Below are 227,897 nucleotides of genomic sequence, written 5' to 3'. Positions count from 1 at the left end.
AGCCGTCTGAAAGTATTATATTACAATGCCTTAAAGTATTCACATTCCCTGAATTTTTCCAAATGTTGTTGTTACAGCCTAAATGTAAAATAGATCACATTTCGATTTTGTCGTCACTGGCCTACACACGTATCAAAGTGGAATTTTGTTTTTCGAAATGTCTACAAATTAATACAAAATGTAAAGCTGAAATGTCTTAAGTCAATAAGTATTCAATCCCTTTATGGCAAGACTAAAGTTCAGGAGTAAAAATATGCTTCACAAGTCACATAATAAATTACATGGACTCCCTGTGTGCAATAATAAGGTAGTAATTAAAAAAGCATGTTTAAACATTATCTCTGTACCCCGCACACATATATTATCTGTAAGGTCCCTGAGAAAACTGAGGATGGATCAGCAACATTGTAGTTACTCCACAATACTAACCTAACTGACAGTGTGAAAAGAAACATGCATCCTGTTTGCAACAAGGCACTAAAGTAATACTGCAAAAAATGTGGTAAAGCAATTAACTTTCGTCCTGAATACAAAGTGTTATGTTTGGGGCAAATCCAATACAACACTTTACTGATTACCACTCTCCATATTTTCAAGAATTGTGGTGGCTGCACCATGTTATGGGTATGCTTGTAATCGTTAAGGACTGGGGAGTTTTTCAGGATAAAAAAAAAGAAACAGAATGGAGCTAAGCACAGGAAAAATCCTAGAGGAAAACTTGCTTCAGTCTGCTTTCCACCAGGCACTAGGAGATTAATTCACCTTTCAGCAGGACAATAATATTAAACAAAGCCAGATTTACACTGGAGTTGCCAAGACAGTGAATGTTCTTGAGTGGCTGAGTTAAGTTTTGACGTAAATCTACTTGAAAATCTATGGCAAGACCTGGAATTGGTTGTCTAGCAATGATCAACAACCAATTTGACAGAGCTTGAAGAATTTAGAAAATAAATGGGCAACTGTTGCACAATCCAGGTGAGGTAAAGCTCTTAGAGACTTACCCAGAAAGACTCAGCTGTAATCACTGCCAAATGTGCGTCTACAAAGTATTGACTCAGGGGTGTGAATTAGATATGTCTGTATTTCATTTAACACACTACAAAAAAAAATCTAAAAACATGTTTTCACTTTGTCATTATGGGGTATTGTGTGTAGATGGGTGAGATTTTTTTATTTATTTAATCCATTTTGAATTCAGGGTGTAAAATAACAAATGAGGAATACATCAAGGGGTATACTTCCTGAAGGTACATCTCCTTGAAGCCTGAAAAATGATGGGGCCGTGATATCACTTGACTTCAGAAATGATGGGGCCATGATATCACTTGACTTCAGAAATGATGGGGCCATGATATCACTTGATTTCAGGTGATCCAAAGGCAATTCTTTTTCATTTTGATCCTTTTCACAATGATGCAGGGACCATAATAAACAAACTCTCAGAAGCCTGTCATTTTCTTTTTATCTTGCCTTTACAGCAGGGTTATTCAACTCTTACTCTGAAGTCCGGAGCCTGCTGGTTCTGTTCTACCTGATAATTAATTGCACCCACCTTGTGTCCCAGTTCTAAATCAGTCCCTGATTAGAGGACAACAATGAAAAAAATGCAGTGGAACTGGCTTTGACGTCCAGATTTGACTTTGAAGGTTTTACAGGATTTGCATAGAAGTCAAAAGGGCAACAATCTTTGAGTTTCACTTTTCAAAGTCTCATGCTCCTTGGTTGAAACTGTCAAACACTGTCAGCCATAGTTGACATTGACAGCCATTGTATGAAGCTTGTTCCCATTGAGCATCATTAGCTGACATTTGGAACACTTGCAAAGAAATACAGATAGAAATGACTGGGGGGTGGGGGCTGTGCATACGTGAGGTGTTCTCACTTCACAAGATGGCAATGCTCCTCAAGGTGCCCTGACATTTGACAGAAGTGTGCCTCCCTCTGAGACCTCATCTGTAAATCTTCAAAACAACGAAGCTTGAGGTGACAACTGAGTATTGTATTTAGGCCTACTGTGCCCCAACAGTAAAGGAATGCTGAAATAATATGACAGAATTTAGACTCAGAAAGCGATAAAGATCCCACAAAGGAAACAATGGATAAATCTAGGTTTTAGTTTACAACTACTGTAGTGGTGTACCCTTTCTGCACTGTCATGTCCTCTTAATACTGGTACAGTACAATCCATTGATTACAAGACAAACTATCAGGCAATACTGCTGCATCGATGTTCCACACGGGATATAAACATAATAATTTGACATCATTACTTCCCTGTTCTTGTCTATTTTAAGTATGCAAGACAACAGTCTAGCTTCACTGCTTGGGCAAATTCCGTATGTATTACCAGCACATGCTGGCCAAAAGCGACACCTTTGCTGTCACCTGTCAAATAAATTCAATCCATCTCTAGCTTGTTTACGCATCAACTCATGTCACCCTTCTCCCTCAAGCTTTTTGCCTTCTCAACCTCCCAATCAGCTGAAAATGCACCAAACTAACACAAGATGGCACAATGATCATTCATAGCAAAGGTGAAGACATTTCAGTGCCAAGTCAACACTTCTGTCAGTGTTAAACCTATCAAGATGCTTGTAATCTATGACAACTATTTGTGAGGTAACTGGGGAATCAATGTATTTCATTACTTTTCATGTAAGTTGGGCAGTGAGGAGCCTACACACAGTTGATCACCTCTCAACTATAATGAACATGGACAGTCAGTTCTTAATCAAGTCTCAGTAGCAGATTTCATAATGTATTACCAAAGTTTATTTACATGCTAGCACAACTGCAATGGAAACACTGAGGGGATTAGATTACCTGGCCCAGTTGCCCACGGTGGGAGGAATTTGCACCAGGTGAAAAATGATTGCATTCTTTTTCGAGCCAGGTGACCCACACTGGCTGATGGCAAAATTGTCTCAAAACAAAAGTGACATAGGTTAAGCACGTGGAGTACTGAGTAGGATACTGGTTTCAAATGAAAAAGGTGACTGCTTTTGATCAAAACACTGCCTTCCCAATGCAAAGTAGTTTGAAAATTCAAACATTTTATGGCAAAGTGTTTCTGGAGGATGCACCATGCTGCCAGCATGAACGAGCGGCGCAGACTACTGTTCGATTTGAGAAGGGCGCTCCTCCCCCCTCACTGCTTTTGCCTGTGACGGGCATTTGAATCAAACTCCCTCAAATGATTCAAATCCATTGGATTGCTCTCAAACTACAGAAGATAAAAGGGAAAGTGATGGATTATAAACTCAGCAAAAAAAGAAACATCCCTTTTTCAGGACCCTGTCTTTCAAAAGTAATTTATAAAAATCCAAATAACTTCACAGATCATTGTAAAGGGTTTAAAACACTGTTTCCCATGCTTGTTCAATGAACCATAAACAATTAATGAACATGCACCTTTGGAACGGTCGTTAAGCAACAGCGTACAGACGGTAGGCAATTAAGGTCACAGTTAAAATTTAGGACACTAAAGAGGCCTTTCTACTGACTCTGAAAAACACCAAAAGAAAGATGACAAGGGTCCCTGCTCATCTGCGTGAACGTGCCATAGGCATGCTGCAAGGAGGCATGAAGACTGCAGCTGTGGCCAGGGTAATAAATGGCAATGTCCGTACTGTGAGACGCCGAAGACAGCGCTACAGGGAGACAGGACGGACAGCTGACCGTCCTCGCCGTGGCAGACCACGTGTAACAACACCTGCATAGGATTGGTACAACCGAACATCACACCTGCGGGACAGGTACAGGATGGGAACAACTGCCTGAGTTACACCAGGAACGCACAATCCCTCCCTCAGTGCTCAGACTGCTCGCAATAGGCTGAGAGAGGCTGGACTGAGGGCTTGTAGGCCTGTTGTAAGGCAGGTCCTCATCAGACATCACTGGCAATAACGTTGCCTATGGGCACAAACCCACCGTCGCTGGACCAGACAGGACTGGCAAAAAGTGCTCTTCACTGACGAGGTATGGTTTTGTCTCACCAGGGGCGATGGTCGGATTCGTGTTTATCTTTGAAGGAATGAGCGTTACACCGAGGCCTGTACTCTTGAGCGGGATCAATTTGGAGGTGGAGGGTCTGTCATGGTCTGGGGCAGCGTGTCACAGCATATCGGACTGAGCTTGTCATTGTAGGCGATCTCAACGCTGTGCGTTACATGTGGTACCATTCCTGCAGGCTCATCCTGACATGACCCTCCAGCATGACAATGCCACCAGCCATACTGCTCATTCTGTGCGTGATTTCCTGCAAGTCAGGAACGTTAGTGTTCTGCCATGACCAGCGAAGAGCCCGGATCTCAATCCCATTGAGCACGTGTGGGACCTGTTGGATTTGAGGGTGAGGGCTAGGGCCATTCCCCCCAGAAATGTCTGGGAACTTGCAGGTGCCTCAGTGGAAGAATGGGGTAACAGCTCACAGCAAGAACTGGCAAATCTGGTACAGTCCATGAGGAGATGCACTGCAGTACGTAATGGAGCTGGTGTCCACACCAGATACTGACTGTTACTTTTGACCCCCCCCCCCCCTTTGTTCAGGGACACATTCAATTTCTGCTAGTGATATGTCTGTGGAACTTGTTCAGTTTATGTCTCAGTTGTTGAATCTTATGTTCATACAAATATTTACACATGTTAAGTTTGAAAAACAGTTGAGGACATTTCTTTTTTTGCTGAGTTTAGTATATTAAAAATACACAAAAGCACCTATGAAATGTCAATGGAAGTAGAGGTAACCAAAATAAAAATAAAAGGCCTATATCTACTAGTGGAAGGATAGTCAAGAAGATATTTCAAGGACTTTTCACACTTGAGTACAAGTTCATAGATCAAGGAAAGCATAAACATTCAGATTGTGTATTTTTCAACACACTACAGAAAGTCAAATTATTCACATTGTGTACCATTTTCACTTTCATTGAAAGCTTACAACCAAATTGAAAGTTTGACAGAAGTAAAATCTTGCACTGATAGAAAAAAATGATACATGTTTTTCCAAATGCCAAATATAATAAACACATAGCACGTCTCAGCTTATGTCCATCTGGTCAAGGACAATAAACTTTAAGAAAATGGGGAAGAGAAATACATTTCAATAGTATGCAGTCTTCTTAAAAATACACCCGGTCCACTTTTCTCTACTCCGAGGCTGCCGATTCCTTCAGTGTTTCAGGACTGGAGGGAATGTCTGTCGTCTGCCCTGACTTCAGCTGGACTTTGAGAGGACGAGGAGATGTCCTTTGCTTCCACGATATCGTTCACCTCTTGGTCTACAACATTTAAGGGGATGGTCTCCAGGGAAGCGCTAACCTTCTTACTGTCGTCAAAGCTCACAGATTCCGGTTTGCTTAATGACTCATGCAAACACACCGCCTCCCCCTCTAACTCACAGGCCACAGAACTAGAGGGGGACCTGGTCGCTGACTGCAAAGCCCACACCTCTCTCAGCTCCTCCTCAACTGAGCTTTCCATGGGTGTTTCACTTTCCATGGGCCCTGACTGCAAAGACTGGTCTTCCTCGACTGAACTTTCCATGGGTGTTTTTAGCTCTGTAGCCTGTGTGACTCCATGGATCTGATCTACTGTAGAGAGCTGTGGAAGCCCTTGCACTTCTGCCTCTCCTAGCTGGTTAACTGCTGCATCATCGTTGTCTAGTAGAATAACATCACCTCTTCCTGACTCTTGGGTCTGAACATGCATTACCTCTGGCCCATCCCCTCTTTCAGCAGCTGGGGTGATACACAAGACATTGGAGGTCTCCTCCAATCTGGGAACGCTGTGAATGAAGGGGGGAGGGGGGAGAGAGAGACACGCGTACCAAATCAATCTAATTGACTCCATCCAAGATGGAAAAAATATTTGTAGGTTCTATTTAGTGTGGACCATCCCCTAATTACCTGTGCAATTGTTCAAAAGCGCCACTCACTGTGGCAGTTTCAGCATTCTATGTAACAAAAAAATTAAAATAAAAAGAAGAGGTGCTGGGTTGAGGAAACCGTTCAAAATCAAACATATGTGTTTCTCAGGTACAATCCAGCTAGAGTAGTACCTGGATATCAGGGAACATCAGAGCAGACATCCCTTGCTTATTTCTGAAACAGAACAAAAGAGAAAATCACGACAAGTCCGTTAAATGTAGAGCCCTTTTAATAAAACAATTGATAAAACTACTTTGGAGATAGCATATGGAATATGGTAATGAAAACTTAAAATTCATTTTCAGAGCATAATTAAGGCTGGCTTATCAGCACAGAATTAGTATCCAAATAGTTACTATTTTTTCAAACAAAGATATTTTAATCATGAAGCAAAAGGACCAATGACCTTGTCCAGACAATCATTCTTCAAACAGAACAGGAATTTAGCATAAATATCAATTAGCATTGAATTGTGCATATTCAATTCTCAGGAGAAACAACATATTTATGAAATGATTACATTTGAACTTGATCTCATGTGTATTGTTAGTGCGTTTGGCTCCTCAAAGGAATACAAGAAATGAAGACGAGGATATTCTTGCAAAAGAGATTCTACAATGACCTTTCATTTCAGCAACTTCCCAATGACAAAATTACCTTACTTTAGGCACACATTAATTAAGCAATGTTCTCTGGTATTAATTAAGGCCAAAGCTTCCATTTGCATTTGTGAAGGTCTATAAATATATATATATATATTTTTTTAAATACACTTAATATGCATCCCAATTAGCTTAACATAAAAAGTATATGGTAAAGATTTCTCAAAATAATGGATGCTTCCAAACAACTCATAGGTCAGGGAGTTGGAAGTCTCACAAGTACTTGATCAAACTCAGATTCTCATTACAACACTGAGGGGTGTTACTTTTATTTTAGGATGTTCTCGTTATCTGCTGCATTGGGAGAGTAGCTACTCACCCTCTAATGCCGTCATCTACAGCACCACCTTCTGCAAGACAAGACAAACGTGACATGCAGACAGGTTATTATTATTATTATTATTATATAAACGAAATGCGACGCCTAAGCATCTGGTTGTGAAAAATGCAATAAACTTTATACCTTTCTCTAGTATGACCTTACAGACGTGGTGTGGTCTGTCAATCAAATGCTTGCTCATGAGGTCAGTTCCATGCGCATCCGCCAGGAAGTCACAGTTCAGACAGACAAGGGTTAAATTCCTGCAAAACAGTAGGTAAAATGTGATTTATAATGACTGAATAGAATAAACTTGCATGGAGCTTAATTATGGTAACGTTTGGTAAAAATGCAACACTACTTATTAAATAAGTCATTACCAAAAACTAGAGTGCAGAATAATGGCAACATTAACGAATTGATTTGAGACCAGATTTGTTTAGTTAGGGACACGTACCTTAGGACAACTGGGATTTTCCTCATTTTCCGGAATCTCTCTTTTGAGATGGCACTATGGAACCTGACAAATATATATTTGTATATATGTAATATGAACAATAAAACATCCTCCCTGAGCTGACTAGGTGAAAAATCTGCACTTAACCCTACTTCCTCCTGTAAGTTGCTCTGGATAAGAGCGTCTGCTAAATGGCTAAAATATAAAAATGGGCATATACACTGTTCAAAAAACATTAAGAAAACCTACTCTTTCCATGACAGACTGACCAGGTAAAAGCCATGATCCCTTCTTGATGTCACTTGTTAAATCCACTTCAAATCAGTGTAGATTAAGGTGAGGAGAGGTTTAAAAATGATTTTTAAGCTGACAACTGAGACATGGATTGTGTATGTGTGTCATTCTGAAGGTGAATGGGCAAGACAAAATATTTTAAGTGCCTTTGAACAGGGTATGGTAGTATGTGCCAGGCGCACCAGTTTGTCAAGAACTGCACGCTGCCGAGTTTTTCACGCTCAGTTTCCCGTGTTTATTAAGAATGGTCCACCACCCAAAGGACATCCAGCCAACTTGACACAACTGTGGGAAGCATTGGAGTCAACATGGGCCAGCATCCCTGTGGAACGTTTGACACCTTGTAGGGGTGTTCCTAAAGTTTCGTACATGCAGCGGATACATGCGTTATGAGTCTGATACTCAAGGAGCTTTTACCTTATCATATGGTTTCCAAATGAAGTTTTGCAACTTGTCCGATACTTGCATGCGCCACAAATTGCAACCATGGGATAGTGACTATAGAAGTCATGAATCTCCGAGTAGCACTCAATGCAGGTGTGTCTTCTTTCGCCAATACTAAAAAGGTAGAGAAAACTAATTGGGGCATCATTATTTCATTTATATTTAAAGTACTATTACCTTCAGTAAAACATTGAGATGCATTAAACATACAAGTTACTTTGGTGTAATATATTGATAACCAGGGCTCTGAAGTGTGACCATTTTGGTCGCATATGCTCTTAAATATTTTGCTGTGCGACCTGACATATTTTGGGAGCACCGTGCGACTATGAAAACAATCTCCCAGATAATAATTGTTGTAATGATTAGGCTTCGCTGTACCGTTGTTTGAGTGACCTAGACATAAAAGCGAGCACAGATTCGTTACTGTCATGGTTAGGAGCTAATAAAGCATCACTACTGCGAAAACATATTGTTTCTAGCACAAACTGGTAAACAGATATGAACCATATTACCTGTGCAATGTTCTATTTTGAATTGGTTATACATTTATAAACCACTTCACAAGATGCTCCAAAACCCCTCGCAGGCATTTCTTTACCTGTTGTCCAGTCATGTCACCTCATTAGCTCCTAACTTTTTTGAGAGCACCAGTTCTACCCATGAAACGTTTGACTTTAGAGCCCTGTTCATAACCAACCATGAAAAGGATCAGCCCTGACCATAGTTTAGATCCTGTAACAGAAAAGATGTAGTTCGTGAGGAAAAAACAAGTTGACTGAGTGATGTACCGACCTGAGACTCTGCAACACATGGTTGTTCTTCTGCTGCTTGAGGAGCTTCTTGCTCACTGTGGCCTTGCCTTTCCCCCCACTGCTGCCCTGTGTGGTAGATGTACTGCTCCGAGCTTTTACATTGGCTGCCTTTATGCCTGGGACCTCTGGTATGACACTGACACTGGATTTTTCAGCAGCACGGGTGGAACTGGGAGATGGCCCGGTCAGAGAGGCCCGGATAGTCACCTGAAATATGAGAAGAAAAAAAAAACAGATCAAATTAAGATTATCTGAATTCATGCCATGATTTAAACGCTTGTAATAGAACTAGCTTTTATTGCAGTTGCCATTGATTTTATGTATATTATAGATAATTGGTACAGAGGTAGTGAGATGTTTTGCGAGGCTAAATAAGAAGAGTCAAAACCTTGGTTCCAGGAGGAAGGCCCTCCAGAGCTTTGGGTTTTTGGAAAGTCTTATGGTGCTGAGTCTTGTGATCCACTCTCTCCTTGTAGGTGAGGAAATTCAGCCTGCATTTCCCGCAACGATTAATTCCTTTTTTCTGTCAAATTGACAAAACAAGTACAATAGAAAAACATGAGACTGCATATAGGTACAGTTGAAGTCGGAAGTTTACATACACTTATGGAGTCATTAAAATTCACTTTTCAACCACTCCACAAATTTCTTATTAACAAACTATAATTTTGGCAAGTCAGTTAGGACATCTACTTTGTGCATGACACAAGTAATTTTTCCAACAATTGTTTACAGACAGATTATTACACTTATAATTCCCTGTATCACAATTCCAGTGGGTCAGACGTTCACATACACTAAGTTGACTGTGCCTTTAAACAACTTGGAAAATTCCAGAAAATGTCATGCTTTAGAAGCTTCTGATATGCTAATTGACATACTTTGACTCAATTGGAGGTGTAGCTGTGGGATATATTTCAAGGCCTACCTTCAAACTCAGTGCCTCTTTGCTTGACATCATGGGAAAATCAAAAAGAAATCAGCCAAGACCTCAGAAATAAAACTGTAGATCTCCACAAGTCTGGTTCATCCTTGGGAGCAATTTCCAAACGCTTGAAGGTACCACGTTCATCTGTACAAACAATAGTACGCAAGTATAAACACCATGGGACCACGTAGCCGTCATACCGCTCAGGAAGGAGATGCGTTCTGTCTCCTAGAGATAAACGTGCTTATCAATCCCAGAACATCAAAGGACCTTGTGAAGATGCTGGAGGAAACTGGTACAAAAGTATCTATCCACAGTAAAACGAGTCCTATATCAACATAACCTGAAAGGCCGCTCAGCAAGGAAGAAGCCACCGCTCCAAAACCACCATAAAAAAGCCAGACTACGGTTTGCAACTGCACATGGGGACAAAGATTGTACTTTTTGGAGAAATGTCCTCTAGTCTGATGAAACAAAATTAGAACTGTTTGGCCATAATGACCATCATTATGTTTGGAGGAAAAAGGGGGAGGCTTGCAAGCCAAAGAACACCATCCCAACCATGAAGCACGGGGGTAGCAGCATCATGTTGTGGGGGTGCTTTGCTGCAGGAGGGACTGGTGCACTTCACAAAATAGATGTCATCATGAGGGAGGAAAATTGTGTGGATATATTGAAGCAACATCTCAAGACATCAGTCAGGAAGTTAAAGCTTGGTCACAAATGGGCGGCAGGTAGCCTAGTGGTTAGAGCGTTGGACTAGTAACCGGAAGGTTGCAAGATCGAATCCCCGAGCTGACAAGATAAAAATCTGTCCTTCTGCCCCTGAACAAGGCAGTTAACCCACTGTTCCTAGGCAGTCATTGAAAATAAGAATTTGTTCTTAACGGACTTAGTTAAATAAAAATTAAATTTAAAAAAAATGGGTCTTCCAAATGGACAATGACCCCAAGCATACTTCTAAAGTTGTGGCAAAATGGCTTAAGGACAACAAAGTCAAGGTATTGGAGTGGCCATCACAAAGCCTTGACCTCAATCCCATAGAAAGTATATGTGGGCGGAACTGAAAAAGCATGTGCAAGCAAGGAGGCCTACAAACCCGACTCAGTTACACCAGCACTGTCAGGAGGAAAGAGCCAAAATTCACCCAACTTATTGTGGGAAGCTTGTGGAAGGCTACCTGAAATGTTTGACCCAAATGAAACAATATAAAGGCAATGCTACCAAATACTAATTGAGTGTATGTAACCTTCTGACCCACTGGGAACGTGATGAAAGAAAGAAAAGGTGAAATAAATAATTCTCTCTACTATTATTCTGACATTTCACATTCTTAAAATAAAAGTGGTGATCCTAACTGACCTAAGACAGGGAATTTTTACTAGGATTAAAATGTCAGGAATTGTGAAACACTGAGTTTAAATGTATTTGGCTAAGGTGCATGTAAACTTCCGACTTCAACTGTAGATAATAGGTTCAGCTATCCTTAGTAAAGGGTAAGATTTCAGGACAATGTGTCATTTCTGTGTTTTGTTGGTTGGCACAGCTAACAGGGTCATTGAATCCTTTTTGATTCTTACACCATTGGCTGGCTTGGTATTAGACTAACGTTTCTGTTGGCTTTGTTGTATGGCTACATACAGTGATTTGTGGAGTTGATCTGGTTTGTTTTTTGTCAGAGAGGTTAGGCAGGTGAAAGGAAGCAGACATTGCTGTGAGACAGTTATGTATTACATCAAGGTGTTCAGCAGACAACCAAATCAATCCAACCTCAGAATAAAAGCCAATAGGGCAACTCACAAGCGTGTTCAATTTCTTTGAAACCAGCCAGCTTTAAAACTCAAACTCTGAGAGAAAACGGTTTGCAGCATTCACTGCTTTATTAAGAGGCTGAAACATCAGGAAACTGACAGGAAATTACAACGTGTGCCAGGTCAGTCCAAACATGAGCCCCATCAATCAAAAATGACCCAATCAACATATTTATTGATCATGAATTGTTGCACATATTTAACAATAGAAAAGTACCCAATATAACTAAGCCTCTTACCTGATGCTTCATATAGTGCTGCATGTAGACATGACCACTTTTAAGAACTTTAAGGCAGAAAGGACAAAGGAGATCCTTTGTATTTTCATGCACCGTACGGAAGTGTGTGTCCACATCGGTAAAGAACGAAGACCTGTAGTTGCACACCTGGAAGGAGACAATGTATTAGTATGAAAAATAAATGGTTCAGGACTGCAAGTAAAATCCCTTCAATAATTTGAATTAAATGTTTCAATTCCTGATTGTAATGCCAGGGCATCTCTACTATTAATAACTTTTCTTTGTGAACAGATTAATATAAAAACATGATCGATAAACAAAATGTACCTGGCAGACATAGGGCATCTCGCCAGGCTTGTGATTGTCCTTCATGTGTTCCAGGAGCACTTGCTCAGACTCGAAGGCTAATTCACATATCTTGCAATTGGCTACAAAAACAACAATGAATTACTAAAATGGGCCCAAATTGTTAAAGACAGCTTTATTTATATTACTATAATCAACCTATGTACAATAATGTATGATTGCTTGAGACAGTGTTCAATACTTTAAGGTGAAATGTATGGTTTCATTGACGTTTCATGTTGGTTGCTATTGACTGGTATGCCTACTTGAAGATTCGACCATGCTGTGGGCACTCTCGACGTGGCACTGCAGTTGGAATGGGGTTGAGTACTGCCGGTAGCAGTGTTGGCAGGTAGTGTGGCTTTCCCAGCTCTCACTGTTCTGCTTCTCCAGCTCCAGATGGTGCTTCATGTGGTTCATGAACCTACAAGAGTCACCACAAAGTTCAAGATAAGATATCGATAGCAATGTAGCGTCAGAAACCACAAATGCAAAAGCAACAAAGTGTCAGCTTTGCCGTTTATCTTTAAAAAAAAAAATTGCATTGTAAAATGTCATTTTTAAACAAGCTATTAAAAATGAGAAAAATGTGTAACTATCCAATCCACAAGAGGAAATTTCATAAATGTATTGCCATTATAATTGTTTCATAATTGCCATTATAATACTGCCAATTACGCACATCTTTTTGTTTTGCTTAATGATGTGGTGTTCCACGGCTGCCCCCGAGCCACACAACCTTTTCATGTAACCACTGCACTGACAAGGCAGGCAAGGCCCATTTTTCAGCCAGCAGTCTTACCTCAGCTCCCCTAATAGAGATTTTTATGCAGACAAACTATGACCTCTGCTGCCAGACTGGGTTCAGTACAAATGCGTCTGCCCATTAAAAGGAGCTTACAGAGGCTTTTCTTGCAACGCCCTGAAGTAAAGTTATTTAATCAAAGGAGCAGTTCCAAACTAGCAGCCATTATTCATCTCTGGCCCCAAATGGGAATATGAGTTGATATGTCATCCATCTGGGGGAGAAAACTGTGATGAGGGCTGAAACACATTGAATCTCCTCTCTTCACATTAAAGTTAATCACTCTCCATGGGCAGAGGGCTCATTTAACACTTGTTTATGAACACCATTTCCATGCACCAAAACAGCACAGTAGACACTTGGGGTAACGTATTGACGAAAAGCCGGTTGATGTATCCATTCATTTCCAATAACAGTGAGCCATTCATATAAATATAGAAGATATGTCCACTGATCTGCTTATTGGTGGCAGTAATTGTGTAATGTGTTTGCATTATGTAAACATGTGAAATGCCAAATGTATTGTTTTCATTATGCCACTGGACAAATAGGATATAGAGGAGTTCTTTGGATTAGAAAATGACCTGTTTAAACAAACATTTTGTGCAGTAGACAAGACACCTTTTTTTCGCCACAAATAATCGTATTATACAGGAATACAGTGGCTTATTGAAAACAAAAGCAGAGCTGCACAGCAAGCAACACCTGCTGTAGTTACCTGACGTTGTTCTTGAGTACTTTCAAACAGCTCTGGCACTTAAAGGTAAATGGGGTCTTCTGCGGCTGCGATTTTGGTTTGTCTCCCTCAAATCTACCATAGTAGAAGTCTGTGACAAGCATAATGCGCTTGCTTGCAAAAAGGTAAGTAGACTTTGGGGTTGAGGGGAAGACACACTCCAATAGGTGAGGACAACATTTCTGAAATTAAAGTAAATTTAAAATAGGTGAACAAATTACAATCTGCAGAGTTGATATTGTAGTTGTTAAAGTGCCTCTAAGGCTCTGGTTCATGCACTAATAGCAAGGCTCGACATTAACGCTTGTCCTCTTGTTCGGGACAAGTAAAAAATAAATATTACGACAAGAACATAGATTTGTTCAAAATGGACAAGTAAAAAAAAAAAAATCAAACAATTACTGCGATCAGAATTGGATGTGAGAAGCAAACACTGAAATAATATTCAAATCAATTTTTCATGTACATAAACAAAAAAGCCTGCACGTCAAATTGTAATTGATATGCATATTAGCTACAGCCTCATGTCCAGACCGATGCTGACAGAGAGAGGCGGCAGAAAAATGTAGGCACACTTAATGAGAATATTAATTACATAAATATAGGCTAAACGGCAGTCATGTTTGACAAATATAATGAAGGATAATTAACATTAACGTCTGAAGGCTTGATTCTGTCGACATACTCGAGGCACGCTTCATTCAGATCAAATGGTCACAAGACCGGAGAGTGGAGGACAGTGCATGTTGCGCACTGCACATCACCCATCTTGAATCTGAGCGGAGGCAGCCAAGCTTTTGAAACCATTTCATAATAAACTTAAATTGTTTAAAACCTGTAAGTTTCATGTCGAAGTTTTAAACAATTAAGCAGGTCTTAACTTGTTTCAAAGTAGTCTAGCCTAGGCAAAATATGACCACAGAAATATTGAAAGCAGAATTTCTCATGTTCTATTGGTTTTCAAATCAACAATATTTTATTTTCCAACAGCCAAAGGCATAATACTAGTCATGAGTAAACCATGCCAGTTTATACATCTTTAGATCTCCCCTCTTCATTTCTAACAGATATTTTCATCTCTGTCATATGAAACCGCTCGCACATGTGGAGCGCTTTTGAGAAAGGTGCTTTCCCACTAATTGCATGTTGGAACATTTGTGGGTAGCCTAAGGCAATGTGGACATAGTTGAGTTTCTAATAAGAAATAAAACAATCAACATTTTAAGCAAAACGGTCTGATCTGTTGCATCAGCATCATTGCTAAAAAATGTTTTAAAGTATGTCATCCCAGACCTGTCCCAGTCTGTTTTGAACCGCATACATGTTTTATCGTCCTAGGGACGCCCTTTAATATATAAAAGACAAAAAAGTATTTGGTTGTAATTGTAATATTTTATAGGCTACCAAGGATAGCCAACGATCCTCAAGGAGAGCCTTAAAAGGGGCAGTGTTGTATTTTGAGACACTAATGAATATGCAAAGATGCCAATAGGCAGACTGTAGCCCAGTTACATTTATCAGATTTTTTTTAATGGAAAAAAAAAAAGTTTTTTTTAAAGTGGTCCCTTGACTCATGACGTAAAAATAGTGTTAGCCTTTTTTTTGGAACAAGTAAACAAAAAATCTGTCCTTGTCCAAAGTACAAGTGGCTAAAAAAGTTAATGGCAAGCCCTGAATAGCAACATTATAGAACAGTTATGTAAAACAATTGTCACAGCTAAAGGCATGCATTTTAGAATGAGTGAAGTAAACTCACCACCATGTGGTCTTTCATGACAACTTGTTGGTAGAAATCAAATTTACACTTTGGACATTTTTTACAAAAACGTGCTCCATTTTCTAATATCTCCTGGGCGTGGGGAGACCCTGCAAAAACAAAAAACTAAATTTCAGTTGTAAAAATAAAAAAGTAACAGTGCTAATGAATCTAGCTAATAACAGAGCATGCAACTGATGTAAGGAAACCCTTACCTATGTCATGCTTTGCTTTTTTAGCTGTGCTGTTTTGGTCTTGAGGTAAACCCCGTTTGCCATAGTCTGTTTAAGGGGAGAAAATAGATTCATACTTATTATCACAAGTCACATGCAATCTTCAGATCATGAGGTCACACACCGTTTTCCTGACCACGTGACCTGGCCAGGAATATCTTTGGGTCAAACAAGTAAGATATTTTGGTTTACCCCAGCTGTTGCCTTTGGCTTGAATAACTGGGGACACAATCTGGAGGTTGGTAGAATTTGAGCGGTTGGGCTGGGAAGACAATGCGGCGGGGCCCTGCACATTGGACAAGGTCACTACGTTGTTGTGGATCATGTGCACTTGAGGCCTGTGGATAACCCCAGGTAAAGGCTTCCCTGGAGTCACCTGCTGCAGAATGTGCTGCTGGCCTGCTGCTGGAGTCATCTGCTGCAAAATGTGCTGCTGGCCTGCTGAAAAAAAAACACATTACAAATATGAAACACCGCAAAAAGCAGTATGTGTGCACTGTGGCTGTATAGGGAATATATAAGTACTTGAGCATAGATGCACCAAATTAATTTCCAATTATTAGTCTGCTCTGAAATACAAAAATGTGTGTTATGTTTTGGTTTGTTGCTTGCCTGCCTGCCTGCAATCAAGTTAGGATGTAATATTTCTATTTTTACCTGGAACCACAGTGAAAGATGTCCCCGGGGGATACTGTTTCCCAAGGGAAGCGAGGAAAGCCGAGTTGGCCGATAACTGTGGTGTGGTCATAATGTAACCCTAAGAAAAAAAGGCAAACAGATTTTATTAAAACATTGCACCAACACCATTACAGCCAAAAGTTACATCTCTATAACTAAACAGGTGCCCAGTCAAAGCTCTTCTCTGTCCCAGCACCACAATCGTAGAAAAACCTGCATTTGTATTTTCCTACTAGCACAGACTTTGCTGATAACTACTTTATTGAGGGAACATGTACTTACAACTGTGATATATGTTTGTCTCACCTAGTTATCTTAAGATTAATACAGTAATTGTAAGTTTCTCTGGATAAGAGTCTCTGCTAAATTACTCAAATCTAATGTGTGTTCTTTGCAATGTATAGCAAAGTGAAATAAGTGATATCTAAAGCAAAACACAATATACCTGGTTGTTGATAATGATGGGCTGTGGTGGTACTGCTGTTAAGGGTCGAGGTGCATTGTTCAACCCGTTCCCAGGAATGATATTCTGGGGAACTGGACCCCGAGTGAGATGAACTTGGGGCGAGTTGTGTGTCATTGTCATCCTAGAGGCTCTTGGTCTTCCAACTCCGCCACTTTGAACTGGGGTGGTCTTCACATTTCTTTGGTTGTTTGCTTCAAAGACAGGTCAGATAATTAACCACTCTTGTTTATGTATCAATGCAATAAAATCTATATTGATAATCATATTTACCAACTTTGTAGAGCAACTAAGGGAAAAGGATCCAATGAAAGGATATTGTGTATGCAAACTATCCAAACTAGAGAAAACAGACAACAGTGTCGGAGACCTAACATTAACTGAGCCATACCAAGAGAAGAAAACATACTTGGTCTGGTGTTAATGGTGTCGTTTGAAGTACTAAGCTCCCCAACAAATATAGGTTCATCGTCGTCATCATCATCATGTTTACCGTCGCCCAACAAATTAACTTCTGGTGTCTGTCTCTGCCATGGCTCCAGCTCCTCTTCCTCACATTCCATAAAAAGCTCGGACATTGTGAAGCTGAAAAATGGATGAGAGTTACGTTAATGTTAGTTAGAAACAAACAGTTAACTAGCTAGCTAGTCAAACAAAGTTAGCCCACAGCTAGCTGAAGAAACCATGGCTAAGGTTAGCTAACATGTTTTGCGTACCTGGCTAACTAGCTAGTAGGAAAAGCTAGGAAATTGGAAACGTTGATTCCTCATAGCCGTTCGCCCGCGCGACTAGTTAGTTAATGGACCTTTTGCTTATATCCCGTCGAAAAACCATAGCTAGCTACATAGAAAGGCTGGAAATACAATGCAGAACACCACATAGTTAACTAGATATACTAACGTTATCTACCAAACCGTCCAGTTACCATCTATTTTAGCTCAGTACAGTAGCTAGCTAACTCTGATAGCCAGCCATTATTAGCTACAGTGTGGGCAACCAATCATGGCGTCTGGCGCGACAACACAACATCGATCTCTTTGTTCCAACTTCATTTTATCTGATGCAGTAATACTAAGGGATGTTTAAATGCTATTCAACAATACCAACATTCTAAGTATACCAGTGGCCAAGTACAGAGTCCACTTACCTTTCAATCTAACGTTTAACTGGGTGGTTAGTCCTTAGTACAAAATGAGAAATACCTTCAATGGAGCGTCTGTGAATATCGTGGTGGCTGATGGGAAATGTGGGGTTTGCTGAAAGGAAGGTTACCACTGCCTCAAAATTAGCTATATCGTTAAAATTCATGAAAACAACAATTCGTTGGAGTTAGCAGTGTGGTTATGGTTTGGTTTAACATCACATTTTAAGAAGATACATTATAGAAATAGGCAAGGTTTATGACTTTGTGGAAGTGGTAACTGTTGACAAACAGGAAGAGGCGAAGCATTAGTGTTTACTCCGCCCAAAATCTTCTTCTATGGTATAATGGCGGTGTGCAAACAGACACCGCCCAAAGTCTGTCCACGTTTTAAGCAGATCAGCTTAATTCTTCTTCTTGAAATGTGTATTGGCGGATCACAACCAACTGAAATGTGCATACACCGCCACCTACTGTACTGGAATGTGAGGCCATCTATTTCTGTTATCTAGCCCTGTGTTTCCGCCTACCAACTAACTCTACACCCATTAAAACCTCACCACTATTCCACTACTTGTTTTTGGTCAGTTGTGAACTTGGTCGTCAACTACCTAACAAAACCTGTGAAAGCACTGTAGCACTTAGTCCCGACGTTCCTATGCTGTCCCTTTGACAACATAGTCACATACAACCTATAGGTCCCCTGTCTGTCACAAATATTGAATTAAATTCCATTGGAACTTACTCTACCTGTTGTCCACTGATTTTGTCCTTTTGTGGGTAGAAATTTAAGACAAAATATTCTCAGGAAAGTATTATTGAACCAGCTTCAAAACTTGTGTCTCTGTGTTAGCTATCATGGTTTGCTTTCTCATCACCTGAAGCACGCGCACAAGACAGAAGAACGTGCACACAATGCATGCGTAGTAACCAAAGTCTTGCAGGTGTTTACATATATAGTTTTGCGCATGTGCCAGGTAATAGAAATGTCAATGGCAGTACCAGAGTTTGGAAAGGTTTGTTTAATAATTATTTTCTGTGGATGTTTTTACTCAAATTACAACGCACAAAGGACCAACCGCACAGACAGCTGATAGAGGAAGTTTAAATGAAATTGTATTAGAAATTGTTTATCTTTTACCAAATAGGGCTATCTTCTGTATACCACCCCTACCTTGTCACAACACAAGTGATTGACTCAAATGCATTATGAAGGAAAGAAATTCCACAAATTAACTTTAACAAAGCACACCTGTTAATTGAAATGGATTCCAGGTGACTACGCTGGTTGAGAAAATGCCAAGAGTGAGCAAAGCTATCATCAAGGCAAAAGGTGACTACTTTGAAGAATCTAAAATCTAAAATATATTTTGACTTATTTAAAACTTTTTTGGTTACTACCGGTACATGATTCCATATGTGTTATTTCATAGTTTTGATGTTTTCACTATTATTCTACAATGTGGAAAATAGTAAAAATAAAGAAAAACCCTGGGATATGCTTAACACCCCGGCCGTCCTACAATCTAAGGTAGATGCCCTCAATCTCACCAAAACTATCATGGACCCTACCAGGTACAACCCCAAATCTGTAAACATGGGCACCCTCATAGATATCATTCTGACCAACCTGCCCACTAAATACACCTCTGCTGTCTTCAACCAGGATCTCAGCGATCACTGCCTCATTGCCTGTGTCCGTAATGGGTTCACGGTCAAACGACCACCCCTCATCACTGTCAAACGCTCCCTAAAACACTTCAGCAAGCAGGCCTTTCTAATCGACCTGGCCCGGGTATACTGGAAGGATATTGACCTCATTCCGTCAGTAGAGGATGCCTGGTTATTCTTTAAAAGTGCTTTCCTCGCCATCTTAAATAAGCAGGCCCCATTCAAAAAATGTAGAACCAGGAACAGATATAGCCCTTGGTTCACTCCAGACCTGACTGCCCTTGACCAGCACAAAAACATCCTGTGGCATTCTGCATTAGCATCGAATAGCCCCCGCGATATGCAACTTTTTAGGAAAGTTAAGAACCAATATACACAGACAGTTAGGAAAGCAAAGGCTAGCTTTTTCAAACAGAAATTTGCATCCTGTAGCACAAACTCCAAAAAGTTCTGGGACACTGTAAAGTCCATGGAGAATAAGAGCACCTCCTCTCAGCTGCCCACTGCACTGAGGCTAGGAAACACTGCCACCACCGATGAATCCACGATAATTGAGAATTTCAATAAGCTTTTTTCTACGGCTGGCCATGCTTTCCACCTGGCTCTGCACCCCCCACAGCAACTTGCCTGAGCCTCCCCCATTTCTCCTTCACCCAAATCCAGATATCTGATGTTCTGAAGAGCTGCAAAATCTGGACCCCTACAAATCAGCAGGGCTAGACAATCTGGATCCTCTCTTTCTAAAATGATCTACCGCAATTGTTGCAACTCCTATTACTAGACTGTTCAACCTCTCTTTCGTATCATCTGAGATCCCCATAGATTGGAACGCTGTCATCCCCCTCTTCAAAGGGGGAGACATCCTAGACCCAAACTGTTACAGACCTATATCTATCCTACCCTGCCTTTCTAAGGTCTTCGAAAGCCAAGTTAACAAACAATGCAATCTGGTTTCCGAGCTGGTCATCGGTGCACCTCAGCACCGATGACATTATAACCACCATCGATAAAAGACATTACCATGCAGCCGTATTCATTGACCTGGCCAAGGCTTTCGACTCTGTCAATCACCGCATTCTTATCGGCAGACTCAACAGCCTTGGTTCCTGTTGTCCGGACCTCTGGCAGTCTCTATGGGGGTGCCACAGGTTTCAATTCTCGGGCCAACTCTTTTCTCTGTATACATCAATGATATCGCTCTTGCTGCTGGTGATTCTCTGATCCACCTCTATGCAGACGACAACATTTTTTGTATACTTCTGGCCCTTCTTTGGACACTGTGTTAACTAACCTCCAGACGAGCTTCAGTGCCATACAACACTCCTTCTGTGGCCTCCAACTGCTCTTAAATGCAAGTAAAACTAAATGCATGCTCTTCAACCCGATCGCTGCCCCCACCTGCCTGCCCATCTAGCATCACTATTCTGGACGGTTCTGACTTAGAATATGTAGACAACTACAAATACCTAGGTGTCAGGTTAGACTGAAAACTCTCCTTCCAGACTCACATTAAGCATCTCCAATCCAAAATTAAATCTAGAATCGGCTTTCTATTTTCGCAACAAAGCATCCATCACTCATGCTGCCAAACATACCCTCATAAAACTGACTATCCTACTGATCCTTGACTTCGGCAATGTAATTTACAAAATAGCCTCCAACACACTACTCAACAAATTGGATGCAGTCTATCACAGTGCCATCCGTTTGACACCAAAGCCCCATATACTACCCACCACTGTGAACTTTATGCTCTCGTTGGCTGGCCCTCACTTCATATTCATCACCAAACCCACTGGCTCCAGGTCATCTATAAGTCTTTGCTAGGTAAAACCCGCCTTATCTCAGCTCACTGGTCACCATAGCAGCACCCACCCGTAGCACGCACTCCAGCAGGTATATTTCACTGGTCACCCCCAAAGCCAATTCCTCCTTTGGCCACCTTTCCTTCCAGTTCTCTGCTGCCAATGACTGGAACGAACTGCAAAAATCACTGAAGCTGCAGACTCATATCTCCCTCACTAACTTTAAGCATTAGCTGTCAGAACAGCTTACAGATCATTGCACCTGTACATAGCCAATCTGTAAATAGCCCACCAAACTACCTCATCCCCATATTGTTATTTATTAAAATGTTTTGCTCCTTTGCACACCAGTATCTCTACATGCACATCTTCATATGCTCATTTATCACTCCAGTGTTAATCTGCTAAATTGTAATTATTTGCTCCTATGGCCTTTTGCCTTTTGCACACACTGTATATAGACTTTCTTTTTTCTACTGTATCATTGACTTGTTTATTGTGTTATTGGCTTGTTTGTTTACTCCATGTGTAACTCTGTGTTGTTGTCTGTGTCACACTGCTTTGCTTTATCTTGGCCAGGTCGCAGTTGTAAATGAGAACTTGTTCTCAACTTGCCTACCTGGTTAAATAAAGGTGAAATAAATAAAATAAAAAATTAAAAAAATAAACAGAGCTGGAGAGGATCTGCAGAGAAGAATGGGAGAAACTCCCCAAATACAGATGTGCCAAGCTTGTAGCGTCATACCCAAGAAGACTTGAGGCTGTAATCGCTGCCAAAGGTGCTTCAACAAAGGGTCTGAATACTTATGTAAATGTGATTTCATTATTTATTTTATATTAAAAAAAAAAACGTTTTTGCTTTCATTATGGGGTAGTGTGTAGATTGATGAGTACAAAAAACATCAATTTTAGAATAAGGCTGTAAGGTAACAAAATGTAGAAAAAGTCAAGGGGTCTCAATATTTTCCAAGTGCACTGTATGATGTCCAGCTTCCTTGACTCTTGTGCAGTACAATTACTTACTGTGGCTATAAATGCTAAAAAATATATACCTTCACAATAAGTGCATCCAGATCACTTGATTGACGTATAACATGTGCAACTGGTTGCGGTGCATCCACTGCTATATCTTATTCAGAACTGTGGCCTCTTTCCCCTTCAACTCTCTTCACCTCCTCCACATAGGAGAGTTGCTGTACAGACCTGATCCTTGACACCTCAAACTCTTTCACCCTAACAGGACACTCTGGGAATTTGGGAATATGATCCCCACCACAGTTGCAACATTATACATTCAGACTCTTCCATAACGTATTCATTCCATCTGCAAACACTTGACACACGGTCAAACGTTTTACATTTCTTGCATTGCATCGGGTTTTGCACAAACGCTCTAACGGGGTATCTTATATATCCCAGCTTGACATAGGGTGTCAATGATTTTCAAACAACACATCTGCTTCCGCCATCTCAACACTTCCTCCTGTGTTCCCACAAAACTAGCTCCCTCTGACATGCACTGTCAAATGTGGGAACTTATATAGACAGGTGTGTTTCTTTCTAAATCATGTCCAAACAATTGAATTGGCCACAGATGGACTCCAGTCAAGTTGTAACGACATCTCAAGGATGATCAAAATAAATTGGATGTACATGAGCTCAATTTGGAGTGGCATAGCAAAGATGTGTGAATACTTATGGAAATGAGATATTTCTGTATTTAATTTTCAAAAAATGTGCTAAAATTTCTAAAAATATGTTTTCACTTTGTCATGATGGTGTATTGTGTGTATATGGGTGAGGGAAAAACATATATTTAATCAGTTTTGAATTCAGGCTGTAACACAACAAAATGTGGAATAAGTCATGAATGCTTTACAGTGCCTTCAGAAAGTATTCATACCCCTTGACTTATTTCACATTTTGTGACTGATTGTTTCCATATAAATGTGGTTTGAATGGGCTAGGCTACATTAATCTGCATGTTCAAATATCATAACAGTTGGGGGTGTCGAAGTGGTATATTGTATGAGCAGTTGCAAAATATTTCCAAACTAATGTCCAATCGAATGTCAGAGCACTCATTTAATGGGTTAATGGGTGTTCTCTGCATAATACCAAAGAATATCTGTTAATGTGATGCATGGATGTTTTCATTAGGCGTGCCGCTCACTAGTGTAGCACATCCAGTGGTAACCCAGCTGGGGCTCCAATCCAGGTTTCTCTGGTTCTGAGGCAAGCATGATTGGGTCCCATATTTGTAATTGAATTAACATAAAACAAGAATTGATGCACTCCATGCAAGTTTGCATTGACGCACTGGTAAGTGAACAATCTCAAGGTCTGAATATGATCAATGACAAGGTATGTATTAGTGTAACGCCCTGGCCATAGAGAGGGGTTTTTTGTTCTTTATCTGGGTTAGGCCAGGGTGTTACATTGGGTGGGCGTTCTATGTTCGTTTTCTAGGTTTTTTGTATTTCTTTGTTTTGGGCCGTGTGTGGCTCCCAATCAGGCACAGCTGAAGTTCGTTGTTGCTGATTGGGAGTCACACATAAGGAGAATGTTTTTCCTTTAGGTTTTGTGGGTAATTGTTTCTGTTCAGTGTGTTACCTGTCAGTACTGTTTGGCTGTCGGTTTTCCAGTTTTTTTGAATAGTGTTCTTTCGTCAATTAAACGTCTATGATGAACACTAACTCCGCTGCACCTTGGTCTACTCTCTCTTCAGACAGCCGTTACAATTAGCAACATCAACACTCTGACGTTATCCATTTTAGCCTGTTATAAACTTTGGGTTTCCTGTTATTTTTTATAAAATATTCACACATATTGCCAGTTGCCACGTAGGCCCATTAAATAGGTCTACAAACGTCATTAATAAGAGCTACATTCAATTATACATTTTACACATTGGTGATGAGTAGCATAGTCGACTATGGTTAGTTTGTCCAACAGGTGGCAGTCTGGATTTCAGAGAAGTAATAAGTGGATATACACTAGAGGCCCATTGAGTGGACAATGGACAGCATAATACCAAGGCTAAAGCTTGGCCTACAGTATTCTACTCAAGGTGGGCCACATCCAAACAAGCAGTATTAGCCTTGTTTTTGGGTATTTTTAAACCTAGATGCAGTGTCTTACCAAACCATACTTTTTAAAATAAATTTTCCCAGCTTGATTTCACTGTGATTATATAGATAAGATATATAACTATATAGATATACCTGGTGATGTTGGCCTATCAGATTGTAGCCAGGCAAATACTACCAGGAACAATGTAAGCTTAGAAAGATTCACAAAATGTACTAAATTTGATAAATATGTTCAAGCGTATAATACCAAAGCATTTGAATTCCTCTGAGTATCTACATCCAGTATGCATATGCTATTGATGATCACTGGCTACAGAGATTTTATATTTTCAATATTCATCAATATTTTCTATTATCCATAAATGTCATGTCTCTTCTCTTGACTTTTCTTACTGTTGGAAACAAAACATAATAGCCTGGTAGGGACAGACCTTTTGTTCAACGGATGATCTTCAATTGATCATTTTCATCGCACACCAAACTTTTGTTCATTAGAAGTGGTGTTCTCAAAATGTTTGGGGCCGAGGACCTCTTTTGTGATAGAAAATTCAGCAGTGACCCACTCATAATCATTTCACAACTCAAATTTGAAAAAAGTAGCATACAAGGAGTTTTACTATGATTTCGGCAGTGCATGCATTGCTGGGTGAACCAAGTCTTGGGCCCTGGGAAGTAATATTTTAAAGGCCTGCCTCTTGGCATCAGAGAGAATATTTAGCAGTTTTCAAGCTAATTTCCTGCAATTCTAACACATTGCTCTATTAGTCAGAGAGAAAATGTTGCAGTTTTAAAGCTTAAATTACAGGCCATTTATATAAAAAAATGCAAGAAGTATTGAGTTGAAACATTTATAATTGGTGAAGTACTGTGGATAACAATACTCCTGTGAGCCTCCTAGGCCCATGTTGCCCAGGGTTAAGTACATAAATTGTAGATGAATAGTATTACATTTTATTGTATTACAGACTAATCTTATTCCATGGATCCCTTGGCCAAAATTAGTTGAATCTGCTGTTGTTATTAAAATGTATTTAAAAAAATGTATGTAAAAAATATATATATTATGTATGATTTTTTTTATACATGATTTTTCTGGCCGCAGACCCTCTGAAGTACCTCGGACCGCACTTTGAGAACCCCTGCATTAGAGTTTTGGCCCTGGCCCAACTCTATTGTTTTCTGAGCCCATTCGACACCGATGGATGAAGAAGGATGCAGCCGAAATGCTAGGATATTGCCACTATTAACATTTTACCAATTAACAAACCGATCAAGCTGTTTTTGAATAATTATATATAATGTCGATACATGTTCTACAGTTTTTTCACACCACTTTCTTTTCGTTTTCCCTCTTGCCTTAGCGGAGTCGAGAAAAAAAGTAGTCCCGACATATTGTGCTGTCCATAAAAATAGTTTTGCCACAAGAAAAATAGATTGAACAGTTTGCTTGCTTTTTGATTGTGCTCAAACCATGACAGACATGACACTGCAGCACACAATGCTCTCTGTCTTTTAGACAGATTCAATTAATAAGGCTAACATACATAGGGACAAACAGGTTATAACTGTGATACTCTAACGTCTTTTTAAAGAAACTAGGCCTACTCTGGGTCAACATTTTCCATTTACTGTGGGCCAGAATTATGTCCAATTAGTTGCAACCACCTTAAAGTGATTTCTCTCTTTCCCACTCTCTCTCTCGGTCCATATGCATTCATGTCTCGGTCCATATGCATTCATAGGCTACTAATTTATTCATTATCCCACTTCTGACACCAGTGTAGCGAATTCAGAGGTCTCAAATATCCCCAGACTCCTCCACCAATACCTTTCATCACACTAATGCTCTGATTGACACAATTTACAAAATCTGTTTTCGATCTATTTGTACTAGTCTCACATGATTTTGCCTAATGATTGATTAAGATAGGCTAAATGTAATATGATGGGTCTTCTCAACTACTGTCATCTCCTACCACTCCGCGTGGTGTCTGTAGTGGGCTAGGCCGGGGATATCGTTTCACGGTTTTCAGCGGAAGGATACAACACCGAATGTCATTGTGGTGCTGAGGTTTTTGCGAAGCAAAAATGTCTGTCTGCCTAAGGTTAACTCGCAAGTGACATATAGGGGATATTTTGCTAACTATTACAACCTAAACCACTATTTTACAGTATTTGAGACGCGTGACAGGAAAACGAAGCTCCATACTACCACACCCGATCGCCCTAGTTGGAATTTTAAAGGGGAAAAGGTAAAATATTGTAGTGAGTTTGTCAAAAAAGGTTTCGGACTGGGTGAAAGAAGTTGGGATACAAGAGACTGGAGCTGGTATGGAGTAAAGGGTTGGCATTTGCTTTACTACTTTTACTTGAAAGGGCGTTTTACACAGCCTAAATCTGTAGCCTACAGCATATTGGTGGATTTTCTGTTTTTGTTTATCATGCAAATTCACTTTCTATTTAATAACACATCGAATTCGTGGCTCATCACTGACTATTGCAAAGCAACATATTGTATAGCCTATCACTAGTCCGTGATTTAAAAATATACAGTAGGCTAGTTAGTTTGTTACTTAGTCTGTTGCGGAAGATTGATACAAATGTAGCGTTTGGGGAGTCAGATAAACATTTGAAAAACGATGCTGCAGGTCTCAGTGTGTCACTGGTGTTACACGCAGCGCCAAGCATTTTCAATGTGCCTGTACCATTCCAAATAGATGGCATTTCCTTACCACGTATTGGTTACCTTTTCCTTTTCATTCTGTTCAGATTACATAATGTGCAATAACATTTTCTAAAAGGGAGCGTTCAACCGTGGATGACAAGGGGTCAATTACAATTACTTTAATCGGTTGTTGCAGTAGCCTACCTTTGATCAATTAACTCGCACAGCAATGTCAAGGGTCACTGTGCGGATTTATTTTCGGAACCGACGTGTTCTGGGAATATTCCTTGTCAACTTCAGTCGGGAAATCTAGAATGAGATTGCACTTTACTGAAGTTCGTTATTGAATGGATACTTTTTTTAAATCAAGGAATTAGGACAATAAAAAAACAATAATAATTGGACCTAAGCAAACAATCTGTTTCTTCTTTAGGTCTAAAAATTGGCAGGATGAATCCTCAACAGCGGATTACCGCAATCGGCACAGACAAGGAATTGAGTGACTTGCTGGATTTTAGCGCGGTAGGACAGTTATCTATCTATCTATCTATCTATCTATCTATCTATCTATCTATCTATCTATCTATCTATCTATCTATCTATCTATCTATCTATCTATCTATCTATCTATCTATCTATCTATCTATCTATCTATCTATCTATCTATCTATCTATCTATCTATCTATCTATCTATCTATCTATCTTTTTATAATGTTTTATTTTTTGTTATTTAGCCCACTTTATTCTGTATCAGTCAATGTCTCGCCAGTGAAGAAATTGATTATGAAACACAGGAAGTCTGAATAGCTTGTAACAGATGCCGGATTATCAAAGGCAAAATATTAATTTGTCTCAGCGTCACATTTTTCAGACCATTTCTTTTCTTCTGGTAGATGTTTTCTCCACCTGTAAATAGTGGGAAAAACCGACCAACCACCCTTGGAAGCAGCCAGTTCAGTGCACCAGGTAGGATTTTATCCCAGAAACCTATTTTAATATGTCCTCTGTTCTGTTCTGTTCTAGCCCTGGTCCTGTCTCTCCCCCTGTTGTGTCTTGTCTAACCACTGCTGTTTGAAATCTGTTCATATGAGTGTTCCTGATGTCTCCCACTGAATTTGGGATATTTGTGTTATTCATTTTGTGAAAAGCCAAAGGAGGAAGGTTTCATATTAAACATAGTATTACTATTAATTTCCCGCCTTAGCGGTGTGTGTGTGTGTGTGTGTGTGTGTGTGTGTGTCTGTGTGGGTATGCACTCTGCACATCTGGCATGTGAAACATGCCAACTCCACCTGGAATTATCGTAGACTGACTGCTGTAAAGATGTGGAAATAAGGAATGGTTTAGCCTTATTTTACATATGTGAAAGAATGCTTATCGACCTAACAGCTCTGACAGTGTAGTATCATTGTAATTAGCACTACTTTATAACCCTTCCTTGTGTTTTGTGTGCAAAAAGAGCTCTGTGGCTTTTTCACATACTCATTTTCTATTGATTATGACACAAGATCAATTTTGCTCATATTGACAGTGGGGCATTGATTGTGTTTGTGATATATTGCTCCCTAGATTTGTGCACCATATAAAAGCTGTACCAAAGATATCCAATGTCTATCAGTTGTGTAGTAAGTACAGTATGGGGTTACTTCCTGTTCATCAAGTGGTGTTTCATATGCATGTGTCCTTCCCCTAGTGCTGAGCTGTTGAAAAAGGCAGTGAGTTCCTCAGCCCCAGGTCCCTAAAGACCTGGCCATTCATGTGGCCTTCACACATCTATCTCTATCTCACAGGCTCAATGACTAGAGGACGTGAGCTGATGTAGTGTACTTTTATCCGGGAGCATTTCTCATGCAGAAGTGGGCTGTTTAGGCTGATGCATCTTGCTTCATTTTCGTAGATAATAAGTGTTGCTTAAATTCCCTGCTTTTATGTGGATCATTTCTTCGCTGTAAAGGCTCCAGGACATGAATCCACAGCACAATCAAGCATTATGTCGCCTCAATACTTGTTTTACGTAAAGCAACAAAGCCTTGCCTTGTCGTTAGTTCTAAAGGACACACTTTTAGTGGAAACAACAGCAAGACAATGGACTGAACAGCAAGACAATGGGGCCAAAAGGGAGCTTTTGTGAAAAGGCTGGGAAGTGTTAGGATGTTTGTCAGAGTACTTTACATCCTCACTTCCCATTCTGGATGCTGTCTCCACAGAAGTAAATAGCTTGGGATCCAGGTCAAGTCAGTGCTGAATTGACGCTTTAAGTACAGTGCCTTCGGAAAGTATTCAGACCCCTTGACCTTTTCCACATTTTGTTAGGTTACAGCCTAATTCTAAAATTGATTAAATAGTTTTTTCCCCTCATCAATCTACGCCCCATACCCCATAATGACAACGCAAACACAGGTTTTTAGAAATGTAAGCAAATGTATAAAAAATTAAAAACAGAAATATCACATTTACATAAGTATTCAGACCCTTTACTCAGTACTTTGTTGAAGCACCTTTGGCAGTGATAACAGCCTCAAGTCTTCTTGGGTATGGCGCTACAAGCTTGGCACACCTGTATTTGGGGAGTTTCTCCCATTCTTCTCTGCAGATCCTCTCAAGCTCTGTCAGGTTGGATGGGGAGCGTTGCTGCAGAGATATTTTCAAGTCTCTCCAGAGATGTTCGATCAGGTTCAAGTCTGGGCTCTGGCTGGGCCACTCAAGGACATTCAGAGACTTGTCCCGAAACCACTCCTGCATTGTCTTGGCTGTGTGCTTAGGGTCGTTGTCCTGTTGGAAGGTGAACCTTTGCTCCAGTCTGAGGTCCTGAGCGCTCTGGATCAGGTTTTCATTAAGGATCTCTCAGTACTTTGCTCCATTCGTCTTTGCCTTGATCGTGACTAATCTCCCAGTCCCTGCTGCTGCAAAACATCCCCATAGCATGATGCTGCCACCACAATGCTTCAACGTAGGGATGGTGTCAGATTTCCTCCAGACATGACGCTTGGCATTTAGGCCAAAGTGTTCAATCTTGGTTTCAGCAGTCCAGAGAATTTTGTTTCTCGAGGTCTGAGAGTCTTTAGCTGTCTTTTGGCAAACTCCAAGCAGGCTGTCATGTGCCTTTTACTGAGGAGTGGCTTCTGTCTGGCCACTCTACCATAAAGGCCTGATTGGTGGAGTGCTGCAGAGATGGTTGTCTTTCTGGAAGGTTCTCCCATCTCCACAGAGGAACTCTAGAGCTCTGTCAGAGTGACCATCAGGTTCTTGGTCACCTCCCAGACCATGGCCCTTCCCCAATTTCTCAGTTTGGCTGGGCGGCCAGCTCTAGGTAGAATCTTGGTGGTTCCAAACTATTTCCATTTAAGAATGATGAAGGCCACTGTGTTCTTGGGGACCTTCAATGCTGCAGAAATGTTGTGGTACCCTTCCCCAGATCTGTGCCTCGACACAATCCTGTCTCTGAGCTCTAAGGACCATTTCTTCGACCTCATGGCTTGGTTTTTGCTCTGACATGCACTGTCAACTGTGGGACCTTATAAAGACAGGTGTGTGCCTTTCCAAATCATGTCCAATCAATATAATTTACCCCAGGTGAACTCCATACAAGTTGTAGAAACATCTCAAGGATGATCAATGGAAACAGGATGCACCTGACCTCAATTGCATGTCTCATAGCAAAGGGTCTGAATACTTATGTAAATAAGGTTTCTGTTTTTTTATTTAAATTGTATTTTATTGTAGAAATGTCTAAAAACATGTTTTCACTTTGTCATTATGGGGTATTGTGTGTAGATTGCTGAGGATTGTTATTTATTTAATCAATTTTAGAATAAGTCTGTAACGTAACAAAATCAAGGGGTCTGAATACTTTCCGAAGGGAAAACCTAGTCAGTTGTACAGCTGAATGTATTCAACTGAAATGTATCTTTCGCATTTAACCCAACCCCTCTGAATCAGAGAGGTGCGGGGGGCTGCCTGAATCAACATCCACGGCACCCGGGGAACAGTGGGTTAACTGTCTTGCTCAGGGGCAGAATGACAGATTTTTACCTTGTCAGCTCGCAGATTCAATCCAGCAACCTTTCGGTTACTGGTCCAACGCTCTAACCACTAGGCTACCTGCTGGCACTGTATATACTTGCACTTTCATAAATCAGTTTGAGTAAAGCATTCACTGCATTCATAAGTATTAACAAATATACAGAGCATTATCAATATATATCAATTTGAGTCTGTTTACCTTATGTCAAATATATTCCCAACCGTCCTTTAATAGCGCTCTATGTAGCTAATGCTATGTAAAGTGCTGCTGAATAGGCCTACTTCTGTTTCGGTGATCATACTTTCCATTTTGCCCCACCATAAATAAATATAAAATAGAATGTTGCTTCAATTCAAGTGTTACAAAGGAACTCCTTTTCTGAATTCCTAATGTGAGAAGTGGGAGAATTGAACTCAGTAAACTCTGCGGTGTGCTTTAGAATTTAATATAGCATGGCATTCATGGACATCATGTGACCAGACACATTTAAGCCTGATGTGTTGGGCATGCATGCTGTGGCTTCCAAAATAGACCAGCATCAGCATGGTGCTTTTTGTTTAGAATAGAAAAGAAATAGAGCCTGTTCATAGACTGTTTTTCCCATCAAAGCCCATCGTCATGGCTGAAATGCCTGGTGGTATTTATTTAGTCAGTAAGAAAAGTCACAAGAATTGAGCCATGTTTTGTAGAGGCTTATGTGGATACTATTTTTGTTCTATTTCCACCAAAAGACAGTATGTGGGATCTGTTTTGGGCTGACTCCCCTTGAGGCTCTTTATGTGTGTCAGAGTCACACCTGTCTGTTTCAAGCTTTCCAAGCTTGCTATACTCCTTGACCTAAAGCAAGTAGTAAACTAGAAACCACTGATACCTCAAATGTAATGTTCTGCATGAGGCAATACTTACGTTAACATCTATGTCCAAGCTGCTCAGTTAGCTTGCTTCAGAGCTCACTGTGGCACTTTTATATTTGGAGAGCTATATTAGGAATATTTTCAGATCATGGTTTGCTCTCTCTGTTCCACCTACTTTAGACTTGCTGTAGAAGTCAGCCAAGAATCAGAAAAGCCATAATTATGTTTGGGTTGTTGTTGCTCCTAGAGGGACAGACTGAGGCAAATATTTCTGCTCCTACTGCGGGTTGACTACCTGAACAGAATTTATGATACATTTCTCCTGAAATGTTGCCTTCCTGTAATTATGTTTATTTATCCCATCTTGTTTAGAATGGTCCTAAGTATTCCTGGTTGTCCTGCAGTCAATTCAAAGAATGTGCCACATGTTAACATTCACTTGTTTACAGAATAGATGAAGACAAGTTGTACAAGGATGTTACAAGGATGTCAGAACTGTTCAATTATATTTACAGTACTTTTTGTGAATATAATTTAAATAATATGCTTGTGATAGACTTACACTGCAGTTTCCTTCCACTTGAGCAAACTTTCTCTCAGTTTAAAGCTCTTTCTTCAGCTTTTATCCCCATGGATTAGAAAATATTATTATCTGCTGATTAATTATTAATACAGTATTGAAGAATATGACTTATTCTCATTCATAATTATTAAGCAAGGATTGTTTTGTTCAGTCAGAAGACTTAGAACTTGCAGAAGTACCCAGCTTGCATTTTAAGATAATTTAACACACACAAAAACCTCTCCACTGTACATGTCACAATGTGTGAAGATATAAAAGGTGACAAAACTCATCTTGAACGCAGCTTATCTTCAAAGCATTTTCAAAGGATTTGGAATGTTGTATTTTTTGTTTAAAGCAACTGCTAAGTCGGTCTTCAATTTAAGCATGCATTTTTCTTCTAAAATGGATTAGTTCAAACAGATTCAATATATATAACCACAACAGTAGCTTTCAACTGAGGTTCTCAAAGAAGGACTGAGCTAAATCTTTTATTTTGCTCATGGAAGCTGTTGTACTTTGAGATGCTTCTCACTCCAGTTCTGATTTCATTTCTCATAGGCTCTCATTGTTTTGAGTGTTTATTTAAATCCACATCAGATCATCTCATTTTAGTTTGTAGTCTTAGAACTCCTGTTTTACAAAAGCGCGTGAAAAAATTCTAGACTATATTAAAAAAGAAAGAAAATGTTTTATTTCATTTTTAGAAATATGATCAGGTCTTATAGCAGGCTTTAGTTTGATAAACCTCATTTCATGTTTTAAGCCTTTGAGTGTATTGCTGAAGGAATCCTTTTCTTCCTGAGACGTCAGTTTATTTTTAGATAACCTGCCGGCTGCTCTGTGAACCATTGGGCCACAGTGCGTTTGTGATGCCTTCAGATGGGTACCCTCCCCTGGCAGACTGGGCCTCCCGCCCGCCACTGGAGGGAAGATTCAGGGAGAGTTTGGACATCTCTCATTTATGTATCACAGGTCAGCTCCTGACTTGGTTATGGAGAACTGTGCTGTTGCCATAGCGATGAAAGTCCTTTGAAGGCAGGTGACTTGGCACAGCTTTTGCATGTTTTTTGCAGGTCTGCCAAGAGGAAAAGCATTAAAATAATGTCTTCAGTCACCCAATATGCAGTAGATTACTATCAGGCTTTTCCTAGACTGTCATTATTTTGATTGAAGAAAGTTGGTGTTGTACATCTGACTTGGCTCCTTTGATGTGGATTCCAATTCATTTTTCAAATGAGCTGTTTATTACCATGTATTTGATGTTGTGTTAAGTTGTGAAGGCACTTAGTTGGTGGGGACCAAACAACCTTTATTGGTACTTGAGGCAGCTGGATTTAAAACCAGGCAGAGATACATTTCTATTCCTGCTTATCTGTGCCTGACCTCTGGCTGATGTAGTCTGAATGGACAGTGTTAGGTGTTGGACTGAGGTAGTGAGTTGTATATGTATGTATGTATGTATGTATGTATGTATGTATGTATGTATGTATGTATGTATGTATGTATGTATGTATGTATGTATGTATGTATGTATGTATGTATGTATGTATGTATGTATGCATGCTTTGGGAACACCTGCTGCTGAAGCACAGGATGTCTGTTCATTTTAAATCTAAACTCCCAAATACAGTACATTGATGCTGACTACTCTGGACTTAAGTGAGCATGTTGATGTAAGGTGGAAAGCACTCCTCAGAGATACAGAGTTGCATTCGTCAACCATGAAGCAGGCCTTGACACACACGCATGGACATGTCACAGAGAGAGAGAGAGCATTAGCATTAGCTACCTCCATCTTGACCAGTAAGGACTGGCCCTACCCTCTGAGGACGTATCTGGGGGCAGCAGCGGGAGGAGGAGGGGTGGGTTGTCCTCTTCTAATGATCTGAGAGCCCGTGGCCATCGCATGCAGCCGGGCCTGCCGTGTGGTGTCAGTGATGCGCCTGGGAGCGTGCAGGGCTTCGATTGGGAATAACAGAGTAGGGGTTAGTGGGAAGGAATGAGTAATGATCCCCTGTTTGATCTACCAGGCTCCTGTGGGAGTCAGAGAGCCCTGGACAGAGCATTACTGGGGGTACTCTGGGGAGCTGCTGGGATGCTGAGTTGGGGACTGGCCCTTTACCAGTTGAACCATATCTACTCAGGATCTCAGAAGGAGGGAGGGATGCAGGCTAGGAGGGAGTGGCCACCCCTCTATCACTGTTTTTATTACAGCTCCCTCTGCCTACCTAGCTGTTTGGGTTTCTTCACTGGCTATGTCCTATTTGTGTTTGAAGATGGAAGGTATGATAAGGAAATTGTCTGTTTGGTCATTCTGTGCAGGTGTTGAGGGGAGGGGGATTTAAATGCAGGAATCAGACTATGTACACCACTGCCTTGCCAAAAAGCATACAAAATAATTGTCCTTATCAAATAGATTTCCATCATAGGGTCATGTTTTGTTCTAGTGGTTTTAAAGATCACAGAATGGATTGTTGCACAATGGGGCATCTCTGTTTCTTTCACTCTTTCCCACACTCATAAATGCTCTCTCTCGCGTAAACACACACGGCACACGCGGCACGCACACTCACACACTTTCTCAGGTGCTGTGGCTAGTTTGTGAGGATAACCGTGACCTGAGGCTTGATACATTTGTCAGGATTTCCATTTCAGATGTAGAAAATGCTGATGAGTCCGAGTCATTGTTGTGTAGGCCTAATCCCTCAGCAGTGGCTGGGCCAGCCTCTCCTATGTATAGATTTAGTTGCAACTGCATTTGCAGTGAATGTGGCATGTTATTTTTAGGTCTAAGGTCTGAAATATTTTGTTGCTGTGCTGTGCAAAATACCAATCAAATTGAGATTCAATCTCTCCTCTTTTAAAATACTTGAGGATTACTGCGTACCACTGATTTGTTCCTGGTTTTAATTTGTCTTTTGAAGGATTTACAGTAATAAATTAAAGACGACGGACTCAAGCTAAATCTTTTGTAAAGCTCTCAACTTTCAATTCTTGCAACCTCATTTTGTTTGTTACCATGGTAATTATTGTAATGAAGGGAAATAATATTCTCTTTGGCTTTGTTACATTATTGAATGAGGTAGAGGAAGCAGTTACATATATTACATCCTTTACATCATAAATGGCAATGCATTAACATTTTATTGCAGATTAATAAAATAACAGGATTTGAAGGAAATACTAATGACACTGCGTGCTTTCGTACCATTTTTCTCATTGTGTCACGGCTGTCAGAATGATCGGACCAACACGCAGCATGGTTGTAGTTCCACATCTTTTTATTTATAGTGAAACGTTGCAATACACCAAATACAAAAAACAAACCGTGACGCAGAGAGGAAAACACACTACTCAAAATTAACAACCCACAAACCCAAAAGGAAAAACCCCCTACTTAAATATGATCTCCAATCAGAGGCAACGAGGACCAGCTACCTCCAATTGGAGATCAACCCCAAAAACAACAACATAGAAATAGAAAACCTAGAACACAAAACCTAGAAATAGAAAACCAGAAAACCAACCAAACACCCCCTGTCACGCCCTGACCCATCTACTATAGAAAATGACCTCTTACAAGGGTCAGGACGTGACACATTGTCTCTCAGCTGGGAATATGTTCCCTTCCTGCAAATCTAATAATTATTACTGAACTAGAAGACTGAAATATGAATCACTTATTATTTGACAGTTAGGTCCAGGATACTTAAAATAGTTTTTTGATTATTTGTTCTAATCAACATTGATCAAAAAGGGTGATGAAAAGTGAGTTAATAAATTGAGAGAGCTTGTCGTTTTTCCAGCCTCCTTTTGTCCCCGTCCCAGGATCCTCTCTGACTGTGGAGCAGATGGAACAGCAGAGGGTCACTGGTCATGCACTCTGATTGGCTGTCACTCACTTTATTACATCATTAATATCGTCCCATCATGTTAATTCACTTTTGATACCAAAGAAGGGCTCTCTCACTCCCACATGTTCATCTCCATCACTAGAAAACACGTCACGAGGAAGAGAAGATCACACAAGCCCAAATGAGTCAGGAAAGACTGCTGTCCCCCTGCTATGAGTAGCGTGAGAGTAGCTTGCTGTGCTGACAGCCCTGCCATTGGTGTCAGGGCCAGGGGAGAATGAGGGAACGTTTGGCTCCGGTGCAGTCCACTGCCTACCAGGGCCTGTGTTATATTCAGCACTGCTGTTGGAGGCAGAGGAGTGGGACTCGATGGTCCTTCCTCTGCCATGTTGGCTAATTTATGGCCAGGAGCACAGGAATGAGAAGGGACTCTGTATCAGAAGCTATATGGGGGAACGCTAGCTACATTCTTCATTGTGTTTTCGTGTGCTTTCATTTCAGTAAAGATTGAAGGGTGTGTGTGTGTGTGTGTGTGTGTGTGTGTGTGTGTGTGTGTGTGTGTGTGTGATAGCACTCAGCCCTCCGATGAGGGATCTGATAGTGCTGTTAGAACAGTCATAAGACACGACTCTGATTAAACCTACTAATGAGCAGCTCAATAAAACTAAGTCCTCCTGATGTAATAAACACGCTGCTGATTGCAGGAACCCGCTGGTGTGATAGGCTAATCCTTTTGTGCTCCAGTGTTTGTTTCACCCTAAAAAGATCCACGCACGGTGAATGAATAAAGAGATATGACTTGTCTGCTTGTACGACCACACGAGGGCACTTCTCTGTGGTTAACCTTTCTGCTGAGTGGATTGCAATTTGAGGGTTTTTACAGTACAGGTTCTAGAGTAAATTGAGTCTGCAATTATGAGTCTTTTTTTAAGTTTATGTAACATCACTTGAAATATTATTGCATAGCAGTATTAGAGCACTTAGCTCATTTAGTCTGCCACTGTGCATAGTTAAACTGTTTCTCAACCAGTTCAAGGCCTTTTGCCATTTGAATGAAATATGAGTGGATTTTGTGTTTGTAAACATTTTAGATACACGTTACTAACAAAAAACCTAAGGGAAATTGATTTATGTTAAATAAGAAACTCATTTATTCTGCATAACTACTGCACTCTGGCAGTTTATGTTATAGCAGAGATAAATTCCTCATCTCTTTAGCCTGTGTGCTCCAGCTCCTCTAGAGGAAAAAGCACCTTTCCTCCGTAAGCCACTGTGAACATATGGCGAGGGGCGCAGGCAGCAGCACAGGAAGGAAGTGTGGAAATTGCAGGGAATGAGAGTTTGGATTAATGCGTCTGAACTGGGCATACTCAGACAAATTCAGCAGAGCTGAACTGCCAGGACCCTTCAAGGCCCCTCCGAAGTGTCCCAGAGAAACAGAGATAGCAAAACAAACATGAGCCCCTCTGCAGCTTGAACAGAGGGAAATTGCGGTTTCTCCTTCGTGCCTGTTAATGACATGAATTTGAAGAGGCCATCGGTTGTGGGTTGTGTGTGCTCAGCAGGGGGACATTGGGCAAATACTGCAGCTTCACCGGCTCCATACCTCTGCCTACCTAGAGATATTTCTACAAATTAAAATCACTAAGCATAAAACAAATGATGAAATTGATAGTAATTATGGTCTAATTTGATGACATTTGACAATGTTGATATTAGGCTTGGGCGATATACCGTATACTGGGCTATTTCCAAATACTGACGCTATGATTTTCAATATATATATAAAAAATAATTTTTTGGGGGGGGGTCGCGTGGGCTGCCGAAGTGCGTGCTACCCCCCTGCTTATTACTAATTATAAGTTAAATATAACTATAAGAAATCTAACATGTATCAAATAATTTATATCCAGCTCAGGGCTCCAGCTATGCATTTGGTTTGCTAACTTGCTAGCTAAGTGGCTAGATGTCAAGATCAAGCTTCTTGGTTACAGCAGAGACATACAATCCCATCCTAGATCAAGATCCATGTTCCCTAAATGGTTTTGTGCCAGGTGTGTGGGGGGGGGGGGATTAGCACCCCTTGTGTGCACATTCGATAATACTGTATACCCCGGTATGGAGAAATGGTATGATGGTATGAAAATGTGGATACTACCCAAACCTAGTCGATATCCCATTGAAATGCTTTTTTATAAAAAAAATGTATTTCTCTGCACACAGTCAAAATGTATTTTTTGTCTACTTCCATGTGAGTTGTGAACAGTTTAGGGTACTCCAACACACACACAGCCCCAGTGAGGGGTTGTCCCTCGCAGCGAGCTGAGCCAGTCTCCATGTGACATGAGAGAGTAGCTGTTAGATTGGAAGTGAACAACCGAAAATAGCTCCCTTCTTTGCATACAGTCAAATCAGCTCAAGCTGTGCACGGTGGCAGACTTGGTTGCTTGGTTGCAGGCACTCTTGTTTGATGCGTTTCATTAAAGATACCGTGACGAATTCAAATGTATATCTATCTATCGCTACAGCATGTCTTATTAACCTGCCTGCTGCCTGCCTTACGACTGTTTGCTCGGAGTTGGAGGGGATCCCGAAGGAGAAGCGTCTTGTCATTTGCTTGTCAAGACCTCTGTCTGTGACAGGGCTTTGTGGATGACTGGATCTCAGTGCAGAGAGAGAGTCTGTCTAATGAAGACACTACTGCACTAGCTCTGACAAACCTCTCATTGCTACATATGTATGGGGAAGTCAATTTTTACATTGCACAAATTGGACTTAATTCAATTAACAGGCTGGTGAGCTCTTCAGAGCCTAGGCAGTTGTAGTAGTGGTAGTCTATTATAAATATGAATTGTGAAGGGGTGACTTTTTTGGTCCGATTTTTATAATGGTTACTACTGTATGTGAAATAATCACCGTGTTGTTTACTTATTTTAACAATGAATCAAAAATCCATTACTATACCTGATACCTTCATTACTTTTTGACAAATGTCAGTTGATCATTATTTAAGATTCTGAGAATGTTTAGTTTATTATTTTAACCCCACTGTAGATTCAGTCATGTAAGGTGAAGTATGAGGCTAGCTTGTTTACGTTTTCTTTCTGTATTGATGTTTCACTCCTAGACTATGTCTAAAGGACGCATTTCCTCTCTGAGGAGGCACAGCACAACTGGTAAAGACATGGTAATGCCTTGGCAGCCACAACTGTTTGCCATCATTTACGATGTTGCTTCCCTGTAGGTCCGTATTGATTGCAGCCCGCAGTGATTCCACAAGCGATGCCCGCTTGGTCTGAATGTTTGGTTTCCTAGCAATTTGGCAAAGAAAAACTGTGTTTTCAGTTCTGCCGAATGACTTGGACATCGCTTTGTGATGTCACGTCTGGTGTGCTTGTTGTTTTTTGCAGTGGTCGTTCACAGTTGTGTGAAGTAACAAATGCATTTCTTTTTTCAGTGGGGTTTGCCAGAAAACAGGGTCCGTTTGAACAATCGGTGCGGTGCCCTTTTGACTGTATGTCTGAGGGGATGTGGACCCCTGCTCAACAATTAAACTACAGAGGAGAGCAGACATTGCCAAGATAAATATTTGCCCTCCAATTCAAGGTTGTGTTGACGTGTTTGATTTGAGACGTGGAGGATATCACGTGTTTGTTCCTGACAGTCAGTTGGCAGTGATGGAAGCTCCGGTTCCCCACGCTGAACACCTCTGTTCACTAGATCAGAGTACTCAGAACATAACAGCACTGCTCAGTGGCTGTGGGATATGTGGTTGCATGTGAGGTTACTCATAAGGCTAAACATTAGCTGTTCAGGCTACCTCATTTAAATGATGCTGTAGTTTTTATTTGTATTTTGCACTTTGACACAGTTCCACTGTTTAGTGTGGCTTATTTGGATTAAAGGTTCTCACTAGCTCAATCAGAGTTACAATGAGTTGTTTGTCTGTATTCAGTCTCTATCCATAAATCTGTAAATAAACAATGTTGTAATTTCTTTGATGTACACATTTTTTTCTTCTTCAAGATGTTGGGTTTCCATACAGTTATGTAGCAGTTACGCAGTAAGATAGCAGATGAAATGTAGGAATGTTAGCTACTAGCGTTCAATTGTTGTTTGACATTTTTACTGTTGTGACAATCTCACTTAAAAAAAAGAATTCAGTGCCTAGGATGTTGTGAGAAAGGGTGTGATTTTAACGATGCTCCTAAGCTTCTCTTCCGAGCTCCTGTGTAACCGTAAATATATTTGCCACTGATTTCTTTAAATAGTGCAGATAGAGGTGTTGGTATGCATTGAGGAATTGATCACACATATGTAGTTCAGCTAGGTCTAGGCATACATGTAGATCAGCAAGACATTTCCTGTCCTTATTTTTGGGAGATTGTTTTCCTCTGAAGAAACAGTAACCTCTGAAAGGATATTAGCAGAAAACGTCTTTATTTTTATAAACCAAAAAGATTATAGACACTAGAAATGCTTTTAGTTGAACTTGTTTTGTTGATGTTAAAAGCTGGTACAAGATGTTTTTATTCGACTATTCTAAAAAGAAAAGAAGGTTCTGGATCTGACTTTGTTCCTAGGCTGCATCGGCTCGCAGAGACTACAATGACTACAAAGACTACAGAGACTACAAAGACTATAGAGACTACAAAGACTACAGATACGACAACGACTACAGAGACTACAAAGACTATAGAGACTACAAAGACTACAGATACGACAACGACTACAGATACTATAGAGACTACAAAGATGACAACAACTATAGAGACTACAGAGACCACGGATACTTCAGAGACTTCAGAGACTACAACTATTACAAAGTCAACAGAGACTACAACGACTACAGAGACTACAACGACTACAACAACTACAGAGACCACAGATACTACAAAGACTACAGAGACTACAATGACTACAACGACTACAGAGACTACAATGACTACAACGACAACAGAGACTACAACGACTACAACAATTACAGAGACTACAACTACTACAAAGACAACAGAGACTACAACAACTACAGAGACTACAACTACTACAAAGACTACAACTACTACAAAGACAACAGAGACTACAACAACTACAGAGACTACAGGCAAATGAGTACCAGGTTGTGTGTCAGGCTGATTTTGAAATGCACATCACAAGAAGGACAGTGACTGACTGTGATCAGTTATTTTGATTTTGTTTTATTGCTAAGGACTTCCTAAAAGTATGCCAACCTAAGACCTCTCCTAGGAGTTAGTCTCCTATATCCAGAGTGCCCTTCAAATGTTATTTTAATCAATGAACAAAGAATTGCTTTGATTTCTTCCTAAATACTAAACAGAAGAAAAGTTAAAGGAGGATATCTAATGACTGCCAGACTTGAAAACAGGATAGACAAAGATTTGCACACAGAGCAGTGCCGTGCCAAGTTAAATCCATATTTAAATCCTCTACTCGACAGACACTGCATGTAAATGAACATTCTTTGGCATAGGTTTATGCAGTGGGGGCACGCCAGAGAGCAAAATCCCACTCTAGTCAAACTGAAGCATTCATATCTGCATAATGTCTTTGTCTATTTCCTGTTCAATTCTATAATTGAGAACTAGGGTTGTGAAATAATTAGAGAGTCTTTGCCACACACACATGCACGGCTGACAATGCGGCTGTCATGCAGTGCAGTATGATTCCATGTTATGTGCGTGACCAGTGTGTGAACAGTGTGTGACCAGCGTGCTGGGTTGCGGAGTGGAGTGGATATATGATGGAGTTTGTTCCAGAGCAGAGCTGCCACAGATGGGGCTGACAGGACTGCGTGCCATACCTCTGAAGCCTCTCTGTTCCCAGCAGCAGGACATGGGCGCCCTGTTCCATATAACCTGTTACACATGAAACGTGATGAAAGTGATGAATGGTAGGTGAAAATGGACTGTATTAAGAGCAGATGAGACCTGGATGATATTACAGACAGGTGGAATTGATCTTATAATACATTTGTCAGGCTACAGTAATAGTATGCCTCTGTCTTTTATCTGCTTAACTGTTGGTGTGTGTGACCTCAGCTACTGTAGCAGTGTCTCATGACGTTGGTTGTCAGTGATTTGGTGGATGGTTAAATGGAGCGGCTGACTCATAACAGTAGAAACCACAGAGAGACAGTTCCTTCCTTCCAAGCCAAATGGAACCGATCCGAGTCCATGGGCCACTTTCTTTCAAACCTTGCTGTCTGTTAGCTTAGAATTGACATCACAGATGTGCATTTAGATATTTCTTCCAGAGACATTAGTAATGCATTCCACAGTACAAATATAACACAAAAAAACGAATTACTCCTCAGAGAAGGACTTCCCTGTGCCGTAGATATAAAAACCTATGTCCTTTTCCCTAACATTTCACCTATCAATAGCAGCCATATTTACCTTCATCAGATTCGATTGAGTGTTTCGCTAGAGAACAAAAATACTCCTGAAGAAACGGCTTAGCACAGAAGAATCAAAAACGACATCTGTGCAAATACCACTGGTGTTTACATTCATAATATAACCAGCATGTTCACACATTTCTATTTGTTTGTTAACCTCCTGTAGAGAATGCTTAACAAAATGTGTCATGTTGCTATTCCGTAGATGACTATTTTAGTATTATCTCCTCATTTGAAGACAACTCTACCGCTCTATGTTTGTCTCAATCAGTGTGAAGCATAGTGATATTGTGTTGTCCCTGGCTAGTGTAGCTATATCTGTAGTCGTGTGTAGAGAGAGGACCCTGGAGCCCCAGGCAGGAGCTGGCAGTCAGGACAGAGACTAGAGACTGGAGGTGACAACTAGTGCCCTAAAGAGCCAAGCACGGTTGTGCTACAGCTAGTGTGGAGTACAGCGTTTCCCCCTTTTGGAATGTTATATTATTATGTGTAGTGTTAACATGTTATTTCACTTTTGAAAAGTGTGTTACTGTGTATTGCTAGAGTATGCCAATGAAGGTGCCATGAGTTGAGTTGAGTTGAATTGACTGCTGCACTCTGTGCAGTGCTGCCAGCCTCACATTGGCTGGCCTCTACATTGTCTTTGGCACGGGGTCTAGCCCGCACATTGTGATTGTGTGATGTTGGCCAAGCTCTTTTTCACGGTGGAAAAGTCTACTTCTCTCCTCGCTAAAGGGCCTGTTTGTTCTACTCATGCAAATGCAGATAGCTGGTGTTTAGTGTGTGCCCAGCCATGCGGTCAAGTGGCACGGTTCAGGCAACCGAAGACTTATGTTTTTTTGTCACTAACATTTAGAAATTTTAAACAAATGAAAGTGGATTACAGGTCCTCTGAGAGTCTGTGTTATGGTTTAAAGGTTTGTTTACTCCCTGCAATAGCTAGATTTGATTCATTGTATATACAATTCCTTGAAATCTGATCTGTTATATTTGAGGGCAAATCAAATGAATGGTATTGCAGTTTTCTGAAGCAGGGTGAAATGACAAAGGGAACAATCAATAACTTGCAAAATGTTGATGTTACTCCCCCTCCTGCAATTATGTTACCTACAAAACAATATTGGCTCAAACAGCGTGAAGAATCTCAGAATCGTATCTCTTTACTGAGCAGGCCCCATAAATGTAATTTTGAAGGTCAGATATTATATTTGTTCATCACATAGCAGATGTTGAATTCATGCAATTGTGTCAACTTTATTGATTTATTTGTTTATATATTATTTTATTTTGCTGTCTTTGGAAACATGGAGTTTTTTAAAATGAGTTTTATGAAGTTTCAGTGCTCAGCTGTTTTGACAGTGCTGGACTATACATCACTGCCAAATCATCCAGCTCTAGTGCTCTGAAGCACATTTTGAGCATGCACACATGGTAAGGAGTGCACATTTTTTGGTCCGTGATTTATGTAAACCAAAATAAATGACGCCGTGAAAATGTGCCTGGCACTCGTAAAGCAGCACAGCCTTTGAATAGAGGAGGTATAACAGATTAGTCACTTTCTTCTACTCTTGCTCTGTCGTCTGTCCTCCTGCCAAGAGAATGGCAGCATGCTCGCTCGCCCAGGGACAGACACGACTGTAGATGCACTGTTATGTCTTTTGTTAAACCAGGCCCCTGGAGAACTGAGAGGCCGTTGCTATGAAACATTAGACGTGTGAAATATCTCTGCCCTGTTTGATTAACTGCAGCCTTTGCCTTTGATTCAAGAGAGATCATAAAGAAATGTGAAAAACAATCACTTTTGGATAGCAATTCAACTTTGCAATTCATTTGTTATATCACATTTTGAATAGTGTTAATGTCTAATTCAGTTCCTCTAGGGGTACACTGGTTCCTTTCCTGTGCTGTATGGCCCCTCTCTTTCTGTGTTTGTTTATATGTGTAACGTGTCACTCCAGCTCTGTCTAACTGTTAAATGTCTGTGTGTGTTCTTGTGTGTGTGTGTGTGAGATTAGAGAGAGTCTGTTTGTGTGTGTGTGTGTGTGTGTGTGTGTGTGTGTGTGTGTGTGTGTGTGTGTGTGTGTGTGTGTGTGTGTGTGTGTGTGTGTGTGTGTGTGTGTGTGTGTGTGTGTGTGTGTGTGTCGGTGTCGGTGTGTGTGTGTCGGTGTGGGTGTGGGTGTGTCGGTATGGGTGTGTCGGTGTGTGTGTGTGTGTGTTGGTAAGGAGTCTGAGGACACGGTGCTGATGGAGTTGTGCATCTCTTCTTCTGACAGGTATGGATGAGAGGCCGAGCCAGGCAGCGTCCTCCTGGGCCCCAGGTGGCCAGTCGTCCAGTCCCTCCTACGAGTCCTCCAGGGTAAGAACACCGGCCCACTCACTCTCCGTGCACTCCCTCACCTCACCCCTCTGTCTCCCTCTGCCTGGCCTTTCTGCACCACATCATTTAACACTCATTATATCAACGTTTTACATTCACAGCTCACTGCAGAGGCAGGGAGGGAGAGAGCACCAGTCATGTTGTGTGACCTGTAATTGGCATAATTTTCTTTTCCAGTATGACCTAATTGCATGGCACCAATATCCTCTTAAGTGATGGGTTTAAATATGTTGTCATTTGCATTGGATTATTTGCGCTAAGCTGAAATATTAAGCATTTGTCAGGGGAAGCTGATTAATGTTGTGTGCTTTGGAACATTATGGCTACATTGTGGAATTTCTGAATTGGGGGAAATTACTCCACCATTTGTAGATCTGTGCCAATATTAGGATTTAAAGTGCAAACTATATTTATGGTAGTGGACATCAATGGAAATATTGTTTGTTTTGGTTGATTGCAATTATAACTGTGACTAATGTTTATATTAGGTTATGAATATTCCTTAGAAATTATTTCAGTACCACCAACGAGTGATTAATTAATTCTTTCCATTAGGATTTCCAGACTCATATGAACTATTTTGGCAGTAATTCAAATGTTATTTCAGATACATCATGATCAGTTGCATTGAATTCATCATGCATCATGCAAAAAGATAAAAAATAGAATGATGCATAACATGAAATCATACCACAACTGGTTCGTATGGCATTTCTGTTCAAAGTGTGAATATATATTCTGTGTCTCTGTATTTGTTGTTTGTCTCCTACATCATGGTGGTTCTGGGTGCCCTGTATGAATTTCATTTAACGTCAATCTCCTGTCACTTTCCATCAGAAATCAGTTAAATGTCAGATCTGCTCGGCCCGCATTACCTTGTTTATTTTCCAATGCCCTTCCCGAATGAACCTCTACAGGCTATGGTTCCATCGGCTGCCTGATCCGAATTATAAGATGGAGACGTTTGAGATATCTTTGCTTTAGGTGCATATAAATCAGCGTTTCTGACATTGCAAGGGACGGGCATCAGTAAGCAGACAGCTGCTTGTGCCTCCATACTGCACATATGCACACAAACATGCAAAAACACACACACACACACACACACACACACACACACACACACACACACACACACACACACACACACACACACACACACACACACACACACACACACACACACACACACACACACACACACACACACACACACACACACACACACACACACACACACACACACACACACCCATACCTTCACACATACCTTCACACAGATACGCACGGATGCACACACATATATCAGAGAGCCAGAGAGATGGGGTTGTTTGTCCAGGTTTTACAGGTGTTTTATCAATGTGATTACTCATGTAGGCCAGAGAAGAAGACTTGCTCTGAAATAACCACTCTCATAATATGGGATGGTATTTCTTCTAGTTTCTCTGCACAGCAAATTGCAGGGCCCTCTTAACTTACACCTTATACCAAACCATTTCTTTTGTTATTGGCAGCGCATTCTATTTGGGATATTTTGTAGACATAATTGAGAGTGAGTATGGACACCAAATTGATGGTGAAAGGCAACGTACCTACTATACACTGCCTGGTGTCCAGCCTGTCAAAGGTTCATCCGGATGACTTTGACCAAAGAGAATGGAGCCAATCTCTTTAATCCCCAGGCACATTTGATCTCTGCCTGCACCACTACATCTGCCCATTCATCACTCTGTCTGTCCATACAGACCACGGTGTGCTATGTCTTTGTGTCTCTGCTGCCCCACACTCCTGCTCCATATTCACGTTGAAGCAGTGTAGCTAAAATGCAGTTACAATGTTCACTAGCAATGTGCTGAGTGCACAGATAAATAGCCTGCAGCAGCACACATGCACAGATACTCTCTAGGTGTTGAGTACTACTTGGTTGTTATCCAGTGGTATTTATAGCACAATGTTGCTTATTCCCAAATAAGAGGAAGGACGTCCTCTGATTTTGAGATGTGGCTTAGATCTTCATCTGAGATTTGATTTGGATAGACAGGGAGTATTAGGTTAAGCAGTGTGTTTCTAGCCATAGAGCTGAGGCCCAGCCGGAAGACAGGGAGGAGTCTAGGAACAGAACGCTTTAAATCCATTAAACAGTAGATAAGCACTTATCTACAGTTCAGCTTTTGTCTCAAAAGTCGTATTTCCATAATTCTCATTGTAATGTTTCATAAATTGTGCTCAGCAACTCATACAAAGCAAGGTTTCCCAGAATAAATGCTTTTCGGAAAAGCGCGTTTCTGTTATTCAAAGAGTTCAGTGTAGTGTGTCTGTCCGAGCGGGGCCTGCTTGGGTGCTTCAAGGTAGCAGTGTATGATTAGTGGACTGTGAACAGACTCCAACCCTCCGTGCTGACCTTGGCTTCCAGCCAGCCAACGTATCATGGGCAGTTGTGGCTGCAGGCCATCCGCCTGACAGCCGGGGCTGTGCCCACCGTCACCGCAGGAGGCCCCGCAGCCCGCACGCCCCAGCCCTGCCGCGACACTCACCCCGCACACGTCCATCACGCCCGTATCATGCCTCCCCAAGCCGCAGCCACACATTCACCTGGGACGCCACACTCCATCTAGGAGATTACTTTTTAAACGCTGTGGCGAGGGATAGGGGCAAGGCAGGAGCTGTGGCCTGCATGCCTAAGTAGTGATTTGACAGTTATGTAGCCGGCGGTAACTGGCCCCGTTGGTCGCAGTGACAGCATGTGTTAGTGTCTGGGCCGACGTAGCCGAGCAGTGTTTGTAAATGATGAGGGTTCTGTGATTGATGATCTAATGGTCCCAGAGGAGCAGACACAGGGTGGGCTGGGTAGTGTGATCTCACCCTGACCATTATCCCCTCTGCCTTTCTTCTCTCTGGCCTCCCTACCTGCCCCTCCTCGCTGGCCTTTTCCAGCTCTGTGGCAGCTGTCTCCACCAGGGAAGGAAAGACCAGGAGGACTGAGATGTCCAGATTAAGTTGTTCATTACTTACTACTCTTTGTTTTATTTGGTTAAATGTCTGTTGAAACACACCTGGGGAATTTGTTTTATAGTGCAGGAGAGGTTTGTATGGGTTGTTGTTGCCTGCCTTGTGTGTGTGTGTGTGTGTGTGTGTGTGTGTGTGTGTGTGTGTGTGTGTGTGTGTGTGTGTGTGTTTTGGAGCCTCTCACAGGGGTGGTGTTATTAGTGAGTCCGTTCATGGCGTGATTAACGGGGAGCGCGGCCTGGCAGGAACACAATGGGGAATCTCTGTGGATTCCCTCGACACAGCACAACACTCCACTGCCTTTGAAATTACTCCATCACCGTCTGCTCACAAAAAAGATGGATAACAAGATTTACTTTTTTTACTGTATGTTGAATGCAGAAGGTACGAGTTGGGGGAAAAAAGCTTTATAGAAATTCTCGTCCAGTGCTGCTCGGTCCCTCCGGTGGGAGTTAATGTAGTTTGGAAGGACGCATTTGACTGGAGCGCAGGAGGATTTTCACAGGGCCTGGGATTAGCACTGCTACACAGTATATTTTATTGCAGGGGACCCTGAGTTTTCAAAGACCATACTGTGACCGATATTTAGACCTAAGCTCCTGAAGCTGATAACTGTCATGAAAGGCCGCAGGAGAAAAAGGCAATTCTTTAAGCTGCAGGTACCTTGGTAGGATGGAGAGCGGCAGTTTTTCCCGTCATAGGATATAATACCCTGTTATTAAATGTTTTACATTAAAATCATTATTGTCACAGTATATAGAGGTTTTTAATTATCGTAAGTGAGTAAGATTTGTTTTCATTCATAGACCAAAAAATCCTTCAAAAAATAAAGCTGCATGTGTTGATTTTAGTGTTAGTGTTGCTTGGCAACGTTTTGAGACTTGCTGTCTTTGGCTTAACAAATACACCACCTAGAAGGGTTATGGGGGAAACATTTTAAAACTTATCTTGGAAATGGGTATTGCATTTTATGAGAGGTTTGCTAGAATCTCTTGGACTGCTTCATGACAGCCTCTTGTAGGGCATTTGAAGATGAATCCCTGCAACTAAGCCTTAGAATTGACACAAGTCACTGATGCTGTTATGTATCCATTTGGACTAAGGGTTTTTCCTAATCGTTTTCATCCATATGTGAATGTGCCTGTTTGTGCATCATGCATGTTCTGATCCATGTAATGTATGTACAATTAACATGTCAACATGTCTTCTCTCAAAAAGCCCATTGCCTCTTCAGATCCACAGAACACATGTGCATCATTAACCTTGTATTTTCTAATCCTGAAACATGTGGCATGTGCGTTGACAGGCTGATCAGGGTTCTGTTTTACTGCTTTTACAATCAGTCAGAGATTAAAAAAGTCATTTTTAATGACGGAAAGGAGAAAAATGTACACTTTCAGGGGACAGTTGACCAATTGTGCTCTCCTTCCTCAGTAATTAGTGTACTGTCATAGCACTCAATTAGCCAAGCAGCCTAATAATGTGTTTAATACTCTGATCTCTCCCCCCAGGGTTTGGCAGACAGCCCTCATTATGGTGATCACATGAGTGACAGTCGATTAGTGTCCCATGAAGGATTGTCCCAGACACCTTTTATGAACTCCAGCATAATGGGTAAGTAGGTGCTTCTCAACGCCTCACACCCTCACATGCCCACAGGTCTCACAGATCCATTTTATTAAAAAAACTCCCTTCAGCCCTGTGTGGACAAGGCATGTCACGCATCAGGAAGTGGCAGCCCCCACAGCCTCGCTAGGTCGGGTGTTTTTCCACTTCCTCTCCCCTTCTCTCCTCTCACTCTCTCCTTACTTCACCCTCTCTCTCCTGCTCTCCATCTCCCTCTCTCCTCCTGTGGTGACCGTCTTCAGAAGTTGACCCTCCCCCAGGGTGGAAGTCACGCCATCAGTACAGTTTTCCATCACAAAAGACTGTCTTCTAGCTATCAGAAAAGCCACCGGCAACTTCCAGTGGCAGGGGAGGTGGTGTCTAAGGAAGGGGGGTTAACCAAGCAGATGTGCCAGAGACCATTTCATACAAAAACAGCCCACCATCACCATTGTGGGATATCATTTAGGATTTCTAATAGATGCTTGAATGGCAGGTGATCTGTGATGGTTTATGCAGACTTAGCGTTTGGTTTGTTAAATCATGCGAAACCTGATTGTGCTGCTCTGATGTTGCACCACCACTTCCATTTGTCTGCTACCAGCAGCAGTATGATAATTCCCTTCCAAATAAAAGCCTTTATTTTGAAGCCAGTAGTGACTCCATTCAGATTGGGATGCTTTGGGAGATTTACGAGATTGAATTTACTGTGCTGGTCCTTTGCCATCCCAGTATATAATCACTGTTGAGTATGAACAGATAAGAATGATGATCACTGGTTAAAAAAATCCCCATCATAAAACCATATTATAGATTTATCAAACCTAAATGGTGGGTTAGAATTTCTAAAGGTTATTTATTCCCCCCTGATGTGATAGATACATTCTAACAATTAAAAGCTATATATTACACTGGCCTTTCTCCTGGAGTCATTGTGATGTGTTAGCACATGACAGTTTTATGGGCAACTGAATCCCCGGCTCATTGTAAGATTGCCCTGGAGACTGGTTGCCATGCAAGGTGGATAGTTTACGGATGGGTGCTGGTGCAGGAGACGACTGAAAATGAAATGTTATCTTTGTGGGGATTGATCACAGGATGCGTTTGGGAGGGGGGGCTCCTCTCTGTTCTCCGGCTCTGGCTGTAATTATGCTTATAAGTGGCACAATATGGAAATGATCTGCTGCAATGATGTGTCAGGGCATTAGACAATCTGATTGTGGGCCTAAATAGCTTGTGCTTATCAGAGGCTGGGATTGGAAGATGAGCCTGGTCTTCAATACAATTGAATTTCAGCAGTAATATCTGGGATTTCAATGGAATTACCTAGTTTGGAGCGACCTTATTAAATCAAGCCTGAAAGGTTATTCCTCACCAATGAAAGAGGTGGAACACGCATGCAGGGACATTATACAATTATGCATTACAACTATACACGGGGCATTTCCAAGGGAACCCTCTGGTTGTACAGTACTACGTGACCCATTTCTGTTTGATCTCACCATTGGAGTTTTAAAACCGAGCCATGGTCATCTAAATGGATTATCTTAATCCAAATCTCAATGGTCTGCAGTGTCCTTCGACAAACATTTGGATGATGTAGACCCTTTGTTTAGATTCCTCAGTGTATGTGGTTGCTCAAGACATTTAAAATAAGAGAACATGTTTTGAGGGATTGGAAGCATAGGTTCAATAACTCACTGCCACATTTACTGAGTTGTATTTTTGGTATTCTATTTGGTATTGAATAAGAATGGATATTGTTCTGATTTGAGTGTTTATATTATTTAAGTGTGCCTTGCTTTACTGATAGCTCTGCAGGTGGAAAGGAACAATGGTCTTCCTTACTCACTGCTTTGTGTGTGTTCAGGCCCATACAGTCATTGGCTTCGACAGACCTGACTCACAATGACCAGGAAACCTCATTTGCAATGCTTTTGAACAACATCTAAATCAGCTTTAGTTTAGATAAGAAATCTTACCTCCTAAGACGTACTTAGTCGAAGAAAAGCCAGCAAGCCATTGTCCTGATTGTATTGTGTGTGTGCATGTTTTTTTCTTTGTATTTTATTTCATGGTTTGTAAATGGAACAGAGGAGACGGTTGGCTCAGACCTGACTACATCATTCAACCAAAGAGAAGTATGACATGTTGAAAGCAGCTTGGGGTTATTTGAGGTCAGCTATTGTGTATGATAATGAACATGTTACAGTTGTTAGTGCCCAACAGATGGCTGGCAATGACTGTTTATTTGACATTATATTTTAATGACAGTTACCAGCAGAATATGCTGCATGACTTGAATAATGGAGGCTCATTCTAGAGGTCATCTTTGGTTCATTGGGGCTTTGTGTTTGTACAGCTTGGGAATAGTAGAATAACAAATGAATAGTAAACTGTGTTGTAAATATAAATTCAATGAAGCTATTCGTATGTAGCTACATGTATGGAAACAGGAGTACCCAAAGTCTTTCAGGAATCAGATATGAATCTACATAAATAGATGATGATCAGAATTACCCCCTCTTGCCTCATGTGATGGCCTTATTGTCTGTCCCTCACGAGTAAAGCCTGTGGGTTGGAGGGTGAGGAATGTGGATTAGGATGAGGAGAAGGGCAGGGTGACGTGTGAGCTCCCAGTGATGGCACCAGCAGCCTCTCTTGGGGCTAGCGTAGTCCCTGTGTCAGAGCGGGTCAGGCGGTCAGCCCCCTCCCCCAATCCTCTTACTGCACGACGACACATTCTCCTCAGCACGCTACACTATCCATACATACAGTAGTGCAGTATCAGCTTACTGTCTCACTCAGAAGGCCATGTAGATCCCTCTGACTCAATCACTGATTGTGTAGATGACGAGGTGGTGAGCAACATGGACATGCTGCTCATTGTGTTTCCATGTTTGTATGCAAATGCTGCTCCTTGACAAAATCCAGTAAACAGTAAATAATGGTAAGCGGCAAACAAAGTGGGAAAGGATGGAGTGAGTATTGTAATGGAACGACTTGTTCAATCCCATCCAGTGTTACAAATGCAATATTCTTAGTATTTATAACTCCCACTGAGGATCTAGATGTATTAAATAAGTATATCTGTGCTCCCTTTTCCCTCCTATTCTTCTGTTCACTCTATATTCCATGTAAGGAATCCTAGAACAAGTTCTAGAAGCTCTAAGATGATTATTTACATTTTAGTCATTTAGCAAACGCTCTTATCCAGAGCAACTTACAGTAGTGAATGCATACATTTAATACATTTCCCCCCCCCCGTACTGGTCCCCCGTGGGAATCGAACCCACAACCCTGGCGTTGCAAACACCATGCTCTACCAACTGAGCCACACGGGACCTATTATTGCCTATGTCCAGCCCTCCTTGCCCTGTCTCTCTCCTGGCTGAGGATGTGTCCTGTATACCAGTGTTTCTCTGAGGGAGGAGTGGAGGGTGTTGCATAACGCTGACTGTGAGTAGTTGTTTGAGGCAATATTTAATAAGCACTAATCCAGCTTTAGATTAAATAGAAATATGCATGCAGATAGGGAATCCTGCCTCTTCAGCGGGTGTAGTATTTACTGGTCAAACAGATTATGATCACGAAGAGAAATTGATTTCGTCTTTTGTTGATATTCAAGACACAAACAGTAACAGGTGGCAAGGCAAACACACTTGTTTTGGCTTTGGGTCATATAATATGTATCACTTGAAATATAGTCTCATAATTAAGCAGTTTTAATTGTATTATTGGGATGGGAAAATCTTTCTGCTTTAATATGAAGCAAAATCAGAAGAAAGATCTGTGCTTGTTACTGAGGTTTCTCATTTACAGTGCCTTCAGAAGTAATTTAATTGTTTGGACATGATTTTGAAAGACTGCCTCAAGGCTTAAAAATAATTTTGTAACCTGTCTCCTCCCCTTCATCTACACTGATTGAAGTGGATTTAACAAGTGACATCAATAAGGGATCATAGCTTTCACCTGGATTCACCTGGTCAGTCTATGTAATGGAAAGAGCAGGTGTTCCTAATGTGTTGTGCACTCAGTGTATCAAGGGAAGGGTATAAAACCATTTCTAGAGTGTTGAATGTTTCGAAGAGCACAGTGGTCTCCATCATTGGGAAATTGACAAAATATGGAACTACCCAGACTCTGCCTAGAGCTGGCTGCCCGACCAAGAACCCAATGACCACTCTGACAGAACTACAGAGTTTCTTGGCTTAGATGGGAGAACCTGCCTCAGTCTCTACAGCACTTCACCAATCTGGGCTTTATGGGACAGTGGCCAGACGGAAGCCACTCCTGAGAAAAATGACAGAACACCTGGAGTTTGCAAAAAGGGACGTAAAACACTCTGAGATCATAAGGCAAAGGATTCTGTGGTCTGATGAGACAAACATTTTACTCTTTGGCCTGAATGCAAAGCGCTATGTCTGGGGAAAACCACACGCAGCTCATCACCCGTCTAACATCATCCCTACCTTGAAGCATGGTGGTGGCAGTCCCCACCTGAGACTGGTAAGGATAGAGAGAACAATGAATGGAGGCAAATACAGGCAAATCCTTGATGAGAATCTGCTTCAGAGTGAAAATGACCTTAGACACGGGCGAAGATTTACGTTCCAACACGACAATGACCCCAAGCATACAGCCAGAGCAACGCTAGAATGGCTTCAGAACAAGAATGTGAAAGAACTTGAGTGGCCCAGCTAAAGCCCAGATTTGAATAACCTTGATAATCTGTGAAATGACTTGAAGATTGCTGTTCCCCGCCACTCCCCATCTAACTTAACAGCGCTTGAGAAATTATGCAAGGAAGAATGGGAGAAAATGCCCAAATCCAGATGTGCAAAGCTAATAGAGACATACCCAAGACGACTCATAAAGCTGTAATTGCCGCCAAAGGTGCTTCTACAAAGTATTGACTCAGGGGTGTGAATACTTATGTAAATTAGATATTTATTTATTTCATTTTCAATAAAGTTGCAAAAATGTCCAAAAACCATGTTTTCACATTGACATTATGGGGTATTGTGTGTAGATGGGTGAGAAAGATTATCAATTTAATGCATTTTGAATTCAGGCTGTAACACAACAACATGTGGAATAAGTCCAGGTGTATGAATACTTTCTGAAGGCACTGTAGCCCTGAGATTTCCCTGTAGTGTCACCATGCATTCTGGGTCAGCTTGTGGTCCACATCTCTGCATATTTGTATATACACTGAGAGTACAAAACATTAAGAACACCTGCTCTTTCCATGACATAGACTGACCAGATGAATCCCGGTTAACACTATGATTCCTTATTGATGTCACTTGTTAAATCCACTAAAATCAGTGTAGATGAAGGGGAGGAGACAGGTTACATAATGATTTTTAAGCCTTGACTCAATTGAGACATGGATTGTGTATGTGTGCCATTCAAAGGGTGAATGGGCAAGACAAAAGATTAAAGTGTCTTTGAACAGGGTATGGTAGTAGGTGTCAGGCACACCGGTTTGTATCAAGAACTGCAACTCTGCTGGGTTTTTCACACTCAACAGTTTCCTGTGTGTGTCAAGAATGGTCCACCACCCAAAGGACATCCAGCCAACTTGACACAACTGTGGGAACCATTGGAGTCAACATGGGCCAGCATCCCTGTGGAACGCTTTCGACACTTTGTAGAGTCCATGCCCCGACAAATTGTGGCTGTTCTGAGGGCAAAATGAGGTGGTGCAACTCAATAGTAGGAAGGTGTTCTTAATGTACATATGAGTGGTTCTATATCTTCAATATGTTCATTTAACAACGGCACATGGAGAATTCTCCTGGCCCTGTAATGTTGTTTCATTTTTCAGAGTTGCCAGACCTATGGTGAACGATAGCTATACTTGTATCTGCTCCTGCAGTGAGAGCATGACAGGACTCATTGAGTTGTATTTCCTGAGAGCCCTATGTTGGTTCATTGGGATGACTATATGAGTACCAGACTTGGATCTTCTTTCCTGCTGAGTTTCATCTCTTACTGTAGAATGGAGAGGAAACGTTTAACAATCTGATGCAATTTGAACAATTTGTACAGATGATAACATATAAATAGACTAGCAGCAGTGTGATTACCATTTTTTGTTAAGCCACTTCTGTTGAGTAGAAGCACAGAGCCTATTCACCCACCTAGATGAGGAGAAAAGGTGTTGAGGGTTACTGTACGCTGCTTCAGGTGCCAGTTTAAATAAGTCCTCCACTGATTTCTCACTTCTTTCAAGTCTGTTGGCTTTGAGCTTCTTCATTCACCTTGGGTGAGTTCTATTCAAAACCTTTTTGGCGGTGTTTGGTCTTTTTCTTCAGTTTGGCATAGACAAGGCCTATATGTACCATTAAAGACAGAGGCTAGGAAGAGCTATTGACTTTCAGCCTGGCTCTCAGATGGCACTTGGAAATCACTGCTTAATTTCACAAGACAGGATTTATTCCGTGAGTCACGTTGATGGCTCTGCGTCAAAGAAGAAGAGAAAGAAGGGGAAATGTCCTACAAAGACAGAGTTTGAGTATGAGAGTTAGTGTGTGTGTGTGTATAGAGTACGTATGTATACAGTACCAGTCAAAAGTTTGGACACAGCTACTCATTCAAGGGATTTTCTTTATTTTTACCAATTGTAGAATAAAAGTGAAGATATCAAATAATGAAATAACACATATGGAATCATGTAGAAACGAAAAAATTGTTAAATAAATCAAAATAGATTCTTCAAAGTAGCCACCCTTTGCCTTGATGACAGCTTTGCACACTCTTGGCATTCTCTCGAGCAGCTTCATGAGGAATATTTTTCGAACAGTCTTGAAGGAGTTCCCACATATGCTGAACACTTGTTGGCTGCTTTTCCTTCATTCTGCGGTCCAACTCATCCAAAACCATTTCAATTGGGTTGAGGTCGGGTGATTGTGGAGGCCAGGTGATCTGATGCAGCACTCCATCACTCTCCTTCTTGGTCAAATAGCCCTTACACATCCTGGAGGTGTGTTTCGGGTCTTTGTCCTGTGGATAAACAAATGATAGTCCCACTAAGTGCAAACCAGATGGGATGGCGTGTCGCTGCAGAATGCTGTGGTAGCCATGCTGGGTAAGTGTGCCTTGAATTCTAAATAAATCACAGACAGTGTCACCAGCAAAGCACCCCCCACACCATTACACCTCCTCCTCCATGCTCCACACATGCAGAGATCATCCGTTCACCTACTCTGCGTCTCACAAAGACACGGCAGTTGGAACCAAAAATCTCACATTTGGACTCATCTAATGTCCATTGCTCGTGTTTCTTGGTCCAAGCAAGTCTCTTCTTCTTATTGGTGTCCTTTAGTAATGGTTTCTTTGCAGCAATTCGACCATGAAGGCCTGGTTCACGCACTCTCCTCTGAACAGTTGATGTTGAGATTTGTCATGACGTTGGCCTGTGGGTAAGGTTTATGACCCCCCTAAATACCTTTCTCCCTTCCCCCTTCCCTCTCTCTCTTGACTCTACTGAAGGACTCTTGGATAGCCTTTGTTAAACATAGAGAGTCTGGGAACATCAAACGGTGGGGGGAAAGGAACCATATTTCGGTAATCCAACCAGTGGAGAATATGCGTTGGTACTTAATGAATGTGATGTCAGTTCGGTTGTCATCTGAGACATTCTTATTAATGATAGGATGGCGTAAACTGTATCGTGGAAAGTTTACACATTATAGTTATCAGATTCACATGGAATTGTTGTGCAATTTAAATGTTTAATTATGAAACTATTTGTGAAAAGATTAAATGTAATCTTAGCTTCCAAATGAAAGAATTGGGTTTTCATAAGGTTAGAGCTCTGCTCAATCAGTGGCCCGCCCCTGTGAAGAGACATTGGTTATAAACTATGAAACACACCCTTCTCTCCCTCCACTATATAAGCCCTTGACGAAAATGTAACCTTCCGAGTACGCGAGGCCTGCAGCCTCTACGTTATAAGGGCGAATAACTTGCTGTTCCGGGTACATTAGGGCGACGGTCCGATGTCAGAAGGATTCAGGTAATAAGCTGTTCCGAGGATGTGAGGGCGACGGTTCCACGTTAAAAGGACTAACATGTCAACTACAGAACTAACCCAACCTCAGCGTGAGCTTTGGTTACGAATGGTATGAACTTTGAACTCTTATTCACTACAGAAGTGATACCTCCTAGCTGTTGAGTTAGCAGCGGCCGCTGTAAACGTGGGCTAGGAAAGGACGGACAAAGGATCTCTTCTAACAAATAACATGACACTGCCAAGTATCCAGTTTACCACCAGAGACACTCTTAAAGGGACAAGGAAGATCTCTGATGGGCAACACGGCCAGCATCTACGACCAACCTACCGAAGCGCAGCTCAGAGTAAATATTTATAGCATTTTCCTTTTCCAAATGGGCAGTTATTTAGAATGCATAAGATTCTGTATTTACGATAGCATAGCTTCTCCCTTTGTTCTTCAGTCCTCCCACACTTTCATTCAAGCCCAACCCCCTCTCTTTGTGTAACCAGCCGTCATACAGGTTCCGTCCCCCAGGGACGTTTTCTTGTAGGACATAATTAGTAATCAATGTATGATCCATTCTGTGTATATGTAATTCTGTGTGATTAGTTAGGTATTTAGTAAATAAATAATTTAACCAAAGTTTGTATTGCTGATTCAACTTGTTAGCCAGGGTTCGTGAAGATAACCAAGAATTTACGATGTTCAGATGAGACTGAAATAAGGTGACGATTAATATTGACTGCTATTGATGTAAAATATTACTAGGTCTTTAAGAGTTTATTCGGAAGATAACAGCTCTATAAACACTCTTTCGTGGTGCCCCGACTTTCTAGTTAATTACATTTACATGATTAGCTTAATCAGGTAATATTAATTACAGAGAAAGGATTTTATAGAATAGCATGTCATATCACTTAATCCGGCATAGCCAAAGACACGACAGATGTGTCTGTTACTTGATCTCTGTGAAGCATTTATTTGGGCTGCAATTTCTGAGGCTGGTAACTTATCCTCTGCAGCAGAGGTAACTCTGTGTCTTCCTTTCCTGTGGTGGTCCTCATGAGAGCCAGTTTCATCATAGCGCTTGATGTTTTTTGTGACTGCACTTGAAGAAACATTCACATTTCTTGACATTTTCTGTATTGACTGACCTTCATGTCTTAAAGTAATGATGGACTGTAATTTTTCTTTGTTTATTTGAGCTGTTCTTGCCATAATATGGACTTGGTCTTTTGCCAAATAGGGCTATCTTCTGTATACCACCCATACCTTGTCACAACACAACTGATTGGCTCAAACGCATTCAGAAGATAATAAATTCCACAAATTAACTTTTAACAAAGCGAACCTGTTAATAATTGAAATGCATTCTTGGTGACTACCTCATTAAGGTGGTTGAGAGAATGCCAAGAGTGTGCAAAGCTGTCACCAAGGCAAAGGGTGGCTACTTTGAAGAATCTCAAATATAAAATATATTTTGATTTGTTTAACACTTTTTTGGTTACCACATGATTCCATATGAGTTATTTCATAGTTTTGGTGTCTTCACTATTATTCTACAATGTAGAAAATAGTAAAAATAAAGAATGAGTCGATGTGTTCAAACTTTTGACTGTTACTGTATGTGTGTGTGTTCTGCCACTGTCACGTCCTGACCATATACTTAGGTTTTTTTGTATTATATTTGGTCAGGACGTGGCAGTTATGTTTGGTTATGGTATAGTGGGGTTGTGAGTGTTGGGGTAGGTTCTAGGTTAGGTATTTCTATGTGGAGTTTGGTGAGTGTATGTCTGTTGGGTTAATTGGGGTTGGGACTCTCAGTTGAAGGCAGGTGTTGTCTATCTGCCTTTGATTGAGAGTCCCATATAGTGGGGTGTGTTTGTGTTTGATTTTTGTGGGTAATTGTAATTTTGCACTGTGTTTCGTTTCACCAGTGAAACTGTCACCTTTCTCCTCTGCGTGTTTATTTTGTTTTGTCGTTTCCATCTAAAATAAATATGATGTGGAACAGTCAACCTGCTGCGTATTGGTCATCGAGTGATTTCGACATATCTTCCGATGAGGGAGAATACGAGGAACGTGACAGCCACGTGACTGTGTCTGTATTAATAACTCTGCTGAGCTGCTACGATACACCCTCACGTTCCCCCAGCGCACCTCACATGCTCTGTGTGTGTAGTACCATTAAAACAAATCTGATTAATATAACTAGCTCACCACACACATCCAGGCCTTCTGTCATTAGACTTGATTTGGTGGGCTAATGGTATTTCCAAGTTACATCATGTCTGCAGTGGCATGGGACTGTATTTAGCCTGAGTCACCCATGGTGATCTCAGAGGTGTGTGTTGTGTTGCCTTACAGTTGTTGAACACCATCCTAGCGATTACTGTGAAAATTCCCCTAACTAACCTGTTTAACCACTGCTCATATTTCCAGGCAGATTAAATCTATTAGATGGCAGTTAATGGAGCAGGGGAGGCTGTGGCCTGGGCCCCAGAGACAGACTGGAGGCCCCTAGATGGGGACAGACAGTCTCTGCCCTACTCTGTGGTCTGTGCTCTCACCAGCCCAGAGCCCAGGGCCCGTATCCACAAAGCGTCTCGAAGTAGGAGTGCTGATCTAGGATCAGATTAGCCTTTTAGATCATGATGAATAAGATTATATGAACATATCCTATATCTGCATTCCTACTTTGAGATGCTTTGTTGATACAGGCCCAGCTATTCTCTGCCTGTTCCTCTAGAGACAGTGGTTACTGGGTTTCCATCTGATACCACTGGGACCGTCACCAAATACTTTGGACTCCTAACCCTAATTGATCTGTAACAGATGAAAAACACTTTTTCTTTTCATAGAAAGTGTTTTCTCTATGTCGATTCATTTTTTTTTTCTTCAAATAACTCTCTGGAGGAAAGTGCTTTTTAGTTTTCAGGCCAGAATATGTGGAGACTTGGTTCCACAGTCTCCTTTATTGAAAATGTGAGGCCTTCTCCATAGCTACACAACATAAAAAGCAGCCAGGCCTTGGACCAGTCTTAAAGTCTGTGTATAGGCTCAGGAAAAGTCCACAGACTGACATGCTTTCGCTGTTGATAGATGGACGAGAGGAGAGCAGTGAAGACGGAGTTTAAATCACAATCTGTCCTTGAAGGCCAGCCAACCCCTGTTAGTGTGTCCAAGACCACTGTGACCATGTATCCAAGTGCATCAGTGCTTTTCATACAACAATTTCAATGTGGATGAAAGTACACTTTTTTTTAAAGTAGCATTGCTCAGTATCCTTGGAACAGATGAATATCACACAGTTTAAATTGAACAGTGTCCAAGAATAGTTTGTGCTGCTTGCCTTATCTGGGTAATTAAAGCTGTAATGCTTGCTGTCACCAGGAAATAATTGTGGAGCCCATGCAGCACTAGTTTCTGAGATTTGCATCCTCATTGCCAGCCTGCAGAGTGTTCTGCAGTTAGCCCTCCTCTCTCTCCTCCTCTCTCTCCTCTCTTCTCCCTCTGCTTTCTGCTAAATGAATTCTCCGTGCACAGAAGAATTGTTCTCATCTGTTTTTCATCTCCTTTTTATGAAACGTAATGGGTTTCCAGGAAATGAAATGATGCAGTCGTTTAGTGACAATGCAAAGTGTTCAGAGCATTTTGTTGCCTAGGGTTATGTGCATAAGAGGGGCCATGACAGCGCCAAGATGTATTCTCCCTGCCTTTTGTGCAGTGGGGGGAAAATCAATCTCTCTCAGTGCCTAGGTAGGTTCTCTTTCTCCTTTTTGTTTTTAATTGTTCCTTAAGGCTTATCATGGAGAGCCAAATCCCACATGGCGCTAGCATCCCGAGCGTGTTTAACTGGTGCAGGTGTCGGTGTGCTCGCGTTCTGTCCCGTGAGGGCCCCTCCCCCGACCCAGGCTGTGATTGCGGCCAGGTGCTGCTCAGGTGTTCACCCGGGTACTTCTGCATTGTGGGTCACAGGTGCTGCCAAGGTTGCTCCCTCTCCTCTCCTCCGTCTGTCACTCACTCGCTCCTGCCTGCACCCCCCCTTTTCTCTGATTGCGCACCCCTCCTCTCTCTGTCTCTCTCTCTCTCTCTTCTCTATTTCTCCTGGTTACGCTCAAATTTGCCCACCCTCTGCAGCCTCCGCGGTAGAGGAGGCGGGGGCACTGGTATGCCTTTGGAGTGTGGAGACACACACACACACACACAGATGGTGGGCTGTACTCACAGGTGTGAGTCACAGTAGATCATTAAGGACTGTGAGTGATTGTGGTGGTTGGTCCTTTAACCATACTCACTGTTAGCTCAACTGAACTAGAGATGGAATAGATGATATTATCCCTTTGTCTGCTCCACTGGTTTGGTACCACATGAGGAGAGAAGCCAGGTTTGGTACCACGTGATGAGAGAAGACTGGTTTGGTACCACATGATGAGAGAAGACTGGTTTGGTACCACATGATGAGAGAAGACTGGTTTGGTACCACGTGATGAGAGAAGACTGGTTTGGTACCACATGAGGAGAGAAGACTGGTTTGGTACCACGTGATGAGAGAAGACTGGTTTGGTACCACATGATGAGAGAAGACTGGTTTGGTACCACGTGATGAGAGAAGACTGGTTTGGTACCACATGATGAGAGAAGACTGGTTTGGTACCACATGATGAGAGAAGACTGGTTTGGTACCACATAATGAGAGAAGACTGGTTTGGTACCACATGAGGAGAGAAGACTGGTTTGTAATGAATCTACTCTTGGGTGAAGGCACAAGGCCTTAGCACAGTGAGAGCACATTTCTGCAACCATTTTAAGCATATGTATTGCTACTTGTGATTTGTTTACTGGGTACTAAACAATAGGTGAATAAAAAAAATTTGTGGGTTGTTTTTCTGGGCATCTTTGAATGTGTCTGGTGTTATTCTATGTGTCAGGCCAGCACAGGAGGAGAAAGAAAGAGGGAGGAGAGGGGAGGCGAGGGGAGAGGAGGTGTGGTGCGCTGTAGTCTAGTGGATGTAGCCGGTCATTATGCAGAGCTGCAGGGTGCGCTTATCTGTTACTGTGCTCAGTGGAGCGTGAAGAGCTGAAGACGAGCTGAAAGGGCACAAATCCCTCTCCTCCATCCCGCGCCCCCACATCCCCCCACGCCCCCTCCCCACCCCACTCACCCCCTCCTGGTCCCTGCCCTCCTCAGGCCCTGGGCCCAGTGCTGCCAGTGAGGCGTTGCCCAGCCCAGCTGCAGAGGGGGCTACCTGTCCAAGAAGGAGGGCCAGGGGAGAGGTGAGGTGATGTAACAGGTCCCTGAGGGGCAGCTGCAGCAGCGGAGGGGCGATGACAGTAATTACAGGTCCAGCCAATCAGTCCAGGAACATCTGGATATATCATCCTCTTCCACCTCATGGAATATTGTATCATATTGTACATGATTGTCACCTCACCTCCACTGATTCTGACAGCACAGCATACTGTACATCATAGTGAAATATTTCTGGTGTTGGTTTGACTGTGGATTATAAGCATTCAGTAAAACCAGCTCTTCTTTTCATTCCCGTTTCATGAAATATATGGGCGTTTGATTGTTCAGTAATTCACATCCTGTCTTTTCCACGACTCCTCTACCTTGTGTCTGCTGTTTCCCTTGGTGACAAAGCCAACCCACTCCTGTAAAGCCCACCTAAAGTCAAGCAAGCCTATTTCCATAGAAATCTCTGTAATGCTAAATGACACATCAAAAAGCGTAGCTTGGTGCATTGCTCAAATGTGAGATACCGCATCTACAGCAAGGAAGGATTTTCAGAATAGTGGAGGCAGTGTCTTACTAGGGTTTGACGACTGAATCATGAGCTGCCAGCATTCAGCCAATCCCTTTATACACACATCTAAAGAATCTGCCTACAATCACTATTGGAAAGCATCCATACTTTTAGCAGAGACTAGGCATTCTCTCTCTCTTTCTCTTTCTCTATCTCTCTCTCTCTCTCTCCCTCTCTCTTTCTCTCTCTCTCTTTCTCTCTCTCTTTCTCTCTTTTCTTCATCTCGCTGTACTTTGTCCATGTCACACTCTCTTTTCTCGACCACATCCCTTTCCCTCCCTTCTCCCTCACTTAGCCCCCTTTGTTTGCTCCCCTCCCCCACCACGCCCCTCTTTATCCCTCATATCCTCTCTCCCTTTCTTTCTCCCTCCTTTCCCTTTTTCTCTCTCTGTCCCCTTTCTCTCTCTTGTAGATTTACTCTCCCCTTACACTAGCTGGCAGCTGACGCCAATAAAATTTTTAGTGATTGTTAAATGAAAACACAAAGTTGAAGGGCAATGATTCATTAGGAAGGAATGCTGCCAGTGGAACAGCTCAAGTCTCCTGACTCCACTACTGCACTGAATCTCAATCACAGACACACTCTTGGCTACTGTACCTCCATATATCTGTTGGAATGTGTCCGTCCGTCTGCCGGTCTCTGGCATTGTGCTCTATCTTGTTCCCTGATGGAGAGTCTTGCCATGCTTCATGTCCAGCCAGTTCAGTACCAGAGTACTGCACTGAGCTCTCTGTGACTCAGTGTTGCGTGAGTTGAGGTAGTCTGAGGTTTCACATGTCCTTTGATTCCGTGAAAGGGCAAGGCTAGGCAGTTTTACACAAAGCATCAACAATGGCTTTTTTAGGTACAGCTTGTGATGGCTCTTCACTATTCAGGGAGACCAGCCTTGAGAACTTTTTACTGAGGTGATCTTCCTTAAAGGGCCAATCCGGAGATGCTACATACATCATATCCAAAATATTTACTCCAATGTTTGTAAACAAAGTTAATGTAAACAAAAACTGTATTGCTTTAAAACATGGTTAAAACTATCATTTTGATCTCATGGCTAGTCAGTCCTTGCCTACATAGCTCTGTCTATGAATGTGAGAGTGGTTATATTTTACAAGTCTCAGCTTGAACCAATACAAGTGGTGATGTGGCCATTGTTTGAACTCCAGATTGGCCCTTTAAAGTTTGATGAGATGCTATATTTCTACATGAGATACAATGCTGTAAAAAAGTATTTGCAACTTTCTAATGTTCTCAACTTTTGCATATTTTTGGTACTGAATGTTATCAGATCTTCAACAAAAACCTAATATTAGATAAAGGGAACCTGAGTGAACAAATAATACAACAATTACAAACGTATTTCAATTCTTTCTTTTCTGTGTGAAAAATGAATTTCCCCCTTACACTCAATAACTGGTTGTGCCACTTTTAGTTGCAATGACTCCAACCAAACGCTTCCTGTAGTTGTTGATCAGTCTCTCATGTCGCTGTGGAGGAATTTTGGCCCACTCTTACACACAGAACTGCTGTAACTCAGCAACATTTGGGGGTTTTCAAGCATGAACTGCTCGTTTCAAGTCCTGCCACAACATCTCAATTGGGACTAACTTGAAATTGGTTGCTTTTTAGTCATTTTCATATAGACTTGATTGTGTGTTTTGGATCATTGTCTTGCTGCATGACCCAGCTGCGCTTCAGCTTCAGCTCACAGACGGATGGCCTGACATTCTCCTGTAGAATTATCTGATACAGAGCAGAATTCATGGTTCCTTCTATTAAGGCAAGTCGTCCAGGTCCTGAGCAGCAAAGCATCCCAAACCATCACAATACCACCATTTGTAAACTCAGGTTCACTTTATGTAATATTAGGTTTTGGTTGAAGATCTGATAACATTCAGTATCAAAAATATGGAAAAATCGAGAAAATCAGAAACGGGGCAAATACTTTTTCACGGCACTGTATTGCTGGCACTGTCATTGGCACTGTCCTTCTGAGTTTGCAGATGTAGCCTTGAGAGCATACAGGCTGCGCTATAGTTGTTTCTTCAAGGAGTCTAGCAGGAATAATTGACTTTGTCCCCATAACCCAGACTGACAGTGTGATCATACAGCCATTCATAAACCTCTGCGTTTAAGGCCTTGTTGGGATGAGTCAACCCAATTCAATTCATCGGACTTTATGAAATGAGGCGGGCGACTCTGGCAGCTCCGGACAGGCGGGCGACTCTGGCAGCTCCGGACAGGCGGGCGACTCTGGCAGCTCCGGACAGGCGGGCGACTCTGGCAGCTCCGGACAGGCGGGCGACTCTGGCAGCTCCGGACAGGCGGGCGACTCTGGCAGCTCCGGACAGGCGGGCGACTCTGGCAGCTCCGGACAGGCGGGCGACTCTGGCAGTCATGTTTAGAGTGGTGGGGCCAGTTGTGTGTCTGTGCCCTGTACTCTTACAGAGCCATGCAGGTGCACTTCTCCGGCCCTCACACACTCCAGTCCACACACATACTACACACTCCACACATACCATACACATACCACACACATCTGGCCCAGGGACCTCAGGTGGCAAACGCAGCGCCCGCCACAGCCTCCCCTAAAAATATCCACCCCCATTCCCCCATGGATCCAATTCATGGAGAGAAATGAATGTAGCAAATGAATCAATGTAATCGTGTTAGTTTTCAGATGTGCTCGTCCCAGGAGCAGGGTAGCACAATCCCCTCTCCTCCCAGGATACATAGGGAATCCACAGCGTCATTACCCTGCCTGTGTAATATAATCCAACCTGCAGGGTTTGGCAAAGAGCACGCACACACACACACACACACACACACACCTCCACTGAGCACACACACACCAATCCCCCCCACTTTGTCCCTGTTCATCCATATTAAATCTTTCATTACACATATATCTTATTTTATTCATTGTTTCCCATCCTAGCCCGGGGCGCTGTGGCTTAATGAGATATTAATCCTCTGTTTCAGCTGGAACATTTATATTTACCTGGGAACAGATCTGGTTCCATTCTCTTTGTCATTGTGTACTCACCTTTGTTATGTTTCATTAACTGTACATGAAAGGTTGTCTTTTATATAAATTATCATCCACCTACATGAGCTCTAACTTTGCATCTATCTGTTCTCTCTGTAGGTTTCTTTTAGCCACAGAAACAGGGGAACTGGAGCAAACACTAAGTGCATGCTAAAACACTAAAAAGCATGAAATAGCGTGAACTCTGCCACACCTGACCTGTGATTCAATTAGAGCCCTCACAGAGAGCTGGCTGAATGTCTGTCAGAATGTCCCCTGTTTCCCCTGCCTAAGCTCAGCCTCCCCTCCTCCCCTCTCCTTCTATCCCCCTCCCCCCCCTCTCCTTCTATCCCCCTCCTCCCCCTCTCCTTCTATCCCCCTCCCCCCCCCTCTCCTTCTACCCCCCCTCCTCCCCCTCTCCTTCTACCCCCCCTCCTCCCCCTCTCCTTCTATCCCCCTCCTCCCCCTCTCCTTCTATCCACCTCCTCCCCCTCTCCTTCTATCCCCCTCCTCCCCCTCTCCTTCTATCCCCCTCCTCCCCTCTCCTTCTAGCCCCTCCTCCCCTTCTCCTTCTATCCCCCTCCTCTCCTTCTATCCCCTTCTATCCCACTCCTCCCCCTCTCCTTCTATCCACCTCCTCCCCTTCTCCCCCTCTCCTTCTATCCCCCTCCTCTCCTTCTATCCCCTCCTCCCCTTCTATCCCACTCCTCCCCCTCTCCTTCTATCCCCTCCTCCCCCTCTCCTTCTACCCCCCTCCTCCCCCTCTCCTTCTACCCCCCTCCTCCCCCTCTCCTTCTATCCCTCTCCTCTCCTTCTATCCCCCTCCTCCTTCTCCCCTTCTATCTACCTCCCCCCTCTCCTTCTATCCCCTCCTCCCCCTCTCCTTCTACCCCCTCCCCCTCTCCTTCTATCCCCCTCCTCCCCCTCTCCTTCTATCCCCCTTCTCCCCTCATCCCCCTCTCCTTCTATTTACCTCTCTCAGCCCCTGTTGGAGCCCCCCTGCTGCTGCCAGGGAGATGGAGGTGGGGAATTAAATGCTTAGTCAACTCAGAGAATTTAACTGAGACCTCTTAAATGCCTACCCACACACACACACACACACACACACACACACACACACACACACACACACACACACACACACACACACACACACACACAGCTCTGAAACAATTATCAAAGGACTGGTCCCATTTGACCACCCTCTCTATATGGCTGTTTAGTTTTTGGGTTGTTCTGTTGGACCTTGGACATTTGGGTCTCTGGAATTTCTGTGAAAGGGAATATGCCCAAACTGCTTCGTGACTAAGAGCCGGATCAAACTTCCTAACCTGTGTTGTCCTTCCTGGCCCTTCATCTCTGATCCTCTGATGTCTCATTGTTTAACAGTTGCCTGGCATCTAATACCAGCCATCCACACACACACACTTTGATGTGGTACACTGACTGTATTATAATATCCATCCAGGGACATGCAAGAATTCCCCTCCCTCCTTTTCCATGGCTTATTAAATGTATTCTTGTTTTTCCCTCAATGCTCCTGTTGCCCGAACATGGCCGTCTCACATGTGCATGTCTGATAGGGGTGTGACTACGTGTGTGTTAGTGACCCTACTGTGGTGGCCTCCATCACAGCATCAGTGTGAACCACGTGGTGGGAGAGGTTGTTAGGTAGCTCATGGCCCTCCTGCACTGAGAGAATGGATGCGTGATTATGAAGTCATCAGCCATGAACCAGTAGAGCTGGGGAGGCACCCCCCTTCTCGCGGGTCCTCGGGGTGCCATTGATTGGTGGCCATGTGTTTGTGCCCGATAGACTGTGAAATGGTGTGTTGCAGCACGGCTGTGTCGCACCTGCGTCCCACCAAGGTGATTGATTGGTTTGGTCATGTGGAATGTTCCCATCTGGTCTGCAGTAATGCATTTTTTTCCATCCTGTGAATAGCAAGCACTGGCTGGAGGATAGTGAGGCTCCGAAAACGGGAAAGGCCAAACGAAAACATTTCCCCCTCCCCTTTTTGCTTTTTACCAACGCGGAAAAATCAAATAGACCAAGCTTCTTGTCTGATTATCCTGTGTGGTGGGGGTTGGGGGTATTTGGGATAAATACAATCAGGAAATCCACCTCTCCTCTTATACACAGGAACAGACCACCAGTGGAATCAAATCCCTTCTGTCTCTAGGTACCAGAGGGCCAGTAGTACTTCATTTTGAAAGGCATACTTCAAGGCTGAAAGCTGTGTGTTATAATGAAGGTTGTCTTTGATCCAGCTGAATATTTAGAGTCCTTGTCATGATTAAAAACCATTTCATGCTCCTCCCATCCTGAACTTGAGAGAGATGGAGGAAGCTTGTCTTTGCTGTTAAAAGAGAGCCTTTTCATTTTGTCGAGCATGACTCACCTTAACAAGTCTGTTTCATTTTGCTCTACTTAGATTCCTCCTCGTTTGATTCTGATTGTTCTTAATCCCGGTCCCTCTCTTTTAATTGATCTATTCATTCCACCTAATGACTAATTACATATCAGAGCACATCAGCGAAGGCATTCATCATCGTAGAACATAATAATCAATGACATTTCAACAAAGGATAAAATAAATATGCAAAAGAACTCATTAACATTTTGCGTTGGCTGTTTGAATAATGCTGCTGCTGACAAGGCTGTAATTAACAGAAATTGATGCTGAGCTCAGGGTGGGAAGAGAGAGTTGTTTCCCCAGAGCTTTATTGTGCCCCCAGTGTGGGACTCTGCCTTGCTGGTAGCTGGACTGGGCTGGCTGGGCTGTGGGCACTGACTGCGACATCAGAGAGGGAGGAGGGGCTGATGTACTACCCTTACCACCCTGCTGACCTCTCCACAACCCCAGCCCAGCTCACAGCACAGCTTTTATTTACTGTCAAACACAACCTGGCGAATACATCAAAAGCCTGCAACAGGATGGATGTACACAAACACTTGAGAGAAGGAAACAAAAGGCTCCATTTTAAAAGCCGGGGAAGCCAGTGAGTGGGTGTGCTGCTTTGTTCACGGCTGTAATGTCGCGCCTGCCAGTGGATTGTGTTTGGGAGCTACTGAGCATGCCCAATGCAGTGCTTTATGTCAAGGTTTCCAAAGATACCAGAACTTTCCACTACAGGGTTAGTGTAGAATATCAGGGTGGAAATGGAGCTGCTCTGTAGTACGTGGTCTAAAATCAATTTCCTATGTTTTACTTTCCCACTGTAGGTCCCTGAGTACACCCCTTCTTCACCCCCTGTCTCTCTCTTTTCCTGTTGGCTTTCCTGTTTTTGTCATGAATATCAACAGAAAATGCAGCAAACACAATAACACCGTACCCAAACCGGCCGTGCGCCCTTGCTATGTGCACACTTTGATTTTGTCCCCCCACACCAAATGCGATCACAATACGCATGTTGAAATATCAAAACAAACTCTGAACCAATTATATTAATTTGGGGACAGGTCGAAAAGCATTAAACATTTATGGCAATTTAGCTAGCTAGCTTGCAGTTGCTAGCTAATTTGTCCTGGGATATAAACGTTGAGTTGTTATTTTACCTGAAATGCACAAGGTCCTCTACTCCGACAATTAATCCACACATAAAATGGTCAACCAAATCGTTTCTAGTCATCTCTCTTCCTTCCAGGCTTTTTCTTCTTTATACTTTATATGGTAATTGGCATCTAACTTTCATAGTTACCACGACGACCGACTGACCTCAGTTCATATTTCAATTACCCACGTGGGTATAACCAATGAGGAGATGGCACATGAGTATCTGCTTCTATAAACCAATGAGGAGATGGGAGAGGCAGGACTTGCACCGCGTTCTATTTTAGCGCTTGGCAAAACAGACGCTCGTTGGCGCGCACGAGCAGTGTGGGTGCAATAATTGAATAACATGTATGTTTACATTTATTTTTGCAACGCTCGTGCACGTGAAGTGAGCGGTGTGGTCAGCATGTAAATCTGTTAATGTTTGTTTTTTGGACAGCTGAAAGTGCTGATTGTAACAAGTTGAAGGAATTTATTTTATTGCGTGTGTTAGCCCTGCCATATGGCTCAACATGGAACATTAACTTGACAGCGATAATGGATTGCACTGAGGTTCTTGGCTAGCACTCCTAAAGCAGGGACAGGAGCATGGGTTGGGCTACTTCACAGGCACAGCACACACTGGAAAGAAAGAGGGGGGAACAGATGTATGATCTATTCATTTGGCTTTAGCATTACCCTCTATTTCCTCATGTTTACACACTGTTTTACCCACTTTATATGTATATACTGTATTCTAGTCATGGCTCATCCTATATAACTACTGCTGTACACACCTTTTCTATTCATATTCTGTCCATATTGTATATACACACCATTTATATATATACACTATATACAAAAGTATGTGGACACCCCATCAAATTAGTGGATTTGGCTATTTCAGCCACACCCGTTGCTGACAGGTGTATAAAATTGAGCACACAGCCATGGAATCTCCATAGACAAACATTGGCAGTAGAATGGCCTTACTGAAGTGCTCAGTGACTTTCAACGTGACACTGCCATAGGATGCCACCTTTCCAAGTCAGTTCGTCAAATTTCTGCTCTGCTAGAGCTGCCCCGGTCAACTGTAAGTGCTGTTATTTTGAAGTGGAAATGTCTAGGAGCAACAACGGCTAAGCCGCAAAGTGGTAGGCCACACAAGCTCACAGAACGGGACTGCTGAGTGCTGAAGCATGTAGTGCGTTGAAATCGTCTGTCCTCGGTTGCAACAATCAACTACCGAGTTCCAAACTGCCTCTGGAAGCAACGTCAGCACAATAACTGTTCAAGGGGAGCTTCATGAAATGGTTTTCCATTGCAGAGCAGTCACACACAAGCCTAAGATCACCATGCGCAATGCTAAGCGTTGGCTGGAATGGTGTAAAGCTCACCGCCATTGGAATCTGGAGCAGTGGAAACGCATTCTCTGGAGTGATGAATCACGCTTTAGTATCTGGCAGTCCGACAGACGAATGGGTTTACTGGATGCCAGGATAGCTCTACCTGTCAGATGCATATTGCCAACTGTAAAGTTTGGTGGAGGAGGAATAATGGTCTGGGCCTGTTTTTCATGGTTCAGGGTCCTTAGTTCCAGTGAAGGGAAATCTACAGCATACAATGACATTCTAGACGATTCTGTGCTTCCAACTTTGTGGCAACAGTTTGGGGAAGGCCCTTTCCTGTTTCAGCATGACAATGCCGCTGTGCACAAAGCGAGGTCCATACAGAAATGGTTTGTCGAGTTTGGTGTTGAATGAACTTGACTGGCCTGCACAGAGCCAAGACCTCAACCCCATCGAACACCCTTGGGATGATTTGGAATGACAACTGCGTGCCAGGCCTGACCGACCTTACTAATGCTCTTGTGGCTGAATGGAAGCAAGTCCCCACAGAGATGTTCCAACATCTAGTGGAAAGCCTTCCCAGAAGAGTGGAGGCTGTTATAGTAGCAAAGGGGGACCAACTCCATATTAATGCCCATTATTTAGGAATGAGATGTTCGACGAGCAGGTGTCCACATACTTGTGGTCATGTAGTGTATATACACTGAGTGTACAACACAGGAACACCTGCTCTTTCAATGACATAGACTGACCAGGTGATTCCAGGTGAAAGCTATGATCCCTTATTGATGTCATTTGTTAAATCCACTTCAATCAGTGTAGATGAAGGGGAGGAGACAGGTTAAAGAAGGATCTTTAAGCCTTGAGACAATTGAGACATGGATTGTGTATGTGTGCCATTTAGAGGGTGAATGGGCGAGACAAAGATTTAAGTGCCTTTGAACAGGGTATGGTAGTAGGTGCCAGGCACACCTGTTTGAGTGTGTCAAGAACTGCAACGCTGCTGTGTTTTTCAAGCTACACAGTTTCCTGTGTGTATCAAGAATTGTCTACCACCCAAAGGACATCCAGCCAACTTGACACAACTGTGGGAAGTATTGTTGTCAACACAGGCCAGCATTCCTGTGAAACACTTTCGACACCTTGTAGAGTCCATGCCCCGACGAATTGTGGCTGTTCTGAGGGCAAAAGGGGAGCTGCAACTCAATATTAGGAAGGTGTTCCTAATGTTTTATACACTCAGTGTATATATGTTTATATTTATGTTCAGATATAGCTTGTTCTGATATTTACTTTTTGATTATGTATACTGTTTTGTTGCTAGGTATTACTGCACTTTTGGAGCTAGAAACATAAGCATTTCGCTGCACCTGTGATAACATCTGCAAATCTGTGTACACGACCTATAAACTTTGATTTGATTCTGTGTTGTGTGTTTGTTTTATTTGGTCCGTGCCTTCCTTACCAGCGAGGCGAGTCGAGGGGTCTCAGGGTAGAAAAACAAAGAGGCCCTTGGTAGGAATGCATCGGAGATGCTGTAGAGCGGAGCAGAGCAGAGCGGAGCAGAGCTCACTAATTGGCTGTTTTTGTGGCTGGGGTTTTGAATTGATCCCTAGAGATGCTTAGATCACTACCTCCCAGAGTATCAAAACAAGGCGCACTGCACAGCACCGCCATGCTCCAATCAATAGGGAGCCATACTGTGAATGACTCCTCACAACACCTTCATTCTGAGGTCTCTGAGCTGCATCCCAATTTCATTTCAATATTTCATGTTGCAGATGCTGTTTATACCTCACTCACTCATTATACCCTATCTAAGCAAGTCATTCAATTCAGTAAGGTTGAATTGTAGGGTGGAGGGCAAATCAATTTCTCGACTGCTGCACACTAGCATAGACATATCTGTTCTATTTTTGGTATTGATGGTAACTGTTCAACATAATGATTCGCAACTCCTCTATTGCATTGCATTCAATGTCAAAACTGTTTTCAATTTTAGGCGATCATAATCATAATGCCCATTCAAAATGCCAAATGTATATTGTGATACGTATACATTCAGACAGTCGTATGCCAGAATTGAAGGAAGCCTTTTTCCGTTCAAATTGATTTTCATATTGAGCCGGTGTCATCATTGCTATTGATTTGGCTAGGAGCCACAGTATTATCCAAGGTGTCTGACCCAGTGGACTTCATTTATATTTAGATCATCTGCTGTGATGGCTGTTATTAAGCCGGTTTATTCTTGTTGTTTTTGCATCATGTGTCTGGGGGATTGCGTCTGCGCCGGTGTCAACACTGTTCTTGATGGACACCTGGACAACCCGGGCTTCTTCCTCGCTAGCAGAATGATGAATTTACTTACCATCCTATCCATCAACACACCGTAGTCTAGGGAAGTACAAAAATGTATTAAAAAAATACAAAATATAAACTGTCACAGACAAGAATCAAAAAATGAAACAGTTGGAGAGAATATTGCTTTCTGTAGACCGACTGCACCTGCTCAGAACAAATCTTGTAATAATGATATTAGCGCTGCTGTTGTGAATGCCAGGCTGGCTGTGATAGGACAGGCCTGCTTGGGGAGATAATAAACAGCATGGCTAATGCCCTGGAAAGTGTCAGGCCTGCGACTCCTCTGGTGAAATTGGTCCCTTGTTCTCATGGTTTTCGTTCCTCTTTTCGCTCACAACGTTAGTGGGCTTTGATGGATGAGGTCTTGTTTCAGACTTCAGTGCTTCATAAAAGAGAATTAAGATTTAATGGCTCGAGTCATGTTCTGGCTCTGTAAATATAGGTTATTACGGGGACCTATTCTCCTCAGATTGAGTTATGTCTGCTAGAGACAGAGGAGAGCGCTGTGTTGTGATGAGGGTGTATTTGTCGGGCTAATTTGGGTGCTCGCTCGGCTCTAGAAGAAAAACCTAAGTGCCAATCTGTTCCACCTGATTTATCATCACTTGTTCTTCACTGCTTCAGCATCTTGAACACACATCCACCAGACCTGTGATCAACTTCTCCATCACTTCACATGATTAGTGGTTTAACAAACGTTGAGTGATACCCTTGAATGTACCTATTAGCTGTAAATTGCTATTCATTCTGATGTTTTCCTGGATTAACTTTCATCGCAAGACAGCCAGGCCATAGACTTTAGGTGCTCTTTGATGGAACGCTAGCCAGTCTACCTTTTACTTTTCTGTTAGGCGTCTTTTGTTAAAGTATTGTAGAAAGCTTCCTTGGGTTTTTCTTGAGCCAAGTTTCCTTCAACCAAGTTTCTAAATGGCTGAGTTAGCAGTCTCGGCAGCAGCAGCAGCAGCAGCAGCAGTGCCCTCTACAATCAAAGCACAGGGATCCTGCCCTGGCTGTCTGCCTCCCCTCAGCCACTGGCATGTGAGAGTCTCTCTCCCAGGTCTTGTACTGTGTCCTCGACCAACACATCACACTCCACATGCGCTCTGCTCTTAAGTGTGATGATTTGGCTCCATTAATCATCCCAGTCAGAGGGTTTCTATAATGTAGGATGTGTCCTATTACGGAGGGGAACTGCCTGCTGGTGGCTTCCAGGGGGACAGGCAGGGGGAGACAGAGGGGAGTGCTGGGCCAGGCAGGTTATTGATCACAGAGCCCCTCTAGCCTGTCACTCCTCTAGCAGTGCTAAGGAGAGATGGAGGATGTGATTAGATAAAACAAGGGTTAGAGGAGCATCCGCATCAGGCAGGCAGCAAGGCAGGCGAGCCGAGCCCAGAACCCTGTTAATCAGTGACCTCTACACCAGATCCTGAAGTTAATCTCTAGCCACACTCCCACTTGGCCCTTCCCCTCGCCACTGCCCACTGCATCCTTCTCCTCCGGGTGACTCATTTTGCTCATGGAGGAGAGAGTGGGGGGTGTGGAGGGTGAGTGAGTGTTGGGGTGGGTGGGCGACGGGGGTGGGGCAGTGGCCTCACAGCTGCGCTAGCTGGCACCGGTTCCTCAAACATCAGCGTCGCAGCCAGCAGCCTGCTTGGCACAAACACTCGCCAGTAACACTTAAACAAATTGCAATTGCAATAGCTGGGCTGTCTTACATTGTTGATATTTGACATTCCAAGACACTTTTTCTCCCCCATATTCCTTTTTGGAGGCTTTCATCATGTAGATGACTGTATGTTATGAGCGAGCCCCCATTGTTTTCTAATCTTTGTGTTTGTGTGTTGAGCACCTATGGATCTTCTACAGAAGCTTCTCTTTGACACCCTGTTCTTTCTTTCAAACTGGAACATTCTTAAAGGTTTCTACATGATCCACTGAAAGGTTTCTACATTACCCACTGAAAGCATTTTTGCCTATGAGATTGTACAACCTCACCCCAAAATATACCGTGTGGCATTATATTTAAAACAGTCAAAAAAATGTTATATAATGGTTAGCATTTGAATCATCGCTGTTTTTTGGGGTTTTCCTTTTGATGTACAGACTTTAGTATTTTGTCTTGTCCTCCCCCTTAAATATAAAAACACATGCTGTGGATTTCTATACAGTGTAGTAGCACACATCTTATACACATCTAAAATATTAATACATTTTATATAAATATATATACAGTTGAAGTCGGAAGTTTACATACACTTAGGTTGGAGTCATTAAAACTCATTTTTCAACCAGTCCACAAATGTCTTGTTAACAAACTATAGTTTTGGCAAGTCGGTTAGGACATCTACTTTGTGCATGACACAAGTAATTTTTCCAACAATTGTTTAAAGACAGTGGGTCAGAATTTTACATACACTAAGTTGACTGTGCCTTTTAACAACTTGGAAAATTCCAGAAAATGATGTCATGGCTTTAGAAGCTTCTGATAGGCTAATTGACATAATTTGAGTCAATTGGAGGTGTACCTGTGGATGTATTTCAAGGCCTACCTTCAAACTCAGTGCCTCTTTGCTTGACATCATGGGAAAATCAAAAGAAATCAGCTAAGAGACCAGAAATAAAATTGTAGACCTCAACAAGTCTGGTTCATCCTTGGGCGCAATTTCCAAACACCTGAAGGTACCACGTTCATCTGTACAAACAATAGTACGCAAGTATAAACACCATGGGACCACACAGCGGTAATACCGCTCAGGAAGGAGACGCGTTCTGTCTCAACGAGATGAACATACTTTGGTGTGAAAAGTGCAAATCAATCCCAGAACAACAGCAAAGGACCTTGAAGATACTGGAGGAAACAGGTACAAAAGTATCTATATCCACAGTAAAACGAGTCCTATATCGACATAACCTGAAAGGCCGCTCAGCAAGGAAGAAGCCATTGCTCCAAAACCGCCATAAAAAAAGGCAGACTACGGTTTGCAACTGCACATGGGGACAAAGATTGTATTTTTTTGAGAAATGTCCTCTGGTCTGATGAAACAAAATTAGAATTGTTTGGCCATAATGACCATCGTTATGTTTGGAGGGAAAAGGGGGACGTTTGCAAGCTGAAGAACACCATCCCAACTGTGAAGCGCGGGGGTGGCAGCATCATGTTGTGGGGGTGCTTTGCTGCAGGAGAGACTGGTGCACTTCACAAAATAGATGGCATCATGAGGGAGGAGAATTATGTGGATATATTGAAGCAACATCTCAAGACATCAGTCAGGAAGTTGAGCTCAGACTCAAATGATGTCAATTAGCCTATCAGAAGCTTCTAAAGCCATGACATCATTTTCTGGAATTTTCCAAGCTGTTTAAAGGCACAGTCAACTTAGTGTATGTAAACCTCTGACCCACTGGAATTGTGATACAGTGAATTATAAGTTAAATAATGTCTGTAAACAATTGTTGGAAAAATTACTTGTGTCATGCACAAAGTAGATGTCCTAACCGACTTGCCATAACTATAGTTAGTTAACAAGACACTTGTGGAGTGGTTGAAAAACAAGTTTTAAAAATGACTCCAACCTAAGTGTATGTAAACTCCCGACTTCAACTGTGTGTATATATTTAGATATATCTATCTAAAAATAAATGTATCTATATCTCAGTATTGTTATCATCCTCTGTATCTGCACATGTTGCTGTGGTAAACACAGGGGTGTGCTGGTAAGTGCAGTGACATCAGAATGGGAACATCTCTTTGTTTACCAATGCTGCGCTCTTAGATCATGCGTGGCGGCACGCTAAACAGTTAAATGCCTGTTTACCGTTGGGTTCCTCAGGGATGTTTTCCCCTCGGTTTGGGCTGAATTGCAGCGTTGTTGACTGTGCTCAGGTCCCTGGGCATGTTACAACGCTTGGCTTGGCCGGGTTGTGCTCCAGAGGTTCAGGGGAGCTGCCTGCCTGGCCACTAGCTAGCTACCTCTCTCCCTGACAGGTAGGTAGGTATTTAGGTAGGGCCAGACCTGGAGAGAGAGGAAGTTTTCCTGAGAAACAATAACACTCAGCCATCAATTATTCACGGTGGACAGGGTGTGTGACAAAACACATGCTGGGGATGAATATTTCACTGTGGGCACGAGGATCTCCTCACAGGGGAGAGACAGAGGGACTAAGTGATACTGATGGAGACCAAACCACGCTGAGCCTGAGGTGCAGCTCAGGAAATGTAAAAAAAAACAACAGGTATAACCTTTTTAGTCAGCCAAGACAGATGTTCTCTCCCTCTGCGGTGGCTCAGGGTATGTAGTTAACCCACAACTAAATGCTCCTTCCTTTGTGAGAGAGCTAACCTAGAAATGTTATATCATATCAAATGAGTTGTGTTGCTACTGAAAGGGAAGCAGCGTTGTCAGTTAAACCACCTTACCTGATTTCGGCAGCTTCCTCTCAAGCTCTCTGGAGACTGTGTGCAGTTGCAGTACGATTGTACCCCGCAGCAATACTCAGAGATGTGAATCCTCCAACATGTGCCTCTGTTCACCTGGGCATGCCAGTATGATGTTCTGTTCAGTCAGAGCGTAACAAAATCACCTGGCTATGCAAGTTTTAAACTCACTAGAATATCTACCTTTTCCCCAGAGTAAACCCAATGTTGTTCCAGTCCTGCGTCTGGTGCTTGCAATGTTTGAAAGTCTGACAAAAATAATGTACGATGTGGTTAAAGTTGTTTATCATTTTCTTGTAGGAATCTCTTGTTTTTTTCCGCCGGAGTAAAACTGCTGAGTTTAGTATATTGTGAGGAGCATGATTCATGTGCGTTGTGCGTCGTGTGTTTTATTTGTTTTCCTGACGGCTGCCTGGAAGCGTCTCTCTCAGGAGGAGTGCTGCTCACTAAATGTGTGACACTGATGGAGCAACTCTGTCTAGGAGGATCTCTTATAGCTTAAGGAATACGTATTCTAAATAACATTTTGTACAGATCTGCATTATGATATGGAGCAGTGGTTTATGTCCTAATGTGTGGCATCATATGTGACCGGTATAAGTGTGAAAGTGAATTAGGATATTACCTTGTCATTTCAAGACACAATGAATAAGAACGATGATTTCTAGACCATGATGTGGTGTCAATGGTTTTTGTCTAAAATGTTCTGTCTCCACAGGTAAATCAGCAGAGAGGGCTCAATTTCCAGCCTATGGGAGAGAGCCTGGCGTGTCTGGCTGCCAGGTAAGTTTGATATCTGCTATTTACTGCTTAGTGTGGCTCTGTTGGTAGAGCATGGCACTTGTAACACCAGGGTTGTGGGTTCAATTCACACCAGGTACCACTAAGAAAATGTATGCACTCACTACTGTAAGTCGTGCTGGATAAGCGCATCTGCTAAATGACTATACTGTAAATATAGTGTGGTGAACTCTGCTTGTTTAGTTCTCCTTGTTTGGGCATTTTCAATACATTGTTAAAACTAATTGGCATGTCCAGCTCATCAGATAAAATGCCTTTGTTGTTAGTATAATTAGAGTGAAAAGGAATGTTTGCACCGGAGATGGTTTATGAAGCGAACAAGAAAGCTCATGAGAATATTCTGAGTTGTGGAGGCTTAGATAATGAGTGAGTGATTACAGTGGAGTGTCCTCAGGTCTTCGCTGCCTGGGCTGAGGAGTTGCTCCGTGCCCTGTGTAGTCTAGCAGGGGCAGCCCGAAACCACAGAGAAACACCACTTTCAGCACCTCCATTAAGCCAGGGTCAGTGAGCACAGCCAAGCTCAGCCCAGATCCCCTCTCACAGCCACACAGATGTTCAACACAAAGGACTGATTGTGTGCACAAGCCACAGCTCTCTCTCTCTCTCGGTCTGACGTCAGCAAGTCAATGGGGAGAGCTCTCATATTCTCTCTCTTTCCTCCTCTTTCTCTCCCTCATTCATTCTTCTCTCTGTTCTCCTCTTTCGCTCTCACTCACTGTTTTTCGGACTCTGCCCACTCTATCTCGAGTATCTCTGTATTTCCTTTCCCTCTGCCCTGGCTGTGAGACCAGTAGGAGAAGTTCCACGGAAAATGGCTTCCATCAGGGTCTGCTCCACCCTCCACTGTTCCCAGTACTGAGCGTTTATAATCCACATTATGGTCAATGATATTGGGATTAGGGGTTTGTGAGTCTGGACTTTAAGATTAGGTTTAGGGCTACGTCTGAAAGATGTCTTTAAAAGATAGAGACCACCTCTTTTGGCTTAACCCAAAGATCAAGGGAGCCTCTGACCTCATTGACTCACTTGTTAACACACTCGTTTAACCCCAAGCTAATCATGTGTCAGAGTAGTACCCTTCACCTCTCTATCCCCTCACTGTACACACTGTACACATTACTACTAACAACTATGTGGTCATACAGAGGTCTGCGCTTCCAGTCAGACACAGTGAAAATATAGCTGATGTAAGTTGAAAGCTCGTTTACTCATTCATAAAAGAGCTTTTGGAGATGGAATGCCAGTTCAGACATTTTGTGTGGGAACTGGGGAATTGATGCAGGCCTGCAGCTGCTGAGATCTGAGGCTGGCAGAGATTCAGTTTGTCTGGTCCTAGAAAAAAAAACAGGAAGACCAAAAAAGTAATTTCATTCTTTAGAGAATGTAGGAAGAATGCTGGCTGGAAAAGACGTTATTAATATTGTGTAACCCTTCTAGTGATTATCGACAGGGCTCGACCGCTGAATCTTGCCCAGCCGAATCACGCATGAGCAAAGTCTCTCTGGTGCAAAGATTATCAGGCATTGTTTATCTTTTAATGAGCAGCCTGAATGTTCACAACCCCCATATGCTGGAGATTTCATAATCCATCCACACTAACCTAATAAAAGGTAACATTGTATTTTCTTCTCGGAGGACCAAGAATGGAAATTCGAAACAAACAATCAATCTATTAAGAGGTTGGTTTTTGGAAACTACCGTAATAGCGCCAGATATCTGCCAAACAGACCATCAGTTGTGGGCTTGTCGTCAAGTCTAAGCAAATTGCCTCGCTCAGCAACGGATTATTGCATAATTTGAACGTGATGAAGAAGTCCCCATGTCTTATTGGGTTAGATATTCAGAGTGTTGTAGCCAGCTGTGGCCCCTTATTCCACTGTTCCTTTTTTACACAGAACATGTCGGTCTCACCATAATCAACCCGTGTTTTTAACCTTCTGGCTTCATCTTTTTGGATAGTTGTTATCTGCACACCAGTAAAAGAAAAAGATCCCAATGTATCCACTCATTGTCTTTGTGGTATGGTAAGGTGTTATTCTGCCTTGATCATAATAGCAGGAAATCTGATTTAATTGAAGGCCTTCAGCATATCATCCCTCTCTCACTGGGAGTGCGGGCATACTGTTCTGTGTGCCCATGTTGAGTTGGGCCTATGTCCCCAGTGGGATGAGGTAATGAACAGGGCTGGGGTGTGGGGGGAGAAAGTAGGAGAACAGGGAAGAGAGAGTGGGAGAAAGAGGGAGCGAGAGGGGTTGGCAGGTTGCCGGGTTGCTGTGTTGCCGTGGCGGCAGCAGCGCTCTGTTCCGCAGGTAGCTCCTGTGTGCCTCCTGCGAGACAGATTACCCTGATTAAAGTGACAGGATGCAGTTGACAGACGACTCCCATTATCTCCTCAAATCTGCGTGACATTTCACAGTGGAGATGATCATTGAGATGTGAAGAGGCTTGGGCAGAAAGCCCTGTGATTCAGGAAATTCTTGACATAATAAAGTCTTGTGTCGGGTATTGGGCTTTAACAACATGATTGACTGCAATGTCATTTGATGCAAGTGTGTTATTGGAGGACATTTTCTCCTTCTCCTTAGACAGTCACACATTGACTACAGAACAGAACAAGCCTTGGCTGTTAAACTCAATTTCACTCAATTCTCTTCTCTGTCTGTTTTCTTCTTCGTCTCAATAGTCTCTTTTTTTCTCTCCAGAATATCAAAGATATGGGTTTAGTTTCATGCAAGCATAACATTTTCTGTCATCTTTAAATAGGATTCTGATGATTTGAAGATCTATGTAATCAACAACCAATAAACCCTGGCCTCGCTGGAGTTTCCTATGCTTTACTATGTGTACTGTAGATTACATGGTAATTGGTATTTCATCTGACCTCTTGTGGCTCTTGAATGGTTTTTGTTCCATGCAGTAGTTCCTATAAAAGAAACACCAGCTAATATAGCTGGAAGGATTAAATATCATTGAACAAAGGCAGCAGAAGTGAGTCTGGTCTGGTCTGTTGTGCCATGTCAATGTCAATGCAGTGGCCTCTGTGACAGGTTGTCAGTTTGCAGAGCCTGCTTCTCCCTTCATTTCTACTGCAGTAAAGCAGTGGCAAACTTGATTTTCACAGGACTTGATGGCCTTCATTCCAATCTGTTAAAATCAGAATCTATGGTATTTTTAAAATACCACCTCACTGCCATTTTGCCGTTATTGTGAGGGGTTTTGATTTTGGGGAAATACACTGCTCAAAAAAATAAAGGGAACACTTAAACAACACATCCTAGATCTGAATGAAATAAATAATCTTATTAAATACTTTTTTCTTTACATAGTTGAATGTGCTGACAACAAAATCACACAAAAATAATCAATGGAAATTCAATTTATCAACCCATGGAGGTCTGGATTTGGAGTCACACTCAAAATTAAAGTGGAAAACCACACTACAGGCTGATCCAACTTTGATGTAATGTCCTTAACTTCTCTAGGGCCGGTGGGACAAAATCGTCCCACCTACGTAACAGCCAGTGGAATCCTGTGGCGCGTTATTCAAATACCTTAGAAATGCTATTACTTCAATTTCTCAAACATATGACTATTTTACAGCATTTTAAAGACAAGACTCTCGTTAATCTAACCACACTGTCCGATTTCAAAAAGGCTTTACAACGAAAGCAAAACATTAGATTATGTCAGCAGAGTTCCCAGCCAGAAATAATCAGACACCCATTTTTTCAAGCTAGCATATAATGTCACAAAAACCCAGAAGACAGCTAAATGCAGCACTAACCTTTGATGATCTTCATCAGATGACACACCTAGGACATTATGTTATACAATACATGCATGTTTTGTTCAATCAAGTTCATATTTATATCAAAAACCAGCTTTTTACATTAGCATGTGACGTTCAGAACTAGCATACCCCCCGCAAACTTCCGGTGAATTTACAAAAAATTTACTAAATTACTCACGATAAACGTTCACAAAAAGCATAACAATTATTTTAAGAATTATAGATACAGAACTCCTCTATGCACTCGATATGTCCGATTTTAAAATAGCTTTTCGGTGAAAGCACATTTTGCAATATTCTCAGTAGATAGCCCGGCATCACAGGGCTAGCTATTTAGACACCCAGCAAGTTTAGCACTCACCAAAGTCAGATTTACTATAAGAAAAATGTTATTACCTTTGGTGTTCTTCGTCAGAATGCACTCCCAGGACTTCTACTTCAATAACAAATGTTGGTTTGGTCCCAAATAATCCATTGTTATATCCAAATAGCGGCGTTTTGTTCGTGCGTTCAAGACACTATCCGAAAGGGTAAATAAGGGTGGCGAGCATGGCGCATTTCGTGACCAAAAAATTCTAAATATTACATTACCGTACTTCGAAGCATGTCAACCGCTGTTTAAAATAAATTTTATGCCATTTTTCTCGTAAAAAAGCGATAATATTCCGACCGGGAATCTGCGTTTAGGTAAAAAGAGGAAAGAAAATAAAGCACGGGGTCGACTCGTGCACGCGCCTAAGCCCATTGTCCTCTGATTGGCCACTTGCCAAAAGCGTAAATGTGTTTCAGCCTGGGGCTGCCTCGATATCATTCAGCTTTTTCCCGGGCTCTGAGAGCCTATGGGAGCCGTAGGAAGTGTCACGTTACAGCAAAGATCCTCAGTCTTCAATAAACAGAGACAAGAAGAACAAGATCTTGTCAGAGAGGGCACTTCCTGTTCAGAATCTTCTCAGGTTTTTGCCTGCCATATGAGTTCTGTTATACTCACAGACACCATTCAAACAGTTTTAGAAACTTTAGGGTGTTTTCTATCCAAAGCCAATAATTATATGCATATTCTAGTTACTGGGCAGGAGTAGTAACCAGATTAAATCGGGTACGTTTTTTATCCGGCCGTGTCAATAGGTTAAAACAAGTCAAAATGAGGCTCAGTAGTGTGTGTGGCCTCCACGTGCCTGTATGACCTCCCTACAACGCCTGGGCATGCTCCTGATGAGGTGGCGGATGGTCTCCTGAGGGATCTCCGCCCAGACCTGGACTAAAGCATCCGCCAACTCCTGGACAATCTGTGGTGCAACGTGGCGTTGGTGGATGGAGCGAGACATGGTGTCCCAGATGTGCTCAATTGGATTCAGGTCTGGGGAACGGGCGGGCCAGTCCATAGCATCAATGCCTTCCTCTTGCAGGAACTGCTGACACACTCCAGCCACATGAGGTCTAGCATTGTCTTGCATTAGGAGGAACCCAGGGCCAACCGCACCAGCATATGGTCTCACAAGGGGTCTGAGGATCTCATCTCGGTACCTAATGGCAGTCAGGCTACCTCTGGCGAGCACATGGAGGGCTGTGCGGCCCCCCAAAGAAATGCCACCCCACACCATGACTGACCCACCGCCAAACCAGTCATGCTGGAGGATGTTGCAGGCAGCAGAACGTTATCCACGGCGTCTCCAGACTCTGTCACGTCTGTCACATGTGCTCAGTGTGAACCTGCTTTCATCTGTGAAGAGCACAGGGCGCCAGTGGCGAATTTGCCAATCTTGGTGTTCTCTGGCAAATGCCAAACGTCCTGCACGGTGTTGGGCTGTAAGCACAACCCCCACCTGTGGATGTCGGGCCCTCATACCACCCTCATGGAGTCTGTTTCTGACCGTTTGAGCAGACACATGCACATTTGTGGCCTGCTGGAGGTCATTTTGCAGGGCTCTGGCAGTGCTCCTCCTGCTCCTCCTTGCACAAAGGCGGAGGTAGCGGTCCTGCTGCTGGGTTGTTGCCCTCCTACGGCCTCCTCCACATCTCCTGATGTACTTGCCTGTCTCCTGGTATCGCCTCCATGCTCTGGACACTACGCTGACAGACACAGCAAACCTTCTTGCCACAGCTCGCATTGATGTGCCATCCTGGATGAGCTGCACTACCTGAGCCACTTGTGTGGGTTGTAGACTCCGTCTCATGCTACCACTAGAGTGAAAGCACTGCCAGCATTCAAAAGTGACCAAAACATCAGCCAGGAAGGATAGGAACTGAGAAGTGGTCTGTGGTCTCCACCTGCAGAACCACTCTTTTATTGGGGGTGTCTTGCTTATTGCCTATAATTTCCACCTGTTGTCTATTCCATTTGCACAACAGCATGTGAAATGTATTGTCAATCAGTGTTGCTTCTTAAGTGGACAGTTTGATTTCACAGAAGTGTGATTGACTTGGAGTTACATTGTGTTGTTTAAGTGTTCCCTTTATTTTTTTGAGCAGTATATTTTGTATTTATAGTAGGTGAAATACCCAGGGAATCCAGATAATAATAATGATGATGAACATTTTTGGGGCCATTGACCTAGGTCATAGCCCTCCCTCTGACCTACAGTTGAAGTCGGAAGTTTACATACACCTTAGCCAAATACATTTAAACTCAGTTTTTCACAATTCCTGACATTTATTCCCAATCAAAAATTCCCTGTTTTAGGTCAGTTAGGATCACCATATTATTTTAAGAATGTGAAATGTCAGAATTATAGTAGAGAGAATGATATATTTCAGCTTTTATTTCTTTCATCACATTCCCAGTGGGTCAGAAGTTTACATACACTCAATTAGTATTTGGTAGCGTTGCCTTTAAATTGTTTAACTTGGGTCAAACATTTCAAGTAGCCTTCCACAAGCTTCCCACAATAAGTTTGGTGAATTTTTGGCCCATTCCTCCTGACCGAGCTGGTGTAACTGAGTCAGGTTTGTAGGCCTCCTTGCTCGCGCACGCTCTTTTTCAGTTCTGCCCAAACATTTTCTATCGGATTGAGGTCAGGGCTTTGTGATGGCCACTCCAATACCTTGCCTTTGTTGTCCTTAAGCCATTTGTCCACAACTTTGGAAGTATACTTGGGGTCAATGTCCATCTATTTTGTGAAGTGCACCAGTCCCTCCTGCAGCAAAGCACCCCCACAACATGATACTGCCACCCGGTGCTTCATGGTTGGGATGGTGTGCTTATCGGTTTGGATGGTGTTCTTCGGCTTGCAAGCCTCCCCCTTTTTCCTCCAAACATAACGATGGTCATTATGGCCAAACAATTCTATTTTTGTTTCATCAGACCAGAGGACATTTCTCCAAAAAGTACGATCTTTGTCCCCATGTGCAGTTGCAAACCGTAGTCTGGCTTTTTTATGGCGGTTTTGGAGCAGTGGCTTCTTCCTAGCTGAGCGGCCCTTCAGGTTATGTCGATATAGTACTCGTTTTACTGTGGATGTAGATACTTTTGTACCTGTTTCCTCCAGCATCTTCACAAGGTCCTTTGCTGTTCTGGGATTGCTCTGCACTTTTCACACCAAAGTACGTTCATCTCTAGGAGACAGAACGCGTTTCCTTCCTGAGCGGTATGACGGCTGCGTGGTCCCATGGTGTTTATACTTGCATACTATTGTTTGTACAGATGAACGTGGTACCTTCAGTTGTTTGTAAATTGCTCCCAAGGATGAACCAGACTTGTGGAGGTCTACAATTTTATTTCTGAGGTCTTGGCTGGTTTCTTTTGATTTTCCCATGATGTCAAGCAAAGAGGCACTGAGTTTGAAGGTAGCCCTTGAAATACATCCACAGGTACTCCTCAAATTGACTCAAATGATGTCAATTAGCCTATCAGAAGCTTCTAGCCATGACATCATTTTCTGGAATTTTCCAAGTTGTTTAAAGGCACAGTCAACTTAGTGTATGTAAACTTCTGACCCACTGGAATTGTGATACAGTGAATTATAAGTGAAATAATCTGTCTGTAAACAATTGTTGGAAAGATGACTTGTGTCATGCACAAAGTAGATGTCCTAACCGACTTGCCAGAACTATAGTTTGTTGACAAGAAATTTGTGGAGTGGTTGAATTTTTTTTTTAATGACTCCAACTTAAGTGCATGTAAACTTCCGACTTTATTTATAAAGCCCTTCTTACATCAGCTGATGACACAAAGTGCTGTACAGAAACCCAGCCTAAAACCCCAAACAGCAAGCAATGCAGGTGTAGAAGCACGGTGGCTAGGAACTACTGTAGTGTTTCCTGGGAGCACACGAGGGTTCCAGTCTCCAGAGCAGCTCTCTCTGAGGAATCCTCACTCACCTCGACCCTCCTTCCTTCTCCACTTACGGTCCGCAGCAAATTAGACTAATTGGTCCACGCCCATAATTGGTCTGTTTGCTGGGGACACAGTGGTCACTGGAGTGGAGTGGATACTGGCGGAGCCTGGAGGCTGCTGGAACCTTCCAGAGGCTGCCTCAACTCAGTCACATGACACAGTAAACATGAGAGGAGGGTGCTGAGGACTCAGGACTCCAGCCCACTAATCTGGGCCTGTCAGATCAGAGACAGGTTTTGGGACAGCTCTGTGTCATCTCGGCTCTCCTCCACTAATTGGATACGTGTCCCTGAGATCAGACACAGGTCCAGCAGGCTGGTGGCCTGGTGACTCCCAGGTCTCTGGGACGGACGTTTTGTCCAGTTAAGCCAGCGTGGTTTTCGGGGGAGCCCACAGATCCTGGGATCAGACAGATGGTTTAATGAGCCTTGAGCTGCCCTCCTCTCACCCCCTGCACCTCCTCTCACCCCCTGCACCTCCCTGCGCCCTCTCCCTTCAAAGAGCTGCTCCTGCAAGTCAGGACATGTCCCTGGTTGTATCTGAAGATGCCCTCAGGCCGTGATCGCTGCTGATCAATACCGTTCCACTGCAGGCTGGAGGAGAGGGAAATCACTAGGTCAGACTGATTGGATGGATTTCTCATTGGAGTTCAGTAGAGCTGCTAACAGTGGTGCACACAGGAGTACAAAAATGACTGTGTATAAAAAATAGTAACTGAAATGTGTGTCTTGTGATTAGATTTCTTATGCTGATGCTCCATAACAAAGCACCATTTACCAGCATTATAGAACAGTACCATTTTTTCAGAATGTTTTCAAAAGAACATTATACCTTTTGTCAGTTCCACAGGAAGCATTCATTAACATATCTATGACATTTTGAAAAATAACTATTTTACTACTAAGTGGACATGCATTAATTGAGGTGTCTGCGCTCATCTGCTGCTGTGAAAATAGGTATTTACTGTCTTCACCGTTAAAGAGAAATGTATTTTGTCTGAGGGCAGGTTGTTAGTGAATTATGGTAGCGTAACACACAGTGGCCCCTTATTCCCAATGGAGCACATCTCCATAAAGCTGTTCAATGGATTGATTCATGCTATTTAATAGATCATTAGGGGAATGGCTGATTCATGGCCAAGTGTCTCCCTGATATTATTTGACAGTACATAAGATCACCCCCTGACTGTATGAGTACCCCGTCCCTCATCTCTCTCACACACACACACACACACACACACACACACACACACACACACACACACACACACACACACACACACACACACACACACACACACTAGTTTCACACTGCTGTTCTCCACTTATCTGTTGTTTCACTGTTGTCTCCTCCAGGCCAATCTGCGGCCGGACATTGGTCTGGTAAGTCCTGGGCCTGTGACTACATCAGGGAAAACGGCCCCTCCCTTCTACCCTCCCTTCACCGGGGCCAACCCCAGAAGACGCCCCCTACCGGAACCTACTCCCATTGGTCAGTGCCAATTAACCCATACCTATAGAGATACAGAGCAGGGCAAGTTATCAAGTCCCTGACAATGGCATTATAGTCTAGTATCATGTTTAGAGCAGTATGTGCTGACACACTTCTAAACCTCAAGCTGACCAAACGATGTAGCAAAGACGAAGCCAGAGTACTTGTTTTACTGGATGTGACATTGTTTGTAAGAGACCATTGATCTGTTTTCACTAACTCCATGAACAAGCCTGCAAGAGTCCCTGTGTTTTTAATGGATTAAGGACTTTTGCTTAGCCATTTAAACTCCTATTTTAACACTAATAATGATTATCCTGATGATTACAATCGATTGCACAACACTCACAAATTGTTTTGACATACATGACAAATTGTTTTTGATTTGACTTGATTGTGTGCAAGAAAGAATGTTAGGCCAGGGATGGCATCTTCTTCGTTCCTCTCTTTATGCCAGTGAGTGTTGTGTTGTTTACATCCAACAAAGGCCCATTCTATTGCCTCAAACCTGTTTTATCTTTTCACAGATCCTCTACAAACAAAGAAAGTTCGCAAGGTCCCTCCTGGTCTGCCTTCATCTGTGAGTGGAAGATCATTTCATCTGCCTGCCATGCCTCTCATATATAAATAGATCTCTCAGTGAGCTTAACCAAACACACACAAACAAACACACACATACACACACAATGACAGACAAAGAGCTGTTGACATCAATGTCACACAAACCTTTCTGGGATTTTACTTGTTTTCCTTGACTATTCAAAGACGTCCTCTGCAGTGGCACCGGTGGTACCTGGTTGATGTGTAAGGGAGCCCATAGCCCTGCCTTGGGTGTGTGTGTGTGTGTGTGTGTGTGTGTGTGTGTGTGTGTGTGTGTGTGTGTGTGTGTGTGTACATTGGGGTGATTGATTTTGGGGTCTGTCCTGTCACAGCGTGGTCTCCTCAGCTCCTCTCCTGGGACGCGGGGCTATGCGGGGCGCGGGGTACAGAGCTGTCAGAGCGGATCCCCGGCGCTGCTCTTTTGATGTTTAATTAGTCATTATGTAGGCAAACAGGAGGACAGACAGCGATTAATAGTGCAGAATCAGAGACATTTCCATGGGTAATAATCCCGGTGGAGCAGAAGACATTAGAATGCAGAGGAAGTGTGGAGCTCAGCTTGCCTCCTCCTGGGCCGGGCCTCATTAATATGCATAAATCACTAAGTCAGATGTTCATTGTGAAAATCCTGGTGGATTCTCAAAGCGGGCGATTAAGCCTTGCCTTAACTTCCCAGCCACTGGTACCGGCCGATGCTTTTATTTAAAAAAAAGCAACTGGTTTTAGCAGAGATCCCTCTTTACTTTTGTGCTGAATGCTTCATCCCCAGAGAACAAGAAGGGGTGCTTTGATGAGGGTGGCTCAGAGACTGGATTTGCTTTTGGGAGTTGTGATAATCGCGAGCTCCACCGCTGTTCCTCTGAAATCAAATATGGAACAAGACACAGGACATAAAAGAGATGTGTTTTTTTCTCTGAATTTGTGTTTGAATACTAGTTTGTCAGGAACAGAGAGAGGAAAGCAGCGGAGTGGGAAACGCACGCTGCCTCTCCCCTCCTGAAGTAGGTGAAGGGGATATGGGGGGGTGGTGCCAGGAGACAGGGAGGGAGGCAGAGAAAGATTGGTTGCCTTGCGGGGTACATCTCTTTGTTGTGTAAATGGGCGCAGGGCTTCTATTTGTCACTGCTTAACACATGGACGCAGGTGCACTATGTGACTCATAACAGTAGAATCAAAGCAGTACAATCCTGAGTGGAATAAGCAGAGGAGCTAATGCAGCTTCTTCTTCTGTCACTCTGTTTGGAGAAGACGACGCCTGGATCTTGGAGGAGTTAGTCTCTGATCCCAAAACAGAGCCAAGACTTTAACATGGAAAAAGGGGCTGTTTTTCTCTTACTTCCTCTGGTTGCAGGGAAAGGTAAAGAGAGAGAGCCTGTGGTATGGGTGTTGTGTGGGGATGGAGGTTGAGTAGGTGGTGATGGAGGGCTGGTCTGGAGGCTTTTAGGAGGTGTTGTATGGGCCTGGTGGGAGTTGTTGGGCAAGGAGGTGGCGGGGACATGAGCTGCCATAGCTTGTCTTGCAACTGGTTATAGGTGTTTAGAGGTTATATACTGGCTGGTAGGAGGTGTGTGTGTGTGTGTGTGTGTGTGTGTGTGTGTGTGTGTGTGTGTGTGTGTGTGTGTGTGTGTGTGTGTGTGTGTGTGTGTGTGTGTGTGTGTGTGTGTGTGTGTGTGTGTGTGTGTGTGTGTGTGTGTGTGTGTGTGTGTGTGTGTGTGTGTGTGTGTGTGTGTGTGTGTGTACAGGGGTTATCTGCAGGGACCTAGGCTGGTGTGGGCGGCAGACAGAGGTGGTGGAGTTTAGGGGTGTCGAGGGCACAGGCGCACCTGGAGCAGGGTTGCCAGGGGCAGCTGTGCTGTGCCGTGGCGGGTGAGGAGCCTGCAGTGTACCTGTAATGCAGAAATGCAGCTGGCTGCAGATGCTGCTGAAAGGCTTTTGCTTGTGTAAGCACCCAGGCTTCACCAGAGGCCTGAAGAGCTGCTTGATAAACAAAGTGAACACAATGCTTCATATCATTATTTCCCCTACTGGGAATTCTCTTTTATTTCAAACAATTTTCTTTTTTCATCCTCACCTAAAAATGGTTGAGGGGGTTTAGATTTGAAGAGTGGTGTGTTTTTAATGAGCGGCTGATGTGTGTATATATGATGTGTGTGTGTATATGTAGGATTTATATTGCAATCATAATATTTATGGGAGCACATCCTCTGTGCATTTAGGTTGTTCCCCTGCAGTATATACCAGGATGTGGAGGCCATCAGGGAGAGCCAGCCAGCTGCTGATTGCAAACATTCACATGTTTATACCCCAATCTCATCTCATATATACACTTTTTCCTTAACCCACTTTTCCAGTTCGTTTTACGTACATGCTCCTTTTAGGGGACAGGAGCTACTGTACAGATGTAGGATCTACATTTGCTTACTCTTTTGTTACTGAGAATTTTCCTGCACAGCAGGAAATGAAAACTTGTAGTGTTTAAAGTCAATGTTTAAGAAGTCTAAAGTTTGTAAATTCCACTTTAAAAAGTCAGACTTGATTTGCCCTAATGAAAAATGTAACAACCCCTACAAAACAGTTTCATACATTTTTATCCACATAATAATTCACATTTTCTGTTGCTGCAGGATTATTATTGTATTATTCTGGCTCAAAGGAAGATCCTACATATGTAGGTGTGTCACCAACTTTATCAGCCTGATAAGCACCATTTCCCTCTGAACAGTAGATCAATAGATAAACTGTGTACATAGTAAAATACAAATAAAGTGAGCAATGTGGCACAAACATGATGTAGTACAGGGATCATCAACTAGATTCAGCCGTTGGTCAGGGGGCCGGAACTTAATTACAAATAATATGTGGACTGTAAATGGACCACAAGAAGCCCAAACAGATATTTGACTAAAACATAATCATTTCAAAGCATGTTGTATATTGAGGAACCCTCATATAGTGTATATGTGCACTGTAGTCCACTAGTCCCAATTCAAACACATTATTTATTGCTTCTGATATTTATATTAAATGTAGAACACAAATTCAGTACAATGAACACAAACACAAGGTCGTTAGCCATTGCAGATGATCAGAGGATGACTGTATCAGTCTTCAGTCTTGGAAGGCTTACTTCATGATACAGTGGGCTGTCTGTGGTCATAGCTAGATGTATCACTTTGTAAACTGAGCATCGCTCTGAGTGACGACATAACGGGTTATCATTGGATGGACAGCATGCTGCGGAGCAGGGTTGCTGACGGGCAGCTGTACAGGCACCTGCATTAAGGGTTCGTCTGACAGGGGGACAGAGGAGAGGCGCCGCGGCGGCAGCTCTGTGGCTCGTGGGGAAAAGCTGTATCTTGTAGGATATTCATGTGTAGCTGGGAGGGCATTGCTGGTGTGTGTGTAAATAGCCAGGCTTTTTTTACGCGCCCTTGTCACTGGCACAACGGCTTGATGTGACACTTCCTCCTTGGCTGTGGTGATGCTAGTCTGGAGGAGGGAAAGAAAGAAAGTGGCGGGAGAGGGAGGAGGTGGGAGGCAGAATCAACTCCCTTCAGGGACTTTTGCTAGCGAGAACCCTGGCTGTGAATGACAAAAAAGATTGTCATTTACTTTTGACATATCACTCAGACACCCTTGTTTCTGAGAGACTTTCACTTAACAGGGAAACAGGGACTAGAAGAGAGGAAGTCTGCTCTGCTCCGGGCTCTGAGACTAAGACCCAGGATTTTGCCTCGCAGTGTTTGGGTGAATGACACACAGAGGTTATCTCATTTGTGTGTGTGTTTAGCTGAACTCCGAGAGACTACAGCCCCCTTTCATCGATGCAGCTACATGGATTTTGACTAGACAGCCATCTGCAGGCGGAGCAGGATGGTGCAGGAAGCAGAGCTCATTTTGGGTTCTCTTTGAACCAGGGCAGGTCAGGACATGGCAGAGGGCAGCTCTTGTGAGTAGACGTGCCTTTGGATGAAACGCGTCAGCAAAGCCTTCTGCAAATACAGCCAAACAATCATTGTTTGATGTGGCACTTTCATGTAGACACAGTTGTATCGTCTCAAGTGATCTGGATTTCCTTGTTGTCTTGCTGTTTCACAGCATCAGATGACTTACCAGACAACATTCGTCATGCACTGTACCTCGACATTCTTGTATAATTTTTTGGGGGGGATTAAGCATTTATTTTAATTTCTGTCTTTTTTAATTCAAGAAAGATTTTAAGAGTATGGTCATTGTGACATGGCTGACAAGTCTTTCTATGGTGCATGGAATGTGGGTTGACATGGTCCATTTCATTTTCTAAAATCAATTCTAGAATATGTATAGTACTAAACAGAACAGGACTGTCTTTCTGTCTACCTCTGCCTCCTGGCTACAGAGCAGCTCCCATCCATCTCTGGGTTGGCATGATGCCCATTATCTCAACACCCTGCCCCTGTCCTGTCAGGTCAACAGGTCAGAGTCAGACCACCAGGGGGCAGTGTGCCAGGCTCTGCTGCTCTGCTCTGACCCCAGTCTGAAGACCCTATGGAGATGAGCTTATCAGATGGCTGATTAGATAGATGCCCCTCGTTTGCCTGGGGTGATCCTGAACAGAGATCCTCACCCCGTCCCTCCCCGGGACCTTGCCTTGGTGTGTTTATCCGTCTTTGGGTTGCTCAGATTTACCAATGACATGAGAGGCGGAGATAAAGGAGAAGGCCAACAACTCCAGAGGTCCCGGCTGCTTTCATCTACAAGGAGAGAAACAGAGTTAAAAGAACATGAAGCAGAAATGAATGCACACATTAAAGTCATTACTCACATTTCGGCCTGTAGTAAATGATTAATATAGGGCCTGGCTGCACCACGTTAATGCAGACCTTGATTTTAGACTGCTGCCTGGCAGGCTTGGCACGGTGCTCTGTCAACAATCACTAGTGATTAGGTTAATAGAGTGTGTTAGTTGGAGGTTTAACTCTAAACCACACCAGAGTGGCCAGTGGGGTATACTACAAAGCAGGATCAATGAGTTAGCAAGCTAAGTTGTCTTTTTTTGTTGTTGAAAGATAAGCTTGAATTGAGCATGGTCTAATTGGCTCAACAACCAAAAACGCATATCTAAGTTTAGCCTTCTTAATGAACCAGAAAATCAATAGTTATTCCTAGTTGTTTATCAAAGTTAGCTAACTCATTGATCCTGCTTTGTAGTATACCCTCTGGTGTAAGAGAGCATCAGCAGTGGAGGGTTTCCTCAGTGTGTAAGTCAGAGCCATGTCAGGGCGCTTTGATTGGATTGGTCCTTCTTGGGTGACTGGTTGTGCATTGGACCAGTGAAAGACTAGAGGACACTGGCAAGAACACTGACCTACTGTACTAGGCTGAACTGGATAGAGAGGCTCAGTCTTAATGTCGTGGCTCAGAGATAGCCTCCTTCCATCCAGCAGCTTTATTCATGCGTATTGGATCTCTGTGTTTGTGTAGTACACATTGTCGTTGTCGTGACACCCTTTATATTAGTACAATTCATTGGTTCCAGAATCATTTTTGATGACTTAGAACAAACAAAGAGACAAGGAAGGAATTCAATGTGATGTTGCTATGGAGCTAGAGCAGTGTCCTATCACTAAATAACTTTATGAACAGTTGTATGGGGGACGGAGGTTTGTATGTCGGAGGATTTAGATGACAAAGGGCAGAGTTGATGAAAGGGAGTTGGGTGGAGTGTTATTTTGTGGTTCGTAGGGAATGTGGTTCAGATCATATTTGGATGGGAGAGAGCGAGGGTCTGTGTTGAATGAACTCACAGAAGTATAGGGTTGTACTGAAAAAGATCATATGAGGCATGTCTATGGGCTGGAGATCCATGTTAACTCTGGGGAGGGTAGGGTGTGTGTGTGTGTGTGTGTGTGTGTGTGTGTGTGTGTGTGTGTGTGTGTGTGTGTGTGTGTGTGTGTGTGTGTCCTATATCAGGTCAATCAGTCAGCCAGGCCAGGAGTGGCTCAGCCAGGATTACCATAGTTACATGTACGTATGTCTGGCAGAAGCAGCACTAGAGGAAGTGTATGTTGACTCAGTCACACAGAATGAGTGCTTTATAAATAACCGTAAAGCACCTTTCTGCTTCATACACACATGCAAAGCGCTAGGGAAATATGGTCAGTGGGGAAATGGAAGAGGAGGAAACGTGTCTGTCGTTTAGAGCAGTTAGAGATACTCTAACATCTCAAACTGAAGCAGAGCCAGTAGCACTGCACTGTATGCCTGCTCTGGAACAGCCGACAGATGAGAAAATGCCTGTTCTGTGCTGGTTTATGCAGTCGTAAATCATTGGAGTTAACGTGTAATGAATGTGTAATTAAGTCAAGGCAAAGCTTTTCGTTATAAACTTCTTGTGGGGTTTTGGGCAGATTAAGAACCCCCCTCAGCACCCCCGCCCCCCCCAAATAAAAACCAGAGCTTCTTACAGGAAACAATCCCCCCCCATCCAGTCTTATGACATCATGGCTAAATCCATGCGTGAGATGGAGGTGACCTCAGTGGGTGGATTTGCAGTGGATCTTTTTTAACACCCAAACAAATCCCAGGGGAAAAAGCATGGCCAGTGGCTCAAATGTGATTAGAGGGGGGAGTTGTGTGGACAGGTGCATGGCTGGGTGGCTGCCAGTGAGGTAACACTTGGCCCACTTTGACACAGATGCAGACTGGTCCTGTTTCTTGGTGCCTGATGGGTCAGGGGCTGGGCCGGGCCCGGGCCCAGGTTCAATGTTGAAGTGATAGAGGGTGGTGGTCCTGGCTCTGTCTTAAGAAGATTAGGGTTTAGGATGAGATCTGACATGGTTCAGAAGCTCAGGAAATGAAGTATGACAACATGGGGCGTCTTCTCAGTAATACAGCTAATATCTGTTTGTCTGTTAGACAAATGTAAATGATCCCAAAGTGTCCCTGTGTCACAGATCCCTCTGGAACATTCATTGCGCACACCTGGCCCCTATTCCCACTGCTTGTATTTGTATATATGTGCCCTTTGTTCACCATGGTGCTGTCCATTATTGTTACAATGTCCGTTGGTGCGTGTGAGTACCTGTGCTGTGTGTTTCGGGCTTTCGTGCCCTTGTGGATTGCTCAGATGATTACGGGTCTCGTCCCGTGTGTTAATCATTGTCCGTGTGTGTATTTATTCGAGGTACTCCTCGCTCTTTTGTTTGGGTCTCAACCCTGTGTTTTGTTACGTGTTTGTTTGGTCTTCGTCCCCGTGCCTTTACACTGCACGCCATAATTTGGGCTGAATAAAAAAAACTATTACGCATTCCTGCGCCTGTCTCCCGAATCTCTTCATGCCAGCGTGACACCCTGTGTTTGCAGCTACATGTTGTATGCTGTGTTTGTGAGTAGTAGTAAGACGCCTGCTTTTATCAATGTTGAGTCCATCTCTCTTTACTCATTCTCTTTGAGCTTTCATGTGTTTTTTTCTCAGCATGGCCTTCTGTGTCTGGACCCGTTTTTGGACCCTTCAAACGCACATTTTCCTTAAAGCATCAACTTGAAACGGGTCCAGATATAAAGTGGTACCAGCATGTAGACCCCAGTGCCTTGGAAGAGTTTAAAAGAATCTCAGAGAAGAAAGAGGAATACATAATAATAGTACTGAAGGAAAAACATAATAAAGCCTCGTTTTCTTTGGGAAAGGAGTCTTTCATCTTTCTATAACAATAATGCTCTCAATGAGTGCACAGGACTGTGTTTAGTCCAGGAAGCTTCCAGTGGCAGACATGAAAGGCTCCAGGGAGGCTGGATGGAGTGGGCTTTAAAGGCTCTGTATGGCACACGGGTCAGTCCTCTCCTCTCCTCTCGCCTCGCTCTTCCTCCTCTTCCCTTTCTCCACCTCTCCTCTTTCTCCTCCTTCAATGGAGGCTGACATGGAACAGCAGAGCGGTCTGAGAGTGGCAGACAGTGAAATGAAGTGGCTGTTTTGGTTGTACCCCTCTGCTTCCCCCTGGCCTGTGGTGTACGTCTGAGTTTGAGGCCCCCGGGGGTTTAGGAAATGGAGCATCACAGTTCTGTTGCCTGTCTGACGTCATGGCCCGCCCCCTCTGCAGCTGTGGTGTGTGTTTAACAACTCTCTCTGTTTACAGTCACCGTCGTGACAAGGGGGTTCATTCTGACAATAGGGAAAGTGTAATTGTTATGGAAGCACACAGTATACATGAACATTCTCACTAAGATGTTCTAGAACATTCTAAACGTTTCTTTCTCCTTCTCCCTGTCTGTTTTTATGACTCTGGGTATTCTACCTAAGAAATAGAATCCAAATTTAATTTGAGGTCTTATTTTCCCTTCCTATTTTCCTTTCCTTGTTAAGAGTCCACTTTCCCATATTGGTTGTTAATTGGTATAACGTTGAGTGTGGGAACAGGTTCAGCTCCTGTCCAGATGGTTGTGTAGAAACCCTATCCCTTCATTTTACCTTACCGCTAGCGGACTCATTCAGTTATTACAAAAACAACAGATTAGCCTGTTTAGGATTAAAACCTGTGTGGGAGAGCATGTTTATTGCAGTTATTTACTCAGTAATTTGTTTGCTTTTGAATAATGTAAATTAATGATATCGTGCCCAAAGCTAAATAGTTTTAGTTCAATCTCCCCTGCAGAAAATCGAAATGTTTATTTTTGGGAGTTATAATTTTTTTCTCCTCGTTCTAAATCAACTCACACATTTGTTTTCTGTCCCACCTCCTCGCTTTAACTTTTTTAACCCCCCTCCCCGTTCGCCTACCCTCCCCCGATCTGCTTTCCTCTTTGCCTCAGCACTTATGAGGCTTAGGGGGAAGAACCATATCAGCCCCTCCCCTTCTCTCTACCACCCCCCTAACGCTGTGGCGAATGGTTCAGCCCTGTTTTGCATAAGTTTCCTCTGAGTAGATCCATGTGTGAAGGGCCAGCCCAGGACTGAAAGAATTAGTCCCTTTTTAACGGGTTCGATGTATGTCTAGGGAGAAGGCTTGTGTGCTGCTGCTGCCGTGCTCTGAAACAGTACACTTGCTCCAGTCATCAGTATAATAGCCAAAGCTATCATGTATTGCGCCTACCCTGTCCCTGGAATGGGCAGCAACTCCTTAATGTATTACTACAACGGGAAATCGGTGAGTTCTGTCTGTGGGAGAAAGAGAGAGAGAGAGTGTGTGTGTGTGTGTGTCCACGTTTGTAATTGGCCCTCGGGTATGGAGTTGCAGAATATTGGGTTGTCCGGCTGCACAGCATGTTTCTCGGCTCTAGAGTATATCACTCCTCTCTGCTTTACTCTCTCTCGCCTTTTCTCCCTGCCCCTCTCTCTCTCTGTGTCTCTCTGTGTCTCTCTGTGTGTCTCTCTGTGTGTCTCTCTGTGTGTCTCTCTGTGTGTCTCTCTGTGTGTCTCTCTCTGTGTCTCTCTCTGTGTCTCTCTCTGTCTCTCTCTGTCCTTTTCCCTCTCTCTCTCTCATTTTCCCTCTCTCCTCTGTGGACTGATTTTTCCGTTGCCTCAGTTACAGCTGTGTGACAGTACCATTTGTTTATCTTTGCAGTTCAAATAGAGGACATACTTCATTTCTTTCTCAATATGTTCCAGAAATGTTATAGTCTGAATCTGTTAGATGGTTCACTTCTTTTTTAAAAATTTTTTTAGCTAACCATGTATGTCAAAACTTAAACTTAATTTCAGCACAGACTTCTCTATTAGAGATGAAGCAGAATATAAGCAAGGCACACCAATTGTATATAAGTAGGAACAAAACTCTATGTGGATGTGTGTGGTTGAAAGCAGTAAAACACCATGTTTTTTTCTCTCACCTCTGTTCGTAGACAGACTGAAAATAGTTTTTTTTTGCTGTGAATTTATTTTTACTGGCTGGTTAGTTCAGCACTGAGGCTGGGTTGAAATAATAACATGTGGAAGTCTGGGAATGATTAAGGAAAAGAGGCTGCCTGTTAAGGTTAGACTTTCCTGTTTGTAGATTGAGCTCCTAGCACCCGCGTTGCTGTTATTCCATCTGTTTTTAATCACATCGGCATTCTGGACTCTACAGGGAACATAATGTGATTCCTGGATTGCTCAGTAAAAAACTCTTTGATTTCTGTGTTCCTGCAAAAACTTTATTTTATGTGTGTGTATGTGGGAGAGTGTGTAGTTTGCGTGTGTGTGTTTGTGTGCGTTTGTGTTTCGGTTTACCTGCCTCTGAGCTAAATTGAGTTTCCTCAGATGCTTGCAGTAATTGTGTCACAGGTGTAAAAGTCTCACTGGCACTGCTGCTGAATAAGAGATGAGCAGAGAAAAGTCTCTTCCTGTTTCCCAGCTTCTCTCCAGAGAGCAAAAACACTGAAACGCCCACTCAGCTCCATCCAGAAAGATAACTCCACCTTTCAGAGTCAAGGCCTCATTGGACCTCATTCTCTGATTTAAAGAAACCAGGAAGTTGAACATTTCTATACCATTGTGAGATTCACTTTTATGAGGTCAACATGTTCGGGCATGTGTTTTAGCCCTCCTCATACCCCATTAGGACAATGCCCTTTGTTCCTACAGCACCACAGATCGCTTTGATCTTTTTATATGAAGTATTACCAGGAATGTCTTACAGGCCCGGCAGAGGGAGAAAATTGGGAACGTGTGGGCAGCATGGGTCAACTTTATGATCCAAAGCAGTCGATAAATAACCAACCAATACCAAGCTCTTTATCTTCTCTTCTTCTTCGGAGAGATAAATAGTGTTTATTGTGAGCATCAAGAGAACTCACATTTACTTGTTGGAGTTTTGAGAGTGATTATTGTTTTTATGGCAAGAGCCTTAAAGTCTTTGATTTCTGTGTTTTTTGGCGTATTGTTTTCTATTTCCGTTGTTTCCTCCAGTTCCATAGAAAATGAGTAGCCCAAGCTTTAGAGAATTCAGATATTTGGGAGGATTTGGTGGGGGGAGTGTGTTTATCTAAGGTGTGGCCTTTCCTGTCTAATATCCCTCAAGTGCACTGAGGACTGGACCAAGGAGGGATCCAGTAAATGACTGTTTTTCTTCCAATCTCAGGAAATATGGAATAACTGTTTACAGCACAAGATAACATCAGGAGTATGAGTTTTGCCTCAGAGTTTAAAATTAATGTTGACAGCTTCCCACATATATAACACCTGATATCACCTCATTTATCAGAGTGCAGTTGGTCTTTGAAAATGGTGTTTCTTGAGACCTAAATCTTGGAGTTTTTAAGCATCAACAGCTTGAGGCTTGAGATGTCTCTGTTAAAGGGTTGACTGGTAGAGGCTGCAGCACTCAACATGCCCCATCAGGAAGGTGGTTCTGGGGCTGTGTAGCAGGGGACCATTGTGTTGGAGCTGCGTGCGTGCCTTTTAGCCTCTATAAGTGTGTTAGATTTAGACTTGAAAAGAAAGGCCCTCGGGCATGGTTTGATTCCACATAGTGACGTGCAGAGACAGGATACTGTGTTGACACCAGCAGCCCACTGCTCTCAGCTGTTCTCTTTTGTGAGTTTTTGCTGCGGTGATCATTTATTTTTAAGTGGTTATTTTCGCCGTTGTCATTTGGTGTATCCATATGTTGACAGTTTAATGTTTTTTTTCCATGTGCTGTTTTGATTGGTGTGGTGTTGAGATCAAAGGCGGGTGCTGCAGGCTGGTGATGTGTGGAGGGACTCATCAGCCCTCTCAGATGAGAGACGAGAGAGTTGCAGAACGAAGCTCTGCCAAGAATCTACTGTCCCCATTCTCTCCAATCTGACAGTGAAATCTCATGCTTGTTGATATTAAGTCAAACATGAGTAAGCTCAGTGTATGAGCAACAAACCCTGAATTAATGATTGCTTATGGATTATGGTGGCTACAGATATTCTTAAATTAAACGTGATGCGGAAAATATACAGAAACTAAACACCCAAACTCCAACAACTGTGCTGGTCCTGCTGGCCCGCGCTCTGAGTGATGTCTCTTTAATTCATGTGGTAGTAAAAGGAAACCCAGGCGGGCCCTCTCCTCCAGAGGCTAGGGGAATGAGGCCCCCGGTGTTTGGGTGTTTTATTAATGCCTTGACTGGCTAGCCCAGTGTAAAGAGGACAATTAGCATCATCCACCGCCATATGCTGCCCATTGAGGCTCAGACTGGGACAAAGCCAGGGCTCCTGTGTGAGGCTAACCTGGAATCACCACGGGAGTCCCCACACCCTGGGTCACATGTGGGAGCCAGAGGAGCCAAGAGATCCCCTCCCTGCTAAACGACATGTACACAGGGTGCTGGAGTTACACACACAGCTAATCACATGCTCACACTCACACTGCTTGCTCAGCAAGACCCCATGGCCCTGAGTGTTGGCTAAGCTGACTGACTGATATGTCATTCACGTGTGTGAGTGAGTATGTGTGTGTCTTTCTCTTGACATACGTAGTAAAGTGATGACGAATGAAGTTTGTTGGGGTTGTGTCTCGTAAATAAGATGATTATACTTCAGTAGGACAACAAAACATTCTCTCCAAGCCCACTGACACATCTTGTTGCATTAGGAAGCAACCTTTGAAGTTCTTGAAGGGCTCTGTTCACACAAACAGATGAGTATGCCATTAGGTCATTAAAAAATGAATTTATGTTGCTGGTGACTAGAGGATAGGGGGGGGGGGGCTGGGTGGCAGGTCTGGTAGTGATTTGTGCTGCATGGTGATAGTGTTAGGGTTGAGGGACCGGCCCTCTTTGTGGCGTGGTGAGTTCACTAGCTCTCTCTCCCTTGCTCTCTCTCCCTCCATCTGGAGTGGATGAAGTCAGAGACCACATCACTAATGTTTGGCCTCACGACCCTTTGATCCTCCCACCCAACCTGGCACAGCCACAGCTGCACAACAGCCCTCTGTGCCTCACCGCTCATCCCCTCCCTCGATCCCTCGCCAGCTCACAGCCAGGTAGCAAAATAAAGAAAAGCATAGGCTCCATATTTGATTTTCTGATTTGATTTCTGTTTCTTTGGCGAGCTGCAATTTGCAGTGTTTTTATGAACGCTTGTGTGTGCTGGTGTCATTATAGTTCCATTAAGAGCTGAGACAATCTGAAATGGAAACACCCCCTGATAATCCGGTCCTCCCTCCACGAGCCTTCCAAATGAGCCCAGCTGCCACACCACTGGCTTCTTAAACTGGCACAGCTCAGTTTGTTCACTACATTCATTAAAGTAGACATGATTCCGGCTTCAACATACAGCGCTACTTTACAAATGACAGTCGTGTAAGGAATAGGGACACATTTAGGCGAAGATACTCGTTTGCGTCTAATGATGGTTAATGAAGCCGTCCTTAATGCACTGGCTTTAGATTGTGATCAACCCACCAGGCAGGGTGGTGGGGCATTAGAATTGTTCCTCTTCAACATCATCCTAATAACTCAACCAAATCATCATCATAATGCTCCTGCCACATACAGAGAACAGTCACAAGCTACGTCTTAGAGGTTAATGACTTGGGCAAAATGCTAGGCTGCCCTGTGCACCTGCTGTTGTTATTCATGTTAATAATGTCTGTTTTCTTTTGGCAGGTGTATGCCCCGTCTCCCAACACAGAAGACTTCAACAGAGATTCTCCCTCCTACTCATCTCCCAAACCCCCCAGCAGTATGTTTGCAAGCACTTTCTTTGGTAAGTGATTCTGACTTAAGACAGTCTCTGTCATGGAGTCTAAAGATGCCAGTATTATCGGTTTTGTTCAATCTGAGGCACTGTCAATGTCTTCCCCTGCCTGTTGATAGACAGTGGACCCATGAGAAAATTTTTCTGGACAAACATCCTAACATCACACGTAGTTACTCTCTCTGTAGTCACTCTCTGATGTTGCTAAACAGTTTCAAATGTTCAGCTCGATTTAGCAATTTCTTTCTTCTGGTAGACAGTATTTCACTGAGCCTGGTCAGAGTCGCTGGTCTTTGAAGGGATCGGGTTGGTTTCTGTTAGCCAAGGGAGGCTTAGTGTTATCTCAGCTGTGTCCAGGACAGGGCTTGTGTTTCAGTCCTAAAACCAGACTGGGAGAGTGAACAACCCCCTTGTGTGATCCAGCAACTCAGCAGAGAGGAGGGGGACTGCCCTCTGTGGAAAGGTCTCTCTGGGCTCTCATAATCAAGCTGTGTGTTGTGGTTTGGTGTTGTGGTTTGCTTCATGGCAGTTCAGGCATATTGCATTTTATGTAAACTTGACTTTGGTTATTAAACTAAAGCCATTAAAATGTCATTGTTCCCTCCTGGAATCAAATCCAGGATGTCTCTTCAATTGGTTGATCCTTTTGTTACATGAGTCATTATACTGTAAAGAATAGGGATGAAACTCAAGACGGATTTCAACTCAACTCTGTTTGTTGTCATTAGATGGGACCCACAACTCTTCTGATCCGTGGAATTCCTCCAATGGGATCAACCAGCCTAGTTATGGAGGAATGCTGGGAGGATCTTCATCTCACATGCCGCAGTCAGGAAATTACGTCAACATGCACTCACATGACCGCCTGGTAAGCAGCCCAGCTAGTGATTTCTCAATGTTTCCCCTACCTATTCTTAGACAGTCTCCGTTAAGCTCTATTGCCCCATGGTCATAAAACATTTGGCTTGCATTGGTTTCAATTGAATATTTGTGGTGTGCAATATTGCAGCCCATAATATTGCCCACCCTGCCTACAGAAAAAGTCTAGCTAGGGGAAACACTGTGACTGATGTGTATTCAGCCTCCATGTCCTGTTCTGCCCCATCAGAGCACATCCCCTCCTCTCTGCTGAGCCCGTAGTGAGAGTGGTTGGTGTGAGCTGTGGCCTGGCTATCTCTCTATCTGATGTTGCTGTCTGGGCAGTATCTGTGTAAGACACGGCTGACCCCCTCTATCAGTGTTTCATCTGCTTTGTCTGCCCACTGTGTCTCAGTGGGACTCACAGGGAGCCTGCAGCTGCTGCCCAACCAAAGCCCTCTGTCTGTCTGGGCTCCACATTCATATAACCTCTCTTTTATCAAGTGATATTTTTTCACCATGCACAATGCTATTCTTACCACTGAACAAGTGTATGCTCACACAATATTGCTTTGTCCTGATGAACATGTGTTTTGTCTCTTTCAGAATTACCCTCCACACTCTGTGTCGCCAACAGACATCCATGCCAGTCTTCCTCCAATGTCCAGCTTCCACCGCAGCAACGCCAGCACTTCACCATTCGTTAACCCAACACACACGCCGCCTGTCAACACCACCGACGGGGTCATGGGTACGGCAAATATTTGGTTGATCTACTCTTAAATATCAATAGGCGAGATAAATTCCTATAATGATGTTCTCTTCTTTAATCTAAGCTCTGTGTTATAAATGTCCTCTCCTTGTTTCTGTAGTTGCTGCAAATCGGGGGAACGCCACTGGAAGCCAGCAGACTGGAGATGCACTGGGCAAAGCATTGGCTTCGGTGAGTACAGCACACCCCTGTTCTCCTCCGGGGAAATGGGAAAGCCTCAAAAGAGATTTAGATAGAAACCATGTTACAAATCCACAGAGGTTGTTGGGAGTAAGCCCTATTGGTTTACTTGTAAATGGAGGCACAATCCATGCAGCACTTAAAATTGCACTCTCTCCCTCTGAATGCCAGTTTGATTGAGGCGTTAGGCTTACATGGATGGTTAGGAATCCTCTGCGGATATCCCCTCTAGGTTGGTCCCCTCTCTGGGTGTGAATCCTGTGTTCTTGACTACAGTACCTTCTCCACTCACTTTAATATCAAATATATTTTTTATTCTTGTGTTAAATTGAGATGGTGCATTATATTAATGGCCCTCTTCAGTCTGTAAAGGAAGTGACCTCGGTGGTCACGATGGGTATTAAGTGCTATAGTGAATGCTGATTAAATAAGCCCAGAGGGATGTGTTTGCAGTTGTTTCTGGGCCTAAGCCTGGATAATTGTAGACTTAATCTCTGAGTATACAAGAAAGGAAATTGTAAAAAAAATATTACGCACCAGTTTGAATAATCCAGCCTTGGTATTTGTTCCATTTTCGATCATGTCTCCCTGCACGTTTGACACACAGTAACTCATAAACCTTTGTGCTACTGAGGATGAATATGTCCTCCTTCCAGTTAGAGCCCTCTTGGTTTCAACAGCCACAGAACCTCACAGAGAGCTCTTCTGTCCCTCCTCTTACTGATTATTTCTCATTTTAATAACTCCCGGAACTCATCTGTAACCCGGCCTAATATACACTACATGACCAAAAGTATGTGGACACCTGCTTGTTGAACATCTCATTCCAAAATCATGGGCATTAATATGGAGTTGGTCCCCCCTTTGCTGCTATAACAGCCTCCACTCTTCTGGGAAAGCTTTCCGCTAGATGTTGGAACATTGCTGTGGGGATTTGCTTCCATTCAGCCACAAGAGCATTAGTGAGGTTGGGTGTTCCAATTCATCCCAAAGGTGTTCGATGGGGTTGAGGTCAGGGCTCTGTGTAGGCCAGTTAAGTTCTTCCACACCAATCTCGACAAACCATTTCTGTATGGACCTCGCTTTCTGCATGGGGGTGTTGTCATGCTGAAACAGGAAAGGGCCTTCCCCAAACTGTTGCCACAAAGTTGGAAGCACAGAATTGTCAAGTATGTCATTGTATGCTGTAGCATTAAGATTTCCCTTCACTGGAACTAAGGGGCCTAGCCCAAACCATGAAAAACAGACACAGACCATTATTCCACCTCCACCAAACTATGCAGTTGGCACTATGCATTGGGGCAGGTAGCATTTTCATAGCATCTGCCAAACCCAGATTAGTCTGTTGGACTGCCAGATAGTGAAGCGTGATTCATCACTCCAGAGAACGTGTTTCCCTGCTCCAGAGTCCAATGGCAGTGAGCTTAACACCACTCCAGCCGACACTTGGCATTGCGCATGGTGATCTTAGGCTTGTGTGCTGCTGCTCGTCCATGGGAACCCATTTCATGAAGCTCCCGACGAACAGTTATTGTGTTGACGTTGCTTCCAGAGACAATTTGGAACTCGGTAGTGAGTGTTGCAGCCAAGGACAGACTATTTTTACATGCTTCGCGCTTCGGCACTGTGAGCTTCCCGTTCTGTGAGCTTGTGTGGCCTAGCATTTCGCGGCTGAGTCGTTGTTGCTTCTAGACGTTTTCACTTCACAATAACAGCACTTACAGTTGACTGGGGCAGTTCTTGCAGGGCAGACATTTTACAAACTGACTTGTTGGAAAGGTGGCATCCTATGACTGTGCCACTATTTTATTTCTTTTACCTTTATTTAACTAGGCAAGTCAGTTAAAAACAAATTCTTATTTACAATGACGGCCTAGGAATAGTGGGTTAACTGCCTTGTTCAGGAAGCAGATTTTTACCTTGTCGGCTCGGGGATTCGATCTAGCAGCCTTTCGGTTACTGGCCCAACACTCTAACCACTAGGCTACCTGCCGCCCCAAGGGCATTCTACTGCCAATGTTTGACTTTGGAAATTGCATGGCTGTGTGCTCGATTTTATACACCTGTCAGCAATGGGTGTGGCTGAAATAGCCAAAACCACTAATTTGAAGGGGAGTCCATATAATTTTGACTATAAAGTGTATCTCACCTCAGAGAAATGAAACTGACCCTAGCTTTTATTCCTAGTAAAAAGTGAGAGAAGTAAGATGTGTAAAAGCGTAATGGGTTTACATTGGGAAGTGCTATGGCTCAGTGGTGCACACCCGAAAGAGAAAAGTGTGTGTGAAGGTGTATGATAATCACAAATTAAGTATTTTTGTATTCGCAGACTCAATTCTATTAACATGACAAAGCTGCAGTGAAATGGACACAGTTGAGCTGGGGTGAGACAAGGGGGGTGGGGAGGCCAGGGGGAGCGATGGGGGTTCCTAACTGCTGTGGCTCAACTCTGCGGGCCACCCTTTGTGGGCCTTTTGTTCTCCGGCCTTTTAAACGGGCCATGCTTATTGGCCCCCCGCTGCCCAGGGGAGCGTGACCGATGAGGAGGCGGAGCCTCATTTGTTGTTGGTAAAATGAGTCGTGTTGCAGTTTGAATACAGCAGAAGTAGCCCGGGACCAGAAGAATGGCCCGTTGTATATTGCAGGGTCAGGAGTCACGGCTATAGACGGCCCGCTTTGGAAAGAGAAGAGATATTGGCTAATTCGTTTTGAGTCCCATTGATTTGAGACATACACTTGTGATCACAGTTGATGGTCATTACTTCTCAACAGGATTGAGTGTCTCAGGGTAAAGATACTGAACAGTGACAAATGCTTTTGACTGAGAAATGTGATTTTAAAAGAATAGAGAAGAAGCGTGTATAAATCCCCACAGGGAAAAACATCTCTTTTGGTACACAGAGTGACATGCAATAGCCAAACCATTTGGATTTTCAAAAGTTGATTGAAACACAAAAGCTTGGTGATCAAGCTTAAAAGAGAAGATTATTAATAACGGCATTCCATTGTGTTTACTGAAGTTAAACGGTTTCCTATGAGTAGGATGTGATGTTTACTTGGAGGGAAATCCTTCTGGATCTACTGCCTCTGCTAATTAGTGGGAATCAAACCTCTAATACCCTGGTTTACTGGGACACTTTCCATTATGGCACAAACTATCCTTTTAAAGGGAACAAATCAGGGATGTGTTGTCTGCTTTAATCCAGCATTTCTCTAAACAAATGAAATCCCTGTGAAAGTTTTAAAGATTTAATCTGTGTGCTTCAGAATCACATCATCCTCTCTCTTTCTCGCTCTCTCTTTCTCGCTCTCTCTTTCTCGCTCTCTCTTTCTCGCTCTCTCTTTCTCGCTCTCTCTTTCTCGCTCTCTCTCATGATAGTCATGTCGCCCTAAAACCTCACTGACCTAAGCTTTACATTCCCCACAAACACAGTGGAAGGTCTGTACATGCTACGGTATGGTAACAGAGCTCTTCTGCCATTGAGGAGACATTGTTTTTTATAGTCCATACAAGACACCTCAACTGGTCCGATCTGAGTGTATACTACTCTTCCAGTTTCACTGGGGCTCAGTTCAGGGCGTGGTCTAGCATGGAGAGGTGCGGTGGTGCAGCTCATTCAGGATAACCCCCTCCGCTCATTCACTATTGGGGGATTAATGCTGGCCTTTGTATATCTCCCTGTCTATGGCTGGGCATTCCCTCTCTCGTCACCTCCCTTATCTAGCACTCCACCCTGGGTTTATACTGGAGTTATATAGCACCATGTTAGAAAGATATTAATGGGATTTAGGGCAGATGTTAGTACACTTTAGCTTTAAAGGATTTCAACCGCTTTGTTCCTGTTTAAAGACGTTGACTTTCTCCTCTAATAGTGTATCAGCCATATATGACTCTAGATACAGTATTTGTATGATATTATCTATGTTGTGGCTAGTGGGGGAGATCTAAATAAAACAACACTAATCAGAGTTGGGGGGGCACTAGACTGGTCAGAGCCTTCAGGTGTCGCAGTGAATATGGTTTGAGGTACCCTTTTATTTTGCTTTCACTGAAGCCACTGCTCACCGTTAAAGGCCCATATGTATGCTCTGAACAGTTTTATGGGCTCCCCGGTTGGAAAATCCCCAGAATTGATGAGCCAATTTCGGCCGTGCGCCGGCGGAAGGATGGTGACACAGGCTATAAAAAGTATGGGGAAACGATAGGTTGTGATTTTAAAGAGCTGCATGTTCTGCCTTACTGACGGATCTCTCTCTTTCTCCCTCCTGTCGTCATCCTCTCCTTCTTCCCCTCTCTCTCTCCCCTCTCTCCACAGATTTACTCACCTGACCACACCAGCAGTAGTTTTCCATCCAACCCCTCCACCCCTGTAGGATCTCCATCGCCCCTGACTGGCACAGCAGGTGCTGCCGCCTCAGCAGGTACAGTGGTGACCACCGGCGCCCCCTCTGGAAGGGCAGGTAGAACATCAGTCTGCACTCTGATCTACTGCACTTTAGCAATATACCAGCCTAAACTAGTCCCAATGCCATGGAGAGATGGTGGTTATTGTTTCCTCAGAGCATTCACACTGCTTCCTTGATACGGCTCTGTCTTAGTACTGTAGGTGAACACTGCAAGTGATGTTTATCTCACGATGGTTTTCAGAGTCTCTGTGACTTTGACGACATTGCCTCATGGCGACAGCTGTTGCAGTTTACCCCCAGACAACGCCTAGCTACATAGTGATAAGGAGTCAGCTCTCTTCAGTTGCTGAAGGGGGCCAAGAGACTATCTTAGAGTTTGACATCCTCTCCTCTCAGTCACTGCATTCATTCTACCAGATAACCAACCAGATAATTCAGATAATCAGTTTCCCTGAAACTGGGTCCATAAGTAGCAGAGCAATGTGCAAGGGACATTTAATAATTGTGAGAGACACTCTGGCAGAGGAGAGAGAGAGAGAGAGGGAAAGCCCAGCGTGTTGTTTTAGTGGGCAGTTGTGCCGTGTGTGGTGATGTAGTGGCGACAGCTGTCTCCACGTATGCCCCCCTCGTCCTCAGCTGTTGCCCTGGTCTGTGGACAGCTGTTCCCCCCATGGACCGACCGGCCTGCAAAGGGCCTCATTTTTCTGCCCGAGGAGCGACAGTGACTCAGCTGATGAGGAGGATTATATCGGCTTCACAAAGAGGGATGCCGACCCCTCACGCACCCTCTTTACACCTCAGCCAGCCAGGCCTCAGGGCAGCATGCCCTACTTGGGAGGACAGAGATAGAATGCCAACACCCATTTAGATTATATCAGTGAAGTTCCTGTCACCTGGAGATTGAGAGCACCAGTTATTTGGGTGTGGATTGTTTTGTTATATAAATAATGAGACAACATGATACCAAGGGCACCAGCTTTTGTTACAATGTGAAACAGAGTTTCTCTTTACAATCATAATCCTCAGTGAATCTACAGTTTCTGTTCAATTTACAAATGCAAAACAAATACTCCACATCCATGACTTTCCATATGAATAAACATCTGCCTTTGTCCAAAACCCTTCCCAAAAGTACATTTCCAAATCTGTTGCCATTAGTTGAATAGAACGCCTCCATAAAAATGAAATTGAATGTAGCTTAAAAGGGCAACTGGGATGATTGAAAATGTATTTCATGTTTTGCGATTTAATATCCATTTATTTCTTTGAAGTTTGTTAATTAGAATAGGGGGCATTACTTAGAGGTCAGTTGGGGCATGATTTGGCAAGATGTTCAGATTAACCACAAATTGTTCCATCTGTTCATTAGGATTAGCTACTTTCATAACCCAACCAGGCAGGAACAGATATACACCCTGGTGCTGCTCAATTCAACTCTGGCTGGTGTGTTCAATTAGCCCTCTCCTCCTCCTCCTCCTCTCCTCCACGTGGGGACCAGAGGCCCAGGGAGGCTTAGTTATGAGTACTTCCTGTTTGGTTCATGCCAGGGAAACGCTGAGGCTGAGCAGAGAGGCTCCCTCATTTCCTGTTCCAAAGTTACTTTTAATAGCCTTTTAATTAAAGCCTGGCTTTTCCAGGACCTTTGTGTGAAGAGACTTTCTCTCAGAAGAGGACTAATGCTTAGTTTACACTGCTGACGATGAATTGATGGAAACAGTTCCCCCAGGTCAAGTGGATATGTAATCCTAGTGTTTTTCAGAAACAAACTGACATTAGCTAGCGATCTCCCAGTTCCCGATCTTTCTCTCTCAAATACTGAAATACCATTTTAGAGGAGAACAGGGAGAAAATGGGGCCTGCTGTTGATTTTGACAAACAGCCTAAATGAGAGAATGAGAGGTAAGCTAAACAATGTATCCATCTGTAGAGTATGCTACAGTATGTGGGCTGGGTGTTGGCCTCCTGCCACAGTAATGGAGACCAGGCGGTATAGTGAGGGCCCATAGCTGGGGCTGGCTCACTAACACAGCCCAGTATAAATAACCTGGGAGGTTTCCTCATTGTCACAATCGATTAAGGAGACTTGAACTGTTCTCATGTGCACACAACAGGCTTGGTGTAATGCATTACCTCCTGGTGCACTGTTTGTTAGTTGGAATATTTCAGACATTGGCTAAGATAAAGAGACAAATAAAAATATATTTTGTTGCATTGGATACCTCAATTTGATAAGAAGATTATTTTATTTTCACACTAATCAAATTGAGTTTATTTGTTTTGTATGTGCCATTGCACATTTCATGTACTGATAACCAGGATAACCATTCCCACACATTGTGATCCCCTCTGCTTTATGTAAAATTCAAATGTGCTCTAGAGATTACCCAGTCTGGGACAGAATGGAATTCCTTAATTAGATGTTTCCACCATTTGTTTGGACTATTGCCGTCTCTTGGTTGTCTCTAGAATCTCAGAATGGAAAGTTAATTCAGGTCATGTCTCTGAGTCTGTCTTGGCCTGCGTGTTTTGGCACGGAGCTGTTGGACTGTTACACTATACCTCAGCTTGGCATGTGATTGGTCAGAGGATATTTGTGTCGTGACCCCTGGAAGCTTGTCAGCCAATCACATCAGGCTTAGATCAGCGGACAAGAGGAGCACCCACGAGTGCAGCCTTGCTAGAGCCTTCTGGAACTTTCTGGCTCATTGGATGGAGTAAGGGACTCCTTTTGTCGTGGAAGAATCACTCTGTCAGTGTCAGTGGAAGACAGCCTCTGTCCCAGCCGGGCCTCTTATCACTGTTCACTTTGTTCCCTGGGCTATTAGCTCATTAATGAGCGGATGTACATGTAGGCCATGTCCCAGTGTGTCCCAGTGTGCTGGTGTATGTTGAGGCCTTCCACCCACGGCCCTGGCTCATGTTTCAGGATGCAGCCCAGTCACCAGGAAATGATGCAGCTGAACCCCAATGCTGAAAATACCTCTCACAGCATAACAACAAGAGACCAGACAGGATGTGGATGTGCTGTGTGTCAGTCAGCCCCTGTAGAGTGGAGCAGGATGCAGGATGCAGGTCTCTTATCATTGGCCATGTTGGGATGTCTGAATCAGCCATGTCAGGTGGATAACTGTGGTTCTCCCTCTGTCTCTCTCAGGTACCAACCAATGGTCGCGTGGTGCAGCCGGACAGAGCCCCTCCTCCCCCAACTATGAGAACTCCCTGCACTCACTGGTAAGTCTCCCTGCCCCCCCTCTCTTCCCTTCCCCCACACCCTGAGCACTTTTTAATGGACACGCACACAGTAGATGGGTTCTCTCGCGTCGGGCAGGGTAGCATTACATGAAGATTCTTGGCTGACAAATGTCGGCGTTGGGGGTGCTGCTGAACAATACCCGTCCCTTGGGGCGTGTCTCCTGCCATCTGTCCCCTACTCCGTGGGCCAGGGTGGGCTTGGGGGGGCTGGGGAGCCTGGCAGCTGTTGCGTTGACTGAACCACCACTGCTCCAGGATTCCTGCGCTAGTTGCCTGTCCGTCTGCGGACCAGAAACACGGCTTGGGATCAGTTTTCACCCCACGCGGCCTGACGCCCACATCACACATTCACACCATCGGCTGTGGGGATAAATATTTACCCACTATATTTGAATGCCACCTACAATGGGATTTTTGTGAAGTGACCAAATCTATGACCAGTGTGAACGGCGAATATGTGGGAGGGATGGGACCTCATGGTGGGAGGAGAGGACGAGGGGTCAGGAGTTATTATCTACACAGGACCACAGTTTTGAGGCTGCCTGACACAGTGATTAGTTACCATATGTCTGTCTCTGTCTGACTCTCCTCTTTCTCTGTCCTTCTATCTCAGTCTACACTATCTCTGTCCTTCTATCTCAGTCGACACTATCTCTGTCCTTCTATCTCAGTCTACACTATTTCCTGTCCTTCTATCTCAGTCGACACTATCTCTGTCCTTCTATCTCAGTCTACACTATTTCCTGTCCTTCTATCTCAGTCTACACTATCTCCTGTCCTTCTATCTCAGTCGACACTATCTCCGTCCTTCTATCTCAGTCGACACTATTTCCTGTCCTTCTATCTCAGTCGACACTATCTCCTGTCCTTCTATCTCAGTCGACACTATCTCCGTCCTTCTATCTCAGTCGACACTGTCTCCGTCCTTCTATCTCAGTCGACACTATCTCCGTCCTTCTATCTCAGTCGACACTATCTCCGTCCTTCTATCTCAGTCGACACTATCGCCGTCCTTCTATCTCAGTCGACACTATCTCCGTCCTTCTATCTCAGTCGACACTATCTCCGTCCTTCTATCTCAGTCGACACTATCTCCGTCCTTCTATCTCAGTCGACACTATCTCCGTCCTTCTATCTCAGTCTACACTATCTCTGGCTCTTCCACTAATGTTTATTTGTGCTCACATGCTTTCCTGTTCTATCTGATTTTGGCAGAAAACTCGAGTCCATCAGCAGCTTCATGAGCATCTCCAGGATGCCATGTCATTCTTAAAGGATGTATGCGAGGTACTCCTGTCCTTTAGATGGAGACTTTACCCATCAGTGTTTGACACCTTTTCACATCCTTAGTTGTTTTTCTTTCTTTCACCAGCTTGGCCACTGTTCCGTTCCATTTAATTGGAGTTTCAAATGTTTTGTTGCCATGCTTTGTATTGTTGTTTATTATTTCTATTTTGACATTTCAGCTTGCAGTAATCAGCTTAGGAGCATAAGATGCTTTAATACCAAATGAATAGTCATGGTGCTCCAAATGAGTGGTGTGCCAGCCCGTTTATCAGTTTCTATAGATACAAATGAGGATGCTTGTCTGTTATGAACACATGCATCCCTTGTGTCCCTATCTTCATCTGTTTTTGAGTGTCTTTCTTTTATGCTTTTATTATCCCTGTGGTGTTTTTTTCAAACCAAGATCACGCCATAAAATCACAATGTCCTCCATTTTTTTGGTCCTAATGTGCTTATAGTAAACTGCTCTGTCCTCTCTCCTGTTCTTCGCCCCCCTCTCCCCTCCCCTCTTCTCTCTCGGTCCTCCCAGTCTCGGATGGAGGATCGACTGGATAGACTGGATGATGCCATCCTCGTCCTGCGGAACCATGCCGTGGGCTCCACCACCAGTCTGCCCAGCGACATACACAGCCTGCTGGGACAGAACGGGCCAATTGCAACCCTCGGAGCAAACTTCCCTGCCGCCGGATTGGTTGCTAGTCGGACAGCAGCTATGGTATGAATTAACTTTGCAGAAGAAAAATATCTTGAGTGTTTTAGATGTTAAGGATATTATGTTTCATGTGTTTTGCAACTTAAGAATTGACTTTGAATACTTAAAAGAAAGTCTGTTTTTTCGACTGAGGAGAGGCATATGTGCTTTTGCGTTGCGTTTCTCCAAATAGGCTAATAAACAAGCCTTGGCCACCTGTTCAGAATGAGTCCACAGCCATGTGCAAAAACGCTGCCTTTTTCCACAGAGAGCAGTTTAATTTAAACTCACATACTTTCCATATGTGTAATGGTTGGCCTGAAGGCTTACTCTCCTTAAGAAAGACCTCATATACAGGGTTGAATGAGAAAACCAGGCAAAATGGAGTGAAGTTCTGCTTTGGTCTGGAAAGTGTTTGTCAGTTGCACTCCTATGAGGCGGCTCCTGGGGAACGAGGGGATGCAGGTCTCGGTGCAGAGCATAATGTGTTTGCCCATCCTCCATCTGAACTATTTCATATCGGAGAGGAGAGGGATTTGAGCATATCTGTAGTGGAAGTTTCAACAGAGGGAGACAGTTCTACACTAATCCCTAGGTGATGGGAAATAATTTAGGCCATATTTTTCCTGAATTTTCTGAATCAGTCCTGGCGTACGTGGGTGGAGGGTTGGATTAAGATCCTCTTGGATTAAACTCCCTTTTCTAAGAAAATGGATGGAGGCATTGAGGGGAGGATGCCGAGGACTGAAACATGCTCAGCGTTTCCTTACCTCATCATTTACTGTCCAGACCTCAGCCTCAGTCCCAGCTCCTCACAGGAACCTGTCCCCCTACCACTGGCTGATTAGTAAACATTCTTGCTGAAGAGTAGCATCTGTGAGACTAGTCCTTGCATTACTCACATGGTAATCGGGCCAACAAACCCACAAGAAAATTAGGAGGCATTTGATCCCTGGCCTATGGTAACAATCATATCCAATTTTCAAGTGGACAAGGTTTGGATGTGTTCTGTATTTCTGCCGTACTACTTCTCCCCTGACTGTTCATTTATTGGAGTTGGTGCTCCTGTATCTGTACTGCCAAAACTAAAACCAGTGCCATTTTACAGACAAGTTTACAACATTTGACAGCCTTCGCAGCAGCTTGGAGCCTGTGTCCCTTTTGCCCAGAATAATTTAAATACAGGGACTAGTATTTCTGGTTTGTTTCTGTCTGTAGAAGGAAGAAAATGTCCCAGCGCACCATGTGTTTTCAGTCATGGCCATTTTGATATTGGTGTTGTGGTCCTTGGAACTCTCAGGATAGTATTTACTGGTCTGTGACTAAAAATGCTTTTTTAGTGGTTCTCCCATGGTGCAGTTCAGTTTGGTGTGCTCATTAGTGTTGAGGGACTATAGTGATGATGTTGGTGAGCTGTGAGACTAAAAGAGGACTGGCTGTGTCTGCATGAACACAGAGCTTCCTCTGTGGTAGAGAGAGAGAGGGTCCCCTCAGACTGCTGCTCGCTCAGACAGAGCTCAGCCACCTCAGCATGGCACTCAACTCAACAAATCTGAATGGTAGGAAGCGCACGCCTGAGGCCACAGTCTCCACCCAAATAGAGGTCCTCAGCTGTATGGTAATCAGGCCCAGCCAGGAAAATGGCAGCGTTCTTCCCTCGCCAGCACCCCCGCGCCCCTCCTCCTCCTCAAGACAAAGACTTGTTTGGACACCTGTTGAGAGCGATGCAGAGATTAGCGTAGTGGGGAGGAGGGGAAGGGTTTGAGGGCAGTGGGTTAACAGAGGCCAACAGTGACTTGGGATCACATTCCATAAGAAAAATGGAAGATACACCCCCCCGTACTGGTTTCCTCTCCTCCTCCCCTAGTTCCCAGAAGAGAACCAGATAGCTGAGTGGGGAACATGTGGTAAACCCCTGCGAGCACAGCGATGGTGATGCAGCATGGTGGGAGGACCCTGTTTCACAACCAATATGGAGGGGAAAATAAAGAAATGGTCTGTTTTTGGAGTGGGTTTTGCCTTATATTGCTTCCAAATAGATCAGTGATAGATGTATCTACAAGAGGAAGAAGAACCCTCAGAACATAATGACCGTGGCTAACCCAAGAGAGAAAAGCAATAGAAATGAAAACAGAAAGAAAAGAGACGGGGATAGGTTTACCATCACATACTGCATTCGTTATTATGAATAGATTATACAGCAATACAAATGTGTGTTTGTGTTTCCCTTATCCTGAATATGAATTATACATTTTGTTATGGTGAATTACAGCACCAAAGCACCCCCCAGTGTCAGAACTGAGGGACTTGGGAACCATCATTAGTTCTCAGAAACAGACTCCTGTACTGCAGCTCCACCTGTAGATCCTGCTTTTAATATGAGGAAATATGATTGTTTAGCTCACCAGAAAGGTCAGGCATTGTGTTCAATTTGTCATGACAAGTGTTTAGAAAAACCTGTTGTGAAATCCAAGCCAAACATGCATTTTTACAAGTGTTTTCAATGGACAGTTTTCCACCAAGGTTCTCATCATCGGCTTGTAGACTACAAAATCTCCTTCAAAGCTCTGAGCCATGCTCTGTAAGGTTATTATTTATTTTTTGAACAGACAGCAACAGCATTCCATTTGTGAAGGTCAGTCTAAAGTGAAGTTGAACAACAAAGTTCTCTTTCTATCTCTCTCTGCTTTTCAAGTGTGAGATATCTGAGTCATAAAAGCATTCTCTCTGGTTGAATAGAAATCGTTCCTTTCCTGAGTGTACCAGGCTCATTCAGACCCTTCCCTACAGCTGAACGTGTACTGTCTCTGTCTCTGTCTCTGTCTCTTGCTCTCTCTCTCTCTCTCTCTCTCTCTCTCTCTCTGTGTTCTGACAGGGTGGTTCTCACCGGGATGAGGCTGGCAGTTTGATCAACAGTCACGGAGGGCCGCCCAGCGTGGGCTCCATGTCCAACATGTCCAGCATGTCCACCGCTGAACTCAACCACCAAGTGGAAACATTCAGAGGTATGATATGACACACTCCCAGCTTCACCCATGACCATCCCATCTCTGCACTACACACCTAAATAACTACATGTGAAATGTCTGTTGACTGTAAATGATCTCAGATTCCATTTGAACTGATTCTCTACCTTTGTCTGCATGTTGCAGGTCTGGCTGCAGGTCTGGCTGGTCAGGTGGCTGCAGCCCTGGAGCTGAAGGTAGAGAACCAGGACAGAGACGACATGCATGATGGCCACTCCTCCGACGACCTTGGCTCCGGAGACGAAAGCGACAAGAGAGACATCAAGACTCCCAGAGGAGGCACACGGACAAGGTAAATAAACCTAATAACCACAAACATGAATCTTTCTGACCTGTCTAAAACATTCAGTGCCCTTAGAATGTCCCTAAATCTCCCTGGAGTCCAATCATGTGAATAGCCAAAAACAATCAGCCTCAGTCTTACTGTTGCGCCTCTGGGCCTCTCTCCCTCTGCAGCAGCATCAATGAGGATGATGACAACCTGAACCCAGAGCAGAAGGCTGAGCGGGAGCGCGAGAGGAGGATGGCCAACAACGCCCGCGAACGCCTGAGAGTGCGAGACATCAATGAGGCTTTCAAGGAGCTGGGCCGCATGGTTCAGCTGCACCTGAAGAGCGAGAAGCCCCAGACCAAGCTGCTCATCCTGCACCAGGCCGTGGCAGTCATACTGAGCCTGGAGCAACAAGTCAGAGGTCAGCATTCCTACACTCTCACATGTAACACACAAGCGTTATAACACCTCTTATGAAGAGTTATAACACCGCTTATGAAGAGTAATGACACAAGTTCATCTGTTTCTATACACGCAGAGCGGAATCTGAACCCCAAAGCAGCCTGCCTTAAGAGGAGGGAGGAGGAGAAGGTGTCTGGCCATGGGATCTCTGGGGACCAGCAGGCCCACCATGGGGTCCACCCCGGCCTCACCGATACATCCAACTCCATGGGCCGACTCTGAGGAGCACACAGGTACAGTACAGTGGTACATCTCCATGGAGCACCATCCACACACTCTCACTCTGTCAGTAATAGCTGTGATGAGATACTATATTACTTACTTTGTGAAACATCAGATTTTGTGACTGAGTTATTCCTGTTTTTGCCCCTTCAGATCAAAATGATCCAGATCAGTTCTGTATGATAGAGATGGTGCCCTTGCTTCCCAATGGCAGACAGGACTCACAGTTTGTGACACAAATTGGAGGCGACAGACCACTTGAAGCTAAACCCCAGACTAACGCAATCCTTAGCTTGAAGAAAAGCCCAGTGTCCAGGTCCCTGTGATGACATCCAACACATTTCTGCCCACGAGAAAACTTCAGCACATATCACTGTCTGCAAGCAGCGTGTCGCATCTGAACAATCAGAGACTGTCGCGATCTCCTCCACCCTCCCATGTGGAAGTTTGCCTTGTGCCTAAACTGAATTGACGAATGCATTGTAACAGCAATTATGTTTATTTGTTTTGTATTATTTTTTCTATTTATTATGTTACTGAGCTGTAAAGTCTGTCTAAAGGGAAAGTTATGAATATGCTTTAAGAAGCCTGTGGCTTTTCAGTTGATCTACAGTTTGCCAGTGTCACTAGTATGGCCCAGCCCTTCTCCCTAGCCAGTCTCGGACTAGCCTTAGCTAAGATTCTCAGGCTCCTGGGAAAGATACAAATGAATATATTCGGCAATTTAAAGGGATCTTTAGGGCCCAACTAAAAATCCATTGGCGGTATTGAGTACTAAAAGACTTAAGCATCCCATTTAAAAAAATAACATATATTATTTAGATTTTATTCATGCCGCAATGAACAGCATGTTTAAACCAAAACGCCCTGCTCATGTGTCCGTTTGGTATAGCTCAGTCTTCATGTCACTGACATAATTAGAGGGAGAGGACTAAACATGAGTGGTGGGTATGAGCCCAGCTAAACAGTGTTCCATACATACACTAGCCTGAACACTATAAAGTCTGTCACAGGTGACAGAAGAATGGCAAACTCTAGTTTTCCTGATAGGTCAACTACAGACTTATAAGGTGTTTATTCTCAGTAGTGAGCAGTTCAAATACAGAAAGCAAACCATTTACAAACCTTAGCATTCCCTGCATATTTCTTAGTGTCTTAACTAAAGGAAAAGGTTCTTCACTGCCTTTTCATTCCTTTGCCATATAGTGTTAAATGTAAACAATGACATATTTCTGATATTGCAGTTTGTTTTCTATGTTACGGTATGGTCTCTGGTTAGTTGAACAGCCGTGGTCATGCTCTTTGTATCGCCTAGCGCTGTCTTATCAAAGATTGCTTAGTGAAAAAGTAGAATCAAAACGACGACCACAAAATCACCTGGCCTGAATTACATTTTCACCTAATTTTTTTTCTGATAAAAATAACTAAAGAAAAAAAGTAAAAAAAAACATTATTCAAAGTTATCAAAAGTTATGTTTATTTGTAATTGTATACAAATCATTTCTCTAGGCTTCATAGTAAAGCATATGATGTCAAGCGTGAAATAGCAGAGAGGAGTTCTAAGTTATTTAGAATGGCTTTGTTTTGATCCAAGCAGTGAAGTTACTGGTGTAGGGATGGGAAGGGGGAGCTTTAAGAGTTCACATGCTGTTAAACATCAGAAACAGTTGGTCCTTCAGATAGGTATAGTACAATGATGAACAAATGCAGTTTTGAGCAGATTTTTTTTATGTTTCAGGATGAAGAACAATGGTCACCACTTACATTTTTTATCTGTGTGCATGCTTTACTTTCTTTAAAAAAAGTATTTTGGTCTTAACTCCTGGTTTTTATTCCATTTGTTTCCTTGTATACTGTCTTCCATTATTATCCACTTTTAAAACAAGGCTGCCACATCCAGAGACAGGTAGCCTATTCTGTGAAAATAAAGTAATAGAAGGATGTCATTGAAAACCACTCCAAGGAGTTTATCAATTTTTTGGGGGGTTTTACAATCATAATTTTTTTTGGTGTGTGATAAATTTGGAAACGTATTGTCGTGTTTTCTCTGACTGTATGTGGCCTTGTTCATTTCAGTATTCATGAGCTTGTATTCATGTTGCTGGCAGACTCTGATTTGAGGTTAAAATGTATGTCACTGCCTGCTCTCTCATTTCCCCCGTAATTTTCTAATGTTCTGCTGTCTGTCTCTTTGCTCCTATGTTAGACTTTTCTGTATTCCCAGCTGATTTTCCTCGTATAATATATGAAAAAATAAGATAAAAAGACATTTGGCTTATTTTTCACTGTAGTTATTAGTCTTTTATACAATAATATTGTAAGAACATTTCTCGAATTCTAAATATTACTCTTTCTAGATTTTTTAAATCGAAAGTTTTGAGTAAAAAGTTTCTTACTTTATTTTACTATATTAGATAGTAAAATGTACGGTTATTTACCATAACCTGACCATTATTATCCGAAACGTACAAATAGCATCCTAAAACATAGTAGGATTGTAGCTGGCAGTCTAGTACATTGAGGTATTGTACAAGCTCAAATTTTATGAAGGTGTGCGCTCCATCTTGATCTTCACTCTCCATTGTTGGTGGATAAAAGATATGTACTTGTGTCCAAAAATTCTAGGTATTGTTGATTCACATCAAAAACTAGCAGCAAGAAATTGAACTATCCGTCTCTGTAACAGAAAACACAGCATGTAAATAACATTTATGTAGCAATAAATGTGCCATCTTTTTTAACACAATTGTATGTGGATATAATTCCTTCTTTGGACGTCATCTTTATTTTCTGTTTCTCCACCTTTAATGTTTCAGTAATTTCCATTCAATTTTGAATTTTGTGATTGTTTTATGAAATGACGTGCTGGTGGTGCGTTTGGTTTAGCTCAATACAAGTACAGTACCATGATGTGTTCACTCAAGTGAGCTACTGACGCAACAACCCTTCCCAGGTTCTCCCCCTCAGAAGACTTTTCTACAGTGGATCTTGGCCAAATGAGGAACTCTGTGCAAGAGTGTGTTTTATAGTATGTTACTAATTTTTAAAACAATATCAGTGGACCATTGTAGTCTGTATGGAATATATGTTTCTATTTTTAATAAAGTGTGATAGCAGCAAACATTAGTCTCGTTTTTCTAAAGGCTGTTTTCTTTTTGAATTTCATTTTATGCTCACTTACAGAATAACTTTGAGAGGGTATTACTTTCGTATTGAGTATTAAGGCATCACAAAAGAATAGACAACACATTTTGTCAAATTCAGCTGCTGTGTACGTTGTTTACAAGTATGAAATACAATAAAATGCCACACTTGTCATTCACAAATAAGAACTTAAAAGGTGCCCATTGCATTTAAACAAAATGTCAACAGGCATGCAGGTCAGTGGTACACATGCAAACATGAGGATATTTGCATGGACATTTGCAGAAGCATAGTGTTGGCTGTCCACTCCTAAGAACTCATCTGCACATATTTGTGCTGTGACATCAGTCAGCCCTCCTTGTCCAATTATAAGACAGATTTAAATCCCAGAAGTTGTCTCAGTGACCCACCACATCTGCAGAGCATTATCCTTTTGTATGTGAGATTGTGAGACAATTCCTCACAGTATCCTGACAGGCCAGATCCAAGTTCAGAGCACTGACAGAGGTGACAGACGACAGAAGATGCTGACTGCTGTAAAGTCTGTGGCTAGCTTAAGTTATGCGCTGTAAATTATGACTGTCATCTTTTAAAACACAGCATTTAATCTGGAATCAAAAGTTACGTATATCCCCACTTCCCCTGTAGTGTGTGTGTGTGCGTGTGTGTGTGCGCGTGATTGTGTGTTTCTGCCTGTGTGCGTGGGTGTATTTATTCCTTCCTGCTTTTATCATGCCTGGGGGTGTTTATTTGCGGTCACCTAGAGTCATGGGCATGTTTTAGATAAGAGTGGGACCACCTTGTTTGAAGGCTGACTTCCTGTGGCTCTGGCTGCCTGTGAGTGAGCCATGGTGGGCCTGCTGACAGATGAGTCTTGGCTCATGTCTCTGGAGCCAAACGAAAGGGCCTACTGCCACGCAGTGGATCCCAAGTCTATCTCTGTCTGTAGGTCTGTCTGTCTTTCTGTTGGTCTGTCTATTTGTTGATTGTTCCTTCCCACCGAATGATCTGTCTCCACTCCTCTTTTATTATTAAGTATCTCTTCCTCTGTACATTTTCTTTTCTAAACCCAACGGACAATTTCCCCTCTTATGTAGAAAGATGTTACATAAAAACATCAGCCACACCATCACAAGAGTCAAACTTGACCGTGACCTGACTGTATAGTCACTGTGTTCCATTTCCATTCTAGAACGCCTCCAGTGTCCCTCAGCCAGGGTCAGACAGCGCACTCTACTGAGCATGCTTGGAGGTCCCAGCTGCTGAACCTCGGAGGAGAACAGAGCCCCTATTGTGCAGCACTGTAACTAACACAACATAGCGCCAGAGAGTTGAGATTAAAGACACATTTACAGTCCACCCACTCTCAGTCCTCTCACAGACACAGAAATGAAAAACACAGTGGGCCACAACAAAGGTAGGGGGCAGCTGAGGCCACAAATAAAATGTGGCTGATGCCCTTTGCTGTCCTCTAAACGAAAGAACTGCGATTTTAACGTTTATTAAAGTCCTTGTGTGAGCCATTGAAATGCCTACTCTGTGCCACAACAAGGACTAAGGGCAATTGTTGTTGTTTTTTCTCTCTCAAGGTTCAGAGCAGCTAAAGAATGATAATGATTTTTTTTAGCATCACGCTTGGGAACTAGGTGTAAAAAATGACGGGAAGTATTTTAATAGAAATATAAAAATAGCTGTTATTATACTGTAATAACTCTGTAATGTGTTCTTTTATAGCACTGTAATGTTCACAACAATCAAAGTCAACACTGCACATTTTTTTTGCATTTCGAATTCAACACCTTTGGGAGGTTTCTCGAAAATCGGTCTTCATCCTGTATAAAAGTGCTGTATAACAGTGTATAACTGCAGCATTTACCCAGAGTAATCTCTTGGCAAATTGCATAGAGGTAAGTAATTATCCACTAGATGACGCTATTGGTCTTAAAAATAGATTAGCAAATGGGAGTGGTCCACACGGTGCAGTGAATCCATATGTTTCAGTACACAAACATTATCTGCGTACAAACAATAAACCACAACAACCAAAAAAACAAGTTCAACTATTAATTGCGGACTTTTTAGTTATATTTTCTTTGGTAGCTTTATTATAACCACAAATTCCTAGTAAGGCTAATGGAAAATCCATTAACTGGGCCTGAAGGATTTTGTAAAATAGCTCACCAACATTTTCATTTATGATTAATGATGATATAGAACGTGATGGGCCCTGCCATATGACGTGTTCCATACAGTGTACATTTTCATTTTGATTCACAAATTGCAATCAACATCAATATGGGCTATTCATATTCATATCAGCCACGATTAACTTTAGTAGGGCCTAACTGTTGCAACTGTGGCTCGCAACAGAGTATCTTTGAAACTGATAAAGGCACACTTTGTCAAACAGGTTGACTGACAAAAAATTGGGAGTGTTCAGGATGACATTGTCAATCCGGTCCTAGGTCAGTGTTATGAGGTTTAGTGTTTGGTAGTAGGGTTTGAGATGGGCGGGTTTACAGAGTTCTTAGCAGGGGGCGGGGGATTGCAGAGCTTCAGGCGTCTCTAAACTGAACTGATTCAGAAAACATGACCTGCAACAAATAGATATTGAACAATTCCGTGGAATATGCCACTTAAACGTTTGGCCATTATTGAACAACTAATACGCGATTATTGTTCGTAGCGCAGCTGGTAAGTGACAAGTTTCTCTTGCACTTTTTGTTACAGTAGTCATTGAATGCGTCATAGCGTGGGAACTTTAGGTTACTGACTGGGCAGTGGCCGCGATAAACACATATGCAGATCAATTGTTTACTTGTTTAAAATAATCATCATAGAGAAAACTACATTCAAAATCGAGTTATTTCATGTTAATGTAAATAAGAAGTTAAACCACCTGTTGTACCCTAAACTAAAGCATCAGTATAAACTTTTGAAAAGTTTGCTCATCTTTCCCTTTTCCAATTAAAATATCAGTGCAATTTTTTTTTTACGCAGTACTTCTATTAAGTCAATAGATATTAAAGAGGAATATGTATATGTATACTAAATGGAATATGTATACTAAATTAATATATTCAGCATTCAAAAACAATTTTTCATCAAACATATTACACATTCTTTAATATCATATACCACATTCTGTAATATGAATAGATTAATTCATGTATTTAGTATGCAACAATTATTAAAACCATGCATGGCTAACTTTACCCAAAAGCAAATTCCTTGGAATAAAATGTCCACCTCTTTTCTCCTGGTTTTCCATTACTTGCTGTTATTTACTTGGAATGAATGCATGAGATCTACATGTCATAACATGCTATAAGTAACTGATATTCTTCAATAAATGATCTGTTTTAGGGATTTTTAATTATGAATTGCATAATATTTCTAAGGTTTAATAGCTCTCCCTGGAATATGAATAAACTCAATCTGTCATGAGTAGAGTAATAATATCAAATCTGCCATGAATGTAACTCTTTTGTATTCAGTTTTTCATCTGGAATCAAGGCAGTGTCCTAATGTGCTCTCCTATAGTTGTCTTTTACAGGCCTGAATGGTGTATTGTGATAACAACACACTCCCAGGATGTAGAGAACCAGTCAGTGCACTGCACATGTAGATTATTCTCCTTTTTTCTGTTCTCAATCTTTCCCTGGAAAGATCAAAGGCAGGGCCTTGACATCCTAACCCACTCTCACCACTGACCTTTGGTCTGAGGTGTAGGGGCACCGTGGCGAGGGAATTGGTCTAGTTATGGATCGCAGGGGAGCAGGGGGGAGAAATTGGCTCAGCAAGTGTTTCCTCCCTTGCAGAGAGTAACACAATGAGAGGAAAAGAGCTGCACTCACACCTCACAGCCCTTGTGTTGTTGGATACATGTGATACTTGGTGTGAGAGAGGCTATTGTGTTGTCTTCTGCTGTTTTCTGCCTTCACAGTGCCTTTCCTTTTGGATACGGGGCTAACTTGGCCTCATTGTTCTCCCTTCCCTTCAATGGCTGGAAAGTATGATGTTCTGTCCTCTGAGTATTAATATAATCAGGAAGAGCCTGCTGCATCGCTTCTATATCAACATGCTGGTTCAATTCTGTAGAGCAGAAAGCAACACTCGTTTTCAGTTTGAAAGAGTGATTTATTGAGATTTCCTCAAAGGCCTTGTGGGCATGTCTGTGCATTTCATTACAAAGTGACATTATCTGCTGTTACCTTTGTTTCCTTATCATAGCCCTCCCATCCCTATCACCATTTGTCCTGCTATTGTAACACCAGGCCATTCATGACATTCATCTATGTATTTGTTTGTTTGGGGGTGAAATAGGACCTTATCAGCTGAGCCTACAGGATTCTGATAAGAGCCCATTGTCTATACAAGCACATGGTGCCCACTGATGTCTGTGATGCTGTGTGTCTCTGCTGGCCTTCCTGTTAGCTGATACAGACCTGTTTCTTAGGGTCAAATGGCCCTATGCTGTGTCCTCAGCTTCAGACTACACACTACTTGTACATTATTCACAAATATTATATTTCTTTACTCAGAAGACACTCAGATACTCGAGTCAAAGAACTTGATCTCTACTTTATCCGTGTGTTATAATGTGAATACCCAATAGTATCAAGGTGGTCTAAATATTCAGTTACAGGTTCCTGCCGTCAGTGGTGTATTGCCTCTCTTAATGCTGTGGTGTTAAGTGGGGTTGATGACAATGGCCCTGCTGTAGGTCTATTACCCTGCTCCTCCCATGGTACACTGTTATACCGACCAGGTCCCTCTACAGGGACTGCAAATCACAGTGCATTTTACAAGGATTGGCAGAGGTTGGTTCAATAGATTCACAGATAGACAGACAGACAGACACACACACACACACACACACACACACACACACACACACACACACACACACACACACACACACACACATTCACTAGCAAAGACATTCAAGAAGGTTACTGTATAGGTGTCACGCCTTGACCATAGAGAGGACCTTGGTTCTCTATGGTGTTTAGGTCAGAGCGTGACTAGGGGGGTGTTCTAGTCATTTTATTTCTATGTTGGTGAGTTGTATGGTTCCCAGTTAGAGGCAGCTGGTAATCGTTGCCTCTAATTGGGGATCATATTTAGGAAGCCCTTTCTCCCACCTGCTTTGTGGGATATTGTTTTGTTGAGTGCTGATGTGTGCACTGTTTGTGCACTGTTTGTTGTAGTTTCACTTTGGATTAAAAGTATGTGGAACTCAAATCATGCTGCACCTTGGTCCGTCTTTCCTCACGATCGTGACAATAGGCTACAGCTACGCATAGTCATGGGATTTCCAGGTGTAGTGTGACATATCGTTGGAGTCTGTCACTATGCTGTAATACCAGTTTTTTTATTGTCAGGCCATAAGACCTGCTTACACCTTTATGTGCAGTAAATATTCATTCACACCATGTATATAATTATTCACTTATGCCTGTTAGTAACAGCCAATTACAGCGCATTAAGGTGCCAGTTAGTAGCCTGCTTGTTATGGTTTCGTATACAGTACCTGGTCATATTTGCCCTTCAAAAGAGTGTAGCAAATGTTGATTCACTGTTTTTCAAGTTCAGTGTGTTGATAAAGACTGGGCTCTCTTATGTTATTTTAGGGCAGTGCAGTGTCTCACTCCTTCATTTGGCAGGAAAAGGGAGTACCTAGTCAGTTGCACAACTGAATGCATTGAACCGCATTTAACCCAGCCCCTCTGAATCAGAGAGGTGCAGGGGGCTGCCTTATTTGGCGTCATTGGTGCCCGGGGAGCAGTTGTTGTTGGGGGTTAACTGCCTTGCTCAAGGGCAGAATGGCAGATTTTGACACCTTGCCGGCTCGGGGATTCAAACCATCAACCTTTCGGTTACTGGCCCAGAGCCCTTAACTGCTAGGCAACCTGTGGTGGAGCTGAACAGTTAGGTTTCTCTCTGTGGAACCACTCTCTAGAAACAGAGACCATTAAGTACAGGAAAAAGGAACATTAGACCAGATGACATAATCAAATGTTGTGAGGCTTTAACTCTCATTTGCAGGCCATGGAGCAGTGAAACATTTGCTGATGTTATTAAATCTGATGGCATCTCATTTCTGACTAAACCAGATTATGTCCTTTTTTGCAGAGGTGGGCCTGATCCAGGGAGAGGGATTTATTATCTTGCTGCATTCCTGATGGAGTCGTACAGAGTCAATCAGCCGGCCCGTTCTTCCAGGCCTCACAATGGAGCTGGCTCCTATGGCCTCAGCATTAGGGTCCAGGGGATTGATGGACACCCGTACGTGGTGCTGAACAACCAGGACCGTGGGTCCAACTCCTGTACAGATCCTAATAGTAACGGCTACAATGACACACAGGGCTCCTTTATTGACAACTACCATGAGTATAACTTCAAAGGAAGCAGGGAGGCTGTTTCTGACAGCCCCTTTGTTGAGTACAGATCCCAGAAACAGATGCAGTTTGGGGGCTCTCACAATGGAGTCACAGAGCAGGGGAAGAAGCCAGCGTCCACCCTGCTGAACTTCCAGAGGCACCCAGAGATCCTCAAGCCTTATGACCCGGAGAACAACACCTTGAACCTGGACGGTAACCACAGCCTGCCTCCCCAGCCGATGTCCCTGGCGGAGACTGGGAGCACCTACCAGGGCTCTTCTCCCAGATCCACCTCCCCAGTAGTCGCCCATGCCAGGTCATCCAGCCTGGATCATAGGAGGAGTCCTGCCCTGCAGAAGAGAACACAGCCTCAGCCCAAGCCCAAGCCCCAGCCAGCCCCCTCTAAGCCTCAAACTAAACTAGTCCAGTCTCAATCCAAGCCTCAAGCCCAGCTGGCTCAGCCACACTCTAAGCCTCAGACCCAGGTGGCCCAGCCCCAGTCCAAACCCAAGTCTCAGCACCTGTCCAAACCCCAGCCCCAGTCTCTGCCACAATCCAAACCCCAGTCTCCACTCCAGTCTCAGTCTCCACCCCAACCCCAGCTGCCCCAACGTGTCCCCATACCCCAGCCCTATGCTGTGTCCATCCCTCCCAGTGAGCAGACCAAGGCTTCCTGCCGGTCTGCCAGCTCCATTAGCAGTGCAAACTCTAGCCTGGAGCACAGCCACCATGAGCCAGACGTCCTCCCCCTGCGCAGAGTTGACTCCAGCGGCCCCGTGCTGCAGTCCTCGTCCCGCTCCCGCCACTCCTCTACTTCCTCTACCGACCAGCTGGAGGCGCTGTACGCAGATACCATCAACCGCCACCAGAACCGACGCTACATCCCCTTCCAACCCGGCACGGGCCGAGACATCGACACAGGCTCCATCCCCGGCGTGGACGAGCTCATCGGCAAGTTTGACGGTAAGGATGGTGGTCACCAGCGACGGGGCAGGGCGGGCCGCAGGAACAGGATCAACCCAGAGGACAGGAAGCGCTCTAGGAGTGTGGACAGCGCCCTTCCCTTTAGCCTCCAGGGAGAGTCGGAATACATGGATGAGTTTAGCAAGAACCAGGGGAGGTCCATGGAGCATGTCCTCCGCCCCTCACAGCTGTATCTGCAGAAGGTGTCTGGAAGAAAAGACTCATGGGTGACAGCGGTGGAGGGTAAGCCAAGTGCCAAAGCTACGGCCTGTGGTAGCAGTGCTCCAGGCTCCCCTCAGAGCATGACCTCTAAAGCAGCAGGCTCCATCCAAGGATATAAGGTGGCGCTAAATCGCTCCTCTACGTTACCCCTGGACAGTACAAATGCTGAGGATGGTCAATCTTCACCAAGCACAAAGATTTTAACAAGTGTGGCTACAACCTCTCTATCCATGCCTTCCTCTAACTTGGGCAAGAAGCCTAGTGCAGAGATGGATGTGCAGGTAAACAATACATTATTTATGATTACAGTTAGGTTAGTTGTTAAACAAATCATTCTCTATTACTACGTAACTGCATGTGAAAGTATCTGTCAGAACTCTGATGGCTCTCTGTTTATTTCCTCTTGCATCCAGGTGACACCTGATCTTTTGAAAGGTCAGCAGGAGCTTTCACAACAAACACATGAAGAGACGGCAAAACAGATTTTGTTTAATTACCTCAAGGATGGGTGAGTTTTTACCTCACTGATGTAATGTTCCTGGTTCACTTTTTATTGCAGAACATTTTCCAGTTTTACAGAAATGTCTATTATATTCAAAGGGTATTAATGGACGATTTTTTTGTGTGAATTGCTAATATATTAATACACTAGTAGGCAACATGATGACGCCATGAGTACCACTTTCACTATGCAGCGGACAGTAAACTGCACAGTCTAAACATAACATGTGCCAAGTTACACTCTTAAAGCTGCAATATGTAACTTTTTGGGCTACCCCACCAAATTTACATAGAAATTCACATAGAAATATGTGTTATAACGCTGTCATTCTCATTGAAAGAAAGTCTATGAAACAGTAGATCTGTTCTATGTGCGCTATTTCTATGCTTCCCATTCTTAAGTTTTGTTTTTGCCTTTTTTACTTTTGGTTTTGTACACCAGCTTCAAACAGCTGAAAATACAATATTTTTGGTTATGAAAAAACATCCCAGTGGTTTAGATGGTACAATGATTCTATACAGTATACTTGCTTCTTTTGCCACATAAACTGAAATTAAGCAAACTATTAAACATTTTGCAAACAGGAAATGGAGGAACGATTTCTGCATAGTGCGTCTTTGAGTAAAGCATCATTTGAAAAAGAAAATGCCCCATGGGAGCACTTAAATGTTTTTTATCTGAGTCTGACTGTTTGTGATAAAAGTGAATGAATTTATAGTCACATTCAGTCTCCACCTCCATATCTAAGCTGTGGTCGATGCAGCTGCTTAGTGGTGTTTGTTCCTCTTCCCATTTCTCTTTCTCCCTCTCTCTCTCTCCCTCTCTACTGAGGAATGTAGGGTATCTACCCTGCTCTGCTTATCACCTGATTCTTAATGTTCACCTTTCACCCCACGCTATAAAGCCCATCACTTACAGTAGGGGGAAATGGAGGAGTTATCGGTGGGAAGCATCTCAGATTAGTGTCTCTATGGTGTACTTCCTGGTTTAAGATAGATGAACTGGAAAGGGTGATACATGATGGTTTATATTATTAAATAGTAAGATGAGGTGCTAGACAGTTTTGTTGTTGTTCAGTACCAAGCTACACCAGCTAAAGCTTGCTATAGGGTAGCTGGTTTCACTCTCTGAAAGTTTTATAGCTAGACTAGGTTGTAAGGCTTTGGGGGGGTTACAAAGCTTAAACCAAGTATGTTCGTCAAGAAGCGAAGTCTGAAAGTCCAGTGCATATATCCAATAGGATAACATGTCAATCACAGCATCAGTAAAGCTGGGTCTTGGAGTTCCTATCCAATCCCAGGTCAAGTTCTGTGTCTCTCACAGAGCATTGTGTCATGTTTCGACTGTACATTTGTGTCCATAGTTTTAGAAGATTTGCATTATAAATCTAACTAAACTTCTAAAGTGCCTTAGTTCCTAAGTGTCTACATTCCATGTGTGCTCCAGGCTTGGTCGATGCCCAGCAAGTTCAGGAAACTGCTTTGGGTGTGTCAGGTCACAGGTCAGGGGTCAGAAGTCAATGGAAAGGAACACAGATGGAAGTGGTGTGCTGAGTCATCAAAGAAAGGACAAACATTCACCAGCTGAAGTTATTCAACTTTAATGAAGGAGGGGGGTTAGAACTCCCCTGTCAGGTAGTAGAATGGAATGGAACCTTCCCCGGGTTGTGGCAACCCAATGTTCTGTTCATTTTCTGTCCAATATAGGAAGAGAGAAGGTGCACCCTGTATACAGCCCAGTTCTTTAGCAGGGCCAGGGATGGAGGGAGACACATTCCCCTGAATGTGCCTCCTAATGGATGGCTGTAATGAGGTTGAGCAGGTCGCGAGGTGACACATCAAAGCAGTTGGCCCCCGGCAGAGCAGGAACCAGAACAGTCTGGGATTAGACCCTGATCTGATCCACTTACCACACACAGAGACCCCTCTTTACCCTCAGATCAGCCGAGTGTGGGAGTGCACCTGTGTTCTGACTGTGTGTGTGTGTGTGTCCGCAGGAGCACTGATAACGAGGACACCACCAAGAGGAAGGTCAACCTGGTGTTTGAGAAGATCCAGACATTAAAGTCACGGGCAGCGGGGAGCGACAACAAAGTGAGGCAGGAGTTGTTGTAATTAAACTCAACAAACAGCGAAACAAACAGCCTCTTATCTTAGCCTTAGGCCAGAAGCTTTCGCTTAGTGAGCAGCATACAAGCCACAAGGCTGTGTTGACCTAGCATTGACAACAGCCACTGTGGTTACCACCTCCAACAGTGGAGGCTGATAGGAGGAGCTATAGGAGGTCGGGCTCATTGTAATGGCTGGAATGGAAAAAATGGAATGGTATCACACACATGTTTAACTCCATTCCATATATTCCATTCCAGCCATTACAATGAGCCATTCCTCCAATAGCTCCTCCCACCAGCCTCCACTGACTGCCATGTGTAAACCAGTGCAGTATGGAGAGAAACTAGTCACCACCCTTCCTTTTGTTCATTGAGATCTGCCATGAACCAAAGCAACCGACATGTTTTTGTATTGTACGAAAATGCTATCAGGCAAATATATTGTGAGTGATTTGAAAAGGGAAATGAAGTCAAATATAACTCCTGTCTCTGTTCCCCCTCCCAGTCTCCTGACATGGCTACCCAAACCAAAGCCCTACAGGAACAGAGGGTGGCGCTGGAGAAGGATGTTGTTGAACTGAAAAAGCAGCTGGAGGAGCAAACCAAGGTAATACTATGGCGCCATGTCATACATGTTGAATCTAGCTGCTATCTTAAATGTCTGTGCAGGACATGAGAATCCCTGGCTCCCGCCTCTTAATAAGACACAATAATCCTATTGGTGCTAATAGCTAACTTAAGCAGACCAGTAGACATCACAGCCACAGAGTTTGTTGGTTAGATAGTTCGTTGTCAAAACTGTAATTCAGATACTATACTATGAAAGCCATGCATTTCATATGTATTTGGTGTGGTGAGAGGAATGGTGTTTTATTAAAGTGTGTGTGTGTTAAAGAAGCAGATGGTTCTGACTGAGGCCCATGAAAAGGCCAGAGCGGGGGTGAAGGACCTGCAGACGGAGCTGGAGAGGAGCCAGGAGGAATGCTCCCGACTGAGGGACAAACTGGCCAAAACAGAGGCTGAGCTCCGCACCACACTGGAGGAGTAAGTGACTGACCACCAGACCAGGGCACATACACTGTGAGGCAAGGAGTGACAGGTCGACAAAGCCCGGCTTAAGAAACCAGCCCAATGGGGATAATCCTTAGATTTACAACTCTTATTGGGAGAAAGCTGTTTTATCTATACCTTTTATTGTTTTTGTGGAGGAGAACGTTGTAGTTTGTTTTCTGTGGTCACAGGGGGATTATATGTTCTAATGTGTTCCTTGGGCTTGCGGTCTCTTTTTCGGCCATTAGAGTTTCTGTCTCTGTCTGAACATAATGGCCTCCTATAGTTCTCCTTCCCCTCTGACATTTTGTGTTAATGTACACTGCAGAGTCCCACACCAAAGCCCCACAAAGTGATGAGTGTATATCATCATGGCTTAAATGTCTGATGTTGGACTAATCTGTTAAACCTGGGGATGGATTTGTTGATCCTGATCATTGACAATCACAATAGAGACTGGCCATCCTGGCGGATGGCAGCTGACAGTGGAGGCTCTGTGGAGGCAGACTCCCCTGTAATCTAATGACATAGAGACGTCTATGTCATGGACTCCATAGAAATAAGAGACAGAGACAGAGAGGGGCCTGCCTTATAAAGAAAGAATCACTCAACTACTCTCAGCCATTGTATAATTGATTCCATTTTTCAAGAATGGATTCTCTCATTTGAAGAAGGTTCATGTCAGTATGTGGGAATAAGTACACTGAGCTGGGGAATAAGTAGTGTTCAATCTACTTACTCTACATTGGCATGCAGGACCCCCTGTCACTAAACAGACACTCTCTGTGTTGGAGTGGGCAGGTGGTGTGACTGTGATGTGATTGGTAGATCAGTGCCCGGGTGCTCATCATAGCCCAAGTTAGCCTGGAGAATAGGCGTTTCTGACAGAGCGCAGGTGGTATCATTCCATTGTGTGAAGCAGGGTGTTGTGACTGTATGCTGCTCTGTGTGGTCTGGCAGGCTGTTCCAGGTGAAGATGGAGAGGGAGCAGTACCAGACGGAGATCAGGGACCTGCAGGACCAGCTGTCAGAGATGCACGACGAGCTGGATGGCGCCAAGACGGTGGTGGCCGACAGAGAGAAGGATGCCATGATGGAGGTAAAACACAGGCCAGGTCCCACAGCTCTCAGAGGAGAGAGCGTTGCCATATAGGAGCTTAGCGGCTTGCATGGAAAGGGCTTTGCGGTCCCATAATAACCACCATGTCAATACCATTGTAGTGCCAGTGTTGGTAATGTGTAAACATGTTACTCTTCCTGGCACATTTACTGAAGCAGAATTTCTCAGGCAATAATGTCAGTGCTGGAGATTTATGTGCACGTCACCTGTTGAGGTAGCAGTTAATCTCAGGGTGAGATTTTAGTGAGACACTGTCACCAGTTCCTCCTCTCCTGCTGTGTAGGACCTGATGCAAATGAAGCTGGACTTACAGGAGGTGCTACTGGCCAAGGAGGAGCAGGAGGAGGTGCTGAGGAGGAGGGAGAGGGAGCTGACTGCCCTGAAGGGAGCACTGAAGGCAGAGGTGGCCACACACGACCAGGAGGTGGATAAACTGAGGGAGCAGTATGAGAAGGAGATCCGCAAGCTGCAGACGTCTGTGGAGAAGGCCAAACAGGTAACTGATGTTCCCCAGCCACCCATGGCCTAAAGTTGTCAGAACGTTGTATCATGGTCCCCTGGAGGTTTTGTCTAGTTCCTAGTTGGTCCCGGTGATGTCCCCGAGGACGTTTTTAGGACATTCTTGGGACATTGTGTCATGGTGCCTTGGTCGCAAAGAAACATTCCCCCTCACCCCCCAAAAAAAAAACATTTTACCCAGGGCACACGCACACTACTTAAATTACACATTGCTCCTTGTTACTGTTGCCAAGCCCATCAAGGCCCTGATTGGTTGACCACTGATCCAGTCACAACGCTTTGTCTTTTCTTTTTAATACTTTTTTTAGGGGGTGCGTGTCTTTGTCTTTTGGCAGTGCTTGGGACACCCACACCACAAACAGAGCTTTTAACATACAGTGTTACATATTTGACATACATGATTACATTGTGTATGTTTATTCATACAGTAATTATTGCTTAACATGTCCTCACCTGGGATTTGAACTCACAACATCTTAGTTCATGGAATTCCAATCTTCCTGCTACGCCACCATGTCTATATCAGTAACTGATTTCACCTGTAGCAGGCCTATTCCTACACTTTGCACTTCAAAGTAAATCTCAGCTCTATTAAAAACACATAGTGATTCAGGAGTAACATTAAAACAGAATAATATGCCCCACCAACATTAGACAAATATAATGCAAACCCAAACTCAAATTGCTGAAATGAGTAAATGAAATCAATGAGAGAATGGTCAGAGGAACTGATAACTAAAAGAGCAGTGTAGATGGCACTCTTTTGCTAAGTGCAGAGATGTATTATAGGTAATGAATGTGTCGGGGACTTTTAAATTCTACAGACTTTGTGGCGCAGCAGAAAGATCAGCATACCCAAATTCTGAGGTCAAATTCCATGTGGGGTCATTTTAAAAAGTGATCATGTCAAGTGTGATCATATTGTCATTCATTAAATATTTGTACACTATTAGCTGAACAGCGTACCACTTACCTTAAAACCCCAATACCATTTCATTACTTTACTTATAATGGTATGGGACATGTGGGACCATCACGTGACAAAACTCTCCAGGGGACCATGATACAATATCCCAAGAACCTTCAGGGTACCATGACACAACGTCACAAGAATGCCGTAAAAACGTCCCCGTTACAAACCGGGAACTAGACAAAACCTCCAGGGGACCATGACCCAACATCCCAAGAATGTTCAGGAAACCTTCAGTGGACCATGACACAATGTCCCAAGAACATCCTAAAAACGTCCCTGGGACAAACCTTCAGCGGATCATGACACAACGTCACAAGTATGCTCGAAAGACATCCCTGTTACAAACTGGGAACTAGACAAAACCTCCAGGGGACCATGACACAACGTCCCAAGAATGTTCAGCGGACCTTCAGAGGACCATGACACAACGTCCGAAGAACATCCTAAAAACATCCCCGGGACAAACCGGGAACTATAAAAAGGTCCCTGAGAGAACGTTCCCTTGGGTACATCACGCAACATTTTTAGAACATTCTTAGACCGTCAGTGGGATAACGTTATGTCGAAACACCTTCGGGACTTAATGGGCACGTCGCCAAATGTCCTCAGGACATCACCTGTTTGCTGGGTGTATTGATGTTAATGGGAGATTTGGGCACACCCTAGAGTATGGCATCATGTGTATTTTGGGTAGTAAAGTGTTTGTTTAGGAGGTTCTTTAGAACATTTTAGAACATTCTTAGACCGTCAGTGGGATAACGTTATGTCGAAACACCTTCGGGACTTAATGGGCACGTCGCCAAATGTCCTCAGGACGTCACCTGTTTGCTGGGTGTATTGATGTTAATGGGAGATTTGGGCACACCCTAGAGTATGGCATCATGTGTATTTTGGGTAGTAAAGTGTTTGTTTAGGAGGTTTGTTTGGGGTTGTATTTGTTGCCATATGTTCGGCATCAGTAGATAGTCGATAGCTTTGAAGTGAAATTACCAGGAACTTTCGACCAGCTTCAAAGTTGTGCCTCAAAATTAAGCTCAATTTTAGTAACTAACACAATACGACCGTTTTACCTCGAACAAAAACTCTTTAAGTTGTTTTTGTTATGACTACTGTGTATTGGAATTGGAAAAAATAAGATATCGCCCCATCATTGCCTACCAGCTGTTAAGATATTTCATTTGTTTGGCACAAGTAAATAATGAATGCTATCCAAAGGCCATTGAATTTGTATAACTTTAGTGTTCCATTGTTTATTTACTGAGGAAATGAAACCCTCATTATGTGTTATTATAAGGAAATCAGGCCTTTGTGTTTATTGAGATTAAAATGTTACATACAGTATGCATACTTGAATGAATGTCTGGAAAGTCCTCTAGGAGAGTGAATCATTGACTGCATGGTGCCAGTGTTAGAGAATGTCATAGTTCTATACATGAACTGCTCTTCTCCACTCTCTTCTTGCACTGGCCTAACTGCATTTCACTGCACAGACTTTAATAACAACCACAGCTGACGGCTGAAAAACAAGTCTGAAAACGGTTAAACAGTGCTGGGCAAAAACACTTCCTTCTCTGTAGTTCAGCTGAACCAACCAAGATAAAAAGACTCAGCTATCTGACAGTTAAACCAACTTGTCATCACTTTTCATGGGAACATATTGGACTCTGTTTACCCTAGATGACATATAGTGTCATTAAGAAGCTTTAGGAAGTATTTAATGATGTTGGGGTGTTGTTTTGCTGTAAACATATTTTACTGGGTGGCTCAACAGGAAGAAAAATAGGACCAAACAAAGCCTTTTAAAGACTATGGGGGAGGGGATGGGGAGAGGGAAATGAACTAGTAAAGAGAAGACAGGGTAGGGAAGTGGTAGAGAGGACAGTGAGGTAAGAGCATAAATAGGTCTAATGGAGGAGAGAGGCATAAGAGAACAACACTGACAAGGCTAGAGGAGCATTGTGTTGACTAGGTGTTGCCTGGCTCACATGCTTCCTGTTTGTGTCAGGGCCTGGAAGTCCTCTCCTTGTCCCGAGCTTCCGCCTGCTGTGGTGGGGGTCTACACAGCAGCCAGCCCCTTCTGAGATAATTTTCTTGCTTGAAAAGAGGTACTTCCATTTCTGGGGAAGATTTTGTCGACAAGATTGTGAGATTCAAGATTCTGACCTTATTGTTACTCAGTATTCAGACAGTTTGGCTGCTATCAGTTTATCTTCAGTAATTTGGGACTTTCCCTTAAAATACCAATCCATTGTTAGGTTGTCACACACAAAAACTATTTATAGCGGTTACAGCCTACTGTACTTTTATCCACCAGGCGTTGGCAGGATTGATAGTAATAATCATTTCTGCATGTGTGAGTGAGCGACCGCACAGCCTACTGAATTGCTTAGAATAAAGTGTGCGGTCAAGCATTCATCTGTCCTGTCTCCCATCGAAACGCTGCTCCTCTCTCCTTCGCCCATGAAATGTGCATTGATAGGGCTGCCCCATGCAGAGAATAATGCTGGAAACTGGAGCGCTAAATCGTTCCCGTTGCCCGTTAATTGCAGTGGCAAGCCGTCACTAATCTAATGAGCTGTAGTTCATGAGTTGTGCAGTGTTCCTCACTGTTCCTCCTCTCTCTCTGTTCATCAATTGAAAGGGCAGGGGTAATTGTGGACCTCAGTAGATGAATGATGAGTTTGTTTCACACAATAATAGCAGCAGGGGTTTGGGATATGGTTGGGATATGCTGAATAAAGTGGGTCAGAGGAGTTATGGAGTGGACATCTCCCTGAAAATATGTGTTTGTTTTGTGTCATTGCATTTTAGGTTCAATTGTATTTTTATTTAGTTGTAGCATCGGCCATTTTTTAGATGTTAATCTATAGAGGTAGAAACTATAGAGCTCAAACAACAATATTCATAGAGAATCTATAATCAGACTGTAGTCTACTTACTGTAAGTTACTTATTGTAGATCAGTTCTGTGGAAGTCAGGTTTTTCACAACAGTGATACTTGAGGGAATGTGAAAAATGTGAACAGATAAGGTGCAGGGAGAAGGGTGTGTCAGAGAATGTTCCTGGCTGGTTAGAGAATGTGCACCCAGCAGACCCCCTCCCTCCTGCATATTCTACTACAATGCTCCAGCTCTGACCAGTGGGTGGGGTCGAGAGGGGTGGGACTTGACCATGCCTCTTCAGGGGGCTGCTGTTATACCCCCTCTCAGGGACATTCCTGATTCTCAACGCTCTCTCAGAGGGCCACAGACAGCCCCAACCTGTAGTCCCAGCCTCTAGTACCAACCCTAGCCCCTAGTTCCATTTCCAGGCTCAACCCCATTCCCAGCTCCAGCCCACTCTCATCCCTCAGCCTTGATCCCCTCCACCCTACCCATATAGTCCCTGTTGTATTTTCATTCCTAAATGAATTAGCCCCAGTCCCAAGCCTCAGCCCTTATAGCCCTATCCCATACATCCCCTGACACACTGGCAGCCCCATCCCCCAGCTTCTAGCCCTCCACTTGAGTGATCCCTGCCTGTCTTTATTTTATCTGTGACTGACTTCTTTTTGTGTGTAATCATTGAAGCCATGTGGCCTGGTGAGCACCTCCTCAGGGCTGTTTGAAGGTAAAGAGTTCCACAGGAGGCAGTGTGTTTCCTCAGTTGATGATAGCCCTCTGCTGTGTTCCCGTCCTGGCACAGCTGGAAGGTGAGGATTTACTGGGAAGGGAGGGAGGGAGAAATATAGGGATTGATAGAGGGAAGGGATTTCTCTGGAAATCTACCAGCAAAAGAGAGGAATGGGTGTCATAGCCAAAGTTCAGCGCTTTTTGTGTCCATCTGTTTGCTATCATGTTCTTCCCTGTTTGAAGAATTTGTCTTCAGAAAGACTTGGGAGTTAGGACGGCTTCTCAGAATTGTTTAGATGAACTGTGATATGCTGCTGCCTGTAATGTTCTGCCCAGAAATAGTTTTTCACTGGCTCATTGGTTGCACGCCCATTTTGGTTGCATCTCCTTGTACAGAGCTGGTTGTTTGTGTATGTGTAGTGAGAGAAGTTGTTCCCCTGCCATGTGAGGGTCGTGCCTGTGTGAAAGGAGGCTGTGGCCTGAATTCATGGGCCTATTGTTCATCTGCTGCGTCACTGCCTGGCAGAGCTGAGCTGGTGGGGAGGGAGCCTACTGTGCCAAAATGCATGCAAGGCTTTGGGGATTCCAACAAATACCCCCAGGAGTGTGGAGTAGAGGGTCAGTGTGCTCAAGACTGTGATGTACCGCAGCTTTAAGACCAGAGGTAGAAAGCTAACTCGCTCACACCGAGACTTAGGAAATATGTGGTTTCTCCACTCAATAGGCCGTTTTGTGTTGGTACATTGCTTTTAAACATCCAACAGAGTAGGGAGTACTGGCAAGTACAGGCAAAGTATTTAGCATGGACTTACTGTCCAGTGGCGTAGTCTGCTCAGGTTGCAAGTGGCACTGGTCACTCTCCCTCCAGCAGGATCTGACCTCAGCTCTGACATTCAAAGCCCAGTCATTTGACTGTGATTTTACTCCAGCCCGACCAGGCAGCGTGATTCCCCAAGGTCTGGCTTTCATCCAAGAGTTAAAAGAAGTACTATGCTCAATGTCAGTGTTTTGTCCTACTATAATGACTTTCTGAAGGCTCTTTTGATATTATAATCACTCTGGGTTGGCCCTCATATCAACCATTTAAGATCAGAATAGAGTACTGTGTGTGTGGACTTTGACATTGTGTCATCCCACTTCCTTCTTTTGAAGCCACTGGCCTTCTGGCGATGTGCTACACAATAATAATGCCACATTCTGGGGAGGCTTGGAGTTTTGTGACAGTAAATGTTAATTCTCTGGTTTCATTTTTTGGACACAAAAGGGCCAGTTTCCTGCAAAGCTCTACTGTGACTGCCTTCTCACTGCACTGGCCTATTTCATTCTCTATTAAACCCAAACACCCCTGAAATCCTATCATTTGGCCCGGTAATAGAGCCTCCATTTAAAAAGGTTTCTGTTTTCATGTCCCAAAGGACAAGACAAGATTTGATGGCTGGCATCTTATTGTGACTGGAAAGATGCCAGTGCTCCTCAAGCAGCAAGTTTTAATTTCCACTGCAAGCTTTTCTCCCAAGCCATCACAAACCTGTCTTTACTAGGCAGACCGTAGTCTATGTGCCTTTTGTTGGAGAGCGTCTCTATTGTAATGCATACCTTCTGCTGGTGAAACAAACTAAGGCTTATTCATTGCCAGAGAAGAGCTTGAGTGATCTGTGGTGCTATTTATTTTCCTTGAAGACAGAATACATGGTGTTGAATACCGTTAACTTGATATCACACAGGATATGACCCGTTCCTGGAAGGACCTTGGTCATCTTTGTGCTTCTATTTAGTCACGATTGCCTATCTCGATTTCCCCTCTTATCCCATGTTTACTTTCCATTGGGGAGAGCACATGAATGGAAGTAATTTGAAAACAGGACCATAATGCTATGTGGCTGCATCAACCTTGACTCACGGTACCCTCTAACTAAGGTAGACTGAAGTAAACAATTATAAATGATGTGATGTTGATTTTATTCACTTGTGATTGTGGCCAGTATGTGTCTGTTTGAACGATGTCACCACCAGTGTGTTGTTGCAGCTGGGGTAGAGGGATATCCTGTGTTTCTCTGCATCCTGGCCTAGGTCCTGGGTTAGGTAGGGGGGACACTCTGCCCCTCAGCTCCTAACTAAAGCCTTTCTGTCAGGGATGCTGCTGGGACATTATAGGAACTTGACAATGTGTCAGCTCAATCAAAGAAGTGTTGCTTTGTACCTTTCCCAAGGCCATGGTAGAGCAGAGGGAGCAGAACACTGTGCTCCACTATAGTTACTTATTTGTGATATACTGCAATCTTACACTGTGAGTGTTACTGTCTAAAATAGGTATTATTTCTAAAACCTTGTGAATGCTGTATGCCCACAACAGTACACTGATATAAAAGGTTGTGTTCACTATTGTGAATGCATGTGATAGTAAACACATAAAATGTGTTTAGGTGTGTGCCAGAACTTGTACATGAATCTCTGTAGTATAGATGACACCAGTAGGTCTGTGACAACCAATCAGAGGGTATGCTACTCACTGACAAGGGCATGAGTACACCACAATCTTTATTTTCAGGATTTGTTTAAAGATAAACATTTTGATTCAGTTATGAGTCAGATTATATTATATATTTTTTTGATGCATTGTGGATTTAGAGTGGATTAACTGTCTTGTCATTTTAAAAAGTGATATTTATGTGCCTATAAATGTGAATAGAGTGGGGCTCTGCTGGGTGTGGGATTACCCTGACAGGTTTCTTGTGGACCGTAATTGGTGCAGGAATATCAGCAAACTCCATTGTTTGTTCCCTGGGCTCCAAAGCTGATTCAGCAGGGGTTTGTGTGTGTTCCCAGTGACATGAGAGCACCCTGAAAAAGCTGATTGATTTGAATCTGAGCTCACACACTGGGCCATGCATACTTCACTGCATTGTTAGTGCCACTCTTTTTACTGGCCGCACAATGGCAGTTAATGCCTGACTATAGACAAACAGTTTAAGAGTGCACAAGACAGCCCTTGAAATCAAACTCCCCAATTGTTAATTTTGAGGCTTTGTAACAGTCTGAGTGAGTACAAAATGGCAAACACAAGGAACAATGATCACCAGGGCACCCTGTGAATTTCCACCACCCATGGGTCTTTCTCCCCCACGCCCTCTGAGTGGTAGTGCCCAGACTGGACTCTCCCTAGAACCCAGGGTGGGAAATGGGACAGTGAAAGAGGGGGTGAGGGGATGTTTGTATGAGAAAAAACTGAGAACTCAACTGTTCCCCTCCCCCTCAACCTGACCTCTACCCACTGCCCCAGTTGATTACATTTTGAATACAGAGATGATACTACAATCTTCACATATTCCAGCTAAGTAGGCTAAGTGACCTGTAAAACAGTGATGTTTTTCACAAGCTTCTAACCCCTGCTGTCCTTGGATTCTGTACAGTCCTAGACAGGTGAAAGATGCCTAATGTTTTGAAAGAGATAAGACTGCCTTCGTTGACACATTTTAAGGATGTTTTTTTGTGTGACCTTAACGCCTCGCCTCCCACCCTCCGCTCAAACACTGGAACACTAAGCCTCAGTGACCAATGAGGGTCCTCCATCTCACCCAGTGGTGAGTGGATGTGTGAGGGGGCGAGGTGGTCGGACTTTGGACTCTTTCAGCTCCGTGGACAGATAATGAGTCACTACAGAGACCATAGTACAGTGGTTCTAATGACAGATGAGGGGATTCAAACACATTCCCAAGCACTAAGTCAGATAGCTTCCTTTTAAGACACCCATTTAGTAAGACATCTGTATCTAACTAAACCTATGACTGCTAATCACAGGTCTTGTAATTGAAGTAGTTTCATGTCATTAGCTGTCTGTTATTTATCATGCTGTTTCATTAGTGAATGGTTTTTCACTCTCCACTGAGTGAGTCAGTGTTGGTGCTCACCTGGAGCACAGTGTTTGTGTGTGTGTGTGCGTGTGTGAAACAGATGCGTCTGTGTGCGTGTGTCAGTTGTGAGCAGAGTATGTGACTGGTACGTGCGTCAGGTGTGTGTATACACAGGCTTCTCTTGGACCTGTCCAGTGAGAGGTGCCTGTCTGCCTGCCTGCTTGTCCAGGCGAGGCTAAGGGGAATTGAACCACAGTGTGTTAATCTGCACCGTTTTCCACTAATCCCCCTGGGAGCAGACATTCCTCCTCATAATGAACCTGCTAAGTCCCTCCCTGCCTGCATACTGTATAACATGAATGGGGAGAAAACTGATAGCCTATATTATAAACTGGGTGGTTCGAGCTCTGAATGCTGATTGGCTGTATACCACGGGTATGACAAAACTTGTATCTTTAATGTTCTAATTACGTTGGTAACCAGTTTATAATAGCAATAAGGCACATCAGGGGTTTGTGATATATGGCCAATATACCACAGCTAAGGGCTGAATCCAGGCACTCCGCGTTGCATCGCGCATAAGAACAGCCCTTAGCGTAGTATTTTGGCCATATACCACACTCCCTCGTGCATTATTGCTTAAATATCACCTGTATTTACAGAATCATATTTAGTCAATTAAATATAGGCCCAGTACTGTAACGGGAAAGGCCAGGAGCCACGTGATCTGACTAGGAAAAACTCTGGGCCGTGGGTAGAACTTTTATCTAGGGCTTCCAGTTTTTCCTGGTTTGGGAAAATCCTGGCCCTTTGTATCAGTAATGAACCCCATATGGACGTCAGTACCTGGTTGTTTCTGTGGAGGCGTGCTGCATTGGCATTCCTCACTGTAGTAAACGGAACAAGAAACTGTCAAACCTGTTGTCTGGCATTCTGTCAAGCATAGGCTCATTTCCAGATATTCTCGTTTCTGAACAAATATGTGGGAGCCTGGCTGCTACAATATCTTCTTAAACTGTCACTTTCAGGATATAAAGTAAATCCCTCTCTCACAGCATCATCACAGAAACACCTGCTATCTGTTTTTCTATGCAAAACTTAATGCGGCCCTAGATAGAGTGCTGTGTGTTTTTGTCAGCTGAGAGGTTACATGAAGTCAGAATCCAGGTTTCCCAGAGTGCATTGACTGCTCTCCCTTAGGACAGCAGCAGCCCAGACAGGCTAGCCAGGGCAGGCTCTCCATTGATAAAACTGGGTAGAGGCAAAGCACACACCTTCTTTCACACTGTCCTGCCACAGCAGCCAAGTTCATACAAAGACAGGCTGCCACCAACAGTGGGTCGTCTAATTATGGAATTTGATCATGTTTAGTGACAAGCGGTGAACAAGTGAGAGCCATAAGGCTTAAGCAGCAGCTCCACAACTGTACAACTCTGGCAGGTAAAGTCATTGAGACATTGGTGTTGGTCATGCTCAGGGGACTCAGAATGAAGTGGGCAGATTTACTGGACTGGACCATTCACCTCAATCTTCCCAGCCTTTTGCGGGTGACATGCTGTCTTTGTTTGGGCCAAACTACATCAGTAGAGGCAGTTCAATGGGAGGTGAATAGAGGCTTAGATTTATTGTCATGCATCCACCTCTTAAATCCCCTTGTGCTTGTTATGAAGGAATTGTTTTGGGAGTCTCTTTGCGGAGGAGTTGTGAAGGAATTTGAGTTGCCTTGTAAATAAGACCGTAGACTTTTGTTTTTAACCAGTTGTCAAGCCAGTATTGTGTCCTTTTCTGTACAACGTTGCATCTTTCTACCCTGTATTTACTTTGTACTGACCCTTCTGTCTGCTCTCCAGAGCAGTGCTGCAGTGAGCAAGGAGAAGGCTGAAGTGGAGGCAGCCAAGGGAGCAGTGGAGGGCCAGGCGGGACGTCTTAGCCAGGAAGCCGAGAAGCTGAGAAAGCGGGCACAGGAGCTGGAGAACGAAGTGGCCAAACTCAACCGCATCATCGATGATGCCAAGCTACAGGAGAGCAAGCTGGGGGACAGAGTCGGCCGGCTTGAGGTGAGGATTAGAGAAACCTAATTTACTGTAACTATTGTAGCAACGGTCATAGAAATTGTTCTAAACTTTTTTTTAACAATTTGCATAAATGCAACTGTTGGTCAATGGATGAAGATACTCCAAACTTTTAGAATTTGTATAATCCATCAGGTGTTGACTGAATTATAGTGCATAAAACATTTACTGGCATGGACAAATAATGAATGGAGTTCAGAGATTTTGGTGGGAATTCAGGTATAAAATGTATTGCCAAACACTTGCTCTGTCTACCCTATGCCCTTGGATTAAAAATCAACACGCATGGCTCTAGATTACACCTATCTAAACATACTTTACATTGTTTGCGAGATCAGACATAATATCACTATAATCCAAGTGTTCATTTTCAGAAGTTGCTTTCATTTCAGCGCATGTAATTTGTTAACATTTCAACTGTATTAAATTCTTTCTTTCTTAGCTTTAGTGTTCTTATAGATGCAACGGAAAGACAATGTATTCCATTCAGCCCATTTCAGACGTTACCGGAGTGTGTTTGACAGGTCATTACAAACATTTCTGCGGTCGTAACGTCAACCAATAAAACAAATAGGCACAAGCAAAGTATGAAAGAATCGTAGGAGTAAAACGAAAGCAATCAATCCAGCAAGATTTAAGTGGAAAGTGGATTTTACGTCCCTCAAACACAGGAAATAGATGGCTGAAAAAGACAGATCCTCAGGTGTAACATTAGCTGCTAGTTATATAAAGGAGAGCCACTGTAAACTGCACAGGAGTGTCAATCAGATTGACAGTAATAAAACTTTTCACATTGAAGATCAGATCTGTTACCTATTGTCTTATGCTGGTGTGTGCATATGTGTATGTGTGAGCTCACAGAGAGAGAAGAGGCAGCTGGAAGAGTCTTTGGAAGAAATCAAGGAGCAGGAGGAGGAGATGTCATGTGCCAACCGTGCTCTGACCACACGGTTAGAGGATGTACAGGTAAGACTGACCAGGCTTTGACTACAAGCTCGGGAGAATTTACTGGTGAGAATAATAAAGCATAAGTGCTGGTCCTCCTTATCATTCTGACCCATCTTTCTAAACTCTTTCTGTTACAGAGGAACTTGACCAAGCTGAATCATGACCACAGAGAGCTGGAGGAGAGGCTGAAGGAGGAGAGGAGTCAAAAAGAACAGTTCAAGAACACAAAGAATGAGATAGAGGATGAGAGGAGTCTGCTGGACCGCACAGTGGATAAACTACAGAGGGAGGTGAGTGGACCAACTAAAGGCCTTCGGACATCCTTGCTTTAGTCAATCAAATATCACACCACAGGCATGTGTCAGTGTGTGCATGCATGTCTGTTTATTTGTTAGCAAGGCTAACTCTACCTTCTCCCTCTCTCCCTGTAGATGAGTGAGATCGTGGAGGCCTCTCAGTCGTCCACCCAGGAGCTGCAGCAGCAGATAAATGTGTACAAGGAGAAGAACCGTCGGGAGCTGGCTGAGCTTCAGAGGCAGTTGAGGGAACGGGGTGTGGAGCTGGACAAGTCCTGTCTGGCTGCTAAGTCCCTGCAGGAGGAGGTGGGTTGGCTAGTGCTCCCCATGGCAATGGAGGATGAGCCATTGTCCTGACTCAGTGTGTTGTAAACCCCCACTCAGGGTTTGTACAGTGAGGTCATGGCTTTGGAATATGTGTCCTATCCTCTCTTATACTTCTCCTTTGCCCTGAACTGGACCAGAAGGTCACAGCTGTAGAGATGCCTGGTGGCCTGGTGATATTACAGGGTTAAAGAGGTTAGATAATGTATATTTTCATAGAAATCTGTGGTTTAGCATGAAGAGTTGGAGCTCTGGAGGGTGGGAAGAGAAATCTGAATCATTGTTTTTCTATTGTTGAAGCATCCACATGTTTCAGCAATCTAGAACTTCAGACACTAGGATTTATTTATGAACCTCTTTTTAATTGAACAAAATATTAAAGTATTAGCTGTGACTTTATCTTACATTACATCCATTGTTCTCATACATTAAGGGAGTTGTAGCTAGGTTTGCTTATGTAATTTGGAGTGAGCCTCTAAAGTTCTTCATGGCATTTTGCCTCAATTGAGGAATTCTCCAGCTAATGTTTTTATAATTACTATGGTTCATTTTCACAATCTAGCTATAACCTTAGTAGTTGTGGTCTGTCCCACATAATGTTGTTAGAACCCAGGGCCACTGCTCATTGGGTATGGTTTGACCTACTAAACACTTTGGAATGTTTTTGTTGAATATGGGATAAGCATTGCTTATTTGATCTAATAATGTTCTCCCTCATTGTGTGCCTGGGTTACTAACCCCTGCAGAATGTCATTAAAGAAAATCTATTTCCTACAGTAGGTTAAAGACAGGTGGCCAGACTCAGTCCAACACAGTCCAAACTCCATTGGAATTGTGCTCACTTTTTCCATGGAAATGTGTCAGTTTTACAGAAGAGAGAGGCCTTGCTGCTAAGGGTTCATCTTTGTGTTGTAGTCTACCCAGTGTAATGTATATGCACAGATGGGATATGCTGATGTATCTTTGTCCAGCTGGTCTACAGGAAGAGGGGGATGTAGTGCCATTGTTGTGAGAGGTGGAATGACTGACCACACATCCTCCTCTCCTCCCCGCTGATCCACTCCTCTAAGGCCTGGTGATGAGGTCACTGTTTCATCTGCTTCAGATCTCCAGTCTGTCCCAACCCCCACATCTATCTTATAAGCATGCCCATTAAGACCTGCTAAAGACAAATGTATTTTTTTCTTTCATCTTCTTCACTCGCCAGGCTAGTGTTTGTGAAAGCTTCTCTTAAGTCACTATTGTTAAAGGAACAGATGGCATATTGTGACCACTGCTGAAATTGCATTGCTAAAGCAGACATGACAGGTATGGATGTTACTGTAACAGTATGACACGTGTGGTTTATTTGTTCGCTGTGGCGTACTGGTAAATGAGTAGGAGGCATTCACAAAACCTGTTGTTTATTCCCATTCTGTTTTAAAAGTATGTGTGGTGTGTGTCCTGCAGCTGAGCCATGTGGAAGAAGACCTGAGGGAGTGTAAGAGGGAGAGGGATGATGCAGTGCTCAAGGAGAAGGCCCTGGAGCAGAAAGTCTACCACCTGGAGGTGGAGGCAGAGACCAAAGCCCACTCCAAGGATGACAAAATCCGACAGGTCAAACTCATGGAGGTATGGAGGAATATCTTAATTATTCATTTCCCATTGTCTCTAAATTATACACTTTATACATGTGTTCATGGAGACTTTCTTCTGCCATTTAAAGTGTCAGACTTTTCGTGCTGTATTAATTGGTTATCTTTGAGTCTTCAGTCTATGCTAGTCCTTCCATTTCGTCTCTGTTTGTACTCCAGTCCTGAGGAAGGAACAGTTCCCAGCTAGCACATAATGTTCTGAGAACCATGTTTCTCAGAGCTTGGTGAGAGCAGGGTTGTCCTATGGTTATTTTGCATACAACCTTCCCACAACTTTCTGGGAATGGTGCAGGATAGTTGCTTGGTTTTAGAACATTCTTAGCACATTTAAGGAACTTGACAAGATAACATCATTTTCTTGGTATTTCATTACTTTAACAGAATGTTTCCTAAAAGTTCAAACATGGTTACATTTAGTAAAAATGCTCGTAATGTTCTAGGAACGTTCTCCAACTGGTTTGACATTGGGCATGTTCTCAAATAGTTCAGAGAATGTTAAGAAACAATGTTGTTCTGTGGGTATTTCAGTACTTGCTGAGTGGACTAATTCCATTGATAGAGAACAGAAGATTATTGACGTTTTTGAGAGATAAGCAGCATGTTATTATGCACATCTGGTTAAAATAGTATGCATGTGTTCAGTGCATGATATTGGAAATATGGATCTGATTGGATGCGCATAGCTTAATTGGCAGGCCCTCATTGGTTGTTGGCCAGGGTATTCAAGTGTGCTACCTTTGAGCGGATGCAGATGGACTCAGCTTGGAACCGGCTATGTTGTATCCTCTGTCATGTTGCAAATAACCGTCTTCGTGATGATAATGCTTTATACTGTCGAGTTTCTCTTTGCAATATCTAAAAAGAACTTGCTTCCTTTAACCGGGGATGCAACATGTTGGCGACAAGGTACCAGAGTTTTTGTCTGTAGGGGAACAGAGCGGAGCTCTGTCGAGACAGCCTGTGTAGAAAAGCTAGCACCGAAGATGGTGTCCGGCAAGGCCGAGGATTTTCACTTTGAGGAAAGTTTCAAAGCCTATTTGGAAAGGTCGGAACAATATTTTGAAGCTAATGGGCTCAAGTACGAGGATGATAAGTCAAAAGCCATTTTTCTTACAATTGTTGGCAGAAAGTCTCACAATTTGTTAATGGACGTATGTGCTCCACAGAAACCAAGTGAAAAAATGTTGACAGAGTTGGTCGTGCTGTTGAAAGGTCACTACGTCACTATGAAAGATACAAATTTAATTCAAGGAGTCAACTTGAGGGAGAGTCGATTAGTGAGTACTTGGCTAGTTTAATAAAAGCATTAGCCACATGTACATTTGGTCAGTTTCTTGAGTCATTACGTGATAGATTTGTGTGTGGTGTTTAAAGTGCAGAGCTGAGAGACTGTTTACTAAACGTAGCTCACACAAAATACTTATTAACATTAGCACTTGCTGTGGATATGGGATTTCCTTTTGAAGTAACAAAGAAAGTACACAGCAGTTTTCACAAAATACTTTTAAAGCAAATGCAGTTGAGAAGAAAAGCGTTGCCAAGAAAACGGAGGCAACAGGTAAACCATGTTACCATTGCGCGGGAAAAGAGCACAAGCCAGAATGGGTGCCGATACAAGGATTTTGAGTGTCGGAATGCAAGAAGAAAGGATGCATAGCCAGGGCATGCCGCTCACATCAAGTGGTAAAAAATGACACGAAGCAAACGAAATGGAACAAGCAACTGGATGCTACTGAGGGAGAGGCCTCCTTACTGCAACTGCAGGAAGACGAGAGGAGCAATGATGATCAGCACCAGGGCAACGAGCACCAGCGAGAGAGAGGCAAGAACGTCATTGCAACAGAGATGAACATTGCGTCACATTCCAGCGCCAGAGTGATGATGAGCATTACATCTCACATGAGAGTGAGACATCTGATAAAGGGACAGCAGCTGTTTTCACCACTGACTATGAGTTGGGTAACGTAAAAGCAATTGAACTGTTTACATTAGATACAGGTAAAGACATTACTAAACCGTACTATGTGTATTGAAGGGTAGATGATGTGAGACTCAAAATGGAAGTTGATACAGGTGCAGCAGTTTCTGTGTTATCAGAGAGGTTGTATAACTGCAGGTTCAAAAAAGGTGAAGTTGTGTTAATAACGTACAGTAAAGAGTCACTAGATCTAAGAGGGAAAATCTCAGTCAAGGTCAAGTGTAATGGGAGCACTAGTCCTGCAAGCCTCGCCCAGTGCCATATGCACTTAGAGAAGCTGTTGAAAAACAGCTAGTCGTGTTGGAGTCAGTAGGGGTCCAAACTCCAGTTAATTACTGTGAATGGGCTGCTCCAATTGTGTGTATACCGAAAACAGACAATACTGTAAGAATATGTGGAGATTACAAGGTAACTATCAATCCGTGGCTGGAAGTAGATCAGTATCCGTTATCAAAAACGCAGGTTGTTCACCAAGCTGACGGGTTGAGAAGTTCACAAAGCTGGATTTGTCACAGGCATACCAGCCAGTACAGTTAGAGGAGAGGTCTAAGCACTATCTCACCATTAATACACATAAGAGGTTGTTTAGGGTCAACAGGCTTCCTTATGGTGTTGCCTGTGCTCCAGCTATTTTTCAGAAAATAATGGATCAGATCCTACAAGGTAAAGATGGGGTAATCTGCTATCTTGATGATTTACTTATCACAGGGTGTGACACAGAAGAGCACATGAGAAATCTTGAAGTGCTAAAAAGACTGAAAGTCTGCAATCTGAAGGTTAATAGCTCTCTATCTGTTATTTCTTCCAGAACAGCATAGCCTATCTAGGTCATGTAGTAGATACACCCCATGAAACAGAAAACTGAAGCTATTGAGAAGGCTCCCATTCCTAGAAACACCACTGAGCTCAGGTATTTTCTTTTGTTACTTAAACTATTATGGCAAATTAATTCAAAATCTGTCTACCATAGTTAAGTCTATGACCGCTCTACTGCAGAAAGGTGTAAAATGGGAATGGTCACAGAAAAGCCAAAGTACTTTTGAGGAAGCTAAGAGACACCTACTTACTAGCCAGGTGTTAGTTCACTACAACCCAGAGCTACCACTCATACTACTGTAGGCTGTGATGCTTCACCGGTAAGTGTGGGTGCAGTGATTTCTCACAAAATGGTTCTGAGAAACCTATAGCATTTGCCTCTAGGATGCTTACGAAAACAGAAAGGAACTATTCTCAAATAGTGAAAGAAGTACTAAGACTGGTGTTTGGAGTATCTGTATGGTAGAAAATGTACCTTGCTGACAGACCATAAGCCTCTTAAGATTCTTGGTCCTAAGACAGGTGTCCCAACACTTGCAGCAGCTAGAATGCAGTGATGGTCTTTGAATTTAGCAACTTACACATATGAGATACAGTACAAACCGTCAGAGCAGCATGGCAATGCAGATGCATTGTCCAGACTCCCACTTAGTGATTGTAGGGGTCCTACACCAAATCCAGTGTATAGAGTGTAATTTATAGATGACTTGCCAATCATTGCTAAAGATATACAAATCAAATGAAATCAAATTTATTTATATAGCCCTTCTTACATCAGCTGATATCTCAAAGTGCTGTACAGAAACCCAGCCTAAAACCCCAAACAGCAAGCAATGCAGGTGTAGAAGCACGGTGGCTAGGAAAAACTCCCTAGAAAGGCCAGAACCTAGGAAGAAACCTAGAGAGGAACCAGGCTATGGGGGGTGGCCAGTCCTCTTCCGGCTGTGCCGGGTGGAGATTACAACAGCACATGGCCAAGATGTTCAAATGTTCATAAATGACCAGCATGGTCAAATAATAATAATCATAGTAGTTGTCGAGGGTGCAACAAGTCAGCAACACAAGAGTAAGTGTCAGTTGGCTTTTTCATAGCCGATCTTTGAGAGTATCACTACCGCTCCTGCTGTCTCTAGAGAGTTGAAAACAGCAGGTCTGGGACAGGTAGCACATCCAGTGAACAGGTCAGGGTTCCAGCAGGTCTGGGACAGCAGGTCTGGGACAGGCACCACGTCCGGTGAACAGGTTAGGGTTCCATAGCCGCAGGCAGAACAGTTGGAACTGGAGCAGCAGCACAGCCAGGTGGACTGGGGACAGCAAGGAGTCATCATGCCAGGTATGAGGCATGGTCCTAGGGCTCAGATCCTCCGAGAGAGAGAGAGAGAGAGAAAGAGAGAATTAGAGAGCATATTTAAATTCACACAGGACACCAGATAAGACAAGAGAAATACTCCAGATGTGACAGACTGACCCTAGACCCCCGACACAAACTACTGCAGCATAAATACTGGAGGCTGAGACAGGAGGGCTCAGGAGACACTGTGGCCCCATCCGATGAAACCCCCGGACAGGGCCAAACAGGTAGGATATAACCCCACCCACTTTGCCAAAGCACAGCCCCCACACCACTGGAGGGATATCTCCAACCACCAACTTACCATCCCGAGACAAGGCCGAGTATAGCCCACAAAGATCTCCACCATGGCACAACCCAAGGGGGGGCACCAACCCAGACAGGAAGATCACGTCAGTGACTCAACCCACTCAAGTGACGCAACCCTCCCAGGGACGGCATGGAAGAACACCAGTAAGCCAGTGACTCAGCCCCTGTAATAGGGTTAGAGGCAGAGAATCCCAGTGGAGAGAGGGGAACCGGCCAGGCAGAGACAGCAAGGGCGGTTCGTTGCTCCAGCCTTTCCGTTCACCTTCACACCCCTGGGCCAGACTACACTTAATCATAGGACCTACTGAAGAGATGAGTCTTCAGTAAAGACTTAAAGGTTGAGACTGAGTCTGCGTCTCTCACATGGGTCGGCAGACCATTCCATAAAAATGGAGCTCTATAGGAGAATGCCCTGCCTCCAGCTGTTTGCTTAGAAATTCTAGGGACAATTAGGAGGCCCGCGTCTTGTGACCATAGCGTACGTGTAGGTATGTACGGCAGGACCAAATCGGAAAGATAGGTAGGAGCAAGCCCATGTAATGCTTTGTAGGTTAGCAGTAAAACCTTGAAATCAGCCCTTGCCTTAACAGGAAGCCAGTGTAGGGAGGCTAGCACTGGAGTAATATGATCAAATTTTTTGGTTCTAGTCAGGATTCTAGCAGCTGTATTTAGCACTAACTGAAGTTTATTTAGTGCTTTATCCGGGTAGCCGGAAAGTAGAGCATTGCAGTAGTCCAACCTAGAAGTAACAAAGGCATGGATTAATTTTTCTGTGTCATTTTTGGACAGAAAGTTTCAGATTTTTGCAATGTTACATAGAAGGAAAAAAGCTGAACTTGAAGCAGTCTTGATATGTTCTTCAAAAGAGAGATCAGGGTCCAGAGTAACGCCGAGGTCCTTCACAGTTTTATTTGAGACGACTGTATAACCATCCAGATTAATTGTCAGATTCAACAGAAGATCTCTTTGTTTCTTGGGACCTAGAACAAGCATCTCTGTTTTGGAGGCTTTGAAACTGAGAAAGATCCTGTATTGAAAATGGTTAAGCAGTATGTAATGTCAGTTTGGCCAAAAGATGCACCAGACGAAGTCTTTAAACCTTATTTCAAAAGGAAGTTTGAACTTTCCATTGAATTCTTTGGTGTTTTGGGATGGTGATTCCACAAAACCTGCAAAGCAGACTATTGGCAGAACTACATGAGTGATTGGGGTGTAGTTAAGATGAAATCCTTAGCTAGAAGTCTTCTCTGGTGGCCTACTTTTGATGAAAATATTGAAACTGAATGAAGTCTCTGTGACATATGCAAGCAGAAGTGTAGCATGCCTGCAAAATGACCAGTACATGGAAATGGGCATCAGGTCAATGGGCGGGAATTCACTTAGACTTTGCAGAAGCCCACAAGCAATTATTTTTGGTTGTTATGGATACTTATGCTAGATGGACAGAAATTGTACACATGCAGAGTACTACTTCAGCTAAAACTGTTGAGGTGCTCAGAAATCTGTTCGCTTCCAATGGTCTGCCCCAGGAAGTAGTCACAGATAATGGCCCACACTTCACTTCCTGTGAAATTAAAATATACTTAAAATTGAACAGTATCAAGCATACCACGCCACCTGCATATCATCCAGCTTCAAATGGTTTAGCTGAAAGGCTAGTGCAAAATCTTAAGAAGTCGCTAGCTAAGAACAGAGCAATAGGTGGTATGACGTTACAGTATTGTTTTGCTAACTCCCTATATGGCTACCGCAACACACCACATACTAGTACACGCAAAACGCCAGCAGAGCTGTTCTTAAAGAGACAGGTTCGTACACGATTGTCCCTGGTTAAACCACAGTTCTCGCCGAGTGAACCGACTAAGGGGTCACAAGTCAACAGTGACAAACCACAGAATGTCAGATCCTTCTCTGTTGTTCAAGAGGTCTTGGTAAAGAATTACAGGGGAGGAGAAAAATGGTTGAATGGTGTGATAAATAAGATTCTGTGTCCTGCCACATACATGGTTAATGTTGAGGGTGACTGTGTGAAAAGACGTGAATCAGATGTTGAACATCAAGCCAAGGAGACAAGGTGATGCTCTTGCACAGGGAGATGGTTCTCTTTATGTAGGAGGATCTATGAACTATGATGTTAATGACATTGATATGGACTTTGAGATGGACAATGTGATCAATGTGCCTCAGAGCACAGCTGCTGAAGCAGTTGAGATGCCTCTACCACAGCCTCAGAATGTTGTTCTGAGACCCCGTCCTGTCCGTAACAAACGCCCACCACAAAGGCTGAACTTGTAAAAGGACTACTGGGAATCTTCTTCCTTTTTTTTTTTTTTACAAACAAATGTGTATCAACTTGTTTTGAAGAATCCTGTTACCTGTACAAGGAAATGTTAATTATGCAGTAAATGGGTTATGTACTCAGGAGCTATTTGTTTGTTTAGAATGGACATTGTTGAAGTTAAAATAAGAGAGTAAGGTTCTCAACTAGTTGAAGTTTCCGGGGAGGATCTGTAGTGTTTGAGAGATATGTGCATAATAACATGCTGCTTCTGGTTAAAATGGTATGCATGTGTTCAGGGTGTGATATTGGAAGTATGTATCTGATTCGATGCGCATAGCTTAATTGGCAGGCCCTCATTGGTTGTTGGCCAGGTTATTCAAGTGTTCTACCTTTAAGCGGGTGCAGATGGACTCAGCTTGGAACTGGCTATGTTGTATCCGCTGTCATGTTGGAAATAAACCGTTTCCATTATGTTAATGCTTTATACTCTCTAGTTTCTCTTTGCAATATCTAAAAAATAACCTCTTTCCTTTAACCAGGGATGCAACAATTTATAGGTTCGAATCTCACTGATGCCGTGTCACAATAAAAGATTAATACCTAAGGAAATGAATTTCTATGTGTCCTATCTGTGCTTGGAGATAAAGGGTTAAAGCAAAATAAGATAGCAGTGTTATTAAAAGTCTTATTAAACGATTCAGTGAACATTTTAATGAAATGATTGAAAAACATCCTAAAAACCTATAAATTCCTTTCAAAGACCGTTAATAAAACCTCCTAGGAAAGCATTCAAGGAACCAGAGTAAAACATTCTCAGGACCTCCCTGCAACCAAAAAAATGCACGTTCCCAGAACAGGCAACATTTTTACTTCTGTTCTCAGAACGTTTAAAAAAAAGGTTTAGTTTTACCGGTCAGGAAACGTATGGCATTGTTCCCATAACCAATGTGAAATCAAAAACATACAATCCCACAACTTCAAAGGAACCAAATGTGCTAGCTGGGTTCTTTCCTGAGTTTGTTATAGACAGAAGTCATGTGTACTGCAGGCCTATGCTGTTGATGGTGGTGTGATGGCAAAACACTGCAGAAGGAAATCTAAAGCTGTCATTCAGAAAAGCAACCCCATGTTTACAGCAAGGTCAAATAATAATGTCATTGTTATTACCATGTTGATGCTGTGTACTGCAGGACCGGATCAATCAGCTGGAGCTGGATCTGGATGAGGAAAAGCAAAGTGGAGACCTGCTGATTGTCAGGATAGACCGAGGCAGAGAACAGGTGAGTCCCTTACCACTATCCCTGACTGACCACTCTAACTGACCTCCAGTCAGTGGGGCATTCCAACATTCATTAACCATGGTTCACCAAGGTCATTCACCAATTTCTCTCTGACTCTCCTGTGACCGGGAGTCGCACTCCTAAACTCCATTAACTTCATTATCATCTGCAAAAGACAGAAAGCATTTCAAGTACAGTCATTCCAGAGCAGCTTGGCATAATGTGACTTCTAAGCTTACACCCTGTATCAGTTCTTTGTGCTTGTCTGCCATCTCCTCCCGCCATTGACAGCTCAAATACCCACACACACAGACCTACACACCGAGCCATTCTTCATTGAGTGTGTGGGCCCCCCCATATGGAACAGCTGCCCAAAAATCCCACTATCCCAGTTAATTTGTGTTCTAGAGAGAGCAGAGGGGCTATTGCCATGTAAAAGGATCTTGCATAATCGTTCAGTTTGGCAGGCTGCCTGCTCGGTGTAAAAGCTCCAATCCAATTTTCATGCATCAGTCACAAAAGACCCCTTTTAATGCACCACCTCAGCCAAAATATGCACACTGCCAAATGTATCGAGTTTATGGCTATGGAGTTCACTTAGCTGTGACTGCGTCTCAGGGACAAATCCATTTCTTGTGGCTGATCATAGTTCTCACATCTCTAGGGAGTCAGACCTAAACACTGCAGCTTTCCTTCCCCTCTGATAAACCTGCTGATGTAGCCATTATAAACTCAGATTGAGATAAGAGTACATGCTTCCAGAAGAAAGGGTTGTTGTCAGAAAGGGTTGCTAACTCAAATCAGGAGACTGTTGGTCCGGTGCTTTGCCATGAGGAAGTGACATTATTCCAGATACAATTCATGTACAGGACAAGCTTTTTCCTCTAGGATGTGTTTTGTATTATTCAACATGTGCTAAGGGCATTTACCTCCAAGGATCTGCCCTGATGCTGTTGCTGTGTTGTTGCTGTCACTGTGCTCTCATTGATTTACATGCTGCCAGTGCAATCATGATGCATTCTTCATGTCTAACAAAGATAGGACTAGTTATTTTACGGTCAGGTTCATTGTCCCGCAATGGTAAGATTAAAGGGCTAAGTCTGCACAGTCCTCCAACCTTGAAATGGATGGAAATGTAAAGACCTGAACAAAAGTATGAGAGGCCTAAAAGGAGTGAACAAGTACTTACATTTCCTTAAAGGCAAGAAACTCCTGGCACAGAGAAAAGAGTAGCACTAGACAAAGTGGCATTACCTCAACACTGGGCCAAGGTGAGTTGCCAAGGCAACAGTGGAGTGGTGTACAGTCATAGTGAAGTGGATGGGGTTAGGATTGGAGGATATGGTGGTCGGGGGGAGAGGGGGATGGAGAGAGTGGGGTCTGCATGGCCATGATGGCTGGAAGTGAAGGGGGGCGGGGGCGGCAGGAAGAACACCTGCGTCTCTCCTAGCACCAGGTGCTCTTCTCCTGTCTAAATGAGAGTAATCTCTCCTCTCTCCTCCCGCCGTCTCTCACAAAGCAGATTAGTTTCTGCTGTATGTTCCAGTCTGCTGAATCAGCTCCCTCAAGCACTGCACCGGCACACCAGTTATGTGGCCCATCGTTCATCAGAGCAGCCCACTGTCACACACTAATTGGCATAAAATATCACCCATACTAAGCTCCCCTTGCAAAAAAATGTGTCGATTAGTTGTCTTTTTTCCATACCCTTCTGTATTCCCTTCTCTTGAACTAGTCTCTCTCTCTCTATCTCTCTCTCATCATAACTGATTTACCACTCTGAGTCTATCTGAATGTACATTACTGAGAGCTGACGTGAGATCAATTCAGGGGAATGCAACCAAATAAGAATATCCAAACCACCAATTAGCTACAGGAAGGCTCCTTCCACCTTGAGTAAGACACTGCAACAACTGCACACCTACAGATACAGGAAGGGTTCTTCATACCGACACACAAGCAGCCTCTCATAATAATTGTGTTCTCAGAGTGTGTAACCATTGCGATGACAGTCCTCTCCGCTCTGGTTGACAGGTAGAGCAGATGAGGAATGAACTCCTGCAGGAGAGGGCTGGCAGACAGGACCTGGAGTGTGACAAGATGACTCTGGAGAGACAGGTACACACTGCCCTGGTCTGCCCACTCCTTCCTCCCTTCCTATCTGGGGGGAAACAACAGCAGTCTATCTGTGAAAAGTCCTTTAGGCTCATACCAAAACATGCGCTCATCTAATCCATCTCTGTCTTTTATCTTTCCTTCTCTGTCTCCATCTCTATACTCCTGCTCTGAAAATGGTCTTGTTGACCAAAACATTAGGTAAATAAAGTAGAATTAAGACTGTGTATCAAAGTTGTTTCTCACACTGTTTCTAACAGAACAAGGACCTGAAGAGCAGAATTGCCCATCTGGAGGGATCCCAGAAGTCTAACAAGGAGGGCCTGGTGAGCCAGCTGGAGAGCCGGATCCTGGAGCTGGAGGAGAGGCTGGAGGGAGAGGAGCGGTACGGTTAGGGTTGGGTTGGGTTCCTAGCGAGAGATGGGGTTGGGGTAGGGATGGGTTCCTAGGGAGAGGTGGGGTTGGGGTAGGGGTTGGAGGGAGAAGAGAGGTCCTGCAATAGAGACCAGTGCTGCCTACATACTCATTACAGAAGCTGTCTGGCTCTCAGAGTAATTAGGTCACATTGCACTTAACCTTGGTTCATTGGGTTGGTTAGTTTAGTTTTACATTCTTAGGTCATACTGCATACTATGTGTAGATGTATGCGTATGTGGCATATGGCCAGTTACCTTGTGGTTTCCAGAGCGTTCTATGTACTGCTACAGTATGTGACATGTAGCAGATCGGTAGTCTTACCCATGATGCTGTGTTTTCTAGGGACCGTGCCAACCTGCAGCTGGTGAACCGGAGGCTGGACAGGAAGGTGAAGGAGATGATGATGCAAGTTGATGAAGAGCACCACTCACTGCAGGATCAGAAGGACCAGGTCAGGATGCAACATGCACATATATATATATATATATATATATACACACACACAGTCGTGTTTAACTAACACACACACACTCACACCCACACCACCACACACACACACACACACACACAGCTGTTTTAACCCTCAGTGTTCCTCTTGCAGCTGAACCTGCGTCTGAAGGCCCTGAAGAGGCAGATGGACGAGGCGGAGGAGGAGATTGACCGGCTGGAACACGGTAAGAAGAAGCTGCAGAGAGACCTGGATGAACAGCAGGAGGCCAACGACCAGCTCCAGAGGCAGCTCAAATCCCTGCGCAGCGAGATGAGGTAAAAATGCTAAATACACATGGCTAACAGAAGACGCTAAGAACATGCTCATTCTGCTCTGGTATTTGTTCACCTAGTTAATTGTAATGCAGCTCTAGCCAGCTGAAGCTAACAGCATGCACCAAGAGATTCCACAGTGTAAAACACATGCTTATGAAGTTTCACAGGGGCACACACATTATGTGAACCCACTGTAAAACATCTGGACATATTCCCTACCACTGCTCTTGGGTATTACTCACACCTTCCTGAACAAAGTAGTCTAACACGAACATATTAAAATGCAATGTGTGTAGGCTTTAGCTCACTTTCTCTCAAACTGTAACTGTAACTCTTTCATACTGTGTAAACTACCTCACCCAGCCCTCCACCCAGAATAACACTAGTTTCCCTCCCTGAAGGCGTAAGACCAACTCTGCTCCTCTGGACGATGATGATGATGAGGATGACATCAGCACGGACGGAGAGACCTACTTCCACTCTTCATCTAGCTATAAACGCTCCTCTAGCCAAGACAACATCATATCAACATTCTCTTTGTGAACCAACACAATGAAGACAATGTTACTAAAACTACAGAAGGACCAAGTGGACTGACTCCTATTCAGAGAGACCACTTTCAGGTCACGATGTGCTTTTGGAAAATTGGTCAAATAGCATAGTGATGTGTGTTTGCTCTTCCTTTCACAGTTCATAGATTGACAGGGAATGGTTAGATAGTTATTGATTAATTACAATGTCTTGTAAATGATTGATTATAATTTAGCAATAGTTGAATTATCAGCACAATTTCTAAGTTCTTAGTTGATCATTGCACGTGTCTTCTTACATCTTATGAATGATCCAGCAATGAGATGTAAAGGGAATCAAATTATTCACCTTGTAATGCACTGTAAAGGACAGCATTCTGTAACCTCTTATGCCTTTTTGAAATGTATTAATCCCTCACTAGATGTTATATCCTTAATCAAATATGTTAAGCCGCTTATCAAGTCTGATAGCAACAAATGTAATTTGAAACATTTTTGTATTGTGCATTAGAATATCAATTCAATTTTGTAATGAAGTCAGGCAGAGTGTAAGGTCTTAAATTGATTTGAGTGAAATATTTGCTATTTATTTACTGTTGAATATATGAACAAATGGCTGAATGAAGGGCAATATGTTTTTAGGGAAATTTGTATGAGGGATTCTTCTTTATACAGATGCTTTTTGGTATATATATTTTTTACCTGAATAAGGAATAGTAATCCATCCATGATGTTAGCGTGGTCTACAGAAAACATCTCTGTTTTATCACTTCTGTTTTCAGGTTTATGACTCCTGACTTATTGCAGTATTCAACCCTGCCTTAATTAAAATAAGATACAGTAGAACTTTTATAAAGACTGGTTAGATCACCGTTCTGAAATCAAGGTTCTACTGTGTATTTTTAGTTGGGCTTTTCTACTAACTACCGGGACTGCTCTGTTACTCCTGAGATTATTGTTGTCAATAGTCCATTTTTTGCATTATAGTAACAAACACATTCCTTACTTTTGCTTAAAAGTGATTCATCTCTGTATTTCATAGAAATATGACTTTTACCAGAAACATGTTACAATGTGAGAAGAAGCTATTTATGTTTATGGTATATCCTCCAAGAACAAAACAGTGTTAATATTGGACATACGAGTCAATCTACTGTAAAATGAACAATCATTTTTGTTGTTGAATACCTGTGTTTGTATTTGCTATGTGGCTCAGTGGCAGCATATTAATATGCTATATGACCATACAGTCAGTACCTGTTATAAGCATCTGTTGTGCCTATATATTATCTGTTATGCAAGTTTATATGACGAGGGAATTTCTACAGATGAGCTGTATTGACAATCGATCTGTTTAGCTACACTGTGATGATTTGCACTGTCTGAGGGATTATTTCTGAAGGCGTCCAAGGCTGTTGCCGTATGAAATGAAGAAGAGGCCTTTGGCTGTGTGCCTCCTCCAGTCGTTTTGGAGTGGGGGGGGGTTGAGAAGAAATACTGCCGCTACCTCTCTGTATGTACACATCTGTACTTTGCTGAGACTAAAAACCCTGCTACAATGAAATAAAGTTATCCTTAGTTAATCTCACATGCTTATTGTCTCTGTAAATTATACAGATGATCACATCTGTCTCTTCTAATCTATTTAGGTACACAAAATAAGCAACTTTGGAGAGTGTTTAGTTGTATGAGGAAGATGAAAGGAGTGACCTCAGGGGTGCGTGAATGCTTTATGATCCTCTCAGTGTGACCTCATTCATCCTACTTATTTTATTGTCTGGCCAAAGCAGCTGTGTCAATATCAGCCCCTCCATATTTAATATGTTGCTCAGTGGGCCAGTATTTTCCTGCTGAAGCCTATTGATTCTGTGTCCAGCACCTGACACCAAAGTACAGCAGGGCAGGTCCTCCGAGGTCTCAGGGGTAAAGGACATGATTGATCCCTTGTGTTAAAGAGATATGCACCCTCCCACCATATGTGGGAGGGTGCAAATCAGGCTGCATTAGGAGATATGACTTCATTATTTTTAAATGTATTTTACAGTTGACTACAGAGGAAGAAAGGGAGTAGAGACAAGGCTTTCTTATCCTCTCAGCAAGGCTGGCAGGTCATTGTTCCCAGGTCGTGACCTGCATTTGTCGCCATTCTGTGGAGAACAAACAAATCAACCTTTTAAATGCGTGGGGATCGTCTCTGGCCCCTCTGTCAGCCCAAGCAGTATACACACACACTGGGAGTGCACTGCTCGGGGTGGAGCTTTTGTGAGGGCTTTAAAGAATGACCATTCTTGAAAGTCTTGTCCCGTGCTTGGTTGAACTCATGCAGTAATTGGTGAAAGAGGGAAGTGGGGAGCGGGAAACTGTCATGAGGTAGTAACTTCACAATTGCAAAATATTAAGCTCTCGTGGTTGGTGGCTGTGGTGATTTTCTGTAAAGTTAAAAGTATTGGACCATGATCTCAGACACTATTTTTTTTTAGCTCATGTCTCAATTGTATAACTTTTAGAATGTTTTAGTTGAGATTGAAGAATATCTTGTTCTTTCAGATAATATTGAACAATGAAAAGAAGTGGTCCGACCAACTATTTATAACTTTCTCAAAACTGTACATGGTACTCTGCTGACCTCTAGCTGAAATAATGCTAAAGGCACACGCTAGAAGGTACAACATCCGGAATATTGGCTTTGTTTTGTCTGCTGTAAATTGTGTAAATTGATATTCTTCTCTAAACTGGTAAAATGCATGCTTGCCTGTTGGTGAGATGGGAAGGAAGCATGACATGGTAAAGATGAAGAGGTGCCATTATTATCCACCCATTAGTTTAGAAGGGGCAAGAAGTACATGAGTGTGGAGGGAGGGAGGTCCAGATTTCAGAGAATGTTGCATTTTTCAAACGCCTGAAACAGCTTTTTCCTGCAGTCTTTTCATTTTAATAATGCACATTGATTCTTTAAGAACTTTTATGCCTTAGGAGTTTAGTACAACTACCACTGGGATGTAGTACCATAACCCAATAATTAAAGCAATTTTAGTGTCTTCTAAAGTCTAGAAACCTTGTCAGCAGGCATGCCAGGTAAAATAGTTAGACAAGCTACTGTAACGTGATTGATAGCCTGATGGCTTGGTAGCGAGTTATGAAGTTGGGAGATTGGGAACCTATCTAGCTGGCTAGCTAAAGCCAACTTCATAAAATTGCTAGGTGGCTAGTATTACAGAGAAACTTATTTATTGATTTATTCATCAAGAAATAATCAATAGGCTACATAGCTTGATCAAACTCATTTACAGACATACAGTACCAGTCAAAAGTTTGAACACACCTACTCATTCCAGAGTTTTTCTTTAGTTTTACTATTTCTACATTGTAGAATAATAGTGAAGACATCAAAACTATGAAATAACACATATGGAATCATGTAGTAACCAAAAAAAGTGTTAAATGACAGCCTTGATGACAGCTTTGCATACTCTTGGTATTCTCTCAACCAGAACGGACGCAACAATGTTATTGATACTGTATTACTGGAAACTCAAATATTGCAATATCAAGTACACTAAATCTGATAACCTCATGCAATATCCAAGATGAGAATACATGAGAATATCCAAGATGACGTAGCAGTCAGACATCTTTTTGTCCTCGTCCTGCCGTGTCCCGTGTATATATCTTTTTAGATATTTTTCTTCGCATATCTTTTTAATATTTTTCCTAAACCTCAGCTTCAATATACTCTCCTGCAACCCGCCTCACCCAATGTGGTATGGATCTGCTATTTTCTAAAGTATTTTTCTTTCCTTTGAACCGGAATCCCCCAAAAGAAGCTAGCCAGCTAACTAGCTAGTAGTGAGCTAACCACTGCTAGCGGTCATCAGCTAACCTCTAGCTCCGAAATCTCTCCCCAGTTTGCACAATGCGATTCAAACCAGAGCATACTGGACTTATTTTCTCTCCATATCCCTGGATTCTTACCACAAGCTCTGAACCTTTTCACCTGGATCATCGCATCTAGCTAGCTGGAATCCGAGTGGCTACTCCTGGCTAACGTCTCTGTCCCGAAGCAAGCACCAATTAGCCTGGAGCTAGCCTATGCTAGTCCCATCTACTGGCTAGCTGAAGAGGTCCATCAGCCACTCCTTGGGCTACAATACCTATTTTGCCAATTGGCCTGGACCCCTTTTACTACACGAAGCCCTGCTAATCCATCACAACTGGACTACCGACGTAATCTGCCCGAGGGTTCTTTTTTCCAACAGGCCCCTCTGTTGCGACGTCCCCTGAATGCCCATCTGCTAGCCTGCTAGCCACGGCCCGCTAGCTGTCTAGAGCATATCGGACTGTTAGCTGAATAGGTCCATCGGCCATTTTCTTGGGCCACTATACCTATTTTGCCAATTGGACTGGGGCACCTTTACTACACGGAACCCTACTAATCGATCACGGCTGGTCTGCCGACAGAACCGCACGAGGAGGCTACAACAGACTACTTCCGTCGCGTAGTCCCTCTAAGGCCCTTCTGCTAGCTTCCTATCCCCGGCCCGCTAGCTGTCTGTCTCCAGCCAGTTTAGCTACTCACTGGACCCCTATGATCACTCGGCTACGCATGCCTCTCCCTAATGTCAATATGCCTTGTCCATTGCTGTTCTGTTTTGTGATTATTGTCTTATTTCACTGCAAAGCCTCTAGCCCTGCTCAATATGCCTTAGCTAACCCTTCAGTTCCACCTCCCACACATGCGGTGACATCACCTGGTTTAAATTATGTTTCTAGAGACAATATCTCTCTCATCGTCACTCTATGCCTAGGTTTACCGCCACTGTGTTCACATCCTACCATACCTTTGTCTGTACATTATGCCTTGAATCTATTCTATCGCGCCCAGAAACCTGCTCCTTTTACTCTCTGTTCTGAACGTAATAGACGACCAGTTCTTATAGCCTTTAGCCTTACCCTTATCCTACTCCTCCTCTGTTCCTCTGGTGATGTAGAGGTTAATCCAGGCCCAGCAGTGCCTAGCTCCACTCCCATTCCCCAGGCGCTCTCATTTGTTGACTTCTGTAACCGTAAAATCCTTGGTTTCATGCATGTTAACATTAGAAGCCTACTCCCCAAGTTTGTTTTATTCACTGCTTTAGCACACTCTGCCAACCCGGATGTCCTAGCCGTGTCTGAATCCTGGCTTAGGAAGACCACCAAAAACCCTGAAATGTCCATTCCTAACTATAACATTTTCCATCAAGATAGAACTGCCAAAGGGGGCAGAGTGGCAATCTACTGCAGAGATAGCCTACAGAGTTCTGTCATACTATCCAGGTCTGTGCCCAAACAATTCGAGCTTCTACTTCTAAAAATCCACCTTTCCAGAAACAAGTCTCTCACTGTTGCCGCTTGCTTTAGACCACCCTCTGTCCCCAGCTGTGCCCTGGACACCATGTGTGAATTGATTGCCCCCCATCTATCTTCAGAGCTCGTGCTGCTAGGTGACCTAAACTCAGACATGCTTAACACCCCAGCCATCCTACAATCTAAGACAGATGCCCTCAATCTCACACAAATTATCAATGAACCTACCAGGTCCAACCCCAAATCCATAAATATGGGCACCCTCATTGATATCATCCTAACCAACTTGCCCACCAAATACACCTCTGCGGTCAACCAAGATCTCAGCGATCACTGCCTCATTGTCTACATCCGTAAAGGGTCTGCGGTCAAACGACTACCCTTCATCACTGTCAAACACTCCCTAAAACACTTCAGCGAGCAGGTCTTTCTAATCGACCTGGCCTGGGTATCCTGGAAGGTTATTGACCTCATCCCGTCAATAGAGGATGCCTGGTTGTTCTTTAAAAGTGCCTTCCTCACCATCTTAATTAAGCATGCCCCATTCAAAAAATTTAGAACCAGGAACAGATATAGCCCTTGGTTCACTCCAAACCTGACTGCCCTTCACCAGCACAAAAACATCCTGTGGCGTACTGCATTAACATCAAATAGCGCCCGTGATATGCAACTTTTCAGGGAAGTCAATAACCAATATAGACAAGCAGTTAGGAAAGCTTAGGCTAGCTTTTTCAAACAGAAATTTGCATCCTGTAGTAGAAACTCAAAAAAATTCTGGGACACTGTAAAGTCCATGGAGAATAAGAGCACCTCCTCCCAACTGCCCACTGCACTGAGGCTAGGAAATACTGTCACCACCGATAAATCCACGATAATTGAGAATTTCCATAAGCATTTTTCTACAGCTGGCCATGCTTTCCACCTGGCTACCCCTACCCGGGTCAACTGCCCTGCACCCCCCACAGCAACTTGCCCAAGCCTCCCCCGCTTCTCCTTCACCCAAGTCCAGATAGCTGATGTTCTGAAAGAGCTGCAAAATCTGGACCCCTACAAAACAGACGGGCTAGACAATCTGGACCCTCTCTTTCTAAAATGATCAGCCGAAATTGTTGCAACCCCTATTACTAGCCTGCTCAACCTCTCTTTGTATCGTCTGAGATCCCCAAAGATTGGAAAGCTGCCGCGGTCATCCCCCTCTTCAAATGGGGAGACACTCTAGACCCAAACTGCTACAGACCTATATCTATCCTACCCTGCCTTTCTAAGGTCTTCGAAAGCCAAGTTAACAAACAGATCACTGACCATTTCGAATCTCACCGTACCTTCTCCGCTATGCAATCTGGCTTCCGAGCTGGTCATGGGTGCACCTCAGCCACGCTCAAGGTCCTAAACGATATCATAACTGCCATCGATAAGAGACAATACTGTGCAGCCATATTCATCAACCTGGCCAAGGCTTTCAACTCTGTTCATCACCACATTCTTATCGGCAGACTCAACAGCCTTGGTTTCTCAAATGACTGCCTCGCCTGGTTCACCAACTACTTCTCTGATAGAGTTCATTGTGTCAAATCATAGGGCCTGTTGTCCGGACCTCTAGCAGTCTCTATGGGGGTGCCACAGGGTTCAATTCTCGGGCCGACTCTCTTCTCTGTATACATCAATGATGTCACTCTTGCTGCGGGTGATTCTCTGATCCACCTCTACGCAGACAACACCATTCTGTATACTTTTGGCCCTTCTTTGGACACTGTGCTAACTAACCTCCAGATGAGCTTCAATGCCATACAACTCTCCTTCCGTGGCCTCCAACTGCATTTAAATGCAAGTAAAACTCAATGCATGCTCTTCATCCACCATCACTACTCTGGACGTTTCTGACCTAGAATATGTGGACAACTACAAATACCTAGGTGTCTGGTTAGACTGTAAACTCTCCTTCCAGACCCACATTAAGCATCTCCAATCAAAAATTTAATCTAGAATCGCAACAAAGCATCCTTCACTCATGCTGCCAAACATATCCTCGTAAAACGGACTATCCTACTGATCCTTGACTTTGGCGATGTCATTTACAGAATAGCCCCCAACACTCTACTCATCAAATTGGATGCAATCTATCACAGTGCCATCCGTTTTGTCACTAAAGCCCCATATACTACCCACCACTGCGACCTGTACGTTCTCGTTGGCTGGCCCTCGCTTCATACTCGTCGCCAAACCCACTGGCTCCAGGTCATCTATAAGTCTTTGCTAGGTAAAGCCCCGCCTTATCTCAGTTCACTGGTCACCATAGCAGCACCCACCCGCAGCACGCGCTCCAGCAGGTATATTTCACTGGTCACCCTCAAAGCCAATTCCTCCTTTGGCTGCCTTTCCTTCCAGTTCTCTGCTGCCAATGACTGGAATGAACTGCAAAAATCACTAAAGCTGGAGAGACTCTTATCTCCCTCACTAACTTCAAGAACCAGCTGTCAGAGCAGCTCACAGATCATTGCACCTGTACATAGCCCATCTGTAAATAGCCCATCCAACTACCTCATCCCCATACTGTATTTATTTATTTATTTTGCTCCTCTGCACCCCACTATCTCTGTGTAACTCTGTGTTGTTGAATGTGTCGAACTGCTTTGCTTTATATTGGCCAGGTCGCAGTTGTAAATGAGAACTTGTTCTCAGCTAGCCTACCTGGTTAAATAAAGGTGAAATATAAAATACATTTAAAAAACAGTCTTGAAGGAGTTCCCACATATGCTGAGCACTTGTTGGCTGCTTTTCCTTCATTCTGCTGTCCAACTCATCCCAAACCTTCTCAATTCCAACTCATCCCAAACCTTCCGGGGCGGCAGGTAGCCTAGTGGTTAGAGCATTGACTAGTAAACAAAAGGTTGCAAGATCTAATCCCTGAGCTGACAAGGTAAAAATCTGTTGTTCTACCTCTGAACAAGGCAGTTAACCCACTGTTCCTTGGCCATCATCTTAACTGACTTGCCTAGTTAAATAAAGGTAAAATAATAATTGGATTGATGTTGGGTGATTGTGAAGGCCAGGTCATCTGATGCAGCACTTCATCACTCTCCTTCTTGGTCAAAAAGCCCTGGAGGTGTGTTTTGGGTCATTGTCCTGTTGAAAAACAAATGATGGTCCCACTAAGCACAAACCAGATGGAATGGCGTACCGCTGCAGAATGCTGTGGTAACCATGCTGGTTAAGTGTGCCTTGAATTGTAAATAAATCACAGACAGTGTCACCAGCAAAGCCCCCCAACACTGTCACACCTCCTCCACCATGCTTCACTGCATCTCACAAAGAAAAGGTGGTTGAAACCAAAAATCTCAAATTTGGTCTCATCAAACCAAAGGACAGATTTCAACTGGTCTAATGTCCATTGCTTGTGTTTCTTGGCCCAAGCATGTCTCTTCTTATTATTGGTATCCTTTAGTAGTGGTTTCTTTGCAGCAATGTGAAATAAGAAGTCTCCTCTGAACAGTTGATGTTGAGATGTGTCTGTTGCTTGAACTCTGTGAAGCATTTATTTGGCTGCAATTTCTGAGGCATGGAGGAGGAGATATGATGGCGCTTTGCTGGGGACACTGTCAGTGATTTATATTGAAATCAAGGCACGCTTAACCAGCATGGCTACCACAGCATTCTGCAGCAATACGCCATCCCATATGGTTTGCGCTTAGTGGGACTATCATTTGTTTTTCAACAGGACAATGACCCAAAACACACCCCAAAACACTCCTTGCCTGGTCCAGTCAGTGTGCCCCCTCTTAAGTTTAGTAATTAATTTAACAAAACAAAAACGTTATTTATTTTATATTATTTAAGATGACAAATCTGAGGGGGCAAGTGCCCATGTGACCCCTATGGGCATGACACCTCTGAAGAAGTTTCATAACAAACCTCAACTCCTTATTCATGAGGGGAGAGAAAGAACATTTTACAGAATACATATCGAGAGACTGACACTGCTGGAAAATTAATTGTAGAAAATGATAATGGACAGGCATGCTGATTGATGTATGATCTCTGGGTGAAAGCGTTAATGATGAGGTAGCTAATGAATCTCAATAGGGGGCTGTGGCCCCTGGAAGATGGCTTTTATCACCCAGCCTGACTGTCAGGAGCCGCAATAGATCCAGAGGGAGAGAGAGGATGGCTGCCTTCCACTCCCACTGGCTCCCATTCACACCCCAAAACCACCATTCACTGCAAGGATGGCTAAATCTTAAAGATGCCTCAGTTCTTCAGGAGTCAGATTTCCCCATCTCTCTTTTGCCGTGTGAGTCAGTGTTACCCTATAAGATGAAACTGAAATGTTGTAAAAACTTCCTCGTCTTCAGTCCTTTTAACGTTATTTGCGTTACCAGATGCTTCAGTCTGGTTTTAGACCCCATCATAGCACTGATACTGCACTTGTAAAGGTGGTAAATTACCTTTTAATGGCATCAGACCGAGGCTCTGCATCTGTCCTCGTGCTCCTAGACCTTAGTGCTGCTTTTGATACCATCGATCACCACATTCTTTTGGAGAGATTGGAAACCCAAATTGGTCTACACGGACAAGTTCTGGCCTGGTTTAGATCTTATCTGTCGGAAAGATATCAGTTTGTCTCTGTGGATGGTTTGTCCTCTGACAAATCAACTGTACATTTTGGTGTTCCTCAAGGCTCTGTTTTAGGACCACTATTGTTTTCACTATATATTTTACCTCTTGGTGATGTCATTCGGAAACATAGTGTTAACTTTCACTGCTATGCGGACGACACATAGCTGTACATTTTGATGAAACATGGTGAAGCCCCAAAATTGCCCTACCTGGAAGCCTGTGTTTCAGACATAAGTAAGTGGATGGCGGCAAATGTTTTACTTTTAAACTCGGAGAACAGAGATGCTAGTTCTAGGTCCCAAGAAACAAAGAGATCTTCTTTTGAATCTGACAATTAATTTTGATGGTTGTACAGTCGTGTCAAATAAAACTTTGAAGGACCTCGGCGTTACTCTGGACCCTGATCTCTCTTTTGAAGAACATATCAAGACTGTTTCAAGGACAGCTTTTTTCCATCTACGTAACATTGCAAAAAGAAACATTCTGTCCAAAAATTATTACTGCAATGGTCTACTTTCCGGCTACCCGGATAAAGCAATAAATAAACTTCAGTTAGTGCTAAACACAGCTGCTAGAATCTTGACTAGAACCAAAAAATTTGATCATATTACTCCAGTGCTAGCCTCTCTACACTGGCTTCCTGTTAAGGCAAGGACTGATTTCAAGGTTTTACTTCTAACCTACAAAGCATTACATGGGCTTGCTCCTACCTATCTTTCCGATTTGGTCCTGCCGTATATACCTACACGTACGCTAAGGTCACAAGACGCAGGCCTCCTTATTGTCCCTAGAATTTCTAAGCAAACAGCTGGAGGCAGGGCTTTCTCCTATAGAGCTAAATTTTTATGGAATGGTCTGCCTATCCATGTGAGAGACGCAGACTCGGTCTCAACCTTTAAGTCTTTATTGAAGACTCATCTCTTCAGTAGGTCCTATGATTGACTGTAGTCTGGCCCAGGAGTGTGAAGGTGAACAGAAAGGCACTGGAGCAACGAACTGCCCTTGCTGTCTCTGCCTGGCCGGTTCCCCTCTCTCCACTGGGATTCTCTGACCTTAATACAGGGGCTGAGTCACTGGCTTACTGGTGCTCCTCCATGCCATCCCTAGGAGGGGTGCGTCACTTGAGTGGGTTGAGTCACTGACGTGATCTTCTTGTCCGGGTTGGCACCCCCCCTTGGGTTGTGCCGTGGGGGAGATCTTTGTGGGCTATACTCGGCCTTGTCTCAGGATGGTAAGTTGGTGATTGGAGATATCCCTCTAGTGGTGTGGGGGCTGTGCTTTGGCAAAGTGGGTGAGGATATATCCTGCCTGTTTGGCTCTGTCCGGGGGTATTGTCGGGTGGGTTCACAGTGTCTCCCGACCCCTCCTGTCTCAGCCTCCAGTATTTATGCTGCAATAGTTTAAGTGTCGTGGGGTTAGGGTCAGTCTGTTATATCTGGAGTATTTCTTCTGTCTTATCTGGTGTCCTGTGTGAATTTAAGTATGCTCTCTCTAATTCTTTCTTTCTTTCTTTCTTTCTTTCTTTCTTTCTTTCTTTCTTTCTTTCTTTCTTTCTTTCTTTCGGAGGACCTAAGCCCTAGGGCCATGCATCAGGACTACCTGGCCTGATGACTACTTGCAGCACGACCACCTGGTCGTGCTGCTGCTCCAGTTTCAACTGTTCTGCCTGCTGCTATGCAACCCTGACCTATTCACTGGACGTGCTACCTGTCCCAGACCTGCTGTTTTCAACTCTCTAGAGACAGCACAGAGCGGTAGAGATACTCTGAATGATCGGCTCTGAAAAGCCAACTGACATTTATCCCTGAGGTGCTGATCTATGCACCCTTTTCAACCACTGTGATTAATATTATTTGACCCTGCTGGTCATCTATGAACATTTGAGCATCTTGGCCATGTTCTGTTATAATCCCCACCTGGCACAGCCAGAAGAGGACTGGCCACCCCTCATAGCCTGGTTCCTCTCTAGGTTTCTTCCTAGGTTCTGGCCTTTCTAGGGAGTTTTTCCTAGCCACCATGCATCTACACCAGCATTGCTTGCTGTTTGGGGTTTTAGGCTGGGTTTCTGTACAGCAATTTGTGAAATCAGCTGATGTAAGAAGGGCTTTATAAATACATTTGATTGATTTGATTGATTTTAGTTTGCACCTCATCATCACTGAGTCACTCTGAACTCTATAAAACTGCTTGTTTCAGACATATTTTCAATAATATGAAGGACACTTTAAGCCCTTAAAAAAAGCTTCCAACACAAGATCATGCCTCAAGGTTTACAATAACATCCCTCTGTGCACAGACATCAGACAGAATCATTGTAAAATTGGGACAGACAATCTGTGATATAAGACTGTCTGTCAGTAGGTGACGATTGGCTCTTATGTGAGGTAGTTGCCAAAACAAAAGTCAACTTCTACGGCTGTAGTGATGCAGGACAGACAAGAGCTTTTGTTGTTGGTTGCAACAACAACAGCCACTTCACCACGTTAGTAAGTACCCTCATAGAAGTGTTGTGACAGTCGTTTGAGGGTCTAATGCAGCCAGTGATTGATAGGAGAGGCCAATTCACTGCCTCTCTCTTACAAAACAAACAGAAAGCATCAGAAAGGAATAGGCAACCTACAGCCAGCCATCAAACAATCAAATCAATGGAATAGACACATGTTCTGTATGTTGCCTTGTTATATTTAACCTTTACTTAACTAGGCAAGTCAGTTAAGAACAAATTCTTATTTTCAATGACGGCCTAGGAACAGTGGGTTAACCGCTTTGTTCAGGGGAAGAACAACAGATTTTTACCTTGTCAGCTCAGGGATTCAATCTTTCAACCTTTCAGTTACTAGTCCAACACTCTAACCACTAGGCTATTCTGCCACCCCAATTATTATTGAAAGGACATGAACTTGTCATCCGTGTCTGAGTTGTCTGGGAGCTTTAGGGTCGTGTGGTTGTCATTGTATGCAGTTTGATATGCTGAGGATGCCAGGTCATGAGTGAATTAAATATTCTGGGCTTGAAATGTTTCTCCCTGGAGGCTTGCTGAGGTCTGAGCTCAACTATCAGATCGGCTCCAGTATGAATCTGGTCATTTTTGAAAGAACAGCCAGGTGGAAACAAGAGTAACACCGTTGATTCATCCAATGGCATTGAGGAGTACACCACCTCAGTCATCAGCTTCATAAATAAGTGCATCGATGAAGTCGTCCCCATAGTGACTGTACGTACATATCCCAACCAGAAGCCATGGATTACAGGCAACATCCGCATCTAGCTAAAAGCTAGAGCTGCTGCTTTCAAGGAGTGTGAGACTAATCCGGACGCTTATAAGAAATCCCGCTATACCCTCAGGTGAACCATCAAACAAGCAAAGCGTCAATACAGGATTAAGATTGAATCCTACAAAACCGGCTCTGACGCTCGTCGGATGTGGCAGGGCTTGAAAACTATTACGGACTACAAAGGGAAACCCAGACACGAGCTGCCCAGTGACGCGAGCTTACCAGAAGAGCTAAATTCATTTTATGCTCACCTTGAGGCAAGCAACACCGAAGCATGTACGAAAGCACCAGCTGTTCTGGATGACCGTGTGATAACGCTCTCGGTAGCCGATGTGAACAAAACCTTTAAACAGGTCAACATTCACAAAGCCGCTGGGCCAGACGGATTACCAGGAAGTGTACTCAAAGCATGCGCGGACCAACTGTCAAGTGTCTTCACTGACATTTTCAACCTCTCCCTGACCGAGTCTGTAATACCTACATGTTTCAAGCAGACCACCATAGTCCCTGTGCCCAAGGAGGTGAAGGTAACCTGCCAAAATTATTACCGCCCTGTGGCACTCAGGTAGCCATGAAATGCTTTGAAAGGCTGGTCATGGCTCACATCAACAGCATCCTCCCAGACACCCTAGACCCACTCCAATTTGCATACCGCCCCATCTGATCCACAGATTTCGCAATCTCAATCACACTCCACACTGCCCTTTCTCACCTGGACAAAAGGAACACCTATGTGAGAATGCTGTTCATTGACTACAGCTCAGTGTTCAACACCATAGTGCCCACGAAGCTCATCACCAAGCTAAGGACTCTGGGACTAAACACCTCCCTCTGAAACTGGATCCTGGACTTCCTGATGGGCCAACCCCAGGTGGTAAGAGTAGGCAACAACACGTCTGCCACGCTGATCCTTAACACTGGGGCCCCTCAGGGGTATGTACAGTCGTGGCCAAAAGTTTTGAGAATGACACAAATATACATTTTCACAAAGTCTGCTGCCTCAGTTTGTATGATGGCAATTTGCATATAATCCAGAATGTTATGAAGAGTGATCAGATGAATTGCAATTAATTGCAAAGTCCCTCTTTGCCATGCAAACGAACTGAATCCCCCAAAAACATTTCCACTGCATTTCAGCCCTGCCACAAAAGGACCAGCTGACATCATGACAGTGATTCTCTCGTTAATACAAGTGTGAGGGTTGATGAGGACAAGGCTGGAGATCACTCTGTCATGCTGATTGAGTTCGAATAACAGACTGGAAGCTTCAAAAGGAGGGTGGTGCTTGGAATCATTGTTCTTCTTCTGCCAACCATGGTTACCTGCAAGGAAACACATGCTGTCATCATTGCTTTGCACAAAAATGGCATCACAGGCAAGGATATTGCTGCCAGTAAGATTGCACCTAAATTAACCATTTATCGGATCATCAAGAACTTCAAGGAGAGCGGTTCAATTGTTGTGAAGAAGGCTTCAGAGCGCCCAAGAAAGTCCAGCAAGCGCCAGGACCGTCTCCTAAAGTTGATTCAGCTACGGGATCGGGGCACCACCAGTACAGAGCTTGCTCAGGAATGGCAGCAGGCAGGTGTGAGTGCATCTTCACTGACAGTGAGGCGAAGGCTTTTGGAGGATGGCCTAGTGTCAAAAATGTCAGCAAAGAAGCCACTTCTCTCCAGGAAAAACATCAGGGACAGACTGATATTCTGTAAAAGGGACAGGGATTGGACTGCTGAGGACTGGGGTAAAGTCATTTTCTCTGATGAATCCCCTTTCCGATTGTTTGGGGCATCCGGAAAAAGCTTTTCCGGAGAAGACAAGGTGAGCGCTACCATCAGTCCTGTGTCATGCCAAGAGTAAAGCATCCTGAGACCATTCATGTGTGGGGTTGTTTCTCAGCCAAGGGAGTGGGCTCACTCACAATTTTGCCTAAGATCACAGCCATGAATAAATAATGGAACCAACACATCCTCCAAGAGCAACTTCTCCCAACCATCTAGAAACAGTTTGGTGACGAACAACGCCTTTTCCAGCATGATGGAGCACCTTGCCATAAGACAAAAGTGATAACTAAGTGACTCGGGGAACAAAACATCGATATTTTGGGTCCATGGCCAGGAAACTCCCCAGACCTTAATCTCATTGAGAACTTGTGGTCAATTCTCAAGAGGCGGGTGGACAAACAAAAACCCACAAATTCTGACAAACTCTAAGCATTGATTATGCAAGAATGGGTTGCCATCAGTCAGGATGTGGCCCAGAAGTTAATTGACAGCATGCCAGGGCGGATTGCAGAGGTCTTGAAAAAGAAGGGTCAACACTGCAAATATTGACTCTTTGCATCAACTTTATGTAATTGTCAATAAAAGCCTTTGACACTTATGAAATGCTTATAATTATACTTCAATATTCCATAGTAACATCTGACAAAATTATCTAAAGACACTGAGGCAGCAGATTTTGTGAAAATTAATATTTGTATCATTCTCAAAACTTTTGGCCACGACTGTACTTAGTCCCCTCCAATATTCCCTGTCCACCCACGACTGCGTGGCCAAACACGACTCCAACACCATCATTAAGTTTGCTGACGACACAACAGTGGTAGGCCTGATCACCAACAACAATGAGACGACCTATAGGGAGGAGGTCAGAGAACTGTGCCAGGACAACATCCTCTCCCTCAATCTGAGCAAGACAAAGGAGCTGATCATGGACTACAGGAAAAGGCGGGCCGAACAGGCCCCCATTAACATCGACGGGCTGTAGTGGAGCGGGTCGAGAGTTACAATTGGTGTCCACATCACCACAAACTATCATGGTCCAAACATACCAAGACAGTTGTGAAGAGGGCACAACAAAACCTTTTCCCCCTCAAGATTTGGCATGGGTCCCCAGATCCTCAAAAGGTTCTACAGCTGCACCATCGAGAGCATCCTGACCGGTTGCATCACAGCCTGGTATGGCAACTGCATGGCATCTGACCACATGGCGCTACAGAGGGTAGTCCGAACGGCCCAGTACATCACAGGGGACAAGCTTCCTGCCATCCAGGACCTATACAATCGGTGGTGTCAGAGGAAAGCCCATAAAATTGACTCCAGTCACCCAAGTTATAGACTGTTTTCTCTGCTACCGCACGGCAAGCGGTACCGAAGCGCCAAGTCTAGGACCAAAAAGGCTCCTCAACAGCTTCTACCCCAAGCCATAAGACTGCTGAACAATTAATAAAATCGCCACCGGACAATTTACATTGACCCCCCCCCCCCTTCCCATGTGTAATTATCTATACATAGTCACTTCACCCCCACCTACAAATTACCTCAACTAACCTGTACCCCCGCACACTGACTCGGTACCGGTGCCCCCTGTACAGTGCCTTGCAAAAGTATTCATCCCCCTTGGCGTTTTTCCTGTTTTGTTGGATTACAACCTGTAATTTAAACAGATTTTTATTTGGATTACATGTGATGGAAATGAAAGTGAAGTGAAATGAAAAAAATAACTTGTTTCCAAAAATTCTACAAAATAAAAACTGAAAAGTGGTGCGTGCATATGTATTCACCATCTTTGCTATGAAGCCCCTTAATAAGATCTGTTGCAACCAATTGCCTTCAGAAGTCACATAATTAGTTAAATAAAGTCCACCTGTGTGCAATCTATGTGTCATATGATCTGTCACATGATCTCAGTATATTAAACACCTGTTCTGAAAGGCCCCAGAGTCTGCAACACCACTAAGCAAGGGGTACCACCAAGCAAGCGGCACCATGAAGACCAAGGAGCTCTCCAAACAAGTTAGGGACAAAGCTGTGGAGAAGTACAGATCTGAAACTTTGAACATCCCACAGAGCACCGTTAAATCCATTATTAAAAAATGGAAAGAATATGGCACCACAACAAACCTGTCAAGAGAGGGCTGCCCACCAAAACTCACAGACCAGGCAAGGAGGGAATTAATCAGAGAGGCAACAAAGAGACCAAAGATAACCCTGAAGGAGCTGTAAAGGTCCACAGCGGAGATTGGAGTATCTGTCCACAGGACCACTTTAAGCCATACACTCCACAGAGCTGGACTTTACGGAAGAGTGGCCAGAAAAAAGCCATTGCTTAAAGAAAAAATAAGCAAACACATTTGGTGTTCGCCAAAAGGCATGTGGGAGACTCCCCAAACATATGAAAGAAGGTACTCTGGTCAGATGAGACTAAAATTGAGCTTTTTGGCCATCAAGGAAGATGCTATGTCTGGCGCAAACCCAACACCTTTCATCACCCCGAGAACATCATCCCCACAGTGAAGCATGGTGGTGGCAGCATCATGCTGTGGGGATGTTTTTCATTGGCAGGGACTGGGAAACTGGTCAGAATTGAAGGAATGATGGATGGCGCTAAATACAGGGAAATTCTTCACGGAAACCTGTTTCAGTCTTCCAGAGATTTGAGACTGGGGCGGAGGTTCACCTACCAGCAGGACAATGACCCTAAGCATACTACTAAAGCAACACTCAAGTGGTTTAAGGGGAAACATTTAAATGTCTTGGAATGGCCTTGTCAAAGCCCAGACCAATTGAGAATCTGTGGTATGACTTAAAGATTGCTGTACACCAGCGGAACCTATCCAACTTCAAGGAGCTGGAGCAGTTTGCCTTGAAGATTGGGCAAAAATCCCAGTGGCTAGATGTGCCAAGCTTATAGAGACTTACCCCAAGAGACTTGGAGCTGTAATTGCTGCAAAAGGTGGCTCCACAAAGTATTGACTTTGGGGGGTGAATAGTTATGCACACTTAAGTTTTCAGTTTTTTTGTCTTATTTCTTGTTTGTTTCACAATAAAAAATATTTTGTATCTTCGAAGTGGTAGGCATGTTGTGTAAATCAAATGATACAAACCCCCAAAAAATCTATTTTAATTCCAGGTTGTAAGTCAACAAAATATGAAAAATGCCAAGGGGGTGAATACTTTCGCAAGACACTACATAGCCTCGTTATTGTTATTCTAATTGTGTTACTTTTTATTATTACTTTTTATTTTAGTCTACTTGGTAAATATCTTCTTAACTCTTCATTCCTCATTATTGTTATTGTAATTGTGTTACTTTTTATTATTACTTTGTATTTTAGTCTACTTGGTAAATATTTTCTTAACTCTTCTTGAACTGCACTGTTGGTTAAGGGCTTGTAAGTAAGCACTTCACGGTAAAGTCTACACTTGTATTCGGTGTATGCGACAAATAAAGTTGGATTTGATTTGAATCAAGTGCCTCCCAGAAGCAAGACACTAAGATTACAATCAACACACCTTACCTGACATATAGTACTCATGGGATAGTGAAATATGGCATCTGAGTTTGATACATGACTGTGTTACTTTAAGAAGTGATCTGTATAGCATGAAAGGGTGGTCATACTAGGCGGCTGGTTGACTGATTGCAGAAGTAAACAAAACCATTTGTTTGTTGTGTGGTTAATGGTTAACCTAAACATGTGGAAATAACACTGATACTATTCAGAGAATTTACTTACTTTACATATTGGCGCATCTTTGTTGAAACATATGATATATTTCAGTTGAACTTTTCTATGCCTCCACTCACTGCCTTTGTATAACATGACCTGTTACGCAATTGGTTTTACTATGAGACCAAAGAAAATACCCTGAACTTTAGTTTAGTTTCTGTGTCTGTTTCTGCTGAGGGAGGACATAGAGTTGTGACCATATCAATGCCAGGAATGTGATCCCCCATTGTGACATAGATAAATGTGTTAACTACTTTATGCATTTTTCTCAAGGAAGGTACAGTAGTATATTTATCTGTATTTTCACATTCACTGCAAACTCTGGAAGGATCAGCAACCCCTCTTTGTCAAAAGCTCCTCCCATAATGATCAAATATCAACTATCACATTTTAAATGAGCAGCCTGCCATATCATCAACACATTTCACCCCAAGCCTTAAAACACGATAGAAACCTGAATATATGCAAACAGATACCTGTCCATACAACCTTACTGTAATTCAACTCACACATGATTACCCACAAACCATTCAATGTCTTTACTGCAGGCACTCAATACTGCTACAATACCAGAAGCAGTCCTGCCTAGCCTGGCTACCTACAGTATCGACCTGCCATGAGAGAGGATATAAAGTGTCTCTCTAGCCCAGTTTACACCTTGTGCTAACATGCATCCTTTGTCCTGATCTTGTCCACATTCTGATTGTGCACACATTTCTTAAGACAGTTGTAGACGATTAAAGAACACATTGTGATCTGAATGCGATCAGATCTTTCTGACCGCCTCTGGAGGTAGTCAGGGACCCATTGTATCTGGATATCAATCAAGTGTAAACAGATCTGGATGGTCAAACCATTTACCACTAGAAAGAGCCTGGCCTCGAGGGACCCCCCTTCGAGCAAGTGATGAGTCTTTTGGACGTGAACATTCTAACAGTCTAATAAATACGTTTCATATATGCTATTGCAAAAATAATCATTGGTTGTGTTTATAAAGGTCTTAGGTAACATTAGAATATGAAAGAAAATGTATTTCATATAAAACAGTTTAATGTAACTGCATACAGTAAGTACAAACGAAAAACCACTTAAACACCACAATTCAAGTGTTAAAATACACAAAAAAAACACCATCACAAAGATCATGAATTAATTATTAATTTGTTAAGGGCAGGTCTTCAACAACATTTTGAAACGTTTTTTATTTTCTTTTGAAGAACAGAATGGCATATTTTGAATTTAAATATATTACAGTACTTTGAGTGTTTTGCATACAGGGAGGCCCCAAGAAATCTGATCACAATGCGGACACATTGGATGGATAAGAGACACATTTTAAAACCATGTGTAGATCTGACAAACCTTGATCAGACAGTGATTTGATCATATTGATCAGATCACAAAACCCACAGGTTTGGGCATGGTGTAAACGGGGCTTTGTAAACGGGGCTATGTGCCATAGAGCTCCACCTGTCCATGATTGGGAGAGCCCACCCTGTGACAGCCCAACCCAGGTGGGAGGCGCAGAGCAAGAGAGTGGGTGAAATGTGGCCCGACAGGTCTGATGGGAGGCTCAGGGAAAGAGAGAGAGAGAGAGAGACGCAGTCAGCCAGGTAGAGTCAGGTGCTGTCTACAGTCTGGGCTGGGACAGTGTCATAGTTCTATACAGTAGCAGAGCAGTAGGGATTGTGTGGAGCTGGGCTGTAGTCTAGCCCCTGACTGACTGACTGGCACTCAACAGGAATACCAGGCCGTGTTCATCAACTGGAAAATTAATTCTACATAACACTGAAGAGAGAAACTTGTCAGAGTAGATCTTTCTTCCCCTCCCCTCTTGTTCATTCACTCTCTAGTCTTTCTCGCATTGGCTGGAGCTGGGGGCTGTGTGAGTTTGTACAGTAGTCTAGAAAGAGAGTGAGAGGAAGAGAGGGAGGGAGAGAGGAAAAGAGATAACAGGGGAGTGGACAGAGGCCAGGGGAGACATGCTACGCTACAGCTCACCAGGATCGGTCACCACCACCGAGGACAGTCCAGAGCAGCCCAGTGAGGTAAGGAGCCCCAGAGGGCCACTCTGTTCCAGGATAGAACCCAAACATCACTCATTCGCCTGTCAGATGAGTAGCATGGCGTGTTGGTTTGTGTAAGTCAGTGTGTTTGTAGACTATCTGGTGTTTGTTTGCTTTTGTCTCCGCTCCCCCCACTCCCCGTTCACTTTTCTCTCTCAATCTGTTTTCCTCACGTCTGGCTGCTCAAGGCTAGTTTTCGTAGCATGTCTACATCACAACTAATCATTCTCACTCTTTGAGTGTTGCCGGTATGTTGAAATTTTGCATGTGGCTCAGGGATATGTGTATCTGTTTGAGCTTGTAATGAGAGCAGAGTATCTGGGAGGCAGGGCTGTCATGTTTATTTGATCAGCCCAGAGCGCCTAGCAGACAGCGTCTTTAAACTGCCAATAAAAGCCATTCTCACAGCTAATGAAGTGACACCAAAGGATTTATAGCCAACATAAAAGCCAACATGGAGTTGGATTAATCCTTATGATGATTACAGTGTCATGTTTCACTCTCAACCAAGAGATTACTTTAGCAATTACAGTATGTTAATCAGCTCCTAGGGCACCTTGGTTCTAAAGGGATGTGTTGTACTTGTAAACAAGATAGTGCTAGCTTGAAGTGGTATAAGGCATATTGATGCTGTTACCTCATTGCAGTTAAATTTGCATCATTTTTGTTTGTGGTTTCACAGTCTATAATTATAAATACTGATGGTGACCTGTTGTATTTGGACCCCATCAGAAACATTCCACTGCTTATTGTAACAGAACAATCAGGCTCATTAGAACACAAATGTTGTGTCTCACATGCTAGATCACATTATATATGAACCAATCCATTTTTATGTCATAAAGAGTGACACTGGGGAACACAACACATTTTAGTTTTCATCCAACTATGACATTGATTACTGATGCATGAGCTTGAACTGAGTGACGTTGACATTTTCTTTTTATGTCGGTGTGTGTTTCTGTCTGTTTTTGAATCCCCCAGAGGAGGATCCGGCGACTCAGACTAACTCTTCATACAGGAGACAATGGACAGAATGAGACCAAGAAACCAACCTCAGACATAGTGAGTCTCAAAACGCACACCCAGTCAGCCACACAGCCAGTCAGCCTCACACACCCAGTCAGCGTCACATGTCTTCATCTTCACCACCCTATGGAGCCTGGATTTATCTTTTCTCTCTCTCCCCTTCCTTCATCGTCGCTTCCTCAACCTGTAGTCTGTGTGCTCTGCCTCTCTCCCTTTCCTATTCACAGCCCTCTCTATCCCTCAAACACACTCAAGTCAGGTGGGAATTGTGAAGTAGGAACCAGCTTTGATGCAGTTCTAGAAACATTCCATGGACTGTAGCGTTCGGGGCGGCAGGTAGCCTAGTGGTTAGAGTGTTGGACTAGTAACCGGAAGGTTGCAAGATTGAATCCCTGAGCTGACAAGGTAAAAATCTATTGTTCTGCCCCTGAACAAGGCAGTTAACCCACTGTTCCTAGGCCGTCATTGAAAATAAGAATGTTCTTAACTGACTTGCCTAGTGAAATAAAGGTTAAAAAGAAATGTCTACACAATACAGAGACGGGGGAAAGGTGGAACCACTGAGATTTACTGCTGCTATATTATCTGGGCTGTTGGTTATGCAATTGTATTCACACAGGGATGTGTACAGTACATACTGTAACGAGTGCACTGAGAGTCGGGAAGCAAGTTCAGGGAGTGAGTGTTTTAACAACGCACAGACATGAAAACAGAGTCAATAACACCTGAGGAAAGAACCAAGGGGAGTGACAGATATAGGGAAGATAATCAAGGAGGTGATGGAGTCCAGGTGAGTGTCATGGGGCGCAGGGGCGCAAGACGATGGTGACAGGTGTGCGGGATAATCAGCAGCCTGATGACCTAGAGGCCGGAGAGGGAGTATACGTGACACATACACAGCTGTGTCTGGTTTTCACAGTACTCTGCACAAAGTTAGGAGCTGCGTGTCCCTTTTCATCTACAGTAGAACTCTCTTCAGCATGCACAAGTCTAGCTGACAACAGGATTACACAGAACCCGCATACTGTTGTCTGTTTTCAGATGCCGTATATCATATATAATGTACACGACACATGATGGCATCATACTGTAACATTTTATTGGTCGTCTTATACAAATGTTTAGCCAATAAACTATCACTAAACAATCACGGAACTCTTTTTAATTACATGGTACCTACTTAGTACACATGGGTAGCCTACGTCATAATAAAGGCAGACATGTTGTTTGCCAGAGGTGGTTTGCCGTTTTGCTCTGTTTGTGTTGAGAAGCTGTGGTCTGGCAAAGTTACATCAGCTAGTTTGTAATGTAAGTGTTTGACAGCACACAGTGTGCTGCTTAGAATCACATTGAGGTTAGGGGAAGTATGATTCGGTCGCTCCTCCACAGAGACTGAGATAGTGACAGAAAGCAAAGAGATAGGTCCATGCTGTTCTTTGTACCTTGTACACTGTTTCTCTAACCTGCCTCACCCCTTTACCATCACAGTTCAGCTGATAGCAGCGTGACTAATGGTGTAATCTGAAGGTGTTTCCCTTCAGGAACCTGTGCATGTTTACAGCATTACTACTGATGAAAGACGACAGCCAGGTCAGGGTTGAACAATGAGCAGCACAGAGAAGAACAACGTTGGGCCCTAGTTAATTAGGACCCTGAGTTTTTCCTGGTCTAGTTATGTGGTCTGGAAATACTCAGGGCCCTGCTGATGACACTTCACATCTGTGCCAGTCGTATGAGGGCCATGCCACTCTGCCACGGCCAGCTGTGCGCTTCAGTCTGCAATGTGGTATCAGTCTGTGCTGAAGCTAGGCCTACTTAACGAGCCACCCAGCGCTAACAAGAGCAGCGCTCTGGAGCGGCCAGGACATATCGCACATTACATTAATAATTATCCCAGCCCATTAACTTCAGAGGCCTTTACAGATTGAACATAAACAGAGGATTAGTATGTAAGGAGGCACAGTGGGAAAGGAGAGAAGGATGTTCAAAGTTTCAATGCCCTGGCTGAGGGAAGGAGCTTCTCACCCAAGATTTGACGGTACACGGCCCCATCCATCGTCCCTTTGATGCGGTGAAGTTGTCCTGTCCCCTTAGCAGAAAAACATCCCCAAAGCATAATGTTTCCACCTCCATGTTTGACGGTGGGGATGGTGTTCTTGGGGTCATAGGCAGCATTCCTCCTCCTCCAAACACGGCGAGTTAAGTTGATGCCAAAGAGCTCCATTTTGGTCTCATCTGACCACAACACTTTCACCAGTTGTCCTCTGAGTCATTCAGATGTTCATTGGCAAACTTCAGACGGGCATGTATATGTGCTTTCTTGAGCAGGGGGACCTTGCTGGCGCTGCAGGATTTCAGTCCTTCATGGCGTAATGTGTTACCAATTGTTTTCTTGGTGACTATGGTCCCAGCTGCCTTGAGATCATTGACAAGATCCTCCCGTGTAGTTCTGGGCTGATTCTTCACCATTCTCATGATCATTGCAACTCCACGAGGTGAGATCTTGCATGGAACCCCAGGCCAAGGGAGATTGACAGTTCTTTGTGTTTCTTCCATTTGCGAATAATCGCACCAACTGTTGTCACCTTCTCACCAAGCTGCTTGGCGATGGTCTTGTAGCCCATTCCAGCCTTGTGTAGGTCTACAAGCTTGTCACTGACATCCTTGGAGAGCTCTTTGGTCTTGGCCATGGTGGAGAGTTTGGAATCTGATTGATTGCTCTGTGGACAGGTGTCTTTTATACAGGTAACGAGCTGAGATTAGGAGCACTCCCTTTAAGAGTGTGGTCCTAATCTCAGCTCGTTACCTGTATAAAAGACACCTGGGAGCCAGAAATCTTTCTGATTGAGAGGGGGTCAAATACTTATTTCCCTCATTAAAATGCAAATCAATTTATAACATTTTTGACATGCGGTTTTCTGGATTTTTTGTTTGTTTTTTCTGTCTCTCACTGTTCAAATAAACCTACCATTAAAAATATAAAGTAATCATTTCTTTGTCAGTGGGCAAACGTACAAAATCAGCAGGGGATCAAATACTTTTCCCCCTCACTGTAGATGTTATCTTCAGAGGAATTGAAAATATAGGTAATTATAGGTAACACTCCCATATTGTGCACATATTCTTGGTTTGTTAGTCATTTGGAAGTGAAACCTGGGTAGCAAGAGACAAAAAGACAGTGGTGTCACAAAGAGATGGCGAGAACGAAGAAAGAAAACACATATGACAAGATAGTTAAGTGAAGGAGGGAGGAAACATCTTACGTTTAAGTCAGAGATATTATGTTTCGGAAAAGGACAATGAAGAAAGTGGTGATCTACCATGAAATTAAAAAGGGCGTGTCCTGTAACCCGACACTCCGTGGGAGACAGGCTTATCAGTGACTCTGACCTGGATGTGGTGTAATGCATCTGCTCCATGTGAACTGCATGGAACTGTGGCACCGAGGTGCTAGACTGAAAGTTTACATGCCTGCAATGTAAGACCCCCACTGACACAATGGGCTTGAGTCAATGGATGGTGTTTTTGAAGTTAAGGCATTTTAATCAAATGGGTTACATTAGTAAATCTTTTAAATTCTACATGACATGTACTGTAAGTTCCACATACAGTTGAAGTCTGAAGTTTACATACACCTTAGCCAAATACATTTAAACTCAATTTTTCACAATTCATGACATTTAATCTTAATAAAAATTCCCTGTCTTAGGTCAGTTAGGATCACCACTTTATTTTAAGAATGTGAAATAACAGAACAATAGATTTATTTCAGCTTTTATTTCTTTCATCACATTCCCAGTGGGTCAGAAGTTTACATGCACTCAATGCGTATTTGGCAGCATTGCCTTGAAATTGTTTAACTTGGGTCAAATGTTTTGGGTAGCCTTCCACAAGCTTCCCACAATAAGTTGGGTGAATTTTGGCCCTTTCCTCCTGACAGAGCTGCTGTAACTGAGTCAGGCTTGTAGGCCTCCTTGCTTGCACACCAGGGGCGGAAATCCCGGGGGGGACGGGATTTCCTGGAAAAAATATGATTTGTCCCCCCAATATATCACTGAAACATAACTATGTAATTGATATAATATTAATAATACGCAATGAAAGCAATTGTGCTGATTATAGACACTTAATAGCGCGTTTTTAAGTTTCAAAAGATTGTGACCCCCCCACCCTTTGCCTCACAATGGTTTGATCCACTGCCAGTTCCTTAGCTTGCTAGGTAACAGAGAGGTCGTATCTACTGTCTGAAAGGCACTCAATGTACGTAACTGACATGAAGTTAATCCAGTCAATCGCGCACACACACTAGCTGAATATGCAGAGCTAGCGCGCAAATATTAACTATTAAGCTAGCTAGTACCTATTCCATTTATGTGGCGTCGTCAAAGATGGAATCTTTGCTATCGTCAATTTATTCCAAGATCAGCATGCAGATGATGTAAGTTAGTGCTTCAAAGTCCCTGTGATAAGGTTAGCGATAAACTGAAATCCAAACTGAACAGAACTACACTCTCTTCTACCATTGTCTTAAATATATTTAATGGTCTCGTTGCAAAAGCTAAATTGTCGCAAGGGAACTTTTATTTATTTATTTTATTTCACCTTTATTTAACCCGGGTAGCAAAGATTATAGCAAACACCACTGAAACTGAATTGGTGCTCGCTAGCTTTGCAAATTCAGCTATTGTTGGAAGTCAGCCAATATGAAACAAACTATTAAAATTACAAAAGGTTGCAGCATATGTTGTGTAAATGGCGAACTCATACAGCTGTCAACTCTTGTCATTTTAATCCGTTTCACATTTGCTAGCTACCTTTTAGATCGAAGCCCAAATAGAATGATTGAAGATGATAGAAGCCCATCTCCTACTGTAAATAACCTACACACTGTGTGTGTAGCCAGCCAGCCAGCCAGGTAGAAAAATAAAAGACGGACATCAGAGTATTTTTCAATACACCAAAATGCATATTAAGAACCCTAGTAGCCTAATATCTCAAAGACTAGTTGATAAAATGTTCATAAGAAAGAAATGAAATTCTAATGGAAATGTTTCACAATGATGTCATTAGGCAGAGCAGGCAACAGATGGCACACAGACAGCAGAGTTGGGGACAGATATGCAGGGACAGACTGGCAGAGACAGGGAGTCTCAGGTAAGTTTGTTGAGTCTTTGTTTGGCAACATTATGAAAGGTTCTACATTTTTTTGACTTGTAAAATAGGAACATAATTGGAAAATGCCATGGATACCCCCACTCTCAACTTAAACTGGTGACTGAACTAAGATTTGTTAAAGGCAATGGTATTGCTGTTGTGATTAGTTGTGTAGTTTTGGGTACCGGTAGTTAGGAGTACGGCAAACACCTTATTTCTTTGGTTCCTCAATATACATTTACCATATTACAATGTAGGCTATGTGTTACAGCACTACTTTTGGTGTCCCCCTCAGGAATTGCTCTTGAGAAAATGTCATGTAATTGTCCCCTCCAAAGTTGATATCAGATTTTCGCCCCTGTCGCACCGCTTTTTCAGTTCTTCCCACAAATTTTCTATGGGATTGAGGTCAAGCCTTTGTGATGGCCACTCCAATACCTTGACTTCGTTGTCCTTAAGCCATTTTACCACAACTTTGGAAGTATGCTTGTATCATTGTCCATTTGGAAGACCCATTTGCAACCAAGATTTAACTTCCTGACCTATGTCTTGAGATGTTGCTTCAATATAGCTACATAATTGTCCTGCCTCATGATGCCATCTATTTTGTGAAGTGCACCAGTCCCTCCTGCAGCAAAGCACCTCCCCCAACATGATGCCGCCACCCACATGCTTCACAGTTGGGATGGTGTTCTTCAGCTTGCAAGCCTCCCCCTTTTTCCTCCAAACAAAACAATGGTCATTATGGCCAAACAGTTCTATTTCTGTTTCATCAGACCAGAGGACATTTCTCCAAAAAAGTACGATCTTTGTCCCCATGTGCAGTTACAAACCGTAGTCTGGCTTTTTTATGGCGGTTTTGGAGCAGTGACTTCTTCCTTGCTGAGCGGCCTTCAGGTTATGTCGATATAGGACTCGTTTTACTGTGGATATAGATACTTTTGTACCTGTTTCCTCCAGCATCTTCACAAGGTCCTTTGCTGTTGTTCTGGGATTGATTTGCACTTTTCGCACCAAAGTACGTTCATCTCTAGGAAACAGAAGGCTTCTCTTTCATGAGCGGTATGACGCTTTTGCCATGATGTCAAGCAAAGAGGCACTGAGTTTGAAGGCAGACCTTGAAATACATCCACAGGTACACCTCCAATTGACTCAAATGACGTCAATTAGCCTATCAGAAGATTCTAAAGCCATGACATCATTTTCTGGAATTTTCCAAGCTGTTTAAAGGCACAGTCAACTTAGTGTATGTAAACTTCTGACCCACTGGAATTGTGATACAGTGAATTATAAGTGAAATAAATCTGTCTGTAAACGATTGTTGGAAAAACGACTTATGTCATGCACAAAGTAGATGTCCTAACCGACTTGCCAGAACTACAGTTTTTTAACAAGAAATTTGTGGAGTGGTTGAAAAACAGTTCTAATGACTCCAACCTAAGTGTATGTAAACTTCCAACTTCAACTGTACATGTCCTAAGGAAAGGAAAAAAGCTCAGGGCACAAAGCAGTGTTACAGAGGTATATAGCACAGTGGAGTCTTTCATTATTCAAGCAATTTTGATACACAGCCAAGCTTAGATAGCGTTATGTCAATTAAAGTAGTGAATAGTACACTCTTTGAAAAAAAGGTGCTATCTAGAACGTTAAATTATTATTTAGCTGTCCCAATAGGAGAACCCTTTGAAGAACCCTTTTTGGTTCCAGGTAGAATCCTTTTGGTTCCTGGTAGAACCCTTTTGGGTTCCATGTAAAACCCTTTCCACAGAGGGTTCTGTATGGAACCCAAGAGTTCTACCTGGAAACAAAAAGGGTTCATCCTGTGGGGACAGCCGAAGAACCCTTTTGGAACCATTTTTGTCTAAGAGTGTAGAAGCAAATATTGCCCATTGCTTTCGATTTTGAGTTCTTCAGACTAGGCCTCTCTCATCTGGTTTTCCATTAATACATAACACTGTCAGTTCAGTAAGGGTCAAATTCCTTTGGCAGGACATTAAAACAATTTTCACAGCCCCTTATCTGACTGGATAGAAGAAGAAAAATCTGTTTCTGTTGCAGCTTCAGCTTCAAAGAATCCAGGACAAAACTGGAATAAATGCTCCCTCTGCAAACATGCTGAAACACCTATATTGTAATATTTAAAACGCAATAGAGGCTGACATATTGAGTTCTTTCAGAGGGTGTGTACAGCACTGGCCATAAAACATAATGCCGGCCATTCTTCTCTCCCATCTGTTGGAATTCACATTGCCTATTTGGAGCCCCTCATAATTTCTCGTCAGCCTGCTCTCTCTGTGGATTATCTGGTGTGGAAATGTGAAGCAACGTCCAGCTCAGGAGGCCATGAAACAACAGTGGCGTCATTGTTCCCCATCTCTTATCTCTGCTGGATGTGCGAAGGACACATTCTCTCTCTGGCTTGATGGGCTGCAGAGTAGATGTCTTGGCTGAAGTTCCTCTGAGCTAATATTTATTTGGGATGGAAGCTCCTATTTTCTCTTCTTAGAAACAGGAGCTTTTTATACAGTACCAGTAAAAAGTTTGGACACACCTACTCATTCCAGGGTTTTTCTTTATTTGTACTATTTTCTACATTGTAATAACACCTATGGAATCATGTAGTAACCAAAAAAGTGTTAAACGAATCAAAATATATTTGAGATTTGAGATTCTTCAAAGTAGCCAACCGTTGCCTTGATGACAGCTTTGCACACTCTTGGCATTCTCTCAACCAGCTTCATGAGGTAGTCAACTGCATTTCAATTAACAGGTGTGCCTTCTTAAAAGTTAATTTGTGGAATTTATTTCCTTCTTAATGCATTTGAGCCAATCAGTTGTGTTGTGACAAGGTAGGGGTGGTATACAGAAGATAGCCCTATTTGGTAAAAGACCAAGTCCATATTATGGCAAGAACAGCTCAAATAAGCAAAGAGAAACGAAAGTCTGTCATTACTTTAAGACATGAAGGTCAGTCAATCCGGAACATTTCAAGAACTTTGAACGTTTCTTCAAGTGCAGTCGCAAAAACAATCAAGCGCTATGATGAAACTGGCTCTCATGAGGACCGCCAAAGGAAATGAAGACCCAGAGTTACCGCTGCTGCAGATGTTAAGTTCATTAGAGTTAACTGAACCTTAGATTGCAACCCAAATAAATGCTTCACAGAGTTTAAGTAACAGACACATCTCAACATCAACTGTTCAGACGAGACTGCGTGAATCAGGCCTTCATGGTTGAATTGCTGCAAAGAAACCATTACTAAAGGTGAACGGATGATCTCCGCATGTGTGGTTCCCACCGTGAAGCATGGAGGAGGAGGTGTGATGGTGTGGGGCTGCTTTGCTGGTGACACTGACAGTGATTTATTTAGAATTCAAGGCTCACTTAACTTTTGAGGCTAGTAGGATGATAGCGTCCCACCCACCGTGCACACTATTCAACAGCCAGTGAAAAATCAGAGCGCCAATTTCGAAAACAACAAAATGTCATAATTCAAATTTCTCAAACATACAACTATTTTACACCATTTTATAGATAAACATCTCCTTAATCCAACCATGTTGTCCGATTTCAAAAAGGCTTTATGGCGAAAGCATAAAGTTAGATTATGTTAGGACAGTACATAGACAAAAAATTACACACAGCCATTTTCAATGCAAGGACAAGTGTCACCAAAAGCAGAAAACCAGCTACAATTATGCACTAACCTTTGACAATCTTCATCAGATGACACTCCTAGGACATTATGTTAGACAATACATGCGTTCATATTTATATCCAAAAACAGCATTTTACATTGGCGCGTGACGTTAAGAAAATGTATTTCCCCCAAAACTGCAGGTGAATCAGCAAAACAATTTACAAAAATACTCATTATAAACGTTGATAAAATATTAAACTGTTATTCAAAGAATTATAGATTAACATCTCCTGAATGCAACTGCATTGACAGATTTCAAAATAACTATACTGGGAAAGCACACTTTGCAATAATCTGAGTACAGCGCTCAGAAAAATACATCAGGCAATTACAGATACCCGCCATTTTGGAGTCATCTAAATGCATAAATAGCATTAGAAATATTCCCTTACCTTTAATAATCTTCATCAGAAGGCACTTCCAGGAATCCCAGGTCCAAAATAAATGTTGTTTTGTTCGATAGAGTTCATAATTTATGTCCAAATAACTCCATGTTGTTTGCCCGTTCAGTAAGCTACTCAAAATGTAGGACGAGCGATGAAAATGTCACGACGAAAAGTTAAAAAAATATATATTTACGTTTGTTCAAACATGTCAAACGTTGTATAGCATCTATCTTTAGGGCCATTTTAATGTGAAACTTCAGTAATATTCCAACCTGACCATTCCAGTGTCTTGAAAAACGTTTTGGAACACAGCTACCTCTCACGTGAAGGCGCACCAATGAACTGATGTCCTTCCCTCGGTCACCAAATTCCCAGCCTTCTTGTTCAGTCTCTGTTCATCATAGACACCTCAAACAACTTTCTAAAGACTGTTTGACATCTAGTGGAATCCTTAGGAAGTGCAAAATCAACCCTAACTCACTGTGTGTTCGATTGGCAATGACTTGAAAAAACTACAGGCACCAGATTTTCATTTCCTGGTTGTATTTTTCTCAGGTTTTTGCCTGCCATATGAGTTCTGTTATACTCAGTTTTAGAAACTTCAGAGTGTTTTCTATCCAAATCTACTAATAATATGCATATTCTAGTTTCTGGGCCAGAGTAGTAACCTGTTTAAATTGGGTATGTTTTTCTTCCGGCTGTGAAAATACTGCCCCCTAGCCCAGACAGGTTAACCAGCGATATGCCATCCCATCTGGTTTGCGCTTAGTGGGACTATCATTTGTTTTTCAACAGGACAATGACCCCAAACACACCTCCAGGCTGTATAAGGGCTATTTGACCAAGAAGGAGAGTGATGGAGTGCTGCATCAGATGACCTGTCCTTCACAATCACCCGACCTCAACCCAATTGAGATGGTTTGGGATGAGTTGGACCGCAGAGTGAAGGAAAAGCAGCCAACAAGTGCTCAGCATATGTGGGAACTCCTTCAAGACTGTTCGAAAAATATTCCTCATGAAGCTGGTTGAGAGAATACCAAGAGTGTGCAAAGCTGTCATCAAGGCAAAGGGTGGATACTTTGAAAATCAAAAATATATTGTTTAACACTTTTTTGGTTACTACATGATTCCATATGTGTTATTTCATAGTTTTGATGTCTTCACTATTATTTTACAATGTAGAAAATTGTAAAAATAAAGAAAAACCCTTGAATGAGTAAGCGTGTCCAAACTTTTGATTGGTACTGTATATCAATTACCATCCTGTGTTGTTGATGTCTGTCATTAAGTGCAGAAACTAGGCTTCTCCTAGCTCTTTCCCCACAAAGCATTGCGGTAGTCCAAACCATTCTTTAAAAAAAAATGTATGGGTTAAGACTAAGATGTGGTTTAGAAATGAGTATAATGACTATTCCCAGTGATCAAAACTACAGTAGACTATGTTCAACGAAGATGGTAATCTGTCATCAACAGTTTGATGAGAACAGGTACATGATCCATGCATTTAATCTCTACCCTTAGCCCATATCATTATCTGAAAGAGGGGAATGCATTGTGTACATTGAAGCATATCATTTGCAAACAGAATATTACAAGCATTCAGTAATAATCAGGTTACGGGGTTGTGAAATATCTCCAGACATTGTGAACACACAGTTCATTTGTTTCTTTTGTCTTCTCAGCAAGAGGAGAGGGTTGTCAACGGAACATGGAAGAAGAAGAACACACTCATCCAGCGAGAGAGGCCAGCTGGCAGTGAGTTACCTGTACAGGTAAACTACCACAACCACAACATAAAAAGCTATCATGGTTTCCTACATAGAGGCTTTTGAAAGGGAAAGTTACAGAATGTTATGGTGAGAATATGGGAAGTAACTTCCTGAATTTGTGGTCAACTCTGCTATTGGCGTGTGAAACACAAATATGCAAGCTATGCACTGTATATAAACAAGAACATTTAGAACCTTTTGTACTATCCTTGATATAACCTATCCTCAGATAATTCCAAGTATTGATTTCTGTGTATGTTAAACAAATGTTGTCGATGTGTAGTATTGGGTACAACCCTCTGCCTCTGGTAGAAACAGAGGTCATATGGACCTGTGTGCACAACCTGGTCTCAGAGCATTTTGTATTATTCTGTACGTGAATTTCAGTCTCTCAATTTTTGTATGATATGTTGTGTTTCGTATGGTATGTATTAATTTGGGGATATCCATCACCCACTTCAAATTACAATTTATATTATATGTTACGAATTTTCAAAACCTACAATATGTTAGGAATTTACTAAATGTATGATATGTTACGAATTCTAGCTAGGTGGCTAACGTTACCTAGCTAGCTAATGTTAGTTAGGCTGGGGTTAGGGTTGGGGTTAGGGTTAAGTTTAGGAGTTAGGTTAAAGGGTTAAGGTTAGGGTTATAGGAATGATTAGCTGAAAGGGTTAAGGTTAGGGTTAGTGGAAGGGTTAGCTAAAAGAGCTAAAGGGAAGGGTTAGCCAACATGCTAAGTAGTTGCAAAGTAGCTAAAAAGTAGTAAGTAGTTGAAAGGTTGCTAATTAGCTAAAATGCTAAAGTTGTCCGTAATGAGATTTGAACTCGCAATCTTTGGATTGCTCGACATTCGCGTTAGACGCCCACCCACAATACTTTTGTTTTTGCCTTAAGTAACTATCTGACTTATGTAACCATACCAAACGTAACATATCATACGACTTTGAGTGTCCCGAATTTATCGTCAAAGGCAAACAGAATCACCTTCCATGGTTTATACTGGAGTCTGTGGCATAGTAGGGCAGGCCATTGTTTTGGCTCCACTATTGTTGAATAATGTAGGGTAGATAACGGACTCAAATGTGGGCTGGCTGCCTGTCTGATCATAACAATGGAAACATATTGCTTCTTCACACAGTAAGACTTATTTATTGTGAAATTGATAAGATACTGTATCTGTGTCACCCCGTGGATTCCTCTCATACTGTATGTTACTGTAAGATAACATAAAGGTGCTAGAGCCACTTCCTGATACTGCTGAGCTACAAAGGACCTGTGTCAGTGTGCACCTGTGCTCCTTGAGAGCCCTGTTGGAGAGGAACAATAGCAGGGAGACAGCAGGAGCTCATGTACTGGGTTGCAGAAACATGACACCCTCACTACACCCTGTTTCCATCCCTGCTTCCCAACCTCCAGATTCAAGTGCTCAGCAGCAATGCTCGAAATACCTGGGCATGCGCACATATGCAAAAGCACAAACACTCAGATAGAGGCGAACACACACACATCTACAGGCTGGTAGAAAGTCTGCCTAGATAGAAACCTGACCGGGTTGATCCTGTCTCCCTCAGCACCTCAGAGCAGCGACCAATGGGGAGCTAGAGACGTCGCTGCAGCGGCAGCACGGGCCCAAGGTGTACGGTGTGTTGCAGGGGACAGGCTCGGATAGACAGCAGGAAGTGATGGCGTGCGAGTTGTCTGTCAATCACCTGAGGGATGAGATGAGGTACATCAAGGAGGTGAGTGGAGATTGAGAAGATAACGATGAAGCTGATCCAAGTTAAGGAGTGTAAACAGAGCAGAGACCTATAGTACAGTACACCTGACAGGCCTGCAGGGTATCCAAGAGCTAACACCAGGATTCTGTAACATGGACAATATTATAGATTTGCTAATTAAGCAATAAGGATGGATTACTTCAATCGTGTGTTATCTCTGTGCTGCACAGGTGCGAGATTCCCTGGAGAAGGTCAGAGAGCGGATGTACGGCCAGTTTGGAGGAATGCAACATTCGATGCAGAAACTATCACAAGACATCAGGGTAAGACAATACACCAAGACACACATGACTAATAAGACAGCTAACAGCTTCTTATAAACACAAAATGGATACAAAATCTGAGAATTGGGTGTGCCATGTGTGTCTCTCCAGACTGCCAACTCCCAGAGGAAGACTCTGGAGAAAGAGGTGAGGGTTCGGACTGCAGCCATGGACAGCTTCGACCAGATGAACAGCTCCCTCATATCTTCCAACATCGACCTCCAGGTACAGGATCAACAACACTGTCAAACAGGCCTGTCACTGTCTCGTCACGGCCATCCCACTGGGCACCTACGTCAGTTCAATGTCTAGTTTTGATTTACATTTGTGAATTCAATGTGAAATCAACCAAAAATGTCACCCTGTGATTGGATTTAAGTTAAAAGTTGGGTGAAAAAAAGATGAAATTCCCGTACGTTGATGGCTTTTTGCAAATCCAATCAGTTTTCCACTTTGATTCAACATCATCACATATAATTTTTGGGTTGAAATCACGTGGAAACAACATTGATTGAACCAGTTTTTGCCCAGTGGGATGTCTCATAACCCCCCCATGGAAAGTCTTAATCCTCTTAAACAGAGATGTGCAGCACTATACTTCTTTCTTCTACTGATCTGTGGAGAGTGAAGGATATCCTGTCTGGTTCATTATACATGTTTGTTTTATAAAGTAGCTCGAAGCTGTTAATCTTAGTTTCAGTGTATGAGTCAATCTTTCTGCTCATGATTGCTGCATGCAATAATGCCCATGGTTGGTATGAGGAATTAAAGAACTAGCTTCCTTTGCAGAAATCTCTACTAGAGAGCTGTCACAATCGTGTGGACTCCCGGGATGAGATGAAGAGCCTGAGAAGCTCCTTTCAGCAGGCCGAGGAGAGGCTGAAGGAGAGGGAGAAGCAGCTAGAACTTGCCCAAGCTGAGAACCACACACTCAAACTGAAGGTAGAGTACTACTATAAACACAGCACACCAGCACCACACAGTGGATGGCACAGTCCTGCTAAGCGTTTGCTTTTTGTTTGTGGGGCACAGTTTACTCTAGTCATTAGTGATCACAGGATACATCATCCTCACCCTGAACGAATGCCATGAAGTAGCAACGGTCATCACAATTGTTAAAAGGTTATAAAAACAATTCCAATAAATGCAAAAGTTGGACACTGGATGAAGATACTCAAAACTCTTTGAATTTTTAAAATCAATTCGATGGATGGTTTAGTCTAGTGGTTAGGATTCAGTGCTCTTACCGCAATGGCCTGGGTTCAATTCCTGGTCAGGGAACACACTATTTGGCTCCTGAGTGGCACAGCGGTCTAAGGCACTGCATCTCAGTGCAGGAGGCGTCACTACAGTCCCTGGTTTGATTCCAGACTGTATCTCATCTGGCCGTGATTGGGAGTCCCATAGGGCGGCACACAATTGGTCCAGCGTCGTCCGAGTAGGCCGTCATTGTAAATGAGAATTTGTTCTTAACTGACTTGCCTAGTTAAATAAAAAATTAAATAAAAAAAAAACACAAATAATGAATGTTCAGGGATTTTGGTGGGAATTCAGGCATTACATTTGTCAGATTTGCAGTTATATATATACATTTTCTAATGGTATCAGTTTTTTGTGTGTGCTAAATAAAGACAATTATATGGGCTTCATTTGTGTAAATACACTGTGTGTATTTGCATATATAAATGTACTTATTAACTGGGTGGTTCGAGCCCTGAATGGTGATTGGCTGACAGCCGTGGTATATCAGACCATATATGCTATATATATATATATATATATATCCCACCATAACAAAATAAACATATTAATAAAAGCAATCCCATTAAACTACATAGAGGTCCTCAATCAATAATTTAAACTGCCTGAGTGGCACCAGCACATGTAACTGCAGTGAACTCTGCAGACTGTTCCACAAATTAGGGGCAAAAAAACAAAATGCAGATTTTACCAAATCTGTGGAGACTGAAGAAATCTCTACTGTTATCCATTCCTGAGAACGGGTTTGGTAAGTTATGATACTTAACTTAATTAATGAAGTTACATATGAAGGGAGTTTCTGTAATATTGCTTTGTAAATAAATACGAGAATGCAGCTCTCTTCTTACAGACGGAGAGGTCCATCCCACATTTTTATAGACTACAATGATGACTCCTAAAATTGTCTCCTGTGATAAAATCTATTGCGGAATGGATCCCTGCATCCAAGGGTTTCAAAACAGAGGTTGCTGCATGCTGCATGCACAATTTTATTTTACCTTTATTTAACTAGGCAAGTCAGTTAAGAACAAATTCTTATTTTCAATGATGGCCTAGGAACATGGGTTAACTGCCTTGTTCAGGGGCAGAATGACAGATTTCTACCTTGTCAGCTCGGGGATTCGAACTTGCAACCTTGCAACCACTAGGCTATGCTGCTATGCTGCCACCCTCAATACTGAGGCATGATTTATTTCAATGTAAAAAAACTATCTTGGATCTTAGCTTCTTAGTCAGATTTTCTATATGCGTTACGAAGGACAACTTGTCATCAATCCAGACACCCAGGTACTTATATTGAGAAACAAGCTCAATTTGGGCCCCATTTGTAGCGCAAATATGCAAGTCCTCAGGGTCAACATTTTGTGACCTAGAGAACAGCATGAGCTTGGTTTTACTTGTATTTAACACTAATTTAAGATCTGTAAGTGATTTCTGAATTGAATCATTGCCATGCTGAAGTTCACGAATGGCTTGCTGCACCGAGGTGGCACAGGAATACAAAACTGTGTCATCTGCATAGAGATGAATGTTACAAGTATTAACAGTGTGTCATTAATATACAAGGTGAACAATAATGGACCCAAAATCAAACCCTGAGGAACACCTTTTTGAATCTCAAGAAATTCAGAATTAACCCCATCTGTCAAGCTGGCCTGAGTTCTGTCGCTAAGATAATTCTGAAACCATAAACAGGCTGTATATCCCAGGCCTATTCTTGATAACTTCTTCCGCAAAACAGAATGACCAACAGTGTTGAATGCCTTTGACAGGTCAATAAACAAGGCAGCACAGCTATTTTTAGCATCCAAGGCATTGACAAGATCATTAACAACTAGTGTGGCTGCTGTGGTAGTACCATGCCAGCCCTAAACCCTGATTGGTTTATATTAAAAATACAATTATCACATAAAAAGGAACAAAGTTGTACATTAACCAAGGATTCAAGAATCTTTGCTAAACAAGGCAGTTTTGAATCCCCACCCTTATGGAGTGGCAGCACATATGCGGATTTCCATGCTTTTGGAATACTTCCTGATAACAATGTTAAATAAAACATGTGGGCTACTGAGCCAGAAATAAAGGGAGATGCACACTTAAGCAGACCAGGCTCCAAATGATTAGCCACTGTGGATTTTTTGTTGTATAATGTTAGCATAGCATCCAGGACTTCTTTATCAGTGAATTTCTGAAAAGAAAACTCCTGACCAGCATTTTCTGTATCAGTCAATAGATTTTCCCCATCAACATCCAAACTACTCTTTTCAAGAGCTGGTTTTGAAATGCATTTAAATATATAGTCTGCAGAGATAAATGGTGATTAAATGCATTAATGATATAAATGTTGTCAGTAATAGGGCCAGAATCTAAATTAATTTATTGGAGGACTTATTAGCTTTCCAAAATGTAGCTGGGTTCCCTGTGCATTCAGATACTGTATTAACATAATAATCAGCTTTGGGTTTTTTTTAACTAGTTTTACACACAATTTCTCAATCCGCTGAAAGACTGCCAGTCTGGGCCGAGTCTGTGAATCTAGTTTTGGCCCAGGCAGCGTCTCTGTTGTGTATGACTTCAGATAGCTCTGGACTGAACCAGGGGCAAGACCAATTTTTAATTCTCCGTTTTTTAAAGGAAGCATGTTTCTCTACAATTCGATTGAAAACATTTCAGAAGTGGCGTTGTTGAATACTCGTATATGATTGGCTTGAAGGGCATTATAGAACGTGCATTATATTCGGATAACGCATAGTATATCACCGTGGTAAAATTCAATGGCTATAGTTCATTCTTACATGTTCTATGTTTGAGCTGGTTTTGATGGTTTGGTTAGCTAAACCAAAGATTTGTATAACGTATCTTATTGTTATATCTGGGTCTAAACGAACACGTTTGTTTTGTTTGATTACCAAGGCAACTACTGTAGCTATCGAGTAAACGTGCTAGCTACAGTGGATGTTGAACACATTTCTAGCGGCAAATGAGTTACGTATACAAGGGATAATCAATTTGGGGCTCTATGCATTCTCTGGAAAATAATGCATAATGCAACATTAAAATGAATGAAATGAAAATCAAATGATGAAATGTATGTATTCACTACTGTAAGTCGCTCTGGATAAGAGCGTCTGCTAAATGACTAAAATGTAAATGTAAAAATGTAACTCTGTGGGAGGTCCTAGAGTGGTGGAACACACCTTCCACTTCTTTCATTATTTTCCATAGAACACATCGCCCCTTGTTGATTATTCCCTTGCATAGGGGGATGGAACAGGGCTGCAACCACCAAAAACTTGCTCTGTCTAGGTCTACCTGCAGTTACCTGCGCTGTCTAGACTGCCTAATTAATGACTGTTATTGTCACGTTCTGCTGCATAATTCAACAAGTGTGTCAATAGCCTCGAATTAAAAATCCATACGCGTTCCTTGTTTGCGATATCAGACATATCACTATAATCCGAGTGTTCATTTAAAAAAATTGCTTTCATTTCAGCGCATCTAACTGTATTAAATTAATAATTTTTCCAATTCCACAAAAAATGAACAGCCATCAAAATAAAGTTATCTTTCTTCTCTTTCTTTTGATGTAAAGTACAGAGGATGCGTTAAAATCCACGACAAAGCTTGAATGCAGCTGCATGGTCATCCTGTCGTCTGCATTGGCCATGTAGCATTTAGGGTGATACGGATTCTGCAGCAGTCAGGCCATTCATACTTCTTGCGCTTCACAGAGCAGCGCAGAGCTGTTGTGAAGGAAGTTGTCGAGGAAGTGAGTTTGTGTTTATACAGGACCTCCCGCCCTCACCTACCGTCAACCAATCATGTCAATGCGGACTCCGAGCCATAGACCCCTTTCTGTTTTTGCGAACATTGCCGCACGAGGACGATGCGCGCAACTTGAACAAGAGGGAGTTCTTATAGAACGCCAACAAAAAAAGCCTATATTTACATGTTGCTAATGAGTGCATTTCACACTACCTTTGGATTATAATTGGATTTTAAAGCTCGTATGTATGTCCTGCTTAATGTAATGTTTGTGTCATCATCGCAAATCAACTGCATTATACTTAAAACACTTTTTGGCTAGCTTTTGCTACAGCATATAAAGTATTGTAATGACCGTTACAGTATCATTCCAGCTAACAACTGCCGCATCCAAAATAGTTATTTTGAAAAGATCAAAACCAAATATAATCTTAGCGTCTGCTCAAGTAAGAATCAAAACATAACTGTAAGCGTATGAAAACCCCCAACAGTTATTTTGTTTAGAATTAATACATATCTAAATCTAGGCTATGTTGAATGGGCGCAGATGGTGATGGCTTTCTTACTGCCGCCAAGAGTCGCGTGACGTCCGTGTGTAGTATCCTGGCCAAACCCTCCCCTAACCCAGACGACTCCGACCTTGGGACTCCCAATCACGACAGGTTGTGATACAGCCCAGGGTTGAACCAGGGTCTGTAGTTACACCTCTAGCACTGCGATGCAGTGCCTTAGACTGCTGTGCCACTCGGGAGCATTGCGTCTATAAGGAGCCCTCGGCATTCTATGGAAACATGTGTAGAACTGCATTATATTTGTTGTAAAATTGCAAAATCTCTCCGACCCTATAGCAAAATGTGAAAAACTGCAGTAAACTTGCTTAAAAACGGCAACATTTTCTGTACGCCCCATTGCAAAATGTGTAGAATTGCATGAAATTAACTCTAAAACGTAAAAATGTTCTCTCCACTGTCAAGAGGGGGGCTGCTAAAATGTTTTGCTTGCAATGTGGTGGGAGGCAGTGTATGCACATGTGGGTATGCGGCCCCTTATAATGAGTTTAGATTTTTTGTGGCCACACCCCCATCAAAGGTGACCATCCCTGCATTATATGATTGATATCTCTCTGTGGCTTACTCCGTTCTTTTCATTTACCTCTCTACTTCAGTCTCAGAATGCTCTGCTTGATTTCACACACTTCAGGTTCTGGTTATTTCATTCAATGTTCGATTGTGACTCCCCTGATCCTTTGACTGATTGGCCTTCTCTGACCTGCTTTGTCCTCTCTGACCACTGAACTTCAATTCTGTGATGATGAATGACAGGTCATTGACATACAGTTCAAGCTCAAAGAACCAGTCCTCCAGATTTGAACTATTAACATTCATGCTGGACTCACTAGAAAAATACAGAAACAACAGACATTTCTACATGAATTTTCTTTAGCAGGTTTTTGAATCGTCACATTGTTGTATGAAATTGACCGATAGATGTGTGCTTGTATTGTCCAGGTGGAGTCGTCTCAGGAGGCCAACAGCCATGCAGTGCAGGAGGTGACAGCGAGGCTACAGAGACAGTATGAGGAGAGGCTTCAGGAGGAGCAGAGGAAACACAGAGAGGAGATAGAGAAGCTACAGGTACTGCTGAGTCTCCTTCTGATATCACTTCGCGCAAGCCACTGCCTGAAGAGAAAGGGCGGTGATCGATTAATCATGCGAAAACCAAGGCCGGTGATGTTTTCACCATCTTACATATTAATGAAAAGTGTATATGTAAACCACAGAAGGCTGCTGATGGGGGAACAGCTCATAATTATGTCCTTAATGGAGCAAATGGAAGGGAAACCATGTGTTTGATACCATTCCACTGATTCCGCTCCAGCCATTACCATGATCCCGTTCTCTCCAATTAAGGTGCCACCAACCTCATGTGATGTAAACAGTATGAAAGGTTTCAGTTTCACTCTGCTCATACAAGTGGTAGGAGTCTCCCTCTAGTGGTACAAGTAACTCACTATGGTACTGTTAAATGTAGAGTAGCCTAATTTCCAAGTGTTGATATGATAATGAGCCCAGATTAAATTGTATGTTCTCTGCCTTAAAGCTTTTAATATATTTTGTTTAACATCAATGTTTTTCAACTAGGCCCAAATTGACGAGTATATTAGGCGATTAGAGGAGGCAGAGAAGAATGCTAAGATTGCGGAGGCCAAGATCGCTGAAAGGGACCAGAGGATCAGTGAGGTGGAGCGCCTGCTGGACAGTATGGGACAGGTAAGACCCAGAATAACGCATGCAATAATGCATGCAACATTATCTTTATATCTATAGAATTTAGGTGTAATATGTCAAGTCCTTTGGGCAAGAATACTATAATAATATGTCTTTTTTTCAGGAAAAGGGCCATCTTCAGAAGAAACTGCAGGAATGTGAACAGCGTCTACGCTTGATGGAGGTGACATACAAAACAGATGCAACTGTAGCAAAGAGGTACAAATGCCAAAACAAAAATGGCATTTTATATGTTCCATCCCATTGAAATTATATCCTGAAGTGATAACACTATAATTCATTATTACAGTTCTCAAAAGTTGGAAGAGGAGGCAGGGGAGCTCCGTGAGAGAATCAAACACCTGAATGACATGGTGTTCTGTCAGCAGAGGAAGGTCAAAGGCATGATAGAGGAGGTGAATGACTAAGAAATGTCTCACTCTCTCTTACTCTCTCTCTCTCTCTCTCTGTCTCACTGTCAATGGAAACATGAGTACACTGACATATGAATGTTATACTGATATGCAAAGTTTGTTTCTTTTTTTCATCTTCAAAATGTAAAGGTTGAATCATTACGAGCTAAAGTGGCACAGAAGGACATGTTCATCTCAGAGCTTCTGGACAGAATTGCTATTGTGGAGTGTGAGGTAAGACTGGACTGCGACCACACTATGTACTGTCCACTTCCCGAACATTATGAATGTTGGTGTGGTTTTCAAAACTTTAACTTTATGGATGCATTCATGTCCAGCGTTCTCCTACGTTTTGGATCGTCAATCTGTGTGTTGTGCTTTGACATTACTCTACCTCTAAATTCAGTGTTGCACCTTTTGTGACATCATCTGTCTCTGTCTGGTCCACTTGAATTACATCACTTCCACCTCATTTGCATGATCTGACTTTGTTCCTTCCTCCTAGAATAATGAGTTAGAAGACAAGCTGAAGTATTTTATGTCTGTACAGAGTGCGCCAAGGGAAGTTGTGCAAACCAGAGAGATAGGAGTGGGCTGTGATCTGCTCCCCAGGTATGAACCACTGGTTCTACTATACACGTGGCTTCATTTCCTGTAGTTGGATTTCTCTTTTAAGTTTTTCATTCTGTTTTCTCATTTTACTTCCACAGACCTGAAATACAAGGGTATGAGATTGAAACTAATGTCCAACCTCCAGCAGCACATTACCAACCCAGACAAACCCCAATCCATCCCTCTTCTACAGAATACCTAGGACAGTCTAGGACATTCAGATCAGGTCTACCGCCACCCAGCAGACTGGAGTCTAGTTTACTGAGGTACACTCCTCCTGAGTACAGCAGGTATCTGTCAACCAACTCCTCAAGATCCTTTGGAACACTAACCAGTCCAACGCTGTCTACGTCTGGCCCTCTAAGCCCTGATCAGTCCAGTACAGAAGAGTCTGCCTCAGTTCCAATCACAGATAAAGCCTCAAGTCCAGAGACGGACATTTCAGCCCCATCCTGTTCTCGAGCAAGATCAAGCCCATCCAAAATCTACACACCTTTCATGAAACTTATGGAGATAACAGCAAAGATTAACATTGAGTAATCACATGAAGAAATACTTTTTATGAAAGCTATTCAGTATACTGTATAAGGGAATATGTTGCATATTGTGTAAATAGTCTACTGTTCTGTAAATAATACTTTAAAGTATTCAATTATGTTTGGTTTGGTTTACAGTGAATGTTCTTGTATGGTTTATGGAATTCTGAATTCACTATCATGTATAAAGGTTTATATTTATACTGTATCTTTTTCTAACATTTTTAGTTTGCTCTCTATAAATGAGATGCAATATTATTTTATTATTAGTCAAATTATGTACAAATATGTACAATTTAGATACGTTGTGCCTTTATTAACAGCTTAATCACTGATACTCCACAACGGTGATGATAATCGTTTGTTTTTTTATCTATTGGATAATATTTAACTATATCTGAAAAAACTGAAGAACTGTATTTCTACTGACTGCCATCCCTGAGCCACTAGTATAAGTAATTTGTCTACACTGCCAGGACTGTGTATATGAGAAGTTATGATAAGCATGATGTGCCTTTCTTGAATGATACACATCCAGTGCATACTAATGAAATCAGTGTATGTTTTATTATTATTATTATTTGACCCTGCTGGTCATCTATGAACATTTGAACATCATGACCATGTTCTGTTATAATCTCCACCCGGCACAGCCAGAAGAGGACTGGCCACCCCTCATAGCCTGGTTCCTCTCTAGGTTTCTTCCTAGGTTCTGGCCTTTCTAGGGAGCTTTTCCTAGCCACCGTGCTTCTACACCTGCATTGCTTGCTGTTTGGGGTTCTAGGCTGGGTTTCTGTACAGAACTTTGTGACATCAGCTGATGTGAGAAGGGCTTTATAAATACATTTGATTGGTTTGATTTTGAAAATGTGACATTGTGGTGTTTTTATAATCAGTCATGAAAATGGTCACAGTCCAGTGGCTGAAATTTTTCATTTTGTGAAGCTTTCAGGGAGGTTATGTGTAGCATCCAATTGTTTATATATATACACTAGATGACAATAGGGGACACTGTGTTGAAGCCACCATGACTCCATCTTGGCACTACGTTTAAAATAATATTTTTGGAACCTATAGAAATTCATTTATTAATGTTTACATTCGTTTTTGCCACAATTATTCTATTAGCGACACCGTAATGCATACTTTTAAATTATATTTTGTGAGCTAAACGTAAAACGTTCATCAATAATTTAATGTAGTTAGGCCGTGAATGGCCTCACACACCAGTACAGCAGGTGGCGGTGTATGCACCTAGAAGTTGGATGCGATCCGCCAACCAAATCTTAAAGCAGAAGAAGAAGAATATTGACGGTATCGTACTTCCGTACTACTTCCGGTGACAATGACAGCGCGCGAGCTACGTAGCTACCAAAATACAAGTTCTAGCTAACAGACAGCTGAATATGAAAGTATATTTTATTGAACAACAGAATCCCGTTAAGTGTAACGCTAATGGACTAACAAAGTAATGTTTTTATAGGGTAATTTGAGCTATTCGGTAAGCTTATTTGGCCTGGTTTTAGAGTAGTAGCTACTAGCTTGCTAACAATGTCCTCGTCATCGTGGGCAGCTCCATCAGAACGCCAGGGGCAAGTGGGGGATCTTAAAACCAAGAGCAAAGAAGAACTTGGTGAATTACTGTCACGCCAAGATAAATTATTATCTAACAAGTAAGTAACTCCATATCATTCATCTGACAGAAGTTAACTCAAATGGTTAGTCTCTACAACAACATTACATTCTTCTAGAAACTTCCAGCTGTTGTCTAGACAGTGGTGCCAGTTTTGGCGCTTGTGTGTATATTGCTATCCACCTGAATGTAGGCTAGCTAGCTGATGTTACTTGAACTAGGGAAATGCGTTTTACCCTGAACCTGACATTCCTTTGTTTTACTATCACTGCCAACTATATTTTCTTAAAGTTGAGCTGAAAGCAGCAGTAGTTAATTTTTCGTTATCTCTTGTTGACAGACTGATTTGATATGTTGTTATCAACAGGAGGTTCATACAGACCCTTCCAGACAAAGGGAAGAAGATCTCAGACTTTGCAGAGAGAATATGCCTTGCTCTTGCCCACAATGAAGAAGAGGAGAGGAAGCAGGATATGCTGTCATCTGTCAGGACAGAGCTGCAGTCTAAATACCAGCAGGCTTTGACACAAAGACAACGTGGTAGCCAGAATAAACCAGGAACTTCCCAACATAAGAGACAAGCTGGGGACACAGCTCCTGGAAATGTCCAAGAATTGGACGTCTCACCTCTGTCACCTAATGTTCAGGAGAGCAAAACAGTTGACACGCTGCAAGAAGACAGTGTGTCCAAAGTATCTGCTGCTGAAACCATGGAGATGGCCCAGGCTGGTGATGATGCAGGGGTCTCTCTTGACTCTGACAGGACAAAAGAGAGCGACCTAGCGGAGGCCTTGCAGAGGGTCACTCTGTCTGACCACTCAACTGGCTTGAGTGGATCCCTTAAAGACACATTCAACAGACCTGCTACTGGCAACCCCTTCCTTGGAAGGCAGCCACAGAAGAAACCACACTACATAGAAGTCCTGGAGAGGACTGAGAAGGACCCGGTTACGAGGAGACAGAAGTACAAGCCTAATCAGTAAGTCCACATTGTATGAAAGTATGAGAATACTGTATAGTTCAGTGATGCTGCCTTTAGTTATGGAGATGCACTAGTATTCTCACCTACTAACTCTTATATTAACTCTTCCTGTAATGTTTGCAGGTTTGCCCACAACACAGATGGCTCCCCGTCAGGGTCTCTGTCACCTAGCCAATCCCATGGAGGCTTATTACCATCACCGGTGCTCTCCGTTGAGGCCAGGAGGGAGCGAGACAGGAAGCACATTGATGACATCACTGCGGCCAGGCTCCCACTGCTCCACTACAGCCCTGCCCAGCTGCTGACACTGGAGCAGTCAGCTGACCTGCTACGCGAACAGACCAGGAAACACCAGGTGAGTGGCCCCTGGGTCTGTCTGACACATCACACCACAGAGCAACATTTTAAGGTCTGTCCAACAACACCAAAATGCTCACTGCTCAAGGTAACAGTTACCCCTCAGATTACATGAGGGAATGAAATGGGTTATAAGTGTTGAGGCAACGTCGACCTACCTATTCCATTATCACCACAAAAACACTGCTCATCTGAAGATGAACACTCCTATGCTACTTCCATTCATGGTATAGCATAGCAGCCTAATGCTTACTGCTACGCACTTGCTCATTTTTCAGGTTAATTACCCTTTCAATGTAAGCATCTCTCCTGTATTGTGTGTTTCCCTCAGGAGTTGCAGGCCAAGCTGGCAGCCCAGAAGCTGTCTGAGGGGCTGAGGTTCAGCACAGGGAGCTATGTTGTGGAAGGGGGCCTGCTGGGCGCCTACAGGGAGGTTCATGACGACGGAGCCCAGCTCTCCTCAGAGGAAGACTAATCCAGGGGGCCGCAGCAAGGAAACTCTGGTGACCCCTGACCTCTGAGACAACAGTCTCTGTGCCCTGCATCAGGACCTATGGAAGGAAGGGGATTGGCAAATCAAAGACGAGAGCCCTGCCTGAGGAGATGGAAAGGGTCATGGGCATCGGGTGGTTTTGAAGGCACAGTGGGTGTCCCTGTCTTGTCTATCCTGGGAGGTGAATTGTGTGGGTCTTGGTTCACCATCAATGATTCACTGAGTTGTCACCCAGTCAGCATCCTGTCCAGTTTATCAGAGCTGCCACAGAACCTTAGGCCTCCTGTTGGGTGAGGATGTTTTAGCCTCTTGCAGGGAGCATTAGGTATGCTATCTCACCATGTTGTCAGAGAGTAAAAGATCAGTTGTGTGATGAGGCTGCAACAGTATTGTTGACTCACTTGGTGGTTGCATTTCCAAAACACTGCAAAGTAATGACCGGTCTGCATGTGAGAAATATAAATAAATTATTTTTTGTATGATCTTTTTCTACAGTGTTTCTTATTGAAAATAAAACTCTGTTCTTACCATATTTTGGTTGATCTTAATCTAGAAATGGGAACAAATCAAGTTCTGCGAGCTCTGAAAATAAAGGTGGAAGCGGTTAATTGCAATGGAGCAGTGTGCTGACATTTTCCAGCAGAATGTTTTCTTAACCCCACCATGGTTTGATGAGAGCTATGACTCAGCCATCATTTAAACCCTGTGATGTTATCAGTGGAGAAATCTGTGACACGCTTTAGAAGATTAATATACGGTCTAGTGAAATATTGCAGCTTGATGGAATCAGGCCCAATGGCTGAAATACATCTGGCTTGCATTTGGCTCATGTTACTTCCCGGAGTGGCAGGGTATGATGGGATGGCAGCAGACTGACATGGCATTTTTCAGCTTATTTTTTTTTTTACTAATGCTGATAACATTAAAAACTATTCCCAAACATCTATTCCCATCACCTCCAGTCCAATCCTCCCTAATTGTTATACAGACCTGTTTTAACTTTAGTACGATTCAGGAATTTTAATGAGGAGAAAGAGAGAAGTGATTGAGGCGAGCACAGTGGGGAAATGAGGGAGAATTCATGTCGGTCTGTCTGAGCTCCATGGTTGATGCTCCTTGATAACCCCTGGTAATTGCTGTTGAGCCATTGGTGGGAGCTGCTATAGAAAAAACCACCATCTGGCTGCTGTGTGTTTAGACACAGGTCTGATGGACTCCAGAAAGCTCTGCTCCGACGTCCAATAATAAATATGTCAGCGAGCTCAGGAGAGGATCTTCCTCGTACTGGTATTAATTAGGCCTACCTTGCGTCCATAAATGTGGAGACTGTTACCAATTACAGGGTTGCATTTATCCTACAGCTTTGCTCCATGCTTTCCTGCCTGCGCTATCACTCACAAGTACATTGATATGTCTGAGCTGGAACCAAGGTTCTATGGCCAGAGCCTTTAAGTTGTTCATTTGGGAGGTTGTTTATAGTTGTGGTGAATCCCACACCCCTTACCTCAGATTAATAAACTGCTCAGCTAGTCTGCAAGTGATTTGCTCCAACTGTGTGTCCGAAATCACACATCTCTGGGGAGCTAGAATAATTTGGACTTTGGAAGGCAAAATGGCATATGATTTTAAAACTGCCTGTTCAAAGAGCAGCCGGCTCGGCCGTACAGTGAACAGTGATGTATAGACTGGCATTAAGCTCAATTTGGATTCTCAGCTAAATGATTGCATTATCCTACGTTTGCCAGGTTACAAAGTCTGAGGTCATACAATTTTTTCCATTCTCTTTCCTCTTATGTTTTTTTTTTCTCAGAGCACAAAAGGATTTGAATAATGCAGCAGTCAGCAGCTTTGTGATGGTAGTTTATCTCTCCCATTCCAATTACAACCAGCTCTGCCTCCTCTTACTGGGACCAGATTGAGTTATGTGTTCCAGGTTTTTTCGTTTCATTCATTGGTGTTTTGATATGTGGATTGTTGATCAATTGTACATTTCAGTCTATTTTCTATTTATGATGTAGAGCTTTTTCAATCAATGGTATTCACCGGAAATCTGTTTTCATAATAAATCCTCATGGTGGAAGACATGTGTCAAAGCAGGTCAGAAAATGGCAGTGTTACTGATAACAGAGAAAATTGTTTTCAGGGAGTGAGTGCTATTGAACTGGTATCCTGCTGTGTTTTATCATGGTTGTACATGTAAGTGCAGATATTCAGTATTATTTTACCCTATTCCGCTGCTGTTCATTAGTCTAGTCTGCCCTGTACAATGAGACCAGGTAACTCATAACTTTAACAAGACAACAGTTTGTTTCTCAAGCCTATGTCTCCGTTTTTTTTATGTGAGAAAGTTCTGAGACAGACGGCAGTAAGGAAAAGGGTTGTTTATGTCATGCCTGATGTTTTCCAGAAGAGACATCGCACGTGGCCTCAACAGTCCTGAAAGTGTGTGCAGCTGCCCAATCATCAACACCATATGCAGATAAGATCTCTGAATTCCCTGGCTGGTGTTACTCCTATTAAAACACTGCATTAGAGATGCACTACAGCTGTCTGGAACGGGGTCTCATCATGCATGAAGTAAACATCCCCTTCAAAATGCTGCTATCTGGTATTTTTAGATGAACACCATCCTTTACTTTTCCATGAGTTGAAGTTGATTTTAATGTCTGGTTTGTGGGAAGACAATGAAAGGCTTGGTAGTATACATTTTCTTTGTCATATTGTGATTCAGTGCCTTCAGAAAGTGTTCATACCCTTTGACTTATTCCACATTTTGTTGTTACAGCCTGAATTGAAAAAGCATTAAATAGATTTTCGCTCACCCATCTACACACAATACTCCATAATGCCAAAGTGAAAACATGTTTTAGAAATGTTTGCAAATTGATTGAAAATGAAATACAGAAATATCAAAATTACATAAGTATTCACACCCCCGACAAAGTACATCACCTTTGGCAGTCTTTCTGGGTAAGTCTCTGAGAGCTTTGCACACCTGGATTGTACAATGTTCAATATTCCAGCGTATATTTGGTCTTGTATTTTAGGTTATTGTCCTGCTGAAAGGTGAATTTGTCTCCCAGTGTCTGTTGGAAAGCAGACTGAACCAGGTTTTCCTCTAGGATTTTGCCTGTGCTTAGCTCTATTATTTTATATTTGTATTCTGTACAGGTTTCCTTCTTTTCACTCTGTCTTTTAGGTTAGTATTGTGGAGTAACTACAAGGTTGCTGATCCATTCTCAGTTTTCTCATATCTCTGTAACTGTTTTAATGTCACCATTAGCCTCATGGTGACATCCCTGAGCGGTTACCTCCTCTTCTGCAACTGAGTTAGGAAGGACGCCTGTATCTTTGTAGTGACTGGGTGTGTTAATACACCATCCAAAGTGTAGTTAATAACACCATGCTCAAAGAGATAGTCAGTGTTTTTTTTACCCATCTACCAATAGGTGCCCTTCTTTGCGAGGCATTGAAAACCTCCCTGGTCTTTGTGGTTGAATCTGTGTCTGAAATTCACTGCTCGACTGAGGGACTGTATGTGTGGGGTAGTCATTCAAAAATCATGTTAAACACTATTATTGCACATTGAGTGATGCCATGAAACTTTTATGTGTCTTGTTAAGCACATGTTTACTCCTGAACTTATTTAGGCTTGGCATAACAAAGGGGTTGAATACTTATGGACTCAAGACATTTCAGCTTTTCATGTTTAATTAATTTGTAAACATTTCCAAAAACATAATTCCGCTTTGACATTATGGGGTAGTGTGTTTAGGCCAGTGACACAACATCTCAGTTTAATCCATTTGAAATGTAGGCTGTAACACAACAAATGTGAAAAAAGTCAAGGGGTGAGAATATTTTCTGAAGGCACTGTATGTTAGTAGATTCATTAGAGAAGGCCCTTGCACAGGCAGGGATAAATAGAAAAGCTGTTATGTGTTATGCAAAAATAACACTTAACCATATAAACATTATTTAGATAGAAGCTGATCATTACATGGAAAAGTTATGGCCATGAGTAGCATTTGATATCTTTAATATAGTGCTTTGTCAGAATAGTATTCTGAGTGATATACGTCAAGATTTAGGCTACTGTATGTCCAGGTCACACATTGCATGCAGAACTGTATCCTACCGAGGTTCTATGTGGAATACAGTATGCCAGGCTCTGCACTCCTGTGGCCTACAAGAATAAGCCACGTTAGTTTCCCTAACAAAAATATTTATCTTACAGTAGCTGTATCCCTGACCACATATGGGGGGAAAAAATCCATTACATGGCTGTAATTAATTACCATGACGTTTTCAAGCTACCTCCAGCAGATGGACTACAGACTTGTTACCTACAGTATGTAGCTTCCACTGTCTAACACAAGATGGCAGTAGCACCACTTTGTTTGTGCCCTTTTTTACGGTACCTGGAACCTGTTGTCTCGCACTTTTTTTATACTGGACAGACCACCAACATACAGTAAACTTTGGATAAACATAGGAAGGTTTTTATTGGCCAGTTGACGATAATGATATGCACACAGAAAATAACTAGGTTCTGTTTTCATGCAACTGCTCTCATGAGGATACAGTCAGTGTTGTTTGTAGGATTTGGAATGCAAGCACACCAGCAAGGCCTCGGCTATGATGACACCTCATCATAACTGAAAGTAAGCAACAAATGTCACCATTTCTGAATGGATCCGACTGAACAGCTGTCAGCTGTCACTTGCAGTCCTGAGCTGACATAATTGTGTTTAATTCCAGAACCTGCTGTTCTGAGGTGTGGTGGATGTCCCTCATGTGTGGCCCAATGGGCCACAGCCCAGCATCTGCTTAGTCCAGATAACACCAACAATCAGCCCAGATCTACGTCTACAAATCTACTAAGAGGGGAAACAGTCTGAAATCCCTGTCTACATCTGTGGCTAAGCGGACTCCAACAACTGTTGCTTGGAGAACTTTGCATAACAATCATGAGGCTGCAGAAAGAAAAGCAGAGAAAAGAGGGTCTAGATGGGCCGAAGCCCATGGTGCGCGGAGAGGGCCAAGAACCTGCCAGCGTCCCAGCCGCCCCATGTCTGGGCTGGCACCACATTAAGCGGGCCGTTTCGAGGCCTGTCAAAAGCTCATCACGGCGAGGAAGCCGTCTCCGTGGGGATGCTGCGGGAGTGCCAGGGCACGGTAGGGGAGAGAAACCAGAGTCTTGCCCAGCAGCTTGGCCATAATGAGGAGGAAAATTCCCATTCTTGTATCCAGATTAATGTAACAATAACAATCCGCTTTTGTCCAACTTTTATTTTTTTTACTCAATACCCTTTCCCCCCCCCTTAATTTCTGCTCATCAGCTATACCAAGTCCATTAATGATGATGGCTTATATTTTTTGTCTCTCACCTATTTATATTTAGTGGAGTTATATTACGTGGTAACCTCCCAACACATTACACAAGTCCAGCCGCCTGGCTTATTAGAGGAGTTCTACTGTATCCTGGTGCATGAGACTGCTAACTCTGACGTTGTGTAACATCGTTACTTAATTCATGTGGTGTCTTATAGTGGTACAAAGTGAGCATGTTTCCATTCAAAGTGACAGAACATTGGTTGTCTCTGTATATTTGCTAGTAGCCTGGTAGATGGCATTAGAGAGGTTGTCATGAGCCTCTGATGACTGTGGATGATGTCAGTTATGGCATTCAAGATGCAGAATACCAGTTTTAAGCAATAACTTCTTGGCTGGGGCATTTATATGTGACGTCAATCTAAAGCTGTCAGCAAAAGAGGCGTGATGAATACAATGTAATTCTGTTTTTCATTATTTTCATTATTTTTAACTGAAATCATGCCTCTTGATTTGTGAACGCACCAATTGACAAGCACCAGGAGTGTAATTTAGCAGCAAATCAGGGAATGGTGCCAGACATTACACATTGAGAGCACTAACTTCATTTAAAGGGTCATGAAATACAACCTCTGAAATGTCAAATATCATTATTGCCCACATTCTTTTTAATGTTGCAGGTGTGAAAGTTGGATGTGGGCAGGGAGATGAAAGGGGTTTTAGATCAAATCTGTAGGACAGTTCCTCTCTCATAAGCTGCAGTCATGGAGTAGGCTACAGATGAGGGGGTGTTGCTGGTGAAGGTGGAGGGAGGGTTCTGTACTGTATGCATTTTGGTGAGAATGTCTTGTATTCTATGAAGTCTGCATTGTGTAATAAAGTTCTGATCTGGGCACTGTGTCTTACAACAGTAGTAAAACCCTGCAGTAAAAAAGAGGCAATCCTCCTTAGCCCAGCTCATAACAATCACAGGGCCTCTATATGGAACTGCAGGCTTGTTTATATGCTGTAATGTTGTGTCCATGCCAAGCTCGCTCTGAGCCCTGGGGCCTGGTGGTTTTGATTGCAGCAGGGAGTGTGTTGGAGTGCCGAGTCTGCAGCATGGTTCTGGCTCCGCGGGGCGGCTGCAGAAGGGTGTGATCCATCAGAGGAGACAGGGTGGGAGTGGGAGTCTTTTCCCTGTTTTCTTGTTTATTTGTTTGTTAGTTTGATACGAACGGCATCTGTCAGGGAAAACAGGAAGCCCCGCTCTCTTTTTTATCACTCAAGTCCCATCTCTCCGTCCCCCCCAAAAAACATCTTTGTTCAATGAGGAGGAAGACATTGTCCAATTCCAAACTTTAATTATCTTAATCTGCTCCAGGCTGTCAGCGTTAATATTATTCACAAATGATGCTTAGTCAGCACTTTTCTGATCAAGTTTCTGAACGACTGAGTGTTACATCTCTGTCTGATATCTCCTTTTGTAGTCTCTCACGGTCCTCTTAATGGTCCTGTGTGCCTCATATGACTGCCACACAAGATCTACAAGTTGTTGGGGCTGAGGAAAGACATAATGTGCCTGGGTGTAATGTCAGGAAGCCTCCCACTGGCCGTGGCAGGAGAGAGCAGTACTGTAGTGTGTGGCCCTGCTCTCACTGCGCTGCACTGGGACTGCTTCATATCCATTTACAGCCTGGGCTGCTGCTATTGTCATTAGGATTGGGTTCTATTATTAGTCAAAATCTCATGAAATCCAATCCCTTTTTAATGGTGAGAGAGTCTGGATTGGCCACCTTAATCATGTTCAGGAACATGGGCCATGTGACTGTGCAGTGTGAGAGTGTGTTACAGGATAGTATAGACTCCTGTATCCATGGCCCAGTCAGAGGGATCAGTCTCCTGTTACTGTATTAGATATTTTACAGCAGACAGGATGAGGCAGGGATTATCTTAAATTAACCTTACACACTCATCCTCCTCTAGTGTTACATGCAAACATATACTGAACAAAAATATAACCGCAACATGCAACAATTTCAAAGATTTGACTAAGTTACAGTTCATAGAAGGAAATCAGTCAGTTGAAATAAATAAATAAGGCTCTAATCTATGGGTTTCACATGACTGGGCAGGGAAGCAGCCATGGGTGGGCCTGGGCTTTATTACAGACAGAAATACTCCTCAGCACCCCCCTCTCCCTCCTCAGACGATCCCGCAGGTGAAGAAGCTGGATGTGGAGGTCCTGGGCTTTCATGGTTACACGTGGTCTGTGGTTGTGAGGCCGGTCGGATGGTATGCCAAATTCTCTAAAACGATGTTGTAGGCGGCTTATGGTAGAGAAATGAACATTCAATTCTCTGGCAACAGCTCTGTAGGACATTCCTGCAGTCAGTATGCCAATTGCATGCTCCCTCAAAACTTGAGACATCTGTGGCATTGTGTTGTGGGACAAACTGCACATTTTAGAGTGGCCTTTTATTGTTCCCAGCACAAGGTGCACCTGTGTAATGATCATGCTGTTTAATCAGCTTCTTGATATCCCACACCTGTCAGGTGGATGGATTATCTTGGCAAAGGACAAATGCTCACTAACAGGGATGTAAACAAACTTGTGCACAACATTTGAGAGAAATAAGCTTTTTGTGCATATGGAACATTTCGGGGATCTTTTAATTCAGCTCACGAAACATGGGACCAACACTTTACATGTTGTATTTTTATTTTTATTCAGTATACACTACCGTTCAAAAGTTTGGGATCACTTAGACATTTCCTTGTTTTTGAAAGAAAAGCTACTTTTTTGTCCATTAAAATAACATCAGATTGATCAGAAATACAGTGTAGACATTGTTAATGTTGTAAATGACTATTGTAGCTGGAAACGGCAGATTTTATTTATGGAATATCTAAATAGGCGTACAGAGGCCCATTATCAGCAACCATCACTCCTGTGTTCCAATGGCACGTTGTGTTAGCTAATCCAAGTTTATCATTTTAAAAGGCTAATTGATCATTAGAAAACCCTTTTGCAATTATGTTAGCACAGCTGAAAACTGTTGTTCTGATTAAAGAAGCAATAAAACGGTCCTTCTTTAGGCTAGTTGAGTATCTGGGCATCAGCATTTGTGGGTTCGATTACAGGCTCAAAATGGGCAGAAACAAAGGAATTTCTTCTGAAACTTGTCAGTCTATTCTTGTTCTGAAAAATGATGGCAATTCCATGCGAGAAATTGCCAAGAATCTGAAGATCTCATACAACGCTGTGTACTAATCCCTTCACAGAACAGTGCAAACTGGCTCTAACTAGAATAGAATACAGAGTGGGAGGCCCCGGTGCACAACTGAGCAAGAAGACAAGTACATGCTGTCATCTTGTGGACACCATCGGAATTACAACCAGAGTGATGGTTAGATGTGGGACCTTTCAGTTGCATTTCAAAGATGGTGGTAGAAAAAAAATATGGTTGTTTTTTTTCTTTGTATTTTCTTTTTGTATTGTCATTTTAGGCAAAAATTGAAAAAAAGGCGGCTATCCCTAAGAAGTTACAACATTAACAATGCCTACACTGTAGTTCTGATCAATTTGATGTTATTTTAATGGACAAAAAAAAACAGATTTTCTTTCTTAAACACGGACATTTCTAAGTGACCCCAAACTTTTGAACGGTAGTGTACATACATACATACGTACACTACATGACCACCTGCTCGTCGAACATCTCATTCTAAAATCATGAGCATTCATATGGAGTTGGCCCCCCCTTTGCTGCTATAACAGCCTCCACTCTACTGGGGAGGCTTTCCAGTAGATATTGGAACATTGCTTCCATTCAGCCACAAGAGCACTAGTGAGGTCGGGCACTGATGTTGGGCGATTAGGCCTGGCTCGCAGTCGGCCTTCCAATTCATCCCAAAGGTGTTCGATGGTGTTGCGGTCAGGGCTCTGTGCATGTTCTACTGACAATGTTTGTCTATGAAGATTGCATGGCTGTGTGCTAGATTTTATACACCTGACAACAATGGGTGTGACTGAAATAGCCGAATCCACTAATTTGAAGGGGTGTCCACATACCTTTGTATATGTAGTGTACATACAGTGCAACTGTGAGTAAAACTCTCCTGCTGTTGTTATTGGATTCATTGTTTATTGGTGGGTTTCGAGATGTATGTTATATATATGTCTAGAAATGGCTCACAAACAAAATCCTATGGGAAATGATTACATGGAATTCTCCACCCATAAACATATGGTTAAAATCAAGAATAACTAGCCCTTTATCTATAAACAATCTCTGCTGACATAATCACAGTACGAAATTGAAAGGTAAAGGGGGCAGAAAGAAAGTGCTGTCTTCCTGTTATGGAGGGCGGCCCTATGATTCAATCGTATGAAGGGTGGCGTGTCATCCACCCATCCACTTAACTAAATTCATAAAGGCTGTTTGTCTTCCTGTTCCTCTTTGTTCTTCGCCAGCACAAAACAAAGCAGAATTACACAGAGGACCGTGACCAATGGAGAATGTATCACACTCTGGCAAACGCTCACAGAGCTGCAGATGGTTGTGTCTGTACCTCTCTGCCTGAGCCCCTACAGGTGCCACAGTGCTGTCTAATACAAAGCAGAGTGTGTGGAAGAGGAGCAGATCAGAGCGAGGGATGATGGAAGGAAAGAGATGAGAGGGGAGGGGAGGGCTCCACTCCTCTCTGACATGTTTTACATGCTGCATGGGGTGCCTCCGCAGGCAGGTACTGTCAGTCACCCCATGGCTGCAGTATCCACCCTCTCATATCTTTTTCACTTCTCGCAGATATACAGTGGGCTCCCAGAGAAATAGAGCCCTCGTAAGACACAGACAGGCCATCCACCCACCAACTGATCTCCCGTCTCTGTGTGTGAAGAGACAGTGTGTGTTTCAGATGTTGCACAGGAACAACAGTCTCAGATGGTGTTACACTGTGAGGTCTCAAGGGTGGAGTGTTTGTTTTATCTTCCGGAGAGATGTCTCTTCCTCTTCCTCCTTTCAACAAAATAAATATGTCAACTCTGACAATTATTGAAATACCTTTAACGACACAACATAATCTTCAAACCCTTCTGGATTAATATTTCTACTGGGAACAATCCACCCTTACATCTGCTGCTGAGCAGCGGCTCGCTCCATTCAACCTGAGTGGGTCTCCCCTTCCCGTCTGGCAGTGGATGGGGACTGGTGGACATCCTTTGGCAGGAGCTACACACATCTCTTATGGCTTTCGGCTCGCGCAGGCCCCTGACAACGCTCTCGAGAGTTCTTATGTTTCTCTGACAGCGTCTATCAATCCGCTCCCAACAGAACGGTCATTATCAAATCAGCCACATGAGAGCCTTCTTCTTCCCCCTCCCCCCGACTGGCTCTCCTCTTTAGCGCAAGAAGGGGGTACAAGTGGTCCAAGAGATTGCGTTCTGTGAAATAACGCTGGCTGTATAAAGCCTGCTCTGTGGGGTCCCCTTTCACTGAAGCACTTGTAAACTAACCCAACTTCCCACCAAACCATTGAGTTTCCTCCAGCTTTGTGGTAGAGGGGGGTTTGAAGTCAGTGTTACTTTAAATCTCTAAGAATTATTAAAGCAGTTATATATTAACATGGCATGCTCCTCAGAGACCATATTGTACAATCCAATATAATACTGTCTTTTGGCACGCGCAGGATGTTAAAGACCTAAAGATTATATGACATTTCATAAGATATAGGGTATGATAATGACTAGTATAGCCCATAGCTACAGCGTGTAGTATTATAGATGGTTCACAGTAATGGACTCAGTAGTCCCTCTCAATATATCAACATATCTCCATATTCTGTCCAGCCCTTAGCTGCATACTCACCAATGTGTCAGTGATAATTTCAGTGTGGAGGTTTCTGTACCACTTCAGAATGCCCAGGGACTACGTCTCTCTATGGAGGCTGCTCCCACACTGTCAAAGCTGTTTTTGGTTAATATTGTGGTTTCTCCTCAGCTGGGGAACAGAGCTGGCAGAACCACTCACTCTTCTCTCACAACAGCCTAGTCAGCACAACACAGGGGAGGTACTTAAAACTACTTAAAGAGCAGGTAATCAGGTACCCAGGTTCTTCAGAGAAAGATTGGAGAGAGAAAATTGGGTCCTCTCTTTTTCTTCCCTTTCTCTCTGTTTCTTATAAATTATATTAGGGGAAAATTGGTTGATTTAACAAAGAGTTTAACCAGGGGCAGACTGGGACCAGAAATCATCTCTGGCATTTTTAACACACCGGCCCATTTTTTGCCCATTTTTCTTTCCTCGTGGCCCCCCACGTGGCCTATTATTAGCCCATTATTAGCCAGATAATTATCATTTTGTGCAAAAAAGCCAAGTTAGACAGGCCCACTAGTCTAAGAATGGACCAGCCCATCTGTCATTTGCCAAAAATGCCAGATGGTCAGTCCACCCCTGAGTGAAACTATCAGAAGGATTCACTCAGCATATAGACATAGTTTTAAAGTTCATTAATTTGTGTTTATACTTTGAGCGTGTTGTTAGCGCTGTGCTGTCAGTTTTACAGTTTCCACGGTTTACACCGCAGTCACATAAAGTAACATTTTTGAAGCATCCTCTTCTTTGCGTAGCTCCTCTCTCTGTGCTGCTCATGGCTGCTGACAGGGGGATTTATTGATCCCAGAGCCTCTGGCACGGGGCCGGTGTTGGCTCATACAGCCAGAGATGTGTGAAGGTTATGTTGTTTAACTGGAGGAGGCAGGTATGCTAAACACCCTGAGAGGGCAGGAGGGACATCTGCTCTCTTACTCACTGGGCAAACTGAGTGCATAACTCAGAGCAGGCCCAGAGCCCCCCGTCCCCCAACCGGCCCTGCCTTCCTCGGTGCCGGTCCCTGGTACTATACAAGAGGATCTCACAAAAACAAATAGCAATAGAAGACCTGGCAAAGGGAGGGACCCAGCTGGGGCTGGAGGTCCTGTGTGACTATTCTTTAATCCTGACACCTGCAAGCCATTTCATCATGATTTACAGTGGGGGAACGCAGGCTGGGGGCCGGGAGCCCACGACGGGAAGTGTTTTCCTTGCAAATGACGGGGAAAGCACTGTTGTCGGTTGTTGTCCAGGCATTTGAAGTTTGTTGCCCTCTAACCTACTGGGAACTCCGATCTGCCGTTTAAAAGCATATGAGAGAAAAACGACAAGTCTCTCACTATCATTCTCGGTGTGTGTGTGTGTGTGTGTGTCAGGATAAATAGGTGGGCGGGCTGGGGACAGGAAGGAAATGGAGTCCACATGGATAGTCATTAGCAAGATCTCAGCAGACCAGAGCAGAACAGCTTAGCTGCTGAAACCCACCCAGCTGCTGGCCCAGAATGCCTTCATACTTGGGCCTGGTTTACACTTAGATGCATTCTCATGTAATCGTTAGTTGATGGATTATTACATTAAATCAAATGTGTTTTCTAGTGTGCTGTGCAATTCAAAAATGTGAATGGTGGTCTGTTGGCTAGTATAGCTGATATTCTGACTGTTCACATGCCTTCTATGATGAAACAAGATTAAGTTGTCCACCCATTCAGTTTAAAGTGTACTCCCTGTCCAGTCCCACTACACACAGGGTGGATGGGAGGATTGTTGGACTGCTGATCTGCTAAGTAAAAGCCAATCTTCCTCTCTTACCTTCACCTTGCCAGACAGCAGACTGAAAGAACATCTGAGAGAACTGATTCGAAACTAAAAGGATTGACTTGATCTACAGCTATGAAGCAATTGTTTGTTTGCCGTTGCTAAATAGGAGCCCCTCAGTTTTCATCCACAGTGCTCTGTATGCTAAGTCGTTTCATGCCTTATTTGTTAACGCCGTTATTTGATAATGATGTCAAAATGCTCTGCTATGTCATTGTTCACTAACCTCACTATTTATTTATATTATCTGAAGGGTATGGTAGTGGATGCTATTATATAAATATAAGGATTGCTCAATTCAGTAATTGCCTTGCATTTTCCATTCACATAATTGCACACTCTCTCCCACCGAACGTGGTGCGAGCTTTGGGCTGTCCGTCACTGGTGCCCATTAGAGCTGAGAAACATGTCATCGATGGGTCAAACTAAAAACACATTGAGAAATGGAATTAACACCTTTCTCTCTCAGGAGCGGGGATGCAGGGCTCCATGTGGAGCACCGTTAAATAATAATCCCTAACTCTTAAACTGACTCCTCGCAGTCTGCCCAGAAAAACAAATCCTGCTGCCACTCAGCTTGCCTGCACCACTGCTGCGGCCGTGGCGAGGAGGGGAGAGAACGGCCTGCGAGTGACATCAAACACATAGGATGGGGCCAGCAGGCTCTGGTATGAGCCTGCTGGCCCCATCCTATGTGTTGACTCATCTCCAGTGCTCTGTGCTGTGTGTACAGTTCTGAAGTATTAGGAGGAGACACTGGAAGGTGCCTGCACCTTCAGTGTCATCTGTTATTTTCTCCAACTGACAAGAGGTTTGCCAGTTAAAACTTGGGTATACAAATGACAAAATAAATCAAATATTAAGCAATAATTAGCTATAACTATGAGGCCTTCCACCTAAACACTGGGGTATTTGTGTGACGTTGCTACACAGCCTCCATACTGTGCAGTAAGCGAGAAGTTTGCTACCATAAGGGCTCTGTATGACATCACCCCTGAAGCATTGTGATTATTGTGATTACGTAAATCTTCTTTTCATTATCACCCATGTCATTGTCATAAAGCAATTATTCACCCCTCCGCTTTCCCCATCCGCTCCGACGAGGGTCTCGGATTCACAGGGCTCAGCCAAGCAGCTTGTGTTCCACCTTTGTGTTTTGGCATCAAGGTGGATGGATTTAATATCCCAGACCGTCGGTCTGATAATACCACAGACAGTTTGAGTTTAACAGGATATACCAGTACCGTATCCCACTTGGCCGCTTCCCTGCAGCAGCTATATTTAGTGCTCTCATCCATTGTGCCATGCCAACTCTTCCTTGTTTAACCCACACCCTTCCATTTTGTCACAATTATCTGATAATGTTCAGTCAAAAAAATTGAAAATATGAGTCATTAATCATTCTCCTTGGCTGCACCTCAGTGAACTGTACTGTATGACTGAAACGAACACACATGGTTGTAGTATGTTCATGTCTTCATAGTTTGGTATACTTTACTTTGGGATGATTATTGTAAGTATCTACATTTAAAGTTGGTCTGATTGCAAAATGACCGCAAATTCCCATAGAGGGGAGAGAGAGATGAGTGGAAGTGGCATCAGTCTGTGTGGGGAGGAAGGCCCATTGGCAAATAAAAGGTACACAGATCCAAAATGATATTGTACCCATATCCAGAACATTCCATAATGTAAGATGAGTGTATGAAACCATGTATAAAAGACAAAGCCCTTTACTGCTGTAATGCTCTAAATTGCCATTTGTTTATGGGCCTTTGCTTTTGTCAGGTACAGTAACAACTAACAAGGCACAAGGGTCCAGTGTCTCTCTCCTCTCAAACTCTCTCTCTAGCTCTTTCTCTATCTCCTTCCTCTCTGTCTACCTCTAGCTAAGCTCCAAAAGTCCCACTGGGCACAACACGTCATTTCAATGGGGATACTTGGGTAATATTTGGTTTAGACGTTGATCATTGAGATTACAACCTATATTCACCCAAAAGTTAGTTGAATTGTCAATGTGTTATCATTATGCTTTCAAAAATCTAAAAGCACAACCAAATTCCAATGTAAAAACAATGTCAGATTTTTTATTTAGCTGTCACCCAAATGTCTATCACTGCGCTTTCAATATTTTATATTATATTTAAGTCATTTAGCAGACGCTCTTATCCAGAGCGATTTACAGGAGCTATTAGGGTTTAGTGCCTTGCTCAAGGGCACATTGACAGATTTTCACATAGTCGGCTCGGGGATTCGAACGCTCTTAACTGCTAGGCTACCTGCCGCCCCAACCATTTCAACCATTTAAAAGCACAGCAAAGTTCAAATGGGAACACAATGTCAGATATTTTAAAGTTCAAATGGGAATACAATGTCAGATATTTTGTTTATTTATAGAACTTCATGTACTATCATTGTGCTTCGTCTGCTAAACAGCTGCTACTACCGAAAATGTGTTTGAAGTTACCTTTCTAGCTAATTGGCTATGTTAGAGTTTACACAATTATAACTATGGGGAGGTCAAAATTATGAAAATCTATCTACCAAATGTATACATTTGTAAATATTGATAACTTAATCCTACTCTTTAACTTTTATTTTTGGTTGATAAACCAAAACGTTTGTTAAGTTGTCAGCAAGTTAATAGGTTATTTATTGTATTTCAAAAGTGATATTGAATTGTGTTTGGTTGTTAACGTAACCAAATATCAACATTTGAAAGTAATGTATCTTCTGCTTGAATAGTTCCATCTGTTCCACTGACTTAGTCTGGCTTTAATTCCAGTTTGTCTACAAATTAATAATTGATATTTTGGATACACTTCGGCATCTCAACCAAAAATCTAAATTGCAATTTGATTTAGTTCTATTCTTTAACTTAGATTTTTGGTTGAGATGGAGACCTGAATCCAACATATCAATTATTCATTTGTAGACAAACTGGAAATAAAGCCAGACTAAATCAGTGGCACAGATGGAACTATCCAAGCAGAAGATACCTTTCTGGCGGGGTGCTGTGGGATTATTTAAGATACTTATTGAAGAGGTAGAGTTTCAGATGTTTTCAGAAGACGGGCATGGATTCTGGTGCCCTAGCTTCAGGGGGAAGCTGTTTCCACCATTGGGGTGGAAACATGTCACCCTGCAGAGGAGCAGGGTGACATGGGAGAACTTGGGAAGGTTGAACACCAGGCGGGCTGCAGTGTTCTGGATAAGTTGCAGGGGTTTGATGGTACAAGCGGGGAGCATAGCCAACAGTGACTTTCGGTAGTCCAGACAGGAGATGACAAGTGCCTGGATTAGTAGTACCTGCGACGCTTCCTGTGTGAGGTCGGATCGTACTCTACGGATGTCCTCGTGCTCCTAGATCTTAGTGCCGCTTTTGATACCATCGATCACGACATTCTTTTGGAGAGATTGGAAACCCAAATTGGTCTACATGGACAAGTTCTGGCCTGGTTTAGATCTTATCTGTCGGAAAGATATCAGTTTGTCTCTGTGAATGGTTTGTCCTCTGACAAATCAATTGTAAATTTCGGTGTTCCTCAAGGTTCCGTTTTAGGACCACTATTGTTTTCACTATATATTTTACCTCTTGGGGATGTCATTCTAAAACATAATGTTAAATTTCACTGCTATGCGGACGACACACAGCTGTACATTTCAATGAAACATGGTGAAGCCCCAAAATTGCCCTCGCTAGAAGCCTGTGTTTCAGACATAAAGAAGTGGATGGCTGCAAACTTTCTACTTTTAAACTCGGACAAAACAGAGATGCTTGTTCTAGGTCCCAAGAAACAAAGATATCTTCTGTTGAATCTGACAATTAATCTGGATGGTTGTACAGTCGTCTCAAATAAAACTGTGAAGGACCTCGGCGTTACTCTGGACCCTGATCTCTCTTTTGAAGAACATATCAAGACTGTTTCAAGGACAGCTTTTTTCCATCTACGTAACATTGCAAAAATCAGAAACTTTCTGTCCAAAAATGACGCAGAAAAATGTATCCATGCTTTTGTTACTTCTAGGCTGGACTACTGCAATGCTCTACTTTCCGGCTACCCTGATAAAGCACTAAACAAACTTCAGTTAGTGCTAAATACGGCTGCTAGAATCCTGACTAGAACCAAAAAATTTGATCATATTACTCCAGTGCTAGCCTCCCTACACTGGCTTCCTGTTAAGGCAAGGGCTGATTTCTAGGTTTTACTGCTAACCTACAAAGCATTACATGGGCTTGCTCCTACCTATCTTTCCGATTTGGTCCTGCCGTACATACCTACACGTACGCTACGGTCACAAGACGCAGGCCTCCTAATTGTCCCTAGAATTTCTAAGCAAACGGCTGGAGGTAGGGCTTTCTCCTATAGAGCTCCATTTTTATGGAATGGTCTGCCTACCAATGTGAGAGACGCAGACTCAGTCTCAACTTTTAAGTCTTTACTGAAGACTTATCTCTTCAGTAGGTCCTATGATTAAGTATAGTCTGGCCCAGGAGTGTGAAGGTGAACGGAAAGGCTGGAGCAACGAACCGCCCTTGCTGTCTCTGCCTTGCCGGTTCCCCTCTTTCCACTGGGATTCTCTGCCTCTAACCCTTTTACAGGGGCTGAGTCACTGGCTTACTGGTGTTCTTCCATGCCGTCCATGGGAGGGGTGCGTCACTTGAGTGGGTTGAGTCACTGACGTGGTCTTCCTGTCTGGGTTGGCGCCCCCCCTTGGGTTGTGCCATGGCGGAGATCGTTGTGGGCTATACTCGGCCTTGTCTTAGGACGGTAAGTTGGTGGTTGGAGACATCCCTCTAGTGGTGTGGGGGCTGTGCTTTGGCAAAGTGGGTGGGGTTATATCCTGCCTGTTTGGCCCTGTCCGGGGTATCATCGGATGGGGCCACAGTGTCTTCTGATCCCTCCTGTCTCAGCCTCCAGTATTTATGCTGCAGTAGTTTATGTGTCGGGGGGCTAGGGTCAGTCTGTTACATCTGGAGTATTTCTCTTGTCTTATCCAGTGTCCTGTGTGAATTTAAATATTTTCTCTCTAATTCTCTCTTTCTCTCTTTCTGTCTTTCTCTCGGAGGACCTGCGCCCTAGGACCATGCCTCAGGACTACCTGGTATGATGACTCCTTGCTGTCCCCAGTCCACCTGGCCGTGCTGCTGCTCCAGTTTCAACTGTTCTGCCTGCGGCTATGGAACCCTGACCTGTTCACCGGACGTGCTTGTTGCACCCTCGACAACTACTATGATTATTATTATTTGACCATGCTGGTCATTTATGAACATTTTAACATCTTGACCAAGTTCTGTTATAATATCCACCCTGCACAGCCAGAAGAGGACTGGCCACCCCTCATAGCCTGGTTCCTCTCTAGGTTTCTTCCTAGGTTTTTGGCCTTTCTAGGGAGTTTTTCCTAGGGAGTTTTTCCCTAGCCACCGTGCTTCTTTCACATGCTTTGCTTGCTGTTTGGGGTTTTAGGCTGGGTTTCTGTACAGCACTTTGAGATATCAGCTGATGTACGAAGGGCTATATAAATAAATTTGATTTGATTTTAAGTCACTGCTGCGATTTTAGAGGAGGACAGATCGTGTCCAGGGCCACGCCAAGGTTCTTTGCACTCTGGGAGGGGGACACTGTGGAGTTGTCAACAGTGATGGAAAGGTATTGGAGTGGGCAGGCCTTCCCTGGGAGGAAGAGTAGCTCTGTCTTGTCAAGGTTGAGCTTGAGGTGGTGGGCCAACATCCAAGCTGAGATATCTGCCAGGCACGCAGAGATGCGTGTCACCAACTGGGTGTCAGAATGGTCGAAGGAGAAAAGTAGTTGAGTGTCATCCGCATTGCAATGAGAGGAGAGACCATGTGAGGATTTGACGGAGCCGACTGACTTGGTGTATAGAGAGAAGAGGAGATGGGCTAGAACCGAGCCCCGGGGGACACCAGTAGTGAGATTACGTGGTGCAGACACAGATCCTCTCCACGTCACCTGGTAGGGGCGGCCTGCCAAGTAGGATGCGATCTAAAAATGTGCAGAGCCTAAGATGTCCAGCCCTGAGAGGGTGGAGAGGAGGCAGAGCCTAAGATGTCCAGCCCTGAGAGGGTGGAGAGGAGGATCTGATGGTTCACGGTGTCACATATCTCTCTATTATACGTGGGAATACTTTAGAACAGATTTCCAAAATTAAAATCACTTGGAGCTGATTTGCTGGTGTTTTTACAGTCTTTTATGTCCAACAATTGAGAGGGGGCAAATAAAATCACCCACGGGCCAAATTTGACCTCTGGCTGCCAGTTGAGGAACCCTGCCCTAGGCCTATTGTATTGCCTATTTTTGTTGAATTCTAGGTTGAATTGAAACAATAGCTGTTGATAACTTGGCAAATGCTATATACTGTAGGGCTAAACAGCATTGTTGATGATATGAGTGATAAATAATGGTCACATTTCATTTGCTCTCTTAAACCTACCCATTTTTAAGTGGCAATCTCTCAAAAGCCCATTGGTAATAGTCATTGACAAATATCAAAGCTAAGCAGGGTTGGGCTTGTTTAAAACCCTGTATGGGAGATCAAAGGTTAGCTGTAGATAGATCAATTCTCCAGTAGAAAGTGCTGCCCTACCTATTGTTTTAGTTTTTTCTGATATTGGATTTATTATTTAAAGGTACAAATTCAACATATTTTATACAAGGTTTGTCTATGTTGAAATTTGGTTACCATTATGACATAATCCAGTGGTTGAAATTTCACCTTCAAAGCAATCACATTGATGACTTTTTCCAAATCCAATGTATTTTCCACGTCACAATACGTTGACAAATTACTTTGAAACTACGTTGATTCAACCAGTTTGTGCCCATTGGTGTGGAGAGTCAACCTGGAGTAGGTTACTGGTTTGTAGATCCTGTTTTACATGTCTTACATTTTCTGGCCATGGAAACGTCCTTCCTCCCCAGAGGAAGATCAGCAGAGCCAAAAGACCTGATTCTAACCACCTTCTTCCTCTGCTGTTGGCCAGAGAGCGCTGTGTTTCACCCTTTCCTCCCCTCCGTGACCGCAACATTCTGCAAACCCTGGTAAAACAAGACATTATATATTAGTTTGGATGTCAACAAATCACTCCCATCTGTGTGAGTGTAAATACTCACACCCTTTGGCTTTTCATGAAGCAAGTCAACTGGTAATTTTGGAGGATTTCTTATGTGTATATGATTGATTCCAGATAGGAAACTACTGATTTAGAGGTAGGGAAAAACTGTATAGCAGTAAAAAACTAAACACAGACACAGCTGTCTAATCAAATATAGACCAGTATTTCTGTGCTTTATCACCTGTCATCCGATGGCAGGTATATGAGTGACTGATTCAAGAAACATACATTTTTGCTTTACTGACTAAATTAGTTTGCAGTCTCTTTGGATGCGAGGTTACACACCCATATGATAGCAGAAAAACCTGCTTTGGGTATTCTTATGCCCCTCTCCTCTCTGTGACTCCCAGATTCCTCATCAAGTCTCTCCAGCCTCAGATACCTTTGGCACAGCACAAGCTCGCATCA

The 227,897-nt window shown here is 43.1% G+C and overlaps 4 protein-coding genes and 1 non-coding gene across 16 annotated transcripts; 4 read left to right on the top strand and 1 right to left on the bottom strand.

Annotated features, from left to right (window-relative positions):
- Positions 1–4,852: 4,852 nt before the first annotated feature.
- LOC106587437 (zinc finger protein 280C) lies at positions 4,853–18,374 on the bottom strand. 4 transcript variants are annotated; one of them, XM_014175834.2, is made up of 20 exons: positions 18,060–18,374; positions 17,322–17,497; positions 16,895–17,106; positions 16,429–16,528; positions 15,964–16,209; positions 15,754–15,819; positions 15,539–15,648; positions 13,765–13,964; positions 12,508–12,665; positions 12,224–12,324; positions 11,897–12,043; positions 9,307–9,441; positions 8,899–9,125; positions 8,077–8,217; positions 7,366–7,428; positions 7,053–7,171; positions 6,909–6,939; positions 6,059–6,101; positions 5,907–5,953; positions 4,853–5,785 (listed from the first exon to the last, which is right to left on the bottom strand). In XM_014175834.2, exons 2-20 carry the CDS (start codon positions 17,488–17,490, stop codon positions 5,179–5,181), a joined length of 2,922 nt encoding a protein of 973 aa, XP_014031309.1. In that variant the 5' UTR covers positions 17,491–17,497; positions 18,060–18,374; the 3' UTR covers positions 4,853–5,178. The 4 variants fall into 4 exon arrangements, with proteins under 4 accessions (XP_014031309.1, XP_014031306.1, XP_014031307.1 ...); XM_014175831.2 differs by having other exon boundaries at positions 15,964–16,212; positions 18,060–18,373; XM_014175832.2 differs by having other exon boundaries at positions 15,964–16,212; positions 18,115–18,373.
- Positions 18,375–26,671: 8,297 nt separating this feature from the next.
- On the top strand, positions 26,672–121,697 carry LOC106587346 (transcription factor 12). 6 transcript variants are annotated; one of them, XM_045709114.1, is made up of 21 exons: positions 26,672–26,964; positions 27,720–27,808; positions 28,181–28,253; positions 45,276–45,358; positions 49,897–49,999; positions 79,229–79,293; positions 88,790–88,925; positions 89,453–89,505; positions 103,058–103,157; positions 103,877–104,016; positions 104,613–104,757; positions 104,879–104,949; positions 109,275–109,419; positions 112,520–112,596; positions 113,833–113,904; positions 114,434–114,619; positions 117,471–117,600; positions 117,748–117,913; positions 118,078–118,313; positions 118,431–118,587; positions 118,730–121,697. In XM_045709114.1, exons 2-20 carry the CDS (start codon positions 27,737–27,739, stop codon positions 118,574–118,576), a joined length of 2,199 nt encoding a protein of 732 aa, XP_045565070.1. In that variant the 5' UTR covers positions 26,672–26,964; positions 27,720–27,736; the 3' UTR covers positions 118,577–118,587; positions 118,730–121,697. The 6 variants fall into 6 exon arrangements, with proteins under 6 accessions (XP_045565070.1, XP_045565065.1, XP_045565068.1 ...); XM_045709109.1 differs by lacking the exon at positions 113,833–113,904; XM_045709112.1 differs by lacking the exon at positions 113,833–113,904 and having other exon boundaries at positions 26,673–26,964; positions 109,275–109,380.
- LOC123730857 (small nucleolar RNA SNORD35) lies at positions 109,574–109,658 on the top strand. The gene has a single exon (XR_006762309.1). It is a non-coding gene; the product is annotated as a small nucleolar RNA SNORD35 (small nucleolar RNA).
- Positions 121,698–124,205: 2,508 nt separating the features above from the next.
- Positions 124,206–161,731, top strand: LOC106587322 (cingulin-like protein 1). 4 transcript variants are annotated; one of them, XM_045707974.1, is made up of 19 exons: positions 124,206–124,414; positions 127,859–129,572; positions 129,705–129,799; positions 131,790–131,886; positions 132,409–132,510; positions 132,805–132,947; positions 133,914–134,052; positions 134,357–134,569; positions 144,878–145,084; positions 145,961–146,065; positions 146,185–146,337; positions 146,479–146,649; positions 148,117–148,278; positions 156,227–156,316; positions 158,351–158,434; positions 158,692–158,816; positions 159,191–159,299; positions 159,450–159,613; positions 160,015–161,731. In XM_045707974.1, the coding sequence occupies exons 2-19, from the start codon at positions 127,908–127,910 to the stop codon at positions 160,154–160,156; spliced, it is 3,966 nt and encodes a 1,321-aa protein (XP_045563930.1). In that variant the 5' UTR covers positions 124,206–124,414; positions 127,859–127,907; the 3' UTR covers positions 160,157–161,731. The 4 variants fall into 4 exon arrangements, with proteins under 4 accessions (XP_045563930.1, XP_045563929.1, XP_045563927.1 ...); XM_045707973.1 differs by having other exon boundaries at positions 132,802–132,947; XM_045707971.1 differs by having other exon boundaries at positions 132,799–132,947.
- An 18,692-nt stretch (positions 161,732–180,423) lies between these two features.
- On the top strand, positions 180,424–207,838 carry LOC106587321 (nuclear mitotic apparatus protein 1). The gene is made up of 18 exons (XM_045709120.1): positions 180,424–180,935; positions 181,938–182,018; positions 192,905–192,994; positions 194,569–194,736; positions 194,946–195,038; positions 195,150–195,263; positions 195,828–195,980; positions 201,572–201,697; positions 202,205–202,333; positions 202,455–202,549; positions 202,641–202,746; positions 202,894–202,977; positions 203,249–203,355; positions 203,454–203,891; positions 205,379–205,564; positions 205,892–206,503; positions 206,630–206,861; positions 207,195–207,838. Exons 1-18 carry the CDS (start codon positions 180,870–180,872, stop codon positions 207,336–207,338), a joined length of 3,024 nt encoding a protein of 1,007 aa, XP_045565076.1. The 5' UTR covers positions 180,424–180,869; the 3' UTR covers positions 207,339–207,838.
- Positions 207,839–227,897: the final 20,059 nt, after the last annotated feature.

Source organism: Salmo salar, chromosome ssa26 (assembly GCF_905237065.1).
Source record: "Salmo salar chromosome ssa26, Ssal_v3.1, whole genome shotgun sequence".
Classification (NCBI taxonomy): domain Eukaryota; kingdom Metazoa; phylum Chordata; class Actinopteri; order Salmoniformes; family Salmonidae; genus Salmo; species Salmo salar.
Note: the sequence above shows the minus strand (reverse complement) of the source record. Positions and strands in the feature narration are given on the sequence as shown.

Excerpts from the sequence above, each read along its gene's own strand:
- LOC106587437 (XM_014175831.2), bottom strand. The coding sequence starts at position 17,490 with ATGTCCGAGCTTTTTATGGAATGTGAGGAAGAGGAGCTGGAGCCATGG. Across the intron at positions 12,325-12,507 it reads CAGCATGGTCGAATCTTCAA|CCAATTGCAAGATATGTGAA; the intron begins GTAGGCATACCA and ends TTGTTTTTGTAG. Across the intron at positions 5,954-6,058 it reads TGATGTTCCCTGATATCCAG|AATGCTGAAACTGCCACAGT; the intron begins GTACTACTCTAG and ends TTTGTTACATAG.
- LOC106587346 (XM_045709114.1), top strand. The coding sequence starts at position 27,737 with ATGAATCCTCAACAGCGGATTACCGCAATCGGCACAGACAAGGAATTG. Across the intron at positions 109,420-112,519 it reads CGCCCCCTCTGGAAGGGCAG|GTACCAACCAATGGTCGCGT; the intron begins GTAGAACATCAG and ends TGTCTCTCTCAG. Across the intron at positions 118,314-118,430 it reads CCTGGAGCAACAAGTCAGAG|AGCGGAATCTGAACCCCAAA; the intron begins GTCAGCATTCCT and ends CTATACACGCAG.
- LOC106587322 (XM_045707971.1), top strand. The coding sequence starts at position 127,908 with ATGGAGTCGTACAGAGTCAATCAGCCGGCCCGTTCTTCCAGGCCTCAC. Across the intron at positions 129,800-131,789 it reads TTTAATTACCTCAAGGATGG|GAGCACTGATAACGAGGACA; the intron begins GTGAGTTTTTAC and ends GTGTGTCCGCAG. Across the intron at positions 134,053-134,356 it reads AGAAGGATGCCATGATGGAG|GACCTGATGCAAATGAAGCT; the intron begins GTAAAACACAGG and ends CCTGCTGTGTAG.
- LOC106587321 (XM_045709120.1), top strand. The coding sequence starts at position 180,870 with ATGCTACGCTACAGCTCACCAGGATCGGTCACCACCACCGAGGACAGT. Across the intron at positions 202,550-202,640 it reads GATGCAACTGTAGCAAAGAG|TTCTCAAAAGTTGGAAGAGG; the intron begins GTACAAATGCCA and ends TCATTATTACAG. Across the intron at positions 202,978-203,248 it reads TTGCTATTGTGGAGTGTGAG|AATAATGAGTTAGAAGACAA; the intron begins GTAAGACTGGAC and ends CCTTCCTCCTAG.